A 288,358-nucleotide genomic window follows, 5' to 3' on the forward strand; every position below is an offset into this window, starting at 1 on the left:
AGCATTTTTAAACAAACGTACCTTTAAAATAGTGGCAATGTTAGTGTCAGTAGTAATGACTGATCTCAAATGACTGATCTGACTCACAAATAATATAAGACTGTGTTCTTCTTAGATAATGATGAGGTGTAACAAACATGGTGATAAGGACTATTAGAAAGGGTGGAAAAAAACACAGTAGGACTTTATTTAGGTCATCAGGTTAGCTTCCTGTTTTACCTGGATTTAATGCAGTGTTTGCAAACCAAACCAAGGGCATGTATATTACCAATGCTTACATAAACTTAAGCTGCCCTTACTTTGCCAATCAACATAAAAAATGTAAGGAGCATGGGCCGATATTTCTGCCACTCAAATGGAGTTTGGGGGCAGGAGATAGCTGCGCTAAAGACGTATAGTTATGAAATACCCAAATGAGAAACAAGGAGGACGATTTGTAGGTGCTTGATCCTTCAGACTTGATTCGGGCAGGCTCTTGATGCAGCTCTGGCCCACCTTCAGAAGCCAGGCAGACTTGCTGCAAAGGGAGGTGTTTTTACTGCCCTTCCTTTGGCTGGATAATGCCTGAACATGGCTCGTAGTCTTAGAAATAACCATTTCATTGCGCTTCCAGAGTATTCATATACACTATTGATGTGCTGATAACAGAGGAGGGCAGTGGCTGGGAAGGAGCCCCTCGGTCCCATGGTAAGTGAGTCACCACAGTCTTCTGTCCTGAAGGAAAACTCTTCCTGATGAACTTACGGCTTTTTGGAAGCTCCTTAGCTTCCCTGGGCTCCTGTCCTGAGCCAGGGCTGGGAGGATGACATGTATATCATGTATGGACATCTGCAGGGGCAGTTGAGCTGTTGAGGACTCAGCGGGATAAGCAGGACACAAGCCAGTCCCCAGTTTGAGAGGGAAGGAAACCTCTGTCCTTCCTGACACCCGTAATATGAGGTTAAATACACATCATATGCTTGGTGGGACCTGCCTAAACTAGCGAGCACTGCAAGAAGGGGAAGCATGCAAACTCATGCTCATCAAAGGTATTTAAGTACCTTCTGCTGGTATTTGCAAAGGGATTTTGTTACTTTGACATCTTTTGAGGGTCTAAACCTGCTAATGTGATTTCTCTTCACAGCTTCCAGGCGTGGTTGGCTTTGATCAGCTCAGCTGTATTGTCAGGCCCAACCTGTGCCATCAGGACCTGGAACTGTGGAAAATTTCACTAAAGAAGTTACAAGTATTTTTTTCATGTCTGGAGCTTAGTCAGGCCAGCTAGGACTCATATTTGTATGCATTTGTATGCATTTGTTTGCTCATTCCCTGCAATCTCAGCTCTATTTTATATATGTATTTAAAATCTCTTATCCTTGTGACTTTAACACAAATTTTGAAAATTATTCAGAGTGTAACCAAGCAACATCTGCCCAAGCTAAGAGCTGCTTGAGGAAGTTCCCAGTCCTCTCTCCCCTGCCCCACAGAAATCCATAGAGAAGACAGAGAGAGTATCACCTCATATACATCTAAAATGTTTCCAAGCAAATGACCAGAGCAGATAACATTTCAGTTTGGAGTGAGGAGTGGCACCTCCTAGTAAAGTCCATCCTTCCCTTCCACCGGCTGGTCTATCAGCTTGGAGGGAACGACAGCATGGCAGGCTCACATAGGATCGCTTTGGACTGTGAACCAAGCACCTCCTGTGGAAACTTCTCCCTGCATATCTGCTGCCTTTCCCTGTGGCTGTTGGTCACTGTGCAGGGGAGGGGGTCCATGTAGCTGGCAAAACGTCGTGATGCTTTTCTCCTTATCCTCCTTGACAGCTTACAGTTTTTCAGCTGTGTGTCAAAAGAAGCTCAGGCTGGCTGGGCTGGACAGATTAGTTCTGCATTTCACCTACATATTGCACAGAAATGGCATTTTTCTGCAATCCTCCTCTAGGTTCCTTCTGCTAGGGCTATTTTAGCACACCTCTTAGTATTAAGCAGCTCTGTCTTCTTGAGGCTGCAATGATTTTTTTCCTAGTACAGGTGCGTAAGGAAGCACCATGAAAGTACACATCTGAGTCAAGCTCCCAAGTTAGTCCCTGTTAGCAGTCAGACCAGTTCATGAATTGTATAAAGGGCAAACGGAAATGGCTTAATGAAGCTTACTACCACAGGAACAGTGTTAATGAGCAATAAATAGTTCACTCAAGAACTTATGTATGTAAAAAGGACTAATACACTGCCAATTGTCACTACAGAGATATGACCAGCTGGCACTCATTTCAGCATCAAGAAGATGTCAGGGGGGGTTGTAACTAGGTCCCTTCCAATACAAACCATTCAATGATTGAACCAGAGAGTGACTGGGCACTGGAACAGGCTCTTCAGGTAAGTGGTTGCAGCACCAAGCCTGACAGAGTTCAAGAAGTGTTTGGACAACACTCTCATGCACATGGTGTGATTCTTGGGGCTGTTCTGTCAGGACCAGGAGTTGGACTTGGTGATCCTTGTGGTTCCCTTTCAACTCAGAATATTGTAAGACTGTCCCTTGTCTATGACAAGATTTGGCAGTTTCTCAATTCCTGCTGAAAAACTTGGTGCAATGCTTCAGTGTTTCTAAAGAGCATGAGTATATTAAAAAGCCTCCATATGCATGTGCAGGTAAAATATTAATTAGTTCTGTTTTAAATTATACTGGATTTATCCAGCAGTCTTGCACTAGAAAAGCAAAGGAAATACAAGCAATTACAGGCAAACTGAATTGTTCTGTCTACCTTCTTCTTAGAAGTTCATTTTTTCTGCTTCAAGATGATTTGACATTTTTGGGTTAGACTTTAGGAACCCAGTGCAGGAGCCTGGCTTTGTACTGCCGCTCCAAACTAGAAATAATTTAATTATGCATCAGCCCATCCCTTCCCCAAAATTAAACCCTCTCAGATACTGAACTCCCTTCAGCACAGGTTTTAAATAGAAAGGGTAAGTAGGGTAAAGCTGGTTGTGGGAGTTAGTTTATCTTCCATATTTTCCATAAGATGAATCCTCTGACCTGGCCAGACTCTCAGGTCCCTGTCTGTGTTTTCTCCTGCTGGGACATGCCAACCTTCTTGTGCTCTGTGGATGATCAGGAGCGGGAAACGGAGACACTTCTGCACTGCAGAGCTCTCCTCCATAACTGTGGGTCTATCTGCTGTTCTGTTGAGATTTGGTGAATGCAACAGATGTTGTTTTAATATAAGGGTTCAAGATTTATCTCAGATTTTATATTAAATTAAAAGGCCTAGCTTCACTGAAGCATGGTTGTGTGAAAACATTACAAGACTGTTCAACTTATGCAAAAGCATATAACAGATATTTCTACTAAGTGTTTTTACAAACTTGGTGACAAGATTATTGCTATTATTTTACTGCAGACTGGTTCCTTGATACTTGGAATATGTTAATCTTGTTTCAGTTTTGTCTTGGTGTTCTAAAATCTGTATGTTGAAAGCAAAACTGGAAATTTGAGCTTCACTTCTGTGTTGTTTTCAAACAGTTTGCATCCAGAGAATTTACCCCAGCAATTTGACTTCTGCATCAGAGCAAGCAGTGTAACATTTTTGAAAGTGGAGAGCTTTACTTGTCACAAACATGAGAGCACCTTTTGCTTGAGTATGTTGAAGAACAACTGATATGAAAACTAGAAGTGAAGAGTTAATTTCAAAAAATTTGGCAACTCTAAGTAAAATGAAAAGCATTTTTCAACTTTAATAGTGTGATGGTAATATTCCACAGGAGGCCTGTATTCCTCCCAGAATTTGTGTGACATATACTGATATTCCGTAAAGCTGTCCATCACTTAGAAAGTAGCTGCTTTCCATTATTTAATACATATGTTCTTCTGTAATTTGCATTCTCCTCAAGAGAAACACCCAGTTCTTGCAGAGGCACTAGAGCTCAGCCGTGGGTGACTACAGCCCATGCTGGCTTTTGAGGATGACTGGCAAAGAGGACTTCAGGATCCAGTGGCTTTGTTGGAAAGCTGCCACCAGCACTCAGAGGCTTTGAAAAATGCAACTGCTGCCTATGGCACTGGATCATAACCCGCAAGGTATTAAAAACCATTTCATCATAAACACCATGCCACGGCGTCTAACCCAATGGTTAATTTATGCTGCTTGGGTTTAAGTCTTCATGTGACAAGCGCTAAGTTTACTTATTTCTTATATTTTAAAATATAAACTACATGCTTTTATCTGGACTTCTCAAACTAGATGCTCAGTATAGTGACCACTCCATACCTGGTGATGCTATTAATGCTTTTAAAGGCTCTTAGGTGTCTTTTGCATTTCTTTTGCCCTGATGTCCTCCACTCTGTGCAGGCATAATCTGTTGTTCCTTTTCATCATTTCTGTTTGCTTTCCAGCTTAGTTTTCCAATATGCCACTCCTTACTCAGATGGAAAGGATCAACAGAGCTAAAAGGCTTAACTAAAGTAGTCATTATATTTGGCACAGGGTTTCAAGTGCCTATGCAGTGGACACTGTAACCACTCTGTTTAAATGACCAGCTTTGGAACAGCTCAGTATTATTTTCAGGTGACTACTAAATCCTTACCTATTTTGTAAAAAAGTTAGGGTTGAAACCCTCTTTAGAAGATCACTGCAAGAGGGATATATCTTGACTAAAAAATTTTAGTCATCTGAAAGTTTTGGGACTAGATTAAGCCAATACAGTTCTCAGGAAGGAGAGGGGAGGAACTAGGGCTTGTCAGTGGGGTAATTCAGCAGGCAGTACAAAATGTCCAGATTGCTGCATTCCCTTTGTCTTCAGAGCAGGAGCTAAGGGTCATACTCAGACCTGGAGGTCATGCTGTGCCCTCTGCTTGGGAGAAGATGCTGTGGGGCAGTTTCTATCTCCCCCACATAGCACAAGGCTCACACACCACCTCTAAGTACAGTCTAAGTGGGATTTAAGTGACATTGGCCCTAGGCCCACTGAGGGATTTAATTCCTTTGGATTTATGTATGGATTTTATTTTACAAAAGCTATTTGGCACAAAGCATCAGGCAATGCAGCCTGCTCTGCAAATGTAGGGCTTGTGGGTTTTACGAATGTTCAGCAGAACAGTGAAGTTCTCACTTCATGAACATAAGTCTTAATGCAAATAAAAGGGAAATATTTGGTTGTTGGGCAATTATTTCCTAGCACTGCCCCTAGTGTTTGGCAAGTGTGGTTTTATGCCCGTACAAAACTCATCCTAAGTCCCATGAATACTGGGAGAAGTTTAGTAACTGAACACCTTCCTTTAATTTAGCCGTTGTCTCCTAAGGTCAAGGCATCCCTGACAGGCTTCACAGGACATCTGTAAGCTCATGTCGTATGAGAGTGAGGAGCAGTAGTGTTGTCCCAATAAGAGCTATTGCGTCAGCACAATACTTCTTAACTGATGCTGAGCATGAGACCTCTATTACTCTGCATGAGGGTTACCAGATTTGCTGATAATTCAGCTGAGAAGCACTAAAGTTTTGTTGTATCCAGAAGGATGAAATGGAGGATGGTTTATATAATAAGCATATAATAATAAGACAGAGTATAGCCCTTCAAAGAAAGGGGTAAGACATGACAAACAAAATAACTATTGCTACTGGTTTAAGTTACAAAAGTTTCCGTCTGTTTTCCTCAGGCAACTGCAATTATCACCCTTTTCCTTGGATATTCTTAATATTGGTACCTGTGAATTATTGCATGTTATACAAACTTATCTACTACATTTTCATCACAAACTGCCCTCACCATTAAGCTGTCAGGTTCCCTGGTTGTAATGAATAATGACAAAGCAGTTCCAGCTTTTCTGAAATACATCAAAAAATGAATGGTTGAGGGGTGATATTAAGAAAAACAAACCAAACCACGCAAATGTTCTTGAGGTTGTTTTGAAAGACTTATTGATGTGAAATTCTCAGTACTTTAATTATTATTCAAAGTGTACCTAGAAACCCATTAAGATTTTCCAGTCACTGAAGGATTGAGTCTAAGCATCGCACGGGTACAGAGCTAACAAAAGCTCTGTGGGAAGAGTTTTTGCACAGCAATGGGTGAATATTAGTCATACTTGCATATTCTTCTTTCCACACGTCAAAGGTCTGAGAAGACAAAGAGCTGTGCCTTGGATGGTTTTGAAATCCATCAATCTCCACTAGTCCTGAATGGATCCCTGTGAGTGGGAAGGCTTTTTGCCCACACAAGTATCACAGCACTGCACGGGGCACATGCCTTCAGGTACGTTAGCATATGTTTTCCAAAGAACATTTCCCTGAGGTAAGAAGAAAAGTATGGATCTTGTATCCAGTATTACATAAAGTCTACTTATCTGCAGGAAAACAATTCTCCTCCTCTCTTTCCAAAACAAAAACATAATTTAAAACTACATTATTTCCAAGAATGAGTAGGACAAACAGCACACACTTTTTTTATTGCCACTTAAGTATAGTCTAAATCCAGACTCACCTATTAGCTTATAGATTATTTCCATTTATGAATATCAACAATATTTCTGGACTGCTTTCCGTAACCCCAGTGACTTGTACGGGATTTTTTCCTATGAACCAATTGCATGTACCACAAAATAAAGTAGGCTTTCATATTGTGAGGCTATGAAGTTCATGTACAAGTTATGCTTTTGCCATTTTTTTCCCCAGATTTTATTTTTTCTCCTGGTTTCTTGCTTTTCTCTGATTTTTTGTGGCAACTGATTTTTTTTTTCACTTGGAAACAAATTGAAGTACACAGCAGACCTTTTCCTGTCTAAATTGCACAGCCAGTTTGGATCAGAAATAATAAGGGGCTGTTCACAGCATTACTCTAGTAGGTCTTTCTGATGAGGAGAAAATGTGCCTAGCAATGAATACTTAATGAGATTTGATTGAAGCTTGCCATCGATTCCTTGCCCTAAATGTTGCAGGTTGTGAAAGCTACATTAGCACCAGGGGATACAGCTTTTTAGGCCCACCCTTGCAGGGTAGATGCTCTGGCTGGATCCCCAACACCTGGCAGTGCTTCAGGATGAGTTTGTGGGGCTGACAGTCAGTGCTGGCAAGGGCTAGACCCAGACATAGACTTGGACCTGGACTGGACCCAGACTCAGACCCAGCACAGTGCCGTGGGTGGCCAGTGCTCATGGGATGAGCATATGGATAGACACCCTGTGTCTTGCCCCCCCAGCCCCAGCTGGGATTATAGTTCTAAACAAGTCACTAAATATTTCTGCTGCAGCTTCCCCAGCTCTTTCCTTTTACCAAATGCTTTCAGGGGTATTTGAAACAGTATGGATGGGTCCAACCCAGCAGAGTTGCAGAGATCACTCAAGACCAGCGACCTTGCAAACTCTGAGCATTGGGCTGGCACAGCCAGCCAGCAAAAGCCATCCAAAACACCCCTTAGCACACAGCCAGCTGAATTTCCCTATTTGCTGTCCTGCATTAGGAACATACAATCCTTTTTCTCTGTGTGAAGTCTTAGAGTTTTCTGTCCAAACCCCATCTGTTAGGTTTCAGGAAAACCCAGAGAAACATCCTCCCCACAGATCCCCAGGGTTTTAACATGCATTGGTGGCCAGAAGCCAAGTACATTTCGGGGAGTAGCAGCAAACAGCTGCTTTTCAGTCTCTTCCCAATACAGTTTTAAGACTTGCTCCATGCAGTTATTACTAGCATGATCCAAATTCAGCTTCCAACCTTGGCGTGAGCAGGCCCTTTTAGCCTGTTTTCCTAAAGAAACATTGTACATGTGATGACACTGTTATCATTAACATTTTTTAACCCACTGGCCAGCTTCAATCAAGCCTAGCAGCCAGGTAGCAGTCTTGGAGACCCCAAGTTCATGAACCATATGTGCAGCTGGGCCAAGGGAAATAAAAGTAAAAGCAGGTCACCCTGAGAGGGCCCAGGGAGACTAGATGCCCTGCTCCAGGAAAGCTTTACAACATATTCCATCTGCATGGACACAGGAGTGTCCAGCAGTAAAGCAGATTTCGGTAGATCTAGAATCGGTTTTTTTACGGCATTATCATGAACTTACAATCTCTGTCCAATGTCTCGCACAGTATTGGAACCAGCCCTTGCTGAGAGATGAAAACAGAGAATCACTTTTGTGAATGTCAGAAGCCTCTCAGAGGGTTTCTCTGGCACCAGCTGCAGTTGCTTCCCCTTGGTTGGAGGGACAGCCACATTCAGCCAGGCAGTGAGGAAAATAAGGAAAATATTGCTCCCCATTTGAAAAAGTGCCTTTGTTCAAAGCAGTGTTTTTGCCATGAGCACACGTGCCTGCAGGGAGCTTTCTTCAGGGACTCAGCAGTAAAACGAGGCCACAAGGGCAAGCACAGAAGGACTGCAAAGTCCACCGACTGTTTCTTTGAATGACTGCCTTAACAAGAAGGTACAGTGACAGCCTGTGCTCATAGGGACTTTGGAAACCAGCCAGCAGTAGTTTCCTTACTAGAATTCTTTTTTAAAATTTTAAACTGCACATTTTAAAAAAGAAGAGCAGCATGTCTCCTATAGTAGCAGCAGTTTTGCTTGCAGTCCCTCAGCAGAAGGCAGCTAAGAAGGGCAAGCTGAGTCCAGTGATAAGGAACTTGCAAGGAGCAGGCCATTGCAACTGGCCTCAGCACAGACCACAGAAAGCTGTGCTTCTTCACTGAGGTAGGCTAAAGCAATCCAATTAAAGATGACAGAAGTTATTTCTAGTTACAAAGCCAACAAACACTCTTCTGAGCAATTAGCATTTTTCAGACTCATTAAGAAATAAAAATAAAAAATTTTTATCCCTCTCTTTTTCAGTGCTGCAATGTTTCCCTAAGGCAGAGAACAGCTAAAAAGAGAGGCTTTGAGAGATGTGCAAAGATAGCACCATTGTCAACTAAAGAAACCTCCTTCAATTATTCAGAGCATCTGCCTTTCTCAAATTTCCCATTCTTAGAGCTCCAGCTAAGTGGTGCCGCATACATTTGGCAGTAGTTCTTACTAACTCAGAGGACAGCACAAGTAAGGAACATATGTACTCACAAGATAATTAATTATCTATCCACTTTATTTAAAGTGGATGTTGTGGTAAGAAGTTTCCATATATACGCACAAACTATCAGCCAAATACATATTTTTGAAGAGTAGGGTACTTCATATGGAAAAGGTGAACATAATTCTAAGTAGACAGGAAACAAAAGTGCTTCTATATTTCTACCTCATCAGCAACCAGAAAATTGACCATAAAGCTGTGGCACACCAAAATACTAACAAAGATAAAAGCATTTAAAACCAGTGAACTCTGAGTACAGTCAACCAACAACTAGGAAAATCAGTCTTTCTGACATCTATCAGTAATATTTTGCATCTGAAACTGGAGTTGAACTCATGACAAAACAATATTTAAGAAGGTAGCTGTGAGAGTTGCATGTCTATGCTGCAATGCTATGAGTTAGAAAAATTCAAGCAGACCTTGTTATCTCCATAGCTAAACTAGGATAGTGAAATGACATGAATTCAAGGCAGAAATGCTGACAGACAGTATGTTCATTTTATCATATTCATCCTCTTGCATTGTGTTCTGAACGGCATTCTCATTCCAAGATCCCTTTCACAATATGTCACATGCTTGATGGGAGAGAGGATGCTTCATTTGGCCAGCCAACCCAGCCTATCTTCCCAAGCCATTGCATTGCATCTTCTCAGGGGTGATTAGACACTGCAGTTGACCAAACCAAAGAAATCCCCTCTGTTTCCCCAGTTCATCACAGATGCATTACCCTTCCAGAGTCTCTGCAGAACCACTGGCAGAATTTCTCTCCAAGGTGCCAGCTGAAAGGGATCCTGAATAAATCAGCCAGAAGTGTCTGGATCTCTGTACATGTAGTCTGTCAAGGAAGTCAAGCAAACCACCTCCAGTAAAACCATGGTGGAATGATGGATAATGTACCCCAGCAACTTGCAGTAAGGATATCTATATCTATATATAGATACATATGTGTGTGCCTACATTTTTATCAGTGATGTGCATGGCTTCTACCAGCCAAAGAAGTGGGAAGGTTCAGGACACCTTCTCCACTGTGGTATTTCACAAGTCACTGATCCACTTTTGTTCCTTTCAATCACACCTTTTTGATTCCTGCAGCTGGTCAAAAAAAGAGGGGTGGGTATTATTCTGCAATTTTCCACATTCCCCTTCCAACGCACAAACCATCCCTTCTTAAAACTCTCTTACAAACGTGAAAAAGTTCTTAGCCGTGTTAGGAAGGGACCCTTTCAAACCAAGTCCCCCAGCCGTAGGGTTTTGCTAAGCAGGGGCTCCTCCGACTCAGGGCTGATGGGGACAGATGGCTGTTCCCCCACCCTCCCGTCGTGCCAAGCCCAGGGCCGTGGACCTCGGCCTAGCCGCAGGGTCTCCCTCCATGCTGGCCCATCTGCGTGGTGGGATGGGTGCAAGGCAGCGAGGGAAAGGGCGCGGGGGTGGAAAAGGAGGAAGGTGCGCGGGGCCACGAGACGCGACACTTACTGCAGAATCGCCGCCGCCTGACCCTGCATCGCCAGAGCCGTTTCCGCATCCAGTGCAGGCACGGAGACAGGTCCATGGCTGGAGGGGCCGCCCGTCCCCGGGGCCACCTGGCACGGCCTGCTCCCCGCTGGGCAAGCCTGCGGCAGCCCCGGGCCAAGCCCCGGGCCGCCGGGAGGATGCGGCGGGCGGCCACCGAGGGCCTGCCGTCCCTCTGTCGCCATGCCATGTTTTATGCATGAAGGTGATGGCACGTAATTTCATCCTGATTCTCCGCGCCTGGTGTGTACGTGAGCACCTGCGACGTGGAGGAGCCACGGCATCAGTCCCTGGGGAGAGCGAGCTCAAGGGGGAGGCAAGGAGCGTGCAGCCCTCCTGGGATGAGAGAAGGTGCCCGTCGGAAGAACGGGGCCTTTTCCAGCCTCTGCAGAATGGGCTGAAGTTCACCCGTCTGTAAGTCGATGTTGCGCTGTGTGGATCCCTGAACGAGGAGGGATCCAAGGGTGTTAGAAAGCCCTGCATAAACCCATGTGCACTCTGGCCTGTGTTTGAAACCTCAGCCTCGCTGCTGCCTTCTGAGGAAACAGTGGAGCCAAGAGTGTTTGAGGGCAATACAGCTTTAGTACGTCCATGTCAGTGCTGCACTGGTAGGGGTGGTCAGCATTTCTCAATTACATTCTAATTTCAGTTTTGCTATTACAGTAATCCCTGGAGTGCCATTCGCAATCCTATCACTGGCCTCTTCTCCAATGAGTTGACAATTTGGGCCCCTGCTTTCACACCTGTAAGCTTTGCCTCAGCAAACACATTTGTAGGTTTTACCTCAAATGTTTCCTATATCACAAGAAAGAGGTCACAACACATACCCCCTGCACACCCTTTACCAGCGAAGAGCAAAGCTAAGAGGTCTGGAGCATGTGATCTGTGTTGCAAATCCATGAGCCATGTTGCAAATACATAAGCTGTGTCTTCCCCAGCAGGACTCCTGAAGCTTTTCCTACGGCAGGTCTTGCCACATGCAGCTGAGACCACTGAAGGCTAGACTCAGGACAGCAAGCCCTGCCACATGCACCAGTGTAACTGGAGAGCAGTGGATGGCAGGGTTTCAGGTTTCCTTGCCATTTGAATCTCATAGTAGGGTCATCCAAAGGGCCATCATTGATTTTTTGCTTCTGATGTAGGCAGGTAAATCTTGTGCTGTCATTGTAATGATAGATAAAACCCAGCAGATGTATTCGAGCTTCATTTTAAAGCTCTTTGATTCATCCTGATCTGGACTAAATGTAGGATTTTGAATCCCTACAGGGAATATGAAAAACTCACTGTTATTTGCACCCGATGGCTGTGTTAATGCCCATGCATAGCTCATCCACACAGGGAATTCACACTAGATTCTGTATGACAACCCCAAACAGTCTAGAGATTTAAAACCAAAACGACAAATCACTGTCAAGTCAAGATAAGAAATTCCACAGACATCCATTACATTTTGCCAGGCAACAGTCAGGTCAGATTATTCGTTTGGAGCTCATCAGAGATCAAAGTAAAGGGTGGTGCAGAAATACTTTGAAAAATATGAAGAATTCACTTTGAGTCTTGTATTGCTGGATGCTTGGAGAGTGGTCAGACTGAATTGACCATATACTGTGGTGGACAACACTGCTGGCGTAACAGGGAGCAGCTGACCCAGGTTATTTTCTCCACCAACATGCTTCCAGTATTTCAATGGGCACCATCACCTATTTCTGTTCCTGTCAAGAAGGACTCATATGATGCTTCAGGTCTGCTGAAATCATTGCTGTACCAGGCTGAAAGGGATTCCTGGGTCACCGTGTCCAGTCTCACCTGTTTTGGCAATCCCAGCATGTTTCCAGTCTTTAATAAATTATATCTCGGAATTAGGCTTCCTGTCCTCTTTTACTTGAGGAAGAAGGAAATAGGAGTTAAGAGAGTTTTAACTGGTGAAAAATCACTTTTTGATTAGAATTCAGTACGGTTGTGCTCTCAGTGTCATCAGTTACTTACACTGATGCTGATGCACATAATTTACAGCAATAAATGAGATATAACAGCAGGTATGTGTGGGCTGGAAAGAGAAATTAGACTTGAAGTGAGAAAGGTATGATGGGTTTGGTGTATTTTATGCTTAAATAGTGCTTATAATTGTCTTTTTAGAATTGTACAGACAAATAGAATAATACAAGAGATGGGCTATGTAGCATTCAATTTTGCTTGTTTAAAGAAAATACATTACAATGACAAGTATATTTGTGCTGATGATAGCTTGTTTTCTTCAGTGTTTGATGTTTGCCTTCCTCCTTTTTTATCTTTTTTAAACACAAACACACCTGAGATGAGAATAAGCTGTTTGTAGATGTATTTTTACCTTAGTAAAAGAGTAGGCAGAAGTCATAATTTTTACACTTGATTGGTTCTAATTAAATATTATTTTCTTCATAACATTCTGGGTGATTTGTGTGCAGTCCTCTGGCACCAAAGTGCAAAGGAGACATTCAGAAAAGCTTAATTATATACACCATTTTCAACACCACTACCCATTCAATTTTCCTCCAACTCATTTTCTGTAAATGAACGATGATATGTCAGAGTGACAAGGCAGGACACCAAGTACATGTGTCTTTCTGCATTTTACTTTAAAGTCCTGGTGGAGAGGAAGACATATGCAGTTGCACAGAAGAAAGAGGAACTGCTGAGCCAGTTCACACCCAGTCACGCTGCTCCTGTAACTCCAAACAGCAAGAAAAACCTTGGCAACAGTCAATGAAGGCAGCAGCCGACAAAGGCAGCATCCTTCAGTCATCACAGCGTTTCTAAGGTTAAATATAATTGCTCAATCCAATGCTCACCATTGACCTCCCAGTGCAATGTGGTTTTCTAGCAGCTGCTGCTATTTCTCTGGCAAGACAGAGACCTCCTGCAGATTATGATAGCCTCGAATTGGTGCTTCAAGCCCTGACTTGTGGGTCTACTAATTGCTTCCTTAACATAAACAAACCAGATAACGAACCTCCTTCTTCAGCAGAAGGGATCTGTTGTGGGGCTGTGTTCCCCCATCACTCTAAAAGACTATGAGATGCTTTGATTGCAATATAAGCAAAAATTTTTCAAGCTAGCAAACCCCAAACTTGCTAAATGTCAGAGCATTGTACTTTGGCTTGTCAGCTGTCTATTTTGATGTACACTGGCATTCAATCTTAGTTAATGCTTGAAAGCAATCAATGTAGTGGTGGTAGTGGATGTCAAAAGCACACAGTGCGCTCAGGGGTGGACTAAGTAGCATTTCAGGGAGAGCTTCCACTTAAGCCCTTCACTCAGTGTACTTCAGGGAGCAGGGGAAAGGCCACATTGCTGGCTCAGGATGCAACCCCGGCTGCTCAGCTCTCATACTGCAGTGCAGTCCTGTGCTCTTCTTGTGCCACCTACTGACCAGTTCCCTCTGGTTTTCAATTCAGAAAAGGAATTCTTTTTCCAGTTTATTTTTAAATGCAACTCTTTGATGTTGAATTTTGCCCAAGAAATTATTAGCTAATGAATGCAATCAGTTTTCAGGCTTTGATAACAAGCTTTAATTTAGAGCTGAACCAACCTATTCTGCACTAGTTGGCTTGGTACAAGGAGAAGGGATGGAACGGGACGGGATGGGATGGAACGGGACGGGACGGGATGAGATGGGACGGGATGGGACGGGATGGGATGGGATGGGATGGTCTGTGTTATCCAGCATGTCAAGTCCAACAATGCTTTCTCTCCTTAAATACTTAATTCCTTGCTGAAATCACTGAGATTGCACAGATGTTCAAAATCAGAATTTACCTGGAGAGTTCACTCTCTGTCCAGAGGTGCTTTCTACAACATAGCTGAGCTATGACAAGGAATGACTTCTCATTCCAACATCGGGGGGAAGTATTGAAGTGCAGGCTTCAGGTCCTTACCTACCGTGTGTGTTAATAGAGAAGTACTTTTCTTTTGGCTTTCCATCTCTCTGAAATTAGGAATTATTCTGCAAAATTAAGAAAATACTTTCAACTTTTTTATCAAAAGTCAAAGCAATGGCTAAATGGATGTGTGTCCCCCACCTGGGACATTTCTGGAGTGCTTTAAAGTGCAAAACACATACCCTGTGTATGTTTAGCCTAAAGCTACCTGTTTGCATCTATGTTGGGTAGATAAACCCCATATTGACCTAACACTGTGAGATGCTCTGCCAGTGGTGCAACAGTGGCTTCAACAATTGTAGTAGGCTCAATATTAGTATTGCTCTGCAAATGTTTGTGATAGTCATTGTCTTCCTCACTCTGACTGTGGTAGTTAACCCTCTGAAGGGTTCAGGGTAGAAAGAGTTACTCCATCCCTCATGAAGAACTGACTGAAACCTGTGAAGAGTAACACATGGATAGGACAAGGCTGGGAATCGTATATGACTGTGGCATCAATAAATAATTTCTCCAGAATAATATCATCAGTGGACCGTGCAGGCTGTAGTGGGTTGTGGGTGGTTCCAATTCTAGAGCTTCTCACGAGGAAAGGGGTGGTCCAAGCGGCACCCTTTTCTACCTATGATTTTAAATGACTATTTTTCTTCAGGGCCAAAGCAGCCTTGGCCAGGCCAGGGTGTGACACTGGAGAAATTGCTTCCAGCTGCAGTTTCTACCTCCCACTTGTGCTCTCCTCCAGCTGCACATTTCAGTGGGGCCATGACCTCAATGTGTATTTTTAAAAATATGTGGAAAATAAGCTTTCAGTTTTCATCATTGCTAAATGGACTGCCTCTTGCAACTCTTTATTCAGTGGAAAGGTAAAAATGGGAAGATGAGATGGCAGGCTTATTCACACTAACTTAAAGCATGATGGAAATTTCATATACTCTTCAAAAGGGATGACAAAGAGACCATGGGTAAATTTTGTATTTGGGGACACAACATTTTCTTTTTAATTATTTAAAGTTCACTATGTGATCTTAATTAATATTTTTTCCTTGCATTTTACTTGTAGGCCTGTGGGCAATTTCTTCTAAAATTAATTAGATTAATCATTCCAGAAATCTCAACTGAATGATTACGTATATACAAAATATTTTTAGAAACGATGTCAGAGATTGGCAAGCATTTTGATTTTGCTGCCAATGAACTTGGCACACCATTGTACAGAAAGAAGGTTTTTTAGGTAGCTATGAGAGATTTCTTGTTCTGTGCTCATCTGTCCTATGAGACACAAAGCATCAAGCATTTAGGATTTAGAAATAACCTGATGCTTCCCACTTGTGTACAAAGATTTGAGTCAGAAACACTGTAGGAAGCTCACCTCTGACAAAAAAAAAAAGCTTTCAAAATAGGTTGCTGGCCCGGAATAACAGCAGGAGACAGTCATAACTCTTGAAATATTTATCTTAGCATTTTCTCATCAATCATTGAAAATACAGCTGCACCACTTATGGGTCAATAAATAAATATTCTACTCAAAGCAAAAATCTGTTGTTTTCTTAATCTTTTCCTAAACTTCCCTTTTTTCCACTTGCAGACAGCTACCCAGTGCAGTGAAGCCAGCTCATTAAGCTGGGCTTTCAGGCTATCCAGACTTTCACAGGTGTGAGAACTAAACCAGCTGCTAAACCCTTTCAGATGGATAAACTCCGGGTGGACAGAATTGCGTTTCTGCAAAAGAGGATGCCTAAAAATAAAAGTGGAGCTCATATGGAAGCTCACAATATGACTGTACTGTAGTCTTCCTCCTTGAAAAGATGCACTTAAGCAGAACACCAAAAAGTATACAGCAAATTTGTTCCTGTTAAGAACTTTTAGAACACTTTACTACAATGATATCGTAGCTATGCTTTTATTAGATAAGTAGGTTTCACTCTAAAAGCCTCTTAATCAAGAATAAGTATGCTTTTTAAGTGATATCCATTCCCAAATTTACTGAGCTGCTTTCTGTCTTTTCCTTTGAAGCCTGCTCCTTTACTTACTTTTTAAAGTATAATTTCTGATAGTTTTCTTAATCGTCTCTTCTATTAATTTCATCTCAAATTTCCTGGTTGTAGCTGTACCCTGTATTCTCCTATTTTTTTCTCTTCTTATTCTTTTAAAATATGTGCTGATTGTTAACACATCACTGCTTTCTCCAGCCCTGACTATATTTTTATTATTCTGTATTTTTCTCTTTAAAGTTACATTTTGGCAGTTGTGACTCCAATACCAAACACAGCACTCCAGAAACTTCACAGGCCAGAAATTTATGTCTTTCTATTGTACAGTTATGCTTTTTAAGCACACTGGTGTATAATCCCATATCACAAAGAAAGCTCACACTATTCCTATGCTTTAAGAATTTTTAATAATATCCCATAGAATAAGGAATGGTTAATTATGTCCTATAATCATAACATATCTGGTTACCTTAAACCAGAGAAAGAGGGAGCACATAGACAAATAATAGGATTTTTAAGGATGAGTTGTTATTTACCTTCCACTACCTCTTAAGATTAATTATCTGTATTAATAATCTGCCAGAAGGTGCAGCGCACCTCTTGGAATGGACATAAACAAAGGGTCCACACCTATTGCAGCTAATATCATATGGAGCCTCAGTACAGTCATTTGCCTTCATGATTTCTGACTTTATACATCTAATGGAGATTCAAATGTCATGACTCAAAGCCAAAGAACTCCAAAGCTGTATTCTAACCTGTCGTGTTCCCAAACTGAGGTTGCACAAGAGACCTGGCAGGAGACAAATGGATTCAAACTACTCTACAGTTTGACAGAAAATTTTCCGTACGCTGTCTCATGACTCAAATGCTTTTACTCACTGACTGCCTTAGAAAACTATGTCTGATGAAGAATTTCTGGGCATTGTTTCTCCCCCACCTTTGCCCCCCTCGAGAACAAGTGACTGTATAAAAATAACCTTTTAGGCTTATTGCAGGGAATCAAAGACTTCAACTCAGCACGCTGCTGTGAAGGCACATCAGTGGTCATCCAGAAAATACAAACAAATCATTAAGTCTGCAAAGTCAACTTTCAAAAATAGTTTGCCTCAACCCCATAGGCACATTCATTTCCTCCTGAAATTCTGACATTTACAGGTTTCAAAAGGTGAAACTTGAAAATTACATTTCAAATATTTGTAACAAAACTGCCAGAAGAGGCATCCCATGTCTCCAGCAGAGTGATAGCATTTACAATATGATGTGAATAAACTGTGAGTTAGGCCTGAGCTTCTCCTCAAAGTGAAGACCCTGATCACAGCTTTATTGAAAGCTTTCTGTTCTGAGGCTTGTTTTGACATGTCACACAGCTTGCTCAGAGAATGATAGAAAAATCAAGGTTGGAAAGGTCTTCTGCAAGTCACCTGCTCTAACTCCATGTTCAAATCAGGGTCAAATGATGTTCCTCAGGGCCCTCTCCAGCTGTGCTTTCAAAGGTTTCCAAGGATTAAGCTAAGAAAGCCGTGCCATGTACCTAAGGCCCTTTCAGTCCTGAAAATTAACGACTCCTGGTTCTTGTCCTAGACCCATTTTCTGAAGTGCTAAGGCTCCTCTCCCTTCAGGTTTGGCCATAACCAAAATTGTACACAAACCCCACATCAGTACATTTTCCCTGAGCTGGTCAACAAGAGGTGTTTCACCCTTTGTCGTCCTCCTTTAGGAGCATCACCACATGTGCGCAGTGGAATAGCCTCGAGTGCCACCTGCTGCTGCCAGCTAGTTTGGCAGAGAATCAATCCATCTGACACCCTCTGGACAGACTGAGAGACATACAGCTTGTGCATGCAAGCCCCACAGCTTTACGCTGACATGGGATTCAGCGTATGTGAAAGCATACGCACAGTGTTGGAAATATCCAGTTCATTGCAGTTGAATAGACTAGTGCTGGGATCAGCCTTTTTCAGGGGCTCCAAAATGTTGAATGGATCCTGAGCACAGCTGGCTCCAGTCAGGAGAATTGACTTGGTTGATGTGATATGTGAGTGGAGAAGGAGCTGTCATCACCTAACAGAGAGAAAATAAAGAGAGTAGTGTACTAGGTAATGCACATAAGACCTACAAACAGAGATATTACTGCTACTGACCTGAAATGTGGTTGGTGTGTCTTGGGACAATGTGTGATGTCCAGAAAGGCTCCTGCACAAGCTAAATGTTTGTGCAAAGCAAATACTTCCAAAGTGGGAAGTTGAGAACATGCATTGCTCTTCTCTTAGGAAGGAGGTTTGGATGAGTCTTTCAGCCCTTAAGTTCATAAAGGTTCACTCGAAAGTGATCTTAAACCCAAAAAGCAACACAGCTGAGAAATCTGTGTCACTCTGACATCTATTGCACAGGTTAAAGTGGCTGACATTGTCACTCTGGTCAAATGGTCATTTGCATCATTATAATGGTCACCTGTGAAAAAGTCAGTTATTTTTTTCTTGGGCATCCTCAAGAGATGGCAGTTGTACTTTGGGAGAAGTTCTGCACTCTGCACAGGCAAAACACACTGACCTTGAGTCAGGTAACACTTTCATTGCCAGCCTGTGGACTAGCCCACTGAACTTCTCAAGATTGGGAAGATGCTTTTTGCATTGTCTTCTTCACTATTCTTTTTTCCCGGGAAAAGCTTTCAGCCAATACCTGAAGAAGTTAGACATACCCTCTCTAGCATCTCTGCTCGAAATTCACCTTTCCCATGCTGATGTATAAATCATTCACATCTGACATCACCTAAACATGATGAATGAGCAGGAATGTCTGGTTTTTCCCCTTTCCAGTCTTATTGTCTTGTCTTCCCAGCTCACATCAGTGGCTTTAACCTGCTTTGCCTAGCTGACACTTCTTGTCCACCACGTAGACACAGAGGACATGAGGTGATGTCTAATTACCTTTGAATACTTTGTTAGTACAAAGACGAGAACACTGAGTTCCTGGGAGTTACAGCAATTTAAACCACAACAATAAATCACCACAGAGGAGGAAATGCTGGGTCGGAGTGAGGAGTGTTTCAAGCTCATTAAACTTCCAGTTTGTTGAGCTAAAAAGACTTTGACTCCTGTTTTTTGCTAACACAACAACTAAGAAACCAGAGATTTAAAGAGAATCTCAAAGTTTATAGGTAACTTTTATGGCAGAAGTGAAAACAACATCCCGAAGAAGCCAGAACTCATCCTGTTCCCAGATAATGATGGCTCTCTCACACATTTCTTCTGCTCCTTTGGTCGAGGTCTGTCCTGGAAGAGTCTGATGAGGGGTTGGGGACCCAGGGCTAATAGTCTCAGCAAAGTCCACTGTGAGATCATACTACTACTACTCACCCAGCTCTGGCAAAAGACTGGGAGTTAAGTCTCCCAGTGAGATGATCCTTGAGCTATCTTCTCCCTGAAGGATAGTCTGGCTGGAGTAGAAAACCCCTATCTGGCCTATCTGGCCTAGACTCCTAGAGGAGTAAAGCCTCCAAAGGTGTTTTCTCTCTCTTAGAGACCGGAAGTTTAATCATTCTTAAGCATATAAAAACATAAGCAAAAGAGCACAAGCCCATATTGATACTGATATTTCTTAGGCTCCTCAAAGAGCTAAATAAATGATGTTTAAAGAAAACTTTGCCTAATAGGGAATAGCTAGATGATTCAAAATGTAATAGGATTATTTTTTCTTTTGCTCTTTCTGGCCACAAGGTGTCAATCCTTACTCATGAGAAGAACTAGTGGCTGGTATATTGTTCTCAGGCAGAGCTGAAGTAAAGTTTACAGCTCCTCCAGGGGCAATCGTAGTTAGGAAAAAAGAGAATGAAAAGACAGTAATGCAAAGGACAAGCATAAAGCTCAACTGCAAAGTCTTCTCCTTTCATCTTGTAAGGAGATCACGTACATGCTTTGTAGTATTAGATACACAGCTCTAGCTCTGCATAGCTAATGGATTAAATCAAAACTCAATTCCATTATTGTTTTTCTGCAATATTTCAGTTTTAATATGTTAAAAAGTGGCACTGTCCTCAACATGTGTCTATTTCATGAAGATGTGAAAAAGATCAGCAAAAAACAAGAAAGCTCTAGAGACACATCCAGAAACATTTAACACTTTGGAATAACAAGTGACAGAAGGAAAAAAAAAGTGACAAAAGAGAAAAGGAAAAGCCAGGCTTTCAAGAAACTCAGCACCATTTACATATCTGATAAATAGCCAGATTTTTCAACAGGGCTTTAGTAATGAAGCACCTTCTTGCCAACTGATGCTGTATAAACAGCATTTTTGTCCTCAGAAATCCTAACAGGGCACTAATAGTCCAGCTGAAATATGACAAAAAACATTTTTCCCTTTTACCATAGCTACTGGACATTGAATTCCTGTTGGGTTTCCTTGGTAAACTTTATTTGCTCCAAGTGGCAGTTCTGCATTCAAGTACTGACACTGAGTACTAGCAGGAGAGAATAGCGCTGATTTGCTGAAGAGGAAAAATATGAATTACATGGTACATGTAATTTAGTGGTATTCTGAACTGTCTCTTTCAGTGCTGCTGTTTTTTTTCCCCTGTGAGTAAAATCCTGTGTGAATATGCATGAATTTATGCTCCATGGTGTCAGATTAGAAGGGAGGGAGGCATTTTGGTCTTTCTTTAGGGATTTCTTCCACAATTGGAAAAAGCTGTAAAGGGGAAAAAACTTCTTTCTGTCCAATCCACAGCAAAATAATCTCTTAGTGCATCCACGCTCTGAATATTGACTAAAGATGCTGTATTTCTACCTGGGTAGGTATCTCCTGATCTGTTAGTCCTTAGTGATTTTTATGCCTTTTAGCACCATTCTGAACACACACAATCCTCAGCTCTGCTGCCTTCATTGCAGTGACTGTAGCAGAGCCACCAGATCCAGCAAGCTGTCACTGATAGCGTCAGCTGATGGCCACATGGTCACACAGGCACAGCTAGAGTCTGGAGCTTGTCAGCATGACCCTCGATTAGTAGCGATGATGCTTAAGATGGAAGAAAGCCAGCTCAGCTGCTGGAGACTTGACTGAGTTGGCAGCTCAAGGAAACACTTTCCCTTTCAAATCAAGCCTATTTCATGGGGAAATCATTGTTGGACAGAAAACATTGCAAGCTCTGTGAAGGGTCTCTAGGGAGAAGCTGCACTTCACAAAGGAATTGCAAAAACTATGTGTATCTTCCAAGGGAATGAGAAGCAAATGATAATTTAATGCCCTTGGAAAAAAAGAAAGGAGGATCCTAAGTTGGATGAAGCAGGGGGTTGTTTCAGGAGATATTACTTTGTGTAAATGCTATAGGAAGCTGAAAAGACTTCACTGAGCAGCTTCCATCCCCTGCCATATCCTTCTACCCCTATCTGGCCAGAGCATCCATGCTTGGAGGGGTGTGCATCTCCTGCTCCCTCACAGCTCAGCAGCTTTGGCACATACTGCACTCCGTGTGCAGGCATGTGTTGCACTAAGTACATTGGCAGGTATTGCACCTCCCCATACTAACTGCTGTTCATTGTGTGCTAGTGTCCAGGCTAGTCCCTCTCTCAGTGCAGCAAGGACTTCTGGCACATTTTCCCTGACACAGAGGCAAGAGTTTTATGGCTGAACATCCTTGTTTTGGAAATACAGCATCACAGGGGCCCAATTCCTTTGCTGAGAAAGGAAATGAGTCGATCGGGTGTGTGCAGCTGGGAAGAGTGAGGAGGAGTGAAATCTTTGTGTTTGTTGCAGTTTTTTCCCTCTTTTTGTTGAATCGTGGCTAAAACAATAAACCAAACAATACAGGACAGCCATGGGACAAAATCTGAAGATCACTTTTAGATGCAAAATGTAGATAAGGTCTGCCAAACACACATAATTGTATGTGTGTTCACCCTGACATACTGACAACATACATTTTGCTGTTTATTAAAGAACATTAATTTTGGATGCTGTCTGATGTAAAACTGGAAATAGACACAGCTATTCCCAGGGTAGCAGCAATAAAATAAAGGAGCTCCTAGTTTCCTGGGAAATGTGCCTACAACACTGCCCTTGGAAAGCAGCAGTTAGCCTGGCTTGTGTCAGACTGTTCCTGCTCAGCAGGGGGAAGAAGTGCCCATACCCCTCCCCAGGAACCCCCCAACACTCCCTGAAGAGGCATGAAGCGATGATGACAATGGTGGCTGTTCTGTTTATAGCTGGAGTAGAAGAAAGCTGAATCTCCTCAACATTTCAAGGTATTGGTGGGGTTTTTTACTGTCATTCACCTCTCCCCCAAAAGTACGGGCTTCTCTTTTCCAAACCCTGTCCTTCAGGAGCTATCACTGCTGCAGACTTCAAGGAGTCCTGCTGGTTTCTCTATCAGGGCTCTGACAGTGCTGAGGTGAATGCTGAATTAGTTCTTCCACTTTTCACCCAAACCCACAGTTTTCCACCTCTGCTTCCTCCCAGCCCTATCTGCAAATATTGCAGTATGTCTATTGTACCGCACTTTGTACTCACACTTTGGGATATTTTTAACCAGGTTGCTTCTCTCTCTCATTCTCCTTATTTTGGTTTTGAGTTATTCCAAGTTTTACCCTTCATATTTAAATGTGCTTCAATTAAAAGAGAGGTAAGAAAACCCAGGACCATATGTCTTCTTGCAGCATGAGGAATGGCACTGGCAGCTTCATGTGTCCTTGAACTAAACTGGTTAGCTGGGCTTGCTCCAGTGCCTGGGGACCTTGGCAGGGTCCCCTGCACAGCCTCTCACTCTCTACCGACTCTTCTATCTGCTGCCAGGCTTACTTAAGGTCCTATTTGTAATCTGCCTGTACACCCATCAGAAACACAACTGTGTTCACTGAACAATTTAATGCCAGTTGTCTGACATAGATTTTCAGCTTCTCTTACACTGAATGTAAATGAGTGTGTGTAACACTGACCGAGGTTTCCTATTACAAAGCTACCTGGGGATAAGGGAACTCACTTGTCTACCCAGATAAGTTCATCTGTACAGAAAACTGAATAAAGTCATGCCATGTATACAGAAATAGTGCAGGTACATACCTTTTCCTGTTGAGGCACACAATTATGTATGATGCTATATCAAGTCAGTGTGAACACCTTGTGGAAGATAGAGAGGTGACCTTCAATATTTGCATAAAGTTAGCTAGGTCTTGTCTCTGATAGGATTTTGTGTCGATTTGTCTGGTAATGTATAAAACCAGATCCTTTTTTCTTTCAAAAAGCCTACAGCAATATTTAGCTAAAGAACTATTTTAAAGCTAGTAAAACAATGCCAGGAGCCTCTGTGTGCATACTGAAACAGAGACTTTCTTAAGAGTATGTAAAAAAAGAAAGAAAGAAAGAAAGAAAGAAAGAAAGAAAGAAAGTAATCAACCAAGCAAGGCTGATGGTAGATCACGATCCTCTCTAGGCTGCCTGTGTCACTTCATATCTCACAGCAAACCCCCTCTTCCCTCTCTGCCATCTGAGACAGTGGCCTAAGTATTTGACATCAGAGAGCAATGGAATTTTCCAAAGCACAAAATTTAATGGGTTGTTACAAAACAAAAATCCCCATTTGAAGAATGGGGAGCTGATGCTTTCTATCAGCAGAGAGCTGTTAATGTGTTGAAAAGATGACGCTGATTCCTTGATGGCAGCGCAAATGAATTAGAATGAGGGAAGGAAAATTGTCATCTTGTACTGAGCACCTCATAATTTTGCTGTCAGTTGAAGAGCTAAGATTACTGCCAGCAGTAGATAATACACAGTGAAAGGAACCAAAAGCATCAAGTTGCAAGGAAAATAAAAGATGAGCATGTGTGTAGTGAGGCAGTGAAGGAAGAAAGGGTAATAAAAACCTGTTCTGAACACTAAATTAACCACTTAGGTGCAGACTGAAGACTGCGAAATGGATCCTTTCTGTTGAAATGAAGATTCAAAAAATTAAAGATTAACTCATCCTTGGCACTGTTTTGCTTTACTGCACATAATCATAATAATATGATATATTTGTGCTTTGAGAAAGATGTTACAGAAAATGATAGTCAAGGTTTGTTGACTGGGGAAAATGCTTCCAAAAATCTGTAATGAAATTCATGAGTAGATTTTGATTCCACTTGGGAAGTAACCGTTTCATAATTGTTTTCAGAGATCATTTGAGCACTTGAACTTGATGAGAACTGTGTGCTCCTATGCTAAAAGCAAACTTCAGTCTGATTGTGAAATAAACTGTTCTTGTCGTGCTAGTTTGTTATGTAAATTATCCAGAGGAGCAACAAAAATAATACCATTTGACCCATATCACTGACTGAATAGCGCAGTTTGCAAATCATGAATGTTACAGCCAGCCATACAGTTCCCAGTTTGCAATCTTTATGTCCTGTCTTAAATAATGCAGTCTTGTTTCTGCTCCCCTAGCTGGGAGACATCTGTAATTGAGATCAAAATACTAGCTGGAGATTAGAAACTGCCAATAGTTATTCATAAACTTGTGCTTTGCAGATTGCTGATTATATTCTGAAGAAGTATGTGGGCAGTTCTTTCCAAATAATAGATACATTCAGTTAGTGTATGGTCTTTCCAATGGTGATTTGAAATTAGAGAAACGGCAGAGTGGTCTAAAGCATTCACAGCAAGTTAAAAGATCAGCTGTGATTTTTCTGGAGCAGCTGCTTTTTATGAGTGTGATCTCAATATCATGATATACTGACTTGTTTTTCATGTAGACCTTGTCCCTGGATTACGGAACAGGCCTGCAAAGAGTTGGAGCAACCTGGTGTTGTGGCTTAACCCTGGTGGTCAGCTCAGCCCCACACAGCTGTTTACTCCCTCTCCCAGTGGGATGGGGGAAAGAATAGGAGGGGCAAAATGAGAAAACATCGGGGTTGAGATAAACACAGTTTAATAAGTAAAAAGAAAGGAAACAAACAAACGAACCCCACCAAAAAAAAAAAAAAAAATTCCCTGAAAAAACACCCAAGGAAAACAACCAATGCAGAAAACAGCAATTGCTCTCTATGAGCCAACTAATGCCTGGCCAGTCCCCAAGCAATAGCAGCCCTAGCAAACTCCTACCCAACTTTTATTGCTGATCGTGACATTGTACTGTATGGGATGTCCCTTTCTTCATAGGGTTCAGATCTGCCCCATCTCTGTCCCCTCCAAACCTTCTGCCCACCCCCAGCCCACTCGCTGGTGCGTCAGTGCGAGAAATGAAAGCAGCTGTGATGCTATGTAAGCACTGCTCAGCAACAGTTAACACATATCCATGTTATCATCAACACAATTTTCTTCAAAACCCCAAAACATAGCACTGTACGGGCTGCTACAAAGAAAGTTAATTCTGTCTCAGCCAAAACCAGTACACCCAGACAAGTTACTATGAAAAGTGGTAATAGGGTTAGCAAAAATGTCTTAGGTTGTTTTTGCTGATGGTGTGCCGTGGAACTTCCAGGCAGGCTTTCCTTCTGCAACCTCCTCATATTTTGTGGCTTATCTCAGGAATTTTACAAGTGTTTTTCCTTCTACTGTTCTCAAAGTGTTCCTTTGGTGCTGCTGTCTTGAGGTCATTGCCTCTTCAGCAAAATGTCCACTGATTCCATTGCATTAGAGAAGTTCTCTGAGCTCCCTTTACCATGTAGGGGGAGAGAGACAGAGCATGCTTAGGCTTAGTGTACACTCCAGAAATAAACTGTGCCAGGAACACTATTCAGCCCCTGGAAAACAAGCATTGCATTAAAAAGCTGCCCCTGGGTTTGAGCTTTCCAAATGCCAGCTAGCAACTTTCCATTACTGCATAGTGACTAAGATGATCCATGTACCCTTTTGAAGGCTAAGGGAGCCCATTAGCACAGATACAACATGCTCATCATTCTTATCATCCAGCAACACAGAATCAGAATGATTTGGGTTGGCAGGCACCCTAAAGATCATCTAGTTCAACCCCTCTGCAATGTACAGGGATGCCAACCAGTAGACTAGGTTGCTCAAAGCCCCATCCACCTAGCCTTGAACAATTCCAGGGATGAGGAATCCATAACTTCTTTGGCCAACCTGTTCCAGTGCCTCACTACCTCATCATAAAGAATTTCTTCCAAATATCTAATCTAAACCTACCTTCTGTCAGTTTAAAGCCACCCCTCTTGTCCTACTACATGCCCACTACATGCCCTTATAAAAAGTCCCTTTCTGACCTTCCTGCAAGCCTCCTTTAGGTACTGGCATGCTGCTATAAGGTCTCCCTGGAGCCTTCTCTTCTTCAGGCTGAACAGCCCCAAATCTCTCAGCCTGTCTTCATAGGAGAGGTGCTCCAGCCCTCTGATCATCTTCATGGTCCTCCTCTGGACCATGTGGACTCCAGCAGGTCCCCATGCTCTCTATGTTGGGGGACACAGAGCTGGTCTCAGTACTCATCACTGGGCCATTCAATTTACTAATAGAAATACAGCCTTCCTCTTCTCACATGTGGTGTAGCCACGATCCTCCTGCTTTTTTAAAGCTACTGATGTGAAATTTACCTCTTTTTTGCTCATGAACAGAACACCTAACTGGGATGTGAAATGAGGCCCCTCAGTTGATGCTGGGCTTCCCTGTGGTACCCTGAGGGCCACAGTGAATGGCAAGAACTGTTGCTTGCCCCTTTAGCAAACCAAAACCTCTCACCACATTTGGTTCAGTGGTGGCATTTGTCCTCAGATAAAGCCCTTTTAGGAATAAGAAATAGGGCTTGGAATTAATAGTCTAAAGACACTATTTTTCAGTAAGACTGAAATGGCTGTATGTGGAAGCAAAATTACTCAGAGGAACATATGCACGTACGCATGCATGTACACTGATGAAAGGAGGTTTTGTGTGTTGGTAATAATCCTATTGCACAGGATTTTCTTTCTGATCTGAAGAGTGATGATTTGAACATGAAAAGTAGCACTTTTTAGATAATTTACTCGAAATAATTGGTGACATATATCCATCCAGAAAACCTGATGTGACCCCAGCTTTACTGTGTTAGTCAACCCTTATATTAATATCCTGTTATGGCGAAACCCGGAAATAGCAATCTCATTTTGCCAGTAAATTCCTATTACATTGTAATACCACATCTGATGCTGTTTTATATTATGAACATGCAGCTAGGACATTCATGCTGTTTGCTCACAATACATTCCCTGCTTACAAAATCTTCTATATTTTATTTGTAAAACTTTCATGTTATCCAGGGATGACAGGTGTTCCTTACTTTATTTCACAAAACATCTAGGACAATTCTGTACACTATGGAAATGGCAAGGAGATCCTATAGAGAGACCTCATCCTCGCATGGAGTTCTCCTGAAGCTAGAGATAACTGTGGATTTTGCAAGGTGAGTGCAAGCCTGAGTGCAAAAAAAAGTTAGTCCCCCAGAAGAGCACTGTACCAAGCCTAGCAATACTCCTGTCTGTGAAAAAGACCAATACATTTTTAGTTTTGAACACCATCCTTCTAGAGTTCTGTAAATGGTTTACCAACAGAAGTGTGCACAGGTTCTCAGACTATTCTGTGCAAGCTCCTCCATGGGAAAAATCTTGCGCAGAGGGAGCAGAAGTACCATACGAAATATTCCTGCCACAGCCCACATCAGAGTTCAGGTCTTGCCTGTGAAAGAGGAGACTCTTGAATGTCCTAGCCATATCCCAGACTTTTCCTAAAGGTGGCTGACATTCAAAAGGTTCATAGCTCAATGTAGCTAGAAAGCTTTTTTTGCATTTAAAATGCACATGTATTTGCTGCCATTCTTCTCTTTAGTCACTTATATCTTCAACTTTGTCTGGTCCCAAAGCAGTATAGTCCAAGAAGACTTGTCCAAGAAGTCTTGTCCTCCACACTTCTCGTCCTCTATTCCCTTTCTCTCTGGCTATCACAGTGTGAGCCGAAGAGTTATGTGTCTCACCATTTAGGCTTAGCATGCTCTCTTAAAGGTTCTTGTTGATTTACCACGTGGTCAATGACCTCTCCAGAATGTTCTGATTCCGAGAAAGCTTTTTGAGATTTAAAGAACATATTTTTTGCAGCAGAGGTTGTTAGGTTGAATGAAAGGTATTGTTATTGATGGAAAGGCTGTTAGGAGTTTCTGCGGGGAAAGAAGTAAGAATAATTAGAATAGTAAAGGCTGAGAGAGAAGCTCAAAGTTCTAAAAAGGAGAGAGAATCATGCTCAGTTTGAAATTTAGGTCAGAACTACTTCAGATTTATTTTTATACAGGTTCATTTCATCTGGCTCACTGGTAAAAAGATTTGTGTTCTCCTTCAGTTATCTCAGCCAGTACAAATAATGTCTGTGGAGCATTTTTATGGGGATTGTGGGGACTATTTAATCTCACGGGGCTGACGGAAACCCAATTAAGGAATGTTGATAGGTTAAATTGGAGTCAATGGCAAGAAAAAGAGGCTTGCTGAGGCACCTGACACGATGAAAGTCTCCAGTAGAGGAGAGATGAAATTTCACTTACCCGGAAAATGGTGTAGCTTGACTTAGTGACAGGTGTCCCGAGGAGCTGCAACACTCACATACCTATTTTAAATGTTTTACAATGTTACATTTCCATTCAGTATATTGGTAAGTGGCTTCCATGTGTTGCTATTTGCTTGTAACGAACAGAGAAAAAAAGGACACTAGTACAGATTGTATATTTAGGAATCATGTGCTTTTGCCCCTAGTTCAACATCTGAAGTTATAAAAATTGTGTCTAACTAAATGTGTTGGGATATGCAGAGGATTATGCTTTCATGTGAGAGCTAAGCAGCAGAAGCAGATGAGCTTTTAAGCAACAATGACCCTGGTTTTATACAAACATGCCTGCTAAAAATGAATGAGGGAAGAGGAATAAGGAAATAGATGATAAAACAATCAGAGAATCTGAGATTCATTTAGGTTGAAAAAGACCTCCAAGATCATCAAGGGCAACTGTTAACCCCGTATTGCCAAGTCCACCAGTAAATCAATCCCCTAAGTGCCATAATAACACATCTTTTAAATAACTCCAGGTATGGTGACTCCACCACTTCTCTGAGCAGTCTGTTTCAATGCTTGACAACCCTTTTGGTGAAGAAATTTTTCCTAATATTCAGTCTAAACCTCACCTGGCACAACTTGAGGCTATTTCCTTTCATCCTGTTGCTTGCTACTTGGGAGAAGAGACTCACCCCTACTTTACCACAGCTTCCTTTCACATAGTTCTAGAGAGCAATAGCATTCCCCCTGAACCTCCGTTTCTCTGGCCTAAACAATCCCAGCTCCCTCAGCCACTCCTCATCCTATTTTTCTTGCAACCCCTTCCCCAGCTTTGTTGCTCTTCTGAACCCAGGATTTGAGGTGTGACCTCACCAGTCCTGCTGGCCACACTATTTCTGTTCCCTTCACCACAATTCTCCTGGCCATACAGTTTTTTACCCAGGAAACAGTGCCATCCCATGAGCAGCCAGTTTCTCCAATGCTTTGGGAAATGGTGTCAGAGGCTTTACTAAAGTTCAGGTAGATAACATCCACAGCCTTTCCCTCATCCACTGAGTTGGTCACTTTGTCACAGATGGAGATCAGCTGGATGAAGCAGGACCTGCCTTTCATAAACCCATGATGGCTGCACCTCATCCCCTGGTTGTCCTGCATGTGCCACATGATGGAATTCAGGATGATCTGCTCCATGACCTTCTCTGCCATCAAGGTCAGGATGACTGACCTGTAGTTCCCCAGATCCTCCTTCTGGCCTTTCTTGTCAAAGGGCACCACATTTGCTAACCTCCAGTCAACTGGTACCTCTCTGCTTAGCCAGGAGTACTTGCAAATGATTGAAAATGGCTTGAGCACTTCTGACAGCTCCTTCAGTATCCTTAGGCGGATTCCATAGACCTCATAGACCCGAGTGTGTCTCAATGATGTAGCAGGTTGCTAACCATTTCCCCTTGGATTTTGGGGACTTCATTCTGCTCCCTGTCTCTGTTTTTCAGCTCAGGGGGCTAACGCTCCCTAACATACAGGGCTACCCTATTGCCTCTCCCTCCTTGCCTATCCCTTCTGAAGAGTTTGTAGCCATCCATTGCAGCACTCTAGTTGCACAAGTCATCCCACCATGTTTCTGAGATGAGAATTTGTCACAGTTTTCCTGCTGTACTGTGTACTAGTTCCTCTAGTTTATTGCCTGTGCTGCAGGCATCAATGTAGACGCACTTCAGTTGGGCTATTGGTCTTGCCACCTTTTTGGAGGGAGAAGCCCTAATTCCTACCCTGACCGTTCTCAGCCACTTCCATGGTTTCTAACACATCAATGACCCTTGCAGGGATCTTCATCCTCTGCCTCCACTGAGACAGCAGATAAGGACCTCGCTACTGCACTGTCCCTCAAACACTGGTGTGCTGCCCCCAGGCTTATGTCCAGTAAGCCTGGTTTTATCCCTTTCCCTCTTCAAATAAAGCAGAATAACCAGAATTTTTCTGAATAGATTTTTTCTTATTAAGATTTTCATGAGGCATCAACTGCTTTTTGTAATTCTCTTAACACTACCATCAAAGTACGCCTTATCAAAACATGTATCTTTGCTGTTGTATTTATATTCACCCTATTTAAAATGAAGACAAAATAAATTTTTGAGTGCAGGGTACTGAAATAATTATAAGAGCATACAGAGTAAAGGGTTTGAAAATACTCAGTCACAGATAACAACAGGAGACTACTTATAAGTGTGTCATTTCCTTTGCCAAAATAGCAACTGATTTAGGACACACATTTCTCCCTATCAATTTTGTCTCAACTGGTGAAATCCAAAGAAGGCATCCAATCATTCAGCAATATAAGGCATATTTATCACCATGCAATTAGCTAGCTGCTTGTTTTCTGCTCTTTTCCTAGCTAGTGTTTTGCGTCAAAAGATCCCTAAGTCCTGGAACACCTACAGGTTTCCGAACATATGTGATCAATGTGAGAGGCCTAAATAATATTTAATTTTATCACCACACATAGGCAATGAACATAAAGATACGTATTGGGTAAAAATTGTAACAAAGAAACAAAAACTGGAGAGAGCCCAAAGTTGGAAGTGCTATAAATTACTTTTAGGGTAAGCGGAAATAAAGCTGGCACGGATGGGTAGATTTCATGAACTTCTAAGTTCAGACACAATTGGAAGTGTCTTAATTGTGCTTCATATACTTCCATAGAGTGTCAGATTAGCTCTTGGTCTTTCAAATGCCCATAATAATTGCAGTGATTAAAAACAAACATTTCCTTAAATGACAGCGCTCTTGGAAACACCTGACTGCTCATACTGTGATACATGAGACAGTGTGGCCCTGCTTTGTCTGTCTTCAACCAGGACAGTAAACAGTATCTATGGGGTTGCACAGGCAGAGCTGGAGAAGCGTTCACTCTGTTGAATTTGTTCTTAGAAATGCAGTTGGCAAGGCTGGGTCATTTACAACTAGAGCTGTCTTTTATGAGGTGTTCTGTCTATTATGAGTTGTCCCAAGCTTTTGCTCCAGGCTTCAAGGCAGCTTTGCAAATCAGATTCCTCCCACCACGATGCTGCTCTGCAGCAGGACAACTCCAAAGTGTGACTTGAATGTTAGTCTGACACCTGCTGTTGGCACCTGAAATCTTTCCACTGGCTTCTGCAGGATCATGCAACTGATCATGTCATAATGTTAATGACATCATACTGCTGCTTCTTAGGAAAAAAGATTGAGGTTCTTCAATGCTAAAGCCATAATCCAAGGTCCAGAGAAATTGGCAGGGAGGACATGCAGCAGCTGAGACTATAAATACCCCTACCTTATGATAGTGTATGTGGCTTGGCAATGACTCATATTGACACCTGTCTTATCTGCAGGAGAAGATGGGATTTAGGCTGAGAAGAAGGACAAGGGCAGCAGACAGGCTGGGAAATAGGAATATGTTTGGGTATGACTGTATGTCAATACAGGGTGTGAGGTGCCATGATAATATAGACATGCAAGAGGTGGAGTCAGAAAACCCCCAAAAGTTTTTTTATGCAATTAATGGCTAATCTGATGCATAAAGGCTGCAGTTTTGAAGACATTTTCCCTCCACATTCCTTTTTGTGTCAAATGTCTCGCTGATCAATGTCTTCTGAAGCTCCTAGTTCCTCCCTGCTCTGTTACCGTAGGTTAAATATAAGCTGTGGGTGTTGCAACATTCCCTGCAGCCATCTAACTCATACATGATCCAGCCCACTACTCTCATCAGCATTTCTATCATGCCAGAAACTACAACAACTTGAGCAGCCTTTAGAGAAAAAGTATTTCCAATAAAACCACACAGATCCTATTCCTTTGGCAGGGAAATCAGTTACGCTTTCAATACTTTTAAAATGACTTCATAGATTTCTGCTCTGTCAGAAGACAATGTAGCCTCTTTCCATTCTCCATGTGCCTGATGCATGTGTGATACACGATTTTGAACTGCTACTGCACTACTACAACTCCTAAAAGAAGATTGTAGTGAGGTGAGAGCTCGTCTCTTCTGCCATGCCCACAGTGAGAGAACTAGAGGAAATGGTCTTAAACTGAGACAGGGGAGACTCAGATTAGATATTAAAAAAGATTTCACTGTTAGGGTGGTTAGGTACTGAAATAGGTTGCCCAGGGATGTGGTAGAGTCACCATTCCTGAAGGTGTTTAAGTGGCATCTAGATCTGGCACTGAGTGATATGCTTTAGTGGTTCAGGGGTTTCAGTGGTAGTACTGGGTTGCCAGTTGGACTTGATGATCTTAAAGGTCTCTTCCAAGCTTGATGATTCTATGATCCTACTGAAGCCCATTCCTAGCTAAGGCACCTAGAGTTGTGATCATGTGCACCAGTGCCAGTAATGGGAGTTTAGGAGGCCCTGCAAACATAGCCAGGACTGCTTAGGAGCAGCTCAGGGTATGAACTGCACCTGAGCGTTAGGGGAATGCCACTGAGATCAGGCAGGAAACCAAGCTGCATCTGCTCCTGTTGTCACAGTTCAAATTGGGCACCCCTGTTCTCTTCAGCTGCGCCAATGTGCCTCTGTGTGGCAGAGGGTGAGGAGGGATAAGAGACAATTAAAATTCAGTTACCGAAATTACAAAAATCCCCCTTTCTGCCCCCCTTCACTCATTCAGGTTACAAGACAGTAAAACCATTTCTCAAACTGGTGCAACACGGAAAGTGGTAAACAGCTGCAAGCAGGTATGGATGACTTGCAGTAGGGGACTGAACTTCCTCAAGCATCCTTGCCACTGGGGAAGATGTCTCTGACAACTGCATTTCTGCTGAACTAACTAGTGGAGAGTAAGAGTCAACAGGAAAGGATGAAAATTACACCTCCTTACAAAGCCAGCAAACTGTCCAGGGTGCGGCTTTGCCTGTAAATTGCAGAGAAGAGTCTCTGCTTGGAGGCTCCAGGAATTGACTGTCTGGGATCTCTGGGATGGCGGTCCAGTTCTCTATGTGCTGGGAGGTGGATCCTTGGGATTGGAAACTTTCTTCTTTTCACAGACCACACTGGTATTGTGATAGTGTCACAATATCAGATAGATAGATAGATACATACCTAGCCATTAGTGTAGCTGGAGGAGCAGGAAGCAGCAGCCTGCCTGGGCAATTGTGTTCTACCTTCTGTCTAGGGAACAAGGAATGTGAAACAGTGTGTTTTTCTGATTGAACCTGGCCTTGGGAGCACTAATCCACCTGAGTTTAGTTTGCACCTCCCCTTATCTCGAACCCTGTCCAGTCTCCTAAGTGCCAAAGCAGGAATTATACAGTAGCCTTGGCAGTCCTACTTTATTAGCCTGTAGTGCTGGTAGTTAAAAAACACAAACAAAACCAAAAAGGCCCTGCCTGTTGCTATCATTCACTCTTTTTTTTTAACACAACCTGGCCTTACCATGCTGGTCAGCTCATGGTAGGAAGCTGGGATGAAGGAAGTGCTAGCAGTATTCCAGAAGAGTGCTACAGGCAGGAAGGAGCTCATCATTTTTGCAGCTGATGCCTGCTGAGAGGACTGCAGTTGTCTGGCAGCAGCCAAGGATGCAAGGTCCATGCTTCAAATATTGTGTCCGACAGAAACAAGGCAGTGGTGTAGTGCAGCACCACTGTCATGCTTCATGTATAAGAGGTCATAGAACCAAAAATATACATTTTTTTTTCAGAGCAGGTGAATAGTGATGTAAGAGGAGTTATCCTTCTGGAACTTTTACCTGAAGACAGGGCATTAGACTCAGTATGGAAGTAACTACGTGAAATTACATGGCCTTTCTTACACAAACTTTGTGATCTGACTTTTCTCTCCTGGGTATGAGAAAAGATGTGAACTTCTCAACTTTGTTACTCTTTTTTTTTCCCCTTACAAAAGATGCCCATGTTCCTTACTTATGGCGTAAGTAAGCTTGTGTGTATCCAGTGAGGAAGAAACACAGTTTTCTGCTGAGGTGAGAGGAAAGGTTGACAGAAAGGAAAGGAAGAGGTCAGCAGCTATTCCATGTCCATCAGAAAAGGGTGCAGATATAGTAAGGAAAAGAGCAGTGGATCATCAATGGAAAAGGAATACAGTGCCTTTCATTTATATATATGCATTCATATCCAGGTAAGTTTTGATTGACATCGCTATATATTAAAAGTGCATAGCTTACTAGATTCTTTTACTAATATATTCACTCTTTGTTTATTTTCTTTAAAGAATGTCCTTATTTGCTACATGTAAACAGCAAACTTACAGAAAGGAATTTGCAGCCATCTCGGTAGTAATTGTATCTGTGTTGGTAAAATCATCTCTGATATTATTTAGGGATCTGGTTGGTGCCATGAGGAAACATAATACATTTATTTGACATGTGACACCAGTTTCAAAGTAGTCATGTTTCTTCTGAAGACCATAATATGTCCGTGAGACACAGAGTGCAACAGTATGGTACTGTACCAGCAAAATAACTCTTATTGGATTCACATTGTTGCTCTCACTGAATGCATTTTAGAGTTCTTAATTAGACGTAAATGACTTTGATCTGCCAGATCCGTCACTCACTTGTAGAGTGCTTGAAATACGAGGTTTATGCAGTAATCCACGCCTTTAGGATGGAGGGCGACCAATCACAGTCCTGCTGCAGTGAAAATGATCCTTTCGCTGAAACCAGGCATCGCTACCAGAAGCAAGCCGAAGGATTTCCAAGGCTGCCGAGCCTCCTCCTTTGCTCTCATCCAATAAGCATCTTTCTGTGCTGATATTTATGGGCGCAATTAGGCAGCTCGCGTGCTGTGTTTCTATAATGTGGCTGTTAATGCGTGACAAAAATTCTCAATGGCAAAGTGCAACAAGCAAAATGCTGCAATTCGTGGATTTTAATTTGGTCCTGAGAAAGAGGCATGTTCAGTTCCCCTTCACACCTTAGCACAGGCTCAGCGACACTGAGGCTCCCTGCACAAGGAGTTTGCTAAGCTGTATCTAGCCATGGCGTTATCTCACAACAGGTGCCGAGGCAGCCGCCGTCCCTATGGAGATAAGGTGGGGGAGCGAGGGAGAGACAGACGAGTTCTGGACCAAAGGTTACCCTCTTCCAGGGCTCGAACTGATTCAACCTTTCCGGAAAGAAATTGGGCAACCTCTTTCCCAGGCGGCGAGGACTGACCTTGCGACGACAACCGCCCCCTTGACACCATACACGTGTTTTAATGAACCCAGAGGAGAATTCCCGCGGGGCAAAGCCTGAAAGTGCAGCTGCGGGAAGCAGACAGAGTCTGTTCGAGGGGGGCCGGTGGAGCTGCTGCCTCAGGTGGTACTCGGTGGCGGCAGCGGGGGGCCGGGTCGGTGTACCGGCGGCGCCCACGGTCGCCGGCAGATGGCCCCCGCCGCAGCGCCGAGTGGGGGAATCGGGCGAAGGAGGGGCTGGCGTCGCCGCGCTGAATCTCCCAGCCCGCTGCCCTCCTCCTCCTCCTCCACCTCCTCCTCCTCCCTCGCCGCGATGGCTTCCTAAGGGCGATGCTCCGGGCCGCTGCCGCCACCGCCTCCCGCTCTGTCGCCGGGTGCTCGGTGGACGCGGGCGGCTCCCGGCGGCTCCCGCGCGGTTCGGGGGCCGGGCCGGGGCGAGGGCGCCAGCCCTCCCGGGGCGGGGGCAGCCGCCGCCGCCTCCCGCCGGTGCCGGGCGCGGGGAGCCGGGTGGCGCGCAGGAGAGAAGGAGGGAGCCGGCGCGGGGGCCGCCGTGAGCTTGGAGCGCCGCGCTTGACCGGCCGCCTGTGGGCGATCCATTCCTCCCTGGGAATGCCCCTCCTGGCCGCGCCGGCAGCCAGGGGCGGCATGTAGCGCGGGGGGAACGGGCTCCGCGGGGGGCGGGAGAAGCCCCTTCCCTCCGCCCTCGCTCGCACGCCGCACACACACACACACACACACACACCGCAGCGAGGCGCACGGCCGGCCCTCCTTCCTCCCCCGCCCGCTGAGTGCATGCCCGCCGCGCCCGGCGCAGGGACGGCGCGCCGCTGAAGCAGCCCCGCCACCGGGCACCCCCGGGCAGCGCCGCCGCCATGGCCGAGGAGAGCTCCGACGTCCCCAAAGAGTTGATCGGTAAGGGACGGGGTATGGCGGCGGGAATGGGGGCTGGGGGGTCCCGGGGGAAGGTGCTGCGGGGGCAAGTTTGGAGGCCGCCGTGCGCGCCCGCGGGATGCAGCGCTGCCGGAGAGGGGTTGGGGGAACCCGGGGGTGGGTCTGTGGAGCCGCGGGGAGTGCCGCGGGTGCTGGCCGGGGGAGCCGAGGGAGGGCTGGAGGGACTCCGAGGAGCCGGGGGGGGCAGCGAGGCCGAGCTGTTGCGTGCGGGGAATGGGCGGGCGGGGGCTGCGGGGCTGCAGCGGGAAGCGAGGAGGCGGCCGCGGGCAGGGGCTGCGCCCGCCGAACCGCGTCCGGACACAGCGTGTACCCCCACTCCGGAGGGGTCTGTCGCGGCGGTGCCGGCAGGATGCGGGCGAAGCTGCCCCGTCCCCCCGCGCCTTCTGCACCGCCGCCCGGCCGGGGCACGTCCTCGGAGCGCCTCAGCCTGGCGGCACGGGCTGCGGCTCCGCTCATTATTTTTTATTTATCCCCCGGGATTTGGCGTAGTTTAAGACTCGTTTTCCTGTGTACGTACGAGGGAATGAGAATATTTGTAATTAAAGTTTTATGGCCACATGCACACGAGCCCCCCGTGTGCTGCATGGTACACGCTTAGGAAATCACAGGTAATGCCGAGACTCTGAAAATGCAGTCATCGCTTTTGGGGAGCTTCTGATAAACGGGGTTAATTGATCGTTATCGCAGTACGCGTGTAACCGGTGTCCTTTGGGGGTAACAGGTCTGATGCTCAGGTTCCTCAGCCACCTCGCTCGGGCCAAACTTCCTCTGGTTGTAGTTGCGGTTTTGCCTGTTGAAGAGCTATCTAAGGATCTTGCCAACAGTAGAATAATTTAAACTGTTGCCTTAATGATAGATGGAAACAGAAATTTGTCAGGCAACAGGGTACATATTGAGTTGAATACAGTCCTTCAGACCTTACCTAGTTAATTTATAGTGTTGCATTTCCTTCACTTTTATCAGTCAGCAGCTGGTTTTAGCTTTTATAAAATATTGGTGGAAATCTGGATGGACAGTTGCAGCTGCTACAGATTTTTTTTCTGTAGCGTCAAAATAGCTCTATTTTGCTGTCCTTTTAGTCTGCAAACCTTGTGGTTTACTTTAGTCTATAGCTTCTTACTAAGAAGTAATGAGGTGGGAAGTGTTCTAGGAGTAGCTATGGTAAAAACCATGGACTTACTGTATTTTACAATGGGCAGTCAAGTTTGAGGTGCTAATACATGGCATTTCTTACTGTGGGTCTGCACTGTAGTGCTGTGGGTGAGATGTGGTGCATACTACAGGGAAGAGTAAAGTGGGCATCTTCGCACATTCCCTCCTGTTGGCTTTGGACAATATTAAGAATTACCCACAAGCTCCAATATCCTGCACCTATCCAGCCTTCTTTGTCAAGGGCTCTTCTGGGGTGTGTGGATCTGCTTATGTAGATTGGTTTAATTTCTAGCAGTATTTTGGTGTCTGCATGTTAAAATTTAACCTTTAAACAGACTTCTTTGTAGTAACCATATTTTGAGAACAGGATGAAAGGATGTGCTTTACTGCTAAGTCATTGGAGTGTGGAAATTAAACTGGGGGTAAGTGGGTTTGAGCTGCAGTTTTTGTTCTGTTACTTCCCATTTGACCTTTGTCAGGTCTCATAGGTCACGGTCTTCAAAAAAACCCTCTCTTTATTGTTGCTCACCTGGATCTGCTCCTTCGAGGTGTGGTTGTCTGAAGTCTCCAGCATTAGAAATGGATGAACACTTTAAAATATGAACCTTCCATTTATGTTTCCATCTCTGAGTCTGAAAATGTATTTTGTGAGTCTACTTGCCACCCAGTGTGGAGGGAAGTGTCCTCAGTCACATGGAGGATATCTTAACTCTTTGAAGAAGCGTTTCCAGCCCTTTCGGGCAGATAGAGCCTTGGAAGGAGCTGACATTTTGATTCTTTGTGGAGTCTGGTGTCCCAGGCCCTTTCTCTTCCCATGGTTTATTGGAGTAAGAACACAAGCTGAGGTCTTGCAGTCCCTCCCACTTCTTCTGTGTTGCACAGCAAAGGGAAGCAAGTGGGTCTCTCCACACTGGTGCCTCAGGAGGAAGTCCCTTACTAGATGCAGGCACTTGGAGCTGTTTGTGGGAGAGGAGAAACTGAAAGGCAGAGGCTGCAGGTTGAGGCAAAGTAGCAGAGACAGCAGCAGTACTTTTCCTTCTGCAAGGAGATAATATTTTAAGAAAAAGACTGTGGTCAGCTTGCTTCTGGGTTCCCAAGCAGGGACAGAAAGACTAGAATTAGGCATTACCCATGGGAGAGGAAGCCTTGGGAGAACAGTTCACATTGGGCTGGACTTTTCCCCCGGGCTTTTCTTACCTGGCTGCTCCGGGAGCACGCAGCCTGGCTCCTGACCAAGCGGTTGCTCGGGGAGCCGGTCGCGCTGGCTGGCTGCCATGGGGCTGCCGCGGCTTGGGACAGGCTTCGCACTGGGCAAGCCGCTGCTACCGAGGAGCTTTTGTTTCCTGATAGGAAAATTAAAATTCCTGGGGGAAAACATGCCGATTCTGTAGAAAGAGCTCTTTCTGGTGAAAAGTCTCTCCAACCAGCCACGTTTCTGACTTGCACACCCTTCTACCCTGCAGGCAGAATGCTGTGGCCTGGGCTAAACACCCAGGCTTGATAAATGGTGTGTTGTTTGCACTAACGTCTTCTGACTACCAGATGAAAATTGTGCAGAAAAGCCCTATACAGAGCACTATAATTAAAAGCCTTAGAAGTAGCCCATTATCTTCAATTTTAGCCTTTACACTTAAGCATGCATGAGGGCAAAGTGTATATGTCTGGAGAAGGTGGAGACTTGCTTTTTACAGATGCCAATTGTAGGGCTGGAAATAGGTTAATGTGTTTAAAAGATTTCTTTCTCATTCCGTTTCAGTGGGGGCTGGGGAGTGAAACTTACTGAAGATGCCAAATTGGCTCTTCTAGATGAACTCCTCTGTTTATCTCTCAATTACATCAGTGTCAGTAGTTGTATATTCACTTCTGGCCAGGGTGAAATTGTTCAAGGGAAAAGCTGGTTTGTTTCATACTTGGCAGACACTGTATACATGTGTATGCATGTACCTACTAAAACATTAGGGCAACTCATGTAACTTAGGTGTTGGCACCATGAAGTGACTACATTGTCACTGGGACTTGGACCGAGACCAATGTTGCTTTCCATAGCATCCGCTGCAGAGCTGTCAGGTGTTACTATCTGGAAGTCTGCTTGGCTTGCTTTTTAGCTTAAATGCGCAGAGTGCGGAACGTGCGAACACTTTGCTCTTCCGTTACCTGACCCATTTAGCCTCCCTGACATTAACAACAGGCCAAAATTTGTGCAATGCAAGGAGGCAATTTGCTTTAGCAAGCTTTTCAGGTACAAATAATAGCAAGTGAGGAATCTGTCGTATTTCTCCAGAGTAGAGCTAAGCAGTGCTGGGGCTTGTCTCGGGAATGCCTTTGATATGTAAGTAGTCCTGGAAAGAAATATCAAATTTTGTTTAGAATCCTGGTATATAGAATCGATAATTCTGTCACAGTAGACATAAATTATTGCATAGATGGCATACTTAGAAAAGTTGTACATGTATTAGGTTGCGTTTAGTACTGGTGCGTGTGCATGAGACTCCCGCGAGTGCAAGCAGTTGAACAACACAGCTCTGAGTCCTTCTGAAAATGCAGTAGTGGAATCTGTTTCCTTCTTGTGTTGACACTGAAAGTACTTAATTAAAGTGTTTTGTTTTGTTTCAGAAAGTGTGAGAGATGTTATTGGGAGGAAAATCAAAATTTCTGTCAAGAAGAAAGTAAAGCTGGAAACCAAGGGAGATAAAGTGGATAACAAAATATTGGTAAGTACAGTAGAATGACTGATTATGTGTGTGAAGGAAAAGTCACTACCTTTTCAGCAGGCATGAATTCTCCTCTGGAAGGATTCTTTGAAGTTTGTGTGTGCCATAAGATACCCATATAATTTATTTTCTTATTTGCTTGATAGCCTGCATAGCAAGTTGATGTGCAGTTGTGCATGTGTACACACACGTTTATCACCGAGTTGTTTTTCAGAGTTTAGGGTATTGTGTTGTGGACTGATGATCAAGCAAGCTATTATCAGAACGTGTTCTAAAATAATTTGCTGCCTTTGCTGGTTAGGTTTCCTGTTTGTATCCGTAAGAGTTTTAAGTGAACAAGAAATGCAAAATTATCTTTTGAGAATCTTCTGAAACTGTTATGCAGTGAAGAATAACAGTATGACTATTGGGCTTTTTGAACTCAAATGACTGTTTGTACTTTTTAATATTCTCTGTTAAGAATCTGCATTTTAAAAGAAATGCATAATGTGTAGGATTCTAAATACTCTTTCTTAAAATTGTAGTGGAGGAAAGTGTCAAATTAATCTCACTTAAGTATGCTTTCCTGTTTTCTCAAGAATAGTTTTGCTGGCCTCTCTTGATAGGAAAAAAGCTGTGGTAATAAGCCACTGCATTGGCATACTATCTTGAATATGCAAAAAGACATGGAACTGTATTTCTTCAGTCTTTTGATACCTCTCTATTCGGAAAACTCTTAGAGTAACAAACACAAATAAGTACAGTGCTGCTATAATATTTCACAAGGAATTTGAGACTTGGTGCCTTGTGTCGGTGCTGTTGCATGTTTGAAAGCTTCATTGCCAAAGCTGTTGTTACAGATATTAGGTACATTCCCCATGCAGATATTCTGTCTTTCAAAACCACATCTTCTTAATCACTCCTGAATTATCTTCTTAAAGTACATGTTGCTTATCCCTGGGCAGTAACACTGTAGATAATGGCTCACTTTTCAGTGAGAGCTGCTACTTAAGGAATTTGAAATATTTTCTGCATAATATCTATGCATGTTATATGTAGCTCCTAGGTTTACAGTTTCTGTACTGGAAATAAATTGAATATGTGAATGTTGATTGATTGTCTCTATTTATTTGAAAGCCATGTTTATAGAGAAGGCTGAGAGGTTTCACTGAAGTGGTTACACTTGATTGACTTTTTGACTTACAAAGAATCATTACTATTATCAATAGTGAAATATATTGTGGAAATACTGAAATACTGTTCTGAACCGTCAAGCTTTGAATTATCAGTGAAGTTTCTGAGGGATGTACTACTCAGCGTAAAATGCCTAAATGCAATGGCTCAGGAGTTTTGTCTGTCTTTAACCTCCTAAGATCTCTGGTGGGGGACTTCTACCTTTTAGGACTGAAGAGGTACTGAAAGGGAGCGAACCAATTTAAGGAGTTCATGAGTTAGCGAGCACTCCTTGCGTGCGTGCACCTTGTCTTCAGTGTATGGGATAAGTCTTTCAAGGGGATGAATTGCTGGGTGTTATCTGGTAGAACCATTTGTTCTTCAATGCAGAAATGCAGGGGATTTTTACTGGTGGAAAAAAGAAAAAAGGATTCTTTTTATTGTTTGAGAAATTGATTATTGACTGCTGGGATTGGATTTTGTTCTTTTGCCATAGAAGAAAACTACCCTGTGTGAAGTGGTACAAATCACTAATGGCACTTTTTTTTTTTTTCAATGTTTCTCTGATTGAATATGTGTATCTTTATATGGGATTGTTTTTGTTTTTTCCCCAAAAGTGCTGAATGTTATCTGCTGTGGCAGAGGCCAGTAGAGATTTTGCAAAGTTCTCTGAAATGCAGAATGCTCTGAAAAAATGACACCAGTGACACCTTAAGTTTGGTACCTCAAATTAGTGGAGACTTTTTGGCTTTCATGTATCTACACAGTCTCACTTCTTACTGTGAAGTAGAGGACACGCACCCTTCTCTCCTCACAAGAGTTATGATGAAGATAAATAACCCTGCTTCAGAAGTATGTGAATGTTTAATGCTAAATACCACAGGAAATCTGCCAACAAAATTAGGAATTTTTGTACTTCAAGCTGGGACTTAACAGTATTCAGTAAATAATGCATATGGCCATGTTATGACCAGAGTGGGTAAAACTGAATATTGAATTGTTGTGCCTTGGGTGAGCCTGTCAAATGGAATGCTGAATGAAGTGTTGGCAGCAAAAGCAATTCAGTAATTAAAGACTATATCCTTAAGTGAAAGCACCAGAGGGCTCAAATGTGATTGCATGGGCAGCCTTCATGCCAGAGCTCCTCGACTCCTGAGAGCTTGGTTTTGAAACGTTAATCTGCTGAGCACTGTCTCTTGAGTGCACATGTGGCAATGAATTGTTTTGAGATTTTGGGTTGAATTTTATTAGTACTTGGGTGTTTACAAGCAAATTAGGTGGCATGCCTTGGGTCCATCGCTTAATAAGGAGGAAATACCAGTTGCTCTCATCTAGCTAACCCCAGAGCCGTTGTGAAATGTGCTCATGGTTTTAGAGGAGGTTGATCACAGAGGTTGGCACTGAGCCCTGACACCCAAATCTGTGCCTTAATTAAATGATCTCTCCTCCTTCCTTCCTAGGGAAATCCAGCAAAATCAGTACCACTTTGAGAAAGGGAGATTATTTAAAATTGACTGCACTTGGCAGGTAACTGTAAAAACACTTGATCTCTGGCCCTGTTGTTCACAGTGTATGCAAGATACAGAGTACTAGAATATGGACGTAACCCTCTACTGTTTAACTCATTCTGCTATAGGAAATTGGTCAGATAATTAAGATGGAAATTAGAATCTGAGACTAAAGAAAAAACAGTGCAAAACCCCTGGTGTTACTTGGAATAGGGTCCTAATATTAAACTGGTGAAGTTGGTGGATAAAATCTCTGCTTGCCTTAAGATGGTCTAGAATCTCAGCTTTGGGTGTCAGAGTTTGGAACTTATGTCTAGGAATTTTATTCTAAAACAGATTTTTTCAGTCTGCACAATGAGTTTGCTGCCTCAGTAATCTCAATCTGCAGTCATTTAGTTTTTCTATTAGTCATAATGATGCAAACCAGTAAACATCATGAGCTGCTCAACTGCCTCTGGTCTGCTGGCACCAAATCTCAGGTGTTCAGGCAGCAGAGTGGTATCCAACCCTGAAAAGGCAATAACCAGCTTGAATGGGCAGAAAATCAGTCCTCAAGTGATTAGGGCCAAACCCTAGTCCCATTCAGGTCATCTGTGTACTCTGGCAGAGCAAAGCTGCCATTAGGGAGGGTGAGGAAACACCCAGGCATAGAGGAGACCTTCAAAGGTGACGAGCTGTCCCACAGGGCGAGAGGAACAGACATTGTGGGGCTCCCCGGTAGGTTGCAGTACCACTGTGGGCGAGGGAGACACACAGCAGGACTAGGGATGGTAACTGGGGCAGCTGAGCTCCACTGGTCACCAGCAGCGCTGCAGTGCCAAGGCAGAGCTGAGGTCAAGCCGGGCAGTTGGGTTGGTGGGGCAGGCTCGACTGGGAAAATGACCGAGTGCAGGCGTAGCTGTAGTTGAGTAGCTGTGGTTGCTCAGGCTGGAGTTGAGTGCTAGATTTCCAAAGCAATGTGGGGAGTCCTGGTCAAGACTTCTTCCTACTTTTGTGGTCACATACATGCACCGTATTCTGGCAGAGCTGTCGAGCTGACTGCCGTAGCTGGCTCCATGTGGCCTTGAGCCGGAGGCAGAGTGCTGCCACAGGAGAGGACCCAACTGTGTTTGGCTCCAGTCATCCTTGGCTTCAATGATTCTTGCTACAGTAGTCTTATTGGGTTAATATAGATAAAGACATCACTATTTTCTAATCAGTGGAGGATTGCTTTGGTTTTCTGTGATTGTTTTGTTTAAACCTGGTTTCTTATGAGGACAAGGTTAAGGCATCATGCTGAGTGCCTGCGGTGTTCCTCCTCACACTGGCAAAGTCTGACCTTCTTTCCAGTTTCAGCTTAAGCTGATGGGTATATAGAGATCTCAGTGGTGATGATAATAGAGTCGGTTGGTTGGGGTGTGGGGGAAGGCAGTCAGGAAAAGAATTTGATAAGCTTTACACACCTTCTCTCTCCTCTGAGGCCTCCGCTTTTTACCACCCTAAGGGATCAGGCAGAATGCCCTGTGTGCATCTGTGAGATATTTCAGTGGTCGTTTTTTTGTTTGGTTGGGTTTTTTTAGTTTTTTGTTTTGTTTTTTTTTAAATCCAGAGGCCTCAGTGATTATCAGAAGATTATCACCTACAGACAAACGCTGATAGGGAACTGGGCTTCTTAGTTTTATGTTTGTGGCTCTGCTTTTCTCTCCTCAAAATAGCCAAGATATATAATTTGATGATTATTTCCCATTGCCATTTCTTTCTCTCAGATTTGTTGTAATTAATAGCAACTATTGAGAAGTTGAAATGTGAGATATAGGCAGTATGTTAAATAAATCTGACTAACTCCTTATGAAATACTGGTGTTTTCAGGAGTAGTTCATGACAGGCCAGAATTCAGGATTCATCTTACTTTTAGTTTTTTTACTATTAAGAAAAGAGAAAGCTCCTTGTCTAGTTGCCTTTGAGATTAGTTTTCCTTTCCAAAATAATGTTAATTTTGACATAAAAGATAAAGAAATATAGCTCTCTCTATGTCTGCTCTGGGTTTTTTGCTTTGTTCTTTAGTTTATTTTGGTGGTTGGTGTTGTGGTTTTTGTTTTGGTTTTTTTCCTAACCTAAGGCTATAGAATAGTGTGATGTGATGCAGTGACCAAAAGCACTTTATTAGGAAGTCCCATTGAGTAGTCTCTGTTACGCTTCTGCCCTCAGTCCTTTACATTCTCTTTGTTAAAATATCACAGTGCTACTGCTGAAATCAGAACAGTTGCTTTGGCAGGTGGTTCTCCTTAAAATGTACTGTATGCCCAACATAAATTCACTGGGAGCAATTCATATGTCCTTGTCACTTTCTCTGGGACATATGCTTTCATTGGCTTTTAAAACAAAAAAATTGAATTGACTCCTGTCAAATAAGTTTATATTTGTTCTGTGCACATGGTCTGAGACTTCATGTTCTGCTTTTAAAGACCCCTTAAAAAGACTGAAATTTTATTTTAAAAAATCTGTGTTTACTTTTAAAAGGAGGAAATATGGCCATTTTGTGTGCTGTCCATGTGTCTTCTGAATATTGCTCAAACAACCTGGTTGACTCTACTGAAGCAACTGAGAAAAGCTTTTATGAGCTCCTGTGCCTCTTCAGCTGTAAAGGTGGCACTCTCCAGGTGGAGGCAGTAATATTTTGCACTGCCATAACTATTTTGGGATTAAAAGCTTTGGTGCTTGTTTTTCCTTGCTCATCTTTTGTCTTGATCGATCTACGATATTCTGTTCAAATAGAGATGAATTTCACATCCTGCCTTAAAAAATGTGCACTTCTATTAAACAGCTAAGAGCATGAAGCTCCCAGGGTTGTCCAAGGTTAGTTTTACATAAATATGTGCAATCTCACACATTATATCATGACAGCTGGTGTGTGATAATGATGTTAAATATGGACGTTCTTTTAAAATACTGGTATTTCCTCTTCCCTGCCCAGAACATCGACTGTTGTGACATATATCTTAAGCGTGTCTTAATGAAGATGAAAGGAGGTAGGTGTTGGTACATCCCTCATATCAGGAAATATAAATGAGGTGAGGTAGAGTAATCAAAAAATACTTACATGTGAAAACGTATTTTAATACATTTATGAGGTGTCTCTTAGAAAACAATTGAACTCTGGCCAATAAGATTGCTACAGAGAACTGGAAAAAAAAAGAGTATTGCTGGAAATAGAATTTATTAATTCAGTCATGCAGTTGTATATATTTCCAAAATAGGAAGTGTTTAAAAAAATACTTATGTGCAAGTTGCACTGAAATTTACATTTCTGTTATACATTGATCCATTAGGTTACTTTTAAATGGTGGGAAGACTTACAAACCTAGCATTCTGGAGTACTGTGTCTGCCTCTGGGGCCCCCAATATAAGAAGGACATGGACTTGCTGGATTGAGTGCAGAGGAGGGTCACGAAGATGATCAGAGGGCTGGAGCACCTCTCCTGTGAAGATGGGCTGAGAGGGTTGGGGTTATTAAGCCTGGAGAAGGGAAGGCTCCAGGGAGAGCTCATTGCAAACTTCCAGTACTTCAAGAGTATAAGAAAAAATGGGGTCAAATTTTTTAGCAGGTCCTATTGTGGTAGGACAAGGGAGAATGGTTTTAAACTAAAAGAGAGTTGATTTAGGCTAGATGCAAGGAAGACATTTTTTACGATGAGGGTGGTGAGACACTGGAACAAGTTGCCCGGGGAGATTGTGAATGCCCCATCCCTGGAAGTGTTCAAGGGGAGGTTGGATGGGGCTTTGAGCAACCTCATCTGGTGGAAGGTGTCCCTGCCCATGGCAGGGTGTTGGAACTTGATGGTCTTTAAGGTCCCCTCCAACCCAAGCCATTCTATGGTTTAATGATTTTGGTACTGTGATAGTGCATGCAAGTGTTGAAAACCAAGACGATTTCTTGCACACTGAGAGTGTAGTGTATTTTTTGCGTGCTTGGTTGCTTTCCCTTTCTTTAGTTTTGGGCAACTGGTATAGGCAGGGAAAGGTAAGAAAAGGGAACTCCTCTTCCAGTGCCCTGAAAGTAGCTGCTGTTGTCCTGGCTCACGTACTTTCCATTTGCACACCCACCTGCAGGTGTGTATATTCTTATCTGTGTTCTGGAAGGAGGAAATGTAAACATTATCTCACTCTTAGCAGGTTCTGATTTTCTGTTCACAGTTAGCAGGGTAAAAAAAAGTGGTGGGAGGTAGGAATCCACTATGGCTCTGAATTGATCATGTAATCTTTCCTTCTGTCAATTTTTCATAACCTAATTAAAAAACATTTCCTTCTTAAACTGCCTCACTCTTTCCACTTCTTTTGCTGAATATATAATATCATCGAAGGGGTTTGCTAATATACTTTTGCTTTGAGAAGGCCTGACTCCCCACCACCATTATTTGTGAAATGGAGCCTTCGTAAGCAAGGATTTGCATTGAAGTCTGTGCATAAAAGAGGCAGAAGACTGATTATTACATGTAATTTCCCTAAAGCTGGAAATAAAAAATAGAAAATGAGCATTAGGGTCAACCTCTTGTCTCAGTCGCTTTTTGCAGCTGATGGCTTTTTCCCCCCAACAATGAGAAGACATGGAAGGGAACAGAACATGTGTCATTTGGTAGACCAATATAAATGCAAAAACCTGTGCCATATTTGTATGGAGTTTCTTTTCTTTTTTTTTTTTTTTCTTAGAGATTGTTTTATCTGCCTGACTCTAGGAAAAGAATTCTCACGCAGGGAATGTACTTTACTTCAGTGTAAGTAGTGTGGAGGAGGACACAGTAAGCTTGAAAAAGGCTGCAAGGGCTGCTAATTGAAAAGTTAGTGCAGTGTACTGTGAAAAATGCTTCTTGTTGCTCGGAGCCCCTCTCTTCAACCACTGTTGTAGTGGAAAATTGGTGAATGTCACTGACTTGTCTGGTTATTAAAATATTTACTTTAGCTCACCTATAACTCTACTTCATTTTTTTTCTCATGATGGTGGTAATTTAATTCTGTGTAAGGTAATTACGGGCCCAGGATGTAAAATTATTCTTTAAATATAGCTGCTGCTAACTCTGATCTGTACTGTTACCTGAGTCCCCAGGCTGATTTCTGCCCTTGTTCCTGTCTCATCTCTCCCTGTTTCTGAAAACACCCACTCTGTCAACTCATGAATGATATATTTTTCTTAGTGATAGCTTCCCTAATTGGATTATTTAAGATGACAAACTGTTAGGATGCAAAATGTAATTATAAGACGCAGAGTCTGAAAACCGAAAACTCCTGAAACAAACCTAACCTAATTAATTGGCCTGCTGGGTGAGGAAGAGATACTCTACTCTTATTCAACTCCCTGAGCCAGGGTAAGATGCAAATAGCTGTGGGATGGGATTTTTAATGTTAGCAAAACAAAATAAGTTTCAGCTCATTACTACAAAGTTTAGAGAAGGAGTCACATTGCTGGTGTTGAGAGTGGGAGAGGTGGTTTCCTGCCCCATAGGGACCAGGGCAGTGGCTTCAAGGAGGGAGAGGTGGATAGGTGGGGTTTTAGCAAAGGGGAAGGCTTTCTCCCTCAACCAAACGGTATTTGCTCATTGCTGTATTATTGTCACTCTTTGGGAACTTTTCAAATGAACCCTGACAGCACTCACTCCTCTGAGCAGATAAAAGTTAAAAGGGTTTGTGTGTCCTGTGAGGCTATTGCAAAGGTGCTCGCAGGATAGAAACTGTGAGCAAGTGAGGAGCAGCTCTTTTTTTTGGACAGGTTATCTTTCTGGATCTTCTTTGCAAAGTGACCTTTATAAATAAAAATGCAAGAATTGTGGTCTGGGCTCATGGGTGCAGATGTTGTGCAGCTTATTCTCCTGACTGACAAGCAGCGTTTGTATCCCTGCATACAGTAGAAGGCCTGCATGACAGCAGGGTGGGCTCAGAAAGTGTGTATGTGGAGTTGAAGAACAGAAGAGGAGATGCTGAGTCTATTTTCCTCTTAGGATTTTTGTCCCGCATTGCGTTTTCAAGTGGTGCTTGTTTCTGTGCTTTTCAGATGATAAAACTAGATTTTAATTTTTTCCCCTTTCCACGGTTGAAGCAGCAGTTAGCAGCCTGCTGCCTGTGAGGTGGACAGTGGTGTGTTTGGGATGTCTGGAAGCACTCTTAATAGCCAGGGCTTAGGAGGCTGAGGTCATTTGGAACAAGCCAGTTCCATTTTGTGCTTCAAAGAAGCTTGCCAGAAGCTTATGGAGTAGGCACTTCAGGTACACATCTGAACATGTCCTCAGTTCTCTGATTGAACAACAATTCTCCCCTTGTACCTCAGACTTTGTCAAACCATTGCTTTTGTGAAGCTCCGTGAACTTTTGAGGATTTGATTCAGGCTCTAGACACCTACTTATTCTTAGAGCTCGGGAGCAAAACAAGAGGATGAGATAGCTGCTGCAGAGCAGTTTCTACTCAGATTTGATTAGAGGAAGTAAATGGCCTGATCTGAATTTGGAGAAAGGCCACTGCTGTGTTTGTTCAGGGTCAACCTTTGAATGAAAAGGCTTCTTCCTCTCTGCCTTCAAGGCCATTAGCAAGACCGAAACTATTCACACAGAACTATTGATAAAGGGAAGTCCTTTCAGAGGCTCATCTCTTAATAAACACTGGAGCCTCATGCTTAAGAATGATCCCTTTTATAGCCATGCACTTGAGCTTCTGCTCCACTGTCGAGCTCAAGGAACCTTAGGTGGGGAGCAGTGAAGGTAGGTATTTTGATTTTTAGTGGGTCTGTCTTTCACTGTCAGTCTTCTTTTTGGTTTCTACAATGTTGCTAGTAAATATTTGAAGATGTATTAGCTTTGTTAGGTACTGATGCTTTGGTGAGTAGTTATTTCTGCCACCTTGGTAAGTTTACTCATATCCCAAATCTAAAATATGCATTTTTTATTATTATTATTTTTAAAAGTGTAACATGAAAAATTAATTTTAAATACAAGTGATTTTCTTGACTGTGTCACTCCTCACATCTGCGCTTTGCAAGTGTCAGAAAAGCACAGGCTTTTGCTTTTCTGTTCTCTCATCTCAAGAAGGTGCTGAAATCCATGCGTATTTTGTGAAGCATATTGGTGTATTCTGTGTACAATTGTTGCATGCACTATGGGTATCTTTATGTTCCCTTTCTTAACCTTGCTATTTTCCTTTTTACTGCCCTCCCATATTCTCTGCCTCAGAAAGTGCCTGGAATCTTTCCTGTGTGGAGATTGCTGTCAGGACTGGGGTTTGCTTTTTAGTCTATCTCGCTTTACACTAGTGTCCTCATTTTTCCAAAAGCATATTCCTTCGCTTTTGTTTCCTTTCCTTACAGAGATAATACGAATATCTCAAAATTTCAGTGTCCCAGCAAATATGGGGATGATGGACAGAACATAATGCTGCTATGCTGGAAAACATTGAATGCTGCCATAGACTTATTCTGTATACAGTTTTATCTGATCCTGCTAGCCAAGTTCTTTGCTTCCTTGTACTCTAATTTTATCAAAATCTATGCTAGATTGTGTTATTTGTGTCATGGAGGCAGTTTGGTTCATGCTGGACATTATGGTGCTGTTACTGTAATCTGGCTTAAAGTTCTTTCCACCTTTCCCAAAGCAGCTTTCTTTGGTTAAAAAACAACAAAACCAAAAAAAGAAAACACCCAAAACCGCTAACAAAACCCAAAGCAACAGTTAGCATCTCAACAAAGTGCTGTGCAAATGATACTTGTCCTGAGTGGAAGCAAGACAGTATGGTGGACACAACTCACTTGCATTGCTCTCTCCACCTCTGTAAGGACATGAGCAACTGGGCTGAGAAAAAGGGAGGAGGTGAAAAGAAAACAAGTAAAGAACTATAGTTTAACATGGCAATTTAAATGCAGTTAGCTGATGTGAATAGTGACAGAGCAGTCTAAAAGACTGTAAAATAGCTTTCAGAGCGTTTCATCTGTGAATACAATGCTGTGTTACCCAAGTTTTGTAGTCTTATCTTTGCTTTGGGAAGACATCTTCTATGAGATTTGACTCTGCTGATGGAATTTAACTGTGTTTTATGTAATCGGTACTGTTTCCTTCACACATGATTTCAAAGCCATTTTTTTACCATGTACTTGCTTAGCTACACCATGTAGGCAAACTGCAGGATAAGCTGAAAACTGACTCTCTTGGGATTCTACGTAGGCATGTCAACTAAAGTTTGGAAAAGCTGCTTATCTGGAGAAGAGTGTGTGTTCAGCCTTAGCCAAATGCCAAGAAAAGCCTTCAGGAGTGACCTCATACAGAAGGGGTGTAAGCTTTTTTTCAATTTTAAACTGTTGCTTTTTTTTTGCCTACACTAAATACTACTAAAAATGGTAATACGTGCAGGTCCCGACTCTAACAAGTGGCATATTCAAATTAGAAAAATTTTAGGTGGTTGCAGGTTTAATGGTGACACTGAAAACACGTTTCCTTTCTGTCCTCACATTGTTAAACTGTGATCCTTTTCAGCTGACAAGGATTTCTGAAACTGAGTAAATGGTTATTGTAAGCCCTAGAAATACATTTCTCTGTGTTAAATATTTTGAAAACATTTAGCAAAAAATGCAAAACCTGAAGATGTTATTTTGATGTGATATTTCCACTGTAATTCTGTCCTTTAAAAGTATTTCTTATAACACTGTTAGATGGATCTGCTATTGTTTGTATGTGCATGAAATTGTGTGAAATTCAATTTTGCAGGTTTTTATATAGTATTAATTTATCTCAATGTAGCCTTGATGCAGTTTTAGTAGGTCTTTGTTCAGACTGAGTGGTTAAGTCCGCCCCAAATACGTTATTCTTCTATATTTTCCATCTTTTTCTGTTTTATTTCTCTATTTTTATCTTCCATTGTTTATTTTAGAATATTTCTTATGTTGTTTTTCTTTTTGGAGTGTCTGTTTACTGTCACTATAAAGAAAATATTGCAGACAATTGTTTGATATCAAGACTGTCCTTAAGGACTTATGCGTAATTGAAGGAAACATTGGCAAGTCAGCTTCTTGGCCTCCCCTTTCACCTCTTAAACTGCTCCTGTCTCCCACTGCTCTCTGGGATGTGGTTCGTATGATGATGATGGTGCCTCTCTCTTCAGCATGGAGCAGCATTAACCTTGTGTGGAAGGGGTCAGTGAATTGTGCTTGACACAGAGCGCTAGGAACCTCCTTTCCTCTGCCTTCCCAGGTGCTGCTTGCTCAGGAGCCACATGTGCCTGGTGCTTGTGCTCTCTGCTTCAGGGTAAAGGCAGTGTAGTTCCTGGGAGGAGGAATGCTGTCATGCTTGTACTTTGAGATGTGCTGCAAAGAAAGCTTTTCTATGAAGTAGCCTGTGTGTTGCAGGTACACAACGTGGCCATTCCTTGTTTAACTGCATTCATGCAGGGAAGCTGGAAGAGGCTGAAAGGGAGCAGGAAGAGGCTGGACTGCACTGCAGGAGGAGGTGTCTCTACTTGCACAATTCCTTCTCTAATGCTGGACCTCTCTCTTCCCAAATGCAGGAATCTGCATGGCACTGCTCGGCTTCAGAATATGGTGGGAGGAAGGGAGTCACTAGTTGTACTGCTTTCAGAGCACTGAAGAGTGAGAATAAGGGAGTCGAATTGCAAGACTGCTTGCTCTCACCAACCCTTTCACCATACGTGTTCTGTGAGGGGCCATCCTCAGGAATGTTTTCCCAAGTCATCTTCACCTGTTAATTTTTTAGCCGTATTGATAGTACTTCTGACATACCTCAGCTTGTGTAAAAGGAGATATATAGTGTGACAGAGCTGGCAAAAAGAAGAGGAATAACTTCCTCCACCTCTCTGTGTCACTGTTTTTGAAGTGGTAATAGCAGCTTTTTCATGAAACATAAAGAGGAAGTGCTGGCAGAGACATGAGATTCTCAGTCAGAAGCCTGGCAGAAATTAAGCAAGCTACCTTAGTTGTTCTTGTGTTTTTGTATTGTCTTCAAGCGTATTTTCCATGGACCACACAAAGGAACAGATTATAAATACTACACCAACCTCACTGGGCATTAGTTATTGGTAAAGTAGTTTGAGAACCTTTGGTAAAAGGTGTTATTTTAATATATTTATTATGCCATTGTAGTTGCCTTTGAAAGAAATATTGCTGTAGTATCACACTGCATAGGTTTTATTTTTATAGGAATAACCTCGTGGGGAATGTAGCAAATGGACAGTGGATTGCAGAAGTGTTTTAAAATACATGGGAGACTTGCTACAGTTCACGGACATTGCTCCCCTCTCCCCCAAAGCTGTTTCAAGCTGTATATTATCCTTGAGGTTCAATTTTGAATTAATATTTGATATAATAAAGTAGGCTGAAAAAATCCTTAAGCATGTTGGATCCAAATGCACGTTTGTGAAGCTGAGTTGTCTGTTACATAGTGGTTTTTGCAACTTAGTATCTTGAAGGACACTGAGTAAGTCCTGTAATCGACTTTACATTCATGGATATCGCATGACCCTCCCTTGGGGAGCAGAGAAGTTTTTATAATTGACCTTTGTATGATCTGATGGCCTTGTCTAAGAGAACAAACAAAAATACGTGATTAAGTGGAATTTGTCTCGCCACATCATTTAAACTTTGGTAGTGAAAATCCATTAGACACCAATCTGTTACATTTTTAGGCTTTCTGAATAACCCATATGTTCAGTTATGTTAAACTGTATCTACTTAAGATGCGACCAAAACATGATTTTGTTTTGTTTTTGCTGTAATCTCTTGTGGTGTAAGTATAGAGCACTTCCAGGTGACTTTTGGACCCCACACTTGCAGGGTGAAGAGTTTGGATTGGATTGCCCTGTTCAGCGTTTCTTGCACAGCCTGAGGATTAGTGGATTTGTTGGTGCGTGATGGAGCCAGGCCAGTTGGACTAGGCATTAGGTTAATGCTTAGGGCATTGTGAATGCATTGACATGAGGAAATTTAGTAACTGGGTTACGGTAGCCTCTGGCAGTAATGTTTAGCTGCTACTGTAAGAAAAATACTCCTTTTCTAATTTTGTTTTAATTCCCCTGTAATGGAAAATCTGTCCTGAGCTGATTTTAGCATTAAATGGAGGTAAAAATTCATAGTGGTTTGCAGTTATCACTATACCACTGAGTGGTATGGTTGCTTTCAAGCATCTGTAATGGAGTTATTGATGTTTTCCATTCCTGTAGGTAGGGTTCATGCGTAAAATGAATGTTGAGCTTTTATGTGTATTTAATAATCACCCCTCCCAGGAATGTATACCAGTGCATATAATGTTGCACAACAAGCCTGTGACTTAAAGAGCGACTTTGTTATACATTGCCTAATATATTACACACAGATTCTATAAATTTCAAAGATTGTTATGTTATGCTCTTATTTTAAGGTTAGTAGAGTAACTGAAACAAGAGGCAATAAAATCAAATCTTTTGAGCCCAGCATGCTGCCTCTTGCATCAAGATGGTTTTTGGTTGCTAAATGTGTTTCTCCCCAGACAGTGAGTGCATCTGCAGATTCTGCAATGCCCATTTGTTTCAGCCTGAGCATAGTCCTCTGTTGACACTCGCTGTGAAATACCATAGCCTGGTTCACCTTCTGTGCTGCTGAGTTCCTGTAGCTTTATCTGCTTCATTTATTCATTATTAAATGCATACTTTCTGCTTGACAAGTGCTATAAAATCCCTTTCACTGTGGCTGAACCTAAGAACCTCCAGTGAGAGTCTAGAAGTTTGGGGTTTTTTTGATGTGAATACGATGCATTTTTACTTTCTGCTGAAGTGCTTTTCAGACCAGACTGCTTAACAGGTTAGTAGATATTCCCCATCCTGTTCTTAAAGCCATGTAGTCAGGTAAAAATAAATGCTAGATTTTTCCAGATTCCTACTGAAAACAGAAACAAAAAATCTCATGTATTTGAAAATGTTTCTAGAGATCTACTAGCATATTATATCTACATTAAAATCAAAGTGCATACTATCTAGTTTGTGTGTTATTATATGTATTTCTGTATTAATGTAGCAGGTATGCAGTCCCCATTAAGAACCCACACAGAGCATAAAGCTGAAAGGTATGCGTTTCTAATGTGAGCCACAGCAGTTCTAGGTTTCTGAAGTTTTATTTTTAAATTAACTCAATGTAGACATGCAGTGTCGAAAACTTTTGGTTTATTTTAAGTTTTATGATTATTTGAGAACACAAATCAAATCAGAGCTTTGGGTTTCATTCCTAAGCTCTACCTTGTGTAAGCACTGGCTTGTCTTTCAGTTCTTATTAAGCATGTTCCAACCAGTTTTTATTACATTATATTTTATTTATCCTTTCTTAGATGAGCATTCTGGTATTTGGGAGCTATAAACATACTAATCCAGGATACCAAGTTTTCTTCCAAAGGGAGAACAATGGAGTTAACCACTAGATCCTAGTTTATTAAGAAGGTATCTTTCCAAATACAGGCCTTTTGCTTCTAATTCTTCTTAGAAAATGTAGCTGTGGTAGATTTTTAGCTCAGTCATCACCTGTGTTTATTTATTTCTTTGCTTTGACAATAACCAATTTGGGACTGTAAGATTCTTTTTCTGTATGATTCATCTCTTAGGTCAAGAGAGGTAGCCTCAGGATTTCTCATGCAGTTGGATGTAACACCAGCAGTGACATGGGACAGCAGTTTTGCTGTCCAAGATAGCTAGCAGTGGAAGAGCTGACTCTTCCCCTAGAAAGAATAAAGAAGCAAATGAGGGACTGTCTGAAGAATATTTCAAAGAAAGGCCAGGGAGAGTGAGATCAAGGCCAGAGGAATTACTCAGACTGTTGAGTGAGCCTTTCTGTACTTGACAGTCTGCAGCTGTAAACCTTGTCCTCCTCCACACAGCAGAAGGCCTGTAAGGAAAGGCATAATTTTTTTTCTCAGAGTACAGGACAACTACTGTTTCTCTAGTTGGGTGAACAGAAGCTGAGAAGAAAGTGATGGAGCTCAAGTGGCTTTGGAGAACTCAATGAATCTACATGCAGAATGCTTTTTATGAGCATTATTAGTAAAGATGTCCAAGCAATTGAGCCTTCCCATGCCTCACTCAAGGGTTTTGTCTGGTCTCAGCTGCTGTCATCTTAGCTGTTCCATAGCTTCACTCTTACCTGGCCAAGGGGCAGTTGTACATCGGTCCCAAACCCTACAGCTGGTGAAATAGCTGTTGGGTAGGCTGTGAACACAACAGGTGGTGTGGAAGCCTCCTCAAAATGCTGTACACCAAGCTGGACACCAGAAACCAGTTTCTCCTGACTGGTAGGCTCTTGGTCCTCCATTCAGTGATGAAATGGCAGGACAATTCCTTCTGGGTCATAGCATCTCCTCAGAGGCGAGATACTGGACTCCAGGATAAGTATGCCACTGATGACCCTGGCCTGTAGTCAGTGCTGCTTTGGTTTAGCACCAGATGTATCGCTCTCTCTTTCTACTAAGGTGTGCTGCTTAGTGCGGTAGATGTGATTATCAGGGGAAAGCTTTTCTTTTCAGTAACACTGGATCTGCTGAAATGCTTAGTTTCCAAGGCACAGGATCAAACTTTCCTTTTTGTTTTAGAGCCACAAAATGCGTGGAAGTTATGCACTAATTGGAACCAAGTGTGTCATCTGTAATGAATAAATAATTGGATAAATTTGTATCCTTACCTCCTCCATCTGGTCATGTGTTTACAAAAATGCCATGGTGTTTCTAGGTGGATTTAACAGCATTCCTTGGAAATCTCAGACAGAGCTCATTCAGAGGCTTGAGTCTGGCTTATTTGGTATTTGTTTGAATGTTTTTTTTCTACACCCAAACTTGCAGATGCTGGAAACATTTCTAGTGTGAATATTATGTTTGTCTCCTTTGGAGGCTTATAGGGGCAAAGCCGCACTATCATTTCATGAGTGGTTTTTCAGTAAACTTTGTTTCTCAAACATTTGTGGAAGGAACAAGTGCTTGTGTGAGAACACTAGCCTACAGCTGCTGGTGCTTGCTGAGAACAGTGTGTGGTTGCTGGCTTAGCCTTGCTCTCTAAAAACAGTGCTTTACTGAGGTTTCCACTGCTTTTCTTCGTTCTACCTTTTGTCATTTTTTTAGAATAATTGTGAAAAAATCTAAACTTGAAAATAAAAACTTTATTTTGCCCTACTTTTGATATCTGCAAGATAACATGGCATCAGCGTACACAAGGATGGCATTAACTCTGAAAGACGCTACATTTTAGCTGTTGTGTTTGTTGGTGGAGAGTTAGAAAGTTGGGACCTGGCAGCTTTTAATGGCAGAAAGCCAGAAAGAAAATCTTTTGCCTCAGGTCATATTGACAGCCATGTCTGCTGTCACGCTCAGTTCTTTAGATTTACCGGTAATAGAAATCTGAACATAAGTTTGAAGCAGTATATTGATAACTGAGTGAATGTTAAGTATGATTATTTAATAGCATTAAATACTGAGGTGCAGATGTATAAAAACCTCTAGGCAGCGGCATCCAGTAATCAAGTGGGGCTATCAACTTATTGTAGCCATCACATTAATCATCTTCCACCCATTCATGCTGAATGTGTAGTGTAGGTCTTCCCCCACATCCTCAAACCAAGACAAATCAAATCAATGTTGTTTATTTTTCCCCACCAGATTCAAAAGGTGATTATTTGCATGGAGTGAGGAGGATGATTTAATGGCAGGAGGATAAGATCTTGAATCCTGGAGTCATAAATGATATTGGCAGCTTTTAGCAGCTGTCTGTTTTCATAAAAAGGCAGACCCTTTTGGAAAGGCTCCACTCCGCAGCTGGGAAAACATGTATCATGCAAAAATGCAATTTGAGTTAGGCTTGATAACCAAGTCTTTTTTAAAAATAGTAGTTCTCTTCCAGTACCTTCTCTGTCCTCTGATTGTCTAAATGATTGTGGTGTAGTTTTGGTGCTTTCCAGTTCGTGCTTTCACGGTGAATTCCATGTGATAAGCTCTCCTGGACAAGTGTTTTCTTTGCAGAGCAACTTAGTGTCCTTGAACTGCATCATAGGCTGTGATATCCTGTGAGCTTTGGGGCGTGCATAGCCACTGACTTGGACAAATAAAAATCTACAGTTAAAAATTTCTCTCTTAGACTAATGTAGGCTATTCTTTTGTTTTCAAAATACTGATATTTTTAAGACATATGTATAATTTGCTTGAACATTATAGCAAACTAAGTATATTCTAATGTATTTTCAAAGGGAAAACAAACTAGAACGTAATTGTCTCAGAGTCTATGACTCTAGAAAATTATCACCTGTAACTGAGGTGTAAAACTCTTCTCTGAAGTGAAACTCCATGCAGGCAGACTTATTGTAAGTAGAGAAAAAAACATATTGTAAAGCAAAACAAGTATTTTAACAGATTGTAATAAATACATGAGAAAATATTTACAGTATTGCAGGTCTGCTAATTTTTCAAATGACCTTGAAAATATGCAAGTGCAGCTGTTCTTGTTAATGTGAAATGATGCTGCTTAGGAAAAATGTGAGTTTGGTGGTGGCTGGGTCAGATCCTTACTACTAAAAATCTTGAAGATATTGACTGGTGACGCTAGCATCTGGTTTGACAGAGTTGTGTATAGATTTGAAGATATTAGGAAGGTGTGTTAGGATTTGTGAACCATCCCCAAGATATTTATCTAGTTTTGACTGATCAGACTAGAAAAGGGACATCTTTGCTAAGAAACTAGCTTGAAAACAGTGCTGCAGCTTTCAAATATGAGCTATTGCTCTTTGATAGTTAAATAGTGGATATGAGCTACTTAAATTGCTGGAGAAACTGTAGGTTTTCAAAATTTTAGGCCCAGTTGGATTTTGAGATTGATTCCTGGAACACAAGAGGTCTAGGATAGAGTCTACCAACCTTATCTGTGTTTCAGCAGAAAGAAAAGACACTATTTACATGGCCAGGATGGCCTTTGCTGTGGGTGAGAATGTTGAATGACCATGTGGAATGAGAACCATGAAAGACCATGTTGAATGGTCTTCAGATGTTTAATTTCTTTATACTTCTCAATTGCCTGTATGTGTAATGAATAAACTGACTGACCTTGATTTTTCATGATCTTGTAAGAAAAGACTTTCTGGTTAGGACTCGTCAAATGCAAGACAGGATTAAATTCTGACTCAGTCTGGAAACTCTTCCCTTATACAGAGAGGTATGTAGTATAATCTTTTCTCTAGAAGTTAACTAGTTTCCATTTAGAAAGTCACTTGTGTCTTAAATGTATTTAGAAAGTTGTTTGCTACTAACTTTGAGAAGTCGTATACTGTCAGAGTTTTTTTGCTAAGCTATGTGAGTGATTAAACTAAATTCCCTGGGCTCTGTGTCAGTTTTATCTTTTCAGTGAAGGAGACGTTTCACTTGATTTGTCTTCCTCTGTAGAGAAGTCCACTGATCCCTTAAAAACTTGATAAAACAGTTGTTATGTTTCTTTCTCTGAAGAACTATTCCCTTTCTGCTTTTAATTTTCTGAGTGCTCTGTTGCTTCAAGCAAGGTATTGCACTCAGGTTTATCTTTCCTTTGATAAAGCATTCTATGGAAATGTGGATGGTTGTATGATTGAAAAGGAGCAACCTGATGTCTTTGACAAGCTTGGCTTTTGCGGCTTTTTTCTTACCTCTATTTAAAAAATCTCCACCATGGTTATTTCTTTGTGATGTCCCTGCCCTTAACAGAGAAAGCAGAAACAACCGATGGATGTTTTGAGCGAATAAACCCATAGCAATAACTTTGAACCCTCTCTCTACCCTGGAATTTCCTTTCTTATTTACTATGCTAGCCATAGGTGAGACACCAAGCTCTTTGTGGTGGGTTTTCATGTTTCACTGGAGAAGAGGAGGGGAAAAGGCTTTCCAGCTAGAGAGCAACTGCCCGGTCTGTGGTCTGCTATGTTTTCCTGAGTGAGCTGCCGTGATGAGCAGAGTGACAGCCAGTGAGTAAGCTGAGCAGACTCGGGCTGCTGCAGGGCAGTTATACCTGTTAGTGTAAACAGAAGCCAGGTATCAAATCAAAGCGTGGCGGAATAGCTTGTGAGCTGTAGCTAGCGGGCTTCACGGTGCCGAGAAGGAAAAAGCAGATGGAAACGCTCAAATGCATTTCCTTCCTCCCCTTCCCTGTCTCTTGGATCTTTTATTTCAGTCAGTAATGGAAATCTGTGCTCTGAGTTTTGAATGAATGGCTTACACTGCACTAGTGTTAAGTACTTAATGAGCCTCATTTCTCAAAGATCTTGCAGTCTGCCTCAGTTAACCCAGCTGCTTTTTTTAGGAGTACTTGTTTTGGCAGAGGCTTTTCTACGTATGTGAAGAATGCACAAATAAACCGTTGTGCAATTTGCAATTAAAAATGAGGTTGTAGGGAATGGAAGGATTTTCAAGTAGGAGATCAGAGGGTACAGAGCCAAGGAAAACAATTGCTCAGCATCACTTCGTAGCCCTCTGTCTCAACAAGATCTGTTTGTCTGCCTTGCCTGCTGAAGAGAATAGAAATGCAAGCCTATGCTGGGGGAGTCCTGCGGTGCTTGTGAGGGTCAGGCTCGGCAAAGGGATGTGGAAGTAATCTGAAAGGGCCAGGAACTGATTTGGGGTTGTTTTTTTTTTTTTTCTTTTACCTCTTCAAGGAATAATTGCGGCGTGGCAAAATTCTGCAGAACGTGTGCAGTGATAGTGGTTAGGATTACTGTGGTTAAAATGAGTGACACTAACAACTCCAGAAGTGTGTACTTTCAAGCAGTGTTTGAAAGGATGCAAATACATAAATCTAGAGCTCATCCACAGCTGTGGAGTTGTTTCAATTCATAGACATGAGTGGTTAGCCATAAGAGTAGCTGTGCTGAGGTTTATCTTTATGCTAAACTCAGATTTCTGCATTGATTAGGTTAGATTTAAGCAGGAGTAGTTTGGTCTGATGTAAATTTTATTTGGGATGGAAAGGAAGAAGGGATGTTGCCTGGGTAATTGCATCACATCAGCAGTTTCAGTGACAGCTTGGTATTGGCTAAAATTCCAATTAAAGATGGACCTGTGTTTTTCTTCTTCCTTCTGCATAAGGGTCTTGAACAGCTGTCTTCTGGGTGTGATGCTTTAAAAAAATCCTTTACCTTCTAGAAGCATCTGGTATATTAAAGGAGGCATAGCTACGGCATTGTTAACCCTCCTTAACAATGTCAGCTGAGGGTTACACAAACAATTGCCTGAATTGCCGGAGTTCAAATATCTGAAATATTTGTTACAGGTGGTGTTTGCATGCCTGCTCTCACTTTGTGACAAATCCTGGGTAACCTGCCTGCTCTTGTATGGCGGTCAGTTTTGCCACATGTGCTGTCATGCTGCTGAGATGCAGTGCTGAAAAAAGAGCAAGCTCTATATTCAGGTTCTTGTGACAGTGTTTTAACCTTACATCTCCATCTTAATTAAGAGACCACTGCTCAGTTCTTTGCTAGTCATCTGGGCAAGACAGAACCTGCTGCACATTAACCTGGCTAAAAGCAGAGGGTTTGTTATTTAAGCTAGTTAAGTCATTAGAGAACAACTCTGGAACAGGTGGGGTGAATCCCCCTCTGTGGCTAGAGAGGGACCAAAGGGGGCACCTAAACTTCAGCTTAGGCGAAATGCCTGTCTTTTAGATGGCTCATGTTAAACAAAGTGATTTTTTCACCTTGCTTCTTTGCGCTTTGCTTTCATGTTTGTGAAATGGGAGAGTGGCTTGGTGCTGCCTCGCATAATAACCATCCTTTTGCCTGCAACTGTGTGTCCCACTGGCATGTTCTTACTGTGATGGTTTTCCACAAGTGTGGTACTTGCTCATGTTGTTGATCTTTCCATCTGTCCTGCTGTGGCATGCTGTAATTGTGGCTTCTGGTCATTTTCTGAAACCTATAATAGTTTATGGGGGTGACTGCTGTGGGCTGTGGCAATGCCTTTAGCAGACGTTTTGTGGCATCTACTAGACACCTTTTCTACCTGCTTGTGATCTTTGAAGTGTCCAGTGCTGCTTTTCCGCTCTCAGGAAAAGAAGCTGTTGGGAGCTATGATCAGAGATGTTGTAGAGCAACCGTGAACAACCGTGGATTTGATCAAGAGCGGTTTACTTGAGTTGCAGATCTCGAGTTGCAAGGCTCTCCTTGACTGTCTTGATGGAGACCTTGGGTATCCTGCCCCAGTATATATGGGAAATGGAATGAGTGCTTTGGGAGTCCCCTTCCTATGGCCAGGCTGGGTGCCTCTTCTGTGGTCCAGGCATGGCTAAAGTCCCATCATGTGCTGGAGAAGGGAGATGTACCTTTCTGTTTGAGACAGATGCCTCCCATCAGGTGTCTCCCAATGCCTTTGCTCTAACAATGGTATCAGAAGTTTTCCCTGTGTTTCTGAGAACAATTCTTCCAAAGAGCCACTGATCAGAATTACTTTAAATTAAACAAAATCATTTAGAAGAACTGAGGCAAATGTTCTTAAATCAAAGATGAACTGAATAAAGTGTTGTCTAATCCATCACCAAAGTCCAGCTGAACGAGATAGTAACAGTCTTCAAGGGAAGGTCTCATAGGAGCCATGAATTCAGCTCAGGGAATAACATAAGCTTGTCTTCCTCTCCTCATGCAGGAATTTCTTGTTACAGTGCTGGTAACAGGCGTCTCAAAATGCAACCTCTGAACTGGTGGCTTGCACTGCTCTGATTTAATATTATCTTGGCAGTTTTTGATAGTCTAACTGTGAGTCTACTTTATTATATTAGCCATGGGATCCTATTTCGTATTCACAGAATGTTTGCTTAAACACAATATCCTGGGAAGGGTAATAATCCATGGTAAATGTATGATATAGCCACTGAGTGCCTTATTGCACAGAGCTCCTAGCCTGTGTCCCTTCCCCCAAGAACTGTTAATTATTTTTCTAGTCTCTTCATGCGATTACTCTCTGTGAACATGTGGATTTATTTCTACCTTCCCTCTCTCCTTTCTTGCTGTTGTTTGTTGCACTGTGATATCTGGTCTTAAATGTTGAAAGCCTTTTTTTTTGGGGGGGGCAATGTCTGTATTCAGATAGGACAGTGGACTCTTACTTCTAAAAGGGTTTGCAGGTGCTCATTGAGTGGAGGTAACAACAAAATGTGAACTGTTTGTAGTGATGTATTTAGCTTGGGATATAAAAAAAGAGACAAATTTAATGGCTAGCTATTAAAAAAGCCAAACCTACTCATGAAAAAAATCAAAATGTCTGGAATCCAGAGCATTTTTTCTTATATGAACATTTCTGGGTTATGTTTCATCAACACCAAAAAATGGGCCTTGAGCTTTGCTGTTGTCCAAGGTGGTCAGTCCATGTGGCTGTAACAACCACAGTGTCAGAGTCTTCGAGTGGGCAGGGCAACTGTGGTTGGTTGTCAGATGATCAGTGTATCCGGATGACTTGGATGACTGGTTGCCTCTGCTAAGCCAAGGGAGCCGGGCTGTTATGAATGCAGATATTGTCAGGATGTTTAGGGTGATCAGAGTGATGGGAAAGAAGTGGAGAGAATGTGTTGTCTGGCATTCTGCATACAGGGTGTGAGAGGCACCTGAACAAATACACTTCTTTCTGTGGTTGAACATGATGTGCAAGGATGCCACATACTTGGGCCATTTATGTAGCTATTCATTGTCTCGAGTGCTTCAAATAGGTGTCTGTTCCTGTAGAAGAACTAATAAGCAGCTTTGCAAAAGATTTCTTGTATATATGCCCTGGTCACAGAAAAAAATTAACATTGTACTAATAGGCTGCTAAGGTTTTTTGTCTTTTCCTTTACACCCAAGAGGCAGATGTTGTTTTCTTTCTCTGCAATTTTACTTATGCCTCAAATGCAACATCTCAGCAAACCATGTTCCAGTACTTCATCACACTTTCCAGAGGATTTGGGCTAGAATCAGCAGGTATTGAAAAACTCCAGAATCTTCCAAAACCCCCTGAGCCTTCTAAACCCTTGCAGAAAAAAGAGCATGCAGCAGTTTGCATGAAGGATTCTTGACTGCTTTTGCCTGGCCTCTGCCCTATCAGGACTGCTGTCCAATGGAGAAGCTGCTGCTTGTTTACCTTCCTTTCTTTTGGAGAATGACTTTCCAAGAGTAGGTTTGTAATGGCCTGTATACTCTTTCTCTTGAAGCTTCCTAGGGTGATTTGGTCTTTAGATGCCATTCTAACTCTCAGAAAAAAGCATTTGTTGTCTCTCAGTATTTCTTATGTCTTGCATTGTTTTGAACAGGTGCAGGCTGCAAGCTGTGCTTGATGCAGTTTAGTAGAAATGGTATCAGTTCCAAACTGAAATAATGGCAAGCTTTTTTCATCCTCCAAGTGTAAACACACCTGAGATAATTAACTCCGTAGGAATGAGCCCTGAGGTATGTCCCTTCAATGTGACTTCAAGCATACCTGCCTCTTTGTGGTTGTGTCAGGTGTGATGGCTTCTAAACCCGGTGTTTGAGGTCCTGTTACATGGTAACATAGTCCTAACAGGAAGGTGTCGAATAAGTGTCCCGGCACAGCAGGGCAAGAGACAGTGGCTCTTATTTTAACTGCTTTGGTTCTGTGGATGATGTGGAAGGTAAAAATGAAACCAGGAACCTTGCTCCTTCTGTCCTTGAGTCCTCCTGTGTGGCTCCTGTCTTCTGCCCCTGCTCTGCAGTGACACTCTCCAAAGGGGATGCACTGGAGCTGCAGAGCACTGCTGCAGTCCAGGGCAGGGTCCCTGGGGAAAGAGCTACCATCTGAGTTACAGCATTTAAGCAGAACTGGGGGGGGAGCTTGACTAACCCTACCTTGTGCTGTCACACACCAGGACTGCAGGTTAATATGGGGCCAACCTGGCAGGCGTGTGGGAAACAGAAGTATTGCCCACCACAACACTGGGATGACAACAGGGGATCTGCTAAAAATTCCATCAGAAACATTAAGTGTCCAGAAGCTCTGTTACAGCTAGGCCTAACATGGCCTGAGCAAGTTGGGATTTATTGGCACAGCAGTGGAATTAAGAACAAGGATTGAGGCTATTACACAATACTAAGTTAAAAAACCCACAAACAAATAAGAGAGCATGTATGCTGTTAGTAGGCCTCATGTCTGCTCTAGTGTCTGGCACTGTGTAGTCCCACTAAAATTATTGCCACCTCCTGTTGTTTTCTCTGATGAAAATTTCATCTTTCAAAGTTTTGTACAAAGCTGCTGTTTTAAAACCTGACTTAAAACATAGTAAATGTCTCCCATCTTGTTTTAAATCTGTAATATCTCAAGGAAGAAAATTGTCGGGAAGAGAGTGCATCTGTGTTCTCAAAAAGACATAGTTAAGAATGAATAATAAACAAATACTTTAATGTCCCATATTCCATTAATTTGTCAGTATTCACCCCACGGGAAGATGGAGTGTTTCTTGTTTGTCACTTTACCTCTCTGAGTGCTGGTTAAATCCTGATTTTTCTAATTTATTGATGTATTATTTTCAAAATGTACTGTATACCCTAGTGGAGCAAACAGAGAGGATCACTTCTTCTGTTAAGTGTTTCCTGTAGAAAACAAAGAGCTACTAACTAAGCAATGATATTAACTAGGTGTGGCAATATGTGTAGATAGGACTTTGATAACAATTCCATGTGTTTCTTGCTGCTTTAATTTTTTTAAAATGTAAGTGTAGGATTTTCAGACTGTTAAAATAAAGGTCATTTTGGACCTAACTTGTCTAGACCTCTTGAAAATCCAGCTTATTTCATGGCTGCATTTATAGACATGCCTTTGAAAACCTACTTGATAACTGGTATCTGCTGGAAAATTAGAGAAGAAATTCTATTTATTTTTATTCTTTGTGAAGATTAACAAAGTGAAAGATTCTAGGGGGAATCAACATTTTCTGAATTATTTTTACTATGGAGTCTTGTATGGAAGTGGCATGAAAGGTTATTTGTAATGATGAATATGTAGCCAACACAGTGGAATCAAATCTTGCAATTACTTTTTATTACCAGTTATTTGTTTATTGTTTCTTTGATTCTGAGATATTTTAGAGAGTTCGTACATATTTCTGACTGTGATAATTAAAATCCGGGTAAGAAAACGAAAGTGTGATAGAAGGCTAGAGCAGGAGGGGTAAATGAAACCACTCAGATTTGTTTTGGTGAGGCTCCCTCTGGTACCAGTGTATAATTACAAGGGATTCTCCAGACAGTGATTGAGAGAATCCAGGTTAAACTCTTCTGAATCTCTTTGTGGAGATTGCTATATCTCTCTGTTGATTATGATTTACCTCCGAATTCAGTTACTTAGTTACCTGTCTGCACCTAAGCAATATGAGTATACTCTTCTGCCGCGATCCTGAGGAACATTATTTGGAAGGGAGGGAGTTGCAAGGGAGTAAAAAAAGGGAGCACTACAAAAGTTCAGAATTGCAGTATACAGGAAGTGAGAGGAACAGGTATGTAAAAAAAAAAATCATATAGTGTCAAGTGAAGGGACTTTAAACTTTCCTTGGAATGTGTTGCCTTGACAGTTCATTAGTTTTATTGCTCCAGTTTTGGCAGGAACCCAGACATGGCAGTATTATGTCTGCATGGATAATGAAGATTCCATTTATAATGGTTAGAATAAAAACCTATCAGTGTGATTTAAATGGGCCGTATTGGTAAGGGTGGTTCTCCATCTCTGAAATTGTTCTGTGGATCTACGTTAACCTGCCCGTCAATTCCTTCTAGAAATTTTCTTTCGCATATCACTTCATGTTGCTTCCAGGAGGTATCCTTCTAAACTTGTGCTACGGTAGAGGCCCTCTGTAGAAAATGATGCGAGGAGCCATATATGTTTGGTTTTGGCACTTGTTGCACTGTCAGTTGATGAAATGGTCACTTTTGAGTATATTGCTGGATGACCACATCAGGCACAAATGCCACTGTGGGGTGGGGGAAGGATATTCACTAACCAGCAGTGGCAGAAGTGTGGGGATTGTGGAATTGAAGAGAACTGGACTAGTCCAATGACCCCTTTTCATGTTTATCATATCAAGAATTGAAGTAGTAGCTCCCAAAGATTGTAGAGTATTGGACATTAATATTGTTTATTCCCTCTCCTCCTTTTTTTTTGTTTGTTTTTTTTTTAAAAATTATTATTTTTTAATGATTAAAAAAAAGTAAACCGTATGGACTGGATCACTGAACATATAATGAAAAAAAAAAGGTCCTTGTTTAGTAGCCATATGTTTTCTAGGTAATAAGATGAAGCTGTTAAAGCATCCGAAGAGGCGCTTTTTTTTTCCCCCCCTTGGAACTTTTGCTTACATTTAATTATGTATTTTTATCCTTACAGCTAAGCATGTCTTACATCTTTGGCCACAAACTGTATTACATGAAAGATTGGTTATTATTTCATGGCTGATGAAATCAGCAGAGGCAGATTCTCTCTGACTGTAGAAAACTGGTGATGCTCCCTGCCCTGTGTAGGCGAGGAGGCTGACCTAATGATGACCCATCAAGCAGTATCATAATAAGGTGTTGTGTATCCAAAAATCTGAAGTTTGCAGCTGGACGGTGTGACTCATGGAATGTGCTGCAGGGTTTCTCTCCTTTCCCAGGCTTTGCCCAGGAAAGAATCACACTGACTTGCCACAGTGGATGTAGTGGAGAAACATGTGGCTGGGATGCTTGTTTTTCTTCAGAAGTGGTAGCTGTTGTATACATCTGATAAAGGCTCTCTGGAACTGAAGGGTCTGCAGCTTCTTGAGGGTGGTGCTTCTAGGTACTTTCCTTCCCACATTTAATTAGTAATAGGTAGATCTTGAAAGAGTGCATGCTTCTAGAGTATAAAACTTGATAAAGATGGGGAAAACAAAATAAAAGGGAACAACAACTACAAAAAGTGCTTTTAGAAGATGGAACAGGTTCTCTGTAATGTTTAGGAAATAGCAGTGGGTTACTGCCTTGTAGGCATGGTTGAAAATACAAAGGATGATTGCAGTTATCCAAAAGGACTGTGTGTTGGCACACACTCAGGAATCCTCTCTTTGGGTTCCAGGGAGGGTCACCAGGGTAATAGGAAGGGAATGAGGTGTGTCATATATAGGAACAGGTAAAACAGTGTTTTACAGGAGAGCACATTGTGTGATCTATGCCCACAGCTGTTTTATCTGCACAGGGAGAAGCAGCATTGTGTTTGTTTAAATATTTTTTTTTTACTGTTGAGATGTACATTTATCGTTCTTGGAGAAAGGTTGGATGACACTCTGAAAGGAATGTGATGCATCTGCCTCTGTTACCTAAGGCTTTGCCTTTTTCTAATTCATATGAATATCTGTTTAACCGGCCAGCTTCCTGGTAGACCTTAAGTTCTGCATCTCTTGCTTTTAATAGCATGCTTCGCAGTTTACAGCAGTGAAATAAAAAAGATTTTAAGGCTTCGTTTACCACAGGTTTGTGAAAATTGTCATACTGCAGAGGCAGTTTTGTATCCTCATGATTATAAGACTAAGCTATACTATTCAGGAATTGTATGGGTTTTCGCATTATTTGAAGGCCAACACTGATGCTGAATATCGGAGGCTTTCATGTGACAACCATCCCACAAAATGGGAGTGTTTCATGTGACATTTCTTTTGCATTTTGTAGAGTTACTGTCTTGTATTTGGGATGTGTATGTGGTGTTTTTGCACTATATTGGTTCTACTGGATATAAGTGTTTGTTCAAAAGTTTGTGTGGGCATCAGATACTCTATGGTTATATGCAAACATATAACAGTAAGATTAAATAATCCCCCAGGTCATATCTGCTCCTATTTTGTCCCACCTCTCCTGGCAGCAGGGTGCAGAAACAGTGCCCATGTTGTGGCAGTGGGTGTACGACAAGGAAGTGACGTGTGCCGGTGATTAACACCAGGCGGCAAGAACAGGACGTTCAGATCACGAAGGAACATGAACTTTTCTATTTTTTTTTAATCTACTATTGTTTAAAACTGACCTATTGCTTTCTTAGCTGGTGTCATTTTTCTAGAGGAATGTGAATTCTGTGATTATAACTTCAAAGCAAAGAAACAAGCGATAATTTCATAATGACTAGGAATCAAAATGTATTTGTTAAGATGAGGAATTTTGCCTCAACCAGGGGGCAAAACGTGTCAGTAAGGTGGACAGTGATAATGTATTCACTGTCGGGTAACTGAACTGAAAGCAAGCCTCTGTTTATGCTTTGTTTTCATATTGCTGGCTTGGCTCCTGATTTTTCTACCTTTCACTTGCTAGCATGTTAAGCCAAGTGAATATACTCTTTGTTTGGCAGTTAACTCTCTCTTTTCCATCACTTTGGAATATAGATGTTTGTAGTGCTCTTAGGAAAAGCCTGTTTCGAGGAAGGATTTCTTCATTCTTAATTAGCTTTGCAGTGAAAATCACTTACTACTTATTTGCAACTCCTGTTCATCAGTAGATACTATTTTTCTATTAGAAAAAAATGCATATTTGTGCAGCTTCTCACTTTGTATCTTTGCAGATGCTTCACTATTAAATGTTTCTGTTGAAATGTGTGTAAAACTCAGCTAATGAAAAGAAAGTTGCGCTTGTTTTATAGTGATCTCTGGCTTCACATTTAAAATGGCACTCACTTAGCAGTTCATTTTTACTTCATTTTGTCAGCAATAGGACAATTTTTATTTAACATTAATACAGCAGGACTAAAAGTGATACCATTGCTCTAGTTCCAAGATGCTTTAGTCACTGGACAATAAATTTGTAAAGTGAAAGTCATGTGTTTATGAATTTTGCAGTTTCAGCTCTAAGTTGTGATTTAATGGCATTATCTAAGGCAGTGTGACCTACCCCTTCTTAGCTTTGCATGATAGGTGATTTCCCTGCCCCATTTTGCAGAGGAACCTCTCCCATGCAGTGAGTGAGGTGGCTGCTGCTACTTGGTTATCAAATCAGTCACAGTATTGTTGGCAGGTAAACAAAGACACAAAGGTTGAATGACTTGCTCAGGAACGTGCTGGCAGGGCAGAATTCAGGCATCAGGGCCTGGTCAACAGTAGAAGATAGTACTGGAAAACATCAGTTGTACCTTGGGACTGCATAAACCATTGTGAGATGAGGAAGTGTGAGAGTCTGTGCCAGAGGTGGGACTTGTGGCACAGATCTTAGTGACTTGTCTGCAGTTACAAAAGAGGACATCTGAGGCAGTTCCATATTTTGAACTGACATCTTAATCCCTGGTATCTGGAATTCTTTATCTGGTTCCATAAAATAGTATTTTACCTGATTTTTTTTTTTTTTTTGGTAAGGTATTTTCCCTCTGTTTTCTGCTGGCAGAATATTATTTCCTGGCAAGTATTGCAGGCATACAAACCAGTATCATAACTGCTTGATAGTGCTGGCTGTTGTTGCAGGAATAGAGGAGTCCTGGTAGCTAATGGAGGAAAAAAAATGTATGTAATAGCAACCAGGGTCTGAGATGGGCTGACTGAGGGCTCTCTTTGTTCCTTGGATCTGAGGAGTGGCAATCCATTCTCAGGTGTTGACAGCCAGCATTACTGCTTTCACTTTGCAAGCTGGGTGTTAATGAAGAGTGTCCCCCCTTCTACACTGCTGTGCCCATGCTGAGAAAGGCAGCTCAGCCAGCCTCTCCTGCTGGGGTTTGGGTTGCTGCTCCCCAACTGCCCCAAGTGACCACACCATGCCTGGGCTGGGCTGCAGCCACCTTCCTGTGGGCCTCCTGCCTCCTCCTGGCCATGTGTTCTCCAGCACTCTGGGCTCAGCCAAAACTCACCTTGTAACCTTGCATGAACTCTTTAGAGAAAGGCTTCCCAAGGAGGACAGCACTTTCTCATTATTAACATAATCGACTCGTATTTATTCGGCTGAGAGGCTGGATTGTAATAAATGCTTAGAATACTCCAGTAGAAATGCCGTCGACTCGCAATAGGAAGAGCTGATTGCTTATGGGCAATAACTGTCTGTGGCATAAATTATTTACAATGTGCTTAAATTGTCAGAGCTCTTGAGAGAATGAGAGATTAGTTCTTGGGAGATTAGCCTTGCAGGCAGACAGGTAAAAGATGAATGCAGCAAACATGATTTGTTTGAACAAAATGAGTGTGGGTGCCCACTCCTAATACACATGGAGCTTCTGCTGTCCCATTCTGGCTGTTCATGGCCATCCTGACTTCACAGGTTGCTTGGTAGTTTTTGCTGGAGCAGCAGTGCTCATCATCCTTGGTGGTGAGCTGCTGTGAAAAATGCAGTGTTTTCAGAGGAGACTGCATGTCCATGAAAAAGCTCAGTTTTATATATTCAGGTCCCAAAATGTGTGCACACATGATAGCCTGGACTAATAATAAATTGAGTTTAGTGGAATTATGTGTGCGTGTGGTGTTAATGTGTATGTGCTATATGTAAAATAGAGCCTGCAATTAAATGTTTCCTAGGATTTGGTCTGTAAGTGGTTAACCAGTTTGTAAAACACTCAGTAAATGTACAAAGCATTGTGGTTTTGCAGAACACAGATGTGTCTATACTGTGCCGCAGAGTCATGATGAGGTCACTCTTTGAAAATCAAGGTGCTTAGCATCCTGCCTGTGTGCTTTTTAACTAATTGGGATAGAGAGCTCAGAAAACTGTTCGTAGGTCTATGAGATGGTTTGAGAAGCTACAGCTCTGGAGAGTTTTAAATCAGCACAGAACAGAAATGACCCTTGTAAACGTGCTTTAAAAGGTTGCGAGATATTTGGGGAAAGTACAGTGACTTCCTTCCCCTCTCCCTCCCCACCCCTTCTCCCCCGTTCAGCAAGGTATAGGTATACAGCAATGCTGTACAGTAATGTTTTCAAGTTGGTTTTTAGATGCTGGTATACTGTACTTAAGTGTCTGGAAGGCATAACTAAACAGTTACATCATATTTTCTGAAATGACTAGTACTGTACTGGTAACCACAACATCCCATTAACTGTTTATCTAACCTAGAGTTATTTCTTCCAGATGAAAGCATTACATGCATAAATATTTTCCTTAATTGTGCAAGCCATAGAGGCATCTATAAAGAAAACAAATGCTATGAATGCATAGCCAAAAGTTGAAAGTGTATGCAAGTTACTTTAAGGTTAAGGCTGTCCAGGAATAAGGCTTATGTGAGAATTCTGCAAAGCACCTCCTTCTTGAAGTGCTTCAGCTTTCATAGCGTGCTGCTGCTTCTCTCTCAAGGGTCTAGAAGTCTGTCACCTTTCCCCTCCTTTTTGAGAACATAACACCTTCTGGATTAGACAGATACATTGTTTGGATGCCTGTCTGAAGGTCTGAAGGTTTGATCCAGAGCACAGAAGACTCAGTAGGAGTAGGAGCGCAGAAGACTCAGTAGGAGCAGTGTCAAGGGATCCAGGGCTTTGGTGGATTATGTGGCTGGTAGTATTGCTCACTGAAACTTTAATCTCTTGTTTTGAAGCTGGAATAAAGCAATGGAATAAAACGCTTACACTAATGACATACTTATAATTCTCTTTTTTTTTTTTTTTTGGCATTGACAGGGTGTTGTGAAAAATTATATGCAGCACTACAGTTTGGGTGTTTTTGAGCAAAAGAAAACATACACCAAGGTTAAACAGAGCTTGCTATTGAAATGAGGCAGTAGTAATATTACAGCTTCGTGGAAGAATTGGTGCTGTGATGAGTTACAGCACAAATGTTTTTTATTCCTTAGATTAATCTTTACTCTGTGTGACAAAACAGAACATGCTTCTTAAAATAATGGAGCTGCTTTTGCAGCAGTGATGCCTCAGACAAGGCAAAAGGAGGTGAAGTATTGCTGCAGAAGACGAGGATGTGAGAGGGAGCAATTCAAAAGTCAGGGAGAGTGATTATAGGACATAATAGCAGCATATACTTAAAACAAGCTAAAACATAGGTTGGGAAAGTCTTCCCAGTTCCATTCATACAGTAACAGTCCAATGCCTCAATCTTGCTTCCTCTCTGTTCACTGAGAGTCTGAAGATTGGCTGGAAGAAATGAGCACAACCTATGAGTCTAGCTCCAGAAGCTTAGGCTAAGAAGGGCAAAAGAGAGAAAAATTGAGTCCCATGCTCCAACTAACATGGAAAAATTGGCCCAGGAGTTTCTGCCAAGCTTACTGTTTGTGCTTCAGTCTTGTGTATATGGTGGCACTGATTTGTCAGGCTCAGGTGAAAGCTGCTCAGCTGCAGAAGTGTGTTGGGACTGACTGAGGAGCAGCGGCAGGCACTTGTTATCCCTCTGGATCAGAGAAGACTGGGCAGCAAGGACTGCCTCACAGACAGCACACGCAGGCCTGGGGACTCGCTGCTGCTTTGTCCTTTGCCCCTTCCATGCTGCCTGGGAGTTGGAGATTTCCTTTGAACCGGTTTAAATGCATTCTCCTTTCTGTTTAGCTGAGCTCTCATGCCTCATCCGAACAAATACCCTTATGCAGCTCAGTGGGGAAAGTCTGGGCTCTGAGGTGGCCATCAAGCATTTTGCTGGCTTCAGCAAAGTCTTTGAATCCCTCTCTGAACAAGCCTAAGATAAGCATTCGTATAATAAAGTGAACTGAAATTCACTTGAGTAACTCCTCCACTCGTGTTGTCTGAAAGTGTAAAATAAACCTTGTAAAGATGCGTAGTGTAATAAACCCCAAACCCTTCCTGCCTGTTCCTGTAATATTCACCGGTACAAGCTGAAGGCCATGAATAGCAGAGAAATGAACTTTCGGTTGTTTGCTGTGAATGTTCCTCATGATGAGGTTTACTACTTACAGTACTGCCATTCATCATCTACTTTTCTTTAACAGTTCATTCACAAATCTGGCATCACAAAGTTGTTAGTTTTGAGAACCAACCTCTTCCAGTTTGTACGTAATGAATCCAGTGACACTCAGCATTCCTTAGAATTATTTCTGAATTATATGGGAAAAACAGCTACGTAACTCATAATTTTAAAAATATTTTAAATAATCTGCTTGGAGTTATGTGCTCTACTGTCTTTTCATAGTTATGGCTACATTATTAACCATTATGATACGTTAAATATCACATGAATATTTTTTTCATAATAGAAACCCTTTTTCGAAGTTTCAGTGAACTGATGCCTTACAGAGGACACAGTGAGGTTAGCAAATGTTGGAGTGGTAGTGCAGCATAAAAAATTTAAAGTTTTAATTGCAGTAAAGAGTTAGTTTCTATAAACTACAATTAAAGCATTTCTTGGAATTCAAATTGGGATTCACATTAATTTGACAAAATTCAAATAAAATAGTAAGAAAAAAAAAGAATGTGATCAAATGCTTTGTCAGACAAAAAAAGGAGCATATTCTGAGTTCATCAACTACTTGGTGACTTCAAACATTGTTCTATAAAACATTGATTGATATATTAGGGGGTCAACAAGTAATGCTGTGCTAAATATTGGTGCTGTTTTGTTTCTAGGTTCCTGGTTGGGGAGGTTGTTTGTTTTGGGTTTGGTTTTCTTGTTCTTTCTGCAAATACATGCCATTTGCTAAGAAAACAAAGTGATTTTGTTGCTTAAGTTTTCAGAGTCTATCCAAGGCTTTTCCTGACAGAGAATTCTTCTTGGAAGCGTCAGGCTTGTGCAGTGGTTGAAGTCCATCTGTGTTAGATAATTCCTATTCCTTGGCTCTGAAAGAGCATTCATGCCGAATCTGTAGTTACTCTGGAGTACTTTCTTCATTTTGTGGTTAATTATGCTGATATTTTTTTCTTCTGCCCTTTGGGATAAAAGTATAAACCTTTCTATTAATTTCTAATCTGAGTGAAGTTCCTCATAAATGTAATTTGATCACTTTGACTTCACTGTGAGAAAAGAATATTTTGCAAATAGACAAGTTACTTTCCTAGTACAGCAGAGAACAAGGCTCCTCTTAAACCTGGTGAGTTGATTACATTGTCATCCAGCCTTCCTTGTCAAACAGTCTCGATCATGATTGGCAGGACCAGGGCAGTGATCATCCTCCTGTACTCCACCCTGGTGAAGCCATTCTATGAATACTCTAGTGAGGGGCCCAAAACTGAACACAAGAAGGACATTGAGGTGCTTGGAGTGTGCCCAGAGAAGAGCAGCGAAGCTGGTGTAGGGTCTGGAGCACAAATCTGATGAGGACCAGCTGAAGGAGCTGGAGTTGTTTAGTCTGGAGAAGATGAGAGTTAGGGGGACCTTATCCCTCTCTACAACTACCTGAAAGGAGGTTGTGGCAAGATGGAGGTCAGTCTCTTCTCCCAGGAAACAAGCATTAGGACAAGAGGAAATGGCCCCAAGTTGTGCCAGGGAAGGTTTGGATTGGATATTAGGAAAAAATTCTTCACTGAAAATGTGGTCAGGAATTGGAACAGGCTGCCCAGGGAAGTGGTGGAATCACTATCCCTGGAGGTATTTAAGAGAGCTGTAGATATGACACTTCAGGACATGGTTTAGTGGTGGACTTGGCAGTGCTGGTTTAATGGTTGAACTCTATGATCTTAAAGGTCTTTTCCAATATAAATGATTCCCTGACTATAATGCTTAGTGATTAACATATATTAATTTAAATTAAATTAATTACCATCCATAATTAAAAAAAAACAGAAAGAATTCACAATGATTCTGGATGTTCCCCCTTATTCTCTCTTCCTTTAAAATGTAGCTTTTATAGTGTAGCTATGCTGAACATGTTTATTCTGCAATAGAAGTTTCCATGTGAAGTTCTTAGAGCCACAAAGCTTATAGTTGCCAATCCACTGCAGATCCCAGGCTTGTGCTGCCCTCTAGCATCCTTGCCTTCTGCCTAAAGCTGATGTGTCAGCAGGGGAATGCCTGATTTTTAAATTAATTGGTGTTCTGCTACTGGGCTCATGGACTTAGTTGAATTCATGAATTAATAATTTTGTGATTTCTGTGGAGGAAGGAAGGTTATATGCTGGCTGTCCAAAAGGGTTTTTTTTAGTTTTTATGTCGTGCAAGTTTAAGTTACTGAATGGATGCCAATAAAAGCACTGTTGTTGGTAAGTATTGTATAATTGTGATTATTTTCTGAATTAATTTGTTCCTTACAGCTCTTTTCCCTTTCTATAGTAGTATTTGGTTTAGATAGAGAGGTTTTTGGTGGCTATTTTAGTGGAGATCTGATTTACATGTTTTAATTCAGTTGGAAAAACTTAAACATCAAAAAAACGTAAATTTTTCTTTCTTTTTTTTTTTTCCTTTCTATCCTGCTTCCTGTTATTGTTTTTTATACTCTTCACAGTAGCACCCAGTGTCTGCTATTTGAAAGCTTCAAGCACAGAGTGAAACCAGTAGGGCTTAGGACATTTTCAGCCTGGCAGGCTTTGAGGTGTCAGAGAGAGATGGAGGGATGGCAGAGGAAGGCCTGGCTGTTGGGACAGCAGACTTTTAGTCGCTGTGGCTCCTGGGTGTTGCACTGGGGAGGTTGGACACGGGCATTCTTCTACTACAGGACCCCATTATCATGTTGTTTTCGGAAGGGAAAAATGGGTGCAGATGTAGAATAACAAATACTAAAATCCTAATCCTACTGCACATGCCTATACAGAATACATAGTACAGAGCTAAGGAAAATAGGGAGCTGCTGTGAAGAGCTCTGATGTACAGTTGTTGCAGTTTATTTTGGAAAGTGTATTTTTCTTGTATTTTCCTGTACAGCCATCTGAGACTCTTAAGGTAAGTTTTTCTTAATTGTTACATGTGCCATATTGTTTAAATCATTAATTTGCACAACCAAGTAGCAAGAATGCTGCAAGATACGTAACAAATAGAATTTCAGTAAAGTCGATCTCGTTGTAAATTTCTTCCGTACTTCCAGTTCCTAGCAAATTGCCCACTGTAGTTATAAGAGCAAATAACTTGCCTTTGAACCCCTCATAGTCAAATCTAAGTGCATCTAAGAACATCTAGATGTTCTAAGTGCATCTAGATGGCAGCTGCTTTTGCTGAGGATGGTCAAACCTCCAGAAAGGCTTCATGTCAGATCCCAGAGAATAAATTTGATTGTGCTTTATTTTTTCAAGTTTGGGTAGTGTATCTTATTTCCTGCCACTCATCTGACCTGGAGTAAACTGCCTGACTTCATATGGACATATTTTGTGGAGAGACTATAGTCTTCTAGATTGGACCTTGATTACAGAGGTCTTACAGCAAGGAGTTAAACCAGGAGGAAGCCCTTGGGGATGCAGTAGAAGAGCAGATAATCAAGTAGGATGCTTCTTCTAAAAGCAGGTGGTGAATAGCAAGAAGTGCATAATAATTTCCCTGGCTGGACAGGACTGGGGTGGAAATCACCCTGCTTGTCTACCTGTATTAGTTTTTTACAGAGAGTGGCAAGCTGTTAGAGCTCATGAAGTAACCATGCTGGTAGGTTAAAAATAATCAGGAAATATGTTACTAAATGCATTGGGAGTTTATTGAAATGGGAGTTTATTTAAATAGAAATAATTGGCAATTCTTAAACTTGTTTTGCGTCTCTTCAAGTGCCTTTTTGAGTCAGGAATGGGCTTTTTCAGGCTCAGCATTGAAAATATACATCTAAAGCATTGTTCTTCTGCCAACGGTTGTGGCCTTTTCTTGAGAATGGTGACATTGGATCAAAGTACTTTTTTTCACTGTCTGATGGTATGTTTTCCCACATGACTTAGGTTAACTTTTATTTGCTGGGGTTTTTAAAGCAAGTGGTGGTGTTGAGGAAGCTTGAAAACCAGGTGAACTGGCTGAATAGAAAATTGGACTGGACCTTTAAGGTATTTCTTTGGTTTTCATGCCTGGTGTCTGTTATTGCCACCAATGGTTAATGGCCTTTAGTTGACCTCTTCCATTTCTTTGAAGGTTGTTTTTGTCTGTTTTCTATACTGATATAAGAGGAAGTTCCTGAACAAGTTTACATGATTTACATTGTGCTACATATCCCTTCTAGTTTCTTTTCCTTAAATCTCTGACTAAAACTATGTGACCACATGGAGTGCAAAAGACTTGAAGACTTTGTAAAGCAGTGGCAAGTTAAATGTATGCTAATATTTCTTCAATAGGTGCAGGTATCTCTTTTAGGTCTACACATGGGAAGCCTGGGTATCTAGTGAAGTACATAACTTTTATGTTAGTTGTTTATATAATATAGTATAAAAATTTTATAAGCTGTTTGGGCACTATTTCAGCAAAATAGGTTAGCACATGCTGAAATTCAGCTATACTTCAGCATAGAGTTATGTGTTCAAGGGATTTCTCAGTCAAGAGCTAAAGATTTTGGGGGCGCTTGTTTTTTGTTAGTTTTTTGTTGGTTGTTTGATTGATTGGTTTGGTTTTGGTTTTTTTTTCTTTAATTGAAAAGAATCTGTTTGAACAAAGACTTAGTTGTGCCGTATGAATTGTTTCAGGTTTATTCCTGATGTCTATGTAAGTTTGTATGCGGTAATTTTTTTTTCCTATGCAGTTATTACTGGAACATTATCAGTCTTAAATCTTAGTTAATAATTGATGTTGTCATTGAACAAACTTTTTCCAGGGTAAGAAAGAAGGTTGGAAAGAAAGGTTGTTCTCTGAAGTGATAGAAACGTTTGGACTTGTCTATTTAGTTACTTCTGCATGCACAGTAAAAACATGTTGGGTAATCTCACAGTGTGGTTCCTCCATGGATTGCTTGACACTAGGAAACATCAAATGTTACCTAAATTCTGCTTAAGTGTTTCCCTCTATTCTGGGTTATTGATGGTGATAAAGCACAGTATATAATAAGAGGTTTCCTTTTTGACTGTATTTCAGGGGATTTTGATGGTTTTCAGAGCTGTGAATTTGCACAAAGCTGCTTTGTCTCAGCAAAACTATTTCTGAGGCACAATATAAACCCAGAGAAAAGTGGGTATCATGGGGTTTCCTCAGGTAACTTCTAAAGAGACAAACTCTAGAGGACTTTGCCTGTTAGCTTTATACTCTGGCAGGGGTCACACAGCTCTGTGTGACTTTTGACATGCGTGGAAAATAAACTCTCAGGAAAGAAAGAACCATCCAAGCCTGGGCTATACTGATGAATATTTTCCAGTCAAATGGTTTCTTTTGAACATTTGTCAGGAGTGGCTTCCCAGAGCTACTGAAGCTGTTGACAAACTTAGAGCATCTGTGGTGTTCGTCCTTACACTGTTTGCTGGATGGATGCAACAATAGGTCTGATAGATCTGTGTTGCAGCCTAAATGCCTGTGTGTCATGTAGCTGCTTCAATAGCATGAAGTTTTTGTTTGTTGCATGTGTGTAGCCATTGGCTTTGCACTATTTTTTTCAGACTTGTTAGTATCTCATTGTGTAAACAAGCTGTATGAAGAAGGAAAGTTGTGCTCTGCTGTCAGAAACCTTGGTGGAAGCTACTGTCCTACGGAAATGTGTGCAACAGGAATGACAGCCTGCCAGGGAAGTGCTGCAGGGCAGGAAAGGCAACACTGGATCCTAATGGCTTTACCCTGGTGGCTCCTAATGGCTTTATCCTGGCCTTAACTTGTGCTGTGGGGCACTGGATCTTGCATCTTTTAGTAAAGGAGCTGTTCATGATGTACACACCCATATTCACCCATTTCTTGGTTGGCCAAGGATGAAGGCTGTTAACAGCTGTTTTATTAACCTCTGCACTTTCAAAACCAGTTTACTTAAACTCTCAGTGACTTGGCGAGGATCTCTTGCACAGATGTGTCTCCTGCATTTGCCTTTTCCAGTGGCCAAGCCTTCAGAAGTGTTAAGTGAATCTTAACAAGAAGAGTCATAGGCCTTTCTCTTTACAAGTATGTAAGGTTCCGGCTATGATTTCAGTACCATCCTGTTTCTTAGCTGGGGAATTCTTTTCTGTACTGCTGGCTTTTCAGCAAATGGTAGACCTGCAGGATCTATGAAATAATTCTCAACAAAGATTAATGTGTGTAATTACATTTTGAGTATTTCATATTGAATTATCATGAAAGCACTCTTTCACCACAATATGAGAGAATCTGGTCTTACAACCCATTTGCTTGAAATTTCTCGTTGAAACAATTAGAGTAATAAAATATGAAGTAAATGACCGTTAGAATAAGAACAAGAACCAGTATCTGAATGAAGATCTGTATCAAAATTTTGGCTTTGGGAAAAATTCTTTTAAAGACCTCAGGAAAAAAACACCTTTTTTTGTAAGAAATTTAAATGGTAAATCCTTGCAGGAAGCAGCACTGTCACACCCCAAACATATCTCAGAGTGTTCTAATAACAAGTAAAGAGCTTTTAGGTTTTATTTCTGTCTTACCAATGCTGAAGTTTATAGGAGTATAGAGAAAAGTCATCAGAGGGTAAAATGAGTAATACCTATCATGAGTAATAATTTTCATTTTGCTTCATCAAATAAGACACTAATTACATTTTAAAAGCATTGTAATTCTCTTATTCTCATGGTAGGTTTTGTTTCTTGTAACACCAATTATGTACTTGAGTTTATTACAGTAGAGCAAGAACTACTACAGTAATGCTAATCATATCTTAATTCTTTTTAGACCTGGTAGTACTCGTGTGACAGAATCCCTGCATTTTTTCAGTCTACTTCCTGAAGATTTAATTCATATAACAGTTTATACTGTGTTTACCCAGTGAAGTATGACAATGTGGAATATAGAGTTCCAAAATAAAATTATATCCCCCCAATCAATTTCTAGTTATTCTGTGCCTGTTTACTGATTCACTATTACAGAATTCAGTAGGAAATAAATGGTTTCAAACAACCATCTTGCAAAATTTCAATGAATGGAGAAGGGGCTCACTAAAGGTTGTGTAAAATTAATCACAACCGGAGCCTGTGGATTAAAAAAGTTTTAGGTTCAAGACATTCTGATAATGTGAGATGGAAAAAAATAAGGTACAAACCGGAAAAATGAAAAAGGAATTTTTTTGTATTAAAAAACATGAGTAGAAAATACGCTTAACTTTATTTCTAGTTCTCACTGCAGGAAAACTTGGCTGACATATCCAGAGAAAATTAGTGACTGAATCTTCCTAAATAGAAGAAATTTTTGTCTACTGTCTTGTCTTTCCAGAAAGTAAGCAATATTCTTAAAAGTCATTGCTTCAGTGGGGAAAAGTGAAGATTCAGAAAGACATACAGTTTGAAAATACAATAAAAGATGGAAATTTTGAAAATGGGAGAAGGGTGGATTGGCAGTTTTGAGTTTTATTGAATCCTTTGATTGGGAGTTACTTCAGTGTTTGAAGTTAGCAATACTGTCTACAGGACGAGCAGGCTGGTTTTAAAGGGATTATCTTATGTGACAAGTACCAGTATTGAAGACTGATTCTGTGCTGGATTTATCCATTTGTTGACCTGTTAATTCTGAAAACTCTTAAAACAAAAACACTAATGAACTAATAGGGTTTTCATTCTTATTTAAACTGACAAAGACTTTGTGAAGTGGCTTTCTCAATGAGTAGCTGCACATGTGTTTAAAAGAGACCAGCACCAACAGTGGTCTAAGAAATTAGGTACTTTTAATGCTAACAATTTAAAAAAACCCCAAGCCTAAATTGCATAACACCATTAAATTGTTTAATTGTAGGCCTGGCCACCCACAAATTTTAAATTCCTCAAGTTAAAAAATTTATGACAATAGTGTTAATGTACAACAAACTCAACAGATCTTCCCAAATGAGTGATAGATGGTAAAGTCAATGCTATAGGGTTTTCTTTGAGAAAGAGCTGAATTAGCCAAAAAATACTTCCTCTCTCTTCCGCAAGATGGGACTGCACAGATTCTGCCCTCTTAGTTCTTCAAACTGGGCTATTTTAATTTCAGCATGCATGCTGATGTTCAGCTGGTTACAAGTGTCTAATTATTGTGATTATATGCATGCAGACTTCATCACTTTTTTTTTTTTTCAAATGGGAGCTGGCAGTGCAAGAGAAGCTTGGCATTTTATCTACTGTATAATTTGCTTGTTTTTATGCTTAGTGTAACAGCTTGCTGAATGAGTGCCGGAGTGAGACATAGATAAACAACAAGGGGAGGGTGGGTGCCCAGGCTGGCGGGTTTGAAGTGGTCATTGCACGTATCTGAAAAGACCTATCAAGCAGGCAAGGGAAGGTCAAAATAGTGAGGGCAAATTCGGAAGTAACTTCTGCTGCTTGCTCATGTACACCTGTTGACACCTGTGTCTTTGGTTTTTCCCTCATGGAGGTAATTTCTCTGCGGGTGAATGACATCTGTTGATGAAGATGGCCCTGCAGTGGCCGGATGTGTGCTCAGTTGGTGTTTTCTCGTGGGTAGTGGCCCCTCACCTGGCAGTGGCTCCTTGGGATGCACAGGGGTGTGTAGGGAGGACATCCATTACCTGAGCTCATGTGCACCATCATTTTTGGGATGGAAGCAGCCAGGGATGGTGGCATTACTCTAAGAGCAGACCTGGCTGCTACCCTGCCACCCAGGCCACTGCTGAGATGTGGTTATCAACATCTGTCTGAAAATCTAAGATGGCTTCGGTCAAAAGGATGTATATAAACAAAGTCATGTCTATCCCACTGGGACAGAGTGGGATGCAGAAGGAACCCTAGGGTCAACTGCTGTCAGGACATGGTGGTGTCTCCTTGCTCATCCTGTGGTTGCACTGGAGGAGGGTGCTTCCCGGGTGCCTGGCTTGGCCCAACTGAGTGAAGAGCAGAGCCTCAGCAGCCCTTGCTGCTGCTCTTCTTCCACACCCTGCAGGTGCCCAGCAGCCCCCACACCTCTACAGCCTTGAATGCCTGTCACAGAGCATATGCTTGGCTTGAGTTTTGTGTTCACTTCCTTGGGTAGCTGCATGTGGTTTACAGTTCACATGGAGAAATTTATTGGAGGCCACTGCCATATCCATTTTAACAGCTTCCTTCTGTCACAGATACCAGATGACAGGTAATCACTAAATGCTAAAGTCTCATGGTTTTAGTTTCTAGCCCCCTAGAGAGCTTGTGACCAGTCCACATTCATAGATGGGGCTGTGCAATTCTAATCAGACCAGGTGTTATTCCTAGCCAGTGCTTCAAATAGGGGTGAAGGCTCTCCATGACCATACTTGCTGCTGCTGCACTTGCTCCACGTAGGAGAGCCTCTCTGCTGCTTGAATTCCTCATCCACCATCCCTCTGCTTTGCATACACCAAATCTGCGGGGTGATGCAGTGAAATCTGGGTTATCTCAAGACTCGGCTAAGTTGTTTCTAGCCTGAATCGTGGCAGGTAAGTGTTCTGTGTGGATCACCTTATTCCTTGAGAAGCTGACTTAGCTGGCATGGGGTCTGTGGCAGGCCAGGAGGCAACTTGCACGACCTGTGCTAAAGTGCTTTTATACCCTGCTTGGGTGGCTGAGCATTGCTTGAGTGATTTTTTACACTCTAAAGACCATGCTCTAAAACAACCTGCCAAGGGCTGTTACAATCAAGTGACAGTACAGCACGTTACAAAACCAGCACATTTCACCTGCTTTTTGGGCATGTCTCAAAATTGACCAAGTAGAGGGAGCTGTGCTAGAAACCTTCTTTCTCTCACCAAAGAAAATCTGTGCACCAAGATCTCCTGAATTCTGTTTTTCCTCTTAACCTTTTTCTGGGTTTTGAGTTGAAAAGTTTGTGGTTGTTCTTGAAGCTGTGGCTTGGTTTTATTTGTGTTCTTTGTAACTTTTAGAGTGAACTTTGGTGATGTTATCCTAAGTTTTTCTTTGCAAGACTGAAGTCTGTGCTCAGGTGGTTTTGGAGAATAAAATGGGCTCTGATATTGGTACCAGGGTTTTATGAAAGCACTAGATATTGTGAGACTTGGCAGTAAAAGGGTGAAAGGTAGGTTCATTTCACAATTCTGCCTGAAGTGAGGTCATGGAAATTCTGAGTTAGCTCTAAAAGGTCACCAGGTTGCAGTCAGAATCATTGGCTTGTGATGATAATGCAGATTATTCATACTTTGTGTTTTCGAAATTTCTAACATTGCAACAGGAAATTAATGTTTTCTTATCTGAAATTAAAAAAAAAAACACCAATTGAACCCAAACAGTATTTTGGGAAGAATTCCCAAACAATTCTGAAATACTGCTCTGTGTGTGGGTGTGAGTAGGTGAGTGGGTGTGGGTATGTTGAAATGTTGCATTTCAATAATGATGTTAAATTTTTAAAAGTAATTAATAGTTCAAGTTATGAAATAGAACTAAGGCAGGTGTGTACTCTTATGAATAAAGGGATAGAGAGCAAAACAATTGACATGGAAATGTCAATGTCATTTTAGTTTAAAATACCTACATGTCTCTACATGTTTCCATGAAATGGTGAGGTCATGACAAAGTATTTTGGTGGTGTGTGTTTGTGATTTTTTTTTCCAATTTGTGCAATTTTTTTTTTCCCAGTAAAGTATTAATTTGAAGTATTTTTAACAATCATTCTCTTTCTCTCTTCTGCCCCCTCCCCCTTTTCGTTTTTTTTTTTTTTTTTTTTTCATCTGCCATATGGTACATGTCTTCTTGCAAGATCACTGGGGATAGATGATATCTAAATATATTTTTTCTCAGTTTTAGCACAATGTGGCTCTGATCCTAATTGGGATTTGAATGCTCTTCAGGATAAACATCTTAAGGAATATGATGCCATTTGTGAAATGGCCTCTTTATGAATATGGGAGATGCTTTGAGCCTTCAGCAGAATCAGCATTTCTCCAAACTGTCCCAGTATTTCAGCTGAATAACGTATCAGCCAAAACCATGGGATATTAAGTAATATGGTTATAAAGCAAGTGTTTCTGCTTTTTAATTAGATTCCAGATACATAGTATATTCTCATGTTCTGAGCTGGGTATCCCTTGAATAAGGATTTCAAGGCAAATATGTTTGGACTGCATTTAAAAATCTGAAGTAGAATTAAGGGAAAGAAATTTCAAAGAAATACAATAAGCACATCCAAATTGCCTTTTAAACTTTCTCCTACACCAATGAAAGCAGTTCCTCCCATTGTCTGTGATTTCTCACATATGTTAATGCTGGGACATTGAAGTAGCCTGGTCTGTGGGAAGTGACTGGCTTAATGGAGACTGCCCTTGCGGTTTGCGCTATGTTTTCTTTTGATCCTGAGTAGGACCTGTGTTTGCAACTCGTCCCTGAAAGCAGGTGAGCAAGAGCCATAAACTGAGGCAGCTGTTGGAATTGCTGGGTGGAATCAGAAGAGCACATGTACGCTGCCCAAGTATTTCCTGGGCAGATGAGAGTAAGCAGGATGTTTGACTGAGCTGTGTTTTGTCCTGGACTGAAAAGCTCGAGAGTTTTCAATGCAATCTGTTCTTTTGTTATTTTTAATGACAATGGGGTCCTAGAAATCCAAAAGCATTTATCCACAGTATTCAATGTGTTGGCTATGGATTCTTAGGCAAGCCTAAACCACACTATCTTGGATACTAAAAGCTGTATAGTACAGAAAGGAGGGGGTAATTGTGAATAGTAGCTTTATAGTACTGTAGCTGGGCTGCTTCCTCAGCTAGTTCATGTTTTTCTATGTGCTGCACTTCATGCCATCTAGGCATAACTATGTATTGCTTACGGCACTGTCCTGTTCAAAACCTGTAAAATAGACAAAGTAAGGAAAGATTACGAGGATACTCTGAAGTATGAGGACTTGCTTGGATATACTGGCAAGGTTCTAACCAAACTGAGGTTTCATACGTCTCCATCAAACTCTGATCTGTTGGACAATACAGCCCTTTTGTAGCTTGTTCACTAATCATTCAGTAGATGAAGGACATGGGAGTAAATAAAGTAATGCCAAAAACTGTAAGCCTCTAGACAGTGGTCTGTATAGTAGTTCAGGGAACGGTAAGCAAGTTTTCTTTGTCCTCTTGGTTTTTGGGGTATGCTGCAAATCACAGACTATGGAAAGGACAGCTTTCTCTGTGACATTCCAAATGCAGCCAGAAATGGTTTAAACTCTAGATTACAGTTATTGCAGCCGACTGGAGGGAAGCGCAGTATGTACCTAGCCTTATGGCTAAATTTATAGAATTTCCGTGAATGCAGAAGCATTTATATCTGGCTATTGTGTGCTGTTTCAGACTGCATGGTAATCTTTCTTTAACAGAACTAATAAGAGATGGACTGATAAGAAATGGGAATCTGCTTGCACTTACTAGATGAGCATGCTTTTCCGCTTCTTTACCATCTTGTGTTTTTACTTCCTCTGTTAGTGAATGTGAACTATTGTTAGTGAATGTGAACTAGTTTGGATTTGTAGGTATTAATTTCGTTATATTACACTTTCCTGGCAGCAGTTTTTTCTGCAGCAGGGAAATCTAGAAGTATAGTGGGGTTTTGTTTTAAATATTAGTAATTAATAAAAGAATTAAAAATTATTAATTTTAAAGTGCACATTATTTCAGTGTAGGGTTCTAGGCTTAGTGTTTATATAAAGTAAACAATAACTTCCAGTTTGGGAATGTTATTGTTCCTGTTACTGCAATTTACTGGAATAAATAAGATCAGATTTACTGACTCATTTTAAGGATATTGACTTTTTTTTTTCTAAGTTGAGCAACTGTTGTGGGTTTTTTTTTTTGTTGTTGATTATATTCTATTACTGCTCACATCATACTTGGCAGCTAATTCTGTCCTCCTTATATATCATGCTGTTCTGGATCCGTGCTTGTGGGTGGGTATTTTTTGCTATCCATTTTTTCAAGACTCATATTAAATCTTTTTCCCATTGTTACATCTACCTTTCTCCATCTTCACAATGAAATGTGTTAGTGGGAAGGCTCTTGTGTAACTGCATTGGGATATAGCATTTTGCTTTTTATATGTATCTGACATAAATTCTGTAGATTCAGTCTGTGAGAGCTGAACACTGCTGGACCTACCTGTATAGAGCTTGGGACTAGGTTACACCTACAAACCTTCAGAGTCCCAAGTGTCTAGTAGGACTGCACAAGAATTTGATAACCTCAATTCCATTGGACTTCTACCAAAGACAGCCAGATAGTAATAGGATAGACCAGTCTGTGGGGAGCAAGAAATCTGGGCATGTAAGTAGAATTTAGATGTCTAGGGGTTTATCTAACAGGAAAACCAGACCTTATAGTGTTATTATTAAAATTCACTTTCACTAATTCTTATTAGAACTCCCTTTTCCTCAGCGAGACCTGTGATTGTTGCATTTTCTGTATTAACTAGACTAGTGCTACATGCTCTGTATTCAGCCACTTTTGAGGAGAAGGTGTGCTGGATATTGCTGTCCTGAACCTGGACCCAGAATTTGTTCCTACAGAGATTCTCAGTGCCTTCGAGACTTGCTCAGAGCAAGGAGGCATAATATACTTTAAACCAAACAAAGCAACTCTCCTTCCCCTCCCCCAAAATGGAACATTTCTTGTATTGTCACATTGTAGGTGTATTTAACTGAAAACTTAGTGCAGCTGCAGTATTAAAGGCTTCTGACATGTTTTACTGTATGACTACCTATTTGAATAAGCTCTTGTGGAAGAAGAAAGAGGCACCTGTATCAAAATCTCTTAAAATATTGATCAACCCTTGCAAGGAAGGACTGGTTCATTGAGTCCAGTTCCTGCTGTTACAGACATACCACATCATAATATAGTGCTCATATCTTAAGCAACCTCTGTCTTTGAGGTTCTTGCCTCTACCACACCCATCTGATGTCTTCCTTTCCTGGTGGTGAGGAATGTTCAAATTTCTGACAGATGTTGTCACAAGTTGAACCATACATGGTTCTAGTGCCAGCTAAAATAATTGCAAATTTAAGTATTCTTGTCTTTTTCAAGATTTACTGAATCAGTAAGAGGGACACTTAGAGTCCTCTCAGAATGCAAATACACTGAGCTCTTTCTGGCACCCTGTCACACAAGTAGTTGCCTCTCCCATCGACCATTTAGGTTGAGGCCTTTATGCTGAGGATTTTTGTCTTGGTGTCCTAGGTGAAATGTGGACTTGTGTAGCAGTCTGGTCTTTGTATAACCTGCATTTTGTCTCTCATAACAAGTTTCCTACCTTAAAGTTCTTCACTCCCACCTCCAGTGTCCTCAGCAACACTCAGCTGCATTAAAGCTAACATTTCCTTCATCTAAAGCTAATGCTTGCTTCATCTAGAAAATGAGCTACTACACTGATAAATAATGTCATGTTGGTCTGATATAATTTTTTTCTTTGGTGCTGGCAAACTAATGTTGTGTTTTATTCTGTTTTCCTTTAGCCTCTTTCTTTAATTATGCCTCCCATTGCAATATGTTCCAACACCGTATGTTTCTACTGAGGTGATTTTTATGATTTTTACGAAGCCTGGATGACTTCGTTTGTTTCTCCCTTTCTCTGCCTTGTCATTTTTTAAAATCTAGTTACTGTGGTTATTGAATATTTTCAGACCATATACTACCCTATACTTAATAATTTTATTAAAACCCTTGCACCTAGCACTGCAATTTCATTTGTCAGTTCTTTAAGAACACACAGATGACGATTACTGAGGTTTTTCTAGTTTTGAGTGGATTAAGCTCTTTGAGTTTTGCTGCTGTTTTTATGCTCTTTGCCTTGCAGGCAGCTTGAATTTCCCAGGCTGTAAAATAAGAAAGTTAATTCCATTTCAAGACTATTGAAAGTCAGCTCTAGGGCACGTTGATGTTGGATGCTCTGCACAAGTGTTGTGGGATGCCTAAGTGAAATTTTCATTTCATTGTTTAAAATGTAAGCATAGCAATGCCATGGAAAAGATAAAACTGTGTCTTCATTTCTTTTTTCACCCTAATGGAGTATTTCTCCTGCTCTTCCTCTATCTAGCTCTGTGTACTCCTTCATGCCAAGTAGGAGTGGCAATAATTCCTCTTTGCGTTGCTTAACCCATCATTCAGTGATGTACCATCTGACAGGCAACCCTGCCCAGGAGGTGGGTTGTGCTTGTGCTGCTGCTGTGCTGAACCCTGTCAATTAAAGAAAAAAAAAAGAAACGAAACAATTTTTCCACTATCTCTCAGGATTTTGCAAGGAAAAAAAAAGCAAAACCACACATCTGGGTAATGAAATATGATAAACCCTAAAAGATACTCTCTGAATGTGTGTAGTAAGGCTAGGAATAGGTTAGGTGTGAATGATGGAGAGAGCTGGACTAACTCACTTTGATACATTTAAGTGGTTTGTGCAGTTTCCACTCATGGCATGTTAAAGTCCATTCAGATGCATGAACAGCATTTCCCCAACTAGTGAGGTGAGTGAAACCATCTCGTCTCTGGTATTCCCAGAGAACTACATAGTGGGTAAGGACAGATAAGATAAGAAGAATAAGCCACCACAGAAAAAAGTGCATTTGAGGAAGAGTTGTGACTTTGTGTGGTGACAAGTTCTCTTAAAATAAAAACATCAGCAGATGGCCACATAATCTGTTGTTGAGACGGTAAAGATGGAGGCTGAGGGGACTTCTGGAAGAACTTGACACATCCTGACAGAGGAGCAGTACAGCATTTCTCATTTCCTCAGGTCCTTCCTTGCCTTCCATCTGCCCTCCCCAAACCTTAGAGAGAAAATACAAACCCCATTAAATTCAGACTGCTGTTAACAGAGGGAGGCTGGAGGGATTTGAGCAAGTACCAATTTTTAAAGTTCCGGATGCATCAACTCCATAGCAATGGTGTTTTCCTATGCCTTTTTCCTCCTGAGTTTTTCTGGGGATTAGGACTGAATCTTAAAAACTTGAAAATCTAAAAAAAATTTTAAAATCTTAAACTTTTTAAAATCTAAAATTATTTTGAAATTTTAAAACAGTTTTAGAATCAGCAGAAGTGAGGAGGCAAGGGCTGTCCTTCTGAACAGGAGAATTTATGAAGTGGGGATGATGCTATTGCTTAAACAATTGCCTTGCACCTAGATGCTTCTGTTTGAATTGCTGTTGGAGAGGCTTATGTGACTCTAATGTTTTTTGTCATTGCTAAGCCAACTTCTTTTAACCTTTCAGAGAGCAGAAAAGGAAAGCCTCGCTCACATTTTGAGAAGTATTTGAAACCTACTGTTGCCTCAAGCTTTAGCTTCCTGTGCTGTGTGGTAGAGTGTCTGATAATGCAAGATGAAAGCTTTCTATTTTTGTCTTGTGAATGTAGCTCATGTTTCATGGGCCAGATTGGTTGATTTTTTCCGTGTTCCTTTTCAGTGCTGCCTTTATCGTGGGGAAGGAGGGAATAGCAACTTCACTGAGATGCTAAATTTAGAGTAGTTAGAAAAAGTGAAGATGTGTATCTGGAGTCTTTCCAGCTTTTCAAACTCAAGGCACCTAAAGAGTCTGATTCCTGACCAAGCGTGTCAAGTTGAAAAGACAGTGCCTGGGTACCAGAAACCCTTTTGCTCTTCACCCCAGTGAATATCATGTGGCAAATCTGTGCACCTTGTGACACACATAGATAATTTTTCTCTCTTTGTCATTTGAAGTATATACTGCAGACACACCTGTCGGTAGTGTGTTCTGATCTAGACAAGCTTTAAAAAAGCATTTAAAAACTTATTATTGATTCTGGGTGTTTTACGTACTAAAGAACTTGATGTAATAATTTTTGTTTACATAAAGGTATTCTCAAAGATGAGGGACAGTGGATTTGTGTGGTTTTTTTTGTAGCTACACATAGTACAGAGATGATGTTAAATAGGAGGGGGAAGTGCAAGAGGACATGGAGAAGAAGCCATGACGTTCTGTGCCTTGTGTATCACATATTTTCTGCCTTAGATTTATTGGGGAAACTTGCTTATCTGAACTGAAATTATCCAGGTGTTTTTACTGTAGAAAAGCAAAATATGATCTGTATTTTCTTTCTCTAAGACCTATAGCCTATCTGTAGAATTAATATTTTTTCCTCACAGTTGTGTGTATTGTTCTCTCAACTCACTTTGCTCTCAGATGTTGATATTTCCACTTTCGGTTTTAGGATTATGGATACCTTCATTAAAAACATGTCTGCACACATATTACAGCATGAAATACCATGTCTGTTCACAGGATGTTCGCTCTGTAGGAATTTTTCTGTGGAGACAGAAGCCTGCATACTTGTGTGTGCGGTGTGAAGTCCTTCAGAGCAGATACTACCCGTGCTCTGGAGGAGGCCGTAGTTCAGCTTGCAGTTCTGTCTACAAACCCCAACCAACAAGTTCTATGGCTCTGCCTTCCGTCTCTTTCTCCCTCAACTGTTCATTTTCCAACCTGCTAGTGTAACTCCTCTGCAAGTGTGATCTGTGGAAGAGAATAACTGCAAAGCAGTTTTGGCAGAATGCATGTTAAGTGAATGCTACTGGATTGCACCTCCTGAGCACACCTTGACAGCATTCCATGCTGAGGATGGCTAAGATCCCCTGCAAAGCAGTGCTGTTTTCATTACAAAATAATGAGTTGTTAACATTTTATAGTAGGTGCTGCTTTTTGTGATGGTACACTCAAACTACAACTTCAGAGTCAGAGTGGATAAGGTGTTCAGTACGATGCTGACCTGTTCATTATGAACTGGCTAGCACCATTAGCATATTTACAGTAGGTCCTACTTTTTCTGACCGCATTATCTGAACTACCGTCTTGTGGAGTGTCAGGTGTCAAGTTTTCTTTTTTTTTTTTTAAAAAAAAAACCATGTTGGCAGCAGCTTCCAGGTAGATCTGCTGCGTTGCAGGTGAGTGTAAGAAGAGTTCAGCCTCTGTATGCTTTCACAGAGCATCAGCAGCTCCTTGTCAGGCTCTATGGGCATAGTACAGAAAGAAGTGCTCAGCTGCTTGGGCAGCCTTTCCTGCTGAGCGGGGTGGTACTCTGTGGAAAAAGATGTGTCTCACATGAAAGCCTCTTTTTTTGGCTTCTTAAATGTACGTTATTTTCTAGAAAGCAAGAGCTGTTCTAGGGCATGCGCAGCTGTCAGAGGTTTCATTGCTTTGAGTGAGAAGATCCATGTTTTTTTGTTTTGGTTTGGGGTTTTTGGTTTGATTTTTGTTTGTTTTGGTTTTGGTGGATTTTTGTTTTTTTGTTTTTTACTTTTCTATGACAAACTCTCAGGCTGGGAAGATGAGAATAGAGTACAAATGACGAACAGGGAGGCTTTGTACGGGAGTTAACTTCGTGTTTGTTCTGCAAAATCAGCTCAGTGCTTGTTTTTACCTGGTTATAAAAATACGAAGCATCTTACATTTTGCCATTTCACACTTACAAAACAGCATAAAGGGCATCTTACAGTGCATCTTTTTGATTCACCATACTTCAAAGCACTATTTTTATATTTATATGTCCAGAAGACCTAAAAGTACATTTTAATCCCTATTAAAATGACAGAAAGGAGCGTATTTTGGATACCTGCATTTGGAGTATACTTGAAGTGAGTTGCTGCTTTGTTCTCCATGTTCTCTGAGACAGAACAGGCTGTTATGTGGGACCTTTGTACACTGACTCCCTGCCTCTCCCCTGCAGTTTAGGAAGCTCACTTACTGTGGTCTGATACATGCTTGAACTTGCATCTTGGTAAACAAGACTGGTTATGTTTAAGTCATTGATGGGAGTCAGAGAGGGAGTATCAAGTGTGTGGCTTGTGTGGAGGATACAAATAAGGAGACCTTGTGCCCTGCTATGGAGGGACAGCATTTGCAAGTAACTGTGTGCACAAACATGCATGCATGTGTGCATGTTCCCAAGTAATTGTCCCCATGAAAGGAATTGCAGAAAGCTGACTAGGTGTCTGGCTAAACAGTTACTGAATCTGGTTAAGCTATTGCAGGTGGATCATTCACAAAAATAATCGGTTGTTTTTACAGAGTCAGTTTCTGCCCTGTTTATTTAGTGTGAGATAGGGAGTTTTGCAGTACCTTGCAGGCTGGTTTTATTCAGTTTCGTACCTGCAGCTGTTGTTTTTCCACATGTGCAGATTTTTTCAACATTGATGGAAGTAAATATTTTTCCTCTTAAATATGTCCACCATTAAAAAAAAAGTAATTCCTCAATGAGCCAGGTTCCTGGTGGCTACGGGATTGCTGGATGATGGCCAGTGGAGCTCGCTGACTGAAGAATTGGAAAGCATGAACACCTAAGTCTAGAAATGGGAAATGCTGCTACTTGGCTACATGCAGGTAGAACTGCTTTGTGAGCAAAGTCTGAGCACCATAAAACAGCTGGTGACAAGACTCTGAAAGATGGTTTTGGCTTACAAGCCACAGCCACTTTCCATGAGTTACAGAGCAAACTTCAATTTGTGTTTGCATTGGCGGCTCTTTTTTAATGTTGCTCGATATGATTTGTGCTCTTCCCTTTTTCCTGTCTTCCTTCCATGTTACAGTATGTGGTGCAGTTATTTCCCTGCAGCCCTACTGTTTCCTGTCAGTTTTCTTCTTGTCCTGCTTGCTGCTTAGCCCCATAGGGAAGGGGCTCAGGTGTTCCACCTGTACCCTGTATTGGTAACTGAAGCTGCCTCTTCAGAGCAGAGCAAGGAAGGGAAATGCTGGTATCAGTAATGGTATCTGTAAACTCAGAAGCCAACAAGGTCCCGTGCTGCATCAGTGTGATGTTTCCACTGTTAAAAGGGGATTCCTAGAGTGGACTTCCTAGAGAGCCCTTTTGGACTTCTCCCTTAGAAGGAAGAAAGGCTGTGTAAAATCGCAGGCTAGTTCTTATCAATCCATACCTGTTTGTTCGTGGTTCCACCTTTATGACAAGTTAGATTTGTGGAGAGAGAAAAAATGACTGTAGGAATCAATGCGGAATTACTTTTAAGTGGAAACACCCACAATCATTAATGAGTTTTCAGTGTGATATGTCTTTTTTAAAGAAAGTATGCCCCTTTGGTTTATTTTTTCCTAAGAGGCAATAATAATGAACAAGTGGTACCTCTAATGTTGGATAAAAAGTCTAATCAAAGGCAAAACCCGTGCCCAGCAGTAAATGACTGCTTTGTTATTTTATTTTTCAGTTTTGTTTGTTTGGGATTTTTTAGTGACACCCCTGATCCTGTTTGGCATTGCAAATCTCAGTTGCTGTTTAAAAGTTTTCCCACAGAACTGAGAGAGAAATCATGACAGTTCAGCAAAAATTAATGCATGAAAAGCTTGAAATGTGTATTTAATGTAAGAACATCGGAAGCACACCCAGATGGAGAGATGGTACTGCCTGGAATGCTAGTCTTTGTAGGAAGGAAATTTTATTGCTGCCCTGTTGAGAAGCGAGTTTCCTGAATGTTCTCAAGGTTTTGAAATAAGTTTTGCATTCTGTAATGTACAGTGGCAGAAAGCAAAGAGATGAAACACTCTGAAGAAAACATTTTATAATTCATAGAGGCACATTATTTAATATCTTTGCCTTGCAAATTTAATTGTTTCTGAAGAAAATTGGGAAGTTAATACTTACATGACCCAAGGCAAACAACTTTGAAACAAGCCCATTCCTGAAGTTTTCAGTTTTAGCAGATGCCTCAAATCAGACAAAACTTCAAATACCCATGACTCATGGCCACCAGCTAGAAGTGTTTTGTTGTTCCTAAGGGTACAAAGCAATTTCTTTTATGTTTTGGGCAGTGAGTCATGGCTGAATAGCAGTAGTGCTTCTAAGCAGTAAGCAGTAGTGCTTCTAAAGGTAAATTGGATACAGTGATTTGGTGGACAACAAATGGAGTTCATGCACCCTTAGTTATCTTTGAGGATGGGCTCTGGTTTGATATGGATTTACCCATGAAAGATGACCAAATGGTTCATTAGGTTTATTCTGCTGGTGTGTTTCACCTCCTCTGGAGTCACTGGTGACAAAGAACTGTGAGTTTCCACAGTTTGATATACTGGTTGCAGACAGATAAGACTGTTGATGTTATGATCCCATTAAAGATAAGCCATGGGATTGTGCAATGAGCTGATGAGGCCTGGCCTGATTCAGCATGCTCTTCTATTGTGCACACACCTATCAGGATTTGCAAAATGCACAGACCACTGTTGCTTCCCCCTGACTCCTCAGCCAGGTCGACAGTGTGCTGTCGGATGGTTGTGTGGGCTGTCCAGCCTCTCCATCAGCCTAGTTCAGCATCTCTGCCACTGAGTTGTGTCAGTGTGGTTTCTGACGTTTTGTTGCATTTAAGATAAAATGAAAGTGCGTTGCCATCACTGCAAGCTCACCTGATAACAGCTCAGTCTCGTGAAATTACAGAAGTTTTGCAAAACCCCTGACAGTTAAGAAGGGGGTGTCAGCACTTACTCTAGCACAGTAGCTGTGGACTTGGAAGAGAAGTCCAGTTCTCACCTGCTCCTCCAAGTGAAACACCTCTGCCTGTGTGTAATTGGCAGCCATTGATTCAGGCTGCCCACCTGCAGGTCTGAAGTTGTTTCTTCCTGTCTTGGAGGGAATTTTATGCTCTGGGATAAGTATTCTGGCTGCATAGGTGTGACTGCCTTTCTGTGCTACCCTCAAGATCAGAGGTGAGTAGGGCATTTCAGCTCTACACAACCCAGTGCCACACATTGGGTTTCTCTGGTTGTGGTAACATCTAGATGCAAAGGTGTGGGGATTCACACAACTGATTTCAAGTCAGGGGTGGAAGAGCATAGCTGATAGCTGGTATGTCTTTGTAACTACTCTTTTGGGCACTTCTTTGCTCAGGCAGCAGGCATCAGACAAAGCCAAAGCATGGAAGTTACCTGGCCTCTGGAGTGCAAGTATTTCACGGTTAGTGGGGCAGCTGGGCAAATGACTTAAGTTGCCTGGTGTCTCCTTCCTCAGAGGCATGGACTTGATACTGTGAAGGGTGTGGACTGCAGCTGACTTCCCCAGTGACTCTGCTTGTCTGCTGACAGTGTTGTAGATGGAAGATAAATTGCTCATCATTGCAGTCTGACAGCTGCCTAGAGAGCAGAGTAGAATTAATTCCTGAAGTTCTTTCTTAACCATTTCATTTATCTGGGTGGATTCAGTTCATTACTGAATTTCTATCTCCTTTACAGGAATTAATAGTAATATAATTATCTCCCTTGTTTGTTTCATGTACTCTCAGCATCCTAGATAACACAGCAAGTATGTTCTTGTATATGTCTCTCAGGAAAAAAAATCTAGATTGCTAAAATAAACTGGAAATGCAGTCTTACTCTGTTTGGTAGATGCTGTTGCCTTGGGCTATGGCTTATCATTAACCAACCATGAAAACTGTGCATTTTTCCATCTTTGCTTTTCATCAGGTATATTACCCTTCATATTATGTATCTACAGTTTTTCAGGGCAGTAGTGAGTCGGGTATTTGTGTTTGTGTATTTCTGGTGTATTTACAAGAACAGGGCTGTTCTCTGATGGTTGCAGACTCTGCAGTTGGGTCTTTTAATGTATGTGTGGACAGCTGCACTGTAAGTAAGAAAATACCCTATTCATTCGGCAGGGAGATTTGCTTACCTTGTATTGTGCCATTCAGTTACCTATTGAGGTGTTGCCCTGTGAATGTGCTGTAGTAACAACAGGCTGTTGGGAAAGCAGGTAGCAAAACAATAGCCTGAAATAAAATACTTTCTGGAGGCCTCTCAAGGGTGGTTAATAGGCAATTCCTCAGCTTTTAGCTGTTAAAAGTCTTCTTGGAGCTCCAGCCAAGTTACAAAAAATGTTTTGTCTGGCGGTAGTATGGATCAGTGAGCCAAAGGGTTATGAACAGTTAAAAAAACCCTTTCTGACAGAGTTTGGGCCCTTATTTTGGAAAAGCTGTTGAGAGAGTATGAAGGAGGAAGGGCTTCTCGCAGGTCTCCATCATAGGAGTTTGATAGTTAGGTAAGTGGGGTTTGCGGTATGTATTTGTTGTTTCAAACCTGTATTTTGCTGTTTTGTTTTTCTACTGATAAGATTCGTTATTGGTTGGAGAAGGCTGCTTAACTATTTTATTTAGGATGACGACAGCCTTTCAGGAGGGAGAGTGTGGAGTCCTGGGAGAGGGGCCAGGGAACTGCGGGCACCACAGGCTGTGACCAGGTCTGAGCAGGAGCAGGCAAGGACCCACCGCTAAGCTTGGGAGCTCAGAAGGGTGCACCAGCAAGGGCTGGAGTGCAATCCAAATGTGCAGACTCCAAACAATGATGCTGTGGCCACCTTTGCTATTTTTTTTGAAATTGCATGTGGTGCTCTGTGAGTGTATAAAAAAGAGACCCTGGAGAACATTATGCATTAAAATGTCTAGTTTTAGGTTGTTATTTGTTAGAGTATTTTTCTGAAGATAAGACACAGTTGTTTTTTTAGGATATTTTTTGTTTATTTGGTACCTTGAATGGAAAAATTCTTTTATAAAATGGAACTTCATTACTGTGTACAGTTCTGGGACAGATACTGTATGTTGTCATGTTGCTCTCATTGGAAAGCAAACATAAATATAGTTACACCACTGTTAAATGCTGTGACTAACCTAGTATTACATACTGTTTAAGATTTTGTGCAGCCAAGCATGTTATCTTTCACTGAAAGAAAATTTGTTACAATTTTATTTTAGTAATCAGAAACGGTTTACTAAGTGTACATGACAAATGGATTGCTTCTTGCAGTATTGTGAAGAATATTGTAAGAAATTCTTGACAATGCTTTCTACTCCTTTAGTGCCAAAGAAGTCCTGTGGAAAAAAATCTGTGTATCCTTTTTGTGTATTTTCTTCCTCCATTGTATACCTGTATGTGTGTGTATGGGGAGGGAGACGGATGGAGACAACACCCAATCTGAAAAACATGCTTGTTTTGTTTTCCTCTGTTTTGTTGCTGATGACTTCAGAAGTAAGAGGACTGCTTTCATGTTTTTATGTTTTTATTTCACCAGCTGAATAGCTATCTCTACTTCTGATTGAATTAGATAGGGGCCTTTTCCTCTCTTACTCCAAGTAGACACAATGTCTTCTTCCATGGTGCTGTGAAGTTTATCATGTAGGTGACCTCTGATTTTTAATTTGCAAGCAAAACAAACTTTGTGTGAGCATATTCAAGCAACATGAACCTTTTAGAAAACTGTCTTAAGTACAAATGTACTTATCTTGGCTGATGCAATAGCTAGATGGAAGCAGAAAGAAACCACTTGTTTGGAAACCACTTGTGTATTTGTGGATAACAGGAATGCCAGAATTACAGCCAACTTGACCAAAATGACATACTTAATATATGTTAGGGCATATGAATGAAGCATGCTACCAAGTTAATTTGCCCAAAATGGGAGCTGATTTTACAATGAACTCATTTCTTTGCTTCAGCCTTTTTAATTCTGTGAATTAGCATTAATACACGTGGGAGGACGTTTTCTTTGGATCCTGCATTACATTATTCTGAATTGTGTAAAAGCCCTGTGAGAGGAGTTGAATGTCTGTCTCCTCATCTACCCTGTTAATGGGCTTTGCACTATGTATTTTTGCACCTATTTGAAGCAGTGATACTAGTTTTCCAGTTACTGTTCGAGCTCTTTGACTGTGCCGACAGGTAGTTATGCAACATGTCTGAGTTGCTTCCCTTTTCCCAAGAGTAAGCAAGGACTAACAGGATAGGTATTGGCTTCTTTGTGCAAATTAACTCTTAAACTGAAATTTGGAGCTGTGGATACTTTGAACAGGTCCTTGACTAATGAAGATGAGAGGCTACTATCTCTTAAAGAGTGGATGGGTACCAGCAGTGTCAAGAGAACTGGATTTTGTTCTGATCCTTTTGAAAAGTTGAGTACAAATTCATATGGCATTTTTGGTTTTCATCCATTGTAGGAAGAGGTGACTTTTATTTATTTAAGGTTAATCAGCTGAAATGGCACTGATTGTTCTAGTGTAGGGGTTAAAGAAATACGTAAACCCTCATGTGTGTGTTTGTTATGGTGCTACTTGGGTGCCCCAGTGATCTGCCCTACCAGCCTCCAGTGTCTCTCTCTTTCTCCTTTAGGCACCTCCACCATGCTGGTGCTGCTGCACTTAGAACAGGGAGCATCTTTGCCAGATTTATCAGCAGAGGCACCTCCAAATGAGGCATCTGTGTCTGGTAGAATGCTTTAGTGTGAACTGCCAGGTGGTAATTACCTGAGGGAAGGGCTTCCAGGGCAGGGTCTATGTATCTAGATCACAGGATGACTCAAAGTCATAAAGCTGTGGTGCATCACTGGCTTGTTTAGATACTTAATTACATTGCTCTAGCTCTCTGCTCTTTCCTACAATAATAATACCCATCTTATGTCTGGTCTTTTCTAAAGAAAAGTTAGGATAGGCTTCTCTTCTGTCTTTGGGGTTTGTCCTGTTGACAAAAAGCAAAAGGGGTGGTAGTTAAAATCATGGAACTTGCCCACCTCTGAGGGAAGGCCCTCCTTCCAGTACAAAATGGCTAGCAAACTCTGGCTGAGCCAGCTGTGCCAGTTTTAAGAAGTTTCCATCCCTGTTTGCCACCTGCCCCTTTGGCAGAAATTCCGGCTCCCCCAGCCGGGTTGGTGACGTAGACAAAGCAATACGTCTACATGGGGCGCTGGAGGACTGACTCGGTGTGTGTGCATGTGGTAGCCCCCAGCCTGGCTGAGCAACCTGAGCATCTGTGTGGCATTGCAAGTGCCCTGCAGTGTGATGGAACTCGGGAGAGAGTGGGCTCAGCCTCTCGGGGTTAGCTCCGCGGTTGTGCTGGATTAGGTGTAGTACGCGGCTGCATCCCAAGACTGCGTTTTGGCACGTGCATAGAGGCTTTTCACCTCTAATTGATTTCCCTCATTTTCTTGCCTGCTTTGTGTAAGTGTGACCTAGAACATGAAGTGCCAAGGCTGATGTAGTGTTCTTTGCTCTGCAAGCAGTCTTATGTATTATTCCAGGGTATTAATTTAGTTCCCTTTTTTTAATTAGGAGATTTTTTTCCTCTTGGGTTGAATGATTAAGATTACTTGCTGCTTATCAATGGTTTAGTGGATGTAGTTGGATTTTGGAAGAGAGCAGTTTATATGCATAAAAGAGGAAGAAGGAGATTCTGCTTCTAGTGCTGGTGGATCATCTTCAAATATTTGTGTGACTGTAGTTAGAAAAAAAAGGCACCGTGTATTTGTGTTACTGTCGTAAAACTCGGTGTCTTTTTCTTTAGTGTCCCAAACCATGTATAGCTCTTGTCTTCCTGCCCTCCCCCCACCCCAGTTTATGCTTTAATTAATACCTAGAGTGAGACAGAGATAACTGTTCAACTCTAGACTCCTTTGGGGGTGTGTGTTATATAGATTTGTTGACTGTATTTTGATAACAAAATTGACTTCTGCAACTATACCAGGAATGTACCAGTTCTATGGACTGGGGAGATAGCTTTAGCTGTAATTTTTAGTTAGTTGATTTGTTTTTTTTTTAAGGGACATTAGCTTTTAAGTCTTATCCTTTCCTTCATAGTTTTCAGGGAGCCTCATTTGTTTTTAGTGCCAAAAAGTTTTTCCCTTCTCTAGTATTAGCAAATTAAACACAAATCAGTATGGGTTTGTTGCTTCTTTAAAATTGTTGGTTAACTTACATTGTAGGCTCTCTGTATTAATTTATTTATTAGAATGAACCAGAAAAATGCTTGAATTACTGCTCCATTAGAAAAGCACTGTTAATTTAGGCATATAAATCACAGGAGTATATGCACTGCAGGGGATGTTATTTCAAACTAATAATCTGGAATAGAACAGCACCACCTTGTTTAAAGGAAGTATGATTCTGCAGCCATCTATGCATTTGCTACTGAAAAGGGATATGTTTATAATATCAACAGAGTGAATTTAGAGAATCAAGTCACGTGCCATGGTAAAAGTGACCTGGAAAGAAATATTTTCATGGTTTTATGTTGTCACTGTTTTTCATTCATTACACATACACACATCCCTGACTGAGATGGTTTTTGTTTTATTTGTTGGTTTCAGAAGCCTCCTGGCTTTTCCTAAGAATTATTTAGTGTCCCAGATCTGCCAATTATGAGCTTCTCAAGCTATGGGCACAGAAGCAGAGGGACAAACCTTCAGGCAGAAACATGGTGCAAATAGCACTGAAGCAGCTGTAGACAAAAGGGCAGGCTGTGCATTTGCTAGCATAAGAATTGAGTGCACTGGAGTTGCAACAAAGGCATATGAAAGGTGACAAATTTAGCCCATGGTAAACTTGCCTATGGGAGAGAGCTCAGTCCCTGCTAAGTGTCAGGTGTTCACTGTTTTTAATTCAGGACAGCTCTACTTGGCACAGATTAACCCTTTTGTGAACCTCTTTCCTCGTTCTCTGTAACCCACATGCATTTGAGTTTCTCTGGTCATGTTGTCTGATTACACTTGAGGGACAAAGAAGCAAAACTTGGTAAAATATTAAAGGTACGTAAGGTACATTTCTCCTGTATTTCCAGGCCTGTGCTGATGCAGGTGAAACCATGGATGCTGGACATCTGGATATCATGGCACTCTAGGTTTACATGAACTCAGTAGCCAGAATCCAATATGGCTTGCATGAGTTGCATGTCAGAATGCACAGTGTGTCTCAAGCACGTTGACTTAGCACGAGCAGAACAGCTATCAGTAGAACAGGCAGTAGAGCAGCCCAGGCTTTCCAGATGCATTCAGTGTGCTATGTATGAGTGTAATCTTTCTTGTTTCTACATGGAACAAATCTTCCAGAACCACAGTTGAAGAAGATGGTCAGCCTCAGCCTAATTTTTCTTCTTTCAAGTTCTTCAGTATCTGCAAGTTGCCAACAAGTAGCAACTTCAGACAGTATACATAAAAACCACTGTCCTTACCAATGAAGACTTGTGTGGGATATTGAAGTCTTTGGACTGGTTACACAGCCTTCTGGAAGCAGAAACATGGCAAACACTAGGAATTGAGAGAAGAGGAAGAAAACCCCATGTGTTAGTCCTCAAAGTTGGATTACCTTGGCATTTGTCACGTTCTGTAGTGTTTTTACTTTGCGTTAAAGCCTCTTTCTGGTTTGATTGCTGGGAAGTATCCGTTTCATATTCCCCTCCCTGGGAAGGACACCTGATTATGAGAGCTGAGGCTTGTCCCTCTCTGGTTGTGTATTACATCACATCTCTATTCAGTGACCTCACTTTTTCAATGCTTGTTTGTGTATTGCAGCTGTTGCTGCACTGGCTCTATGTAGGGCTCCTTGAAGCCTGTGATCTATAGGCTTTGACCCCTTTGGAGGGAGCATTATTGAGTACCAGTGTTTCAGACAGCTGTGTTTCATTCATCATGTGTTTACAGTGACATGATCATTACAACCAGGGTCAGATCACATACTGTGAACCTTGAGGAGCAGAAGAAGGTTATGTTTTTCTAACTAATTTACCAGGCTTCAGAAACTTCATAGAATTAATAGCTTTGTACCACGAGTGGGTCAGTGATATACTTTGAATGCTGTTATGTATTTTCATGTGGCTGCAGGAGAAGTGAAACTGCCCCCTCACCCTTATCCACTTTTGCAAAATTATTATTTTAAAGCAAAATTCTTCTGACTTTTTATTAGCAACCACCACGGGTGCTTAGCTTCTGAAACTGCTCTGAGGCATTAGACTGAGGAGCTGAGGTTACAGGCCCCATGCTGATGTTGTTGGATGAAGCACTGTGGTCTTTGTCATGCAAAGAGTGGGCATAAAGATATATTAAGTTAAAAGCCCGGTGTTTGGCATCTGTACTCGAAAGGGTTATATATACTTGCTTCCAGCACCTGCGTTTTTAAATTAGGGCCTTAATTACATGTCTGTGTATGATAACAATTTCTGGGAGTGGCCTCATTAAAAATGTACTTTATGATCATGATGATGTGATCATTTGAGGCAAAAGCCAGGTTTTATTTTTTCTTTTAAATGGATTGGGCAGTGAGCACTGTTGCTTTTTTAGCTTGGGAAAAGTAGTGTCTCCTGGAGCTTCTTTATTCACCCTGGAGTAGATGTCAATAGAGTGTCCCGTTGTTTCCATCTCTCTTGACCACTGCTTAAAGAGAAATCTATACCTGAAGATAGAAGATCTCTTAATTTCTCATCTATTTATGACCAAGGGGGAAGTAGCCCTTTCAGAATTGGTGGGAGCTCTGCAATACAACTGAATTTGAAAAGTCATTCTGTCACAGACACATTGACATGGATGTTTTCTTCTCCTTGTCTTAATTTCTTGCTGCACTTGTGTGAGAAATACTAGGATTTAAGAAAGGGAAAGAGAAGATATCTATACTCAGTCTGCAAGAAAATAAAACATGATAATGTAGACAAATTGAGTGATCAGAAGACCCTGACACAGAAGAAACGGAATATAAGACTGGGGGTTTGTTTCGGTGTTGCAGTTGCGGAAGGAGGTTTTGAGGTTTGATTGCTGTGTTTTGCTCACATCATTAATGTTCTCATCTGAATAATGAAGTTAATTGTCTAATAATACAAGTGTTTGTGTGTGGGCAGAACGCAAATCTTCAATGATGTTCTGATGTCTTCTGATGCTCTGTTGGGTAAAATTTTGTGCAAACCTGCTAACAAGAAAGGTAGCATTTATTTATGGTGTGTTTGGGAACTTAGCCATGTAATTTAAAAACTTTACAGTGATTTCTTTAAAACTTCTAATTTTAGTTGTACAAAACTTTGTGTTGATATAAGCATCAAAGCTCAACAAAAGGAAAAGAAAACATATTTAGAACTTTAAGCAATGCAAGATCTTGAGAAGAGATGATAAAGAAGTGGGTAGAAAAGTCGTGATTATACACAGGAATCAGGCATTTAGGCAGCAGAATTGAATGACGTTTTCCTTTCTGACTTCTGTGAGAAGGCCAGCAAAATTGACTGAATCCAGGTGAATTTATTGAAGTGGTTGATGGATGATGTATAACTACAGCAAATCAATGTTACTGTGAACTTAGGCTAAGGATGATAGTCACACTAGAAGCAAATTTAGCTAAACTGGGTGTATACATTAATGTCATACTTAATAATTGGGTAAGCTTAAAGTTACACTTGCAAGCCTTGTTCTTACAAACTAGACTGAGATGGACTGTCCTTTAACGGACTAATACTTCACTTTCACTCTGTAAACTAAGTATTAAAGTCTTCTCTGAAGTGAATAGATGGCAAGAAAAGGCAACAGTAGCAACTGCATGGAGCTCGCCCAGGAAACTGAACATTGGTAGTAGTTTTTTCTAAGGAAAAACACTTGCACATTGTTGTGGAATATGATTACCAACGTTTGGTTTTGTTTTTGCAGTTAAAAAAAATCAACCAACCAATCAAAAAAAGAACCCTTCACCGGCATAAAGAATCAAAGAAACCACAACTTTTTACAAAAAGAGGAAATAACAACAATACTTCTTTGAGATGGTTGACAGTGGTTCAGCATGATTATAGCGTGGGTTTTGTCTCACTTATGCTGGCTTTAAAGCCGTGATGATATCATGTTGGGATTAAAGTCTGTCTGTAGTAGAATAACGACCTTTGGGGCCTTTTTTTTTATTTAGGTACTGCCTAGCTTAAGAACATAATAAAGACACAAATTGTATGGATAAACACCCTGTGTCAGAGTCGAAAAGGAAGAGCATGGGAAAGATATAGCATGAAAAAATTTTGTCTATGATATGTTGAATTTCAGCTGAAGGCTTCCCAGTGCATCTCAAATGGTAGGTGAGCAAGTTGTTTTTCAGCCATGTGATTGAATAGGTAGAGATAATAGGCCAGGGGATCCCATGCTTGAAAGGCATTCTGTCTTCTTAAAGTTGTGTCTGTTTTAATTTTTCTGTTTGTTTTGATCACCAGCTGAGCAGTTTTGATAGCAAGAGCATAGTGGTGCTTGGAAAGAGTCTAGAAAAATGCTTAGAAAGGGCATGCTTATAAACTGCATCTGTGCTGCAGTCAGGATACCCACTGACTTATCTTATTCAAGGAAGCTTTGAAGTCCCTTAACACCAGGGTGTGACTGACAATCACGTGGAGTTGGGTCTTGGCTGGAATGGGGAAGCTGTTAGGCAGTTAGCTCTTCTAGAGCAATATGTTGCTGTGCCTCTGATGGTGTTGGTAGCTGGGCCATAATGCTGCTAAGCTGACCTTGGTTTGCAGTCATGTATTTGCCTGCAGAAGAGGCTGCCTTTGGTTGTGCTGGTGGTTCAGTGCTGGTGGCACATGGGTCTTAGGCTGTGGGGGAGTGGTCTCACCACAGTAAAAACTGCTGCTGAGCCAGGTGAGTGCCCACCTTTCCTTCTTATTTGTAGACCTATAGCAGCTTTTTCTCTGTCAGAAATTCCTTTAAAAACAAAATGTTAATGTTTCAATTACAGTTTTTGAAGCTGTGTTCTGTCCTATACCAGGATAGTTTTTAGGGTGTGTACAAGAGTGATCACTTGAGATTGAAGCCTCGCTTGCAGGAATTGGGTCATTAAGCTCCTGAGGTTGGGGATTTTGCCACTAGCTCCCAGGGGGCTGCTCAGCCCAGCCAACACTGCTGCTCCTCATGGTGCTCCATGAGCTCCTCATGCCTTGTATAACCCAGCAAAGAGCTCTGGGGAGCGGATTGACTTGGTCATCAGAAGAGTTTAAGTAGTCCCAGAACAGGCCAGGGAAAGGGTTGTCTGAGAGGAACCAAAGGCTTGGCTGCCTGGAGAATGGGGGCAAAGAGCAAAGGCTGTTCTCAGGTTTACTTTCCTTTTTGGCAGACTGTACTATACCTCCATAGTGAAAATTAAGATAGTCCACAAATTGAAGAGCTCGCAAATCATTATTCTGGATAAAATGATAAAACCTAGAAGGATCTAGTTCACTTGACACTTCTGTAGCTTGCTCTGACAAGCTGACTCAGTTGTGAATTCACAGTAGTGAAGTAACCTTTTAAAAGCTCTATTCCTCTCTGTAGGATTCTTGTGTTCTGAAATGAGCAATGGTTAAGCAGCATTAAGTGTATGGATCAGTGCTTACAAATCCAAAATTCACAAACGAATTGTTCTGAGAAACAGTTTGATTTAGAAGACCTTTGCATCAGAATCTTGTGAAGGCTTTTTGGGGAAGCAAGCTGATTTTTTTGCAGATTTTCAGAGACATAGGTAGCTTACAAAACACTGAAATTTTCTGTATATCTAGAAGCTATCTACTGAGTGTTGAGTACAAGTGTAACAGTTATACTTAACTCCTAAGTTTGAAGAGCAGAATTATTTGTTGGGTTTGCATTCAGTGGCTTGTAATTTCCTTTTTTTTTTGAGCCTGGTTTCTGACATTTGTTTTTGGAAGTTTGTTTTCCATTTGGCTGTTCAAAATTGGTGTTCTCAGATAAATGGGGATATTTTGTTACTACATGCATTTTGTCAAGTTAATATACTGTATAAGAAGCTGTAGAAGTAACACATAGGCAGTATTAGCGTGATACATTTAAGAATCCTCACAAACCCAGAAGTTATAAAAATGGCTTTTATATTGGATAGGAGCATATTCATTTTTAATAATGAACAACATTAGATAATTGACATCATATGACTTAAAAATCAGCACAAAGAATAATAGCCCTCCATCAATGGTTATGTAGTGAGTTTTGCCCTGCATATGCAGCTTGAATTTCTTAGGCAGACAAGACAGTGTGCATTTTAGGAGTAGGCTGAAACTGCCAAGTATTTTTTTTGCAGCATGTTGGAGGCAAAATTGCTTGTCTGGAATGTGGCAATTCTTGAATTTCTGTCTAGGGTAAAGCCAGATTCAATCAGCTGTGTCACTGCCCAAAGCTGGCCTGGCCTCTGGGTTTCCTGCCTGCTAGATATGGAGTGGGAGCAGGGGGCAGGGGGTGGGGGTGGGAATTCCTGTTGAGATTTGTTGTCCAGTACAGAATTTCCTAAGAAGGAATCTATCCAACTTCATGCACCTGCATGACAAGGGAGTAGGGACATTGTTCACACCTCAGTTGTTTAATTGCCCTGACTGTAAGAGTTAAGTGTGTGACAGAGAAGCTTTCATGTGTTTTCCCCAGGAGATGATAGTTACTCATCAGCTAAACTGTTGGATGGATGGTCGGCACTGGGTAAGCCAGCCATTTTCAGCTCCCACCACTTGATAGTGGTGGATAGATGGATACTATGGGAAAGCTCCATACTGCAAGGGACCTCTCTTTCACTTCCCATTGCATGTGAGGATAGCAGTGGGCATTCCAGCCCTGCTTTCTTGTGCAGAGACAGGAGAGTTACTTGCTCTCTTCTTGCCATTTCTGAAAGATGTTTTAAACTCTGAAAGAAAAGATTTCTTTAGCAGAGGAGAAATGTGAAACACTAGAAATAAAGTAGCTGTAAAAGAGATCGTCTTATAAAATGTAGAACAGTATAACAAAATATCTGAGTTTGGGGACTGGGAATATAGTGGTGACTGTTAAGGATTTTAAATGGCCAAGTAGCTGGTTCCAGCGCTCAAGCACCATTCCTCTCTTGAAAGACTGATGGTTTTAAGATATCAAAATATATGAAGATGAAGACTTACAGTGTAGCTCAAGTAATTAGAGACGGAGAAGTTGTCACAGTTGTGTTAGATACAGCGGGTACTTTGTGTTTTACAGATGATAGAGATGGAAAAAAGGTTCTGTGGGGAAACAAGAGGAAGAAAAGGAAATCAGAGTGCACCTGAGGACAGCAATGAGGCTCCTACAGTAGTGTGGAGGAGCAGAGCTTGAGTGAACCCCTCTGGACCTAATGAGGAAGAGCGTTTTGTCTTGAACCTGTTTCTTTGGGAAAGAACTGCCTAGGCTTAAAGGTTTTTATAACTCTCCACCCATTGGTTTGGGTTTTGGTTTCGACTTGTATGTACCATGGAGAGTACACAAAAGACTTAATTCTAGAGATTTATTAAGCTGAAATCTTTCTCTGGCCCTTAGCTCTTGGGATGGTCCAAGGTCAATGTTTTTGAAACGGTGGTTTATGGCAGTGGCTATTGAGGAAAACTTTTTAATGTGTTATTTATTTCATTTTAATATTAAGTGGAAGTAAGTGCACTGCGCTTTGCTAATTAAATGTTTAATCTTTAACCATTTAATTGTTGGTAGCTAAAAGCAAATACAATAGTTATAAGAGTTTCTTATAAAGTGCTTGCATTGTGGATCAAATGGCATTTCCTCTGTACCTGAAGCTTTTGTTTTGCTTCCTGGTTTTTAAAGTTCTTCATTGTGGTTGCTGTGACACACTTAGCAATCCCGTCAACAAGGATCACTGCAAAATGTTTAATCTGGCATTTCTAAGTGATGAAATTAAAGAAGATAAGAATAAAAGCACTGGAATAGCAAAATCTATTTCCAGTTACTTCTGCATAGAAACAGCATCATATGCAGCAGACCAAAATGCTTCCAGTTGTAACTGCTGTCCATAAACACAGAAAGAAGCCCTGTGTAGGAAGAGGGAAGGTGTATGGATGTTCCTTATTATTAACACCATGGATAGGTAATGGGAGGGCTTTTTTAAATGATGCCTGTATGCTCTTTTTTCTGATGGAGGGAAGAAGCACAAGAGCGTAAAAAAATTTTCTCGGAAAATGCTGGAGCCCAGGGCCTTTTGAAGTTGACGGAATGTTCTCAACCGGTAATTTAGCCAAGTATGGGGGGGCTAGAACATTGTAAAAGCCTGGTACATGGGGAAGGTATCCTGCTGAGACACTTTGTAACCTGAATTGTGACAGTGAATCTGTGTAATGGCTGTATACAGATAAGAATGAAAGTGGAGAAAAAAATTTGAAATAAAGGTGTATTCACACTAATGTGCTAGTGACCTATTTATGTGTAATGTAGGTGCAGAGCAGGAAAACCACCTTTGGGGTGATACGCCTCATGGATGAGTTACAAGTGAAGGTATGTGGTTGAACGTGCACCCCTCCCGCTCCCGTCCTCTACCCTGACTGGGGTCAGCCCAGGCTGGGTCCAGTGCTGTGGAGAGGACTTTGTATTGTTGAAGTGCTGCTGCTTTCTGTTTCCTATTTTCATGACTGAGAGCAGGCTTAAGTATTGCGGTAGGTAGGTCTTCTGGTATTTAGTGCTTTACTTTTAGTTTTTTTTTGTTGTTGGGAATTGCGTGGTTGTGAGCAGAATGACAAGGAAGTTTTGCAGTCCACAGGGGATTGCGATGGCTTTAGTGCACTGTATTGGATGTCTCTCACAATGTCATGAAACTCTGTTCTGTGACTGACTGTTTGGAAGTACAAGGGAGCCTTGTGCACATACGCAATAGATGTCTGCCCTTCCACAAGCAGCTCTGGTTAATGGAAATGATAAGATACAAAACTTTTGCGTCTAAAGCCTCTAAAGCAAGGGAGTCCCAGTCTGCACCACCGGTGATCAGATCGCAATCTACTTCAAGTGACAGGGGTTGGCAGTTGGGGTGTCCACAGCTCCTGTTGCTGTCATTGGTAATATCTGACCAAAGGTGAATTTCTGTCTCAGTTTCTTCCAAAATCCCACCTTTACTGGAGTACCTGGGTTGTTTGCTCGTTGCAGACAGGGTTATAGCAAGTGTACATGTTTCTTTGTGCTTCAGGTGTTAAAGAAACACAATTTGATTCATGTGTCTTTTGTAAACAGTTTGCAGGGCTAGAACGCTGCTTGTAGGTGGTAGTGGAAGTGTTGTGAGTGCTGTCAGAGGAGCTAATGAACAAATTTGGTTTAGTCTGGAAATTCTGTCTTAATTTGCTGATAAACCTCCAAGCTATGTTGTTTCTTCTCATACTCCAGAATTAGGACCCTTTTACTCAAAGCTTCTCTTTCAAGCTTTGTCACTTCATTTTACCTTTTTGTTTTAGGCAAATCTCTGCGTGTCTGTGACTTGATTTTCATCAATTCTAAAATGAGGATAGTTTTCTCTTAACTGTCTTCTAGGCAGGGCTCGTTCATTGTTGCCTGTGAAGTAGAAACTGCTCTGCAGATTTGAACCGCTCTCCAATGCTAAATAAGCATTTCTGCTAAAAGGGTCCTGTAACTTAGACTGAAAGGGAAATTTGTGTGAAGCACTCCGTTGTGCCATCTTGTGGTGTCCCGTGTCTTGTTTGGTACATTAATATAAAGGTGCTTCTCTTCTCTTTAAACACAGCAGATTTATTGCCAGCTGTTTTGATATCTGAGCACACATTTTTTGTAAAAAACCTCAACATTTCAACTAAAACCTATTCCCTATACCATCCTTTGCTATCCAGAAAATATGGAAATTGGTGACCCATAACAAATCAGGCTTGAGTTTTTAATGCAGTGTGATGGAAAGAAGGACCAGGGAAAAGCTGTGCTCTGCACAGCATGCCAGTGGCAGGCAGGCTTGCTCTCTGTCCATGGCTCCACTAAGGGGACCTTGCTGGGGCACCAGGAAGCAGTGGTTGACTTCAGGAATGATAATAGAGAAACATGCAACAGAGCAGACCTTCATGGGGATGGCTGATGTAGTTACTTGAGCTGTAGAGCTTGTGCAGGAGAGAATTGTACTGATGCAAATAACAGCTCCCCTTACTGCTGCTGCTGGTCTGCTCTGGGATGTGTTTTGGTCTTTGGCTGGCCACACAGGCACCAGCCACTTAGGCAAGCCTGGGAATGTGTTCAACTTGGCTCAGGGAGGGAGAATTTTTTTTTAATGTGTGAATTGAAATACACTAACCCTTTCAAAAGGGATCTTCTCCAGCTCCAGAGACTGTTTAAGTATTGGTGGATAAATAAGTAGACATTTGGAACAGGAGTGAATAAGGTTTGTCAATGGGTTGATCATAGATTACACTTTAAAAGTAACTGAAACCAAATGGTTAGAGACAAATTCAACCTCAGACAACTGAGAGGGCTGTGTGGGTAAAGGTGGTGATGCTGCGAGCCCTCAGATTGGGGTTGAATTGGGCTGCTTTGCTGGCGTCAGCACTCTGCAGAGAAACCCACCATGTGCCAAGTGATGCCACCGTTTCAAATGATGCAGCATACGTGTTTTCGTTGTGCCTGAGCTAATCAGCCCTCCAAAAAGCCCTTCAGGATGTCAGCTAGCCTCTTTGTGTAGGGAGGCTCAGTGCTTTTAGCAGGAACTGCCTTGCTCAAAACCAGCTGTAATATCTCTAACATGTTGCTGAAAGGGGCCTTTTATCTAATCGAACTCCAGTTGCTTCAGGATGAAGCATTTACAACATCAAGAATGCAACCTGGGAAATGAATGGTCGATCCTATAGGGACGAGAGAGACTGGATGCTCTAACATGTATTGATTCATCCGTATTTGAACAAAACAAAAACTGTATTAGTGCTGCTGCTTTACCTCGCATTATTGTGTGTACATTAGATATTGAATCAGCAGTAGCAATGGAAAGCTTATGATAGAAATCATAAAGCAACTAATAAGGGTGGAAACTTAAAAATGATGATGTTTTGGATAATAATGGTAATGAGTAATGATAAAAATAGGAATGGTATAACTAAAAGGTATAAACCGAAAAGCAACTGTCTTCTGGTTTCAAGGCATTCTCAAAATGATGGCTATCTAAATCAGAAAATTTGTTCCAAATGTCTCCTTCCTCAAGTAAATTATAATGGAAGAGACTGAATCAATTTTTAGGCTGACAAAATGGCAAATGCTGGGGGCAAAAGAAACTACAGTGGAAGGAAAGGTACAGAGAGTGTATTTTAAGAAGTAAAATTGAAGCAGTTGATGAAAAAAAGGACAGAGTTGGTTGTTGGGGGGGAGGGCTTTAAAGTGTCAATCAGTTTTCAGCAAGAGGAAAACATTTGTTTAATCCACAATTTTTTTGAGATTTTAGGAGAGGGGAGTTTCAAAACATCTGTGGTAGTGAGTGGAGTGAGCGTGGTGCAACTTCCCACGGCCCATGGAGTGCTGAGGTGGTTCCATTTTGTTTCATGTTTCATCACGAAGCCGTGTATACTCACTGTGTTTTCCAGAGCTCTTTATTCCTGGGCATTTTAAGAAGGGTAGTAGTGTTTTTTAAAAGATTTTAATTTGCTTATGAATTTGAAACTGCTTTGAATATAGATAAGGTGGCTTGAGTTGCTGTGGTCTGTCTGTCAAAATAGATGCAATTAGCACAGAGCTGTGTTACTCTAATGATCTTCCCAAGAGTGACTGCCAGGTAGGATGGCTGGATTAACCCAGTGGAGCCCTGTTAATTTAACTTACAGTGCTAAAATGGATAGTAAGGCTAGGATTTGACAATAAATCACAAATGCTTCTGTATGTTTATGTTTTAGTGATATACTCACTGAGGATCTGTGTTCAAAGTAGTTTTATTTACTGAAACAGATTATTTATTCTGGTAAATTGAAGATGACCTTGTAGGTCATGAGTCTCTGGAGAAATAATTTGCAGGGTCGGTTTTTGGTAAATGTTTCAAAATTTTGACTGGTTTCAGGTACACTCTGAGCAGTGTAGGGAGCGTTACGGAATTTGGAATGATAAAAGCATTAAGAAATCATCAACTCGGGTGTATGTGTGTGAGCTGGAGTCATTTAAAATTCAAATCATAATCCTATTTTATGCTTAAAAAAGACAGAGTAGGAAGACAGACAGAAGCTGCTGTTAACTAAATATAATTCTCTTTTATCATCTCTTCCATGGAACAACAGCCAGGTTGTGTACCCTGTATAAAATTTGCCTGGATGTGCTTGCTGCCGTCATATCAGTACTTGAAAGCCTTTTGGCTTACATGTGTGTTAAAGCATGAATCAACTCCTAAGTGTCTTTCTTTACCCTACATGTGTTTATCTTTTGATGGCATCTTTTAACATTATTAATGATTGAATACTACTTGTGACCAAACAAAATGGTTATGGAGGAGCGGGGCTGTGACGCATTATGTGGAACAAGTCAGATCATTTTCTTATCAGATGATAAAGTGAATTATACACTGTGCCCAGCTGACCTTCCTGATAGGTTGTGAGCCAAGGGAGTGCTTTGTTCAGGGTTGTCCCTAGAATTAGGGGGTCTGCTCCTCTGAGTCTCTGATTTTCAAAGTGCCTTGGATCATGAAGCTTCACCTGTACTCAAGGTTCTCCCAGTGCAAAAAGAATGTAACAGTGGCAGAACCTTCTCAGTAGAGATGCTTGAGGATTGCTAGAGAGTAATAGTGGCTGCTTCTGCTTTTAGTTTCTTTGTATGAAGAAGTTAAAAACTGCAAGAAATCTAGATGCTTCTGAAAGCCCTAGATAATTGTGCAATTGAGCACACACTTGTTATTCATGTCAGATGAATGCACAGAGACCTGGGTCTTCCTTCACAAAAATAACTTGCTTCTTAAAAGGGGACTTGAGCTGACAAGTGTGAAAACACCTCTGCTGCCTCTGCCTTTGGTGACAGCATGGTATGTCATAAGCAAAAGCATAGAGTGATACGTTGTTTTAGGTAGTCTGTAATACGTGTTCTGTTGCCCTTGCAAGTACTAACAACCATGCAGAATCCTATTGACAATGACATGGGTGAGCCGATATCTTAATGGCCATTATTTGTTTATGCATTGCAGCCTTATTGAGGAGAAGGAGGTCACTGAAAACCGTTCATATTTCACAGCTTATTCAGCAAGTCTCAAGTTGAATCAGGGTCCAGGCTACTTTGTTTCTAAACGTGAACAAAAATGGTTATGTTAAAATGCAGATGTTGCATAATATTTTGAAAAAATAGAAAAAAAATCAGAAAGCAATAAACTAAACCTGATCCTCTCAAGGGTCATGGTGCATACTCATGGATTTTAGGAGCTAAAATTGTGAAAAAAAGCAAAATCTCCTCTTAACCAATCCTGCCATTGTAAAAAAAAACATAATTAATAAATAAATAATAATTTAAAAAATCTAGGCCTGCTGTTGTCAAGATGGGGTATTAACTTTGCAGTAATAATTGACCTTGTCTTCAATTGCTTTTATGTGAAAATCAAACTCTTACTTGTTTGTGACAGTCTCAACTGTGAAAACTGTAGAAACCTTGGTGTTATGGGATTAGAGGGGTCAGGCTTTTTTTTGTACCATTTTATTGCTCAAGGTTAGCTCTTTACCTGCTGAGTGGGGAGTATCATCTTACAGCAGTCCTCTCCTTTGTATATAAATGCATCTTAAGGTAAGTGGGTATTTCAGCTTTGTTGGTTTTAGAAAGATCACTTTGGGATCATTAATACATCTACCACAAGAATATATACTGACATGTGCTCTGTTGGAAATGCTTTTCCAACATAATTCTGTTAGAGCCTTCTGGTTACCTGGTTTGCATTTAACTTTGTTATCTGGACTGCTCATGTGTACTGTAATCATGTTAAATCGAGCCTGTCAATGCTCATAAAGTAGCTTGAGCCCATATATGCAAGCAAATGTTTTATAACAAGACTGTGTCATGACTTTCCTGCAGCCAGCTGTCCCACTGTGGTGGCATACACACGAGCACTGATCTCTCTAATGTTGTAGACCACTACCTAGAAGGTAAATATGGAAAGCAGTTCATCAAAAGCTGTCCTTTTCCCTGACTGTCTCACTTGTGCACCTGAGATGTGGTGACCAGAAGCAGGAGAAGCTGTTTGCAACTGCTCTGCCGGCTGCCCTGGAGCGATGTTTTTGGTGATACCAGTGCAGGGAGGGTACCTGATCACCTACCCCTCTTCAGAGCTGAGCAGCTTGTTTGTGGGTGGGTTTGTGAGTGAGTTTGTGAACAAGAGGGGCACTCTTACTGATAGTGAAGCTATTTTGTGAGCACATAGGGGTGTGATCTTCCCCAGAGGGTCCCAGGAGAGTGGTGTGCACCAGCTGTGAGTGACTATCCTGAGGAGGTGGGTGAGGGAGGGGAAAGATAAGGTTTTATTAGTGTGAGAGAGAGCCAGTGTCGGGTTCAACTTTGGTTGTGCAGTGAAAAAAACCCTCAGGTAGGCCCTTCCCCTTTCTTCTCTTTGTGCAGGATTGTAGAAGACGTATTTGGGATAGGTGCTGCTAGAAGGAAAGCAGAAGAGATTCTTTCTCCCCCACATGTGAGCAAGATGAGGCAGGTCTGTCTGACAGGGCCTGGATGTGCCCGGCAGCATAAAGGGGCTTCAGTGTAGGGCTTAGCCTTACAGTAGGCATTGGTTGTTTTACAATGGTTTGGCTCTACATCAGTGGTAACCAGAGCACCAGGTCTAATCACACCAACCCTGAAACAATCTGCTAATATCCGACATTGGTACAGAACTTGTGTTTTTAAGTTTTACCAAGGTGTGATTCAGCTGAGATACTAAAGCTGAAATCCAACCTTTGAAGTGTTTGAACAGTGTTCCGAGCTAGCTGCTGGCTTGCCCTCTCAAGCTAGTTCTCCCTCTCTGAGCAAGGAACACGTTTTTTTGTCAACTTGATCACCTGATGTTGGATACTTACTGAGCAGAGCTGAGTTCAGGAGGTAAAAAGCTGTGTAAAAAGCTCTGCACATGCTGTGGGATTTTGATGCAGCATTCAAATCGAGTTTGTTTCTTTTTTTCTTTTTTTTTTTCCTGGAAAAAGATGTAGCCAATAGTACATAATTCTGTAGGCAGGTGAATCAACAAAGAGTACTGTAGTTTTGCCATATGAGTCATCCCTTTTGCAAAGTGTAAAATCTGTGAGTGGGATGTGCTCTTGGAGATTGGAGGAATATCATATAGAATTGTTATATTTTGATTGGCAGTAGCTTCCAAAATACAAGTTTTGCTGTGTTTTCTTACCAGAGTTACTGGTCTCACTAGTCTAACTGCGTTTTTGCTGGGTAAAAAATGAGGGTGGTATCAATAAGAAATCTTTGTATTCTTGCTCTAGAAATGTACCAAATGTGTCCAAAAGAAAATGTTTGCTTACGGTTTCTTACATTACCAGTAACATCATGTTGTGTAATTTTTTACATTTAAAGACATCCTGTGTTCCTGGTAGGACTTCTTATCCTTGCTTCTTTTTAAAATATCACTAAGATTGCTGTTACATGTTCTTGAGAGATTGATTAAACAAATTTCTTCAGTTCAATGGTGTGCTAACTAGCTTGTAGCTGATCAGATTGCTGAAGTCTCTTCATTGTCTACTGGATCTGATTGCAGTTTTGCTTCCTTCAGTGTATGACAGCAAAGGGAGTCTATACTCAGGCTGCTAGAGGCTTTTTGCCTCTGGTTTCAGGATTTTCCTGGAAAAGAATCTTTAATAATATTAAATATTTCTTACAAATTCTGTTCTTTTTGTTTTTTGTTTTTTTTTCAATAGGTGTTGGCATCATGTCGGGCATTTCTTTTAACATCTCGGATTCCCACCAAGGTAAAATCACTGTGCTTCTGTAACTGTTCTGAGATTTTAGATACAAATGTAAGCTACATAAACTAAGTAGCAAAAATCTAGCATATTTTAGTTATACTGGTACATCTGTTTAAAAAAAAAAAACATAATTGAGGGATGATAAGTTGCATGGTCTTGAGTTAGAGTGATGCTTCCATTAGTGTATGCCTTAAATGAATTTGTCAATACATACATATATATATGTGTATATATATATATATACCATTTCAGAGGAATTTTAACTTCTAGAAATGCAGATGGCTGAAGAGTTATGTTGTAAACTCCAGCTTGAAGAACTGTGAAATGAGCCTGATTATCTTTATAGAGGGACAGTTTATGTGCAAACAAGCTGATTGCATTCCCTCTAGTGTTTGTAGTGTCAAATAGGATTATATTTGATTTGGAGGTAGAAACTGTGTTGAGTTTTATTAAATTCTGTTGTTTTCTAATGATTTCCGTTCATTTTGAAAAGCATCTTGGCAACCTGCCTTGCCAATGCTGGTGAATTATTTTTGCTATGCCTGTGACAATTTGTAGTGATTGTTGTAGCAGAGAAAGATAATTTCCATATAAATAAAAGTGACTGATGTGGAAGAACATCTCTTGTCCAGCTTGGAATCAGTGAATGAGGACTTGGCACATGTCCTATTTTGTTGTATTTTACACATAAGTGTGTGAGTATATATATACTTTATAGAAAAACCAGAATCAATAAATTGAATGATTGATACCAGATTTTCAGTTATGGCCACTGGTAAATGTGACCATCCCTACCTGTAATTTGAAGATGCTGACTGACAGGTAGGATGACTGTAGCTTGAATTTCTGCTGAAACTTATTTTCCTCAGTTGATCACTCTGTCCCTGCAGCACAGATGTCTCTGGTTGGTTGTCTGTTGGCTTTTGGATCACTGCAGTTTTCAGCCAGGGCTTTTTAAGGCAAGGTTTGGTGACTGCTTGCATGGAAACATAGATGCAGTTAATGAACAGCTTAGACATCAGTGCAGTGGCATCATGATAGACAAGTGGTGATCATGATCTTGTTCAACTATAGTAAAGCCGTTGTAATTCATCAAAAAGCTCTTGAAGGCTGGGGCTTGGAATACTAAGTGATAACTCTAGGTCTGGTTTAGCATTTCAGACAATTCTGAGAACTCCTTTTATTAAATAGATTTACATTGTTGAAAAACTTGTTTTAGTTTTCATGAAAATCTAGAATATGTATTCTGTGCTAATAGAAGTGTGACTCCAGGGACAGAAGGAAGATGATGAGACACTGTGCTTATGATTTATATTTCATTAAACTTTGTACATCTGAACAGCTGTTAGGATGGTTGAAAATGCATTTCTACCAGGGTTAGTGAAACTTATTGAATTTACTAATGTCTGTAGTATTTTCAAAAGCTGCTCAGAAGCTTTCTGAGCCCGATAGCTTCCATGTAACTGTTAGGCAGTAACTCCTAGAAAGACAGCTGAGAACACTGAGCAAAGACACATTATTTCTTTCACAAAGTTGAGGGGGGAACTTCTCACAAAATTACGCACACCAAGTGTTGACCAGTTCTGATTGACTGTTATTGCTACATTCAATTCCAAACTTCACTTTTCCTTAAACAATGATGTTGAGATGTATCTACTAAACAAGGATCAAGATTAAAAGTTGATTAACTACAATATCAACTAACATCATTACCCTTAGAACAAAGATATTACAATAACTGCCTCTTAACTTCACACTCGGGCCCAGTCAGTTCATTCCCACTAATCTAGATGGACTGATAGGGAAGGAAGGGCAGTATTCTTCCTAGAGTCCATATAAAACATAATTGCAACATTAGTAAATGTTGGGTGTGTTATCAAGTACACAAATAAGTGTATGAAATATTTGTGGGAATATAATTCAGATTTGTGAATGTATTCCTAGAGCAACTTTCATTAAGTTTTGGCTGAAAAAATTGAACACTGTGAAATTAGCTGTCTAGGTAACTGAAGGGTTCCTAAACGAGAGGCACGCATAACCTTTTAGGAGGATTTTTAAACCATATAATTTTCAGTAATAAATGAGATTATGCTTTTTAAAACCTTGTAAAAATTATTTCTTAGTTTGAGGTAGAAGATGCTTAGAATGTGTTCTACATTTTTGCTGCAAAGCAAAGACTGTAAAATCATGTTTTTGAGTTAGAAAAATGAACCAAAGATGAACTGTAGAGATATTGCCATGTTTCCTGGTATTTGTTAATTCTAGTCAAGAGGATTTTTGTAAACTGAATTTTTGAGTCTGGGTCTGTGTAAACTTTTCTCAGGAATAGAAATGTATTTTTGATTGTGTGTACATATGTATATGTTTGCACATACAAAATACATTATCAAAAGAAGAAATTTCAATCTGATAGGTAAATAATTTTCAAAGTATGAAGGATTTCAATCACAGAAACTTTCCCCTTAAAATTTCATTGTGATTTAGGTAAACAAATATTGGATAATCTCATGTTTGATTAATTTGACTAGCACTGGAGAAAAAAAGCTTTTCACTTCTCTATGTGTAGTCTAGCTTACTCCAATAGCCAACAAGAGCTGCTACAGATTTTTTGGTGGTGTTTTGTTTGTTTTTTATTTGGTTTTGTTTGTGTGGTTTTTTGGATTTTTTTTCATGTGGGGGGAGTTTGCTTTTGTTTTCTTTTTGTTTTGTTTTTGTTTTGTTCTTGTTTGATTTTCTTTTTATTTCTGGCTTGAGCAAACTGCACAGGACCATGTCATCACAAAAGATTGCCAGTCTTAGCTTAGAAATAAAGCACTGAACAGAAGTGAATGCCTTTACCCTTGGGAAAAAGCAAGGTGTTGGTGTGGGCTCTGGGAAGATGCTTGTGCTGGTTCTTCCTCTCCTGCCTCACTTCCCTGTGCTTGCCTGCATTGTAACCAGGTGCAGTGACACCCCTGAAACTGCCTGTGTGCTGTGGATGCTGCCCCTGCAGCAGAATGTGTGAAATGAAGCACATGAAGTCTCAAAAACTTCAGAGTAAGGTTCGGTCACTGAACTAGGTTTTTGGTAGAAGGTGAACTTTGCACAGAAACGGGAGGGGTGCTTATATCTTCTGATGCTGCCAAATCATGAAGGCGACTGCAGGGATCAGAAAATAGACAACAAACAACAAAGAGACAGTAGTAACAAAAGTTTTCTGGAAAGCTTTTTGCTGGTTGTTGTGGTTGGAAACTATATCCTCTGTTCCTGACTTCCTGATGTGCTGTTGCAGCCTTTACAGGGAGGGAGTCTTGAGAGCTGCATCTGGGTTCTGAGCACCTCAGTAGTCATTCAGGGTTGACTTTTTAAAAGATTGTCACAAATACAGAAAAAGAATAATATAGTGTTTGCCAGTTAGCCAGGGAGCACCCTGACTGTGAACCTAGGATAAGGCAAAGTACAGGAAACTATGCAATTTAGACAGACTGCTCAGTTACAATGAATGACTGCTCAGTTACAATGGTTTTAATGATAACTAAAAGGAAATGACCAGACTAATGTCTTGCCCTGTAGTTATGACTCAGTCCAAGAGGTTTGTTTCTTTCTGTATATATCAGCTATCAAGATGTTTGTCTACACAGTTGTGAATTCAGATCTTAGCACACTCCCTGTAGCCCTAGTGTTGTCCTTGGAAAAGAATTCCCCATCTTCTTTTAAGCTTCCGTTTGGATTCAGTATGTTCTTCCCTGCCTGTTCTGACTGTTGTCCAAATACCCCACTCAGACAAAGCTAATGCATTGCTTCATCTCGTACTTAAGATACTCTAAAGCAGTCTCGGGCATTTATGTGTTTATATCTGTATCAATCTATTTATATACAGTATTTTTATTCTCATATATATATGTATAATTGTGTGTGTCCCTTCAGCTTCTGTGCAGTAAAATTTTTCACATCTATGATCAGTGTAACTAATGAAAGAATAATTGTGAAGCTGTAAGGATTGTAATTAATGATTATTCAGTCACAGGAGTACACATCAGTAGGGTATTGTATTAATGATGCTTTTTATAGTAACATTTTACCATAAAATTTATGATTTGCTTACATGCTTATAGCTTGTAGTAAAATGCCCAGTATGGTATTCCTATAACCTCTAATAATGATTTGAACCTGTAACAAGCAAATCTAAGTATTCTTTTAGTGAAAAATGTGATCAGATAAGATATTAAAAAATATTTAGTGTCAATTACAGAAACTGATGTCAAATATCAGTAGCCTTGCTCAAAGTTTTCTTAACCTCATTGAGAAACGTAAGTGCTCTTTAAAATAAGATGATGTTTGCACTAATGTAGTGTTTTCTTTTTTAACTACAGTTAGAACTAACTTTCAGCTACTTGGAAATCCAGGGAGTAACTTCCAGTAAACCAGGTCAGGTGAGTGTATTCTATATAAAAGATACTTGTTTACTCATTGCCAAATACGTTCCAGTCAAGGAGGTAATACTCTAACATGCAGGTGTCCCCGTCCACTGAGCGCACTGTGCATTTGCATTCTTGTATTCATGCTACTCTAAAGTCTTAACAATAATGATAAGAATTTAAAGAGTCAGTTTTAGGAATGTGTTGTGCAGGTGGGATGGTGATAAGAAATTGGTTTTTTCCTAATTCAGTATGGTACAAGTTTTCATTTGTATTACAAGTGGATATTTTTCTCAGAAGTGATAAAGCAATGGTGGCTGGTATGCAGTAATCACCACACAGACTGCAATGGCTTCTCCATGGCTACCGCTTATATTGCAGGCAGAAATGCTTTTCTTTCAACTTATTCTTGGTGCCGTTACTCTATACAACACAAAATATATTTGACAGCAAGTTATGTGCCCAAAAAAGTGAATGTCAAAAAGAAGATGCTAAAAAGAAGAATGCCTTTAAAGTAGTTTTAATTCATAATATGAACATATTGTCAAGATTTGACAGTTCAATTGTATCAAAGTCTTCATGTGTTTCATGTGTGTTGGCTTTTAAAGGGCTTTTTAAAAATAGGAGCGCCTGAGACACTATTTGGACTCTGAAAAGCTCTCATTGTATTAATATGTCATCTTTTTAACCTGACTTTTGAAACTGTCCTTAAAGGAGGGGGAAAAAAAAGGTCCAGGTGTTTTAATAGGGAGACATTTACTAAATTCTTTGGTTTTGTGGCTTTTTTTATTCCAGGTACTAAAATGTCAGGGTTGCTATTGCTAGTTATTCTTCGAGGCATAGACAGTCACTGTTGTAGCAGAGTTTATAAGAGATTATCAGCAACCTCACTGAACATACATATTTTCCTAAAATATTTTTTAAGATATTTCATATTTACATTCATTTGTGTTTTAAATGAGTAAGGTTTATAGCTGAAGGCAGGTGGAGTCCTAGATTATTGTTTGCAGGGCAAACGCCATTGTTGCAGTTTTCCTGCAAACAGCATGTTACAGCCATGATGCCAGAAGGATGTGGTTTTGTGCTAGGCGTCTTGCAGAAAGCCATGATAAGATAAGTGAACAAATGGGCAGAGTAATATAAGAAAATGTTATGTTAATATTGATGAATAACAGTAGTAAGTTGCCCACTCATTCATCATCAGGGAGTGATGGCAACAAGTTCAGAAAGGAGTTGAATTGGTTGTAAAAGGAGTGAAGATTCTCAGTGTGCTTTGGGCAAATACAGCCTCTTCTGGGATTATCCTGGTGGTGACCCTAGACATGAACTGGGAACAAAAAGAGCCCTGGGAACCGGTTTCAATAAAAACCAGTTCTCTGTAGCATACTACACAGTGTCTCCTCTCCTACTGTCTGTCTGTACTTATTTATTCCTAATGTTGCTTTCTTACTGTGCGTGCATAGCTCCTCATCTAAAAGAGCTTATGACTTGGGCTCTGTTAACTATTCACATTGGAGAAAACAGAAACATTACACTGCTTCCTGCGATGCAGCCAAAAGCAGCAGCAGACCTGATGTGTCAGTCATACCGTAATCTGATTTGATTCTGAACAGTCAGTATCTAACAGAGACAGGTCGCAAACGGCTTTATTTTCCCCCCTTGCTGAAGCACTTGTCCCCCAGACATGCTGTGATGTTGTCTGAGTTACTGCTTCATCTGAACTGAAACAATGTATCCACACAGCATTTTCTTGGAGGGCATACAACAAAGCATTAGAGCTTTTCCAGAGGATCACAGCCATTAAAGACTTTTACTTTTTGCTAGAGGAAACAGGCACCCTGCTCATTCAATAGTTTCCTGTCAGGCTGTGCTTGCTTCTCCTGGTGTTCTGGGACGTGTTTCAAGTGAGGACAATGCTGTGAAAAGTTCTTGGTTTTAGAAGTGTCAGCTGAGGTCAAGATCCTTTGAAAATTGTATTCCCGTGGGAAGCAGGGCACTCTTAGAAAAAGCAAAGTTTGAGTATGGGGGTCTTGTACATTCAAGAACAACTTTTAGAAACTTTACCTGAAGCATTGCTGTGTCACGTCTTAAAGAATAACAGATTCCTACCAGCAGGCAAAGCATTCAGCTGGCATTCAAAATGCTCCCCTTTTTAAATGGATGTGAATTATATGGCACCCAGTTCTTGCCCTCTTGCACTCCTGTTTATAGTTGATTATGGAAACTGAGAAATGCAGCATCTCCATGAAGATGGCGTCTTCAGAGGATGTGAATGAGGTGCTGGCACACATTGGGACCTGCCTCAGGAAGATATTCCCTGGACTCTCACCAGTGTAAGTATTTTTTAGGGCACCTCTACTGGGAACAGATTGTGCGGAAATGGTGACAAGCCACCTCTTCTCGTCCACTGGTCTCTCCACCCTGACCTCAGAAATGCACTGAGGATAGGAGAAACAGCTTGAGACAAGCAGTAAGCTTTTGTCCAGGTATATGGCAGAACCAGCAGACAGTGCAGAGCACAGGTACGTAGACCATGTGTGGTCTTCTAGAGTCATAAGTGCCTTTGGTTTGAAGGGGGCTGCAAGCATTTGAAGTCTTCCGTTTTCATTTTACCTTGTTGCCTCTCTAGCCTCAGGTTCTGTCTTTTTGTTGTAACTTGCTCCCTTTTGGTTCATTTTATTCCCCTCCCCCCAGAAGTAAAATCAGAGTTGGGAGAAGGGTAAATTCCATTTACTTTCAGTGTTTGTGAAACAACACACATGATTGTGAACCCAGTTAGCCTAGTTCTTCAAAACAGAGCCCTGGGCAGTCTTGCTCATGCCTTTTGTTTTCTCTCTTACCTGTGCCTGGATTTTATTGCCTTGCAGCAATTCTCAGTACTTTTTCTTTATTTTCTTTTCTTTCTTCTCTGTATTATTGCCTCATCTTCTTCATTCTCACCAGATCATGCAGCTCTGCTTTATTCTCTTCAGCTCCTGGTTTTCAGCATTAGTAGAAAAAATGGGCTGTGGAAAAGACCTCTTCCAGACATGTTGATTTTTATAAGTGAACTTTAGTAACAGACTTTAAATGTGAATGGTCAGGCTAAACTGACATGTTTTATTCTGGGTGCATGTCTTTATTATTCACCTTTCCTGTAGGTGGTGTAGGAAATCAAGTTCATAGATTCTGGATGGCAGGTGTTTTTTTGTTTTGTTTTGGGGGTTTTCGTTGGTTTGGGTTTTGTGGTTTTGTTGGGGGGTTTGTTTCTTATTTTTTGGTGTATTTGTTTTTGTTCATTTTTGGGTTTTGCCAGTTTTCCTCTCTGGCAGTGTTATTAACTGCCTTAGTAGAGATTGAGCTCTTCCTTCAAAGAGCGTGCGTGCAACTGATCAGGTTTGCTATAAAACCTCAGTAGTGCTGTGAGACATGCAGACAGAAAGAGGGAAGAGGGCTGGGAGGTTACATGTGTTTGTCAGAGTGTTTATGAAGGCCTTGAGCTTTATACATGTTTTCTGTGTGCTTTCTTGAGAACTTTGCTGAAGCATTTGGGGGGAAGTGCTTTCTCCTGTTAATATCACTTATTAATTCTCTTCTGCTCCACCCCCACTCCCTCAGACCCTGTCCTCCTTTATGGAATTCTGCAGTTTATGAGGCAGTTTTGTCATTCAGAAGAACAGATAATTTTATTTCTTGAAAGGCAGGAAGGGATTGTGTTTCTCTTTTGTCTAGGCAGGAAGAATACTACCAAATTACGAAGATTGGAGCTGGTTATCAACAGTGTAGCCTAGAGGCCAGATGTAGTGGCTCAGCTGTTTGCATCATGGTGCTTTTTCTGCATCAAAGCAGTGTATATGCAGCAGTGGTTTCTTCATCTTCATGGGCTCTACCCATGTTTGTTGCAAGCGCTTTGGTGGCTAAAAAGGCCAATACGAGATAGACACGTCCAATTGGAAAAGGCACAGCAGAAAGACTCCTTAGGTGGTATATTCTACAAGACACAATTCTTTCTGTGTTGCCTTTTCTCCTCAAGGGTGATCCTGTGTGCTTTCTCAAAAGCATCAGCAGCATTATAGATGGTGTGTCTCCAGGCCTCCCGATTGGAGGCCAGAGTAGACCAGTTATGTTGATCAATATGGCCAAGGCTGAGATGTTGTTTCAGGGAGTCCTGGTATCTTCTCTTTGGGGCTCCTCTTTTGCGGCAACCGATGGCAAGTTCACCATAAAGCAGGATCTTAGGGAGGCGGTGGGGTAATGATTAATACCATGTTTCTCCCCTGTTTTGGCCATCCTGGAGTTAGATGAGGGCTACAGGTCTCCCTTAGTGTGAGTGATCCTGTCGTACAAAAGGGCTTAGTTGCTCCAGTAGTCACAGGGTTAATCAAAAGAGAGAGAGAGAGAGAGAGAGAAAGAGAGAAGAGACAAATAAATGTCAGTCCTGCTGGGCTGCATAATGGTGTGTGTGACTTTTAGGTAGGAAAGTGAGTTGTATTAAAAATGGTAATTCTTCCTGTACACTCATTTAAAAATATCCTTAAAATAAAAAAGATTTATGTGCTTGAAAAAACTTTCAAAGCCACGAATGATGTTTTTCCCCCTCTTTCGCATCTAGGAGGATTATGAAAAAAGTAACTCTGGAGCCTTCAGAAAGACTGGCTAATCTCCAGGCCCTGTGGGACAGTCAGACAGTGACAGAACTCGGACCCTGTGGTGAGAATGAATTTAAATGCTCAAATATAAAAAGACTGGAATTGCAGTGTCAGGAAGTTTAATTCTATTTCTGGCAGAAGCTTGTAAAGGTGTAATTAGTTTTAAGGTGTAATTAGTATGAAGCAGACTTCTGATTGGTAGGTGAAGGCACTATATTAAGCTTTCTTGCAACTTACCAGGCAAAGATAGGGTAGTCTCAGTTTCTTTCATAAGCACAATGGACACTCTTCTGAGAAAAAAAGAGAGTGAGTTTTGAAAAATTGGATCTTTAAGTATTAAAGTATCCTTTTTGGTGTATGCTTGTTTGCTTGTTTTACTATTGTGTTAAATACTCTCTTGGGTTGTTGTAGGAGGCTTTTCGCAGATGTATGCTTGTGTTTGTGATTGGCTTGGATTTCCTTACAGAGAAGAAGTACAGTGGGTAAGTACATGTCTTGTTCTGAAGCCCTTTTCAGCTAACTGTACAAATGATGAAAGAACAGGTAAATTATAGTGCTTGAAAAAAACCCATTTCTGTAAAGACGTATTTGATGATGTATTTTTAACAGGATGTTGATACAATTTACCTGACACAAGATACCAGAGAGTTGAATTTGCAAGACTTCAGCCACCTTGACCACAGGTAAACCACATACAGTAATTGTGATAATATTGATAAAGTGGGATGGTCCCATAGCTGTTACTGGAATGTGTAGACCTGTGAAATGACCATTAGCATTTTTAGTTTTGAAAGCTGCTGTTTTTTGCATAAGAGCCCCATGGAAACCACATTTCATTCAGGTGGCTGAGAAGATAAATATATTTTCTTATTGGAAGCACTCCAAAAAGTTAGCAGATAGATACTTTTCCTGTGATGGCGGATGTAAGATCTCAAATTCAGCAGATAAAACATGCAGCTACATCTGGTGGGCAAAGCAAAAAAGGAAATTATACAGTCTTTACTTATGCAGAATCTTTTTCTCATGGTGTACACGGTAAAGGAAATTAGTTTTTGTCAGCAAGTCAGTAGAGGGTTTAAGTCATTCAACTGAATTCCAGCCAGTAGTCTCTTCACTTATAATAGATGGTATCAAAAATGTGTACTTCCAGAAAGAAACTAATTGAGGGTAATTTTACGAGGAGATGCTGAAACTAGCTGAGTGTTGTATTTAGTTTACTGAATTTAGCTGGCTGAAAAAATTGGATTCTAAGAAAATTGAATCTGAAGATATTACAAGTAGGAGAAAACGGGAGGGATTCTTAACTAAAATCCATCATTATTCCAGGAAAATGACAAATTTAAGAAACTGTAAATAAGATAAAGCATTTGTTTCTTTGGGAAAGACCCATGAAAGAATTAAGAAGCTGTCAGAGGTACGATGTTAGAATATGATAACATGCAGGCTGAACTTGTTGGTAGGTAAGTAAGAGTATTTTGCGACAGCATTCTTTGCAGCTTTAAGCTATCTAGTATGTAAATTTGCAAAATATCCCATTCAAATACTTACTCAGCTTCTGTGATGGGTTTTCATAGTCTGCACTGCATCCCATGGCAAAGTTACTGAGCAGTACCTGTGTTGACTAACAGCAGTAACTCGAACAAGGCTACAAGGCTGCAACTAGTGCGTGACGGATGTAGCCAAAGACTCTTTCTTTGGTTAAGCCTTGCTGAAAAAAGATAAGGGGAGGAATACTATTCAGCAGAAGGAAATGTGGGACAAGAATTTAAGAATGCTTTAAACATAATTATTGCAAGTTGGAAGTGCTGAGGAGACTGTGGGCATTCTCGAGAAAGGGACTTACAGATACTGAGCTTCAATTGAAATTAAATATTTTAACAATTTATGTGGAGTGAAAAGTATTACTTGCTAGGAGAAGCAGATTGAAGTGTTGAATATTTAAAGTATCTCAGCTGGTTCAAATGAGTTTGGCTTTTGGAAAGCGAAATAATGGGTTTGTTGCTTTACAAAAGCTTTTCATTGAAGTATACCTTACTAAATTGATGTCACTGAAGAAATATATTTGTGTTGTTAAGAAATGTCTTTATTAAATATCTCATGATTGTCTGTGTCCAAAGATTCAAAACTATTCTCAAACGATTTACATACTGTGGAATCCATCTTGTGATGAGAATTTCTACATATTGTGGACTAAACCGAGGAATGTTTTGAGTTGAAATTTCAAGAAAACTTACATTTTTAGAAAACCAAAACCTTATGTTATTCACTAAGAATACAAATTAGGAATTGAAATCCCAGTCAAATCAAGAATGTGTGTAAGCATTTTACAATATATTTAGGACAGTGAGAATGCTACAAATTTACACTATGCTATTATGCTTTGGATTTTGAGAGACTGTTGTATGTCTTGTTCATCTAATTTTTGGGATTGCCAAACCTATATACTTATGTTGTGGAGTAGCTGTGAGCTAAGTTAGGAAGGGTACATCAGGAGCTATGCATTGCAAAAATAAACATTTTGTGTTTTTCCAAGTAAAACATTTCTGTTAAAGGTCAGCATAAAGTGGCATGAATTATAGATGAATTGAAGTTCCCAGAGCATCATAACATGGCTTGCTGCATGGGAACATGACTTCCGAGGTTTTATCTGAAGTTATGTTATGCTGTGAACCATATAATTGTTTAACAACAAAAAAAGACTCCAAGTGAAAAGGGCATGTTTAATTCTGTTGCATGATTTTCGTCCATGTAGCATATATTTTAGCTTATTTGGATATTCAAAAAATTATAAGAAAAATGTGATTGTTTAGATTCTTTTTTATTTTGTGCTGTTTCAATTTCTTGCCGTCTTAAATACACTGGGTTCCTGAGGTGTTGAAAAAATGTCAAGGCATTAGATAGGATTGAATGTCATTGAAGCTTGGGGAGATTTTCTGCATACCAGAAGAACAGAATCTGTTTTCATTTTAAGATGGCACAGATTTATCATTTATAAATATTACATTATTCTGGATGGTAATTTAATAAACTAATGAATATAAGCGACTCAATGTAACTCAGTGAGGGAAAGTTAGGAGAAGATCCTGCTTTTGGAACTGGTCGTTAGCATTCTTTCATACCATATTGCAGAAGAATTCAGGTCATTGTTAATACCACATCTAGAGTTTAATAGAATAAAGTGAATAAAGCAGGATATAGTTTGGAAGAGAACAACTTCAATATTTCTTGAAAATGTCATAACTTTCCCACTGACTCTAAACACCTGTTGTCCTTCACCCATTTCCCTCCCAAGCCAGAGGAGCAAAGGTGAGAAAGGTACAGCCTCAGGCAAGTTCTGTCTGCAGGCACTCTCCTGCCCAGAAGTTACTGAGCTCTTGACAGCCCTCCAAGGGAGCTTAGCAGCTCCATGGTAGTGTAAACACTTGCAGACAGTGATCCCCGATCATCATTCCTCTGTTCTTTTGAAGGAAGTGGGCTACTGCTGACAGCTGAAGTACAACTGCTGGTGGTGCCTTCTGCCTCTTTTATGGGTGATGGTGCACAGCACAAACAGTTCTGCTCCTCCAGTGTGATGGTAGTACCATCAGCCTGTCTAATCTTTGCCCTGTAGCATTCACCACCCAGATGTGGCTTGCTGGTTACCGCTGGGTGGATAAGCCAAAATTTCACCTGAAATGTTACTCTTACATTCATTCCACTTCAAAGGGAAAGGCACTGGCAAGAGAGACATCAAAGCTGCTAATTGATTACCACCTTACTGATCTCACCAGGGGCCCACAGAGGAGGAGCAAACCTCTGTGTGTGGATATTCCATACTCCCATAGCAAAGTTCCTCCCTGTCCAGCCTAAGGGGGAAATACCTCTGGGTTGTGATTTTTTTCTCGCCTTACATTTCACTAGTTAGTGAAACTAACATTGCTTTACATGGAGATCAAGTGTGTATGTGTGTAGGAGCAAAAACAACATGGTGGATAGAAATAAATCTATACACTTTACGAAGCTGCCAAGTCTCTCCTGTGCCAGTGGAAACAAATTCACCACAAGACCTGATGTGTGCTGTAAACAAGATGGAAAGATGGCGTAGTCCTTGAAGGGCACCACACGCTATTTCCTCTGCAGGAGTGTGAAAACAGTCTATTTGCATGAGCTTCTCGGCTGGTGGGCTACAGACACTTGCTACAAAATGTTGCACCTTCGCACTGTTACCTTAGTGATGGGCTTGTGCTTCCAAATCTAGCAACTGCAGTTCCCAATATAGCCTACTGGATGCTGCTTGTCCGTGTGATGTTGCCTTGTCTCTTGGCTTTCCCATGTGTTTAACAACCACCCTGAACGTGTCTGAATGTTTGTAGAGGAAAACTGAAAAGGAGGAAGAATAAAAAGAAGCTGGGAGAAGGGGTCTGTGTGATTAGACCTGTGCCTACCTGCTTATGTTCTGAATGAAGAGCCGAGGGGGAGTTGGTTCGATAAGTTTGGCTGGTTCGATAAGTTTATGTATATTACAGCTCCTTATTTAATTACATAAACAAGGGCTTTCTAAGTAGCTGTTAAGCTTCTGTGTAGGTGTATATATGTATTTAATATGTTGCATCAAAAGGATTGATGTGCTGCACTGCTAGATGGTGTGTAGTGCTTGATGAATGACTCTGCTGGGGGTGGTATATGGACATGATATTTGTCAACATCAGCTATTGGAGAAACTGAACAGAGGGAGAGCAGATCACATTAACAGGCTTGGAATGAAGAAAATGGGAATAATTTAGAATTTCATTTGTGAAATCCCTTTTACAATTACGGAGGGTTTGTGCTCAATGTCACATTATCCTTTTGCAGTTCTCCTGCTTCCTGGGGGAATTTAACTATAAGAGATAAGACAAGGAGGTGTTCTCTAGAAACATTCAGTCATAGAATTATATTAAATCATCAGACTGCCAAAAAGCTTTTTAGTGTCATGCTAAATTATAATTAGAGGTGATTAAGAAGCTTAAACACGTCACAGGCTGAAGAAAAAGTTATGTTAAAAGTAGGAATGGCAGTGCAGACAAATTCCTGATTTTAAAATTCGTGATAGAATGGATGTCAGTTGGCCAGTCAAAAATTTCTATTAAAATGAGAGGAAGACACACTGCTGCTTTTTTAGAATGCAGAGCTTTCTACAATGGGGATGGTAGGCAATTAGCATTGCAAAAGTGTGGGCAATGAGATATGGAAGAACTCTTAAGAGATTGTTTCAAATGACAGTCATATGAAATGTGTGTAAAAGTGTTTTTCTTTTTCTAGAGACTTAATACCTATAGTTGCTGCTCTGGAGTATAATCAGTGGTTTACAAAGCTGTCCTCCAAGGATCTGAAATTAGTAAGTAATAAATTTAAACAATATACCTGCTCCTATCAGGCTATGCTGTGTTTTAAAGGATGCTTTTACATTTTTTAAGGTGAAATTTTTTAGGTGAGTACAACTGGGCAGTCTTTTGACAATTTTTTCCCCTTAATCATATCAGGAAAATAGAAACTGTTGGATAGTCAATTCGTGCCATAGAAACACTGCTGAGAGTCAGGTCTTGTCAAAATTTCAACTAATAAAGTCTGAAAACTTCGTTGGGTGATAACAGTAGCCCATAAAACTATTTCATTGGGTGTTACTGACTCCCACAAACAATATTAGATGATCAAATAGGAAACTTTAAAGCAGTCAGAAGTTTTAGTTGCTTTTTGGAGGTGAAAAGAAAATACCAGGATTCTGGTTTTTTTCTTGCATATAAAGCAGGTGTTTTCATTACAACTTGATGATTTTCTCTCCCAGTTGTCTGAAGCTAAGTCTGTGTAGTAATAAGTATGTAGTGATGTGTTGCACTGATATTTTTCCATATCAGTTTTCTTTCTTAAAGGCAAAAGGGGGGCTAATCTAAACAAGTTGGACTACTGAAGAAAGGGCCAAGAAAATCAGTAATTAGGTGACATTCTAAATATATCTAAATACCCTGTTTCTTCGGAACTTGAAAGTTTATAGTCACAGGTGGAGTTAGTGGTTTGCTTGAGAAATTGCCTTCATTGCTTGCATCCAGAACCTTTTCTCTAAAAATGGAGGTCAAGCCTCATCTTGAAACTGGTGGTATTTTTAGTACTGTTGCAGTTTGCTGTTAAAATCAGCGTTGTTAAAAAATACAATGCAATTAATCAGTTTCTGCTTCAATGAAATGAGATAGTTTGTTTAGTTAGAAGACTGAGTGGTGTAGTTTGCTTAGAACAAAAACTGGCCCTATACTGGCCCTATTATCTATCTCAGATATATCTAGGTGAATGACTGTTGGTTGTTTGTTTTTTTTTTTTCCCAGCAACTCTTCTGTGGAAAACAAGTAAACTTTATCAATCTTGAAAATGCATCAGTTACTTAAAAAAAAAAACAAAATCTTTTATCTTCCACACATTCAGTTTTCAGTTAAAAATGAGGAAAGTGTAAATTGTTGGACTGTAAATCCGTGCCATAAGAACACTGCCGAGGGTCAGTGTGAGGTCAGACATATCCGGAGGCCACTGAATGCATTGTGCTTCATGAGTCCCATCTGACATTGTGTTTGATAGACAGTGTCCATAGTGTTTTTATAGCACATGCATGAAACTTTCCACTTGCAGTCACACTGTTGTAGAAACACTGTGATAATATTCTGAATTAGTAAAATATGGAAGGTAAAGATAGACTTAGGAAGATGGCTGAGCTGACAGTCTTCATAAAAAATTGTCCCCTTTACTGTGTAAAGGATTCATAAGATTTTATGTGTGTGGTAGAGTAAGTTTGTTTTGTTTAGGGTTTTTTTGGGGAGATTCAATTAGTTTAAAAGTAAAAATAAAAAAAACCCAAACAAGAATACACAACTAGAAAATGTGAGACTGTCATTAGAAACAAAGATGTCCCAGGTATGAATGTCACACTGTTGTTTTTAAAGGCAGATAACAGAATAGTTTCAGCACTTCATGACCATGACTGAAATTCAGCTTTGAATATCACATGAACACTTGTTAGTGTGTGCTGAGGGGGAAGTCAAATCCAGAAGCAAAATAAAAGTTTATAATTAAAGGTGATGAGGTACAGAGCTCAGTGCATGGCTTTTGAATCATTAAGGTTTCATCTCTCTATTTGAAAGGGCAGAGCAAACAAACTCTTTTGTTGTCATATTTCGTTCATGGTACTTGCAAATATCCATGCACATTCTAGAATCCAACAACAGTAAGATCATGAGATGAGATTTGCTTCTGCAAAGGTTCGAATAATTAATGCTGAAATATACTGGCCCTTAAACACTAGTCCCTGGCAGCCTTTGGAGGATCTGTAGCTGGGGTACCTTTGGTCCTGAGGTTTTTGTTTTGCCTTTTTTTTTTTTTTTGTCTGCCTTATATAATCTTTCTTTGTGTTTAGTTGTCATTCCTGGTCAGGCTTTATTCTCCTTTGCACTGGTTGCCACTTTCTTCTGAAGGATTTACATGCCTATGAACAAGATTTCTTTAAAAATTAAATCAGCGTTTCTTCTGAATCACAGGATTTAGGTTTTTTTACCGTCATCATAAAAATTCTGCCCCTTATGGTTAGGTGGCCTGATTCATTAATTACTTGCTTTTAGTCTGCTTCTTGCTTCTCTTGAGTCTTTTCCAGAAGTCCTCTGTTGCCACCTGACTCTCTTGGTCGTTTCTGATATTTTTACTTACTATTTATGTATGACAAGAAGATGGTTGTGGCCTGGATCCTGTAATGATGTACACCTTAACTCAATAACTGTCTGTTCCGTGTTTGTGTTCTTTAACACTGTTCTGTCTTTTCTGTGGCAGTCCACTGATGTCTGTGAGCAGATACTGCGAGTGGTGAGTAGGTCCAATCGATTGGAAGAACTGGTATTAGAGAATGCCGGGCTTAGAACGTAAGTAATTCCTTTGAAATGTTGCTTTAGTTACTGCTTACTCCCAGTAAAAGGGATGTGTGATGTGCGTTAGCCAGAATAAGCATGTTGCCTACCAGAACTTACCACTGTTGGATTAACTGATTTCAATTTTAACAGGACTTGACAGATAATAAATGTGTGACTTTGCTTTTCATGTCTCCATCTACATGCAGAGTGTTTGGCATTGTGCCTTGGTGTGTATCTGTTCCGATCAACATTGTCTGTGTTTGTCAAGGATGCATTTGTCGGTTTTGCCATTTGTCATATCTGCTTGCTGGAAGGAGATCCTGTTGTTACTGGGCATCTTCCTTCACATAGCTTACAGACCAAACACTTTTAATGAGCTGTGACAGAATGCCAAACCAGGGTTAAGAAAGAGCTACCAAGAATAATGCTGTAAGAAGTAACCCGAGCAGCTTCAAGAGCATATTTCTTCCTGCAGCAGAGTCAGTTTAAGATGATTCCATTCTTTTCTAACTCCAGCCACTCATTTCTGTGATTTGGTTTGGGCCACAGCCTCATAAACACTTGTCATCCTCTCAAGTGATGAGACAGCAAACTATTGTACAGTAGCAGTAATAAGGACTCGGGACTAGGGAAGTGTGAACTTCCTGTTGGGGAAAGCAGGATGTCAAGTGAAAGCCCCTGTTTGATAAGATTTGTGCCAGTTAAGATGCTCTTGGAAATTTTATCCCCATTGCTATTTCTTTAACCAGATATAGAGGGTGCAGTTTAGTTTACATTGGAAGGTTTCAATGAATATAGCAAACACTAATGTTTTGGTGAGTGTTTTAACTGAAATAAGTGATGTCCAGATTTCAGGGAGAGGAGAATCATTCAGGATGACCTGAACAAATGAGCTTAAAAAGAGAGTTATGACTGTGAGGTATTTTAGAGAAATGGAACAATATGTGATAACCATAATCCCCTGTACTCAGCACTAGTGAGGCCACACCTGGAGTACTGTGTCCAGTTCTGGGCCCCTCAGTTCAGGAAGGATATTGAGATGCTGGAGCAGGTCCAGAGAAGAGCCACAAGGCTGGTGAGGGGACTTGAGCACAAGTCCTGTGAGGAGAGGCTGAGGGAGCTGGGGTTGTTCAGCCTGGAGAAGAGGAGGCTCAGGGGAGACCTCATCACCCTCTACAACTCCCTGAAAGGAGGTTGTAGCCAGGTGGGGGTCGATCTCTACTCCCAGACAACTATCAGTAAGACAAGAGGACATGGTCTTAAGCTCTGCCCAGGGAGGTTTAGGTTTGATATTAGGAAGAAATTCTTTACAGAAGGGGTAATCAGGCATTGGAATGGGCTGCCCAGGGAAGTGGTGTATTCTCCGTCCCTGGAGGTTTTTAAGATAAGACTGGATGTGGCACTTAGTGCCATGGTCTAGTAACAATAGTGGTAGTGGATCAAGGGTTGGACTTGATGATCTCAGAGGTCCTTTCCAACCCAGCTGATTCTATGATTCTATGAACCAGAATATTCATTTCCATGAAACTGCAAGACAGACTTTTCAGTCTGCAAAGGCCTGTTTGCAGGAGCTGGCGTAAGCAATCTATTCCTTGCATTTACATACTCTCTGAATGCTGGCAGGCAGAATGTCCCTACCTCCTTTCACACTGTCCTCTGCAGCCCTGTTCCAAAAAGGGTGGCCAGCTACGACATGGGTAACAACAGAGATACCTGTTACTGGTACCCAAAGGGCCTTTGACAGTGATGTTGAGTCTTATCTTCCCCTTCTTGATAGGCCCTGAATGTCCTTAGACCTAAGGATTATTATTTCCTCCCACACATGTCCTCTTTTTTCTGTTGCAGGAATGTTGTCTAGACAGATCTCAAGGAATTGTTTTGTTTGTCTGAGATTTCCAGATTGGTGGTGTTCTTACCCTTGATGAAATATCCTTCCTCTGCCATATGTATAGTTAAATTGAATCTTTTTAGGGCTTTACCTTCAACCCTGAATGTGCTCGTTTCAAGCAAGCATGGCTGTGCAATGCGTACAAAGCAAGTTTGATGCTTTAGAGAAAGTTTCAGAGTTACATTGCATGCTCTGTTCATGAAGTGTGCAACCAAAAGAAATAATGAATTTTATGACTTGAAATGAGGAGTGGACAAAGGAGGGGAAGGGATGTTCCCCAGTAGGCAGAGCCCCAGTGCCTCCATTTATGGTAGAGGTTGCAACAGGGAGTGGGGAAGTTGTATTCGTTTTTTCCAAAATGAGCCTTGGAGCCCTATTAGCCTAACGGTGATAAACCAGTGCTTTCTGGTGGCAGTTGGTTTACTGTGCCTTTCCTAAGTAGTTCACACACACACTCCAGTTGTCCAAAAAGTTCTGATAATCCTGTCTGTATTAGTGGCAAAAGCTGGAGCAGAGTTTGTAAACAAGACTGAAGGTAGGGACAGAGTTCTGTAATGACAAGAATCTGTTAGGGATAAAGGAAGAGGAGAAAACTCCTCAAGAAGAAAGGAGCATTTGTTGTTTTTTTTAACTCAAAATCTCATTTTTCTTGGCTGAACATAAGGAGTTTGATTCAGTTGCCTAAGCACAGGCATCTATAGCGCCATTCGAAATGCTGGAGGATTTCCACAGAGTGTTGGCAAGTGTAACTGAGGACCTACAGGAGACATGCAGTTTTCTGCAGCAGCAGGTGATAGTAAAGCAGAAGACCCTGAGGCCTGTCAGGTGGCAGAGTTTCAGGCCCAGAATGTCTTTTTGTATTCACATACTCCTTGCATTTTAGGAAAAGAATATGCTTTTCCCAAAGGCAGCCCATCATTATGCATCTGCAGCGCTGGAGCAGTTCTAGCTCCAGATGTCTTGTTTAAGGACCTGGTGTTTCAAAGGGAAACTAAACTTGCCTGGAACATTTCTGTACTCCAGTACACTTGGCAACCACAGATAACTAAAAACTGTTGAGGCTATTGCTGTTCAGTCTCCACTGTTTTCTGGATACCAGAAGAGGATGCTACCTCCACTGTGGTTCTCAGCACAGAGATTCATCTACTAGTCTGATGGTAGGCAGGAGGAAAGAGGGCAGTGTTATTTAGCACTCTGGTAGCTCTCCACTACTGGGCTACAGAAAGGAAGATGATGTACTTCAAGGCAGAGAGAGAGAGGGAAGCTCAAGGCATATTTTTGGTTTCTACTTTGGTGTCTAACTTAGGTGAAGTAAAAATACTGAAATCACAGTCTCAGTTTATCACAAGCACACAATAGATCTAGTCCCTTATTACATGATAGCTTCCCGGTAGGTATGAGAACAGGTTTGAGGACTTGTCTTAGAGCTGATAAGACAACACCCTTCTGATTTAATGCAAGGAATGTGTCTCCACCAGAGTCTGAGAGTGCGGTCATGCAGGAAAACCCGAACTAGCTTTGAAGTTACTGCTGTGGGTGGTGGTAGTCCAGCTGCAGCAAAATGCTTTCAAACAGGGCAGTGTTCCCTTGCCTCTCAAGTGAATTTGGAATAGAGGTCACGCTGCTACAGCTACCCTACCATGGTCGGTTAAGATTACTTTAAAGCTGTCTATGCTACCAGGCCTGGCTGTTGTGGGCACTATAGAACTGATATACTGTCATCTCTCTCAGGATCCGTTCCTGGGACTGTGGTCAGCCAGTTATGTACTTTGATGCTTCTCACTGTAAAAAGAAGTAAGCGAAGACCAGTTCATCAGTGTGCTGGTGTTCTTTTGTTCTTTGAGAGAGCTATTCCTGCTGTTTTATAAGGCTAGAAATACTCCTGGTTTTTTGACCCTCTGGATATGCTGCAAAGCCCATCAGTTTGAGTGCCTCTACACTGTTGGTAGAGAGCTGCTTCAAGTGAGGGGGTTGGCTTGTGAGTGAAGGAGGTAACGGTATGCAAGTTAGTGTATACGTGCCACTCGTGTGGCACGGAGGAGATGGAAGATATGCTCAAGTTATTCTGTGTAACTCCTATTTTTATACCTTCAGATGTCTGTCAGAAACATTTTGGGCTTTGCTTGAGTGCTCTTCTGTCTCTTAGGTCACAAAATAAATAATGAAGTAACCTTCTGTGAAAGATAGCAAATTAGCCAAATAAGCATTGTTTAAAACTGTGAGGAATCAGTTAGTGCTCTGCAGTAGCATAGGCCACTTGTGGCTAGTAATCCCTTGAAACTTTTAAACCTTTGAATGTGCTGTTGATAGAGGAGATAACAGGATTCCTTCTCCCTCTCTTTTCTTTTCTTGCAGAGATTTTGCACAGAAACTAGCCAGTGCCCTAGCCCATAATCCCAACTCAGGACTCCACACGATCAACCTTGCTAGCAATCCACTTGAAGATAGAGGTACTGTAACATTATGTTTTTCTCTTTCTACAAATGTAATAGGAGGATTATTGCTGCTCTATTCAGCTTTACCTGAATAATGGGGTATTGTTCTGTGCGTAATGCCACTGTAAATATCTGTTTTTCACAAATGACCGGGAATCACTATTGTTTTTGATTTATACGTATCCATTAGCGTGTTGATAAATATTTAAATGTCTTAAACCAACTCTGGATTTCATTAGATTTCATTACATTTTCATATAGATTTCTTTTAAAGGAAGGCAGAACACAATGATTGTTTAGGAATAGAGAGTGAAAAAAGAAAAGTGGTGTGCATTTTTAAAGGCAGTGTAATCAGTTGAAAGATGAAGCACAAGGCAACTTCGTTGCTTGGATTATATTTTCCTGATGGTTTTGTGTTTTTACTTCAGCCATAATTTCGTGTTTATTTTCAATATGGAAACTATTCCTTTTCTTCATCTGGGTGCTAACCTGTCCTGTTGCAAGCTTTTGGTGATGTTCAATAATACTGGTATAACTGGCATTCTTATGTAGCAAAGTGCTGTTAACTCCACAAGATGGAAAATCAAGCTCAACAGCTCAACTTTTCTCAGACCAGGCACCACTAGGCATGATTTCAGTACATATCAAGTCATTCCCCTCCTTTGTCTATTCTCTTTTCACCCAAGAGGCATTTATTTTTAAAATAAGGTTACATTCTTTCAGTCTGGAGCTGACCCTTCAGCACTGCCCATGTGAGATTTCCATTTGCTTCACTTGATGCATTCCAAGCACACAGTGTTCTGGGATCAGACTATCTTGTGCTCTTGTAAGGCTAGAAGAAAAATAAGAATTCTACACAGTGAACCTTTTCTTGTTTTAGTTGTTTTGTTTTGGGGAAGTTTTCCATTCTCTTTGCTTTCATGATTCAAAATGGAAAAGCAGTTCATTTTGAGTACAACCTGATGGACTTGGAATGTTGTTAACACAGAATTTTGAAGGTGTCTCTCCTTTCTTGCTGGTTCATTGAGGAAAAAAAATAGATTTTTTTTCCCTTTCCTCTTCTGTATCTCTTTTCTTTCTGACATCTTGTAAGACAACAAGTATGACAATAGTTTTGTTTTTAACCTATTCTGAGTAGTTTTTTTATTTGAAATTATTCACATGAATTACTTTAACTCTTCTGATTACCTCTTGCCTGCTGATTACTGCTTGTCCTTGTTAAGAATCCATATCACATGAAAGCCAGTGCTTTGCTGAAGAATGTTATTATTACAATGTGCCATAGGCCTTACTGCATTCTACAAAAATTTCTGTAGTAAGCTGAAAAAAAGACTGATACATTGTTGATTCTGCTTATGAAGAAGTGTATCTAGATTGTGTTATTTCAAAGGTTTTTTTCAAAGGAACTCATTTTTATCTTGAAAGCAAAACAATTGACCGAACACTGAGTAGACACTCTACAATGCAGGTGATTTTTTTTCCTTTTTTTGAAACATATCTACGGGTGTACTTTCTTTGCAACAAACCTGTAGATTCAAACCATTCAGTATCCACATAGAAGATACAAATGAAATGCAGAAGCTCTAACTTGGAGAAATTAGCAGGGTTCTTTCATTATCTCAGCATCTCCTGTCAAATATACAATTAAGATTTGACCTTTTTCTTAGAGAATTAAAGCACTTAAAGAGGAGTTAATGATAACTGCAATGGGCAAATATTGCAACTTTTCAATTTATAAAAAAATGTAAATGTGCTGTGATCTGATATTCACTGAATATAAGGTAGATTTGACTTTTATTAAACTAGAGTAGCAGCAAGGCTTTCACAAATAAAAGCTGGCATAGTGGAGATTCATATAAACGTACGAATTTCGGAAAATGCCTTTTGAAAAATCACCTGCAGGAACTGCAAGTTCAACCAGATTATTTTCCTGTTATAAGGGAAATAACACAAAGTTGTATGTTTTCTGGAGAAGAACATATTGTACCTTCTTTGAACAGAAGCATACCCTAAGCTATTACAAATTGTTGAGTACCAATAAGTAAAGGCATTCCATTATATTAATGCAACTGTCTGTATTCCAAAATCATGGGAAGCGTGTTTATTTTAACTAAGGCATAGGATCTGGCTTCAATTCAAATCCAAAGCAGTGTTTATATGCAGTGATTTTTACTGAGACCAATCTCTTAATTTGTGCTTGGCTTTCCTCTGTGGTACTGTCAATATTTTTGAGAGTAATACCACTAAAATTTATTATCGATCTTGTCTTTAAAAGTCTAGCCATGCTAAAGTGAAGGGAGTTTTACTTTTGGCTCTACTATAATCTGCATTTAATCTCATATTTTGTTAAAAATAATGCGAAACAAACATTCTCAAGCCTAGAAGTACTCAAATTTGAAACTATGTGCCTGGATGCAGTTAACTGTACTTCTGCTGTTAGAACTCTCATCTCTATTACAACATTAGCATAAATGGGTGGCTAAAGTCCATTCAAGGGCCTGAGTGACCAGAAGCACTTTTTCTTTTCTGCACCTGATTCCTGTATCTTGTCACTGGGCAGATCCTTAACTCCCAGTGCTAGTAAGATTTTAAAATTGTTCAGATTGGTTAGAATGATAACTAATCTGCAGATCGTTAGCTAAATACGAAGATGGAGAGGTAAAATTATTTGCTACATGTCTTACTCAAAATGCCAAACAGCAAAAATTAGATTTGTGATATCCTTGTACTTATTTTTTTCTTCTTTTGCCAGCGTAACTCTAACTTGATTTCGAAAGTATATATTGTGACTAAACCAGCCTAACAAATGTGGACAGTCAGCTACAGAATATAAATTCTGAGGTCAACGTAAGATAAATTGAGCCTCCTGCTTGAGTAGATAAAAACTTATTTTTTTATAAGAGAACTATGAAAGAAAATCCTATTAATATGATTTGATTCATTCCTGCTGAAAGCTGAAGACATTAGGCTACCATTGTGCTTTACAGCAAATGATGCCAAGGTATCATGGGTCTAATATTTTGGCAATATAAATGAAAAACTGTATGTTGTCTTGAGCTACATGGGTGTTGCACCTACCATCAGCATACAGAACACGCTTTTACAGAAAGCATTTAAAAAACCCAACAAACCTACTGCAGTATCTGCATGATATCTGTATCTTTCATTCTGAATGGTAAGTAAAACATAATAAAAACAGAGTAAACATATATATATATGCATATATATATGTGACCTGCTAGCAGACTGTTTCATGTCTGGGTATGTAGAGAAGGGTATCAGCTTTTTAATTTACTGTGTTTTGAATCAAGTAAAAGGCTTTACCCCCTTTCTTTTTCTCCTTTTCTCAAGTGAGTTGCTGTAGAGGACTATTTCACACCTCAGGTTAAGCCTTGAGTTTCTGTGTTAATGTTTTCTTCTAATAAATATTGCATAGATTGGCTAAACTATTATTTAGAATGTACCCTCTGAATCAAATTTCAATCCTTTGCTTAAATGGGGGAATAAATTTATGGAGTGGGGAACTTGGATACACTGAGTAAAGGCTTTAATGAAAAGTACTTTTGTTTTAGGTTTTTCTTTTGTTGGATTAGTGCTGAGGTAGTCCAGTCTAAGTCAGCATCTTAATAGGTTTTTACTGTTTAGGATTGCAAGCAGTTGTAGCATTACCAGCCAGGATACAGGCTTGGAAACCTGTAGGCTACTGTAAGGGAGATAAGTCGCCATTACAACTTGGTGGAAGTTTCAGGCTTCTAGAGTTTACCTCAGAAAAAGAGAGCAGTGTTAGCTTATGTGGGTGTCTTTCTTGCCTTGGTAACCCCTCCTTTTAAAAGAAAATAAAAATAATTTGAAGTTCCACGTGAAGTACCACTGTTGGGTTTTATTTTGTGGTTGAATTTTTAGATTTATGTGTTTTTTTTCTGAACCATAAAGCTTCCAGATTTTCCAAGTGCTCACTATTTGATGTCTGTAAAGCTTCCCTTTGACTCCTTCTCAAAAGCATGCATGTATTATATATAGTTTTTAAACTAACTAAGGAGGTTTACTGATCATTAAAAGCAAAATTCTCTATGTGTTCAGTGGTTAGCAAAGAAGGGATCTTGATTACATCAGTCATTTCAAAGGTTTATGGTCATAAAAACACAGGGCCCTCCTGCACAGTAAGTGCAGTTCCTTGCTGTTGTTTTCACCAGTGCAGTTTGCCCCTGCCATGATTTGCTTGGAAAACATGAGATCACACAGTTAACCTGAAAATATCCCTTTTGTCTTTGCTCCCCCAACAGGTGTGTCATCTTTGAGCATCCAGTTCGCCAAACTTCCAAAGGGACTGAAGCATTTAAATTTATCTAAAACCTCCTTGTCACCTAAAGGTATGTTTTATAAGTATGCCTCTTTTTCTGTTCTAAAACTTGCAGACTTACATACTTTTTCCTACCAGATTATAAACTAATTAATTCTGTAAATTATTTACATGTATTTTCTCAACAACACAGCTGCTTTTTTTGCAGTCTGGGGTTGCTGAACTGTGGGCTGGGTTCCATATCCCCTTCAGCACTTTGATAAACTCTTAGTGACTTCTGTAAGTGTTGGGCTTGAACCTGTACTGTAAAGGAAGACTGAAATTAGAATTGGCATAAACTACATGTTTCATATATGCTTCAAAAAAATGGCTGAAACAAAAATGGGTAGGGAAATTTCCAAATGTTTTGCACACAGTTATTTTATGTGACTAAGCATTGTGACAGTAGCTGTTAAGTGGCTTTCTCTGACTAAAGACTTACTTGTTTTATAATTTACAAATTTCTGATTTGATATTGCAGTTGAAATATATGTATATTTTAAAAGAATTAACAGTACTAGAACACAAGTCAGAAGTTTTCAGGATTTTCTGCATTTCTGTTTTACAAGTAGTAGAAGCAGTGACCTCTCAAACAGACTTCACAAACCCAGGGTCTCCTATATAGACAACGAATGTTAAAAATAGAAAAAACATACTGACATAATTGTTGCTTTTTTGTAGATGTTGATGACCTGGAAAAGATGAGTGAGTTACGGTCTCTAATTAATGAAGGACATTAGTTGACAGCAGATAAAAAACATGCCCTTTTATCCTCTTAATTATTGTTCTGTGAAGTGCAGATTCTGTGTTCTCAGCTTCAAGGATTGACCTGGAGGAATATGGGTGGGGTAAAGGACTTTTGTTGTTTTAATATGAGTGCCTATAACTCTTGTTATGCTTAGGTAAATAGTAAACCCTAAGCTGAATTTAGTCAATCATGATTTTCACTAAAAAGACTTCATTAAACTCTGTTGTTGTTTTCCACTGTTAACTCAATTTTTGGTGACAAGCAGTTGATTAAGAATCTTGACTAACCATACATATACTCTTGAAATGAGATATTTGTGAATTTGACAGAAATTCGTGCAGTTCAATATGTTTCTTCATCCTGTGCTTTTCTTCACGTGATCCGATGTCTTGTGATGGTTGAGTCAAGGGAGCACTCTAGCTATACTTCTATCTTTGTAAAGAATAAATACCAGCTTGATGAAGTTTATCCACACATCCCTGTCAGTGAAGGTGAATTCTGAGGTTATGGAAAGAATTCGGAAGATTTTTAACAGGTTTTTTAAAGATGATCTTTAAGCAAAAGCTGAAAATATTTTCCGGTATAATACTGATGGCACATCAATGACCTCCAGAGAGTAACATTTCACCATGAATGTTGTCCTATGGCAGCTCCTCAGTATTCCTCAAAAAAGTCTATGTGATATCTTAAAATGGGAGTTCTTACAACCCTTGGGACCTGAAGCAACTCAGGTTGTCTGCAAAGCTGTCTTAGTCAGATTTTCTTCAATTTAAGAAGACAGTACTGATTTTGTTCTAACTTGTGAGGCTATTTTTAAACTTGTAATACTTTCGGTCGGGAAAGTCTAACAGAAACCTTGGATTCAATAGACTTCAAAGTGCATGGATTTTTTTTCCCTCCCAGCCTTTCTTTTTGTTTTCATTTTTTTTATTTTGAGCTTTTCAGAAATTCTGTGCAATCCCTCGCTGGTTTTGACCTTATTTTAAAAGTGCTTTCTATTTGAGATAAGTTTCTGAGATTGACAAGTGAAGTTCAGGTGGCAACTTCCCAGCTGATCTTTCTTCAAATATTGTATTTCAAAGTTCCTGAGAGCTATTAACACTCTGAGCCTCCTGAGAGTGGTAAAAGAGCATAAAAGATTGTCTGCAAATGAAAGTGAGATTACTGTTAGAGTATAGCATGAGGTAGGGTGAAGTTCAAACATAAATTTATTGATTTGAAGATTCTAGTTAAATGGAAAATTCTAGTATTACTCATTCAAAAATAGGGCTTACTTTTCTGAGCCCGAGCCAGGGGCTAATTAAAAAATCCCTCATTCTCACTGTTTGCCTTCACTGATGCGGCTGATTTTGAGCAGTTGGCCTTTTTAAAGCACGAAACAAACAGCGACATTAAGAATTGTTTGATAGCTCTTCTCCTCCAAACTCAGACACTGCTGCTGAATTCCCATGTTCTTGATAGTACGTGCTGAATTGCTGATAGCTTAACCCTGGCTGTAGCCTCGGCTGACAGCTAAGTACTGTCCCGCAAACAGGACAGAATTGCGTTTGCTTATAAATGTTGATGAGAAAACTCACTGAAGTGAATCCAGAGCTCTAAGCTCTAGTGGTTAAAGAGAGCTTTTAGTTCTTTTGAAGTTTCAAAAAGTATCAGTTTGCAATTTACCTTTAGCAATAGGGTGTAGATTCGACAACACAATGTGAACATAAAAGAAAAATGACATTGAGCAGAAAAGATTATAGATTTGACAAAGGTGTTCCTGTGCTTTGATTCCTTTCAGTATCAAAAGCCTCCTGAAACCAGGAGCCATACTACTAACATGGGAGACTTTCTTAATATTTGAAAGCTTAGAAAACTAAGGTGCTGACAGAGGTATTTTGGTCTCTAGTAGCTTCCTAGCTGCTTCCTTCACATCCTCACTGATAATCATGTTTCATAATAGTTTTTAATTGAAGACTGGAAATGTTCCATCCATTGAATGCCAGTCCACTTTCACTAACCAGTAGCTTTGAGAAATGGCTGAATAATGTGTAGTAGATCACCTGCCTGCTTTATAGCTTTGGCTGGGCACTTGCAAAAAAACTACTGCATCAGCTAAAGGGCACAGTGATGCTTAGCATGTAAGAAACACATGCATGTAGTGCTTGAAAGGCAGCAATAGCTATCTAAATAAATTGAGAACTTGATAAGCTGCAGAGCCCTCAGATGAATGTTAGGTGAAAGTTAGATTTGAAGAAGTCAGAAATAGCCATGTCCTAATTTGTATTAGGAAAAGCTGAAAAACTTCCGTGGAAGGAAACTCTGACTGGTTTATTCCCAATGTCAGCTTTTTAATTTTAATGTGAAAAATGTGTCTGTCTGATCAGGAACTGAGACTCTTTATGCATCTCTTGATATTTTAATTAACTATTTTTATGAAATTGCAGGCAAATACATTAATTGAAATATTTTTCATTTCTAGGTCTCATCAGTTGCTTTTGAAGTTCTGGCAATTATAGTTGTTAATGTACTTGGTCTTCCACAGATACTTTCATCTACTTCCACAGATACTTTTATCTAAATATTATTGTTTTCAGGAAGACACTGGCTCAACATTATGGAGTAAACTGTGTTTTTAAGTTCTGTTTCAAAATGGGATTGCATCTTTCCTGGATCTGGGACATAAAACACACTGTGGCTCCATCAGGGCAGCTGGGAGAGTGTAGTTCAGTCGTAACTGGGTATGCTGTGGCAGGGAAGAGTCTCATATCTGCCTGGTGATCTGTATTCCTCTGTTGTAGTACAGTGATGATAATAGGAAGTCATTAAACATTTGTGTATGTCTGTGTTCACTGAAATTGTGCACTTGCAGGGTCCGGGCCAGTTTTGTGTAGAGTTGACTAAGTTGAATACTGACCTTTTTTTTGTCAGGGGTGAATAGCCTTTCCCAGTCACTGAGTGCCAACTCGCTGATCGCGAACACGCTCGTCTATCTCGACCTCTCAGGGAACGTGCTCCGCGGTGATGATCTCTCAGTAAGCACTTTCTTCTCATTTGGGAGCTAATGAATGGATGTTTCAATTAATTGTTAAGAGAAAGGCAAATGCTTTTTGTTTAGATCCTTTTTTGCCTTTATTTCTGTACAGTTTTAGTAGAAAGAGAAAATAACACTTTTATCTCTACTCTTCAGTACATAGTTGAAGAATTGCCCCCCACAACTAAAAAAATCCACATAAATTTAGTTTACGTTTTTAGTCTTTGGTTTCTACTGATAAATGTGAAAACTGCAAAAGTACCACTTGTTTCAGTGGACTTATCATGCTCTCTGAGTTCTGTTTGAAAGTGACCAAAACACAATTAAAGCCCCTTATTTTTAGTGATAAATGCACTACAAATTTTTCATTGAAAGATTAGAAACAAATTATTTCTTTTGACTTGGAAATATTTAATTTCTGGTTTTCAATATTCTTGTTTGTATAAATAAATCTGTGCACCTGCTTGACACATGCTGTTGAAACTCATGATTCTTTAAAGAATGTAATTATTTTTAGAATTCTTTGTTAATTTTATCAATTGCCACAGAGGTGCAGCTCTATTTTCTCTGTAACAAAATCCACTTATTTCCCAGTTTATATGTATTCACATTTTGACTGTTACATCTGTATTTCTGTCTCACATCAAAAGTTGTGTGCATGTAACTGTCAGGCTTTGAATTCTAAGTATTGAACATCTAGAAGATGCAAAACTACAGTCACCCAATCTCATAATTTATAATGCAATCAGACATGACTTTGTGACTTTTTCACATGTCTTACTTGTTTCAGATTCATCAGCATATTCAAAGAACTAGTCTTTTCAGACTTGAGGTGAAAGTTTCAGTGGGACAACAGGGTTTTAAAGGTAGCAAACAAATAGTTAAATGTAAGTAAAGACACAGTGAATTACTCTTTGAGAGAATAACATAGCAAATAATGTAAAAACAAAAAGTAAAATAAAATGTACAACTTCGGTAGCTAGTGCTTAAAGAAATCTAAGGTCTACCTACAATAAAGAGACATAAATGCAAAAAGCAGGGCTTTTCTTAGCCTGTCAGAGAGATAGAGAGATGGTTCAAAGCTAAAGATTATTAATGCTGAGGTGTCTTTATCTGTGGAACAGTTTTCCAACAGGAGTAAGGAAGTCCTGTTATTTAGCAATTAAAATAAACCCTAACAAAGCACAGAAATTTTTGAAGTGGAGACCTTTCTTACATGGTAGGTATAGGGGCTCAATGACCTAATTTTTAGAAAGATGGATCTATTTTAGAAATGGTAAGCGTGCACTGTTTGGCTGGATTTCATGTGGAGTTGAGCTTTCCACATTTCTGTGAATTAGGTCATACTTTTATCTTTCTCTGAGACTAAAAAGAGCCCAAAATGAAACAGTGTGTAGTAAGAAGTGCTAACATTTACATGACATATCCTATACAGTACTAGGCCATCAATGTAAAAAATCTTGTTACCTGTTCTGTATTCTCCCTTAAACATATAGTGCGCAGCTGATATTAAGAAATAACCATGGATTTCAGGTGCAAATTAGTTGCTTCCCTAATGCTTAAAGGGTCTGGCTTTAACTTACAAACCAATTAGCCTTTCTGAAATGTAACAGCCAATCTGAGTGACATTGCAAGGTATTTCTAACTAAATTAATTATCATTTGCTGTGAAAGTTAATTGCAATAACTCAAGACTTATGCATTAAGAGAAATCTTGGGTAAATGTAGTCTGAGCACCACTTTATCCCTATTATTTTTAAAAATCATAGCCTTCAAAAATAAAACATTGATTAGGTGAAAAGAAGTTTCAGACACAACTCTTGTAGTGCAATTTTATAGTAAAAGCCTAAAATGTAATGAGAGGTAGTGATCCAGTAATTGTTTTCATAATATGAAAATTAACATGGGTAATTTTTTTTCTCCATTAATTATAGAGCCTGTACAATTTTTTGGCCCAGCCAAATGCCCTCGTTCACCTGGATTTATCCAACACGGAGTGCGCGCTAGATATGGTAAAGACTTTTTTAGTGGAGTGTCAAATACCAAGGAAACATTCCCCACCTTCTATCCCTAGGTACTTTTCTGGGTTAATATAAAGTTAAATCAATCTTACTTATTTTGAACCAGGTGTGTGGAGCCCTCCTTCGTGGATGTCTTCAGCATCTAGCTGTCCTTAGCCTCTCTAGGACTCTGTTTTCTCACAGGTACAATTTAAATGTCATTACTCTCAACTCCTGCAATATTTTGTTCTATAATTCCTTCCTCTCATGTAGCAGCTTTCTTTTTAAGAAGAAACCTAAGATTTTTCTATAAAGTCGTAGAAGTCTTAGTGCTCTGTGAAATAGGTATTGATTACTCTAAGCAAAATATATTCCTTCCCTTTCTGTTTTTCGCTAAAGATCTATAAAATAAGCTACCTTGTCTAATATGTGGTTTTGTGATTCTGATGCAGCAGAAACTCTCTATATATCTTGTCTCTAAGAGGCATAGCATCAGACTTTGAAGTCTCACTAACTTGCCTGCTCTTTAAATATGATTTTGAAGTTTGTATTTTTTAAGATTTAATGATGGTTACAAATGCCTTTTTTCCTTTTTTGTCCTCTACTGCGAGGAAGTCCCTTTGAAAGCCTGAGACTGAATGTTTACTTTTTAGAATATATGCATTGTAGGAAATATTAGCTTCCATTTTCTTCCAATTGGTGGTGCCTTGAGTCCATCAGAGATGATAACTTCATTGATGCTAAGGTACTTGAACATTATTTCTAGTGGTGAAAAAGCAATTTCAGGGGTTTTGTCATGTCATGTTGGATCTTCTGCTTGTGAGATATAAGTATGTTCACTATTAACCAGACCTAAATGATCATTCTTTGTAGTTCACCAAACAGAATTAGATAGTAATGTCTTCTGTGCAGCAGCGCAGTGCTGAGGAATGTTTGTTGAATCAACATTTTGATGACATTATAATTCTAAGCTAATTGAGAGCCACTGATTACAGAACTGCTGAAGGTAGAGCAAATTAAACATGTAAAAGATCGTTACATTTCTGTTGGCTTTCATTCACTCTATTTGAATGAGGAGTGTCTCGATGCTACTTCTTAATGAATTTGTTTACTTACAGAAAAGGAAAAGAAGTCCCTCCTTCCTTCAAACAGTTTTTCAGCAGCTCACTTGCTTTGATGCAGATTAATCTTTCAGGAACTAAACTCCCTCCTGAGCCTCTAAAGTAAGAATTTAATTTCATTTTCTCCTGTGCCTAAAACCTAGTTTGCATTGTTGTTATGTGAATGCTTCATGAAAAACGAAGGGGAAAGAATTCTGCTTTCTTTTTTTTTTTTTCCCCATTGTACTTTACTGATATTAAAAGACTGAGTTTTGTAATGGTCACACATTCAAAAAATGTTTCCATCTCACAGTTGAGACTATTAATCATATTTTGTTCTGTGGGAATGTCACAGTTGTTTAGCTTCTGTCAACGTTTTTTGTGATATATTTCTTGCTTTGTGGCTTGCGAACAAAACTGCTTCACAGTGAAGTGGGATTATATACTTGTGTGAGTGCCATTCCTTTGAGACTGCATTATGGCAGTGGCCATTATGAAACTGAACCTGTTGCAATATTTGGAAGGAGAAACCCATTACATGGAGCTATGTTCTCCTTTTGGGGGAAGAGAGGCAGCAATTTCTAGGAAAGCTAAATAGAATACATATCTCTGTTCTATGTCACCCATCCTGTGGCTAACACACTCTGCAAGCTGAGGGAAATAGTGAAGCACTGTGTCACCCTTCCTGTGACTTGTGTGGTTTTGAACTGTGTTGAAATTTTCAGACATAAAATTTAAAAGTGTGTTTTAAAGTGGAGATAGATGTAAATAGATAGGTCTAATCTAGATAGGGCATTCTGTGATTCTGGCAGAATCATTGTGTTTATTGGGCTAAATTAAAGAAAGGACTCTTTCCAGAGTGTCATCTTCCTAGCTAATATGCATTAAAACATACATAACCTTTTTCGTAATGCAGTTCAGTATTGAAGAGGTCAGTACAATATCACAGAATCACAAAATGAGTAAGGTTGGGAGGGACCACAGTTGGTCAGTTGGTCCAACCTCCCTGCTCAAGCAAGGTCCCCTAAAGCACATGGCCCAGGATTGAGTCAAGGCGGTCCTTGAATATCTCCAGTGAGGGAGACTTGACACCTCTCTGGGCAATCTGTTCCAGTGCGTGGTCACCCACACAGTGAGGAAGTTCTTCCTCATATTCATGTGGAACTTCCTGTGCAACAGTTTTTGCCCATTGCCTCTTCTCCCATTGTTTGGCACCACTGAGAAGAGCCTGATGCTTAAGTCGGATGCACTGGATTGAAATCCACATTCAACTGCAGGAGCCATTTTAGCTTTGTTCTATGTGATGCTCTTAGTTGCTGTCTTGCTTGCTCAGACTTTGCTAGGATTAGTAAGGTGCAGTACAGATGTGTTTTCAAACAGAAGGTGATTTTTGAGAAACACGTTGGTTGATTCTGATTAATTTAGAGCTATTGATTCTGTGATGGAGGGCAGCAGGGAACTATGTTTCATGAAGCAAGAAAAACAGAGGATGTATGTGACTACTACAGAAGACAGTATTGGTGCCACAGGAAAAAGAGAATACTGTGAGATATTGAATATATCCACAGAAATTAGGAAAGGTGAGAAGCACATAAAATTAAGGTTCATATTTAGCTCTTCTCCTTGGCATGCTGAGTATCTCCTGAGGTATGAGGACTTTTGGCTGGTGAGTGCTCGACAATTGTCTGTGCTCATGGAAGATGTTATTGTATTAATTTATCCCAAAAACTTGGGACCCCTTGATCTGCCAGCTGTTCAGCAAAGTACATAGTTAGTATACTTAATGTTCCATTGCAGCTCATTATTTTTTTCACCATTTTTAACAGAGTGAGGCAGTTTGTACTCTTTTCCTTGTTGAAGTGTATGTTGGCATTTTTGTTCATTTACAGACATTGCCAAAAATTGTATTTTGATCTGTCAGTGCTATAACAGGACAAGTTTCTGATATGCTTCTCATGCAAATGCTAATTACAAGGCCAATTTTTGTGTTCTACATCTAACACAGTTGACAAGACTTCTCCATGTATTGCCACGTGTGTGATTTAAACAGAGTAGCCAAGTATATGATATGTCTGGCTTTGGTCCCTTTGAGTGCTGGTGATTTTTCATGACAAAGAATTAAGAAATCATGGGATTTTCTTAGTATGAGTTTATAGGAAAGAAGTTAGGACAAAAGTAACTTTTTTTTCTTCTTTCTGTGAAGAGAGTACACTTGAAGCAGCACTATGTCTCTTTTTTTTTTATGTTTTTTCATTTCCTCAAAATGTTTGGGAAGCTCTTTGCAAAGTTGTCATTGAGACTGAGTTTGAATGAAAAAACATGTTTGTGTATGAAGACAAGATCTTCTAAAAATTTGTAAGAACTATTGCAGAACTTTCACATTTTTTTCAAAGTCTCTATATTAATAGCTTAAGAAGTAAATAAGCACAAGATATTTGCCTTTGTTAGTAACAAAGGTCTGATTATACCTGCAGGGCAGATATAAATAAGTTTAAATGAAAAACCTGCTCAAGGCACACACATTTTAAATACATCTTTGACATACTACTTGCATAGCAAATGTGTAGGCACGTGGTTCAGCAGAATGGATTGTTTTTTATCTCCATGCATCAGTCACTTGGATTCTGTTGGCTTGCTTTTGGCTGAAATGAAGTTTGGGAAGGAGGTCCTTCTGTTTCTCTGTTGAATTATTAATTCAAAGCCACATCTATTCTAAAGATACTAGAAGGTATACACAGATTTTGTTTGCTGCTTCTCTATGACACATACAGTTGTGCTTTCCGATTTGACAGTATTAATACAAATATGACATTAACACTAACTTTTATAAGTGGAAACAAACTTGTGAAAGACTTTAAAGATGGATTTATGATAATCATAATCAGTCATTGCTACACATGTCTGTCATCCTGCCTAAAGACAAAGGATACCATTGTCTAGGAATATAATTTTGGAATCTGTAAATACTTTTTGGGTTGCGGAAGTGGAGAACTGTGGTACTTGAACGTGATCCAGCCTTTGAGTGTTACAGGCACTGTGCCTGGCCGAAATGGCTGGCTGCATGGCATCTTGCATATATTAAAAACCCCATTTTTTCCTGAATTTTTGTTAAAATCAGAGAGGTAGTGTGGTTGTACAACAGAACACTCCTTTTGTAATCATTTGATGCTCTTTGAAAGCAAATGTTAAGGAAAATTAGTCTCTGATGAATGTTATTAAATTATGATGGTGCATTAGCTTTATAGTTTATTAGCCTTTCATCCCTGCAGTTTCTGAAGCTACTGGAGTATTCTAAAGTGTGGCAGGTTTGAGCTGCCATTGTCATTTAAAAAATAACTGCTCAGCTGGCATTCTTTTGTTTTGAAATGGTTCTTTACATTATAGACGTGTTAACTTGTGATCACTTAGATGATGATGATGTAAAGCTGCCTTTTTTTTTTTTTTTAAGTTTCTAAAATTGATCTTTTTCAGAGCACTTTTATTAGGCCTGGCTTGCAATCACAATCTGAAGGAGGTGTCTTTAGACCTCAGTAGCTGTGAGGTAAGAAATATTTATCAGGGTATATTCAAAATATGCGATGACATGGTATTAGAGTTCCTGTGCAATCCACTGGGTGAGATGTTCTTCCTCTGTAGTCAAAAATTGTAGGAAAGGTGGAACTCAGAGAAGCAGTTATGGTAAAAGTCAGCTGCTGTGTGTTACAGCATCCTAAATAATAAGCACAGAGGTTCAAAGCACCTGCAGCACCTGATTGGCAAAATCCTCCTTGCAGTGCAGCTGTTCTACATACTGAGCCAGTGTGTTTGCTGCTTGGCATCCTCTGCTCTCTGGTGCTGTGATTAGCAGCAGGATTTTTGAAGGTGCCTAGATTTGAATGGGTTGAAGGAAGATGCATGCCTTGAAGGCAGGTCTGCAGTTTGATTGTCTTCCTTTAAAACTGAAAACATGCTCTGTCTTTGGCAGGTTTGCTTTTTAGCCTTGGGAGAAATTCCACTTTCCTAATCGATTAATCAATTCAGGCCAATAAGGAACTTCGGTAAAAGTTATTAACATAAGAGGCACTATAAAAATGATTTTAAATACCTCAAGAATAAATAAAAATTATTGTGACAACTTAATTTGCCTTAGCTTGTTTCCTCTTGCTTCTCTGTGCTTTGCTGTGCACTTAGTTTGTCAAGATTGTCCATACTCTTGCAGGGTGATACCTGAGTGGTCACAGCTTATGGCAAAAGATCTGACATGGCCCTGGGGAGCTAGTTGAGGCAAAGTCACATAAAGAACTATGTGGTGGACTCTCGCCAAAACTGACATGAAACAGTTTAGGCTCGGGCCTTCTCCAACTTTTCCCTTTTTAAGCTGCAAAGAAAGCCTCTCACTTTTTAGAGACATCTTTCCAAGTCCACTTGAGTATTAACTGCTCTGAAAGTGCCTTAAAAATGCAATGGTTTCCCTTTAAGTAGAAAACATGCAGTTTGATGAACATTTTGAGATCCAGTAATCCTTGCCTTAGGTTCATGGTCAATTGCTTTTGAAATGTTTACAGATTTCCTTATGAAGAAGAAAACCCAAATTGTAAAGGCATTTAATACTTTGTTTTGATATTTTGTAGTTTCTGAAAAATGTTATTACTTCGAAGAGCACTACATGTAAATTCCAAATAGAAAAGCTTTCAAGTCAGGTACATGTGCTTCTGACTTCTGAGTAGAGATCAGATGGATGATAATCTATCTTTCAGAGGAAGGAAGGAAAAGAGAGGAGTAATTAAAGTAACAAAAATGAAGTCCTATGATCATAACCTTAAATGAATAAATCAATAAAACACAAATATAAGTAATGAGAGTCTAAATTAACATGTAAATCAAAAAGGGTTGACAGGAGAGAAAACCTTATTCTTTCATGAAGTAACACCCAGGATGGGATATGGAGGAGTCCTTCGAGGGATGATTAGCTTTATTGGACACCAAAGCACATGTGGTCATGGCTGCCTCTCATGACAGAAAGGAAGGAATCCTGCCCAACTCAATGTTGCATTCCTGTAGCTGGTCCCTCTAAACTGACAGCACTTCCTTGGATTCTTCCCTTAACATTTTTTTTTCACATCGCTGAGCTTTATCCATTCTCATGTGCTTTGGAAAGAAGTTATGCTTCCACCAGCAGGGAAGGTTATGTGCCAGCAGCTGGGAGTGCTCTCAGTGGGCCCAGCACCTCAGGGTCCTGCTCCACCTCTCCCTGACCCTCTGGGATCTGGGCAGGGTAATCTGCACCCAAGAAACAGAGCTGTGGGAATCTTGGAGCCAGTGACCGCTACTCCCAGTTCCTGCAAGCACACACTGTTAGAGATCTAGAAAACTGATGCTTCAGCTTCGCCCTCATCTTTCCTACGTCAGGAAAGCTGTACTTAACTATGGAAGGATGAATCTACGTTCCTTCCCTTTCTCACCATTTTTCATTTGCTCCCATAATAATTTTCTGGTATATTAACTCCAAGCTTAATCATTTTATATTGCTTGTTTGTTTGTTTTTTATTATTTTTACTATGAAAATTACATTTTTATTTCTACCTGCTCAGCACTGATGTATTTCACTCTTTTCCCTTCTGCTTCCCTTAGCTTGGTCACTGTGTAAGTACCCTCCATGCTTTACCTTAATTGTTAAATCAGTAAGCAGCTTTGTTTGCCCTCCCATATTGGTACCTCATAGCTTTGAACACACTTGGCATTTTTAATTGTAGAAGGGTTATTCTTCGTTTTCTGAATAAGAGCTTCTATTTGTAGTCTCAGAAGTATATCGTATAGGAGATGTTGCAGAGGGGGTTTTTTGTCAGTATCACAGTCCACATTGCTGAACAACACTTTGATTATCTGCTTTTACATATATATATATATATGTATCATATTTTAATACAGTTGCAATAAATTATGATCCTAAAAATCAAGTTGTTGTCGTCACTCTCAGATTAAATAGATATCACCATTTGTGCTCATGCAAAGTTTATATATTTAAAATTTTGAATATAAAGTTATCTGGTGCAAGACTGAAAGCTGCTCCTGAAAAATTGTCCATGTCAGCCCTCAAAGTGTATATATAGCATAAGCATATGGATTCTATTGTGAGTATAATTTTAGTGTGTAGAACTTTACCCTGCCAACAACCAATCCGGTTCTGTATATGATCTGCCACTTCCATAGATTCTGCAATGATAGATGTAACACTCTCTGTAAAATGGTTGTCTTGTGGTGGCCCACACTGAGAGAGCAGCACAAAGCAAAACGGAATGATTTTGGCTTCCATGCAGCAAATGCTACAAATGCTCTTACAAAAATAAAGTTGGGTTATAATTTGCACCACTTCTGGCCCAAAAACAGCTTGTAATATGACTAGTTATTGAGAGGATAGGGTGAGGGGTAGGTAGGCTTTGATTTACGGAGACGAGGAAAAGTGCCTTATGTTCTGTACCTCTTACACTCCAGGTGGGACTTATGATTTAAATGTTATCTCTGACCACCGTTCTTCAGTTGCTGAGGTCAAGTTATTGAGCTGCTTGTTAACCAGTCACATATCTCAAACTTCCTAAAAAGTGCCAAATCAAGTCTTTTTTGAAAAATACTTCTAGAAGGCATTTGTGGTTCTTTGATTAATTATAGCATGGATAAAAGTTGACTGTCCGCAGAAATATCAGCAGGTTGATTCAGGATATTTACCCAAGTAAGTCATCAAGTTAAATATTACACATTTTTTATGCACATGTTTGAAAAAGCTTTCCATTTTTTCAAAGCAAAGAAAGTAAAAATGGAAAATGCAAAAATAGAATTTTTGTAGATATTTTTCCCTCTTTAGCTTAAGTCTTCTTTGGGGGGATATTTATGAAGTGAAATGCACTTTATATAGTGTGCATAGCTGCAAGAAATAAGAAAATGCTTTTTCTTCTTTGGAAAAAAAAGTTTTGTTAATTCAGTAGCATTAGTAAATAAGTGTGTAAGTTTTCATAACTTTAATGCTTAATGTTGATGTTTTCCCCTAGACCATTTCATTGTTTTTTCATTAAATCCTGACATTTCTTTTAAATTCGTGTAATATTTCAGAGTAATATTATCATAATTGATACTTTGCAGCCAAGCATTTTTGTTATTGGTGCCATTTTTTTTTCTTTTATGACTATTTTTAAATTAAGAATAACTAAATTACTGTTTTCTCTTGTTTATGGTCTTTTTTTGGCCATTTTACAATTGGACAACCTGAATTTTCAGTGACAAGGAAACATAATTTCATTGTTTTTTTGGTTTTGGTGTTGGTTTGTTGTTTTGGTTTTTTTCCCCCACTCTACTTATCTTTGATCTGGACACCCTTGCTTTGTGCGAAGGGCTGAAAGAAGATGCTCGCTATAAACCTTCACTGTAGTGAAATTCAAGGGTGACAGTGTTGCATGCTTATGGGCTGTTTATTTTTTTTTTTTAATTTAATTGCTGGACATTGGAAATGTCCTGGCCCTTTCATGTAGAGAATGCACAATAAAATCCCGCAGTCACTGCCTAGCACAAGTGCTAAAGGATTTGCTATGTTTAACCATTTAAATATTTTCCCTATTTAACTGCTGAGTAGTAGTTTTAAGAGAAAGGAAAGGGAAACCCTTTTCTCGTTTGTGTGCAGATACTGAGAGTAGGGATGAGAACAGTAGGAATGTGTGCATAGGCTGTCATTTTGATGTCTATAACTTCTTCTGTTGCTGTTGTTTTTGCCGCTGTTAGTGCCTTCTGTATTCACAAAGCTCCTACCACTGTCTTCTGTGTGATCTTAAACCATAAATAGTTTGCAAAAATGGATGATGTTTTGTCTCTAGTTAAGATCTGGAGGTGCACAAGTCTTGGAAGGATGCATAGCAGAAATACACAATATCACCAGCCTAGATATTTCAGACAATGGTAAGTACAGAGAACAGGAGTGGAGGCTCATGCAAGCTGAAAAATGCTTTTTATTTCAACTCAGAGTGTAATCAAGGATGCTTACTCTTGCTTTATGATTATTGGCCATATTAATTATGGAAATGTCTCAGAACAAGAACTCTTATTGCTATGAAGTGTGTAAGAAATATTAATTTATTAACTCAAAAGTTTATGTTGTTTGAGATTAATGTAACACAGCAGAGTAAAATAATGGCACCAAGCTCATATTAGATCCAGAGGAAATTGGGCTTAAATACAAGAGAATGAGAAGCAAAATGAGAAATGGAAATGTAGTGAAAGACCAAAGGAGAACATCAGGTACAGAATGAAGCTGTGGTTGTAACACAAGTTAGAGGGGGAAATTTGAAGCAAACAGTCAAACAGCTTCAGGTTAGAGAAGGCCTGTTTGAATATTTCTGCTTTGGAGTCTCCGTGCTTCCTAGCACGGATATTCCTGGGAATATCAGCTGGCTTCTCATCTTGCAGATTAAAAGTGTAGGTGTATGAACTGGAAGAATTCACTTATTGTGTTTGTCCCTCTAACAACCAAATACAGAAGTATTTCAGAAGCAGTCTTCCAATACAATTGAATGATGAAGAAAGGTGAGATGGATTAACAAGTGGAAAGCTTTGAGAGCTACTGACTCAGCCCAGATATGCAAACAGATTTATTATTATACATAAGGATAGATATTTGAAATCTAAATTGCCCTGTGAATCTGAATCCTAGGTCGTTGTTATCTAGCTAGTGGACTCTTTGAATACATTATTTGTTTGGTGATAATAAAGCAAGTTTCTTTTTTTCACTCAGGAGTAGAATAAAATTTGGCTTATTTTTCAGGTCATTTTATTGATAGCATATTATGTTAGCCTTTTTGCAGGCTTTCAGACCTTGTTGGTACACAGCTCTACTAAGATTAAACAGTGGTTAGGAGAGTTTCAAAATTCTCAAAGGAACTTCAAACTCTACCTGACAGTGCGAGGAACTATTCTTGGGTGGTTGGACAATGGATAAGGAACTGATTTCTCTTCTGTGTTTCTGAGAGATGCCTTCAACAGCTGATTAGGACGGAGATTTAAAGGTCTCCCTTTAGAGAAAGTATTTATTCTCACAGAAAGCAGAGACAGTAATGAGAAAAAGATTTAAAAAGAGAAGAACAAAAATTTTTCTAGACCTTTTGGAAATTAGTACACTGATATAGTTACTTGAATGAATATAGCATTAATAATTGGACCTTGTTTGAGTCTTTTCTGAAAATGTGTTTTAATTCTTAATCTAATCTGATTCTTTACAGGCCTAGAATCTGACCTCTCAACCCTTGTAGTCTGGCTTAGTAAAAACCGATCGATAAGACACTTGGCATTAGGCAAAAACTTTAACAACATGAAATCCAAGTAAGGATTTTCTTTCTTTTAAATAATAAGACAATGGATGAGGAGAAGCTGCTGATTTCATCACCTTCCTAACTTTTCTTCCCTCAGAAATCTCACTCCAGTACTTGATAATTTAGTTCAGATGATTCAAGACGAGGATTCAGTGAGTATCTTTCTGCCTACTATCATCATGTGTTTTTGTACCCTCACAGCCTGTTTCTGATAATTGTCTTATCCGTGTTGATTTACTGCATAAGGTTTGATCACAATCCTGCACAAACATATCCGACATTTGGGGTTTGGGTTTTTTCAAATAGTAATTTGGATTACATGTAGCATGTAGGTGAGCATTTCTGAAGATAGTCTTAGAATCTGTGCTTGATGAAAAGTACTCATTCTAAATAGCTGGATGTATATAACCTGCTTTAGGTCTAAATTATACAGTCCTGCTGGTACGAATTTTCAAAACTTTTGTGTTCTGATAAGAGATTACAATGGTAGTTTTCGCTGGCTGGTGATACTCCTTCACTAACAAAATTTTTTTTTTTTTTTTTTTAATTAATGGACTATTTCCTGATAGGTGTCCTTGGGTATTAACTTCTTTTCTTTCTTTACAAAATGCAAGATCACTTTAGTGGAACTCCTTTCTCCTTCAAAAGATGCAAATAAAACTGTTCAGTGTGCTGTTCTTTACTTCTCTTAGTACATTAATCATGGGAGCAATTTCATAAAACCCTTTCAGAGTGCCTTGCTGGGATGATTACCCACTTTTGTAATTTCTACACTCTTTCCTGATCCTGAAAGACTTTTGTTGTTGGATTTGTATTCTTGCTGTTCCTGGCATCCTCGTTTTGGTTAGAAGGGAATCTTAAGATGCTCTGTTACTCTCATGCTTGTTAATCTTTATTCATCTATTCTTAGTCCTTTCATACTCCTTAATTTCCTGTGCAAGTAACAAGCAATCTCTGCTTTCCTCATTCTCCAGAGACAGCCGACTGTAGACTTCACTTTTCTGAACACCTGCTATTCCTGTTGTCTTTATTGTCTCACCTCCAAGTTCATGGTCTCCACATTAACTGCATTCTTATTTTCTCCTCCCATCTGTGTCTGTACCCTGGCAATTTTCACCAGGGTTTCTGATATCTCTCTCCATGCAAGGTCATTAGACCCATATTCTGTGTTCCCCTTTACTTAGTGCTTAGTTGTATTTGAAGTGGTTTATTCAACTGGTCCTCTATATTCACTGAATCCTCTTAACTGGGATTAGTGGTACTGGTTCTTCTTGATTCTTTGCCTTTCTCCACATTTTATTATTTAAAATGTGGGAGGTCGGTGTGATATGGAGAAGTGCTGCATACAGATACCAGAGCTGATTCTAACTGAGTTAACACCTGTAATGAAAGCACCTTAATGGAAGTCCTTGTTTCCACAAGTTAGTTGTAGGATTGTGCTAAGTAATGTATTGGTAGAACTCTGTATTACTTCTTGTACCAAACTAGCCTTTTCATTTTGTGCTGTGTAACTACCTCCTTCTACTCTTATTTCTAAAGGGAATGCTACAGGACTGTCTTTCCCTTCTCTCCTTTCCTTTTGATACTGTACTGAGGAGTATCATTTAATCAGATAGCACCTGCTTCTTACCTTTGGACATTCATCTCTGTCCTAACCCGTTTCTCATGCTTATCCTTTCACAGCTGTCCTGAAGACTAAATCACAAGCAAATGTAATGTAGTATGATTTTTCTCTATTTCCTTCATCCCTTTGCTCTATTGCAGATGAACATTTCTTCCTACTCAGACCATATCCTAAAATACCTCTTCAACATAATCTGTGTCCTTTTACTGTCCAAATCTTCTTATTAAATATGCTATTGTTTTGGGGTTTTTCCGCCTATTTTATGACTGTCCTTTTCATACTACCTGGCCTCAAGAATAAAAATGTGCACCTTTCACCTTATTGTCCTCTGTTAAGTGTTACAACCTTCTGTTTATCTTTCTTGGATTCTGTTTCTGAAGCTTCCAGGTCATAGAAAAAGCAGCTGCTAAATTTTGCATGTATCATTCTTGCAGCTCTCCCTCCTTTGCACCATTAGCTTCCACTTTTTGCATTTCTTTTCTTTTCAGCCTGTGGGTGATGTCAGTTGTTGTTCCACTTTCTACCTTTTCCACTATTCAGTGGCCAGATGTGCTCCTGTAATTCTTATCCACTGTGTTTTTCATGACGCAACCTACACAACGTGTTCTGTAGTCTCATCCTGTTTTCAAACAGTGTTACAATGAAATAATCTGACAAAAAGTTATTTTATTTAGGTACTTCAACCATCTCCCTTTCATGTCATGCAGTAACATTTGGGATATAGCATATGCTCCTGTTGGGGTTACCATGTCTCTTCTTTCCTCATGTTTTTTTCTCTTGTTAATCCTCTTCAATGAAGGAATCTTGTTTCTTTTTGTCTCATCAAATGCTAAAATCAGTCTGAAGCATCTCCTAGCAGCTAAAGAATTCAGGACAGATGCTATAGCACTATGGGAAAAAGGTGTTGCAGAAAGCTTCCTGGAATTGTCCTTGCTGTACCCTGATGGTCCTCGTTCTACCATTACTATGAGTTTACTGCCACAGGACATTAAAAAGTTAAGATGAAACTGGGGAGACCAGGATGTGTTGTTGCCCAGAGCACACTGCTTGATCAGTGTTGCCTGCAGGCTGGCACAGTTTAGGGACTGCACATTATCTGCATGGAAAGCTGAAGTAAGAGGCTTTAATCTGAAATAGTCATCTGCCAAATGTATCTTCATGTATTTATACACACTTTAAATAGCTCTGTTGCTGTGTTAATGTGAGTCATGAGTAAAATCATTTCAACAATCAGTAGCTTGGTTCTATGACTAAAACTAGAGCGATGTGCAAATATAATTCTACGCAATTCAAAAGCAGTAGTAGTAACCTACACAGCAAAATTTCTCAGGTGTTTTATATAAACAAGAATGTAATATTTAGATTAATTTTTGGGGTTCTTTTCATGTCTTCTTTCCTTAAGTAGATGCTGTACTGCAGACTATAATATTGTATTCTTACTGTGCTATTTCTTTTCTTGTTGCAAAATCTGATGTTACACTGCAAGTATGTGGTATCATTACTCAAAGTGATAACCACTCCTACATAGGTGCAGTGAATTACTAGAGTGCTGAATATCTTAAGTTGTTAGCTCAATGTTTTTTTGCAGAATTGGCTTTTTGAGGGATTTTACAGTATTTTTGTACTTAAGAAAAACAAACTAAGTTTGATTTAATTCTTAAATGTATTCCAACAGGAGTATGGCAGAATCAATGAATAAAATCATAGAATTTCTAATTCTGTTTTCTTTACTTTGAGAATTCCTCTTCCTTAAAAAGATTGTGTTAAGGGACTTCTCTGTATTGGCAAAGTATTTATTTTCTGCAGCAGAGACACTGAAGTGCTCCTCAGACTTCTGTTTTCTCAATATCTAGCTAAACTATTAAGTTGTTACAAGAAATGTGTTTGTAGGCTATCTAGAGTATTGCCCATATTTGTGGGGAATTTTGTTATTTGTTTATTTCATTTGTTGTTGTTTGAGTGGGTTTTTTACTGTAATGGTCAGATAATTTAATGAATATTTAGGTGGTGTGAAGGTGTCAGTCCTTGCAGAACACAGTACAGAAGCATTTTCAGTTATATACTGTTTTGTCAGTGTTGAACGTGAGAGGTGAGAAATCCTTTCCTGGGAGGATATTTGAGGTTTAGAAAAATTGGTATGCAGGAGAGATCACCTGCAGCTAACTTACTTGAATCCCCATATCTAAAGTGACACATGAGAAACAGAAGAAACTTCACATTCACAAGCTTATTGCTGATTTCTGTCAGTCCTGCGTCGTGCTGCTTTTTTGTGAATCTGTTGCAAAAGGTCTTCTTAAACTTGTGCCAAGAGCTCTTAAATGCCATTCTAAATGTGGTATTAATATTCTTTAGGGTACATATTGTAATAAAATTAGAAAACATAGATTAAGGGCATTAGCATAGTAATTTAATAACTCCCATTTAAAATAAAGCCAGCATGTGGCTTGTGTTATTGTTAGACTTTTTAATTATAAACCTGCTGTGCCTCCAAATTTTTATACTTTTCCTCATTTATAAGTGCATTTCTTATTGTTGCAAGCTTTTTAGTTATCACTGTAATCCAGTGGTGTCTGGAGGCTAGAATCCCATTGTATAGCAGGTACCATGCAAGCACCATGGACCCTGGAAGGTGTGCACAATTTGATTGGTTTATATTCATTAATCTAAGCTTAAGCATCTAATGTAGGTGCCATGGCTCATTGTTACGAGGTGTCGATTTTCCTATGCTGGCAATTTGGAGATTTTAGGCTCCTAAAGTTCATCCTCCAGTACATGCTTAAGTGGGTGTATAATGACAATACACTCCTCTGCGTGGACTCACACTTGAGCAAGGGAATTATTTTGTGGAGTTCTCATACGTCACCAAAGACAAATTACAATTTTGGGAGCTGTAATATCTCTGCAAGACATGGGAATAGACAAGACTGTAGTTCTTGAGCTCCTGCTGTTGACTGTTGAGATACTGAGAATGGAGGGAATACGGGCATTTTTAGAAGAGGTTTTCTTAATGCTTAGAGTGTGACTTGCTGGAGCCAAATAAAGTAGTTTGAGCTTAATATGCTACATAAAAAAAGTAAACTTACTGAAAGATATTGCAGTTGTAGATGTCAGAATACTACTGTGAATAATATCTATTGACTTATTCATTTTAATAAATACTCATTACTGTTTTGGGTTTCAAACCTGCTACAATTTTCTGTCTCTTTCCTCCAAAAGTCCATGCCCTTTGTTAAAGGAACAGAATCACTCCTAAAATTGAAGTAACAATAATAAAACCCTTTAAAGAAAATGTTTGTTTTAACAATGCCTCAGACGGTAATTTTCCTTTGGGTAAATCTCAGCCTGAGGGAGAGGAGGGGAGTTGTAGAAATTTTTATTTCTCACTGAAAATTCTAATGCTGATTAAGCAAAACCCGCTGGAGACTAGAATTGTCTTGTGAAGCTGGTGGTTGTTGTCTTGCCTCTTTTGAGTGTCCCACTGTATTCTGTACTTAATAGGACTTGGAAAGTTGGAGGTGCTGCCACTTAAAAATACTTTTTTCACAGGGTGTTGCAGTTTAATCTGTGAGTGTGTATGTGTTTGACACCTGTGCTTTAAGTTGTTGACTCCCAATTTATCATGTATTGCAGGGTCTGCAGCAAACACAGAAGTAACTTTGATGCTTACTGCTGTCTCCAAAAGTTTGGGGAACTTGTAACTTCTTTTGGTTGATGTTTGAGGAATGAGTGCATTATCAGCTGTTGTTATCAGTGCCTTTTCTATGCTCCACAGCCTCTACAGTCATTGTCCCTCGCAGATTCCAAGCTGAAGACTGAGGTCACCATCATTATTAATGCCTTGGGCAGCAATACTTCTCTTACAAAAGTGGATATTAGTGGAAATGCCATGGGAGATATGGGAGCAAAGATGTTGGCAAAAGCCCTACAGATAAACACCAAGCTCAGGTAAGGAAAGCGTATTTGCAGTAAACAGTAGAACGTCTTAATAATACTGAGGTTGTTGGCTTATTCTCAAGCTGTTTCTCTTCAGAACCCTTCTAGATACAGCCACTTTATAGTGTCTGGAAGGATTCTCATCCTTTTTTTCTTAAAAAAAACCAAACCCAGCAACAAAAAGAACAGGAGAAGCAAATTGTCCCTACAGAAACATTTCCGTAACTGAAACTGGAGAAAATAACATTTTCTAAATTTAAACAGAAAAACCTCTTGTTGGAACCAAAAGGGTTCTAAATTTCTTAGAATCACAGAAAAAAACCCACAAACAACTACATTGTTAGGGATCTCTGGATGTCATTTAATCCAATGTCCTTCTCAAAGCCAGGCCAACTTTAAAGCTATATGAGATTGCTCAGGGCCTTGTCCAGGCAGGTTTTGAAGATCTGCAAGTACAGATTCCGTGGTGTCTCTGGGAACCCTGATCCAGTGTTTAGCCACTCTTCTCTTCTTCTCCTCTCTCTTTTTTACTGGAGACCTTTCCAGCAGAGAAAATTCTGATACTTGGGTAGGAAACTGAAGTAAGTTATTCTTTGTCTTCTGGAGTATCAGTTTTAGAACTGAGAGCATGTGGAATTCAGAATGGGTAGCAGCATGGACCATCCATCCTTCTTCTCTCCCCTGCCTACCATGTTGATGGACCTTGGCATCTCTTCTCTGCAACTCCATCCGCCCGACAACTTCACTGTTTTTTAGCACGTCTGGCACTGATGGCTTGAGAGTTTCACTTTTTTTTCTATCCTGTATGTGATTTGCAAACAGTAAAACCCTTAATCAGCATGAATCTGGATGAGGACCTCTAAATATGTCACCCTCATCAGGAAACTAATCCTCACTCCTCCTCTTGTCAGACTGTACAGATGAACTGTCCTCAGTGTACTGTCTGTGTAAAGAGACCACTCTGTGCTTGGTCTCTGAGTATTTGATCCCTGGAGGGTAAGAAATTCCCCAAAACAGTCTTGGCTGTTTGTTCAGAGGCAGGGATCCTGGTCTTTGTGCCACTATGCCCAAACTGAATATTAAAAATGTCAAGAAAACACTGGAGGGATGGCTTAGCTTTATTGAATGTATTAACCTGAAATGACCACAGTATCTGAAGAAATAAAGCTTTGATGGATTTCAGGATGGCATACTGAAATGTTTCACAGTACGCTGAATGTCACAGTTGACATAATGTCACTACAGTCTGTGGTGTGATTGCAAACTGAATAATGCAATGGTAACTTTTTGGCTCTGCCAAAAATGTTATAAAATGACATCCAGGTAGAAAAATAAACACATTTTTCAATAGCAGAAATATCCAAGATTTGACCCTAAGCATATGACCTTTGTAGGGTGAGTGTAAAATCTATCTTCCTCTCTTCCTTACCTCCATCATTCCATCTAAAAAACAGAGGGATTACTATGCAACAACAGAAGGATGTCAATACTTGTGAAACCCTCCCATCTCTCTTTTTTTTCTCTTTTAAGCACCACAAATCTTTGTTCGTTTTTATGACTTTTTTTTTTTTTTCAAAACAACTACAACTGATACTCTTGCAGAAGCAAGATTTATCCGCTTGTCTGTCTCTTCTGACTACTAATGAGATCTTTGAACATGTGTTTGCAAATTGGCAGGCAGTCTGCTTGAGTGGTCTGAGTTGGGGGAGGAGGGGCAGTGATCACTCATATCATTATTGAGTATTCAAAAGAGCTACAATTTATGCACCTAACCTAATGGTTTATATTGACAGCTACTTATGTTGCATGTGGAATCATGGGAACTGTATGATGAGCCTAGTGCAGGGTTGAATATGTAATAGCCTGCAAATTTTGACAACCAATCAACATGATTTTTTAAAATACATATAGCCTGTGTAGAGATTGTTCACTTACTGCAGTTGTCTTGGTTTTTGGTGGCAGCTTGCAAAGCAGACATTTGAACTTTGTTTTTGATGCTGTTACTTGAAAAAGCTGGAATTCATCTCCAAATCTTTCTATTAGCTGTATTTTAGAAAAGTTAGGTTTTTATGTTAATGATGGAAAATATAGTAAAGTCCCTTTTAAAGTAAGAGAAAGTGAATTTCATAGTATGTTTGTCCATAACTTATGTCATTTCAAGGTTTTAGAATATAACTAAAGACAGGTTTTTAAAATGTTGCCTTCTGCTATACAATTTCGAACATTCACCACTGCATTATTTCAATATGCAAAGTTTCAATATAGATTTATTTTCGTTTAACTTTTATTTTTCTTTCCTTTCCCCACCACTTCTCAGAACTGTAATATGGGACAAGAATAACATCACTGCACAGGGCTTCCAGGACATAGCTGTGGCACTGGAAAAGTAAGTTCTCAAGCAGTTGAATGACTCGGGAAGAGGCCAAAGATTTACATCCTGAATGATCTGAGCAGCTGCAGTTCTCACCACAGCCAGTACGATCTTGAAGATGCTGAGTGCTCTCAATTTTAAGTGTCAGGGTGTTTAATCTAAAGGAAAATTCATGATTTCACATCCTTCAAAAGGATGGGAAAAAGCTCTGTGGCTCTTTCATCCATACTTTGCTATCAGCATTAAGGCCCCCGAGTTCTGCTGTTAGCGTTAGAATTCTGAATTTGGTAATATTTTCCCTTTTCTTCATTCTCTTGTGTTGATAGCATGCAGAAGTTCTATTCTAGTCAGTGAATGAAGCTGTATATAATAATAGAAAATTACTGAAGTGTGCCTTTGTGGTCTGACTTTTTTTTCTTCCCCCTAGGAAGTTTAAACTAATAGTGATGATCTCAGGAATGCATTGTTCTTGCTCTGGTCTGGGTCATTTTGCTTCCATGAGTTTACTCACAGATGCAGCCATTACCAGTGATGGATGCTAAATTGCTTTCATCTTTCTCCATCTCATTTCTTTATATGTTATTACTTTTCTTAAGAGAGAAAAAATATGGATTTAAATTAAACAGCAGTTAAAGTTGTTTCACGTCATTAAATCCATCAGATAGGAACAAAGGCTCTCTTTAGAAGGTGAAGGCAACCTACAATTACTACTTTTTAGAAAAGATATTTTGTAAAACTGTATAAATACTTAAGGGACCATCTTAAACCTTGGAGGGGTCATGAGGCTAGAGCTTACGAAGTTACTAGTTTTATGAAACTCTTGTAGTTTATATCCTTGGTTTCAAAATTAATTCAGTTGCACTGATGTGGGAAATTAGATAAGTGATATATAATTAAGCAAATCATCTTGCAGTGATTCCATTGATAGTAGTGAATGATAATTTGCAAAGGTTATTTGTCAACTTGCAGGCATTTCTCTTTTAGAGAGCAATAACATGGGAAAGTCTGGTAGAAAAGGGAATACACTTATTTTCTGCTTAGCATCAACTTTTCTGTTCTGAAGTGTTTGGATGAGTAACTAGCAAAGAGGAGGAAATACTAAGGCAAAAGCAAATGATCTTAAAAAAAAATGCTGTAGATAATTGTGTTACAGTGAACTCTGTTGAGGTGGCATCTCATTTACTTAACTTCGAAGCTGAGGTTATTTTATGTTGCCTTAAACATTTTTTAATTGTCAGAAGCATTGATAACATCACAAACTAAGCCACAGGCAACAAAGGTTTAAACTTGAGAGAGGGACTGTCAGTACTGGCTGAAAACAATTAGGCTGTAAACAATCCATCTTGAAGACATTTTGAGAACACCCCTTCACCCTGTGTTTCCTAAAAAAACCTGAAACCATCAATATTCTGTAGGAAAGAATTGTTGCTCAAACTGGAATGAAATATACTGAAGTTGCTTGGGCATATGTGTTGTACGTGTTATTTTGAACTTAAGAAAAATAGTCATATACTAAACCACAAAAAAAAAAAAAAGAAGAAAGCTAGACTGTAGTAGTATGGGAAGAAGGCTTAGGAGAATTGGGAGAGATTGTAACAGACTTCAAAACAGGCCAGAGTAATCAGAATATTGTTTCTGTCCCCTTCTCCCAAATTTTCTTTGTCTGTTTATAATTGTGTGAAAATGTTATTCCTGCAAGGGAATTCTGGAAGCATGGCTGTTGGCAGAGTTTGCCCCAGGGGTCCCAGACAGCTGATGGGAGATGCTGAAAGGTTCTTCTGCAGAGTCCAGTACAGGTCTCAGTTCAGGGGAGCATTTGAGAACAATGCATCCTATTCAGCCTGGCCATTAAAATCAGAGACTTGTGTTTCTGTAATTTTAATGTACAGATAAGCATGTGCTTTGCAGCCTAGAGCCTGCTTTGTCGTAGGACTGTACAGTATTGTCCCATGTTCATTCCTAAAAGATTTTTTTTTCTATATGGACTGACTGAAGAAATAGCTTAAATTTCAATAACTGATGAAAAATGCTGGGGTTTATTAGAGGCCTACAAATTCTTCCCATAGCAGTGACGTGAAAATCACACACTCTGACCTGCAAATCAGATTATCTTATTCCCGTTTTTTTTTTTTTTTTTTTAATAGGCAGTAAAATCACCACCACAGCAGGGAGTGTATGTCATGAATAGAGCAGAAGTTAGTACAAGGGAAATAACATGTGATGAAATGTAGGACCATTGTCACACATGTTGTACACAGAGGGAGAGGTTTTTAGGACATCCTTTCCAGTCTTTTCAGCACCGCTCTAAAATTTATCATCCTTTAAATATGGGTATTTTACTGAGTGTATTGGTGTGTTATGAAATTACAGGATTATTGAATTAGAAGCAAAATGTACTCTATTACAAGAGACAAGTGGAGTGTTAATATAAAGAAGAATGGAGGAATATTTTAGACTTCAAAGGAAACAGAGAAAAATGAAGTGTGAAGATAAATACTTCTCTGATGATCAAAGTTGAAAAGCAAGCTTTAAATTCCTGATTTTTTTTCCCCTAAGAGCTGGTTAATTCTTAGATGAAAATCAAATAGCATTTTGAAAAATTACTGTCTGTTTGAAAGGAAACCAAGTACAGAGGATTTCCTTTCTTCCTTAGGGTAGTGGTCTTCTAAAGTTTTGCCTCTTTGATTGTGTCTCCATGACATCTCCTTACCTTTCTCTTTCCTCCCTTCTCCCCTTCTGCTATGTGTGTCCATGTGTGTGAGGGAGGGTGCACTAAGCCTTTGACTAAATTGAATTTAGCATATAATTACTAGCATGAGAGCTGGCAATTACAGATTTCAATGAATGGGATGCTTTAAATGTCAAACAGCTGTAGAGATCCTTAGAAATCTACCTTTTTTTCCTTTTTAACTAAATAAATACCCCACCTGCCAGGTAGTACTCAGGCAATCAGTGAGTTATGTAATTATTATCTGTCTTGGAGCTCGGTGTCTTTGACATTTAAAAGTTTTCCACATGGTGATGGACAGCCAGTTATTCACTGGTTAGTATTACATGAGGGCACATAACAGAGTCTGTATAGTTTGCAATGTTCTTTTGAAGGGCAAGACAACTCGAGAGATGAATTAATCTTCTGACTGTGATGCAGTGGAAAATTGGACACTGAAATCACAGGGCCCTTGCTGAGTCATTATGAGTAACTCTCTGCCACTGACAGCTGTACATGTTTGCATTGGGGAAGAAACATAGAAGTCTTCCATTATCACTTAAGATAAAATGTTGGGTGGTATCGACAAGGAATCAGCAAGTTTGGCAGTTAAGAAGACCACTGTCCTTCAGGAAGTAGTGTTCCATGTGGCCAAGCAACTGGTGGGAGAGGAAGTGAAAGAAGCTTGGAGTGTCATAGTATTTAAGGTGTCTGCTGGTGGAGTTACTGCATTTAGTGAGGAATGGTGGTGACTCAGTTGAAATTGCCAGCTCTAAAATGCTCAAAAATAGAGGGTTCCAAACATATTTATGTAGCTCTGATGGAATAGGAACAGACAATTTTACGGGGACATTTGCAGACAGCTGAAGGAGGAGAAAGATATTTGCAGGAAATTAAGGATTTATGGAAAATAGAAGGAATGATTTTTTTTCCAGGTTTTACGAACTTCCTGCTTTTTTTTTTTTTCTCTTCGTTTGTTCAAATCTGAAGGTGTATGGACATACCACTGCATGTAGCATCTTAGGTGTAACTGCTACAGTAAATGCAAGGCAACTTATGTTCTCAGAGTTTAAATGCAGTTTTGACTCAAGACGCCTTATCTTTATTCTCATATTGCAGCAGATGGACAAACCTACAGAAATATTTTGCAAACAAAAAAGTCAAATGCAGAGAGCAATTGTCTGCATAAAACAATGTGGAGATGCTATGCTTATTTTGTCAGCTTTTATTAAAAATTCAGCAAGCGCCTTCAAATTGTTGTAAACACAAGAAGTTATTAAATAGTAAATTTTCAAAGCTCAGTCTCTTAGTTGCTATCTGTCTCTTACTGAATATTTCCATTTAGTCTTAGATCTGATAAAGTTGCCAGCAGGCACTGATGCTCTCTGTTCTGTTTAGATATAGGAGAAAAATAATCTAACCTTGTGTACAGAGGTACAGAAGGCAGCTAGGCCTTTATTCAGCAGCCACTGGGCATTGACCACGTAACTGCATTTTTTGCTTTTCAAAATCTGCCCCTCTGTCTAGTAGCAAGGAAGAATTAACAGCAAAAAGGAGCATGCCTGCCTCCAGTTTGTCCACTTACAAATGTGAAAAATACGTTCTTAGTACCTTCCACAAGCAAGCTAGATGCACCTTATTTCTCCCTTCTAAGTTATTCTTCATAATGAGGTACAGTAATTAGATTAACTTTCACTATTAAATTTTATTTTCTTTAGGAATTATACATTGAGATTCATGCCTATACCGATGAACGATGCCTCCCAAGCACTCAAAACAAACCCTGAGAAAACAGAAGAGGCGCTGCAAAAGGTATTGCATATACCACCAATGCACAGGCATAAAATCACCGAAAATAAAGTAGTAATTTTAAGTGACTGAGCCTTCATGCTTGGCTGAGTAAGAATTCTAGGCTAGATTCATGGATTGTTTGATTTGCATAGACATATATGTGGTAATCAAGTGCTGCAAGAGCTTTTTGTTCCACAGAATGGTTGGAGTGAAGACTGATGTAATGCAAGGGTGTAGTGTCAAAAAGTCCTAACTAAAAGAGTGCAAGCTACACCTCGTAGTGCTGTGTGCCTAACTACAAAAGGGAGAGTTAGAAACTGCAGGTTTGCTACATATGTACTTGTGCGTGTTTCCATATGTTTAGAATTATTGGTACACATTTTTTATATTGGCATAAAAAGTGCAGTCGGTTCTGTACAAGACAAAGGATGCTCTTTAATTTGAGGGAGAATGAAAACATTTACTGCCTGTGTTAATTTATATTCTACGTATAAAACTCACTGTTGCCCTAAATAAGCAACTGCACCAGCATGTTCTTTAGGATTAAAAAGGTGTTGACAGTATCTGTAGCTGTTCCACTTGCATGAGTTATAAAGCTCCCAGCTGACTTTTAATACAGTAAATCTAGCAAGCTCCAAATGAGCCTCCTGCTCAATCAGAAAGCATACAATTTACATCTCTTTAATGAGTAGTTTACCTTCAGCCAGGGTAAGGTCATAAAAACCTTAAATAGTTCTTACAGATAACTGTGATTTAAAAAGCAAATGATCCTTATTTTCAGTAAAGGGATTCTCACAGGGAGAGGGACTGGTAGTTAGCGCCTTTTTCTTTGATGCATGAAAATGATCTAAATTCTGCTTTTAAAAGTCTGAATCATAGGGGATGGACATACTTCTTACATCTCATTTAATAAAATTGTCTAGGTTCATATCTAGAGCGATAGGTGCATTTCTGAAAAAAATATTGTGAAGCTTCTGGCCATGGGGATTTAAATTCTCTGTGTTAATTAGGTGTTACATACAAAGAGCATTTTCTTTTATTCATCTTAAAGTTGCTAAAGCTGTTAGGCCCTGAGTTTGTTTTAACATGTGTGGTTCAGGCTTTCTTTACACAACACAAGGACGTTCTCTCCCAAAAAAAGTAACAGTCTCAGGAGTGGTACTGTGAACACAGCTAATTCCATGCGTATAGGAACGAAAGCCTGTCTGCATGGACTGAGCTGCCATGCCTGATGTGGGGACAACTGAACCAACTGACTGACATCTCAGTGAGCTTCAGCACTCCACAGCTGGAGTACAGTCAGAGTGCTCCTGGCATTGGTCCAACACCAGATGGACATAGCAGCTAACCTCCCAAGCTCCAGTATCTCTGCAGCACACTTTACCCACCTAACGTGGGCAAACTGGATAAACCCTGTGTTACTGTGGGGCTTTGGTCAGAATGTTCCAGTTCTTGCTGCTGCTGCTGGTTCAGAGATGACCATCATATTAATGTCTGCATCACAATCTGCTGGCCACTCTACCCATCCTTTCTCTTCTCTTCCTTTCAGACCTTTGATGAACCTTAAACAGTTTACTCATAGGGTTTTTTGACTTGACTAAGTTTGATAGAGTCAGCTTAGTGGGTTACTCTATGTGCCATTAAGCTGTTGATGGTAGGTGTTTACCTTTGAAGAGCACTTCTGTACTGCTTAGCCTTAAGGAACTTTTGAACTGAGGCACTTTTAAATAGTTTATTTTCTCTCCAGACATACTGATGTTTAAATGTATCTTTTCAGTGGGCTGAGTGCATCTAAAAGAAATGAATTGACTATCTTAAGTCATCGTGGTCTCTACAACATCTAATAGATAAGAGTCCCTTCAAATACTTGTCAAACCAGAATCTAATCCTTTGTCAGACTAATTTACTAAATTGTTCAAAATAGATGACTCTTGCAGAAAACAGTGGCAAAAGCACAGTATTTAACCATATTTAACTTGTCTGTAAGTGAACAAATATTTGCCAATGTGATTATGAAGCACTGAGACACACAGAATAAGGTTTGCAGGTGATAAATAATTAAGCAGTTTTTCTTGTCAGTACCCAATTCTGATACAGCAGCAAAACTGAAAGCAAATTACAATGTGAAGAATCACATCCGTTTCCTAATCTGGCTTTTTTTTCTGATTTTTTTTTTAGATAGAAAACTACTTGCTTCGTAATCATGAGACCAGGAAGTACCTACAGGAGCAAGCATATCGGCTGCAGCAAGGCATTGTCACCAGTACCACTCAGCAGGTGAGAACTTGTTCCTTACTGGACTTCTCAGTACCTAAAATCTGCCTGGGGAGAGAGTTCTCCCTCATTCTGTCCAAGTACCTTAATTAGTACCCACGAGGCACATCTTACTTTATCAGTGATAGTCTATTTGGAAGGAAAGAAAGCATTTGTGAGAGGGAGGTCTTATGTATAGCAGTACTGTGTAGAGAAAGACCTGAGCTGTTGTTAAATGAACTACTGTTGAGACTAGGAATAGTTTGGTTCACTGGTGCTCAGGAGTCTGACTTTTCAACAGGCTCTCATCAGTGTGAAAAGCATGATTTGGCTTTGCCAGTTTTGGTGTCTGAACCAGTTGCAGTCTCTCTGCTTAGCACTGAGCAACCATGTAAACATGCCCTTAGCTACCCCCCAGAGCAAACAGCCTTAGAGAGTAAGTCATCATCTGCCTTATTCCTTCAAAACTGTGGGTGCCAACTGGAAGTTCTACTTAGAGGGAAAGGGAGCAAAGGAAAGTAAAAGTCTTCTGTGTTCTTTACAGTCTGGGCAGCTGGAAAGTCTTCCTGCCTAACAGAGCCCAAAGTATTGCTCAAAGCCGGGAAGCTTTTGTGTTTTGTCAACCACTACCAGGTTTCCTAGATGTCACGTGTCCTTCTGTTTTTTTGTCCTTGAGAGGTCTACGAGAGTTTTCTGTGGTAGCCTATCATTCTCTCTGTGCTAGTGTGTTTCTTGCCAGAACTCCTCAGGGCTGTTTTCACCTCTACTACACCAGTAAAGAAGCAAGGTGATGTAAGAAGAATAAAACTTGTCACAGCCTTTGTTTTAAATTTCCTTATCTGTTTGTTTGCACTAGCTGTGTTCCCATGCAAATAGCAGACTCCAGCAAATGGGAGAGGAATATCTGTTTTGCTCTTCAGCTGAGTTGATGGAATTTCTCTCTGTTTTCTGCATTTTTTGTGGTGAATCCTAATTTCAAGTGGCCTTTTTATACCTGTGTTACTAAAATTTAATAGGACAGAGTTTTATTACTGGAACCTAAAATTGTACTCTAACCTCTCAACAGAGAAAACAGTACATGGAGAGGTGCAGGCACTGAAAACTGCAAGAGAGCAGTACCACTTGTTTTATTCTAGTAATTTATCTGTTGCGATGCCACTTTTCCCCCCCAAGTTAATAATCTCCATATGAATTAAATTTAGATCTTTTTATAGCTTGTTGGTTTTAATTGTGCTTTCCTCCAACACCACGCACACATCAGTTTTCAGGAAATATAATTTATTGCTATTTTGAAAGTAAAATTACAGATTTCTACATTACATTGTATACAGTAAGGATGGATTTTAAAAACAGTTTTAAAAGAGAGCTGGAAAAGACCATCTAGGATTGTAGAATTGCATTATTATTCCCAGAGTGTATTTTTTTTTTCAGTCCAGATGTCCCAGTGAGACTTTTCACTGTCTAATAATTAATTAACTTTTTTGTACTTGTACAAAAAAGGCCCACCCAAAACCCTTTGAAGAGAAGGAGTCATGTGGAGCAGTAAAGGAGCATGCTGTGAAATTATTTCAGTTCTTGTTGCTAATGATATAAGATGCTAGAACTGTAGACTTTGTATGATGATGACACATGCACTCAGATGTTACTTCAAAATGTCAAATAGCCGGTTCTAATGAATGCTGTGTGGGCTGATAAAGACTTTTAACTATTATATCTCCCTGCCTCATATATCTTAATCAAAGCTGACTGTATGTCATTCTTATTGGTTTGTCTTGTAAGGATACAGATATACCGCCTGCCCTGTGTTTTCAGCATGTTGAATGAATTGTGTTGCAGATACAGATTAAGTTCAATTTATCAATTTATGATCGAAACTTCTGCTTTAGTAGTTTTAATTCCCTTGCAACTAGGAATATTTCTATTTTGAAAGAATACTCCAGAAGCTTGTGCGATTACATTTTGCTTAGATGGGAAAAATCTCTGATAGTGTTTGTTGAATGGCAGAACTTTCTTTTACTATCTGAATTTCTTAACAGTTCAGTGATTTCTGGACCTAAGTATTAAATATATCAACAACATTTTCAGCATTTAAGTTGCTCAAAAAATACAGAGCAACTTGAGCTGGATAACTTGATTATTTGCAGTTATCCTGGAGGTAACCGTTGAGGAAATATTCCAAATTGTTTAATTTTTTCAAATGGTAAAGTTTTATTTATTTTTGCAGTATTTAGATGTGTCTTTATGAGATGTAGTGCTTTTCTGCACTAGTATTGTACTATGTCCAAGCTCTGATCATGCATTTCCAGATTGTCACTACAAGTCTTATCATGCTACTGTTGATTTTCTACCTGGATTGGATTAGGTTTGTGTTTGACCAACATTCTGATGTTTTATTTTTTGTATGTCTTTTGTTCAAATAGATGATTGACAGGATATGTGTAAAAGTGCAAGATCATCTCAACTCTTTAAGAAACTGTGGCGTGGATGCTGTACAGGAGGATGTCAAATCTGCAGAGCGGCTTATGCGGGATGCTAAGAACTCCAAAACAGTAAGCCTTTCCCAGCATACTGCTAATGCTGAGAGCAGTTCTGTGTATGTTTGCAGCTTTTCTCTTTTGGGTGAGTTAAAATAACAATGTGTCGCAAAAGGGTGTTTTTTTCAGATGATCAGCTATAGATAGTATTTAATGTGATAATTCTAATTTATAAAGACTTTGATTTAACCAAAGAGGTTTTCTCCTATTTGTCCTGATTTGAAAGCAGGTAGTGATGAGCCTGCTTTCTGAAGATACTCTTCCTGTCTTACAGCTCTTACCAAATCTTTATCACCTTGGTGGAGCTTCTTGGGCAGGAGCAAATGGTTCACTCTCCAATCCAATCCAAGAGACACTTGAATCCATGGCTGGAGAAGTCACAAGGGTAGTGGATGAGCAACTTAAGGTCTGTGGATATTACCATCTGTTACATGCAGTAATAACTAAATCTGAGGTTTTCTGTTGCTAAATGCAAATGTACCACACTTTTTTTCTTTTTTTAACTTCTCAGTAGATTTGTGTGTAAGCTATTTTTTCATGATTAGTTTCTTATAACTTTGGGCTGCATTATCTGGGTTTTTACTCAGTTGGAATTAAAAGAAAAGTTGCTTTGGTGTTTTCAGTGGGCAGGAGCACGTACTGTTTATTATCATCTTATTTCATCTTCTAGAAGGCGAAGACTACTCAATTGCTCCTTCAACCCTTTATAAAGGCATCTCTCAAGCACCCCAAGAAGCCTCATGCCCTGGAGAAAAGTGCTCAGTAGTTAAAGTGTCCCACTGGAGTGAAAACTGCTTTTCTGTAGGCTTCATTGCAGATTTTTTTCCCCAGTGACCACTTGAACCTGATGCAGATTTTCCACTTTACTGTTTGATTTGGGTAACTTGTATGTGTTGAGAGTGCCCAAAGAATTAGTACAGGCAGCTTTGCAGGAAGTCTTTTCACAAGTTGCTTGTCAAACCTCAGTTCTTGAAATAGATGTCATTGATCTGTAATTGTTCTCACCTGTGTTCAGCCAGCTCCTGCTCAGAAACTTGAACCTTCAGTTACGTTAGCTTTTACTGTATAACAAGCAAAGAAGAATCATCCATACAGCATGTGCAAAGCTGTCAGTCCAGAAAGAAGACAAAATGGGGAGATTTTAACAACAGTTGGGATCTGTATGGAAGCTGGTGAATTTAAGAATATGACTCTGGGGCAGCTCAGATCAACCTGAGTTTATGACTAAGCTGCCTTGCCTGTGTTCTGTTGTATTTAAACTTTTCAACCTTCATTTTCAGATTCTTTGATCTTTCAGTTGAAACAACATGGAAATGCTTTAGTCAGTGGGAATATAATGAAGAACAATAATAATACCATATTACTAATTACTTTTTTGAAATTAAAAAGTTAATGAGGAGGAAAATGGTGCTTGATTTTTAGTATGTGTCTCCCTTTCCCCATTATATGAAATAAGTGAAGATTTCTGCAGCCATGAAAGTGATTTATCCATAAGATTCTTCCCAGTGGAACTCCTGGGCTATTATTGGAATGGGAATAGTTAGGTCAGCCCTTCATGCTGGGCTCATGTACTTTAATAAGTTCATCTTGGATACTCTTATAGAAATGTAGAAAAATAAACCTCGTCAGCATTTGGAATGTTATTTATAGTTGCTGGCTAAGATTGAGTTCATGGGTCTTCCATTTATACTTTTACACATTTACAATGAAAGGCACTTCAGCTCACTCATTCTGACTTCTATGTTTACTTTTAATTTGTGTTGGCATTCAAGTTTAAGTGGCTTACAAGAAACTATAAAGTCGTATTGCTCCTTGTATATTCTAACTCTCATTTTTAATAATTTTATGCTTCAGGCTGAAAGGTTTCCCTTTAAGTTCTGTGGTGGTGTACTTTGCATGCAGGAGAAAATGTTGAACATGGATTAGGGGTTTTTTTTTTCCCCAATTGTTTACATCAATTCAAAACATAATAAGCAGTTTATTTTTTGTAAAGATAGACAAGGGAGGTCATATAAGGACAGTTGTTTTTGTAATTGTTGGCAGAAAAACATCCTGTGTAATGTGAATTGAGTTTTTGATTTTTAGCTTCCATGGCAACCACAGCCTGATTCTAAAAAAAAGTTTGGAAGTTGTGTAAAGCCGATGAACATTCTTCAGGCAAATATGAGATTTTTTTATTTTTGTTTTTAACTGAAAGAAGGGAAGAGACGGAAGTAAGAAGTTAGTGTAAGGAAAAGCGTATCTTGGAATGAGTTGAGTTGACCAAAGGAGAAATTATAGCATTGTATGCATTTTTCATCTCCTGCTGGTGTCACTGTGGACACATAGAACCCAGAGATGCTTTATTCAGTCAGCAAAGGCCCAAGGACAAATAAGCAAGAGAAGTGGAGCCTAGGCAAAAGATGCTTGTTTTGTATGGTCAAGAGTGCTTAAAATATTCTCCCTAAATTCTGTTCTAGTGCAAAGCGTATTTTAGCTTCATCACCTGTTTAATTTTTGTTTTGATATCATCATGCTCCAGTCCTTTTGTTCTCACCGTATCTTTCTCCCGAATATTAAGATTCTTTAACTGTGTGCAGTACTTTTTTCTTTTCTTTCTGCACCCCTGGTGACTGGCACGTATAGTCTTGTGACTGAAATGTGTGCCCCTTCACAGTCAATATTGATCAATGTGTTTCCATCAGTGAAAGGTTTTGGGATAGAATTAAAAGAGGAGGAAAGGTTTCTGTAGATACAATAACAGCCATGTGAAATTAACTGCTGAAATCCACCACTGAAGAAATTATGTTCAGTTGTGCAATTAAAATGGGATCCAAACTCTATTTGACTTAAATTGCATTCTCTGAGGTTTTTTGATTAAAAATTAATTCTGAGATTTTCAGGAAAAGTCTTCAGTTTTTCCTTCTACTTCCCACTGACACCTTCACACAACATTTCTTCACGTGATCCATTTTGAAAGACTGCAGCTGTAATTCAGCATAACAAGTCTTTGTCACTTTTATGATTGGGATACATTGGTAACTCTTGAGGGGCTGTGAAATTTTTTCAAGATAGAATACACATTTGCACCCAGAGAATAAACGCCATGATAAAAAATGGATGTATCAGAAACTCTCATTAGTAGTGTACCTGGCTCAGTTGTCTCTACCATTTAAGTTCTTTATCCTCCCTGTGAATATGTCTGCAGGGGCTTGAAAGGCTCTTCCTTAGTCATGCTGTCCCAGAATCTCTGGGGGATTGAAGGAGGGGAGTATGGGAGGGTTAAAGTGCAGAGAGCTTGGGAACCCAGAAACAAGCTCCATAGTGACAGTTGTCCCTTATAACTGTAAATCAAATGCTGTAAAGAGCAGACTTCCCTGTACACTGTGGCTGCTTCATGTTGCTTTGTTGTCCTCATGAATCTAGGCTTAAAGAGCAGTCTATTTTTTTCAGTCTGTAAGAGTTATAGACTGAAAGATGCTGCTTCGAATAATTGAAATTATTATGCAGTAATGGTGTTTTTGTTTCTTGCTCAATATTTATATGTGAAAATTGCCAATTATGTAGGGCATAATTATGTAGTAGGGCTATGGAAAGAGAAGAAAGCTCTCCTACAGTGGAGTTGAACCTGAGGTCACTCACCTCTGTGTGAAAAGGAAAAAGGAAGTCTGGTAGAGTTTTCAAGGGGTGCAATTCATTATTTTTGTACAATATTTACAAGTGCCTGGGTTAAACCTAGGCTTACCTATTATACCATTCCAATGAAACTGCTATTGTCTTTCCTTTTTTTTTTGGTAAGTACTTTTTTCTGTTTGGTTATCGACTTCTAGTCTTACTGGAGACATGTTGGCCCATATCGAGAAACTGGTCCCTGTCCTGTTCCTTTTGTCTTTCCACCTTCCTTTGGATTTTAAAAAACTGCTTGAAAACTTCATGTGGTATGGCATATGGTGAAAAATCTGATGTCTGCTAGTAGTTGCTGCTTGTCCCACTTGTTTGGAGGATTCAAAATTGGGATAAAATGAGTCTTGCACTTCCACTGAAGCATGAACCAAGGACAATGCATTTGTATATGCCACTGTGGAAGCACTGTAGGCTGAGGAGACCTCACAGTCACTGGAGTGCAGCAGCATGACAGCTGCTTCACTGGGCAGCAGGACCAGCTGCTGGAGAAAAACACCTCCTTACTGGTCTTTCTAAGTAGTGCTTCATACTGGGAATGGATGTAGAGAGTTTGTTCTCAAATCTTGTGCTGATGAGCTTGGGCCTTTTGCAGTCTCTGAAACAAGTTATTTGGTGGGAAATTAATTGGTGGTCGAACAGCCTTCTGAAGATACCTAAAATAGATTTCCTGCATTGCTGGGACTGGAGATGAAGTAAGGTGGATATAGGAGAGATTTTGAACAAACAACAGTTTCTAGTCTTATCAGAAAATACTGCTTTGTGTTTATAAATGAATGTGTTTTACTGTACACAGGGTACATATCATCATGTAGTAAAACCATATGAATTTAAAATTGTTTTTCTAGATGACCAGCTTATTATTTTATACCTTCTGTGTAGGACCACAGGTGTCGTAACCTTTTTGGATATGAAAATGGAAAACAATTAGAGGAAAAATATTTCAGTGACAAAGGACACTAGTACTGGTTCTATGACTCATCCTGATCCCTGCATCTGTACATTAAAGCTTTCCTGCACTTTTCATGTCACAAGTTTATAGATGGATGATTATGTGAGGCACTGTGAGCCCTCACTCATGCCTGTAGTGAGGGCTCTTGAGCCTTCTAGTCATAGCTGGGGTTTCAAAAAGAAACCAGCAGGTGATAAAAGAGGATTTAAACCAGAGTTACTTTTCTCACAGGCACAGGTAGGAGATAAATCTCATGCGACTAAAGGGCTTCCTGACGTAACTACGTAGCGTTGAGGATTTCTATGAAACATTTTTCTAAGAGAGAGTTTAAGAGGGAAGATACTGTCAGTACAGGAGACCTTATGCTAAGAAAAATAAAGTTGAGGGAGTTGGGGGGTTTGTAACATGGTCTTATTTCTGGAGTGTGTATGGTTTTCTTCTGGTTTGGGGTTTTGATCAGTCATTTAAAAAGAAAGAGACATAGAACTCCAGGAGCGAGTCCAGCAGAGGGCTACAAAGATGGTTAGAGGACTGGAGCACCTCACTTATGAGGAAAGGTTGAGGGAACTGGGCCAAAGAGAAGATGGAGAGGGGATCTTATAAATATATAGAACTATTGGAAGGGAGGGTGTCAAGAGGATGGAGACAGACTGTTCTCGGTGGTGCCGAGCAATAGGGCAAAAGGCAATGGGCAGAAACATGTACAGAAGGTTCCACCTGAACATGAGGAAGAATTTCTTTACTGTGTGGGTGACCATGCACTGGAACAGATTGCCCAGGGAAGTTGTGGACTCTCCCTCACTGGAGATGTTCAGAAGCTGCCTGGACACAACCTTGAGTAATGTGCTCTAGGGAAATCTGCTGGAGCAGGCAGGTTGGGCTAGATGACCTCCAACCTTTCACCCAGTCTGTGATTCTGTGCGAATAAAAATTGTTGCCTGCACCTAAAGTTCCCTGTGGATTTAAGTGTATGTAAATGAGATACTTATATTAAAGGTTTGCATGCCCACTGCAAATCACACTTGTAACTACTTCTTAATATTTGGCTAGTATATTCCAGCCATGTACAGCATACTGAGTTGTCGATAGTCTCCTTTTTTCATATGCTGGTGCTTCTTACAAATTGGCAGGTCTGGAGTATTGATGGAAATTGGTTATTCAGGACACAGTTTAGAGGGAAGGCAGCTGCAGCAGAGCATCCACTGCAGTGGTAGGCACGCAAGAGAAGCTAATTTATTGTTCTGACAGTTAAACAGAGAGAAGTTTCATATTTGAAAAGGCAATCAAGTATAGTTGTGGGATGTTTTCTAAATAAGTATGTTAATTTTAAAAGCTGTATTTTGTAAAATATCTTTTACTGCAGCTGAGTTGCAATGGATTGGAAAGTAGGAAGGAGAATTGTCAAAACTACAAGTCTCAAAGTGTTGTAGTGCTATTCACCAGAATAATGCTGTCATCTTCCAGCTAAAGTAAATCCCAATATGTAATGCTATTTTTTGCTTACTGTGCTGCAGACGCTCCTTGAGTCTATGGTGGATGCAGCGGAAAACCTTTGCCCAAATGTAATGAAGAAAGCTCACATCCGTGAAGACCTGATTGAGGCTAGCACTGAGAAGATTTCCATTCCACGCACTTTTGTGAAAAATGTCCTCTTAGAGCAATCTGGAATTGATATCCTCAATAAAATTAGGTACTTTAAAAGACTAATCTGACAAAATTAGTCATAGAATTTGGATTTGGGGTGTATGTGTGTGTATTTGTGTTTGTGTAATAGAAGAATTTTGGAATGCTTTTGTGGCTCACAAGAAACTCTGTTATGCCATTCAAAGAGCAGGAAATCGCCCTACGGGTCTGGTGAACTTAATTCAGGAGATTCATATATTTGGAATCTCTAGGGATGTGAGATTATTTATTTAGTAGAAGATTTGGTTTCTGGTGCACAAATAACGTTTTCATGACTGATACATTTTTTAAAACCTTTTTATGTTTTTGGGTAATACTGAATTAATGTAATAGAAGGAAATTGCACTTTTTGCTTTGACTGATAGCGTGCTTTGTCTGTTGCTGCATTTGGTCTTGTCCTGTAGCCATAGCAATCACTTTAAAACTTTATATGGGAGTTTTGCACAGCAGACAGACGTACTTAAGAAATGGAAACTTGAATATTCAAACCACAAACCTGGAGCAGAAACTGTTACCCTAAATAACTCTTAGTTTGTCCTTTAAAAAAGAGGCTTTTACCTGACCTTTTACTGCTTTTTTTTCATATCAAATGTATACCAGAGAATATATTTATGCAGTATAATGTGGTTGACCTGTACTTAAACTTTCTCAGTTCCTTTCTGCTTGATGGAAAAGCATGTCATTTTGTATTGCGATGCTAATATCTTTGCAGAAGAAGAAAACAGTAAGACTTGGAAATTATTTTTGCAGAGTACAGCAAAATAGGCAGGAAAAGGTGCTAAAACCTTTAGCTATGCCTTCAGAGTGTTTAAATTGGTTCAGGGAGTCAGTTTTCTTCACTTTAGTCCTATCAAACAAATCTTGACCCCAAGACAATAATACTGGCTTTTCCACTTGTAGGAGCTGGAACTGTCAGTGGGGTGAGGGGGCCACACTGTCACCCTTCCTGCCTTATATTATTTTAAATTAATATCAGTAGCTTAGAGAGATCCCTTCACTCTCATTCTCTTCCCACTGTGGCTTGGCCACCATTCTACCTCCCTATTGCCTTTCCAAGGAGTTCCTTACATTTTTGTCCAGGCTTTCTGCAGCAGTAGTGAAAGACCCACACAGAAATAGCTTTGTTAATCCAAAGCAGCTCAGTCCACACATAAAAAAATAAAATCATGTCACTTGCTGGAAAGTGTGAGGTGAAACATTTGGCCTTGAAAGCAGAGGCAGGAGAGATGGAGCTTCTGGCTGCAGCTCAGGCATATGTGCTTGTGAGCTCCAAATCAGCTGCCCTTCACAGCCTGAGTCTTTGGTACTGTCGCCAAAGATGGGACCCCAAGGGAGCAATTCAGGGTACACATTTCCTTGACAGGGAGTTACCAGTGAAACTTAAGTTTATTGTGCAGGGTGTGTTGGTGTTCTTCGTATATGTGTGTAGGTGGAATGGCTGACATGAAGTTCTTGGGACAGAACCAGCATTGTACACTTGTCCTTCAACTGTCAGGCAAACACAAAAAAAGAATTAAGGAAATGAATGGGTTGTAGTTGTTCAGTGTAGTAGTGTTAAACAGGCAGTACTGTCCTATCCCATTTGTCTGAGATTCATGTTTCTCTGACTTCAGTGGCAGAGTGTTCCTTACTGAGTTTCACTTCTGATTTTTATTCAGCTCTTTTACCCAGATGTTTTCATTTCATCTCATGGAAAACTGTTAGAAGCAGGTTAAATATGGTACAGAGGCTCCTGTGTTTATTGTGTGATTCATGAGTTTATTTCTGAAACCTGCAGTCATGTATCCTGACACCCTCTAATGTTTTACTTCAAATAAAGTGACAGCACTATGGATAATCATCATACTGTTGAACGTGTAATAAAGACAAAATTCTCCTGCGTGAATTAAAACGTTCTCTCATTTTTAATCCTGACACAGTGAAGTAAAGCTGACAGTGGCTTCTTTCCTGTCTGACCGAGTTGTAGATGAAATTCTGGATGCGCTTTCCCATTGCCATCACAAACTGGTGAGTATTTCCCTGGTTGATATCTAATATGCCAGACCTTAACAGTGCCATTTACATTCATAACTTGTTCAGTTTCTCCTTTCACAGCTCTATTTTGAAATTGGTCTTATTTTCGTTGACATCCTGACATCATTTGAAATATGATGTTGGGATTCTTGCCTCTTTGCTTTAAGAAAGATGCAACCTTGGAAGAGACTGTATTGTATATTTGTCCTATCATTTTTTGAGCTGTTGTCAGACCTAGAAGTAAAAACATCATCAGGATGCAGCACTGAGTCCTTACTTAAGAACAATGACGGTATTTGCCGTGGTGAGATGATAAGGGTTGGTTGCTCATGAAATGAGAGGTAAGATTTCATTCTTTAGAATTCCTTAGAGACTGCTGAGACCTTGTTCCCTGAACATATATCTTGAGGCTATCTCAGAAATTTAAGTATCCAGTTTGAAGGGAAAGGTAGGAACATAGGGAAGGAAACAAAGTTTGCTACTCGAAGGTGCTGAGCTGTCAGGAGGCACAGATACTTATTATTATAAAGGTACTTGTTTCATCAAGAGTAGAAGAAATAAACAACCCTGTATCTACGGAAAAACATTTTTGCTTCTGATACAATGGGGGTCTGTAAGGACAATCCAGTAGTTTGTCATTCTCCTGATTAAAGTTTCTCTTCATTTCTAATTGAAATTTCTCTGGCTTCAACTTGCAGTCATGAATTTTTTCAGATGCTTTTCTCCACAAGATAAGGGAACCATATATATTTCTCTTTATTTCCTCTTTATGAAAGTCCTCACACACAGAAAACAAATCATTCTTTCTGCTCCCCCTCCTTTCTGTTTTTGTAAATAAAAGACTGTGTTATTTGAGCATGCATCTTTGTAATACAGAGCAGCATTGTGTAAAGGTACAACCTCTGGTCTCGGGAGCTATGCAGCAGCAGCAGCCTTCTGTGGGAGTGACCACATTAATGAGCTCCAGTTTGTCCTGGAGGAGGCTCAGTTGGCATGAGCAGTGGGCTGTCTCTGTCCAGTGGTATTGCACAACTTGGACATACCCTGATTCTTGCAGAGTATGTCATTTTCTCCAGCCTCCAGTGACAATCCTCTGCACTTTCTCCAACTGTTTTAAAAGCCTCTTTTAAAATTATGGTCTCCAGAACCAGACTGACTATTCCAATGTTTTAACCAACACTGTACACAGGAGTGAAATGTTTTTTCTCCTGATATTCCTCACTCCTTGTATTTACATAGCCAAGAAGATAAGAATTCCATCCTTTCATCAGAGTTTCAGTGGCAACTCACTTTCAGGGCAGGGTTTGCTAGACTCCATCTCACTAATGGCTTCTGGATGCTTGACACTTGTTGCATTTCAGGATTGTGTCCATAGATAGTTGCTAGTTGCTCTTGGTTACTAAGGAATGATTGTCTGTACATTTGATTTGAATTGATTTACTTTATTATCCATTTTGGCCTGCATTAGTAACATGTCTCTTTCTCCCATGTTTCTATTAGCTGCAGGTTCCTTCAGGTAGCATAACACTGGTGAAAACATTGAAGAGTACAGATCTCAAAAATGCTGGTAGAGGAACTCCTGTCTAATTTAACACTGTTAATCTTCAATTGACAGCTGCAATCAGAGAGCTGGCAGCTAGTTCTTAAAACAGAAAAGATTAAATGCACTGAAACAGTTCTGAGCCAGCTCCTTAACTTGGAGTGTCACCTACTACTAATTCAGCCACCTACAAATGTCTGTGTGTGTTGCACTGACATAGTCGTGTTTGAAGCAACTTTGAAAAATAAACCTTGTTTGAGAAGACCTCAGTTTGCCTAATGTGATGATGATTAGCATTAATTATTATTGTAGCTATTTTAGTGTGCTTGAAGATAAATCCATAGGAGCTCTCCAGTTGTTTTTCCTAAGTAGACAGTAGTCTCAGTGAGCTGTAATTGACTCAGGTCATCTGTTTTTGATGGTTAACAAAACCGCAATCCACTGGTTGTTGGGAGTTGTGCTGATGTTAAACAGTGGACTACAGCTCTCCCTAGCTGCCTTTTTGAAGGCTTCTGCTGATTTGGGCTAGCTGGTCTTGAAATACTTGGCTTTTGACAGGTGTTACTTAATGTTCTCTTTAGTTATCAAAAGAACTAGAAAATATTTCATCATTTTCATGACTGCATGAACCCGCTTGCTTCCAAGTACAATTCAGGGTGGTTCACATAACATTCTCTGTGGTCTTAGTAACAGTTTTTGCTATGCAGGTCTAAAAATGGATTCTATTGTTGTTAGAGCTTTTCCCTATCTGTTTCTTCAGTGATACAGAGCTGAGGTATTTAACAAAGCTGTCCTGCTTTTCCTATAGCAGGTGATAACATTTGGCCATTGAATAATTAGAAAAATTATATTAACTGAAATTGTACATGCCTTTGTGTTTGTTAATTAAAAAAAAAATGGTTTAGGAGAAAGCTTCCCTTCCACACTTTTATTTTCTTTATAAAACAAACCCAGTGTGAAGATTAGCACACACAACAGAGCTTGGCTTTTGTACTTGGTCTTCTAGGTTCCTGTGATCACTGAAGTTCTGGTTGGGTTCTGTTTGTCTTTTTAAAGTTTGACTGGTGTGTTCTTGTCTCTTATCTTTGTCTCCAGGCTGACCATTTGACCAGACGTGGCAAACCACTTCCACAGCAAGAGTCACTGGAGATTGAGTTAGCTGAAGAAAAACCAACTAAACGCTCTATCATCACAGTTGAGGAGTTAACAGAGATAGAACGTTTGGAGGATCTGGACACTTGTATGGTAAGACACATTCCTCAGCCCATTTGGTTAAGTATGCAAGTAACTGGAGGAAAAATTCTTTTCAAAATATCATTGAGCAAATTCATGGTATCAGAAAACTGGTTAGGAATTGGCTTCTAGAAGAAATAAATGTTTGCTTGGAATGTTTTGTGTCAATTGCAGATCACTGTTCAGCAAAGGAAAAGCTTTTCCCATTTCTTCACTTCTCCTTTCCTTGTACCTTTTCAAGGGCCTTTCCCTTGCATACACTGCTACAGTCACACTAATACAGTAAACATCTCTTCCACTGGCCACAGTTTCACAGGGATTCAGTTGCAGTAATAAAATGGACCATGCTATCCTTTGACAAAATGCTGCTTTTTGCCTTTGTCTTCCTTCTTCTTGACATGGATTCCTCTCACCTGGGACAAAAAATGTTTCTACCTGGAAGTTATGTTATTGACATTGAACAGAAGTTGATTTTTTTTTTAAATTAGCTTTTGAATGTATGGAAGGGGTCTTAAAACTTTGAACTTGGGCTGCAAGTGATCCTAAAGGGTAAGCTTTTCAAAAGTAATTGAGTTAGGAGCGTGAGATCCAGTAAAAATGCTGAACATAAATTGCCTTATAAAGTCCCATGTGTGGGACTATAATAAAGATGGCTCCATGCCATAGCACGATCCTTTAAAAGATGTGAATCCACAGGATTGCAAATAAATGAGTTGCTAACTGCTTTCAATCTCAAATCCTCCTCCTCCCAGCTCAGTCTATTGAGGAACTCTACTGTGGACAGGAACTTCAGGGAGTGCTTCTCTATTACAAATTAGTCAGTCTAATAGGTGGTCGTGTCTGCAAGGGATGAGCTTTCTTCTCTACCCCCCTACCTGGCTCCTTGGCCATGTGCTTTCAGAAGAAGTTAAAATGGCAGAAAAACTGATTGCATTGTTTTGTAGAAGGTTTGTTGATTCAACTCCCTGAACAGATGTACTGCAGAGTCAAACAAGTACAGCACACAAGAAGGAGCAGCAGAGTTGCTTCTTTCTGCAGCAGCTATCTGTTGGTTTCACTTAACTATAAAACAAAAGCACACCTTCCTTGGAAATATCAGCTTAAAATAGGTTCTCTCTCTTCCAATCTCCTTTTTCACCAAGAGTTGATTTGATACAATATTTGTCTGAGCATCACAAATCCCTGTCAGACTTGTGGTGTTGATTGCATCATCTGGCTCATCACTGCTACTATCAAGTTCCAGAAGCTTTCTGTGGCCAACATTCAGTAATCATTTTGAGCCTTAACTCCTACGGGAGAGAGTCATCCCAGTAACATATGTGGCATCTGAGTCCTGTACCTGTAAATTAGTTTTTGCATGCTGGCTTCATATATAGAAAAATAAGGTAAGGACTCATTTTGACACTCCACTCTCCACCTTTAAATTTATTCTTACAGCCTGTTAAGGATAATAATACTGGAAATCTAAAAAATAGCTCCTGTCTTTATCTCATATTACCATGGTTATACAAAAGCATCGTATCAACTCTGCTGTTATCTTTCATTTTGGTCATATTAAAATAATGGAAATGTGATGATGCTTATGCTCTTTAGAAGATGCATTAGATGCTAACTGTACTTATATTCGGAAGTGTTTGTATCTGTCTTCATTGTCTTCATTCACCCTCCTCTTGCATAGAGATTCAAATACTTTTGTAACACAGATTCTCATCAGTATCTAATTTCTGAAGAGAATGAAGCATCAAATAAACATGAGACAGTAATCTCAGTCAGTGCTAAAAAAATCCATTTATTAAAAACTGTAATCCATCTTTGAGAGCTGCTTTTTGGATCTTGGCTGCAAATCGTGTTGGTTGCTGTTGTAAAAATATATAGATAAATAGATGGAATCATGAAATAGTTTGGGCTGGAAGGGACATTAAAGATCATCTGGTTTTGTGAGCAGGAACACCTTCTACTAGACCAGGTTGCTCACAGCCTCATATAACCTGGCCTTGGATAGGGGCCAGGAATGGGGCATCCACAACATTTCTGGGCAACCTGTTCCAGTGCCTCACCACCCTCACAATAAAGAATTTCTTTCTAATATCTGATCAAACCCCACCCTCTTTCAGTTGAAGCCATTTCCCCTTGTCCTATTACTACATGCCATTTTAAAATGTCTCTCGATGGCTTTCCTGTAGGCCACCTTTAGGTGCTGGAAGGCTCCTGTAGGGTCTCCCAGGAGCCTTCTCTTCTCCAATCTGAACAACTCCAACTCTCTCAGCCTGTCTTCATAGGAGTCGTGCTCCAGCCATGTGATTATCTTTGTAGTCCTCTTTTGGACGCGCTCCAGCAGGTCTGTTTCCTTCTTATGTTGGGGGTTCTATTGCTGAACACAGCTCTCCAGGTGGGGCCTCACCAGAGCAGAGCAGAGGGGGAGAATCAACTCCTTCAACCTGCTGGCCATGTTGCTTTTGATGCAGCCCAGGACATGGTTGACCTTCTGGGCTGTGAGTGCACATTGCCACGTCATGTTGAGCTCCTCATCCACCAGCATCCTGAAGTCCTTCTTCTCAGGACTGCTCTTAGTCCATTCTCTGCCCAACCTGTGTTTGCCCTTGGGATTGCCCCAACCCACGTGCAGGGCCTTGCACTTGGCCTTGTCGAAGTTCACACAATGAGATAGCCCCAAAATGCTGAGCAATACAGGGATTTTTACTGAGCTGGTGCTCTCACTGAGTTTTTTGCAACCTAAAGCATGTTAAGAATGTATCTTCTGTGCGGAGTTAGTACCTTCAAAGACAGCACTTTCCAAATGATATATTTTGACTGTGGAAAAATTCTATGGATTTCAGATATTCTCTTGATAAAAATAATGTGATTTGTGGCAGCATTTAAGTGTTGCACAGGTATTTGCGTGGAAATGAGGAACCTTCTGAAAGGAGCATCAGTGAATGCTTTGTGAGCTGGTCAGTGCAAGAAACAGATATGTTGCTGAGAAATTCTGCTAGAAAAAGAAGCATATGGTTTTAGGAACTATAGTTATGGACCTAACTCACTTAGATTAATTTTAAACGAGAAATAGCTATTTAGATCTTACTTCCAAAATGGCATTAGTCCAGAATGCTGCCTTGTTTGATCGTTGGAAATCCCTAGCCCTTACGAAGTGTGATGATAAAGCAGATCTTGGCCTTTTGAGTAGATGGTGCACCTGGCTGTGTGTTCTGCAAACCTCAAACCTGAAACCTTGAATTGCAGCTCAGTATTATGCTTGTTTGGGAGTTTAATCTCCTATTGCCGAAAAAATTTGGAACATGGGATGAGTCTGATCGTGTTGCTGGGATACCAGGAAAAACTTACCTAATCTAAGCCCTGTCTATCAGCTTGCTCCAGCTAACTGTCAAGATGTCTTGGGTAGAAGGAATTTTGGTTGTATAGGAGAGATACTGAGCTTGGACCACCCTTTGAGGGGGGCTGGATTTTGTTCCATTTGCAAAATGGCATTCATTTTGCAAACCCCATTATCTTCAGCAAGGCTGGTCACTTTGTTCTTGTTTTCTTCAGCAAGCCTATTTAGCATCAGTATTCTGACTGAGGTAATGTATACAGCATTATGTTGTTATTCACCAGCTCCCCTTAAAAAAAAAAACAAAACTGGATCTGGGTTCAGTTTTGACTCTATGATTACGGGTAGATTATATAGCACTGAAGCTAGGTGAATGACTATGAGTGAGGCAGATATATAGGTAATAAAATACTTATGAGCAATTTGCTTTTGTATGGGGTTTGAAAGTGGAACAGAGAAAAGTTTGGAACACTTGGGCTGGCAGCATAAAGATCTGAAACCTCCAGTTCTGGTGACAGAATGAACAAACAGGCACTGATGTGTTTTAGAGCCTGCCCACATACTCGCAAGCAGGGTACAGAGTGGCTGTGGCTGGGAGGATTTCCCTGACATAGTAGAAAGTTGCTATCCATCCACTTCAAAGTTAGGTGTAAACAGCACAGACAAGACAGAATGAAATATCACAAATGGGCCCATGAAATCCACCACCGAAAAATAGACTTTTAAATGTTATTACTAGTATTTTCTGTTGCGGGAATCAGGACTTTCTGAATACCAAACTGTGCAGTTAACATTTATTAGCTTCAGCTTAGGGTTTGTTTCTCATCCAACCTTTAACAGCGGCCTGAGAGCCCATAATATGAAAGACTTGTCAGTCATACCAGAGTTTGCTAGTCTGTTAAATGAGTTGTGAAGAACGCTGGGAGTGATTGAGTTGGTCCAGCGTAGGATGTGACTGCCGGAACATTATGCATCTGAGAGTTTCTGATCTCTCTGAGCTGCAGTACAGTCAATTGATGCTTCCCTAATCTACAGCTGTCTTAGTTGTCTACATTTAATTAGAGCTGCATTGATGGTAATAAGTCTTTAGATAGAAGTTGTGTGTAAGTAAGATGGAAAGAAAAATCTTCATGCAGAAAATTACTTACTGTTCTCAGGTTAAAGGAAAAACCATGGCCTGCTTTTCAGAGCTTAGACTCAATCATGAATTAACTTCGTAAAATACTATGGTTTGTCTAAATTTTCCTGTGTGTATATAACAAGTATGACACATTTTAAACTCATACATGCATTGTAAAACTTACTTTAATAAAGTACCCTTTTTTACTGAGATTGATCATCATGTGTCTCATTATGTGTTATTGTGTTGGTAGATACTAACTGATTTTTATTTGCATAATGCTTCAAGCTGTACTTTATTCTTTTATAACCATTAGTTCTTTGCAGAAGTAAGAGATATTATATAATGTTCAATTCCCCATCAAAAGGTAATGGAGCATCTTTGTTAGATTGTGTTTAACAGTTATGTTGTCAACCTTTTTGGCTTTTTTAACTGTTTGAATATTGTTTTTGCTTCCAGAATACTAAAGGGAGATCACTAGAGTTGAGCCACTATTTAAAGACATTTTGAGAGAAATAGCTTTTTTTGCTAAAAAAACATGTACCCATCTTCTAAATATCCGTTTCAGCAATATAATTTTATTACTGTGGGTAGTAACAAGCATACAGACAGGATGAGTATTGGATTTAGGGCAAAGAAGAGGTTATTTTCATTATGAAGAGGTATGGTAGGAAATTGTTTGAAACATGTAAAAAAATTGTAGCTTGTAATACAGAAGTTTGCTTATAACTCTTCTTTAAAGCATTTCAGTGTAAGATTGAAATGCTTGGATAGTAAACTGTGCTTGAAAAAAAGCTTGTGGCTTATAGAAAGGACTGCCTGCAATGAATATTGAATCTTAGCCGGTTTTCATCTATTTCTAATTTCAACCACAGAAATTGTTCTGTGACTTTACTGGAGAAAAGTTTTTAAAAAAATAATTAACATATTAAAGTTTTAGTCTTTATTGATCAATAGGTTTCATCTGTACAGTAGAGAAGAAAATTTGCAGAAGTAACAGAACATTGGTGGGTTGGTGGTGTATGTTTTTTCCTGGGAGTGTACTAGCTAGCCATTGTCAAAGATATAGCAGATGAGTCCAGTATCCACGTGAAGACTTAGCACCCTGTGTGTTCTGAAGGACAAGGAGTGTATGGACCTCAGTGTTTTCGGAGAAAAGGGAGAAATGGCACTCACCACACCAGAATTAAATTTATTTTTTATAAAAAGGAAAAAGAAAACTCCTAAAGCACCACCTGAAGGCTTTTCTCTCCCCTGCCCCCATAGCAAATTAGAATTAAAATAACAGAAACCTATTCTGTTGCTTTCACTGGCAGAAGGAGAAGATCATGGCACAGACTCAGGCACAGGTGCAGTGATACTGTAGGAAGAAAAATTAAAGTAGAGGTTCTCTGGTGTGCCCTGACATACTACCACATCTGATTCTTGTTGCTCATTTTTTACCTGTAGCGGAATTGTCTCAGGCATAGAGAGTCAGTTTTTTGGATGAAAGACTGAACACCTACTGCAATAAAACCCTGTTTCCTGTTGGACTCCGTATGTTCTCCTGTGCTATAAATAAAACTCTAGCGCTGTGACTGACTTAATCCAGCAAAAATCATTATTTTTGCTGAAAAGAGCATTTCCACTTTCCCCTGCACACAGCTAACACTTTTCTGCCCACACCCTCATGCTTGTACTGGTGTTCACACAGCCTCACTACAAACTGGCTGTGGGAATTGATTCAGTTGACAATTAAGCTTTTTACAGAGGATTTCTTTCCCAGGTTAGTTTACAGACTGACTAGTCCTCTGGCTGAGTCCACAAAACCCTGAGCGGCAGGAACAAGCAGACAGGGATGAGGGCAAAGGCAGCAGCCTGGATGAATGCTGGATTAAATTGATTGTGACACTTGAGTTTCTCTCTTGTATGCATTAGCAGAAATGGGCCTTTGATGTGTAGTAAATACAGCACTCTGTGGGAAGCTAGAAATTGGCATTATGGTATGTGAGAGCATTCTTGGCTTCTGAAAAGGCTCCATCACAGGCATGCAAGCAAATCGACTGCAGTGGGAGTCCAGTAATATTTGACTCACCCCAAACTAGGACAGTTTATAAAAATATCACCCAGAAGGAGCACAGCACAGTACCAGTGTCCTCCCTAAGCCTTTTCCTACACGTGGAGAAAACAAAATTTTCTCCCTAGTTGAGAAAATAAAATAAAAAGGGAGCCAGTGTGGTCCTTTTACAGAACCTGTGAATGTCTTGTTTATTTGCAAATTGTGTGTTAGCCTCACCGTTAGTATTATGAACACATTAACTTCAGTTGTGAATATTTGCTATCTGTCTTTTCCTGGGTTCCTTTATATATAGTTTTGCAGCTTCCTCACTGCCTGTTGAGGTCTTTATCCATGTTTATTCAATGTCTATTACATGTATAGACTACAGAATACAGGCTTATGAGGGGTTACATGTTCACAGCTTAAATGCTCTAAAAGAAACCTTGCTTTCAATGTCTCTTCTTGGTCTCTGAGTGAAAGGAGATGATGGATAATTGATATATATTTGGTTTTTCTTAAACCAACTGAGATTTCTCAGTCAGAATTCAAAGCTGTTTTTCATAGTTTTGGGTAGATTATTGGCACAATCTGAAGTAAATGAAGAACATCATAAACTGTCTCTAATAACAGTACTCCATGCTTGTTTAAGAAAAAAAAAGTAGTGTAAAATTGGAGGCTGTTTTCTGCTTGGGTTAAAACGAGAATTGTGGAATGCAGCTGCTGGGTACTCTGTTTGTGTGGTGACACTTCTGTATCAAGCACTTGTCTTCCCATAATACTGATGCTTTGTTTTGCTCTAGTGGACACAGATTTGTGTTGAGGATGGAGGGGAGGGTACCTAGTTGTGATTTAAGCCTGGCAGGCAGCTAAACACAAAGCTCACTCCCCCTCAGTGGGATGCATGAGAGAATCAGAAAAAAGATAAAACTCATCATTTTATATAAAGACAGTTTAATAGAACAAAAAAGGAAGGAAAAATAGTAGTAATGTTAAAAGAATATACTAAACAAGTGATGCACGATGCAGTTGTTCACCACCTCCTGGCTGATGCCCAGCCAGTCCCCAAGCAGCAGGTCACCACCCCGTGGCCAACTCCCCCCGACTTTATAAGCTGAGCATGATACCATATGGTAGGGATTGTCCCTTTGGTCAGCTGGGGTTAGCTGTCCTGGCTGTGGCCCTTCACAACTTCTTGTGCACACCCAGTTTCCTTGCTGGCAGGGCCATATAAGAAGCTGAAAAGTCCTTGACGTAGTGTAAGCACTGCTCAGCAACAATTAAAAACATCAGCATGTTATTGACATGGTTTTAGTGCTGAATCCAAAGTACTAGGAGCCAGTCGATGTTCAGCACAAACAGATACAGAATAATTTTCCCACAGCCTCTGTTTGTAAGAACCTTGTTATTTCCCGTGGCAGTTTAGCAAGAGCTCCTTTGGAGTAGTTCTTGCCAAAGTCTGTACTCTGGGATCTTTTGCAGAGGCACAACAGCAAACAGCATGAGAATAACCTCTGATAATGCTGTTACTGTAGCATACACCTGTCTGCAGCCTTGATGTGTTAGTATCAGTTAGTATCTGGCAACTGTTGTCTCAAATGGTTGAGGTGTTTTCTGTATAGGTTGCATGGTCCTTTCTACTGCTTTTTGATTCTTCCAGCAACTCAACTGAATAACTTGGCATGAGATACTTATATGTGCTGTATGGGAGAGTCTTGTTTACTCGGAAATCTGGAAAACCTACTGAAAATAGCACATGCATGAGTCTGTCTCACTAAGACTGCTTCATGGTTCCCACTTCATGCAGAAGAACATAAGGCTTGCAAATTTTTGCTCTGCGAAATTGATACCTCATATTGCAGGGATAAAGAACAGTTGCTCACAGGAAGAGGTGAAAGAAAGTCTTTGTTAGGGCAGGAAGTTATAGAGTACTGTTAGATTTTGCTATATTTTGTCAAGGAAAAGGAAGTTAGGATAAGATGGGTTACCAGAATGGGAACTTCAAAATAGATAAATAAATAAAATCAAATATACATAGTGCCAAAAGACTAGAAGACAGCTTCCAAGTTATCAAATTTCATCCCTCCTATCATTGACAACTGCATCACACAGCCCTATTCATGAATCTGTCAGGCTTACTCTTAAAACATCTTTCTGTTAGACTAGAGGAGAATTTAGAGGTAAACAGATACTTTCTTCTGGTGTTCTTTAGGTCAACTAAAGCCAAAGTGGTGGATGTATCTCTGCAGTGAGATCTTATCTCATGTTAGTAAAGACTGAATTACTGAGAATTTTTGAGGTCAGTAGTGACAGGATTAGAATACTGATCTGAAAGCAAAAGCGCTTAAACTGGTGAAAAAATGTTCAAGTAAACAGATATTAAAGAAAACTAAAAGGAAAGAGCAAGCGAAAAAGACAAAGTGATTGAAAACTCAGGTTAGATTCATTCAAAGTTGATCAGAACCTCTTTTTATTTTGTACAGTTTAGTGGTGCATCATTTCCAATGCCATACTTATTGGTATTTAGATATTCCTGGGGTAGCTCGTGTCTGCTACTCGCTGAGAAACTGCAGAATCCAGTGCCTTGTTGCCAGGCAGCACATAATTCTATGCTTGTGGGTGAGCAGTCCTGCTTTGCAGGGTAGGCTTCTTCCTCCTTTTTCACGGTGTTTCTGTCATTCCCAGGCTCATGTGCTGTCTCATGACTGTCTGACCAAGCAGCATTATTTGAATCATGTGTTACATTTAGGTACTGTCACTCCATAGATCAGCTTCTGAGTTTTGCCATCCTCTCTTGGGTAAATATGGTTGACTTGCTCTATCAGTTTGTTTCAGAAAAGAAACTCAAATACTCTACTCAAGTATTTCTGTTTCTCAGACAGGGTCTTAGAATATTTGCTAGTTTCCTGTCAAGATATTTCCTGTTTTCAATAGGGAAATATCTTGCCATAGTAATTCCTGACTGGACTTAAAGTTCAGAAAGTTGAGGGGGTTTTTTTAGTATATCTCAGAGTGTCTGTGGAATATAAAGATTTACTGTGCATGCTGGAAAGATGTCTGAAGCAAATTTCAGTGAGAAGAGAACAACAGCTCAAGTATGCCTGGGTTTTCAGGAGTAAAGCTTCCCATCATAATTCTGAGCACAGTCTACTAGTCCACTTCTCTATCCAGGGTGAACTGTATCTGATTCACTGTGATAAGTCTCTTTGTAACATTTCTCCTATCAAATGTCAGTGCAAGCAATGCATCATCTGCCCCCAAAGGGTCTAACAGTGGGGGCAAAATGACTGGTGTTTTCTGCCTGGATGACTACTTTTCCTTTTGGTAGCTGTTCACTTCAGGCTGTTGGAAGGAAGGAGAGATGTAGAAGCTGTGTTGGTTCTCAGTCCTGGGAAGCTGAAAGGCAGGCAGGTACAGCAGTTCTTGTTCCCAAAATCATAGAATGGTTTGGATTGGAAGAGACCTGTAAAAATCATCTAGTTCCAAGTTCCCCTGCCATGAGCAGGGACATCCTTCACTAGATCAGGTTGCTCTGAGCCCTGTTCCACCTGACTTGAACTTCCATTCAGGAGTATGTTGCCTCAGAGTTGCTTTTATGATATGCTTGCCCAGGGCACCTGATACATGTGATAGCTGTTTTTAAAGAATTGCCTAAGGATATCATAAACAGTTGTCCACCCCCTCCATATTTGCAGAGTTTAAGAGCTTTTTATTTGTACTGTATGGAAGATTAGATCACGAACAAAGTAATTTTTGCATCATTGTTTGCCAGCTGAGGGTAATGAACAATGACAAGCAAGCAGGTTGTGGTGACTTGAGGTAGTTTGTGCCATCAGACCTGCTGCAACTCTCTGTTCTACACTCAGTTTTTAACTAAAAGAACTATAAAAATTAAAGTGGTTGGAACTATCCCTTTTGATTATCTTGAAGCCCAGCTGATGTAGAAGATGCTAGTATCTTCATGAGCAAGTAGAAAAGAGAACTGATGATATGGAGAATTGCTTTTTCTCTTGCAGGTGGTAGTTTCAGGCAGAATTCCTTGCAGGGTACTAATTCAGAACATGAAATTAAACATTCAGCTTAATAGTTTTAGGAACCACTCAGTTTAGTTTATGCATCTGATTTTTTACTTTTCATAATAAAAGCTTTGACTGTTTGTATGCAGTTATGTTTATTAGTGGGAATTTTACATGACTTGAAAGATGCAAGGGCAGAATTATTAATTAAAAGAATATATGAAAATGCTTGATGAAATATCACAGAGTACACGAGCCATATCTCAGCAAGTAGAAAAGCAAAAGTTTCTTGGCTAGTAAAATAAAACAAGCTCACGGGCAAATCTATTGAGCTTACCTTACTGCAGTGCTACTCCTTTTCTTTCAGAAAATGTTTCTGTACAAAGTAATTCTAAAGGTCAGGCTGATTTAGATGAGATGAATTGAATTAATTCAGAACTATAGCACTGAATTAATTCAAAACCATTTCTCTTAAAATTCAACTCTTGGGGAAGTAAATAAACAAACATTTCCTGAAATTCATATGTGGATTATTTGTATATCTTATTTATTTACACTATATATATTTATAGATAGTATTTCCATATAGAGGACAGAACTCTGAAAGATAAAGTTAAGGACTAGATCCTCTGTTGATGTAAAAATGCAAAGCTGCTACATTCAGGACAGTTGTATCAAAAAACAGCAGCCTATTGCAGCTTGGCTTTGGTGTCAAAAAAACATGTTAGGGTCTTTGCTCTCCTGTCTACTGTAAAATACTCCATTAGCTGTCACGCATTTAACTTTCCAAGGGCAATGGCACTCGAGGGGGAGATTCTAAGGACACTAATTCAGGTTACCATCACTGCTAGTGGGAAGTATGTAGCTGAATTTCTGAAGCCATGCTTCAGGGTTTTACCCTGGAAATCACGTCATAAAATCTTCTGTAATTGAAGTAAGCAATACCAACTTTCTAGTTTCCAGGGTTTTCTATACAGATGGTGAGGCACCTGCATGTGCAGAGATTCATATGCAAAAAACAGAGTTGGTCAGTTTACTGCTCTGCTTTATAAAGTATACCTGAAGATTTTTATTTTTTTCAATGCGACAACAGATGTGTGACAGCTGTGTCAAAAGGAGTTAGGAGACTAGAAGCAGCATGGGAAATGTTGATTGACTGAAGGAGTGTCATGGCAGCTTTGCAGGTCCATTCCTTACCGCAAAAGAAAACAGCAGGATTTGCGATAAAATTCCCTGTTTTCTTATACCTCTTTCTTAAAAAGGCATACCCCACAAAATACATATAGTTGAAATGGTATAGCACTGATTAAAAATGTTCTGTAAGAATCCTTTAAAGTATTTTTTCTGACATCTCAATTCCCAATGGCCCATTGTCATGATTCCCCAATGCAACTTCTGTGTTTGTTTGGGTTTAGTTTTCTTGGGATTTTTGGTTGTGGATTGGTGTTTCATCTCAGCAATGGCCCATGTACACTTGGAGGCAGACCACCTTATTTTCAATTATGCTGAGAGCAAACATAAGCGTTGAGTGGCCTCATGGTCTGTAGCACTTCAGGGGTCCAAAGACTGGCATTGGCTTCCCTGCAGAGCAGCCAGATTCCTTGGTGACTTCAGGCAAGTCCCTTAGTCTTAGCTTTGCTTAATGATGCTTCCTTGTCTAAAGTGTTACCTGCTGTGTGCCTCCTTCTCCTTCCTTACTCCCCACCCACAAGCTCTTTAGCACCTTTTAACTTTTAAGTGACTCAGTAGTGGCACTAACTTTGGTGAGATCACTGAAGTCTGGAAGGTAGGAGTTTCCACAAGCCCTTGTTGTATCAGGACCATAGACTGTAAACTCCCTCAAAACCTGGGATTTATATGTGTGTTACTTTGCACTTTGGCCCTAATCACATTTCCAGCTGCTTGTAGAATATAAATAACTTTCCCGCTTATGCATTAAATACACAGAAACCAGTGGAGTATTGCCACGAATGCTATCTTAAAGAGAAACCATGTTGCAGATTTATTTTTTAAGTGGGCTGGAGAACTTTTTTTAAGATTGTTTCAGTTTTCAGATATTTGTCAATTGGATTCTACAGTCTCCCCAGCAATCTCTGAGCAGCCATAGTGAACAGTAGTATAGAAGATGGGCAAGGGAAAAGAGAACATAGGTTCTGACAGAGAAATTGAGTAAGAGTGTATGTGTACGTGGGTAGCATACAAAAATGAGAGTAATGAGGAGGTTTGCCTGAATCGCTGTTAGCTGAGAGCTCTTGTATAAAGCCAAAGTTTCTGAAAGTAAAAGAAAATAAAGACAAAAAACCTCAACCAAACAAAAAAAACCCAACAAAACAAAACCTCAACAAACAAACAACTAACATTGGGGACAGTAGAAAAGTAAAGGAGAGGAGCTGTGTGCAAGAACACGCACCACTTTCTTGTCCAGAAGTTTAATACAGACTGTGACTATTGACTTCTGCCGCAAACACTCTGCACTGTTGTTATAGCAGCAGTTCCCATTCAACCTGGAGACAAACCCACACATCTAATAATTGTTTTTCTTAGTCTAAATCAGAGAGGACCATGGTCATGAGCCATAGAAGAGGTGGGACATGGCATTGCATCATTTCATATGATGGCTGTGCTGCTTTCTTATCATTTCTGAAGGGAAGAGCAAAAGTTGTGCATTAGTAATGGAACAGCATTCCTCTAATATGCCAAAAGTGCTTGAAAGTCTGTGCCTCTAAACCTCCTTATGGGAAAGAGAAATGCTGTTGCTTTGGAATAGATTTCTTTAAACCTCGGGAGAACAAACTTGCATCCTTTTTCATTCCTTCAAGAGAAGCTTTATTTTATTTTCCTTGCTTGCCTGCTTTCACAACAAACTGCCAATTTTTAATTCACAATCTTCCTTCAAACTGGGAAATAACAGAATTACATTTTTTTTTATCTCGCTACTGGTGCCAGCAAAATGAAAAAAACTCAGCACATTGGGACAGCAGGTGTCAGGTTGGCACCATTGGTGAGTGCCATATATTGGAAACAAATGTCAGAAAACCTGAATTTGTCCCAATATAGATCAAACAAGAGAGATCGCATCCTTCTCTGGTTGTCCTCTGGAAATACAAAATGTGTAGCACCTCCAAATAAAAGGGATTTTTACCTCATTCCTGCATGTCACCTCTCCTGCTAAGATTTCCGAGTGTTTTGGCTTTAGTTTTCTTTATTTTGGTGGTTTCTGGTTTTGCCTCCTTTCCTGAGAACTGCTATTGCTTTGTCTTCCCCATTCATATTCTTTTTTCTTTCTTTTTTGCTGCATGGAGACTCTCTGCTGTACAAGTGTAAGTATTTTTTTAGCTCTGCTGTTTCTGGCCTACTTGTTTATGTTTTTGTGCTCCATTTGCCTCTGTACTGCCTTGTGAGTCTCCTGGGAGACTGTAGTGCCATCCATCTGCACCTACAAATGAAATAGGCAGTGGTTCAGGGATGAGGCTGGATTTACAGAAAGGTTCAGCTAACAAAGCATCTGAATTTAAAGGATCCCTTGGCTTTAATACCAAACCAAAGCAGAGTACTGATGTCGGAGGTGTAAGCATAAATGTTACTGCCCAGAAGGAAAATCTGTTGATTTGGTTTTATATTCAAGCATCATCCAGTTTAATGAAGGAATAGTCCTTAACACATTCTTGAAGCTGGGAAACCGTGCACTGTTTTGCAGGAAGGAGGGTTGAAGGGAGACTGGTTGGGGAGCTCAATTTGAAGAGGGAGCAGCAAGTTGCTCATTAGTTTGTTTGAAATCTTTTGAAAGGGAAGTGACAGCAGGGTCACAGAGCTTCCCTGTATCTAATAGGATTGAATTTAAATTACTTTGGAGTAGGAGGAGAAAAAAGTGGAAATAAGCATGTCCCTCAGCACTGAGAATAATTCCAATTATCTGTATAAACAAGGAAAATAGAGTATCTCAGACCCTGTTGCTAAAAGTACATTGCTTTCTAGCATTCAAAACAGAGTGATTTTAGTTGATCTTTTTAATTCCCAAGGTACTAGTGTTCCTCCACAGTTGGTAATATAATTTCAGAAAACTCCAGAGAGCTCAGATAGTTTTGAGGGGAAGGCAATCAGAAGGTAGGAATCTGGGAAAGTGATCATGGGAAGAGATCTTGGGAGTTTAAAGTTAGCATGGACACTGACAGTGTCTAAGTAAGCCCTTATTTGAGAGCGTAGTAGAAATTTTGCTGGCTCCCATCTACTGCAGAGGGGTACATTCATGAAATCATCTCCAGAGACCTCTGTGGCATAGGTGCACCCAGACTTCCAAGAGGTCCTCTCAAAATCCAGAGATGCAACTAATATTTTCATCTGTTCTGCCAAGCAGCCTACAGTGTGCTCATGGAAAAGTAGTCAAAACAAGGAAGTGGTTCAGGAGGCGGTCTGCTAGAGTGGCAAGTTTCTGGAAGTTGTGGAAGAAGTGAAAGAGGGGAGGTTGATACTAATAGTTATTCCTCTGTAAAAGCCATGAGTGACACATAAGGCAGGAGAGCCATGTTATGCTTGTGGGGCCAGAGGTGGTGGAAAGGCAGAAGGTCTGACAAAGCTGAACTGCTTCCATGAGCTATGGAAATCGGGGCTGGGGGGTTCAGATATCTCCTCTAGGAATGACATGTGCACTGCTGCTGTAGCATACTGTGCGGTGGCTGAGATGTTAAGCAGAGATTAATCCTAATATTTTGTAAAAAGAGCGCACTGGCCTATTTAAATTAATGCTTTGACCCATTTCGCTCTGTGTGTGATCTAGAAGTTCACTTGGCAAGAAGCCTTTCATCTGTGCATTTCCTAAACAGGCTAGAAAACAGAAGGGTTTCAAATAAAATTGTATGTAGAGCTGTTATTCATGCTGTTAAAGCAAATGGGAAGCATCTCTATCCCTCTGCCTTTATCCCCAGCAACCAAGCTGCTGATGGATGATGCCAAGCTGACAGTAAGTTACAGCAGTGATCCAGAGACTGGCTTATGGTTATCAGCACGAGCTCTTCAGGGTCATCCGGGGGCATTTTCTTGTCTGGGAAGGAAGATGAAATCACTGTTCCTGGCTGTTGGAGATGTATTGAGAGCATTTCAGTCCTTGCACACGAACCTCAAAACTTGCTGTGTGCTGTTTTGCATTGGTGCCCTGGGCTGATGCAGCTCTCAGGTTGTCTGTGTTCATCCAGGAGCCACTCTGAACACTGGCCATGGCTGTGCAGTTACTGAGTGATGAGAGGTCTCTCATCATCTTCGTTTTCTGTCCTGCTTTCTGACCTTCTTTAGGACAAGTTGCTGTATTATTCTACTAGATGTAACTTCCAGTCACATCACCAAAAAAAATTGGGAAACAGACCAAAATGCATGCAAATATACCTTAACAAGGGAAATGGGCTATGTCTGGAAATAAAACCAGGACTACTGATAGTGACTCCTAATTGCTGTCCCCCAAATGCTGAGCTGTTTCAACTCTTCCTTACAAGAGGTGTGGATGCCTTTGGTTGTTTCAGGTTTCATGATGGATCGGGAGCTGTTGAGATGTGCAGTCAGAGGCTGCCCAGCTGCCTACCTGTAGCACAGTCCACTGCAGTTTTGGCTGAAAAAGTTCAGTACCTCTCCAGCCACTTGCTGTTGAATACATTGCATTTAATTTATTGGTAACTCTGAAAGTAGTGTCTGAACTTTCAGCAACATTTCACCTGCTCATTAATGTGAGAGTAAGTCCACTCAGGTGGCCAACTACTTCCTGGCTGATCTTGAAACTATTGTGTCATTTATGAATGGTTGTCAAATGTGGAAGTGGAAACCTGCAACAGCTGAAGGTATCTTTTTTTCCTCAATGACATACATGGCAATAAAACCAGAGCTCTGTTGCCCAGGTAGTGCTATCACTGCCTGCTCTGTAGTCTTCAAGTCCTTTTCTCATCTTGAGAAGATGGGTAATAGCTGTTCTGTCACAAAATCTGCCATAACCCTGAGCGTGTGAGTAGTGACATAATAATCCTCGTAGCTACTTAGGAAGTGTGAATTCAGTACGTGCAAGTCTATGCACTGAACTTTCCATACATAAAAACTAGTGAGTGTTTACCTTAAATAGTTCTTGATTTGTCTGAAATGTCAATGCCAACTCTGTTTTTTCCAGCTTATATAAAATTGGTGCTGCTAAATTTTATTAACAATTTTGTTAATGAGTTGCAAGCTATAACAGCTTCCTGACTGATAGTCCAGAATTTGAAGCCACTAAGCTTCAAGACTAGCAAGTAAATGGAAGTATATGGATATCACTAAAGCCAGCATGTACAACTCTACCACAAAAGGGGACCATCTCTGCAGAAGCTGAGTCATTTTAAATTCACTCTTAAGAAAATCTGCAGGTCAACCTTTAAACAAAAAGTCTTACAATGCTGAGCTATTTTAAGAGGTTCAGAATTGGTGATACATGCATTTCCTGTAGCAAAACTACCTCTCTTGCCATTCCAACTTTCAGAAGAGTTCAATCAAGGAAAGAAGGGCAGCTTTCTTCCAAAATCAATAAACTTGGCTCTTAAGTTTGGGTATTTGTGCTCTTAAGGCAACATACTCTTTTTTTCTGCGAACGTGACAATGAGAAGTGTAATAGCACGTAATTCAGTAACTATGTTGAGTGTATGCTGAAGTAACTTTCCACCTATTCCCAACATATCTAAAATCCAGGGAAGTCATGCGTCTGCTGCAGATAACTGCCCACACTGACATGGTATTTTTGTTTTTTGAAGAAGGGCCGTGTGCTCCAAAGCTCATTTCCCTAGGAAAGTTTGGTGAGCTCTATGGTGGTGTCCAGAGGCATAGTTTCGCAGTAGCATGTCACTAACAAACGAACTGAGGACATTTCTTGTGTCAGAAATAAAAGCTAGTACAAGGGGGAGGCTATTCCTGGTACAGTCATTAACAGTGCAGTACTGGACAAAGTAATTAAATATTTTGTCCCTTGTGATCTCAAATAAGAGGTGAGGTTTTAATAGTTCCATTGTGGGGGTCAAAGACTTAATGCTTGGACAGTTTCCATAATCATCCTGTGTACAGCCTACAGTTTTAATGAGAACACTAAACTACCTCTCTGATTCTGTTCAACATAAGTTGAACAAAACATCAGTTTAGAAAAAGTTCTGAGGAAAAAAACCTATTCCCTTCTCATGTTAAACACAATCAGATCTTGAAATGACTCATAGCCCTGAAGAACTGATTTGTTGTCATTTCTTCTGTCCCCTAAAGTAATTTTTGTTTTGTTTTATGTTGATAGATGACTCCTAAATCAAAAAGAAAAAGCATCCACAGTAGAATGCTCCGGCCGGTGTCCAGAGCTTTTGGTAAGTGAGAATTTCATAAAACTATTTTACTTCTGTACTTGCCTGAGGAAGTTCTAGGTAGTTCTTGATTGAAAAGTACAGGTAATTCTCCTTCCATCTGGACTGCATTTGAGGCCCACACTGGCTGCTTTGTTTTGTGACTCTGCTAGTGTGTTTGATAGTAAATAGTTGCTCACAGTGCTCTATCTGCTCACAGACATGTTGTGGCTGAGTTCTCTAAATGTGCTTATAAATGTTTGCCACAAAAGAGAGAAATGGCATTGTCTTTTGTTTCAAATATGTTAAATCTAATGAGAAAGTTTTGATTTCTCTTAGAAATGGAATTTGATCTAGATAAAGCACTGGAAGAAGTACCTATCCATATAGAAGACCCACCATTTCCTTCCAGCAGGCCAGACAAACGAACTTCTGGATTCATTTCAGAGCTGCCATCTGAAGAAGGGAGGAAACTGGAACACTTTACAAAATTAAGGCCCAAAAGGAATAAAAAGCAGCAGCCCAGCCAAGCAGCAGTGAGTCTACGTTAAAATATTCCTGGCAATGTCATGCGTCGATTGCTTTTTGCCATGAGTCAGGTCTTGCAATGTAACAAGGAAAATTGTTAAAGTTTTAAAAGCCATAAGCAATTACTTGATTTTTCTTCTGGTATTCATGCCTTTCAGTGTGCTATCCCTATTACAAGCTTTTTGTCTTGTTTGACATGGCCTAAATCCAGGATAAGTTTTATCCTTTTTTGTTTTGCTTCTGTTTTTTTCACGGAAGCAGTTTCTGGAGGTACTTGGAGCTTTCACAGGAAATGCACAAAATATCATGAGACTTTTCAATTATATTGCAAGGGTTTGTTAAGTCTTAATCCTTTTTTCTGCCTGCATTAAGAGGTGGTAACTTGGCATGAATTCTTATTTCTGTCAGCTCTCGGAGGAGCTATTCTGTGACACCCAGCTTCCCACAGCTCCTTAACTGCAGATGGTGTTTGGGCCAGCAAATCTGCATAGTCACAGATCTGCTTTTCATGCTGAAACCTGCCTTAGAAAAACAAAACAGAAGAGCACTGTCTGTTTACGAAAGGCATTGGTGTGAACTCCATATATGCGTGTGGAGATCCCGCAGTTCCGTTTCCTTGGCGTACCACATCAGTAAAGATTTATTTCTGTGATGGTGTGTCCTCGGGGTATGTAAAGAGAGATCTGGAGGAGCTACAGAGTTATCTCACAGCAACAGAGCACAGCTGATATGATAAGTAGCCCTTATAGAGGGGCAGCCATTGCTTCTCTGAGTTAGGCTGCCTAGTAATGAATGCCTGTGGCCTCTTCTGCTTCTTCTTGAGGATTGTCAACAGAGAGTATTCTTAAAAATTTCCCTTATACTGGGAAAGATATCGGGCATTAGAGTGCTTTTTTGCATCACTTGGAAATGGAGAAACCTTCAAGCAAAGAGGATATTCAAGCCAACTTTCCATTCCCCTTGTGCTTTGCAGGGAAGGTTAGAGGTAGCAGGAGGATGAATTTGTCTCCACATAATGAAAACACATCTGTGTTTGCATCTTCCAATTCCAGTGCTGCAGAATGCACATGTTTTCCCAGTGGCTTCCAAAGTTACTCAGCTCATCCTGTGCCATCAGCACTGGGATGTGGAATGAGTGGGGACATGGGAGGGGCAAGTGCTTTGCTACAAGGCATGGAACTAGGACATACAATACCTTGTTCAATAGAAACAAAAAGGTTACTCCTTGTAGAGAAGAAGTGTTACTTCCCATGATAGTGGGATGTTGTGGGAATGCTCATCTGTATTGAATTAATTAGGAAATTGGGAATTTATTTAGTTGCAGAAAGGAGCTTCTTTTTACTTAAACTCATTTGTCCCTGCCTTGTTTTTATGAACCGTTTAGTTCCTTACTAGTTGTGACCTTGTAACAAGTTCAAACAAATTTTTAAAGGCTTAAGATGTTTGTTTTGATGCTTCTGAAGATGAAAGCATTTGAAATGTGAGAGGCAAAATCTTGACCTTTTCTGCCACTTAAAGCAGACCTGTTGGGTTGATTGCAGTTCCCATTATTTGTATTTAGTAATTTAAGAGATCTCAGATGATCATACTTACACTTCTCCGGTTTTGCTGGAAAACAGATTTGTTCTTTGTAAGCTGAAAATTGTAAGAAAAGAAAGAAGACAATGGGGAAAAAAGGAAGAAATGCAAACTTTTAACTTGGGTTGGGTGGGCAGGCAGAAGAAAGATTTATAGTTTTGTCAAAGTTTTTACTGAAATGAGTGTTCAGAGGGGAAAAAAGAGAGGCAAAAAAACCCCTCAGCACTACCCACCCCAAAGTAGCTTTAACTATGAAGCAAAATGACAAAACAGTTGTTTATAATTTAGATTTTTTTGAGATCTTAACCTCAGGAGTTCTTCCCATATGTGTGAGGATTTAATACAGCATAAGAGATGAATCTGTAATTTATGGAAGAGATTGTGATTCAACTTTTTTATTTCTGCTTCAAAGCCCTGGAAGGCTTTTAAACTTAAGTTAAAAAAGAGATTAAAAATGAAAAATTAAAACTTAACACCTTTTTTTTACATTAGGACAGTAAAACACAAGATAAACCAGAGTTCAGTCTTACAGTTAACGCTGATCACTAAAAAGCATTACAATAAACAGCTGTAAGAAAATTCTGTGCCTTGAGGACCTTATTTGGCCCTCAACATTTGTGTACATCTTTAGTTAATTTGTAGGAACTTGCTGCTGTTTCAGATGCAAACTGTTTTCTTTTTTTGAGGTAGATCATCTCATTTGCTGTAGATCATTGGATTATGGAATTACTTCCTCTTCGGGAGATGCTCTTGCTTTTGATACTTTATTGTTTGTTCCTACTATCTGGAGGACTCCAGTATCAATATTAAGTGGTTTCTCATTTCTGTTAAAATGCGTCAGCCACTTTTAGTTTGCGTGTTTTGGTTGAGATGCCAACGATATCACCAGTGATAACAGGCTTTTGACTGAGGTGGTCACTGGTGTGACCAACCCAGATGTTAGTATGTACAGTGCTGCCTAGTCTCAGATGCTCCAGCTAAACAAGTTCTCTACAGAAAATACCAAAGGTAGCCGAGCTGGAAATCTGATAAATCACTGTGCTTCTTAGAATAGAATAGGTTTTATAGAAAATCTGTTGCCAGTTTGACTGTCAACAAAGCAGTCATTACCAGGTGGACTCTTTTCACATCACTTTTAGATTGCTACAGCAGGTATCAATAAAATATTAACTAATATCTTTGGTAACAAATAATAAATACTAGACTTCTAACAAGGTTCAGCCATGGAAAGTATAAAGTTTCATGGTTGTGTCAAAGCATTAGTTCGTATGAAGTCTGTTGTCCTGACTTAATGAGACTGTGTTTGATGTTAAAAGCCACTTTTAAGAGTATTTTTCTTTTTAGAGGCATGGAAAAGAGCATATACTACATTAAAAGGGAAGCTGGGGTTACTCTGAGTTATGGTGGCAACTAGGAGATTCGTTAACTTGAATTGTTTCAAATTACAAACTCTGCTATTTGTGGCGAACTGATTCCTGGTACTTAGTACTACCAAGAATACAACTGGTTTGGGTCTTGTGGAGTCCTCTGTAGTCACCTAAAAGGTTTCTGTATGGCATTTAAATTTGAAGGAAGTCTCTTTACTGATAATAGAGCTTTTCCCATCAAAGCCACATACAGGAGGTAGACCTCATGAGAAATCCTTGCAGGAGACAATTTGTTTCATCTTCAGGAGGCTGCAGAGTCACTAGCTAATCTTTGCAGGGCCTTTGTGGCTGTCAGATGTTTCTAAGCCAGCCCAGTTTATATGCCTCAGGTCACCCATATTCAAAATGTGGGCATTGAAGCCAAAAACAGGGAGCCGGTTTGCCATTTTCAGACATGGAGCAAAAATCTGTGCTTGGTTCCTAAAGTGATACACATGATTCTGTATTTCGAGTCTCTGCTTTTGGAGATGCTGGATTGAAAGAATTATAAAAGACTCTGTTCCTAAATCTCTGAATCCAAAATCCAGAACATATGTTTTTCTCCAAACAGAGAAACAACTGGTTGTTGAAAATACTTTCACTTCACGTCACCACTTGATCAGGATTTATTTTTTCTTGTCTAACTGAACCAGTGCTCTATTCTCACAAGCCCAAGGCATTTGATTCCAGGCCTCATGCCTTGCAGAATCAGTGGTGGTTTGGGTTACTTTGCATTTGATGTAATGCATCAACTGGCCTGATTAACAGAGGAATTCCGGTGGTGATTCTGTTGTCTGCACTGAGGTTTGGTTGGCACACACAATTTTTTTTATGTCTTAACTCTTAATTATTGTCACTGGAACAAAGATGCTTAGATTATTATATACCTGAAAGAGTTTTTTTCTTCTGTCAGGTGCCTGCTGGAGTACCTCCAGAAGGGGATCAGAATGGCCTCATGGGGAGAGTGGATGAAGGCGTGGATGAATTTTTCACTAAGAAAGTGACAAAAATGGATTCAAAGTAAGTTAAAAAAAAAATTTCTAGAATGTTTTTGTTTGTTTTTTTTTTTTTAAAAGTCCATCTTAATGCTGAGCAAGTAACCCTTTTAAGCTGTGCTTGACTTCTGTTCCCAACATCCAGGGTTGGTGGTGTCAAAGTCAGAAAATACTTTAGTAGCCAAGACGTGAATTCAGTTACCCCCCCTTAAAAATGGCTACTTTGAAATAAATTGCTTTATTATACCATGTGGGGCAATTAATGACTAATGTGTATTTTTATAATTCAGCTGACTTCATTTTACCCTTCAGCAAAGCTCATTAAACCTGAAGCAGAGCTTTGTATTGGTTGAGGATCTGTTCAGTGCTAGTTGTACACACGAGTGTCTCTGTCTAGTAAGGACTGCTGTTGGATACAGTGTTGTCATCTACTGAAGACAGTAGATTTATGCTGGTTTAGAAATATGTTAAAGATGTATTTGGCCAATTAGCAGTATTCCAGGTTTAGGCAAAACATTAATCTGAAAGATATGTCTCTTTCAGCTTTTCATAAGGGTTATGCAGCTTATACAGTTGCTTTTTATCTAGTTGTATATTTGCAGAACCATGCATTTAGATGTTCTTGAATTCATGCGTGTTCATACACATGCACACACACACATACAAAAATACTTACATAACTAAATGAGAATGCAAGGGTGACTTCCAGGCAACTTGGAATGACCCTTTCTGTGCTGTATGTGACATACATTGAGGAAAATAGTAGGTGTTAACTGGTAGATAGCTGTGTCAGGAAAAGCAAATGTTTTAAAGTCACTATGAGTTATAAGTATCTATAGTGACACATGAAGCCATGTGTGGTATACTATGGGTAGGGGTGAAACTATGGTAGCTTTGAAAAATGGACTAGCCAGGTTAAGTTCAGGGTGCTTACAGACTACTGCATTCTTCTGTGCTTCCCTTGGGTGCCTGCCAGCTGCTCATTTAAGATGTCTCTTGCACCATCCCTGTTTGCCTGTCCCTGGCCATGGCCTTTGCTGAGGATCTTTGCTCTATTTGTGACACCAGTGGCTCTCTCTCCAGTTTGGGTGCTCTTATGCAGATGTGCTATGTACCCAGCTTACCCCTCAGGTGTGAATACTCTGCTTAGAAAATGCCTGTAGAAAATCCTAGTGGTAGGTAGATTGATTTGGGGGTTTTTTTGTTAGTTTGGTTTTTTTGGGGTTTTTTTTTTGTGGTGTTTTTTTGGGTTTTTTTTTGTTTGGGTTGGGTTTTTTTTTAGAATGAGCATCTGCACTATCAAAGTGGCTTCTCAGTTCCTAATTGAGAGAAGGCAGCTATACCAAGTAGTTCCTATTTCAAGTAGGGCCCTTAAGGAACAAGGTCCCCCAAAAGCTGTCTTAACCATGTGCCTAGATCAGTTGTTCTTTCACTTATAGGCAGACACAAACTAGAGATAGTGTACTCTAGAAACAGAGGAGAGTGAAATTGTATGTTGTGGTGGGTTGCCCACCAAAGCTGCCTTATCACTCCCCTCCTCAGCTGGACAGAGAAGAGGAAATTATAAGAAAAGGCTCATGGGTTGAAATAAGGGCAGGGAGAGATGTCTCGCCAGTTACCATCATGGGCAAAAGAGACTTGTCTTGGGGAAAAATAATTAAATCAGAGTATGATAATTAGAAATAAACTAAATCTTAAAAATACCTTCCCTCACCCACCCCTTCCTTCTTCCCAGGCTTGACTTCACTCCTGATTTTCTCTTCTTTCTCCCTCCAAGTGGCACAGGGAATGAGGGCTGCAATCAGTTCAATCACACTCTGTCTCTGCTGCTCCTTCCTCCTCAGCGGGAGGACTCCTCACACTCTTCCCCTTCTTCAACGTGGGGTCTTCTCTCTGTGAGTTCACAGGTCCTGCTATGAGCCTTCCCCAATGTGGCCTTCCCCTGAGGTCACTTCCTCCTTTGGGCATCCACCTGCTCCATCATGGGGTCCTCTCTGGGCTGCAGGTGGATCTCTGTTCCACCGTGGTCTTCCATGAGCTGCAGAGGCACAGCTGTCTCACCATGGTCTGCACCACAGGCTGCAGGGGAATCTCTGCTCCAATGCCTGGAGCACCTCCTCCCTCTTCTTCTTCACTGACCATGGTGTCTGCAGGGCTGTTTCCCTCACGTGTTTTCACTCCTGTCTCCAACTGTAGTTGCACAGGGGTTTTTTTCCCCCCTTCTTAACTATGTTGTCCCAAAGGCATTGCCACCATCACTGATGGGCTCAGTTTGGCCAGCAGCAGGTCAGTCTTGGCGATGGTTGGCATTGCCTCCGTCAGGCATAGGGGAAGTTTGTGACAGTTTCTCACAGAAGCCACTCCTGTAGCCCCCCTGCTACTAAAACCTGGCCATGCAGACCAAATACGTACGTGCATAGACAGCTTTGCTAGAGCTGTCTGGTGTTGGAAATAGCTGGATGCCCAGTGCAGCTGAAACAGTTGCCTGTCTCCATTACACCGTGCACAAGGCCAGCACAGGAATCCTCAGGATGGTATGATCAGTGCTAATTGTCCAGTTTTTAATTTAGATATATCAGATGATTTGGCATAGGGCTACATTTGGATCATACAAAAGATTGGCTTTGCCTGGAAGAAGTCATTTGGTACTATTTAAAAGAGAGGGAGGAGGGGAGAGGAGAAAAATTTAAAATGTCTGTCTTTTTTTAGGAGACCGTCAACTAAAACTTCAGACAGCAGTGAGCCCAGTGAAGCAGGTGATGAGAAGAAGAAAAGGGACTCGAGAAAGAGTGGCTTCCTTAACTTAATCAAATCAAGAGGCTCCAAATCTGAACGTCCCCCGACTGTGACAGTGGCAGAGGAGCCCTCCTCGCCCAAGGTTGCTACAAGAAGTCCAGCTTTAGACACAAGTAAGAAGGAGGTAAAGCCTGCAGAGCAGAACGGTGGTACAGAGCGATCTGAGGAATTAAAGACACCAGACTCACTGGAGGAGGTGCAGCCAGATGATGTGGCAAAAGCTGAGAAGGGTGACAGCAAAGGAAGCCCCCAGGGCGGCCGGAGGTATGGTGTGCAAGTGATGGGCAGTGGACTTCTCGCAGAAATGAAAGCCAAGCAGGAGAAGAGAGCAGCCTCTGCTCAGAAGGTGAAGGCAATTTGATTTCTCTTGAGTTGTTAAAAAAATGAGCAAAAGCTAGGTGTCTTCAGGAGAGGTGGGTTGGGTCTCTAAGGTTTGGTGGCTGGGGCTTGACACATCAGTCCTGCTTTCCAGCAGGGATTAGGGTGTTCCTGCAAGAGAATTGCTCTCTGCTGTGGTGGTTGAACACGAATAACCTGGACAACGAGTAGGCTGCACATGTGGAGCAGGAGTTGCACCCTTAAGCCTACTCTTTCTCTCCTCTTGTGGAGGAGGTGGCACTAGCCCTTACACTTGATATCATCACAAACACAGAAGAGGACATGTAATTGTTTGCATGTATTACAGAATAATTTTGGGATGACTAGTAAGCACAACTCAGATATCTCTACTCTATATCATGTTTGTTCACAGTGCATACTGAAACTGTGCTTTAGAAAAGGTAAAGCTAGGACAGACTTCTTGCTGTGCCCCTGGCACATCAGTACCTCAGGTATTTGGCAGTTAAGTACAGCTATCTACTCTTTCAGAAGGTGATGTAGACAGGAGACATCTGTTGTATTTTATACTATACATTCCATGCAGAGAAGTAAATCTGACTTCCAGTCACTGTTTACAACTATTCAGCATATACTTTTCTTGTTGCATTTTTTTATTTTTATGTCCTTTTGTACCACACCCAATTACTTTTGTGGCTTTGATTTCTGTATTTCAAATACTAAGATTGAAAGAAAAAAAGCATACATGAAAAAACATCCAGATTGCCTTTGCTCTCTGTAATTTTCTCTTCTGTGAAGTGCTGATGCTGGGCAAGAGCTCTGCTTCACTTTGCAGATGTGTAGAGTGGAATATCCTTGTGTTCCTCCAAAGCTTTTTGTACCAGCCTATTTTGCCTGATGCCCATTTCCCTTTGGTCTTCTCCATTATTATCCTCTGCTTCCTGCCAGCTGCAGTTGGCATGTTTCACAGTTACCAAAGAATCAGCCTTTTTTCACTTTTCTCTTCCTCTTCTATGTTCAGGGCACTCAGATGTTCTCCATTGCCCACCATTGTCCCCTGTAATTTGGAAGGTGTTGTCTTACAACAAAGCTCATCTGCAAGCTTTGTTGGGTTTTCCTTCCTTTAACATTTGCAGAATTGTCTTGCTGTGACCAAGCAAGGCACCCAAAGTCCATTTTTACCTTTCTTCATAGTCTTATAGTGCTTTCCATGATGTGTGAACCATTCCTGTAGACACCAGAGCCTTGTCATAAACAGATTCAAATTAATGCAGTAGTCTATGGATCATTAAAGGGATCCTCAGCATGAAAATGATTTTACTAAAGAAATTACCAATTCCCACTTTTCTCATTGGTTTTAAGTAATGCCCGTGAATAGTCTCATTGATTTCTAAGGCACCAAGTTTTCAAGTAGAATGCCATATGATTTTAAATATGAGTATTATGCCCTGCCTGTAACTTATAAAATACCAAGCTACTCCAGCCTATATGAATTTTTACAACTGCATAATTGTGTATGCTTCATGCTCTTTGGGTTCTTAACGCTTGTTGTCTACAGTGAGTCAAATCTGGAGGGTCATGACTGAGGTAGAATATTAGTATGTATATTTTTTTTAAGTGGGGAGAGTAAAAGTCCTCTTTGACTGATGAGCTTTTGTAGCATTAATTGAAAATTTTAATTTCATCCATCAAAATGAAAGGTTGTTGCCTTTTCCCAGTTTGGTTTTTTTACCACCTTTCACTTTTTTACTGGCTGGAGAGGTTACTCCTCTTATTTCAGGTTTAATTTTCAAGAAAATAATATTATTGATTTCATTTTTTTTGTAAAAATTTGTATTTATAGAATGCAAAAATATGGGGTTTTTATATATTTTTGTTTTATTTAAAGAGTGACGAAAACTGCATTGAAATAGAAATCTTTACACAGCAGACCACTAAATTATCTATTCTTAATGTTGCTTGGAGGACACAAAATTGAACTGCTGTTCTGAAGAATTTTTCACATACTTCATCCTAGGTCACAATATCAAATACTTTAGGTTTGCACTTTTATTCATGATATTCATGAAGGTGAAAGTCATACAGTAATCGCACGCTTGAGCTGTGGAAGACATCATCCCACTGGTGTTACATTGTTAGGGATGGGTATGATATCAAGTTACATCTTCAAATTTATCAGAATTCCAGTATGCTAGAAAATTGTATTTTCCTTTAAGGTACAGATGGCTACTTATATTCTGAGCTATTTTACATGAAAACAAAGCCAGAAGGAATTTACTATTTCATTCATACTGTACCGCAGTCTTGTTGCAGATACCAAGTGATGAGCAGGTGCACAGTAGATGGAAAGATGGTAAATGAGTTTTTGTTTTCTTTTGCTTAGAATACAACATGCGAATTGGCACTAATGGTAGAGTCAAGTGTTTGCAGATTAGTGTTGCCTCTAGGCGCACATAAAAAGATCTTTTAGCTCCATCTAGTGTTACAAACTGGATTCTTAAGTACCTGGAGCAAGGCCTGTGAGCAAAGCATCATCCGTAACCTGTTTATTCACTCTCAGTGGCACCCAGCTCTGTGGTGTTGCCCAACCTTGCATGAATTCCTATTAAAAGTAGAGTCTGCTCATTATTTATCTACATGATAAATTCACCTGCATTGATTTGACTTCTAAGAGTAAATTTTTGCAGGAAGTGTTTAGTGTTGTCCCAGGACCATAAGCAGTTTGTAATGTGTGTACAGTAGGTAGCCAAACGTGCTCACATCCTAATTGCATTTTTGAGTACTACGCTAATAGATGCCAGCACTGGCTTTTGTACTTGTCCCTGTGCATGGTCATATTTCCTCAGTAGTCCCATAACTAGGGAGGAAGGAAGGAGTTACAGTGAAATTAGTTTCATACTGTCACACAACTCTCCTAAGTCATTTACTGTAGATAAGTATTTTCATAAGAAAACTACTTTTTCTGTGAGAGGTCATGAGGATTTACATTCCGTGAAGAGATTGTTGTAAAAAAAGGGGGTTTTCCAAGGTACAGAAGAAAAATCCAGTAAGTGGAGAGTGGTATTCCCTTTAAAAATACTTAGCCAAGACAGTCCTACAAAGAAACATGTAACTTTGGGAGGTGTAGAAGTGGGAGTTTAGCCAAAATATCAATGACAGTCAAGAAATAGAAATAAAAACTGGGTTTCCACCCAGTGGTGCAAAGCTTTAATGATTCTGTTAGCTTTAGAGGTGATTTTGTTTTGTCCATATGGGCACCACAGCTTAATATTCTGCCCCTACAAGTCACAGCATTTCTCGAGTGCATCTGTCCAGAACACTTTGTTTGGCTTACACGTGGTTTTTAACATACAGATGATTTTATACTTAAAACCTGTAGAAATGTAATCCCTTAGAGTGGATAGTTACATCTGTATCAGGGTAGTTTTATAGTACGGGAAGTTTATACGGGGGATGATTCTAATAGCATCCCCCTTATGCAGTGTGCCATTTTAAGTGCTCACCTGTACTTAGAGAAGAGCTTGGGAGATAGCATCGCCCTGCCAGGTCTTATATAGGAATGGTAGACACTCAGCATCTCCATCCTCTTCTTTGTTGTATCAAAGAGAGGCTTTGTTTAAGGAGCTATGAGATTACATGAGCAAAATGAAGGTGTCAGTAAATCTTTAAGGCCAACTACACTGTTTTCTGCATCACTCCCCAAAATCTTCTTCACTTGAAATGGCTGTATTGTATTAGCACTACAGGGGAAAGATATATGGCCAGCATGGATATTTAGGGATCATTTCTTTATGCTTGTATTTAAAATACTATTTTCACTCTAAATCCATCATTTTTTCTGTAATAAATATGTATTCCTGCTACTTGTAACTATTCTCTTCCTTCCTACATTTCCTGTTGTCCCATTTTTACCCATGTGCTATACCTAGCAATCTTTAGGATCATAACCTCCAAAGGGCATTGGTCATGGTTGATGTGCACTGTGTGGCACATGGTGGAGATTTCTGAATGCTGTGGTATAGTCAAATCCCAGTACAAGTCATGCAGAGTTGGTGTTGGAGTAGCAGTAGCAGTTACCTGAACTGCTACTGGGTATGGGTATATAACTGCTACTATGTATGGGTATATAACCAAATGCAGTGGTCATCAGACCAAATCATTTGCCACACCAGCTGTCTTGCCACACTGACTGTCTTGAAATACAAATCAAGATCAATATTGAAGCTGCCTGCAGAAGTCTATCCATACTTTTTTAGTTTCAAAATAATCTCACTTTTATCCCTAGTCTTATCTTGCTAAGTCTTTCTGTCTTAGTATATCCTGCACTTACTTCTGTGCACTTTTTGTATCCTCCCATTTATTCTTCTGCCTAAGGTTTGGTAGCAGGTAAGCCAGTAAAAGGAGGCTGGTTCTTTTGAAAACACTGCATATGTAAGCTTCTCCTCGTGAATACACAGGTTTCAAGCTCACTTAGGCTAGAGCTATGATATGGCAAAAGTTTTTGCGCCTTTTTTTTTGAGGCCAAGATGTTAGGAAACCTAACCAAGAGAATGGAAGACTTAGGCAAAATATCGGCACATAAATGAGGAGTCCTCTTCCTTTAGAGGTGCTGAGCACCCAGCAGTGCTTGTGATGGCTAGCTTTAAACACTTTTCAGTAAGTAAGGTCTGTTTGGTTTTAGAGGTATCCTGTAAACACATCAGTACTGGTATTTCTGTAGCTGCAGTTTTATCTAAAATGAGAAGCTATTCTTCTATGTAGAACGGCATAAGATCCATTCAGCAGTCATATTCAAAATCTAGATCTTTAGAAAAAGACATTTTATTTCAAACCTAATTGAGAAGTTTTTAGATACAGAGCTATCTTTGGAGGAGAGGCTGCTTCCATCTAGCTCCTTCAGTTTCAATTCCTATACATTAGGAGATCTGTCTCATAGGAGGCAGGGTGTCATTGCAGCTTTGATAGGCATGTGGCAGTGTTAGTTACAAAGCAGCATGATTTTCTTCCCACTTAGCTCTCCAAGACTTGAAACAGAAACAAAGAGAGAGAATCCACCATTTCTTACTATAACTGTTTTCTCTACCTCATGGCTTCCAAATTAGAGGGTTTTTTTACCTAGCAGAACGACTGAGTTGTATTAATTGCAGATATATTACTAATATGAGAGCTTTTCTCACTCTTTCAGAAACTCGGGAATGACACGACTCCCAGAGAGTCTTTTGACACAACAGTGAGCTCAGAACGACTGGATGGAAGTGGTGCAGGTACAGTATAGGTTCCTTGGTATAAATTCTTTCTAGAAACTGCAAAATGCATAACTTCAAAAATCTCAATTCCCTCTTCAGATTGTATGTCTATAATTGCTAAGTAAAGTAGGAGTTTACACTAAGTGAAAATGATTAGAAACAAGCTTGCTTTTTGTGCTATGTTGGACAGCACTTCTCATGAAGTCAGCTTTAGGGCTGAATTTATGGCTCACTTTTTACTCTTGTTGCACAGGAGAGGGACTACTTGGTGCAGGTACCTGAGGCACCTACAAAGGGATGCTGACTTTTAATGGGAGCATTAAAAAATGAGCTGAAGCTCAACTCAAGAGCCAACAGGAATGTCTATGCACGAAGAAGTGCAAGTGATGAATATATCTGAGGACCTAAATATGACCAGTTTGCAAGGTTTATAGTAGTCTGCACATGCCAACTTGAGTAGTCTTGACTTTCAGCTGTTTCAGCTGGCTGATAGTCAACAGCAGCTGACTCTTCCCAGGATTTACCGGGTTTGATTGAAGCCAGGACTGTCTGCAAAGCTGTGGAGCCCCCTGGACACTGCTCACATGCACAAAATTATGTGTACAAAGTGGTGGCCAGCCTTGTAGTGCTTGCAGCACCAAGTCTCTCTGTACCTGGTCTTTCTGTGCCATTGTCAAGCTGTAGTCCTGGTCCCTGACACGGCAGTCAGTGCCTGTACTGCAGCCATCTCAGGACAAGATGACATTCCAGTCTCCATATATACTTTTGAGACTGGCTAGTGAAGTATTCAAAGGGGATTCAGCTCTGCTGGTTGGTGGGTACCACATGAAAGGAGTGGGCTGAACTAGGAAATCCAGGTCTGATTTCTCAGTAGTGGTGGTAGGTACCCTGCAAGCATGGCAGAGAAAGTTGCTAAAACATACAGAAGCAAGGCTGGAAAAACAGGCTGAAATCAAAATCTAGTGTGGCCATCTTGCTTGAGTACTTCAGATATCAATTATGAAGTTTTATACCTTTCTAAAGCAGTTTTTAAAGCATAGTCAGAGCATGCCAAAATCTGGAAATCAATGCTTTTAAAGCCTGCTTATCTTTTGAGGAGGACCTCGTGGACTGTATGTGTCTCTGGATATCAGTAAACTGAAGTCAGAGGAGCAAGAATAGTCTGCACTTGGAGCATTAGAGTAGCTGAGGGTGTCCAACCCCAACTTTTCTCAGGTCTTTGTATATGACGCGTTTCACCCCCACCTCACTGCACTATGCTTGCCCTTCCTTTTAGCCTCCAGCTGTCAGTTGTTTCTTTACCACTCTTGCTTGAGAGCTCCCCAAGGCTCCTTTTCATTGTTGCAACTACAGTTTATTTTCATTTTGGGCTAATTTATTTTAAATTACTGTGTTCTAATAATGTTAGGAGGCCTGAGGTCAGGAAGACAAGAAAGAGGGTTAATGGAAAATTGCTGGATGTTGTTACAGGAAAACTAGAGATAGTGATGCAGAAGGAGAATAAGTTTTGGGGGTTTTATTCCTTGCTTTGTGTCTGGATGTTGCCTGATTTTTTTTTTTTTTGTATGCACACACGCACAGGTGGAGAAGGTGTCCTGCTGTTTCGCTTGCAGCAAGAAAGTACTGAAAGCGTGCAGACACAAACTCTCCCTGTCACGCACTCACACAAATGTATATGCACCACACAACTGTCTGCTTTGCCAGAGTTTAACTCCAGCTGGGCTGAAAAACAGCTACATAAGCTGGAAAAACATATTGGAGGTTGGCTTGCAACAAACTGTATCAACACTCCCCTCCCTCCCACTGTCATTAAAATGTCTGTGCTCGGCACTTTTGTATTCAGTAGGATTTCTGAATGGGAATAGCAGGTAGGTCAAGTCAGCATCTGTGAGCACATACTGGGTTTTACAAATAGGGCTACCAGTCTGCATTTCAGTTAGTTTGTAATTTTCTTCTGAGAATAAAGACATGACAATTGTCGCAAGTCCCAAGCTAAGATACGAGTTCCAAGATTATCATTGAAACTGCTAGATATAAACCTTCAACCTTCTGAAAGCTACTGAGTAGGAAAGTAGGGCAGGCTTTTTGCTTGTTAGCATCCTGGAATCCAGCAGGCTTTCTACCAACTGATTTATTGCTTGGAAGTCACTGTAACTTTATCTGTAAATACCGTGGTCTTTGTTTGGGATAAATAATATGTTCGTAAACTTACTAATGTGTGGAAACTGTAATCCATGTGCAGTGTTATTAGTTAAATCAAAATATCATATAAAGAATACTTTGATCTGGGCTAAGTTTCAAAATCTCCTCTAGAGCCTGCTAAAAGCAACAAGTAAAAGTATGTAACCTGCTGGTCACACGCTTGGGATTTATTTTCTGGGACAGGATTTCTTTGTTGATCTTGGAAACCCAACCTTTTGTCTGTAGAGGCACAAAACAGTCAAGAGCTGCCTTTTCCACTGATCCATCACTGTTTTCTCAGCAGCTGGCTGTGCCATCTGCTTCCAGAAATATGAAGGAGGAATAAGGTCCAGCTAGCCATCGTGTCAAATATATTAAAAAGGGGGACATGCAATTGCCCCCTTGGGCTTAACATGTGTAAGAATTAGCAGGTTTGGATGCTTTTATTGCAGTGATTTTAAATACAACATTGAGGTCTTCTTACACACTCACATAGCTGTGCAGCAGTGATATGTGAGCTAATGGTGGTATTTTCTACAAAAGCATATCTGTGCATCTAGCCTTCTGTGTTGCAGCAGACTTCATTTTATGTGTCTCTTTATTTCAGTGCCTAAACAGCAGCAGACCCTTCCAGAGAGTCGGTTTGCATCGAATAAAGGTGACTCCCTTTCAACATCATCAGAAAAAAATTCAAAAGCTGAACCAAAGGCAGAAGCTGGCGCAAAGGCAAGAAGTTCTTCCAACACACCTACCAGCCCAAAACCCCCACTGCAGTCAACAAAGCCCAGCCTGGCAGGACGACCCACAGTGCCACAGAAACCGCGCTCTGCCTCTCGTACTGGTGAGGAGCTCTTCTGAGCAGTCCTTGTCCCCAGCTCTGGGTACTTCTGAGTCGTGTTTGTGTGGCCTATGGAGGATACAGCTATTGTTACATGCTGAACAGAAGTTAAATGTAGAGGGACAGGTTATTCAGTGCCTTGCTCTTGACTTGCGTCCTTCTTTTCCATCTCCTTTTGTCCTAATTTGAATAAACTTATTAAAATGGTTTAACCTATGATCCTCAACAGTAAAGTGTGAGAAGTAGTAGTAGTGGCAGTGGCAGAGCTGTTTTGAGTTAGCCTGCTTTCACAGAAGAGGTGAGCATAGAAAGCTACTTCAGCATCAAAGTCCTGTTGTGGTAGCACTGACAGTAGCACTGTATTTTCTCTAAACACCTGGCTATAAATACCGAAATCCTTGAGGCTTTGTGGCAGGCTGCTTTTAGCCTTCAAGCAAATCCCATTATTCTTAATAACCTGCACAAACCAAGTGTCTCTTACCATCTTTTTCCTTCTTTAGCCTTTGTTTCTTTCCTTATTGCTTTTGACTGGAAATAACTGTCACTGTGCTTTTATGACCCTGCAAGACTGCCGACTGAATAGCTACTAACTTCTGTTCTATCTTAACCTCCTGCCCAGGTATTATCTTAAGGTTTCCAGTAGTGGGAAATACTTCAGCAGATCTCCCACACATCTGTGGGAGACTAATTGTCTAAATGGCCAATGTCACAAACCCCTCTTCCCAAAGTAGAGCCACTGCAGGTGAGGGAAATTAAAAGCCAGTTAGTGACTTCCCCAGTAGCCATGGCAAATACAGCTTATTAATTGCTGTTGAGTGAGAAATGTGAGCTTGGCCATCTGTAAGAGCTTGCAACCCTCTTGGCTTTTCCCATACTCACTGTTGACCTTAGAATGATGTAATTTCTGGTAAAGACGAGGGGACAAAGGGATGTTACAGCCTCCTCCCTGCCCTTGATGTGTAACCTGAGCATTACTTAGTCTCTATACTCCAGTGGACAGTATGTTGTTCAAATACGAATTCACCATCAGGTTTTAGATGGCTTTATTTTTATTTTATTGACCATTTTAAAAATGGTCATTAAAGTGAGAGATATTGGGTAAGATACAAAGATGAATACAACAGGAAATCACGTCTTATTTGGTGATGCCTAATCTGTAAAATAGGCAGTGTTCTATCAAAGTTTTAGGTATCAGAAAGACCTGAGCTATGTTTCTGCCAGCTCCTATTTCCTGCAGAGAGAGCATACTGTGGGTTTAACAGAAGGGAGTAATTAGTACTTACTCATAATAGGCCAGCTCTTTGAGAAGAGTAAAAGCAATGTCATCTCTGTTACAGTCCAACTTCTATTCTAGTACTTATACTATAGTAAACCACTGTCTAAGCTTGCCTAGGCAACATGATGAAAAAACCAAGCATCATTCATTCCGTGCTCTTGCTCTTGCTGTTGTTTCCAGCAGTGTGGACAAACAAATGGCAGCAAATTTTTGCTAAGTAATCTGGGAGCAAAGGAACACAGCTCAGATGTCCACAAATTGTCAAAAACTGGAAGTGGTTCCTCAGTAAAGCGCATAACTACTTTAGTTCAGAAATACATAGCTGTGTTTGCCAATCACTGTGTTCCTCTGTATGTTGGTACTGAGCTTCCCAAAGCAAGTGGCCTCATAGGCATATCAAATGATTGGAGAAAGGTCCAAGAATTGGTGTATCTGTTCACATCAAGTTGCATTTGGAAGGTCATCACTTTCCTGTGCTGAAAGTGAAAAGATTGACTCCTTTGTGGTGGATTCTCAAAAACAAGATAAATTCCTATTAATTTCTAGTATACAACTGAATTAACTCTTCATACAAATATGCAATATAGGTGATATTCTGAGTTCCTTTTTTCCTTTTATCAATGCTAATGTATCTTCCTAGTTCCTCTGTTGAGTATATATGCCACTGTTTACTTCTTGGGAAGCAAACATACAAGCAGGTTAAATAATCCACTATAGCTGTACTTCCCTGCTGTCCAAGCGAAGGCTGTCTAGTGGAAAACTGAAAAGGTCTTCTTGTAAGGACTGTAAAGATGGTAGTCAACTTACCATACATAATGCATATGCAGTCTTTTAGAGAAACAAGAGATCCAGATGGTTTAAACTATGGATTTGAATTTAAGTTTTAGATTTCCTCACAGTCCAGAAGATGAAGTACTTTTTCTATTTAGCAAATCTTTACAGATTCCCTTGTATTATGTCTTGGGAAGTTATTCCTGGAAGTATAGAGCTCTGTAGGCTATTTTTGTAATTTGTTTCCCTGATTCACTTTTATACCTTGTAACTGTGAAACAGGACATCTAAGTTGATCGGTTCATTCTGTTTCTGAACAATGAAAATATAAGTAGAACAAATATTTCCAAAAATCCATGCAAGTTTTTTTTCAGCTCTTCTTTACAAATTGCGTACTTATGTCTTGCAGGAAATTCAGTTGGTCCCATCAAATTTCTATTTATGCCACAATAGCTGTACACCTGAAAATGCTGAAATTGAGATCTTGCTTTGACTACTAAAATCCTTTCACTTGGACTGAGGGCCATTGTGCATTCTCTTGACATAATGTAAATTCCTGAATCCTTCATTTTCTGGCACAGATCTTGTCTGTGTATTGTGTTGAGGTTTGGCCCATCATAAACAGCACCGTTTCTGTGAGTTTCAGTGCAAATGTAACTTCTCACCCTTTTGTTTGTGTTACTCCACAGAGGAAGCTCCAGAGTCTCCCTCCGGCCCCAGTTCCCCAAAAGTTGCCCTGCTTCCACCTGTGCTGAAGAAAGTTCCTTCTGATAAAGAAAAGGATTGTCAGAGCACCCCTTCAGTCAGATCATTTTCTCAAGAAGGTAGGAGTGTTGGTATAACTTGTTCCAGTGTGCCCATCTTCGAGTGAAATTTGATGTGTCATTGTTCCCTGATTTGTTTTCACTTGAAAGGGAAGAGGGTTATTCATCCGAAGGTAAAAAGAGCAAGGAAAGTGTATCTGGTCACCTATTCTGCATCTCTTTACCCATCTTCCTTTGATCAAATCAAATGAAAGATTAATCCCTTGGTATTAATAATGTAACTGAACAATTAAGGGACTCTTGTGTATATTTTGGTTAGTTTGGTCTGAACTAAGATGCACACAATAATGTGAAATGTAGCTCTGTGGTCCAGCACATTTCCAGGGGAGCAGCCATGACTTTGGTCCTTGCAGCCAGCCTGTTGCTCTGTTTGTATTCCTCCTTTCTGTGGGGTCACTGCATGTGACTGAGTTCACCTTCTCCTCGGGCAGTGAGTCTCTGTGTGCCAGGGCAAGGCTCAGTACCTTTTATGCACAACAGTAGGCTGCTGCCTTCTCTATGCTGATTTTCATGTGTGCACTGGATTTCTACTTCTGCTGATGCATTTTCTTGCCCACTGTTGTCTCTTAGAAGAACTAAGTCTTCCTCTGATAGCATAGCATAACATCGACTATGTGGAGAAGTAGTCACAGAAATGTTGCTCAGCGTGGTGTTAGCTGGTGTTTAAAATCTGGGGGTGAGACCTCTTTCCTTCCTGGGTCTCTCCTCAAAGAAGACATCCGAGGTGATTCCCATCACTTAAACTGTGAAACAAAGGGGTGCTCTTTCACAGTCTGACAACAGATTTTCATAATGTAGGATGGGGACAACTGAGTCGAGGCAGCTACATAATGCTCAGTTGTAAAGACTGAGAAGTTGTGCTGCCCACAGAGCCCACCGCTACCTTCTAGATGAGGGCAAAGTCATCCCCAAAGCAGCATGGTCCATAGATAAGGTTTGAGAAGCTTCTCCCTAAGGCTACCATTTTCTTTATGAAACAACTTATCTCAGAGTCTGGGTGTTGTGCTGCTTGGAAAATTGTTGCAGTGGTGGCTAACATTTGGTGACTGCATGTCAGCACATGTGGAGTATTTGTTTTGATTCTCACTTCAGCCACTTGTATGATGCCATTGGGCTGCTCTTGTGTCATAAAAGTACAGCAGAACTACCACAATCTCACTGAATTGTATGCAGCTAGCAGGACACAACACACCCAAGGACCTCTCCTGTCCCTGGAGAGGGCTGAGTATTCAGATGATCTATGCTGCCAAAAGCAACAGGAGTCAGACACTGCTTTCTTACTCCTTGCTCCCTTAGACGTCTCCAGACAGTTTGGCCTAACACAGGGTTTTCTAGTTGGCTCTACATCACACTGTACACGTTTTATCGATCGTAGTTTAGACTGGCTAAAGTTGGGTTTCCAGGTCCTTAAGGAGCTGCTATGCTTTGCATAAAGTTGTTTGGGAAAGAGTAAATTCCATTTCTTTTATTTTTTTATTCCTTTTCATGTTTTCTTTTTTCTTCATTACTGTTCTACTTCCTCACTCAGTTGTTCCTCTGTCCTTGCTCTCTGCCGCTCTTCAGGCTAGCATGTTCAATCTATTTCTGCAACTGGTAAATCACTGCAAATCTGTCTAAGTTAGTAAACAAAATTATATTTCCTGTGAAACAAAGCTAAAAATTAGATTATACTTGATTATAAAATTGCTTTATGTTAATGAGTTTAACTGTACTTTGTGGGACAATCTCCAAATACACCTCTTTGCAGCTGTAAGATCGGGCTCCAGTTACTAACGTACCCAAATATCTGGACTACGTTTAATCAATCACCTGGCATACTGATTACTACTCTTTGAACAATTGATTAAATGGGTTGGATAAGTGAAATTATTTGTATTACTTTCTATACTTGGGCCTACAGAGCAGCTTAGGAGTATAAATGAATCATTTTCCTTGCTAGAACAAACAGGAGATTGTCAAAAAAGAGATGCAGCTCTTGACTGTGCCAAGCCATCTGGCAGCGTGAAAACCACTCCGGGGCAGTATTCTACCAGTGCAGAAGAGGAAGCTAATGTGCTTGGGCAGAGGAAGGCGCAGCCAACTTCTGGTTAGAAGTTTTCATTTTTCATCAAGATGATGCTTGAAAACTGGTACTAACAATTAAGAAACGGCAATAGCAAAGAAGCAACAAAAGAGTGTGGGTTTGTCATTGGGTTATGAGAAAGGTAAAAATCTCGTGGGATGCTAATCATCTTTTTATCCCCATGGGAATTGCATGGCATGAAAAAATTCCCAGATAAGAAATGTGTGTGCATTTTTCCTTCGTGGCAACACCAGTGACCAGTACCATCTAGCGCCCGCAGCCCCCTGCAGAAGAGCACTCGTTACAGTCTGTGGTTGCTCAGTGCAGCAGCACTGGCACGCTGCAGGTGGGCTGTCTGCTGCTTTGTGTGCTTGCACACCTTTCCTTTCTAAGATGCATGCACTTTAGTGTTTCAAAATACATTTCAGCTTGAATATTGTTAGTGCCAGTTTCAGTGCATCACTCACTAAACCGCTTGAGAACTGGGTAAATTCAGATTGTTTATTATCACTTTGATTTTTCAGTTACATAAGCAAACAGGAAAAAAAACACCAAAAGAGCCCAAGCCCACCACTGTGGTGCACTGAGGAGCAGCTTTGACTTAGTGAGCTCATTCAGGAAGCTATAAAAATGTTTGATTGCTCTATATGTTTTTAAAATATAAAAACTCCTGTTCTCAAATGGTACATGTTTGCATTTACATCTTCACTGGTTTGTTTAAACAATTATTCACACTTTTTTTCTGAAATATTTTAATTGAGTATTTGAATATCTTATGCAACTCCATTTACCCACAGTTTTTCTACTTATAACACGTCATGTATCCCTTTTGTAACATCCTCACCCCAAAATTTATGAACTGATTTCCTTATCATATTGTAGAATCGAACTTAGTCCACCCAAACTTAGAATCTCCCCTCCCTATCATAATCAAGTTATTATATTTTAGTTCATTCTAAGATATCTCTCTGATAAAATAAATTTTGAAAGCTGAGATGCTGCTACAGACCAATGGAGGTCACCTGTGTATGGTTTCATCAGGGCAAGGGTAAGCTCTTGTGGCAGAAGCCTGCTTGCACTACATGGACTTTAATGTCTGGGGGTTTTTCAGCTATTTTGGGGTCAAACTACCTGCCTAGATTTATCAGGCCATAAACAGAAATGGCTGCTGCAGGATGTGTTTTGAGTTTTGTTTGAAGAGTCCATGGGGGCCAAACAAAGGCCGGGTAATTAGTAGGAGGTACAGGTGTCAAGAATCACTCAAAAATTTTCCAGGTATCTATTTCTTTGAAAAGCAGTGGTGTTTTTGGAAAGTGGAAATGCCTGAATATTTTTTACTGGAATCAAGTATCTTAATCCTCTCCAGTTCTATGAAATAGTTTTAAAATCCTTTCTCAAAATCCTTTCCTGTTTCCCAACTTGCAAAGCCAGGATAAGAATGCAGTGAGCGTGTAGCTGCTGGCTCTCATTTCCTCACATATTTTGTTTCGGCTCGCGCAAATGAGGAGACAGGTATTTTGGACTCTGGAGAACTATTTGACTGCCTCAGCAGCTCAGCAACGTCTCCCCTGGGATCCCTCTCTGCATTTCCTACATTCCTGCCTGTCCCTTACACATCCTGGCACAATTTTAAAACAGCCACGGAGAGGCATCTGTGACAGCCTGCTGCTTGCCTGCCTCTGCTGTGGCTGGAGCTGCGTGCCGGTGGCAGGACAGGCTGTCCCTTCCGGTGGTGAGGCTATAGGTGAGTGCTACATGGGGAAGGAGAGATGATGCTTCATGCCCACCGTGGCTGCTGGTGCCTTGTCAAGAGAAGGGTTTGCAAGCGTGGTCAGGCACAAGGATCAGTGTGAATCAAAGCCGGACATCCTTACCTGAAATGGTGGAGCAAAGAAGGTCTCGTAATCATAACATTTAATTTTGTGGGGCTAAAGTGAGGTGGCTTGCAACAAAGTCACATATAGGTATCTTTAAAATGTCATTTTAAGTGGAAGTGTGAGATTTCTAAAGCTATCAATCCTTGGGTAATGTCGCCCCTGTTAATGTGTATAACCTGCTTGTTACCATAGCAGTTGTGGATCACTGGTTAGATGAGGAATCTTAACAAGGTTTTACAACCTTCTTTCCAATTTATTTCAGAATAGCTTTGGAGAAAACCCTGGCTTTACGGAGATTTTTAGAATGCTGAGCAAACAAAATCAATGCTGTTTGCATTTAGATTGTGGGAAAGAGGGTATGCCCTCCTGCTTTCCCTGTTACAGGGCACAGAAAGGCACAGAGCCCATGATCTCATCTGGAAGAGATGATGGTTGGGCTTAGAACCATGGGCCCTGATATTCCCCCATATCAGGGAATAAGGAGGACGTCAGGACGTGGCAGTGAAGTGGGGCAGGGAGAAGCAGTTTGGATAACTTGGATGCCACAGTGAATGTCTGTCCTGATCAAAGCTTCTGAGTCAAAAGGGAGAATATAGTTGTGTCCTGCTAGGGAGACAGGGCTGCCTGGGATGTGTGCTGCTGGTCTGAGGGGTGTTCAGCAGGGATATCCATATGAGCAGTCAGGAGTGTACTATCTCAGATCCATCCCAGCTGGAAAAAAAGAATCCTGTTCTGTTTTGGAAGTGGTGTGAAGAGAAAAAAATCTCCAGGTCATTTCTGACTGTAATGTTTACCGATGTCAGAGTGAAGTACTATGTGTCATATTTCAAGTTTGCCTGCTTGCCAACCAACAGCAGAATAGAGCTTGCTCAAACTCTCTCTCTTCTCTCTCACCTTTTCTGATTTGAAGAATTAATGGACCTATGCTACTGCCACTAGTGCAAGTTAAATGAGTAGGATCAGGAGCAGGTCTTGTGTGCACAAGTGACTTTTTTTTCCTTTCTCTCTCCTCTACAATCATGTAAGACCTGTTTCTGTTTTATACAGCTGCGAAAAGAAGCCCCGGGCAGCAGTCTCACGAGTTCCAGGAACTGAAGCAGAGATCCTTAAGTAAAGACGGTCATCAGGGAAGCAAGTCCAGTGACTCCGGCGAAGAAGCAGATAAAGATTTTATTTTCGTTTAGCAATCAGTACAAGTGCTTCGTAGCGCAAGAGCTTTTTATAACAATCGGGGTTCAGCAATCAACAGTCCCTCTAGCCAGCTGCTCCTTCACCACAGGTGCATTTCCATGCAGAAAACCTGATCTTCCAATAATTATTTACAGTACACTTGGCATTGATTCGGTCCTTAATTTCTGTTCTGTACAATGCAGACATTCCTTTCTACGCCTTTGCCTAAAGCCAGCCATTCTTTCATGTGTTCTACTTGAATTTCTCTGAAGCAGCTACAAAGAGTGCCCTGCATTAGGGCATTTAGAAAGCAAAGCAAATTAACTGGAGACTATCTTACACTAAAACACTGTACAGCAGGTAATGTGTTGTACTGCTGAATGTAAATGTGTCAGATCTGCACGTGACTTACCTATAAATATATTCTTGCGGTATGCAATTGCACATTGTAATTATATTAAAAGAGCACACTAATAAAATAATTTGTATAGATTATATATATTAAATGCCTGGGTATGGTTTTTACATTCTCCCATAGGGAGCTTCTTTCTTCCTGTTCTCCTACTGTACATAAAGCTCCAACACTTACATTTGTGTACTGTCAGAAAGCACAACAGAGAAGGATTTGGATGACGTATAATCATGGTATGCTTCCACATTCGTATATTAATGTATATATTGATTGGAATGAGGGCAATTGAAATTTTATTAATATTGGTGTTTTCTAGAGGCCTTCCTCGGTTTTGTCTGCATATTAGCTTCCTTTCAATGTGTAATTCTATGAGAAACATAGCTCGACACCTGTAAAAACATTTCAGCTTTTGAGGGAGGGGATGCAAATTTCACAGCTACCCACTTACATTACAAGTTGAAGGGATTTTATTCATATGTATATTTGTAACAATAAAAAAAATGATTTTACAACTGAAATACTAGTCTTTGTTTTTACAAGTGTTTGTGGTCTGATGGTCTCTGCTCTTTGAATCTGGCATTGAGTCAGGTAGACAAAGTGTGCGGTTAAGACAAAACCCATGTCATTTTTCTGCCTCTAGTAAAGCCTCTAGTTCCAACTGAAAGGGACACATACACATCATCTTCATAAAACTGAAGGAAGATCTCTTTGCGAATCTCTTCCCTTGGGATCTTCAGCAAAGTAGCCTTCACGTGAGCCAGAAACACATGCTATCTGAATTCCCAGTTTTAATCCAGTAGGACAAAATAAAATTGATTTGGTAACTCTCCCAAGAGCAATTTCCCTTGCCCTTCTGTGGCTTCTTGACTGGACGGAAATGCTCAGATACTTGCTTGTTAGGTGACCTTCTGTCTGATCCCTGTGTACATGCCTGCTATTGCCACTTCTCCTATTGCAGTATATTTCCATTGGTTATGAAAAGCCATTCCAGTCTGTATTCCAACCCATCAGTGTGTTGTGGGCAGGCTGAGTGGTGGAGGAAGAACTTTATGGGAGTGCAAGTGAGAGCTCTTGAAGACCTGGGATTTGGTTTTTTGTGTGTGTGGCTTTGGGTGTGGGGAGGAATGATGGTTTTCATTTCTTTACTATCTTTCTGACTGACACACCCAGCACTATCAGCCTGACTGCAAAGAATTCGCATTGCAGAACACCCCCTTTCTTGTACCTCTTCTACATTTAGGAAATAGTGACTTTTATTTTCACTATCTTGAGCTCATAGAGGCCATGGATAAGTGCCAGTGTGTTTCAGGGAAAGAACAATCACTGTGCCCTGGTGCCAAGCCAAGCTGGTTGGGAGGTCTGGGGGGATCACAGCTCTATGGGGCAGGAGCCTTTCCATGAGCTGCAGGCCCTCCAGCAGGTTTGCAGCTGAGGGAATCCTCGTTTCTCTTTTTGCCTCCCCGGTGCCTGAGCTGCGTTGTGGTCAGTCCCCTGTGCTCCCTGCCTGTCCTGACCCATGTACTGCCCTGAGAGTATAAGGGGCAGAGCCTGGAAGCCACATTCAGCTGCTTTGGTGGGATGCCAATGGCAGAGACCCCTGGAGCTCCTGGGAGACTGAACAGAGATCAGCTATGGTACCACTGAAGGAGAGGGCTAGTACTTGTTCTCCCAGGGTGTCCATAGCATCTTTGAATACCACTGATGCCCTGCATTCCTCCCTGTGACACACTGGGTGCTGCCTGAGCACTTCCAGCTGTGCCAGCAGTGGTGGGAGCAGAGTTTGGCATGGGAGGAGAGGTGACTTGCACCCAGGCGTGCTGCTGGCCTTCCTTTTGCAGCTGAGGGCTTCTCCACAGTGCTGTGCTGTGCAGTCTGGTTGCACAGAAAGGGCTCACAGCGTCCAGGTAGGGTTATGTCTGACATGATGGTTTGGTCTCTGGGCTGGTGTCAGGCAAGACAGCAGCTCCTTGGTGCATTCACCATGTTTAGGCGTGACACCAAAGGGGTGGCAATGTCTGAGGTGACAGCAAGGTCCTCTGCTTCCTCCTGTGCACATAAGTACTCATACTGTATGACCAAATGAGAGGGAAGGACCAGCAGCCCTAGTCACCCAGTTAGAAATGCTGCCCTGGAAGAGTTGCTAGCACCAGCATTTCCATTCAGAGCTTCACCTACCTGATCCACCCTTGGGAAAAAGGGGCAAGAAGCTCTCTTGGAGGGAGCTGCCCTGCTCTTTTCTGCTCATAAATTTGGTTTTCAGGCTTTTCCATTGAGGAATTTCACCTGTGATGTACGTAGCAGGAGCACCTTCCCCTCTGAGATGTGCTGGAGAAGGGCTGTGGCTTCCTGCCAGTCTCCAGCGTGAACTCAAATAGCTCTGTACCACATCTGCAGGACCTACTTCCCACTCCCTGCCAAAGGAGGTTAAAATCTGACTGATAGATTCTGAGCTTTATAAAGTATTCCCTGATGTGCAGTTACAAGAGCAAATAGCTGCTTCCTGAGATGGGAACTGCAATTATCTTAAATCTTTGCCCTCTGCCAGACCCAGCCAGCCAGGCTGAGATGACATGGGAATTAATGTGGCCCATTAGTCACAAATCTGCACGACCCACCACACTTAACTGAGAGCTGCCATCAGCACGAGCTCTCACTGCCACTGCTTATTAATCAGTTAATGTGGAGATGATTTCTTTCTCCTGTTACACAAAAAAAAAGGTACTGAGAATCATTTTTAGGAAAGTGCAAGAAAGTTCTGTTCCTGTTTGAGATGCATGAGAGAGTCATGCTGATTTGCCCACACCCACGGATGCTAATGCTGGTTGGGCTGTGCCCAACCTCTGTGTAATCTCCCACCTCTGGAGATTATCCTCCAGTTGTGCTGAAGGTTGGAGGAAATTTCAGTTAGTGGCACTGTCTTTTGCTTCTCCTGAAGCCGTGGCCCAGAGGATTTCATAACACAGTGCAGGTGAGTAACAGATTTTCATTTAATACTAGGCTCCTGCTGATCAGACCTAGAAAGCAGAGTGGTCTTTCCCCATCCCAAGAAATAGTCTGTAAAGGGGGAGGATGAACATTCCTACACAATCACATGGTGATGACCTTCACGTTCTTTCTAATGTAGGAGCTGACAAAACCCAGCTGTCTGAATCATTCCCCCGCAGTGCCATCAGCCCTCACCTCCTCCCTGTGAGACCTTCCCAGAGCTCCAGGGAGGCGGCCAGTGAGGTGGTGACCAGGGTCTTGCTGCCCAGCCAAAACCCTTTTAACTCCTTGGAATGCCTCAATGGCATTGCCAGAGGGTCTCTCAAAGGTTATAAACTGCCCACTGGATAATTAAAATGCCTTCACTTTGTCACATAAACATTAACTTGTGTCCTGACTAAGAGAGAAAAGTGCTGCCTAGGGCTGACTTCCACCTCCCCATCCTGGATATAAGAGATCATAAGAAGAGCTGCCAGGCACCATTACAGCTTTACTACTCATCTCTGTGCCCATCCTCTTGCAGTCCCTCAAGCCTCTTCCCAACACAAGCATTGTGCCAGCACCACAGCAAGTGCCTCTAGAGCCACCTGAGCCTCCTTCCACTAGTGTCCAACATTTCCAATGCCTTCATGATCACAGGCAGGGCAGGACCTCACAGCAGCTGGGGTATCTTCCCCAGGGCCAGAGAGGTGTACATTCATTTTTGGTTAAGAGTAACCAGCTTTATCAAATACACAGGACTCCCTGGCCCTCAGGCCATGATGGCACCTTGTTTCAGCAGGCACTGCTGGTGACTGGCAACTTAAAATGCTGCTCCGATCATTTCACTTGGAAATCTTCCCTTTCTGACACAGAGGTTTCTCGAACTCTGAAGGGCAGTTTTCCAGACCTGAGGATTTGCTGGCAGCGTCAAGGCTTCAGTGGATTTGGCCATGGAACTCCCACCATCTCACGTGCCCCATTCTGATCCCTTGAGACAAAAATGTGTGGAAAACTGTCTGGAACACCTTGGCTGAAGGCATTGGTGCTGCAAGCTTGTCCTCATGGGGCTACCCCTTGTTCTGGCATGTGGCCATTCTGGAACAAGGGCAGAAGGGCTGTGGGTTGACAGAAGCTTTACTTCATTATAGACAGTGGTTTAGTTTAGTATTTATTTATTTCTTTATTTGGCGTTAGAGAATTGCTGAAAGGCTAAATGCTGCTGAGAGGGGGAGCTGAGTGATGCCAGCTTCAGCAGGGGCACCTGCACTGAAATCCAGTGGTAGCTGGCAAAGGACATGAAGCTATGTGTTATGTGCCATTAGGAGCTGTACAGTTGTGTGTTCAGAGACCTGGGAACAGGCATCTGAACAGGTTGAAGAAATGTGAAAGTGAGGCCTCAGGGTGATCTGCAGGGCAGGGAAACAAATCAAATAGAGTAAGAGCTGATGTCAAGTCCCTAGAAAACAGGTGGGGGGGGGCTGCATCCAAGTGCCCATTGGGGATGGGGGACACCCCAGAGGTTCCGGGGTCACATGCAGTGAGGAGAAATCCCAGCTGGTGAAAAACGACTGATAAAGAGCAGTGGCAGAGCTCCTGAAAAAAAACTCTTTTCCTCTGAGTTCAGGACAGAGCTGTCAGTTCTCCATCAGCACGCAGCCAGGGACAAGTTGGTCCTTGGGATGAGGCACTTGTCCGGGCAAGAACCAGGACCAGGCTGCCAGCTCACCCCCTCCCTGGGCCATCTCATCTGTGGTTGCTCCTGCTGCATCCAGGAGACCCCGCAGGGGCTGGGGCTGCCACTGTCCTGGGGTTGCACATTCCCTCTATACCAAGTACTGAAGAGAAATCGCTGTAAGAGCACCGATGCTCCTCAGCACCAAGAAGCTGAACACTGAGACCCTGTATATTCAAATAGAGAGAAAACAAACTGTGAGTCTCTGCACATCAGATGAAGGAGAAAATGCATTTTTTTTGAGGTGTCATTGCAGGGACTGTGTTATTGAAGGACTTAATTTCTTGTGCTATATCCCATAGCAAACTGAAGAGACTCCTGCAGATTTGAGAAGAGTCTTTTCCCAATTAGAAAGCCACTCTGCCTTTGACACCCCTATATCAGCTGATCTAGGGATTTATTAGATGCAGGTTCCAAGTGTTTGGAAAGCTTGCATGGAAAAGCAGATATGCTGCCGTGGTCCCTCCCAGCTCTGTGTTGAGGTCCTTGCTCCTATGCCACTGTGCTGATGCTGCTTCGGCAATTCGTGATAAGTTCTGCCAGCTGACCCCAGCCCAAGTCTTTCAGAGCCTGTTTTATCTGCTTTTCCAGTAAGCTGAATTGAGGAGGAAAAAAGCTGCGTGGGAGAAGGAGTATTTAATTAGATTGATACCAGACAAGGGTAGGCAGAAGAGGGGCTGCTAGCTTGGGAAATCCAATTTGGTTTCACTGAATGGAGGAGTAAAGTTAACTCTGTAATCTCTATTTAGCATCATTCCAGGAATGACTCCTTCCCTTCCCATTTGCTTAGGTGGGTAAGACCCAGCAGAGGGTAGAGGAGAGTGCTGTGGAGGTTGTTCATTCGGACAACATTAAATTCTAGCTGAAGACTGGAATAATGGAAGTCATTTACTGTAAACTGAGACTGCAGTCCCTGTCTGGATAGCAAACAGCAGCATGTGGCTGGTGGAAATGTCAGCTTTCCTTTGGGAAATCTCTTCTTAGATCCCTTCTGATGGCCTGAGTCCTGACGACTCCTTTTCAGCAGCATCTTGGTGGGAAGGAGTTGGCTGCTCCCCTGTAGCACTCAAGGAATCCCACTGCTGGTCCAAAATGGAGAAGAGAACAGAGAACTGAAGCCGCACAGTTTGGGGGGCTGCATATGGGAAGGCTGGAAAAACCTGGCCGTGGTAGGAATCTGTGAATGGGAACATCTGTGGGATGGTAGTCTGTGTCACACCACATCCATCAGTACCTGACACAAACTGTTGTTGCACCTCTTTGCACCCTGCACCCACACACTCTGCACCAGCTAAGCCAGAAATGATGGAGCCAGCATCTAACCCAGCACAGGAATGCTGGATTTGCTGGGCAGAAGGAGGGAGTGGAGGGAAGGATGGGGCAAGATGGGGCATCCATGTTGGAAGGTAGGAGTTGAAATCTGCTGCTAATAAGCAGCTTGTACCCATGTGAGGGTGGGTTTGGAAAGATGAGTCTGTTTCTTTTCTGCAGCAGACAGCTTTGTCTCTGACTTGATTTCCAAGCAGTAGTAGGGAGCTTCACTGACTATTATTTCTGCTTTGATTCCCTTTCAGTTTGCCTTTCCTCTGCTTCTCCAGCATTTTTCTTTGCTGGGATGCTCACAGACCCCTTGCCAGGCAGCAGCGCATCATCCGCAGCCTCGGCAGCCCCAGCTGCACAGAGCTGCTAAGATGGCACACTCGCCTCCCAGTTGCCCTGATGCAAATCAGGCTCTGGGGAAAACGGGACACACTGAGGATCCAGTCTGGAGTTTTCTGCAGAATCTATGCAGGACCCAAACTACCTGTGAAACACTTTCTCAATGCGGGACAAAATGCTGGTGATGCCAGCGGTGGCTTCCTCAGTGTCTCTGGTCAGTGCAAAGCTGAGGGAAGCAGAAGCCATTTGCTGAGGAAAATTATTTCCATTTATAAAATCCATATCTCTATGTATTTGGAATTTTCTTCTGAAAAGGTGAGAAACAAAGTTGTGCCACAAATCTGGATACTGGATTTGGGTTTTTTGTTCCCATTCTGTTCATGGAAACCCAAATGTTTCATTTCACATCAATACTTTGAGTCTGGCCCAAAGAACAAGGCATTTGTCAGCTGCCCTTTTTTCTGTTTCCAAATCAGCAATCTGCACTTTTATCAATGTCTTCCCATTTACAGTTGCTTAATTAAGCCTTTCTACAAAGCTAGCCCAGCCTGGGGTTTGGCCACATGCTCCTTATTTTGCTCTTTACTTGGGAAAAATTGCTATTTATTAATTTATTATCAGTATCAACTAAATAATACTTCATTGCTGGTGTCCCTCAACTGGACTGCTCCCCGACCCACAGCAGGGCCAGGAAGTGCTTCCAGCCTCAAGGCACCTACTGAAGCACATTCATTTAAGAGCCAAATGCATCTGCAGTAAGGGTGAAATCACAGAGTCACAGAATCTGCTGAGTTGGAAGGGACCCACAGGGATCAACAAGTCCTCCACAGGACTTTCCCCAAGAGTCCCACCATGTACCTGAGAGTATTTTCCACTTGCCTTTTTTTTTTTTCATCTTCAGCTTTTTAAAACATGGTTGAGGTCTTCGACCTTGAGTGTTACTGCACAGCGCAAAGCTGAAGACAAAGTCCTTAATCAAAAGTGTTTGCTACTTTTTAAAAATGTTACCTACTTTTAATTCTTATTTATTCCTTTAAGGAAACAAGCCAAGGCAGAGTGGTTGCTGAGTTTGGTATATGAGCTGCACACACAGCAGCTGCCTTCAGTTTGTTGCTTTAGTGCTAATGCCAATGAAGCCACAGTTCAACATGCTCCTCAAATTTGCAATTTGTCTGCTGAAAGTCCTGCTAGACAAGTAGGAGTTACTCTGAGCTGGTTTTTGTTTATTTTGGTGGTTTTTTTTCATTCATGCCTTACTGAGTCACCTAAAGCAATTGGAGAACTGAACCCCATTTTAGCCATGAATCAAGATGGCCACATCCTCACTGCAGGCTGGAATTTCTCTCAGCTCCCCTGGTTCCAGTTACTTTGAGCTAAATTTCTGCAGTTCCACCTCTAAGAACCTTAAATCCATCTTGTGTGATACATCAGGCAGGGCAGAGCACCTAAGCTGTGTGTCTGTCGGGTGGCCCCTATATTTATAGGGTATTTCAGTAGAGGGTTTTATGGGGGGAGCAAACGCATAGCTGGTGCAAACAGAAGAGGAGGCCATCATCTCTGATAATTTTTCCCTCTTTGCAGGCGTGTTCTGCTGCAGTGTGAAATCAAAACCACTCTCTGCCAGCACTGAGTGTGCAGAGGAGAACAAGGATGTTCAGATGGATGGATACGTATCATCCACATCCTCATGCACAGGTAACAATCAGTTCTTGTGAGATCCCATTAAGCTTTAAGGTCCTTTTTTATCTCCAACTTGGACCTGCTTTCACTGATGTTGTGTGAGATGTTGAATAAACACTAGCAGTTTAAATAAGGTGTCACTTCTTCCCTGCTCTTCCTCCTGTGAGGGCATGGGGGAGAACCAGCTCACACAAGTGGTTCTCTATGCCCTGAGTTTGCATTTGTTCCCATAAAATCTCACTGTCTCCATCCCTGTCAAATGGCTGCTTTCCCTTGCAAAATATTTCAAAACATGCTTAATATTTCCTCTTTAGTTTTGTTCAAAATATTTTTTTTTAGTAAGAAACTAGTAGTTGTGATCATACTACAGAGGACCCTTCCTGGTACCAGCCATGGCAATGCTTTCCAAAGCCAGGTTACAAATCTTGCTAGAAACTGATGCACAGCCCTTTCCTTAAAACCTGGATCAGGATGCTCCCTGTCTGGGGCAGATGAGTTCTGGGTCCTGGGAAGAGAAACAGGACCAAAAAGTGACGTTCATGTCATGGAGCAGTACCACGTACACTCCTCTCACATAGGAGCTCAGGCAGCTCCCATGGGGCACGTGAGGCCACCACTGGCCAGGAAGCCGTGGTGGGAAGCACTGGGGAGAAGAGGCTGCAGGAGAGGTTCCATGGGTGAGCCCTAATGCTGGGGCCAGGAATGCCTTTTGGCATTGAGGCAAGGATATGTCTCAGAGAAATGTGGAGTGTCTCTGGTCATGCCAGCAAGGGACCTGAGCAGGTGTCCCATAAACTTAGGCTTCCCTGTGTGTCCATACCTAACAAGCACTTGTTTCTCTTCTGTGCCAGGGTCCCCCGTTTGACCACGCTCAGGGAATGCTTTTGGCCTTGCCGTTGTATTAACTATCCTGACGATAGTTTTTCTGAGGTCCAAAGGTGATGCCAGGTTGCTATTCAGGGAATCCCCCTACTGAGCTGCTCCTATGCTGCTGTTTAAACACATCAGCTTCACACTGTCTCCTTTTCCTTCATACACTGAAAAAGCTGGACATGGCTGTGTGATCTCTGTTGTGATCTCTCTGAAAGAATGTGATTTGCAGACCTGATATTTCCTGAGTACAACACAACTTTTAGTTCTTCGGGAGGGTTTTTTTTTCCCTCAGAACAAATAGGAGCCTGCTCAGGGCAAACATTAAATATGTTTTAAAAGCCTTTTCTGCTCTGCTACAGAGAGCCTCTCTAAAGCAATCAGCATGTGCATGAAGTTGAAATATGTATATATTGAATCAAGAGCAACCTGGAAAAACTCTAAGGGCTCTCAAAAGATAATGGTACTAGGAGCACACACAAAGACACACAGTCCAGCCCCAGGTACCTGAAATCAATGCAGGTGACTACACAGGTGACATTCAAATCACATCCAACTCCAAGCAGGGCCATCATAAATATGATGCTCTATCATCACTGACACCTTGAACCCCACAGTTTCTTCTTTTGATTAGTATTATAGGAGGAAGAGAGCATAGATTTCTGTCCATCTTCACTCTGTGGCTCCCCATTCCTCCGAGAGAAACCCTTCTGATGGCTGGGAGGGATGAGAAGGCAAGAGATCTCTGCCTGCTGCTGCTCTGCTTTCATAAACAGAGGAGAGTTTCCGTTTTAGAAAACTTCTTTTTTCCCCCTTCTAAACTCCACTTCTTCTCTGAAGTCGCACACTTCCCTCAAGCACTTCTGACTTCCTTCGGGGACGTTTGAAATTTTAAAGGTCGTCTGCGAGCGGCACACCCCTGCGGGGTCGGGTGTCTCCAGCCCACCTGGAAGGCTTGAGGTCCGTCCTGTCAGCACCTGTGCCCGGCCACACCCTGGGCGTGCCGGCGGGATCCGGGCAGCGGGGTCGGTGTGACGAGCCCCGCGGGGCCGTGCCGGACGCGTGGGGAGGGAGACTTTCCCCCCGCGACCCCCGCCCGCGGGGCCGCCTCCGGGGCGGGGCCGCCGCCCTCAAAGCCGGGGCGGCCGGCGGGGCGCGGGCAGAGCCGGCGGTGCGGGGCGCGGAGGGTGCGCGGGGCGGGCAGCACCATGGAGAGCGGCGCCGAGGGGCGCCTGGACGCCGCCGCCTTCCTCGGGGCCTGGCGGCGCTTCGACGCCGACGGCAAGTGGGGACGACGGGGAGCGGGACACGCGTGGCTGGAGCCCCAGACGGGGTGTCTGGTGGGCGGGCGGGTGCCTGTCCGGGTGGGTGCCGCGTAGGGGTTTGGCCGTGCGGGTGGGAGCGGGGGCCGCGTGGGTGGGTGCCCGTCTGGGTGCGCGTGCGGGTGGGTGCAGTGTGGGGTGCCCGGGCGGTTGCACGCGTGGCTGGGAGCCTGCACCAGTGGCTTTCTGACAGCGTGCCCAAGCCTCACCCCCACGAGGTCCTGCGGGTGTTTCTGAGCCCACCTGGTCCTCCTTACCGTGGCCAAATATCACATCCGTAAACCACCCTTTTCACCCCAAAGTTTTTGCCTTTTCATCACCTCCCCATTCCATCTGCTGTTCCCTGTTCTGGGGCCAGTTTGTGGAATTTTTTTTTCAAGAATGTTTTCTGTGAGGAAAACTCCTGGGGTGCCCAGCAGTGCTGTGCCCAGTCCCCACATAGATGTGACCAGATCAAATCGAATAGGACCCTCCTGAGTGGGCAGGCAGGGCCCCCAGCTGAGATCCTGGCCATGCAGCCTGGAGCTCCCTGCATGCAGCGCATGACACAGTTCCTGGAACTTGGGCAGTACCGCCTGACCATTAATATATTTTACTTTTATTTAGACAATGGTTACATAGAAGGGAAGGAACTTGACAATTTTTTTCATCACCTCCTGGAGAAATTGGGACCAGAAGTAAGTACCATGCTGTGTTAGTTGTGCATCAAGTCCAAGCGAAAAGGTTGTGCTGAGAGATGGTTTGTGTTTGTTGTTCCCTGATAGCTAACTTCCTTAGCAATCCAAAGGTAAAGAGCTTTTCTCTTGGTAACAAGGTGGCATTTAAGCAGGTACAATAAGTGCAGTCACCTGAGAAGTTTGATCCGTTGTTTTCAGCCCATCAGCTGCTGCCAGGGTGAGATTGCAGCTGGTACCAGTTGAAGGTGCTGGTTGGAGAGAAAGTCATTTACTGCCTCTGAATAGAAACAAACAAAAAAGTACCAGCACACAGCCTGGAAGGGTGAGCGGGAGGGCAATGGTGATGATTTATTTACTCAAGCCTGTGCTGATTAGTTTTGTTAATGCAATAGGTTTCTTTCCCAGGTCAATTTTTAACAAATATACTGTCATTAATTTTAAATAGTGTTTAGGAACAAGACTGTATTGCTGCAAATGGCTAGAAGCCAAACAAGAGTCAATTCAGTTGCTCCGAAGATCCAAACTTGGCTCTCAAGTGTTTCTGAGTTTCTGCCCTGGTTTCCTTTCCTATTTTTGACAGCATCTCCCCTCTCTCACTCTCTGCACCTCACTACTAACAGAAATTGCATGACAATTTAGAGGGGCTGGTTTCCTTAGCTCCAGGTCATACATTGCCTATGAGTGTCACCATCAGTGAAGGAGAAATCCTTCCACTCAGGCCACTACTCAGAAGCATGTGAAGAATATATTCATATTTTTGCTACACAACATATGCCCAGATAGGAAGAGAAAAGGAGGAAACATCTTCCAAATGGAAGGAGAGGACGTGCCAAAAATGAGATGAAACAGGGATTAAACAATTCCTTTAAGCAAAAAGTAATTAACAAAAGGGAAAAGGTAGCTGATAAAAGGCATAAATTAACGAATATCAAGTGTAAAATCAGAATTGTACTTACAAGCCAATTAGTACTCTTGGATCTTTAGGGCTACAGTAAAAAAGCAGAAGTTGTGAATAATTTTTTCAAGCATGGTTTTGTTTAATTTGCAAGTAAATTTGGATTGAAATATTGGCAGTTTCTGCAGAAACATCTTTCAGAGAGTGGAAGGTTAGATGAATAGATAGGCACCTAAAAAGACTTCAAAGCAAATCAAAAAAGCCTTCAACATTAAGCACAAAGAAACATTAGGGACACAGAAAAACTGATTGAAGAGAAATTGAAAAGCTCATGATTGTTTACCCAGGAACAAAAGAAGAAACTGGGAGCTGCTAGTCTCGGGGCATTGAAACACCAATGCAAAGCACTCTCAAACAAAACCCAGTGACAGCAAACGTGAGATGTTGAAGGAGAGGCTTAAAATGAGGCTGCAGAGCTCAATGCTGGAGTGTGTTGCTGAAGCAGGGGACCTCCAAGTGGGGCTCTCTGGAGTGATCTGTAGATGGTGATAAAACTGAGGTTTAGCTGGGAATCTCATGCTGCAGGCAGCTTCCTAATGATGAGAGGTCAAGAAGAAACTCCAAGCCCCACTCGAGCCCATAGCATCCCTTGCGCATCCCTTATATGAGATTTTGGGACAGCGTCGTACAACACCAGCTGGGTTGCAAACTTGGTGTATTACAGCAGGTTTTGTGGTCTTGCTGATATCAGTGTGAACTCTATCACATTGTGTTAGGTTGCACACAGAACTTGCAAAATGAAGGTGTTCTAGACATGAACTTTCTGCTTCAAGAAATCAATAATAGTTTTATTCGTTGTTAAAAGTCCCTGCTCAGATGACTCCAGCCTAACTCACAATCCTCATCCAGCTTACATCTCCTTTGTTTCTGCTGTCTAGGTTTTGCCATTAAAAGAAATAGCTTAACACAAATTGAATGGAGAAAGCACCAACTCCCTCTCCTCCTATTAAACAGAAGAAACGGGCTAATTCTAGAAGATGGTGCTCAAGCAGGCTCTCAAGTGCTTTTGGTTTTCTTCCCTTGTTTTCCTGCTTATTTTTGGCAACATTTCCACTCTGGTAGTATTAGGGACAAAACTACCCAGCAGGCAGTTGCCAGTGCAGCCTGCCTTGGTGGCAGAAAACCCAAGGGGAGCTTTGTCCTGGGAGGCTGAGAACAGTCCTCTACCCTCTCCCCTTGGTATGAGGATCACCTGTTGCACCAGATTAAACAAAGGTCTCTACTACCTTTGTACAATGAGTTTGTCTAACAACACTGAGGCATTTTTTGTCTTGTTGATGTGATTTATGTTGTACAGGCTTGTGGTTATAGCAGCAGGAGTAAAGGGTCCCCTCTGCACTGTTTTTGCCACCCTACAGAAAGAAAGTGTCCTTTGAGATAGAAGCAGTGAGCTGGGACTGAGCATCTCTCTGCTTTAGTGTTTGTTTTGACCTTTACTCATCTGGGCTTTAAATGTCTCTGTTTCCTTGCACAGTAAAAGGGGGAGACAGCAATACGCTGACATAACTTACAGATGTGTCACAAGGATTAATTAGTGACTGTGTCTGAAGTGCCACACAAGTGATAAATAATGTTATCAGCACTGGAAGTTGTCTCTGCTTGAATAGCAAGTGGCTTCATAATTATATTTTTTCAGCCTGCACTCTCTAAGCTGTTATTTTTCTTAATGACCACTGTAGTCTTTCAGCTCTGTTTTTCTTCACAACTGCTCTGCAGCATCCCCAGCTGACACTAAATGCCAGGGAATGGGAGCAGCTGGGAAAACAATGCAAAAAGGAGCCTGTTGGGAAGCTGAGAGGCACAGTTCTTTTTGACAGCTCTGAGTGAGGAAAGAAATTTGAAATAGCCTCCAGTGAGGGAGGCTAATTCTTTGCCTTTTGTTGAACCATCAAGAGTTATGAGGGCAGAAGAGAAAACTCTGCAACAAAGGTAGACCTGTAGTACACCAATCCAAATCCCAGATGCTGCTTTCTGTCTCTTCTCCTCCAGCAATGGGTGATTGCTGGAGGCTTTTGGACAGTGCACTTAACAACCTGCTTTAACTTTTGGTAAGCCCCGAAATGGTCAGACAGTTGGAATAGATGGTCATTGTAGATACCTTCCAACCCAAATATTCCAACCCATCCATTCCCAAGAAAATACCTTCAATTTCCAGGTGTGTGTTACATATCCATAAGTCTTCTGTGATTTATGACACTGAAGTTTATATAAATTTTTCATCAGCTGGAAGGGCTTCTGTGATTTGGTTTGTTTGGGGAATACAAAGCAGAATCAAGGACAGTTCAGCCCCACCCCAGCATGTTTGTGAACTGCTGACATTTTCCATCTGCTGCTGTTATTACTCCTACATCTTCTCTCTAACCATTTGAGCCTCCAGCTTCCAACCTGTTGCTGCATGGCTTCTGTGAGCTGCCTGTGTTCTGCTCATTCATAAACCTCTTTCTTCTACATTATGGCCACCTCTTTCCATGCATCTTCTAAAAGTTTTTATACTGATGTGAAAGCTCAGTGGAAAGGACAGTTTCTTTCAGCATGGAAGAAGTGATTTTATTGGAACAGAGCCTCAGCATTTCTCTCTCATGTTAGTTTACATCTTTCTTTCCATATCAAGATCACTTAGTAACTTCCTTGCTTGCTCTTTTGTATATTTTTAATGAATCTCTGTGTATATTCTCATAATAATTAGATAAGAAGAGTTTTGTAGATGAATGGTTATAAATTTTGGGGTTGGATTACTGAAAGTTTCCATAAAAACAATGATGTCTGGGCAGATATGAAGGGGAATGCACATTGCTATTGGATTTTCTCAGAAAGGTATTTCACTTTGCTCAAATTATACTCAGATTAGACAGAAGATTTTCAGATGAAAGACAGTTACCCTCGAATAACTGTAGATGCGTAAGAGACCACGTGTAAAAATTTTTGAAGCATAAATTTGATCGGACAAGACAGGTATTAGCCTGTTTATAATCCTCTGCCCCAAACCCACATGGACAGTTGTGACTGGAAGGGACTGAAGTTAAGCTTTAGGACCTCACCCTGAACAGCCATGAAGGATTTGTCTTTGCATTTTACTTCCAAAGAAGAGGAGCAACCTCCAGGTACTCTTGCACATCATCCTTGCCTGCACACTGCATTGCCTATCTAAATAATGTGTTTAATTTAGTAAGGTCAGGAATGCAGCAACTAGTCAAACAAAGTTTAAAGACCAAAATATCAGCCAGCCTCAAAGCCATCCAAAGCAGACTTCTTCTGTGTTTTACCATCCCAAGAGACCTAAAGTCTTTGATGACCAGCAAGTCAACAGCAAGAAGACCCCTAGCAGAAACCATCCACCTTTCATCCACATCTAGAATAATTCAGAGTTCTAACCTCTAGGCAATACTCTGGGCAATTTAGATACTTGGAAGGAGTGCTTTACTGTGAGGGTGGAGAGGCACTGAAACAGGTTGCCCAGAGAAGCTGTGGGTGTACCATCCCTGAAAGTGTTCAGGGCCTGGTCAGATGGGGCTTTGAGAAACCTAGACAAGTGGAAGGTGTCTCTGCCCATGGCAGGGGGATTGGAACTAAATGATCTTTGAGGTCCCTTTCAACTCATACCATTCTATCATTCTAAATAATGCCAAATGCAGTTGTTTCTTTAAGTTGTGGGTTCTGTCAGCCCTAATTAGCCTGAACAATTCCTATTCCTGTTCCTTCACATTAAGGCAGGGAAGTGCCTCGAAGTGTCTCTAAATGCAAACTAAACATGCCTATGCTGAAAAAGAGACATGATGCGTTTTCATTGGCCAAATGCATGTCAGAAAACTTTCAGCCTAGTGGAAAAGACAGAACAAAGAACCTGTTCAAAGCCTAACCACAAAATTGTGATGGCACAAGGAAGGCTGTAGTAGCCTTTGTTAGATGCTGGTATCTCCTATGTGAAAAATTCTTTCCCACATTTGTGCTGATGAGAGCTGAAAAAGGAACCAAAACACAGTGCAGGATAACAGGATAAGTGCTTATCTACTGTAGTGTGCAGGATTACAGTAAATCCTAACCAAAATAGAGGGCCCAATTCTAAGGTGATAGCACTGCAGTTAATTAAGCGTGATTGACCCAAATGAGAAGTTAGCTCAGGAGCTGCAGGGTAATATCCCACACTCATGCAGTCTGTGCCAAGTACAGCTGCATGGGTGAAATGAAGTAATTCTTGTGATTTATTTTTTTCAATGCTATGGGATTTAAAGAAGAAATGTTTGGTTAAAAAAAAAAAAAGATTTTCTCCTAAGGTCAAAGTTTATGTTACTGATGTTTTATCTGGTCTTTGCTGGCCTCCTGTCTGTACTGTGTGGCTTTTGGCATGGTAATAGTTGTTGAGGTTTTTTTCCAACTATCCTTCTTGGCAGACACAATTTATTTTCATAGATCTTGTAGGAACTTGATATCTCTGGGACCATTGGTTTCTATCAAATTTGGCTGAAACATTAGAAGAAACACGTGCTCAAGCCAGCATTTTCAGATTATTCCTTTTTTTCCCCCCCAAGAAACAGGCTATAATAGTCACTTAAATATAGTTTCTTCTTGTTTTTCATATGCTAATCAATATAGTGGCTTGCTTCAAAAAATCACATCAAGAAAGAAAAATAAATTTATTTATGACCAGACTATCGTGATCAGAAAGAGTTAAATTTCATCAAATAGGAAAGACTCGACAGTGCTCCATACATTCACTTTTTACCCCCCCTTAAGAAATGACTCATAGCTGTGTTTTCATCAAGGCAATGAATTTCTTAAGGACCAAAACTTTAATTAGACAGCATGAGGCAAAGAGGCAACAATATTAGAGGAATGGGTTAACAAAGAAGACAGATTACAGCCATGTTTCCAAGCAATCATAACCAGCCATGACAAAGAAATTTAAAAAAATATGTGATCATGCCCTTTCCATGATTACAAACACTATTAAAAATCAGATTACTTTTGTGATGCTAAATACTTCTAAAGGGTTTTTACAAAAGGGAAGACAAAGACTGAACAAGGAAAGGAAGGAGAAGAAAATTAATTTGATATGGCAACTTGAAACACAGAAGCTGTTCTCTGTAAAACTCTGCGGAAGAGCATCCAGAGTAAGAAATTTACTCCTTAACCCTGAGAAGTGTGTAATCAAAGTCACAGCAATATTTTTAAATGTGTGCTTTTGTGAGGATAAAAATGATATGGCCTTCTCCTCATTGTAAGAAGTAAGGATTTCTTTCCTGACTGGACACTGAGAACATGTACCAGCCCTTGGAAACCACACAGCATCCAGAAGCTCAGGGAGGTGCATGCACCAGGAAAAACAAGGATTTACAAGAAAGGCTTCCCAGTACGGACAGTGACTGGAAAGGATGCAACAGCATTCACTTAAACCCCCACAAAATGGGAAAGCTTTGCAAACATTTCAAACTGGGTGAGGATCTGCTGCTTGAGACTGGTAACATAACCAAGACAGCACTACCTCTGATGAAGAAAGCTGTGCTCAGCTATGGACATTTGCTTGCTGCAAAGCCATTTCCCTCTGTCCCAGCTCATAGAGACAGGGGGCACGAATTTGTATCCTGCTATTTGCTATGTCATAGTTTAACCTCATTTGGCAGCTCAGCACTACACAGCCACTCATTTCCTAATGGAATGGGAGAGAGAATCAGAAGAGTAAAAGTGAGAAAACTTGTGGGTAGAGATAGACATTTTAATAAAACCCACAGGCACAAGCAAAGCAAAACAAGGAATCCATTCACCACTTTCCATGGGCAGGCATATGTTCAGCCAGCTCCAGTAAAGCAAGATTCCATCAGGCATTATGGTGACTTGGGAAGGCAAACACCATCACTCCAAACTCCTCCTTCCCCCAGATCTATATGCTGAACACAATGCCATATGGCATGGTATATCTCTTGGGTCAGTTGGGGTCAGGTGTCCCAGCCTTGTCTCCTCCCAGTTTCTTGTGCATCCCCAGCCTCCTCACTGGTATGGTGGGTGTGGAGCAGAAAAGGCCTTAGCCCCGTAAACACTGCTCAGCAATAACTATCTGGTACTTAAAATAAAATAATATATAATAATATAGTATATGCTATAAGTAAAATATAGAATAAGTATAATTTAATTATAAAATAATAAATATAAATAATATGTAGTAAAATGGAATATATATTTTAATATAGACTGAAATATAATATATAGCAAAGTAACATCCCTATGTTATCAAGACTATTTCCAGCACAAATCCAAAACATACTAGCTTCTATGAAGAAAATTAACTATATCCAGCCAAAAACAGAGTAAAAAGGTGGTATATTTGGGTTTTTTTTTATTACCATAGTTCATAGCACTTGAATAAATGGAGAATGAGCCTGAGGCATTTGAAAGCATAGTGTGTTTGGTTTCTAAACTTTCCTGCTTGTTGCAGTCCATAGTTGAACACTGAGATAATAATTAAAGGGAAGGAAGGTAAGACAAACCTCCCAGGGAAGGTGGTGGCCATAGCACCCAGTGCAGTGGAATCACCCCTGCAAGTGCCTGCCTGGAGGTCTCCCCATCTTGCTCTCCTGCTCCTGATTTTTCTTCCTCTATCAAAGGACTTGCCCTGATAGGGGAGGCAGGGAAATGTTTGTAGGACCCCAAAGGCAGAGAATAAGAAATCGAGCCTCCTGACCAGTGGCCTCCTTTTACATTTGGCCTCCCCTCAGCAACCTCATTGCAGGGTGGCTGAGGCAGTGAAGGGCCCCCTGTACCCCAAGTCTGGCTGGTGTCCCTGTGCAGCCCCTCACTGCCCTGCCATCCCAGTTCAGCCTCGGCCTCCATGCAGGTTGAGACGTGCCCACTCCCACAGACAGCTATTTGCTGCATCCTTGCTCAGGGATTTGCCCTGCAGCAGCTGCATCCACTGTAATCTCTTATCTGTGAATAGTTATCTTGTCCCGGATCAGGGACACCTGACTGTTGTCTGTACAAACTACCACTACTATTGAAAAAAATCTGTTTAATGCATTTATGAGTGTAGTCAGTTGCTATATCTACAATGCTTTAAAAAAATTTAATATTCCCCATAACATCTCTCTTTATTTTTCCACTGGCTTTACTTGCTATTTGTCTCTGTCCATATCCTTTCTTCTGAGCAGAGCTTGGAGACCCAGCTGGGGTGCTTACTCCTGAAGCCTTCTTAGGGCTCACAGAACATTGCACCTGTAAAAATAATATCAGGGACAACATGTTTGGCTAGTAGAATTCTGCCTTGGCTCTATAAATCCTGAAGTATTGAATAGACAGTGCCTTGGCCCAAAAACTTTTCTCTTGTTTCTGGAGCACACTCTTGTCTAAGCATGAAGATCCTGCTGAACCTCTCACAAGTATCCCAAATGTCTCCTCCTTGCTGTAGCAATGCCTCAGCACTGATTTGAAGCCAAAACAATACCTGAAGTAAATCTGAACAAGCCAGAGAATTCGACTTACTCCCTAAGACTTCAGTGAGGGACCGGCAAGTCCAGCCATCTGCCCCACAGTCCCAGCTCTGCCCTGCAGCATGCCCAGGCTGTTCCACTACAGGCTGCAGACATCCAAAATCAGATTACAGAGTCGGCAAGTAGATCAGAAGTCTGCAATTCATGTCCTTGCTTGGGCAAGGGGAACAAATCATGTAGACTGGGGGATTTTTCCAGCCTTTTAAATGTTTTTTGGAATAGAAAAGCAATCAGAACAAGCTACAGGTCTGCACCACCAGTAGGTCGGTCTTGGAGACCAAGTCTCCCAGTCTTGGTTTCTGTAAGTGCTATGTCTTACTTGATCTATTTTTTTTATTATTATTTATTTTTAATCTTCTGAGATTGGGATTTTTGGTTACCATAAAGGTCACCTTTGAAACCCAATTGTCATAACCCAAGATGTATCATTCTTGGTGTAAAACTTTGTGATATACAAATAATTTTGCCTTGAGCATGTATCTTGGGAAAGCCCGATTGTGCGGTATCTTTTATTCTTTGTGAGTAAAGGTTGGGGTTTGGTAGATCTATTACCACTTCTGTTCCATGAGTAGAATATTTATGAACAGAGAGTGATTGTCCAAATTGAAAAATCTACTGTAGTGTAACCCCATGGACTAAAAGCTCACAGAGCTGTGTAAATATTGTAAGTATTCTAGGCATTTACTTGATATATCCCATAGTTTAAATCAGTTTATAAAAAAAAAGGAGGCTGTCCTATTTTTTTGCAGAAAACAGTGTTCCTGCCACAGAAAGCTCAATGAGGTGGTGGTGAAGAGCTGACACGAAGTTGAGCAATAAGCTTTCTTAACAAATGACTAATCTGAACTCCACAGCACACTTTTCAAATATCAGCTATGATTATTGTTTCAGAAATAAGTTATCCTACTGGGCACGGAGGAGGATAATTTCAGAGTACTTTGCAAGCCTATTGAAGTTAGCAACTGATAGGCTTGCCTAACTCCTGGGAGGTGTCTCAAAGAGTGCAGGTGCTGTCAGAAGGCAATTTAAATAGCATGAGGGCAAGTTATAATACCAAGGAGAAAGAATACCATGTGTGTGTGTGTTCAGTAATTTGCTGTGCCCACCATACCCAAACTGGGGGGCCAGCAGTGAGCACCACCGGGGCTTTATAGCCACCACCACGGGAAAGGAGGAACCTGCAGCCATGCCCTAGGACACACTCAAGGGCAACAGCAGGCCCCAGGAGTGGGACTGTCACCTTGGGCACATCCCTGTGGGATCACTCCTGGGTGTTTCGTCCCCAAACTAGGAGATGCCAGCCCTTGGTGTTGTACCCCAAGGATGCGACCAAGGGCTGCACTGCATGGAGCTACGCACAGAATAAATTTGAGAAAGTGACTCATGGTCTTGTGTCACAGCAATAAGAAAGGGAGTGTACAACCTGATGGAGCTTCAATAGCAGCTGGAAAGGATGAGAAACTGGGTTAGAAGACCCAGGAAGGCACAGCTGTAGTCCTAAATCCAGCTGGATGCAGAGATGATAAAATCTTTGAGGGACTTTTTTCAGGGGTTGGGAAGAAGTTAATTTATTGTCTTGTAAAAATTGCTACAAAAGTATGCTAAGAGCCAGTCTCGGTTATCCTCCTCACTTCTTTCCCTCCCTTCCCAGTCAGGGCTACCTCCCACAGGATGGGAGAGAAACCAGGACCCACTCAGTGTGGGTGCAGAGGTAAACATAGGACTTTATTAATTGCTTGGGTGAGATTAATTAGGAGAGCTTCCCAGCCCAGTCACAAAGCTCGTATGACCAGAAGCTTTTTTTATAGTGGGGAAATTGTACTTTGTGTAGTCCAGTCAGACAGGGGATTCTCATTGCTGCTGCTAAAGAAACCGTGCCTGATGAACCTAAGCATTGTATTTCACCTGACACAGTGATGTCTGTCAAAACCTGACAAGTCCTGAAAACTCCCCACTATGTATAAATCGATTATGGGGTTGAGCTGATGCAAAGGGAATGTCAATTACTTGAAATTCTATGCTACTAACCCATGAACACTGACAGAGCTTGCTGTCAGGTCTTAAACCATTTGACAGGTAATAATAAGCAACAATCTAGCTCCATTGACACCTTTCAAGGCTGGTGATCTAATGAACTAAAGAGATGTCATTCAAAGATAAGGATATCTTCCTGAAAAGCACGACTTGAAAACAAGCAGGATGAAAACTGCTGTAAAACACGCTTGAGCAAAACCAAACCTCAGTGTCATAATGGGAACAGTTGGCTAAAGAAGCAGGTGTCACTGAAATATTTTGGGGTCTCCAAACACTGATCTTCCAGCTGAATGCTTAGTTGCTACAAAGCTATGTATAGGACTTATTTCCAAAAAGCCATCCACAATGGTGTGTTTGTGGGCATTTAAAAGCATTACCCCCCAACTGTAAGGATAAAATGATCCTGGAGGCTATCTGTGAGTGGGGAGAGATTTCCTCCAGGAGATTCTTCTAGTGCCCTCAGCAATTTTCATGTGCATGTTGTTTTCTCTGTGGCAGAACACCATCACAGAAGAAAAAGTTCAGAGGATGAAGGAGCAATTCATGTCTGCCTACAATGTCACCACAGATGGACGCTTGAAAATCCAGGAGGTATCTCTGCCCAACCCCAGCTCAGGATTTCTTTTATAGAAGGATGGAGAGTTAGAACAGACATTTTATAGGGTCTGTAGCAATAGGACGAGAGGTAACAGTTTTAAATTGAAAGAGGGTAGATTAAGACTAGATATAAGGAAAACTTTTTTTTATGAGGGTGATGAAACACTGCAACAGGTTGACCAGAAAGGTGTGGATGCCCCATCCCTGGAAACATCAAAGGTCAGGTTGGACAGGTCTCTGAACAACCTGATCTGGTTGAAGATGTCCCTGCCCACAGAGAGAGAATTGGATTAGATGACCTCTAAAAGTCCATTCCAACCCATACCATTCTATGATTAGGACCTATAGCAGACTTGGGAGATTGGGAAGATAGAGCCTGTGTGGGGAGGAGGTGAGTCATGGAGTACTATATTAGCCAGATGTCTTGGTCTGGAGTTTATTTCCAAGGGAGAAACATGTCCAACTTACATTTCCCATACTATGTCAGCAGCCACCCCAGTTTTTTCTTTTCATTACTTTCTTGGTGTGGGTTTGTTTTGTTGTGGGGTTTTTTTTAATGCTTTTTTTCCAGCTTGCCAATATGATCTTGCCGGATGATGAGAACTTTCTACTGCTTTTCCGACGGGAAACTCCCTTGGACAACAGTGTGGAGTTCATGCGGGTCTGTATCTCCACATTGCCTCTTCCCTTGCACACTAACAGCTTCTTCAATACCAACCCTTCTGCCCACTGCGGAACACAGTATGGGAAATAGATGGATATTTTGGAAGCAAAATACATTCTGATCTGTTCAGGTAGAGAAGATTGCACATTATTTATACCAGCAAAACAGAGATGTCATAGCTAGGACTGGACCAAGGGTACTCATTACACTTCGCGAATGCTCTCAGCCAGCTATCAGTCATGCCACCAGAGACAAAACCTCCCCACTGATAAATCCACCCCTGTTGGGAGCTATGGCAAAGCCACAGCTTTGCCTCATCTGTGGCACAGCAGAGACCGAGAAGGCAGACCAGGCACATTTTAATCATCATTTTATCCTGAAACAGTAACCTGTCAGGGCATGGAGTGGAAACCTCCATAAGCTGGGTCAAGTGAGGAGCACAAACCCATATAACCTTGCCCAATCTCCCTCCAATCTCTGTCTCTAAGTATCCCAGCACAGAATTTCAATTTTTCCAAGACTGCTTGCAGTTACTTTTATTTCACATGCGAACTGGAAGCTTCTGTGGATCAATGGCCAGTTGTGTATGGCCTTGACTTTTACTCAGGGCAATAAAAGAAGCTGTGTGTACAAATTAGGTAAGAAATGCAGAGCAGTTTCTTAGTCTTTTCCTCCTTTTATAGACAGTGTGTCTGCATTAAACATGTGATAGCAGCATGTCACATGTTTAATGCACCCAAGTGTGAGTAAAAGCTATTGTGTGAAAAGTTTATTGTATTTCATGTATGATTAATTATGTGTTGGATAACGCAACAGCTTGCTCATTATGGAAGTTCTGATTTGAATTTTTACAATCTATCACTTGAGCAGATGATTAACTGCAATATTTACGTGATTGTATCAATTTATCCCTGTTCAGATCTGGCGCAGTTATGATGCTGACAGCAGTGGATTTATTTCAGCTGGTGAGCTCAAAGTAAGTTATTCTAACAAATCTCTGTAGGCTTGATCTACAGCTCACTGATGTCAATGGGAGCCTTTCTGTCAGTTTTACCAATTCGCTGCCTTTTTGTGTGGTTGACAAATGATTGTTAATAACGAGATTGTTAATAGTGAGTTGAAGGACTCACGCCTTTTGGCATGGTCTCAGGGACCCTGCAGGAGGGAGGATGCTCTGCTGTTGCCCTTGATGTCTTGCCTTGTCCCATGTCCCCACTTGTCTTGGTGACACTGAGGCACCCAATGAGCCCCACAAACGTTGCCTTGCCTTGGCCTCTCCCAGCTAAACAGAGCCAAACCATTGTATTTTATTAGTGGGATTTCTTCACAATCTCTTCCTGAGCCTGCAGATTTTCTGAACACTGATTTCTCATTAAAGCTCAGGCTGTTGAGACGAGAGACTGTTCAGATACAGTAACTCAAACACTTTGAGTCATCTGGGCACAAAAGTCCATCCCTGGGCTGCAGACCACGTGCTGAAGTCTCAGTGCATGGCTTCAGCCTGTGCCCCAGTAAATATATAAGAGGATGTTTAAGTGTTTTACTGAAAAGAAAATATTTTGATTTGACATCAGTTAGCAAATATTGAAGGATTGATGTTATTTTTTGCTTATTTTATGAGTTAATTAATGATTCATTCCAGTATGCATTCTCTGGGGACATTTTTTTATTTTCTAATTTATTTGAAAAAATATGTTTCATCTAAAAAAAATTTGAACTTTGTGAAACTGAAGTCACTACTACTAAGCAGCAATGTGAAATTAAATTCATATAACGCTGCTGGATTTGAATTGAATTTGTTACTGTTATTTCTTGAATTTACTCTAAAGAGTAAAATTTGTCTCTTTCTTACTAAAGGATTTCCTGCGAGATCTCTTTTTGCAGCATAACAAGACGGTTGCTGAAGTAAAGCTGGAAGAATATACTGATACCATGGTAAGAAAAGATAGTATTAATATTGTTTAGATTAGAGTACTGACTGAAAATCTTCAGGGTCAATGTCTACAGGGCCATAAAAACCCTCTTAAAAGGTGTACCAGAGAATCCTTTGGGAAGTTAACACATGCTACAGCTAACAGTTCTTTACACTAGACATCAGCTGTGAAAGCATTTCAAACACTTTTGGTTTAAGTCGAACTATTCGTATGAGAAAACAGCTCGACTCTATGCCAAAGCAAACTGAGCTCTAAACTCCTTTAAAAATAAGTGAGGCACATCTTCTTCAGGACATGTTCAGCCACAGCTAGATTTCTAGCTCATTCACTCCCTCCTTCCCTTCCTCCTTCCTAGCCAATCCTTTTGCTTCCAAGACGAGCAGATATCTGGCTTTTCTGCTCCGCGAAGCCCAGCAAGACTTGCTGGCTCCCTGCTGCTTCCCTGAAAGACTGGGAGGTTGAAAGTTTCAATTCTTCCCCTGCCTTATCACAATACAGCTTTTATACTGCAATCAACAGTGTATTATTTGGTGTGAGTTTAGCATCAGTCACCTGGATTTCAGAGCAACTTATTATATCTAAACATCTAAAAGCAAGAAAAAAAGGGAAAACAAATCTCATTTCTGATGTCATTCTCAAGGGTATTATTTGAATTCCACTAGCAGACATCTATCACTGCAATTTTTTAAATTACTTTCAGATGGGACTGCCTTGTTTCTTGGCAAAAAAATCTGTGTTTGTACCTAAAAACTGGCTTGGTATGCAAGCAAAGAAGGAGCTGCCCACATATTTTGCAATACCATGTTATGTATGCATGATGCGTCTCTGTCTAGAAATGTGACCCTTTAGAGCAATGTGAAAAACTGTGCCATTACAGAAGAGCATAGATTTTTTTCTTTCATATTTATAAGACAGTGAAAGGAGAGGAATGCTAGCTACAGAAATTATTTTCCAACTGGCAGAGCCTAAAAACAATAAAATCCCAGTAGTTACAGGTAGAACAAAAATCTTCCTGGTAGCATCTGCAGGTAGCAAATAGCTTTCATGCTGCTCCATTGAGGTTTCCATTCCTGGTGGTTAATCTCTGATCAAGTGCTGGGAAATAGGTGATCTGAAGCTTGTAGACAGTGGGTGGTTTATTTCCTCCAACTCGTTGCCCTTTCCCTTAATTTCCCAAGAAAGATCTGTGATTCTACTGCCCTAACGCACCTGGGTATCAATGCAGCCCAGGGCTAAGAGCCAGGAGGTCTGGTTTCTATTTCCATGTTTTTTTATAGATTGGCTTTGTATCTTTGGAGAGGCAGTTTAGTTTCTACATCAAAAGATAAGATTTGATATGGGAAAAGGGATGCTTTGTATATCTGGGGAAATCTATGATCTGAAATGCAAATCTGACTCCTGAGGACAAAGGTTTGCAAAGCTGCAATGCCAAAAGAATCAGGGATGTTGATGGTTATTAGAAAATTAAGATATGGCAGATGATTATTTTTATCTTGCAATTCTTTTCTCTAAACTGAAGGTCAAGGATGTTTATAAACACACCCGATCACAAAAGCTAAGGCAGGGTGTGAAATTACCACATGTAATCGCCTTGTGATATTCTATAGTAAAATAGAGGATATAAATTCTGTACCTCATAACAAAGTATCCACATGGGCAGTATCTCTACCTTATCAGATACATTACGTGAAGTGATTGCGTGAGAATGTATCTGAAGCAGAAAGGCAAAATTCCAATGAGGGAAGAAAGATTCAGCCTTGCATTTGTGGACTGTGTAAAGAGGGAGAAATAACTCAAGGAGCAAAGGTACAATGTCAAGGCCCAGGGCAAGACAGCTCTTTGCTTTCTCTCTCTGCTTTCCACGTGGAGTGAGGAGTCCCACTGGGACTCTGCCACCATTACCACTGTTTAGGAAAAAGGGAACAGTGGCCCTTCCATTTTATTCCTGAAGCTTTCAGTCTTTCTGTTGTATCTTTAGCAACCAGCAGCACCAATTCCTTTACTGCACAGTGGACAGACATATTTCCCTCCACTATGGCTTTGCTCCCAGCCTTTTATCTGCTTTGAGCACGAAGTCCTTGGGACAAGGACCTGATTCTGCTGAACCCAACTACAGGGTCTCTCAGGGTGGCCCATCTATCCAACTCAGGGCTTTCAAGTGCCGCTGTAATAATATTCTGTAAAATAAGCCGTGTCCCTAGGAGCTGTAAATTCATCTGTCTCCACAGGAATTTACAGATCTCTGCCCCTTTTTCTGTACATACGCAGCTGGCTGCACGCATCTTAAGCAGCTACTGATATACTGAGTGAACCCTAGAGCCTTCTGGAGATAGCAATAAAGAGGAAAATGCAAATATCATTTTAAAGAAAGTAGCCCAGGCGTGAGAAAAAAAAAAAAAGGCTACATATTTTGGTTCTGTGCTGGATATTTGCAGCTTATAAGCAGTACAAGCAGATATCCTATTAACCAGGACATGCTAAATTCTTGCCCCTTGTGCTGCTATGAATAATCATATACCACATTAAGAAAAAAAAAAAGTCTGAGAAGAAAGTATTTCTTTTGGAAGAGATTGGTCATCTCTGGAAAGGAGCATCACTTTATCAGATTGTTTAGCAGCTGTTTCTTAAGGAGCAGTAAAGCCACTGGGGAAAGTCACAAAGGAAGAATATTTGAGTTCCAAAGACTCTTCACAGGGGAATTAAAGTGGCAACTTTGTGCTGAGGAAGCCCCTTTGTAGGCATAGTTCTTTTTTTTTTTCATGCTTACACAGATATGTGTTTGTATTAATAGTCATCAAGTGTGTATGAATAATCATTTGCATGCACGTACTTGCATGAGAAGATACATAATCATGTGCAGTTCTGAGTCCCTGAAAACAATCTGTAGGTTTATTGCTACAGACGATGAAGAAATGAGGCTGCACATACCATGATTCAATCTTCAGGATTCTCTGCAGAGCCCTCTCCTCATTCCCCCTCCATTAGGGTTCCTTTGGCAAACAGCACCTGGTGCTGTCATCCAGCCAACCAGAATCCCCAGGACCCTTTGCAAACCCGGTGTTTGATTCACACACTCCTTCTCAGCTCCAAGGCTGAAACACTCCTCTCTGATTCCAACCAACTGAATGCAGGTGCCTCTGGCCTAACTCGTTCCCAGAATTGCCTTCCCATGGGCACAGACTGAGAGCTGTTGGCAGAGAACAAGTGCTTGGAGGTTGAATCGAAGCCTTGTATTGCTCTGAGTCTCATGAGAAGAGGCCCCAGGGCGTCCTGCGATGTGTGCTCCAGGAGACACAGTGAGCAGCTGAAAATGGAGGTTTTTAAGAGCATGGTGGGAATTTTCTGCCTTCCTGAATTAACACAAGCCAGAGAAATGAAAACTTGTCCCCTTTGTGCTTCACAATGAGAAAAAGACTGTGGAGGATGATGGTGGAACAACCTTTTCCAATCCCTCCCCACCTCCCCTCAACCCCCCAAGTCAAGCTATTAGTAGGCTTCTGTGTCCTAGTGAAGTTTCAGCCCATGAATACTCATCTCACACATGTATTTGACAACATTTTGTTGTGAGTTACAGCTTTTGTACCTGTGCATGCATCACAACAGTGTACTTCATAGAATACTGTAAATGATGGAATAGAAACTAGATTTAAGGTATAGTTTCTGATGAAATTAAGTATTCATCATTTTTTTCTTCTGTAAAAGCAAAATTTTTGCTCAGTTTTTGCATCTTGGCATATGTCACTACCTTGTTCATAGAAACCCTGACAGTTCACAGCTTCCCAGATAGCAGCATGTTACTCCTAGTTTTGTAACCTCAATGCCTACAAATTGTATGAAGGACAAGCTCATTACTGAGGCAAACTTCAGCAAATTAAGTTACATATTCTCCTGAAGCAGTCACATATGCAACACTGACATTCACTTTTTGCATTGCCTTATGTTGATAATGTCAGACTGAGCATAAAAAAAGTCCTTTAATTTGAGCATTATTAATTTTAGTAAAATGAATAACTCTCACCCAGCCAACACACTATCTTTGCCCCCCACAAGCTAAAATTCTAGAGAGGCAATAGTATAAGTGCAGTGACTAATAACCCAACAATTGGGTTATTATGACCATAATAACCATGACCATATTGGTCATGAACTACAATATTTGAAAGTTTGTAGATGGAGATGGCTGAGTATGAAATCTTAGCCCCAGAGAAGTCAATATAGATATCTTTTACAGCTTTAATGATACCAGGGTTTTGCTGGACTTATTTGCAAAGGTTATCCTGGGGACTGAGCTATGTAAGCTGAGCACACAAACCTGCAGCTGACCAGCTGCTCCTCATCTCAGTGCAGAGGGGAAGAGGGTCTATGTCCATGAGTATGCATTGTGGACTACCTTTACTGTATTTTGGGGGGATTTCTGGTGCTTTTGTGGCTGCTGCCTCCCCCCTCTGCGAGGATAATGCTAGAGGCTCAATGTGGTCCGATCTTTGGCTGTGAAAGCCTGTCTGTCCATGCTCAGTGCCAATGCCAGTGTACTTATACATGGAAATAAAAGTCAGAGCACAGAAAATTCAGGTAATTTAGACCCTTAAGACCTTACTAGTCAAGCTAGCACATCTTTGTTAACAAAGTCTTTTATGACCACCGAAGAAATGGTGTAATAATAGAGAGACAAATATTTATTGTATTGAAAAAAAAGCCTAAACAGAGCAAACTTCCCAAAGCTCTAGAAATAAAATATGAATGGAGTGTAGCCTACAGGAGTGATTGCCTAAGGAACAGTCTTCACATATCTCTTCTCCTGTTAGTGTTCCTTTCTGGCCCCCCTCCCAGGCAATTCTGTAAGGATGCCATGACCCCCAAGAGACTGGATCTCCAGGGATGCTCTGGCACCTCAAACATGACATCTAAGCCAAGCCACCACTATGGGAGCCCCACCATCAGCAGAGAGCTTCTTCCTGGGTTTGGGTGCGTGTGATTCTTCTTGTTGCATTGCTGCCTGTAATAGAGAACCCACACATCTGATGAACACAATGGAGGCAAATCTGCCTCCCGTGTCCATTCTTGACTTAACGTAGGTGGTGCTGCCGCTTCCAATTTTGCAATGGAAGCAGAATATCCTATTTAAACTCAAACTTCATTTCTGAAGATCAAAACCAACAGAACTCAGGAGCCTGCAGGCTTTTGAAAACTCCAAAAGATAACACTTTGCTCTTCCAGGAATCAAAACACTCTTAGAAATTCTGCACTAAATGACTTGTCTATGTGACACAGGCAATCTGGTTGGGCAGAGCACTGAGCTTTTGTCCTGAGGATAACTTGCTGGCCATGGGGTCCTCCTGTCTGTCTGTAAAAGCCTTTGTGACACCATCCTTCCTCAAAGAAAGAAACCATAGGCAGTCCTGGATCTTGGCCACATGCCTGTCTTGATACACTCTCAATAACTCTGTACTCACAGACCAACTTGAGTTACAGCTGTTGGGCATAGGTGCCCATGATATATGTATTTGTGAGAGTAGGAAGTAAAGCAAAAGCTGACTCTTTTCAGTGTCCCACTTTACTACACACAAAGAATCAGAGAAGATATAAAGACAGGTTTTAGTGAGTCCACTGCTCACAGAACTATTTATTTTGGTTGTTTACTTCTTTCCTTATCTCTGTCATGGAAAATAATTCAGATTTATAATCTTATATTGCTCTTCAAAGCATATCATATTGTGGTGGCCTTCTTTACAACACTGGACTGGAAAAGCAGAGGTATTTCCTTTGCTGAATTAAAAGCCAATGGCAGTTCTGATTTTGCACTTAAAAAGAAATGGAGATGTAAAAACACTTATTTTGCAAACCCAGCTTTTACATATTCTCTGTCTGCCCTAGAGTACGTGGACTACATTCAAACAAACAGAACTTAAGATGCCCCTGGTGCACTGCCATTAAAATGTCAGTGAATTAATTTGTGCAAACACTTTAAAACACGGGGTAGCTTGACAGTAAAATAAATGCATCATTTTATAAAACATACTGCTAGATGCAACAAAGCTTTTACTAAAATTGAGTGCTATTTAAACATGCCAGACCTTGTCCTTAACCACATTTCATATTTTCATATCAGCCTGGCAGCGTAAATATACTTTTCAGGAGGGTAAACTGAAAATCCATCAAGTTTAACATATCAAGATGGTGTGTTTAAAAGTTTAAATTAGAAACAATCTCATAACCATTTCAATTATCTGCTTCTCCCATGATGTACACTTCGTCACGTGGGGTACCCTCTGACATTCTTTGTGTGCTCATTCACACACTTAGCAGATCAGAATAAACACTCACATGCTTGAAACTTGAAAGTTTAATTAAAAAACATTTCCTCAGGCTTTTCCCCAAGCAGTGCAAAGCGAGACTGCCATGTAGTGGGTACGCATGAGCTCCAGTTGTCCAGATAACAGGATTAGGTCTATCTTATTAGCTGTGGTACCTGAACTAATTCCCAACATGTTTTCTATCTGTCATGTGGAAGTCAGTGGCCAAGAATTAACTCGGCCTAGCTCTTCCAGCCAGACTTTTATTTTCCCTCTGTTGACTGGTTTGGACAATCAAAATATTGCATATGTTTGCAAATTTTATTCAGGATACTTGTTGCAGAAAAAGGCCAAACAATTAGAAAACACAAAGATACTCTCTTGCAGAGCTGAGTGAAGGAGGTCAGAGAGGAGTGAAGGAGGTCAGGGAAGGGAGCTGGTTAGCTGTAAGTAGACATGGTCAGCCACTGAAAGTTTAATGTCAAGCTCAAAGATACCACGCAAGAGAAGCAAATTGGGGATGATTCCTTTCATTAAGCATTCCTCTAGGGAAAGTATCCTCTCTGCAGTTAACTGTGCTTTAATGAGGTCTGTGCTACTGCAGGAATATTGTAAAGGGTTCAGAAATGGATAGGGTTGAAAACCACTAGCTCACAAAATTACACTGAAGTGGAAAGACTTTCACATCTAAACCACCACCTCTAATCTAGCCTGTTTCATTAAGAATGCACAAAGCTTTTCAGCCTGTCAGCTATTTGTGACTTCTGAACCCATGAAAATATGCTGCACTCACAATGTAGAGCAGATGCAGGGCAGGCAGGACACCCAAAGTCCCAAGACAAGGACAGCTACACTAGGGTGCTTATTTATTTATTCTGTGGAAAAGGAGATGAGGCTGGAGATGTTTCACGTAAAAGGAGACTTGAGACTTGTCCTAGATAGGCCTATATGAAATGAGAAATGTGCCCCAAGTCTGGCTCTTGTTAGGGACGCACCAGATCTGTCCTGGTCCCATAAGCTGACACCATGGTCAGCATTTATAGGTGTTTATCAGTGAGTTTGCATGGAAATCAGAACATTGTGGTCACAGAGCTGAACTTCTCACAAAAGGTCTGTGTTTTTGCTTTCCTGAGATATCTCAGAGGGAAAAACACATCTGAATTTGAAGTCTAGACTGAAACACTGGATTTTAGTCTCAAAAGAGTAATTCTGAGATGCACAGAGTATGAGAGAAAATAAAACACACTTTCAGGAGCTCAGAAACATGTAGGAGAATCCAGGTGAAGCTGAAAAAGTGTTAAAGACAGTAAGTTTTAGTGTTTTAGTAAGGACTCTGTATCTTTGTGTGAAGAAAAGGCCAGTGCCTTCAGCCAGAGCTGCCCTGACCTGGCAGCAGAGTCCCTGAGAGCTGTGTCCTGTGTTTCCCACCAAATGCTGTCCTCTCCCACCATGCCAGCTGCACTGCTTTATGATGAATTCCTACAGACCATGTGGGTAACTAATGCTCCTTGGTGGCCTAAACTAAGGGATTTAGAGTGACATTTTCAAAAGCATTTAAGTTACTGTAGAGCCTTGGTACTACAGTATTCCCACCATCCACATGCTGATACTTTCTCTAGCTGTCTAAGGAGGGGTTATCTTCATAAGTTTTCTTTAGAGAGTATTTTTCAGAGTAATGGTGTAAGCTGGATGTTGCAAAGCTACCTTTGTTGGAGAGTTTGCAAAAGTGAACTAGCAGGAGTATCTCCCTCTCTCTGCACACAACACAAAAAACCGGGTTAGGTACTGATGTTCCATTTGGACAGAGGCTTTTAAATTCTTATCTGGGACTATCTATTTCTAAAAAGAACATTAATCATTTTCTATGGCCTGCAGAATAACTCCTTTATTAGCCAAGGACTGAAGGCTCAGGTTTATCTCTCTGATGGCAGTGGGAGTCTGTCATTGCAAGGACACTTCTCCCCTTGGTGGCAACAGCAAAGGCAGCTTCTGCTCCCATCCCTTCCTCCAGCCTCGCCCCATTGCAGCTCCAGCAAAGACCAGGAAAATGTGCCATCTTGCAGTGGGAGAACCAATGGGGCAGGAAGCAGGATGCAAGAATTTAGATCAGCTAGAAAGGGGCGACTTGGATTGAGCAAGCGGAGAGCAGTCCTCAGGATGTCTTGGCAGCTTTATTTGCTTTCCAGCTCTAGAGCAAAGAAGATTCAGAAGTCCTTCTTCTGTTATTTAGTGGCTCTGCACAGAGTGCATGCTTGGCAGAGGCCAATTAAACGGGAAAATGGCTTTCCTTGTGCCACTGAACACCCACGTAGCTCTCAGGATGCCGTTTTTCCAAATATCTCCATATGGGTCTTCGACCATTCATAGGACTTTTATACTGTCTTTCAGCGGGAGGAAAAGTGAGCCTATACCAACTTCCTCTTGAAAAACCCCATCCAAACCTCAGTAGTGTAAAACGCTCAGAATAATTAATGGGAGACAATCTGTTGCAGAATCTCAATCTAAATGCACTACAATAAAGGGTCTCAGCATAGCTGCCTGCCCTTGAGCAAGGGGCAAGGAGAAGGCACTGACAAAATAGTTAAGGTCTCCCTGAGAAATGGTAACTTTCCAGAACACACTGTGTTCATATACAAGGCTTCATATTAGGCTTCACTGTTAGGAAGTGCTCAGGACATGCTGCTGGCTCCTGCTTATTCAGTGTCACAGAGGATAATCCTGTCCCTCTAATCTTTGTGAAATGGGGACTGCTAGAGGCCTTCTCCAGCAGATGTGCAATTACACACAGGTCTGTAGTGAACTGGTTACTCTGCACAACCACTAAACAGTCAGATGAGATCTATCAGTATCTATATCTATCAATATAATGCATATTCCTTAACTATCTGACAAAGAAAGGTGACCTGTCACAGTAAAATATTCAGCTTCGTTCCCACTGCCACTACAATGTGAAATACATTTTTTCTAGAACTTTGAGCCATGAGTTATTCAGGTTTGCAACTCATTTAACACCCCCTCCCCCTTTCCTTGTAACAGACTTGATTTTGTGCCTTGAAGAGAAATGCAGAACCAAATATAACAAATAAATAAATATTTTTTGGTCATGACTCATCAAAATGATGGTATTAAGGAAAAAGTAATCTTAAGGAAAGGATAAGTTTTCAATTCACACAGATTAACCTCTTGATGTTGGCAGCCTGAACCTTCTTCCCAGTCTTAGAGCTTTCCAACAGCAGGTTGAGCCAAGCAAATCACACTACTTTAGTCTTGTAAAATCCTGACCTGAGTGTCAATCAGAAGGTAGCATTTGCTCTTCAGCCACTCAGTAGCCACAGCAACAGTGAAAGATAAGGATGGAGTCAGGCTGGAAGCATTCAGAAGTTTTCCCCTTTTTTCAGCACTTTTTTCAGGGGCCTTGGCAAGGGCAGTATTTAGTTTCTTAAGGCGTTTGCTGCAGACCTGCCTTTATCCCCATGTAAGGTGGGAAGGGAGCGGTATGGGTCTTTGATTGCTTTGGGTTGTTGCTGTCAGAAAGCTGGAGGATTTTGCTATGCTCTCGTGCCACCCTTGCACTCGGTGGCAGCATAGGATGCCATGCTGCCTGGGATTTGGGCAAGCACCCCAAGCAAGCAGAGGTGAGGGCACATGGCAGAGCAAAACGTATATTGTCTTTTTTGTGTGCAATATTTGTGTTCTCCTCATGGCTTATCTATTTTATCTCTGTCTTGATTTATAGATGAAAATCTTCGACAAAAATAAAGATGGGCGGCTGGACCTGAATGACCTGGCAAGGTAGGATTTAATAATGTTGATGGGGTTTTTCAGCTCCCAATGACAGATCCAGGCAAGGTGATGATCTCCCTCTGGGGATGAGAATTTGAATTTTGCCTCCTTTCAAATTACATCAGCTCTGATCCTACCTCTCCAAAACATTATCCCTATTGCAATAGTCTGAGGATGTAGAGCTAGTGACAGGAGCAATGCTAGCAATGTACAACACCAACATTCATGACCCATGCTGCCTCTGTGATGCTTCCCAGGAGGTGACAAAGCAACCAGTGACATTGTTACTCAAAAAAATTGATGGCAGTCCTTTCAGCAGGGTAGTAGACGTGCATTTATTTTATATCACCACATTTTTTACCTACTTTTTTGAATAATAAAAGTGCCACCACAAAGGAGTTTGGCAGTGGCAGTAAGAAAGAATTTGAAGAGCCAAGGTGAAGATGCTTGTGAAGGAAGCTGGGGACTCAGTCATGGACTTCTGTCTCTTTTCTGTTCTTGATACCTCACAGAATCCCAGAATCTGTGATTCCAACCAGGTGGGAAAAGACCCCGGAGATCATTGATTCCAACCCATGACCCAACACCATCCTGTCAACTAGACCACGGCACTAAGTGCCACATCCAGTCTCTTCTTAAATACCTCCAGGGACAGTGACTCCATCACCCTGGGCAGCCCATTCCCATGTCTGATCACTCTCTGTAAAGAATTTCTTTCTAATGTTTAACCTAAACCTCCCCTGTCACAGCTTAAGACTGTGCCCTCTTGTCCTACTGCTGGTTGCCTGGGAAAAGAGATCCAACCCCCACCTCGCTCCAACCTCCTTTCAGGTAGCTGTAGAGAGCGATAAGGTCTCCCGAGGCTTTTAGATGATTTTCATTGCCTACGGACAGAGAGTATGCCTTTCTCTGTAAATGTATGTGCATTGATTAGATAGGACTTTAAACATGCAGATACAATCTTAAAACACCATTTTAGGGGTGAGGGGACAGAAGTGCTGGTTTGCCACTGTTACTTTCTGCTTCGGATCATGACAAATGTGAGCATGAATAACTGCAGTGTATACAGCAGTTCCCTTTGACTGTGATATATATGAAAAGAATCAGAAGCAGAATGGAGAATAAAGGGAGTTACTGTTGCAATTTTCTCTTAAATACAGTTCCCTACCAGGAACCAGGCCATCTGAGGCTCCCTTGCAGTCTGAGCACATTCCTCACACTCCGAATCCCTCCATGTGTGGACACAGCTCAGTGTCCCTGTGTCATGGGCTCTAAAAACCTCCGGATTAGCAGAGGAGTTGGAGAGAGAATATGATTTATCAGTGCTTGATGAGCTTTAGGAGACAAAAGGAGAGGAATTCAGCCAGTCTTGGTGCACAGGCCAGTAATACTTTGCCCTTTACTTTTACAACCACCAATTCTGCCTCCAATAGAGAACAATAAATGACTCTTTCCTTTAATGCAGCACAGCAATCCAGTTACGAGGAATGGTTGTCTGGCAGCTCTTGAGTCAGAGTCTGACAACCTCCATTGTACTGGACCACCAGAATTGCTCTGTGAGGAGCAATGGTGCTACGAAGCACATTTGTGGTGAGCCAAAGGGCACCTGCCGTGCCCCATCATACAGGGAGGAGGGCTCGTGTTCCCACATCAGCCCTCTGCAGCAATTTTGTCTTTTATAGGCCTTTAATCTAACATCCCTTTGCTTTCTGAGCAAGGAGAGTTCAGAAGAGTTTGTATGCAGATGATAAAGTGGAAAGATTATGATTTAAATCTCTCCATTCAGGATTCTGGCACTCCAGGAAAATTTCCTTCTACAATTTAAAATGGATGTAAGTAGCACTGTTTTTTGATACCTTGATCCTGTTTCTCTCAGCTAAGATAATCTGGGCTCAAACGATTTTTTTTTCTTAAATTTTTCATTTGCTTGTCCTCTCTACATGCAGGCTTGCAGCACAGAAGAAAGGAGAAGAGATTTTGAGAAGATCTTTGCACACTATGACGTTGTGAGTCCCATGAGGCCATTCAATCCCTTGCAATTTGCAAATGACACAGATTTAGCATATGCTGCTCAGATTTCTTCTTTCTGCTGGGTATTGTTGGGGTCACTCAGGAGCAGCAGCTGTGCCTGAGCCCATGGTCCATGAGCCCAGATACCAGACTGGGAGGGGTAAAGTAGGGACAGATGGGTGTGATGCTCAGAGAACTTGTGGCAAGGACCAGTTTTGACTTCCTGCGTTGCCATGGCCATTGCTGCTGCGTTAGCAGTATCCCTGAAGGAGATGCAGAGAAGGTGGTGGCTTTAGCGCTCACAGTCTTTGACAGTTGGGACCTGCATCACCACCACCCCAAAAAACAAAACTCCTTCCAATATTGAAATAATGATTATTTAGGGAGTCTGACCCATGACAGACATTACCATTTAACTGCCTGTTAGACATCAACAATTCAGTGCCACTTCTGGCAGTCACACAATTCCCTCAGGGTGGTGACCAGCAAGCCTCACAAAATGGTGGGAGATGTTGCTTCCATGTGAGGGGAAGAGATTGTTTGGGAAAAAAAGGAAGGGATCCTAGATATTAGGAAGAAATTCTTTACTGTGAGTGTAGTGAGGCACTGGAACAGGTTGCCCAGAGAAACTGTGGATTTCCCGTGCCTGTAAGTATTCAAGGCCAGGTTGGATGGAGGTCTGAGCAACCCAGCCTGGTATAGTGGAAGGTACTAATGCTCATGGGGGGGGTGGTTGGAACCAGATGATCTTAAAGGTCCCTTCCAATCCAAACCTTTCTATGGTTCTGTGAGCTTTATGACGCTTTATAAAGCTTGGTGACGGGTTGGATGTACTGGCTGGTAAATATTGTAGTGGTTTTGACTTACTGGGGAGTTTTGATGTTTATTCCATCTTTCAGAGTAAAACAGGAGCACTTGAAGGCCCAGAAGTGGATGGGTTTGTCAAAGACATGATGGAACTGGTCAAGGTATCTTCATGGCTCTGTTTGAATAATACCCTGTATTTCTGAAAGACCAGGGCTTGTTTTGGAAACGTTATGTACATAGAGAGACTAGTAAGAACATAGAGTCAAATTTCACTCTGATCATCAGCAGCAGGGAATGTCACCGTCTCAGCACAAACTGTTGGCATAGATCAATCATCAGAATTTCTTTCTTCTGTTTTCCCTGAGGATGTGGTTCTCACCAGAATGACCTCATGGTTCACTAGGCTATCTCAGGGGTACATTTGAAAATTATTTAGGGTCTATCTCTAATTGACAATACTGTACCCAGTGTGTCACTTCAACTTCTGATGGACAGCAGAGTCTGTCTGCATTGGATTATATTGAGTTTCCAGATGCAGACCAAGATAGAGATTTTGACACAAATAGAGTCTAGTTTTGGCTTCCTCTGAGCCTGAGCTGTTGCATTTCCACACAATGTGACCTGGCACAGGGATATCAGCGCTCCCATGTCTGTTCAGCAGAGATCAGAGAATGGCAACTGAGTGGTGATGGCTGCAGGTGTATGTTATGGCCATGTAGTGTGCAGGGAAAGGTATAGGAATGGGTAGGAGGTTGGATTTGTTCTGGATTTGTGTGTGTAAAGGAGGGAAGTTTGTACTTTCCCTAAGGGCCTTCTTCAGCGTTGTCCTTAGATGCCACAAGCTGTGCATGTGAATTTGAGCCCCTCCCAAGGAAGCAGGAAGCAGAGCAAGCAGTACAGCATTAGCATAGAGAGACAGTGTAGCCTGTAAAATGTGTCTTCAGCAGCAGTTTGATCCACAAAAGGTATTTTTACACTGCTGAGTAGCCTGTAAAATAGGAGTCTGCTGACAGAAATGCTACATCATTCCTTGCACAGCAGGATTGAGACAGGAAACCAGATGAAAGCAGAGGACTGGTAGTGCAGCGATCTGCATTACACACCTTTTTGCAGACTTTTCTTTGATATAGATCAGATACTGATGGCCTTCACTAAGCACAAACGTCAAGGTGCCATTTCTGTATAGTTATTCACAGTCCCACACCCCCTGTGCTTCTGCAGGGTGCCCTTTCCCTATCCTCTGTTTGCCTCCCCACTGCATACGAGCTTATGTGGGGCCTTTTGGTCAGTCCTCCTTGGATGGATTTCCCAGTTGCTGTATGGCCTGCTGCTTTACAAAGCTGGGAGAATCCAGAACCATTTTCTCTCTCAGCACTGTTTTTCTCTTTTGCCTGCAGCCCAGCATTAGCGGGGTGGACCTGGACAAGTTCCGCCAGATCCTGCTCAACCACTGTGACGTGAACAAGGATGGGAAAATTCAGAAATCTGAACTAGCTTTGTGTCTTGGGCTGAAAATTAACCCATAGCTGAGAAAGTGCTCGTGGTTGTGTTTCCCTTGTAAGATTTGCCTGCTGCTCCTTGTAGAAGTGTGTCTGTGCTGCTGTGTGAGCGGTGGGGAGCCATGGCATCGTGCTGCTGGGCTGGAGAGTGGGATTTGCATGGAGGCCTCCTCATCCACCAATTCCTTTGTGGTGTTCACTCAGTGCTGCCACTTGTGGGTCCCCTTAGCAATGTCTCTGCCCACCAGCAGACCAGCTGCTCAGAAAAGAGGTTGCTCTTCTTCTTCTGCCCTCATGAAATGCTGCCCTCCCCGTTCCCTAGCATCTCCTCCAAAATGTCCCATCAGTGCTCTCAGAGTGCAGCTAATTGATGTTTCTGTTGGTCACCCTATACATGTGAAATTATTACTTGGGTGAGCCTTGTGCTTTGTGCATTTAAAATATTGGATGGATGACAGTGTATTTGTGCAGAAATAAAATGGCAATTACAGAAGTTCAGTAAGACCGAAGTTTATGTGTTATGTACAGAAAGCCATCTGCTGCAGGCTGGCAGACTACATAGTAGCCTTTTGCGTAAAATGCATCAAATGGCAAGATGTTTTGGGATGCTTCTAAACTGTGGTGTTTAAATCCAGCAAGCAATGAAACATGGTAGATCCTTCCCATGGGGAAGCCACACACACTAGGAAATAATGTCACCTTCAGGATGAAGCCACTGAGTAACATCACCTGTGGAGGACACTTTTCTTCTTACCCAAACTGAAATAACATACAAGGTTTCTATAAACTGGAAAACTGGAAAGACAGAAGCCTAACAAGAGCTAAGGTCCTACACATGCTTGGGGTTTTTTAAATCCATAAAAGTTAGCAGATACTTGTAACCTTTATTAAACTTAAAGCTTCCCATCAGTCCTGGGCCAGGAGTGTAATCCTGGAGCCTGATGGCAACAGTATAATTTGAGCCACATATTTCCCTCTTCTGAAGCCTTTGGGTGAATATTCAGAAAATGCCACACCTACACTGTCATTCTTAATTTCCTAAGAGAAAGCTGATGAGAAAGGGTTGTTGGCAAAACAGCCTCTCATTTCACCATTTCTGTTTTCTACAGATGACAGTCACAGACTTGACACAAGGGTCTTTCCAGTTATGTCTTCTACACAAGGCAGCACCATGAAACACTCACTGCCTTTATACTCAGTCTTATAAAAATTAATCAGAATTTACCTTCAGTCAACACAAATAGAGATGCAAACACTGATTACATATACCCTTTCAGAACATAGCTTAAAGCATCTGCTCATTTTCTATTTTCATTGATGATAAGCTCACAGACTGAACAAGAGCTAAGTGAGTGTTTAGCCCCAGCACGCAACTAGGGCTCTAAACTCTGAAACTGCTCTTTATCACCCTGGCAGCAACACAAATCACAAACATAATAACAGAGCTTTACAATGGTTCAAAAAAAGATAAACAAGGAATAAAGCCTTAGCAGCAGCTCCCTAAGCCAGCAGGGATGCAGTTTTACTGCTCACGTCCCTCTAAGGGATGAGCTGTGGTCAGGAGTGCAGGACCATGGATAAGAAGCCAGCAGATAAATCCCATGCACTGCTGTTTACCACATATGCTTTATCATCATCTTTGAACAACTTGTAACAAACTTAGCAGGGTACAACACCAATCATTGTTTTATTGTATCTCAAACAGAACATACTGATCAGCATAAATAGTTATGCCTTTAAGTATATTCTTTTGTTTCTCTTTCTTCTGTCTTTGTATAATTCTCATTGTTATTATTATTTTCTTAAACTACAGTTATTATTACTTTGGACATGGGAGCAATTTCTCTACCATCTCCTACAATATATTTCCACACATAGATGTAGGATCTTTTTACTATTTCTATTTCTCAGTGATGGCAGGTCTATTCTGTTTCACCTCTGTTTAATCTTACTCATATCAGGAGAACTTTTTCTTATTTATTAAAGTACAAGTTCATGCATATCCTGTCCTGCCTCAGCAAATATACAGCAACTTTTAGTCTAAAGGGAAAATTATTTTTAGAGACTGTATACAACCAGAGCTCTCATTTCAAGACTTGCACAACACTTCCTCTTTATTGAAACCTTATGCTTTTTACATCCTCTACAGCCAACAGACACTGAGCAATAATGAATTTGATATGTCGGTGTCACAATGTATGATTCTTTTGTACATATCTGGGATTTATTTTTTTTTAATACTGATTTTTGCCAAAGCCTTCACACAACTAGTTTTATTAACTTTACATAAGTGAGTGCATGGCCTCCAGTAAATGAGTTTAGAAGAGCATTTTACAAAACACTAGCAAAAAGTAATTGGGGATCATGGATTCAAATATTATATAGAGAACTCAGAGATTTGGTTGTTTATGATCTTTTTTTTTTTTTAGTTAGTTTTCCATTCCCATGAGAGTTGTTTTTCTCTGTGCAGAGCAGAAAGCAAAGAGCAGGAAAACAGGCGTACACACTGTCTTGTTTGCAGGAACCAAAAGTGAAAGCCAGTGGGACAACAGCCTCAGTGAGCTGGAGATCCCCTCTAAACAAAACAAAATGTCAGACGCAGTGGGATTTGAGCCTATGTTGCAAAGGTCAGCAAGGTAATTACCAGAGAGACATGGGCTTATAACCCTATAGACTCTTAAAGTCAACATTAAGGCAGGAGACAGGCATTTTGAGACTTCTTGCAGAGAAAATGTGTTCCTTACTTGCAGAGCTTCTGTTTTGTTTTAATTATTATTTTCACTTCAATAATAAATTATCTATAAGACCCTTCAGTCTCAGACTCTGGTGATTTCAACTTTTAAGCTGCTGTAGATATATAGCTAGGCAATAAATCTTTGATAAAATATAACTGCTATCCATTTTGTAAATTTGAAGGGTACTTTTAGGTACTGAAACATGAGATAATATTTCACATTTGAATGGTTACACAAAAATATCTGTTCTATGTTAAATATGTGAAAACAACAATTTCTGCAGATAACACTTTATTTAGGAGGCTGCATCTTGGTAACTAGAATTTGAAAGCAGAAAGTGAATGAAAATGTTTACAAAGATAATTTTCCCTTGGTATTTTAATGTTTTTCTTTAGAAAATTGAGATTAAAGGATTCACAGCTTTCTATTTCTTCATAGTATGCAAATCTACTGAAATCAATTTTTAACTGACAAGTCATGTTTCATAAGTGTATTTCTAATGCACATGTAGCAACCACAGGCGCAGTGGTCAATATGTGCAGTGCTCCCAAATGTGCCTTTTTATGGTTGGCTTTCTTCCTTTGCTTGTTTAACTGGCAAACTGCTGGATTTGGAAATCAATGTGTGAATTTCCTCAGAGAAAAGGTGTTTCTTTGCTTTCCTTTTCACTGTGTGTTGTATGAGAGCATGCCCTGCACTTCTATCGTGCTCCCTGCTTGTCTTGGCTCTTCTCATTTTTGGTACTTGATACAATTTTTTTCTGGTTGACTTGCCGTGACAACCTCGTTCAGGAGAAGCAGACTCTGACATCTTCAGAATGTGTAGAACTGATAACCATCCCTTGTTTTAACTTCATTGGCTTTGCTGGAAATGGTGGTATAGAGACAATCTTTTCTCCCATCATTTTGAAACTAACACACTTTGCTTATCCCAAGCCATCACTGAGGGCTCTGCCACTGGAGGCCCCCATTTTCCTGAGTCAGCCTTACAATTCCAAATTGCTTACATGCCAGTTGTCCCTTTTCTGTGCAATTTTTTCCCCAAGACAATGAATCCACATATACATGCTCACCTCATTCCCCAGTCTGAACACATTTCAGCAATCTCACATCACTTACACACAGACTGGAATCAGATGAGATGATTAGAAATGGCAACATTTAAGTTTCATCAGTGCTTTACTTTCAGATTTTTAGTAAAATAATTATCTGTCTTTTTTCTCACAATATTGCTTTAAATAACACGGGTGAAGCTGCCTGCACATCTTACAAAAAATGCTTTTTATTCCAACTGGAAGCTAAGAATTGAGCATCAGTTCCAAAGGAAGCATTCAGAGTATAGGAAACCAGCACAGTATTTTGATTAATCTTTTTTTTATTTGTATGGTAAGAGAATAGTGTCAATATTAATGAAAACAATTGTGACTAATGCGGCCAACAAGACTAACAGAGAATCATCTGCCACATTATAATAGGAGCCCATCACTAGAAACACCTTAATTACAGCTATTATCTCTTGAAATGGCTGGGTAACTCTTATATTTATCTGATTTGAAATAGAAAGTTGCCATTATGTAGCGAGATGTTAAAGGGGGCTTTGCTGTGTAATTATATGGGGTAAAGTAACTATAAAAGACATTTTTGTATGAAGGCTACACTGATTGCTAAGGAAAAGCTCTCATTTTCTGGCACTTGTATTTTCAGTAATTCCAGGGAGAATTGAGCCTCATTTTAAGTAACATTTTCACATGGGAGAAGGGGGATAGAAGAGTGCCAGTTACGACCACCATGAGAGAAAATAAGGGAATCATTTGCCTCATGCCAAGAGACATCTTGACAGGGAGCTCCAACCGGGTCCCAGAGGTAAAACTGTTTCCCTGCCCTCTCCTGCTTAGCTGGCAATCACTGATTTTCACAAGCTCGTGCCATGACAAAGCACCCTGCTGCCTGCCTGCCATGTGCTTAGCCTTTACAATGGCTTCAGGCATTACTCTTTCACTTGGGTTTGTTCCATCAAAGTTGCTGTAGTCCATAAAAAAACACCCTACAGTTGTGCTGGGCACCTTGGACAGGTGATGAGAGAACCAGAGAGGATGTCTCTGCTCAGAAAAAATGTTTGGTACAATGACATGTACAGCACAGACAAATGTTCATGCTGCATCTTTGACATCATCTGGCCTCTCTTTAGATGAGCTGTTTCAGGAAAAAATTAATTTTAGTGGATTTGATGGCGGCACCACAGCCTACAAGAGCTAGTATTACTAGGCAACATGGCTGGAGAATGGGCATCTGCCCCAGTCTGAAAGGTGTGGTTTTGGGTCCCTGCTCTCCCTAGCATCGTGGCTGTGAATCTGAAATGATTTCAACCTGCTCAGTCTCACCAGGGAGAGTTTTCTGTTGTGGATCATGAGAGCACATAACCGCACATTGAAAATTAGTCATTTTGGTTTTGAAGTGTACCTTCAAGGGATATATTAACAATAATACCCATCACATTCTCAAATAAAGGGAGCTGAAGGTTCAGGTGCCCATGTGCAGTATGAGGAACTGGATGTGCTGCACTTTATGGCGAACCTGGTCATCCCTTTGAGGTCCTCCTGCACCAGACCCTGGATTCAAAACCCAGGGAAGGATTTTGAGGAGAAATACAGGGAATTTAAGCCCTAAAATAATTTTCTATCTGGCTGCAGCCCTCATACCTGTACAGTAACTTTTGTACCAACTCTCCGTGGTTCTGTTTTGTAAAGTATTCAACAAGAGAATGATAAGAGAGAAATGTGCCACTACTGATGTGGTCTGAAGAAATCACCGTCCTTGCATTTCTCTGTGAAGTGGGAGATGGCTTTAATGACAGAAGCTGCATGAGGCAGCCACAAGGCTGAATCCTCTGCCCACAGGCTGCTGCAAGCCAGCAAAGTCCCCCTGGTTCCAAAGGAACAAGATAGCTCAGTATGGCAGGACAAGTAGCTGTGGCTCCCTTTCCAGATATATTTTAAAGTTTTTAAAGCCAGAGGTTCATAAAATAAGTAATGTCAGTGAGAGAAAGTGGCAGCATGAAGACTTGCTTGGATTGACACCCGAGCCAAACACCTCTAGCTCTGGGGGAGGCTGTTATTAGGACTGTGTCTGCTTTCCATGAATAAAGGGCTGTAACACAGTTGTCAAGGGGCTTCTTCCAGCTGGTAGAGCTAAGAACATGTTCTCATTTTTTGATTCTGTGTCAAGTCTCATGTAAGATATCACTCCCAATGTCTCATAGAGAGGAAGATGGAGAAGAGATGCACTCAGCAATCCCATTTGGGTGGCTTTTTGAACAAATTGCTGTCATCTGGCACTTTGGCTAACATGTTTCTAACATTGACAGTGTGACCAAACAGTTTTTATTTATCATTGTTAATACTTAGGAAAGGGGTTCATTTCTCAGCACATACAACCTAGGAGCCAGCAGACTGCCAGGGTTTTCTGTGCCAGGGTCAAGGATGTGTCTGGAGAAATCTTGATTTTAGATGAGAATGCAGGAAAGAGCTGGATGGCAGAGCCTAGACAAACATAGAACCTGTGGGTTTTAGATGAACCCTGCCTCAGCTGAGAGCTGGATCAAGGTTGTAGTGGACCAGGGGAAGAGCAGTGTCTTTGCAGACATGCTAATCAGATCACTGGGAAACCCATGAAGGAATAGGAAATTCAGGCCAATCCATTTGTTTTCCAGTTCTTCCTGCAAGCAGAGAGCACATATGCGATGGCTCAGATGACATGCAGGCCTTGCCAAGGCGCCACAATAGCTTATTTGCCTAAGACCTAATTAATGAGATCATCAAAGGCAACTGTTTCTGCCTTCCTGAGGAGTAAATGTGCACAGAAGCATGGGCATGAGTCTGGGATATTTTTGGTCATTAAGCTGAGAGTGATCTTCTTGGGTTTGGGCTATGTAGGAGATCCCAAGCAAATCAATGGGTACTTCTGTTTTTATCATAAGGCATAAAATGCTAATAAACACGGACTATTACAAGGACCTTAAGTGATTGATACAATGGTAGAATGGCATTTAGAAACTAATTTTAGAATTTCTTTAACCATCTCCATCTAATAATTTTTCAGCAAGGATTTCTTTTTACATCTTGTCATGGTTTGAGATAGTCCCAAAATCCAATTCCCTAGTCTAAGCCCCCCCCCACATCTCAACCTAATGTGAGATGGGTTTTTCCAGACAAAACACACCAGACTCAAAGTGGGGGAAAGGGAATATATTACAATGACTGTACAAATAAATACCATATCACATTATACACATGATCACAAACTATCTCTACCATGACATATGTATTTACAATGGATCAGATCTCTTCTCCCCTCCAAATAAAAGTCCAGGAGGGAAAGAAGGACAGATCCCTTCCAGTCTCTGAACAGCAGCATCTTCTAAGGCAGCAGGTTTCTTCTCATCTCATGCATGCAGCAGCTGATAGCTGGCTTTCTGCCAGCTCTCACGAGGGAGGTATCCAAGCCTCTCTCTCGGCCCCATCGCCTCACAACCGAGGGGTCTTCCGTGGGCTTCGTAACCCCAGACAAGGTCGTTTCACCACGTCATATCACGAAGACACAGGGGGGTCTTCGTGACGGTCTGGTATCTCTTGCAGGGCCTCTGTGCCCTGTCTCTCAGGCTGCCACCGTGGCAGCAGTGCAAGGGGGGGGAGCCAAGGTCAACTCCCCCCGCATTCCATCTGGCCGTCCCGGTCCAGCTCCGGGACGCTCTGAGCTTCTCAGCTCCTCTCTCTCTCCGGTGCTGCATGTCCAAAACTGCTCTCCAAAATAGGAGTCCATGTCCCTCTTCTCCAAGAGGGGTCTCAAGGGAGTTTTGGGGGAGTGTGGTACAGTCTTACCCCAAACTCTGTCTCTCTGCTGCTGGCTCTCTTTTTTCTCGGCTCTCCTTCCAGGAGTCCTTTCTCTGGTGCTGCATGTTGCTTCTGCTACTCCTCCAGTTCAGGTCCTTATCTCTGCCTCTCTGCCACCATTTCTCTGGTCAGCGTCAGCTGCTGCTCTGTGCCCATGGAGAAAACATCTCCCAGCATAACTACAGGCACCTAGCCCAGCTTTATGCTGTTCCAGGTCCCTGCAGCCCCCCAGCCAGAGGCCCCAAGGGGCTCAGAGCCCCTACCTCGTGGCTCTACAACATGGCCACCTCTCCTACCACAACCAAAAACTACAACTCTTCTTTTCCGGTCTGGTTGTGGTATGTTTACATTTCTGCAGGAGCGCCCATTGGGCAGAACTTCAAAACTTCCAGGGGTTTCCACCCCTTGGGGTCTACCACTTCTCTTAGCCTCTGGGGAAAACAAGGTTCAAACCACTACACATCTAAAGAACGGAAAATTCAGGCACAGGTTATGTGTGATAACTGCTGCTCATGGAACCACTTCAGACCAACAGCTGCATTGCAGAATATATAAGTAGGTTCAGGAAACAGCTGGGGAAAAGAACATCTGGCCTTTTCTAGAGATACTGGGTCTGTGCAAGCTGTTTCCCAAGGTATGGGAAAGGTAAGCTCCATATGAAATGCTGCAGATAGTCCCTGCCAGGCACAGCAGCCATCAAGCAGGGACTGTTCCCAGGTGTCACATAATAAATATCTCAGGATCATCTATGGCCGACGGCATCGGCAAGCTGGCCGATTGATCGACACCCGCATTCATCCATTCAAGTGGCACAGTTGGACATTTCCCAGGTCAAATTCTGTCCTTCTGTCAACACATGTAAGTGCATTAATGCTAACTGAGAAATTCAACCTCAAATCTGTGAGGGACACAACAAATGCAATGGCCTGGACTATAAAATTCCTTCCTGAGCTGTTTAAAGCCATCCAGCAGCACAGGTGCTACACCTGGAAGCTTGTGCAAGGTGAGACAAACAGGGATCCCCACAGAGTGGAGAAGCACTGAGGAGAGATGAGCTCCCTTCCTGTTAACCAGATGGGCACAGCTTTTCCTCAGCAGCAATGAATGGTTTGACAAAAACACAGGTCCCTAAAATGACATCGTGAGTAGGTAGAAATGGATGTGAAAAGACTGAAGAATGAGTCAGTGACAAAGATGTTTTGCACCTTACTACAAGAATAACAAAAAGAAATGGCTTGTGTTAGCATCCTCTCTGTGTGTTATCTTCTGCTGGATAGTAACATACTAGTACATTAAAATATAGTACATGGTTGTACAATACATTGTGTTCTTTGGGAGATTGTCTGTTTTTCCTTTTTTAAAGACTGTCTCAGTAAAGATCCGTTTCCTACCACACTGTTAATTCCTTTTGAGTTTCAGTGGGGAAGAAGCCACATAGTACCTCCCAGCTCCAAACTTCGGCAGGCTCCTCCATCTCTGATTTGAAACATCCCTACAGCTAACTCAGTGTCCATGGAAAAATAATAGGAAACTCAGCTGATTTTAACTTGAGATAGGCCTCTCAATCACCCAGACATAAAAGACTTCTCACAAATAATTGGTGGTGAATAATTGATGCAATTAAAACATCCACTTTTCCTACCCATGGGAGCAGATCATTCATTCTTATTGCTTCAGCACTTTCTCAGGGGTCTTTGATCAGCTTTGTAAAGCACACTGTACATTTCCATTTTCTGCTTCAGATAAGTTTTATCACTTGGCAAAGGGCTTAAGGAATTAATTTAGCCCATGAGTCTGTCAGGCTTATACTTCAGTCTAGGAAGAAATGGAAATCTTTTAAATGTCAAAGCCTTCCCTTTAAGAGCCATGTAAGTCTGCCATAGGCACCTTCCTTTGAAAAATGAGTGCACTATAAAATGCAGCACTTGGATGCAGAGATAACAAAGCCCATCATGGATGTAAATGATTCATATATTTGTTCATGTGTAGTTTAATGGTCCTATTTGAGACCTTTAGGCCCAGTCACTAAATCATCAGGCATGTGTAAGTGCGTTTTTGTGAAGTCTTATTACAGCAAAAGGAGCTCTTTGAAAGAGAGGGAAAATAGTGGTTGGTTAGTTTAAATTTGCTGCACATTTCATTTGAGAGTTGTGTTAAGGGTACTCGGAGCATCCAGGTCTCAATTCTGCTAACACTCTCTGTTAAACTGCAATACTACATCCGTATAAAGTCATCACAATGCAGAGAATATCAGCTTTGAAAAACCTAATCTGGCTTCAAAAAATTATCTTAGTCTGGTTTATATGAGTCCTCAGTGCAATTTTCCAGTAGAGACTATTTCACAGTCTTACAATTAACTTACCACAAACCAGTGTGAAAAGCAGACTTCAGCCAGTCATAAGTGTACAAGAAATGAAAGAACTGAGACCAGTGGTCAATGATCTTTTAAATTTCAGCCAGTATTCCTGGAAGTATTTTCACATCTTCATTTTTACAGAAAATTGTGCATGGACCAACATTAAGAAAATTATAGCTCTGTGTAGGCTCTGCTGCATTTATGCTGGAGCTGTTTTGTCAGCAGAGAATCTATAGGCCTTGTAGCTGTACATTAAGCAAGCAACCAGTGTCCATTCTGCATAGCTCATCCTCACCCTGCTCCTTTCCAAAGGGAGCAATTAGATGGGTAGCATTACAGTGTGGTGGGATTTTGTAATTAGTGTAAAGGACCACCAGGAAAAACAGACGGAGTTCACAGGTTAAATCAGTTCTGTGGATATCTGCAACAGATGTGAGCTAATTAATATTAACATTAAATGAAATTAACTTCAAATTAACTACATTATATTTGAGAATCTACTTGAATTAAATGACTCCCAATTTCCTTCCTTTTATTTTTTCTCTTAGTAATATTGCCATTTAAAGGTTACACTATTTTTTTAAGCCTTTTTGTGAGGTTTGTTGTTTTCCTGGTGCTTTTAAAATCCCACAGTCCAGATATATAGCAGTCTGTACTTGCATGGTTGAGCTCCACTGCCTGCCCACAGACATGGCTCCTCGTGCAAACAAGCATATGAAACTACAAATTAGAAAATTAGATACGAGTGCCTCATGGCATTCAAGGAAATGGCCATTTCATGCACAAATTAGAGGTTTTGCCAAAGTGAACACACAGAGCAATACAGAGGGAGATGGACTAAAAATGCCACCTGTAGAATATACACCCACAGCACCCAGACTGGTGGGCACAGACTCTGGGACATTTTCTCTTGGCTAGAATATATTGCTGTACCTGTGTTGGGCTGAACAGGCATCCTTTTATGATCTGCAATTGCAGTTAAATGCAGTATATTTAAATCACCACATATCACAGTTAAACTTCTGGCCTGTGGGGCTCATAGAGCTTTTCCTAACTTTCCAAGGATTTTTTTTCTGGGTTTCTCTTCTAATAAAGCAAAGCAGAGTTATCATGCTGCATTGTGTCAGCTAGAGCTACATCCATTGGAGTGCAGCTCTTTCCAAGAAGGATATAGTGGATATCACCTTTTAAGTATCAGCTTGAGCTTGTCTTAGTCTTTATTTCACCAGCACTATGCACTTGTTTGCTAATAGGAGCTTAGGAAGGTTTCTATCCAGGGGTGATGTCTGTATGATTTTGACTACAGTACAATTTGACACTTGCAACTCCAATCCATGGCACAGGGCCGAATGTCTCTCAGATAGACCCGGAGTTAGCACAAAGGTGGAATCTCACAGGGCCCAGCCTATGCCAAGTCAAGCTCTTCCTTCATGTCATTCTAACATGCCAGTCTCCTAGTGGTGAGAGAATCCTTCTACACCATCTTCAGACAAATTTCCAAGGACACAAAATGTCCCTTCTCAACCCTCTCCTTTTTATTCCGTGCTTCTCGCCTTTAGGAATAGGCACTTTGTTTCCTATTTGTAAATGACAATGAATGATAATAAAACTGTTTTTATGGCAGCTATACTGAGCAGACACAGGAAGGGCCTGTTTTATTCATAATTGGAAATGAAGGAGCAGTGAAAGCCAGGAGACAAGCTCAGACAATTACAGCAGGTGAAGAATTGGCTTTTAATCAGGTTTTCATTGCTCTTGTCCCACCTTACACGAACACTGGGAGCCAGTGTTAAACCAACAGAAAGCTTGGGAAGAATTAGAAAGGTTTATTGTTTTCACTTGCTCTCCACAAAGCTCTTCTCCAGAGCACTCCCAAAAGCCCCTTGCCTCACAGGGAAGGGAGGTGCATGGGCATTTGCAGGGGTTGCAGGTAGTGGGGAAGCAACCGGGCATGGCAGCAGATTTAATGCTGCATCCCCAGCACGGAGTCTGCCAAACAGCTGCTGTTTGGCACAACACAAGTTAAAAACTGTTTCATCTGTCTGGCCAGAGATCCTAGTTCAGTGGCACAGACTTTGAGCTCTTTTATGGACTGGGGCTGGAGTGTTCACTTAATGCTACAAATGTCATGTTAATACCTTCCAGTTGCTCATAATTGATTGAACTTGGAGTAAATATTTTACAGAAGACACTTGAGCATCACTGTAGGTGATCTCCGAATTTGTAGTCTAGGAGCACTTGTGGAAAATTTGGGACAGAGGTTCTTAAGGGCTAATGGTTAGCAGTAATGAGAGATGTGCCTTACTCCTACCCTGGCATCAAAATAAATGATGAATTTTTCATGGTTTCATATCTATCCTATTTACTCTGTTTTGCTAATAAAGATTTAATACTTCTGCTTACGTTTGTATGAGGACAGAGCCACAACCTTCAGGTTTGCCAGACTTGCCTGGCTCAGGAACACTTTCCAGCGGGTACAGTTTTGGCTGAGAGCACTTGCCTCAGACTTGAAGCCCCCTGTACTAAGGAGACATTAGTGCCAGTAATACCTCTTGTGTGCAACGGGGCTTCACAGGCAGGAATCCAAAATTCAGTTGTAACTTGAATTAGACAACCTCAGATTTCTGGAGGCAACATGTATCAGTCACACATTGCTACATATAGTGGTTGTGTATATGTAAATATACTAACACACATGCACAGATTAAATTCCAGAATTTTTGTGTACGTCTAAGCATGTGCTTATTTATTTTATTTGGAGGTTACATGTACTCTTCAATCAAACAAAAACCAACAGGGATGTCTTATTGGGAGAACCATGCATAGAATGCCAGAGACAGAGTAAAATTACCCTCTAAGAAGTTCAAGTCTTCTGGAGGTTTGCTTTACACTGTAATTTAGCATTTCTGGTGTAAGCAACTCAGTCAGACCAGCATTTAATTTTGATGGTTTTTGGAACCGTGGAGCCACTGTGAAGCTGGGAATAGCTGGCTGCCACTGAGTCTGGTCCAGCCTGCTCCAGCAGCCAATTTTCACTGTTGGCAGGGGATGAAGGCTCTGACATAGCTTCTCCCCAGCTGCAGGACTAGCTAGCATGCTTCAGCCAGCCATGTGACCAGGGAGCTCCACCGTGCTGCTGGGTAGAGTCCCTGAGTAAACAGAGTGCCTGGCACTAACAGCACCTTTTGGACTAACCAATTGTAAAAGTTATCCTACATAATTATTAGTGCACAGCTGGTAATTATTAGTAACAAGTAATTATTAAATTATGCTTGAAAACCTTGTTGTGCCAGCTTCGGAATAAATACACCTGAGGAAAGACATCTCTGCCCTAAGTTCTTGAAGCCTTGTTCAGTGACTATTCCCAGGGTGTGGCCAGAAAAAAAATAAATCACAAAATGTGTTTGGAACTTTCAGTTCAGGTGAAATTCTGTATTAAGCACTTGCAAATCCCATGTGCCCCTCAGTCACTGGATATCATGATTCACAAAAGTGAGCTGGTGTAAGAGAAGTTTGCAAAAAACCTTGAAAAAAAATTTTGAGAGGGCATTCCACTTTATGACATAGAATCATTACATCATTTATGTTGGAATAGACCTTTAAGATCATCGAGACTGACTATTATCCCAGCACTGCCAAGTCCACCACTAAACCCTAAGTGCCACATCTACACATCTTTTAAATACCTCCAGGGATGGTGACCCAACCACTTCCCTGGGCACATTGTTGCAATGTCTGACCATCCTTTCAGTGAAGAAATTTGTCCTGATATCTAATCTAAACATCCCTTGGCACAATTTGAGGCCTTTTTCTCCTGTCCTATTGCTTGTAACCTGTGAGAAGAGACCAACCCTCACCTGGCTGCAACCTCCTTTCAGGTAATTGCAGAGAGCTATAAAGTCCCTCTGACTCTCCTTTTCCCCAGGATAAACAACCACAGTTCCCTCATCTGCTCCTCATAAGACCTGTGCTCCAGACCCTTCATCAGCTCTGTTGCCCTTCTCTGGATATGCTCCAGCACCTCAATATCTTTCTTGTCCTGAGGGGCCCAAAACTGAACACAGGATTTGAGGTGCAGCCTCACCAGTGCTGAGTACAGTTGGATGATCACTGCTCTCATCCTGCTGGCCACACTATTTCTGACACAATCCAGGATGTCATTGGCCTTCTTGGCTACTTGGACACACTGTTGGCTCAAGTTCAGCCACCATTGGCCAGCATTCCGAGGTTCTTTTCCACCAGGCAGCTTTCCAGCCACTCTGTCCCCAGCCTGTAGCACGGTGCCTGTGGTTGTTGTGACCCAAGTGCATGACTCTCACACCCTTCATCTTGTTGACCCTCACACAATTGGCCTCAGCCCATCGAGCCAGCCTGTCTAGATCCCTCTGTAGAGCCTTCTTGCCCTCCAGCAGATGAACACTCCCATACAACTTGGTGTCATCTGCAAAATGACTAAGGGTGAACTTGATCTCCTTGTCAGGTCATCAATAAAGGTATTAAACAGGACTGGCCCCAATACTGAGCCCTGGGGGACACCCCTTGGTGTCCTTGGCCACAAACCGGATTTAACTCCAGAAGTACTCAATGCCTTCTTTGCCTCAGTCTTTAGCAGTAAGACCAGTTGTCCCAGGGGTACAGAGTGCCCCTGAGCTGGAAGACAGGGATAGAGAGCAGAATGAAGCACCTATAATCTGAGCAGAAATGGTCTACACCACTAAGACACACGTAAGTCCTGCACTTGGCTTACAACAACCCCATGCAATGCTACAGTCTTGGGGAAGAGTGGCTGGAAAGCTGCCTAGAGAGGGATAAGCACATCCAACATTTTGAAAGAATGTATGCAAAGCATTAAATAGCTGCAAAATATAGCAAGACTAAGTGATGACATATAGATGAAAAGCATCCTTTCACTGCATTTAGCCTGATTGGAATTGTTTCTGTGCAGTTGCAGGGTGGATTAAGGACAGGATTTGGATAACATGGTATCATGGTCCCAGGGGACTACTTGTTCAAAGTTATCTTCATATAATCACTACAGTGTACAGTGTAAAACAAGAAAAGGATTTTAATCTGTTTCTGTCTAGACAGGTTTTCTCATCAGAGAAATTACCACTAAAATTTTTAAGTAAAAATGGTATCCCACCACCACTGGGATAGACAGCATCTTCTTCTCAGACTATCATTAAAGACTACTGACAGGCTAAGAGAGGCTAAACCATTTTGCATGATGGCTTAGAGTGGCATATGTAAGGGCTCAGAAAGTCAGTCTGAGGGCAGTAATCCCAGTTAGGATTCATTTGGGGGCTGGAGTGGCCTGTATTCAGGTCACTGTATTGCTGTCCCTTTGCAGAGTGGGTGGCCCTTTCCTTTCCTTTCGGGGTCAGGATCTCCTTCTCTTCTGAGTCCTGCATTTCAAGTGATGATCATAAAAAGGCAAATCCTCTTGAGGTGTGCATTTGTTGGGCAGTTGTGATAACCCATATGAATAGAAGCAAACCAGACACATGGGTCACCAGTAGAAATCCTGGAAAGACATTGCTGTAAGGTCATTTTGCAGGCCTGCTTGACCAGAAAATCCACTTACCCTCTGCTCTGAAGAAACATTCATGTCTGGCTTGTTCCCTTAAAGTTTTCCCTTAGCTTATGAAATCTACTATGCTATTTTGCCTGGGATCATTTGTTCATTAAACATCATTATTTTTAAAGTAATGGCATTTAAAAGGTATTGCCATAGGGATACCAAATTAGATCAGGGTTGCTGCCGTGCCAGGAACTGTACGTGTGCAGAAATAGATGTGTAGCTGGGAGGACTTCAGACTTTTTTTCTTAACCTCTTCCTACCAGACCTTCAGACGCTTGTTTAAGACCGATGAGGACTGTGGTAGGTACTGACAGCATCTGGCTGACCACAGGGAGGGGAAAACTGTATGCAGCTGTGAGGAGGTAGAAACTCCCTTCAGCCACGTACAGCTCATCACTTTAACCATTCAATCTCAGTTGCTTTAAACATTCAACCTCAGCCTGACCAGAGCTACTGCCAGGAAGGTCAAGTAAACATGTTTCAAGAGCATAAACAAAGCAGTGCAGAGAACCCTGTCTGCTGGGGTGAGAAGATGGACCCAGAGCGATGTGCTTAAGCTGTGACAGCTCTATGTGACAGTGTCAGCCACAGCACCTGAAGTTGTCACCTCTGTCCCACTACCCACAGAGCACTCTTCTCCTCCAAGCAAATGCCTTTTTATACTCTTATGCCATTCTCGTTCATGCTAGCAAATGCGTTTTTGCCCTGAGGTCCTTCTTCACAGTGTTATGGAAGACTATTGTTCCTGAATTGGTAAGAGGAATTGCCAAGGACATAGATAGACATAATGTCTACAGCATCCACAGACTGGATGCTGTGCTATTGTCTGTTACTGGTGATAGGGAGGCAAGTTGACTGGCTTCCTTCACTTTGCACTGTAATGATCTCGCTCTGATATAAAGACGTACGTAGTGCAGCATACAAAAATGAAAATATGAAATCTCTCCCACTTTTTCTGGACCCTCTCTGTGCTAAGTGGTTTCCAAAGGCCACAGATTCACCACTGACTTTGAATATCCTTTGACTGCTATTAATCCTTATAGGGTAATGGTGGGGGAAACTCCTCGGTGATCACATGGAGCTCTGAAATTAAACCCCTGCAGAGGGATGCCTAGAGAAACAGCCACGACACTCCACCTACGACAGAGACTATATAGCGGAAGGAGAGAGCTGGACAGACAAAATGGTTCTACTTCAAAATGGTCCCCAAAGGATGCCCTGGGTCAAAGCACTCTGTGGCAGGTGAGTGGCTCTGTAGCACCAGAGTTTAGCTGACAAAGTTTGTTTCATCTCTTAAAAAAAAAATGTATTGAGCAGAAAGCTCAGAGGAGGAACATGTGTCAGATGTTAACAGCAATTACTATTTTCCCAGATAACTGCAGTCACTGGTCACAAGCCAGATTTTGAGACAGTGTGAGTTTGTCTTACTTGGTAATATTTGTACCTTATCTTAAATCCCAGGTTGTGGTAATGCTGTAAAATAATTTATTCCCCATTTCCATTCTGTTACTTTTAATTAATTTGGGGATTCATTAATGTACCTTTTCTATGTTCTTAGAGGAGCTGAGGTGCTCTTACTGCTGAGTTGTTATCCGTTGAGACGCCGGGATTGTATTAGGTTTCAGTTACTCACATTTCTCAGTTAGTCTACATTCTAAAACTGCCCTGCCATCAGTAACATACTTAGATGCATAAGGTAGGGGTGAAAACATGGGGAAATTCAGGTTCCTTCAAAGTCCTTGGCCCTTCCCTTCTGTGAGATGGGCTGTATCCAGGCCTTCCACAAGAAGTGCCTCACCCTGATGTCCCATTTCTGACAACTGAAGCTAAGGTGGTCCAAGCTGTCCAGGCTATCTGTAGCTATCTAAAGCTGGTATCCTGGTAAGAAAACCTGTAATAGAAGGTTTCCATACTTGTCCATAGCTTCGCTCCTAGAATATGTGTTTGCACATGGCCTTCTGTAGGGCAGGGCTCCAACTCCCTGGGCTTTGTTCTAAGCTATTCACTTGGCTATATATACAGAGAGAAGGCTAACGAAGCCAGCACTGCTTTCCCACCTACAAACTCCAGCTATTCTGGGCAGTATCATGAACTTAATGTGCTAGTTCAGTTATCTCAGTCCTCTCCAGGAAGGACAACGAGAAAGATATTTAGAGGAGACAACTTGCATTCAGAGCTATTTAGGTTCTTCTCTGCCAGATAGCCAGCAAGAACAGCAGACAAATGGCAAAACTCACTAAGCAAGCCCGGAAACCTCACTGAAGCAAATGAGTCAGATGTGTGTGAGGTTCTTGCCAGGGCTATTTGCCCTGGCACCTGAGCAGAAGCAAAGGCACCCTTGCTGGTAAGCATAGGCTTGCTGTGTAACCTAGTTACTCTCCTGAGGCTCAGTGTGGCTTCCAGACAGCTCCTGTCTCTGGTCCACATGAGCTCTCTCTGGTAGCATTACCACACCTTGTATGTAAATGACTGCAATACACCCTTGGAAATAATTATTTGCTTACTTTTAAAGAGGCATACCAATAAATAAGCAGATTAGAATGTTGGTGTTAACTTAATGCCAATGTGAATGTTTAACTCACTCACTTAAGTGTGAGTAACTGGTGTCAGCTGGGTGAAGAAACTTCCAGTATCCCTTTTAAAGACATATATTTTAAACCATGTAGGAGCAGGAAAAGCAGTAACAATCTAGGCTTGCTTGACTCACTACTCACAGTCATTGCCAGGATAGCTGCTGGGAAAGGCAGCCTGGTCTCAAGGTCCTCCTGGGATGGAGGGCAGCCTGGAGTATGCCACTTCCCAAGGAGCCCCTCATGAGGTTGCAAACACCACATAGGGTTATCAGTTGCATACTGCTGGTCTAGAAGTCACTAAACCTCTTAATTTAGTGTCTTGACTGTAACCTAGTGATAAGGTTCTGGCTGTGACAAATGCGTAGGAGATGCATAATTAGGCTTCCAGTGACAGTTTTCCTTAGTATATAAGACTTAGTATATGAACCCAGTCTTTTCCAACCAATATGCTAGCCTAGAGGTATCCTTTAATCATGCTTTGGATGCTGTAGTCTAACTGCTAACAACGTTGTATTTGTGCTATTGGTTTCTCATGTTGTGTACACTGAAAAGGAGGCATTTCAAACTGCAAGGCACACCTAATGTAAATAAGAAAATGCAGCTGTAACCAGGAAACAGCTGATCAATATCCAGTGCCACGGGAGCTTACGGAGAGCAGAATAAACCTAGAGTATAATAAAGGGTTGTCAGGAGCCATGCACAGTGTATTCTGCACCTGAGGGACAGAAACAAATATCCATAAAAGAAAAGAATGTTTATAGATAAGAGCTTTTTCTACAAAAGCAAGCCTTGTACTCACCTAAAAGGGATGAAATTCAAAATGGACTAACTGGACGGCATGGACCTCTCAAGGAGTTTGGAGATTAACCATCAGAACAGGTCCAGATGCAGCTGCTGGAGATTAATGGCTGTTGACCTCAAAGCAGCAGCATCAGGTGTCCTCAGCTATATCTCATGAAAAATTTTGGGCAGTGATAGCAGACATCTTTGCTTGAGGCTTTGAGAGCTTGCTGGAGTTATTCTCTTCTGCTCTTGATTTTCTGTCATCAGAAGAGCAGCAATTCCCTTAGGTTAAAGCAAAAGTGACCCTGTTCTGCTGTCTTGTGAAAAGGCTCTGCTGTCTTTATAACGTTTTCAAAGACTGGGGAAGGCACTGAACAGTGTCATGCTGTCTGTCTTCCTGGGAAATACTGTCTACTATTTCCTTAGCAAATTTCCTTAGTGTTTGTGTGTTTATTGCAGGGCTGAGAAAAAGAATTTTCTGGCAGACCTTTTCGCTTTCCCTTCCGTTTACTTGATAAGCAAAGTCTTCTTCACTTACTCATCTCTCCCAGAAAACTAACTGGGACCATCTCAATGAGTAAATAGTAGGTATTTGAAAGAACGGAGATTTAAATCGTATATTATATGCTTCTGTTGTCTTTTGTACTTCCTCTACACTGTGTAATAAGGTATTGTATGGAAACATTAGGCCACTGATCTAGAGTAGGAAAGTTCCTTGAAAAATTTACTTTCCAAATGCTTGTGGCACCAAAGTCTGTGCTAATCTTCAAACTCCAAACAGTGGAAGAACCCCTATCAGAAGTAAATCCATGTGAGTTTTTTGGGGTTTTGTTTGTTGGGTTTGGTTTGGGGTTTTTTTTTGCATATATGTTTTTCTGTGGTCCTTCTTTTAGGTTGTTTATAGTGAAAAAGCCTTTTGATCAATCAGTGCTGGTGTGAATTCTTTCTACTCTTGTATACTGTAGCCCTTGCAGAGACTGGAAGAGAAACAGGCAGTGGAAGAGGGGAGAGAATATAGAGTGCAAAATAAAGAGATTAGATTACAATAGAAGGACTAATAGGACTGATACACAGGGGCTTCTGCATTTGAGAGACAAGGAAATTATTCTAAAAGGGAAGAATTAATTTCACTTTTTGGATGGAGAATGTCTTAATTTTATCAATATTCTCTTGTTTGTGCAGTCATCTTCACATCAATTAACCTGTCAAAATGTTTGCTGTGCAGGATGAGTAGAAATGTGGTCAATCCTGAGTCGAGAAAAATCTTTATCACTTTCACAGTTAATTCTGTGCTGAAAATGGCTTGTGTCTCACTGCACAAAAACTTTATCTTGTAATGAACCATTGCTCAATTTTGCCTGCCTTCCCCGAAAGACTAACACAGGTAATTCCTTTCTAGGTGGAACAACCTTTGCTTGCTTAAGGTCTGAGTCCTGAAAACATGTAAGATTGTGCTCTAATTTCCATTCCCATTGATGTCAGGAGAGCTGTTCATTCAGGGAAAATGAAGTGTTTATGTGCATTGTAGAAATACTAAGTTTTGCCCTTCCTCTTGCCATCAGTCCTGGCTCTCCCAAGTGCCTGCAAAGCCATGAGACTGTCCAAGCATAGAGGACACATGATAAAAGCTCTAAACAATTAAGGGGATGTCC

General features: G+C 40.8%; 2 protein-coding genes across 7 annotated transcripts; both read left to right on the forward strand.

The window, feature by feature from the left end:
* The first annotated feature begins 36,720 nt into the window (after positions 1-36,720).
* CARMIL1 (capping protein regulator and myosin 1 linker 1) lies at positions 36,721-229,347 on the forward strand. Of its 6 annotated transcripts, XM_027745318.2 has the most exons (40): positions 36,721-36,992; positions 40,797-40,894; positions 116,600-116,650; positions 121,000-121,059; positions 123,256-123,377; positions 125,636-125,733; positions 126,084-126,154; positions 126,282-126,355; positions 130,953-131,028; positions 133,494-133,582; positions 137,814-137,908; positions 142,177-142,263; positions 145,891-145,994; positions 147,927-148,004; positions 148,120-148,196; positions 149,111-149,215; positions 152,564-152,633; positions 154,703-154,714; positions 156,931-157,012; positions 158,329-158,428; positions 158,516-158,570; positions 163,815-163,987; positions 166,293-166,361; positions 170,772-170,865; positions 173,023-173,121; positions 175,518-175,646; positions 175,906-176,037; positions 181,758-181,933; positions 183,846-183,933; positions 186,575-186,724; positions 200,514-200,531; positions 204,491-204,557; positions 204,873-205,069; positions 208,959-209,065; positions 211,750-212,182; positions 217,358-217,436; positions 220,207-220,440; positions 223,174-223,308; positions 225,248-225,394; positions 228,295-229,347. In XM_027745318.2, exons 1-40 carry the CDS (start codon positions 36,953-36,955, stop codon positions 228,429-228,431), a joined length of 4,308 nt encoding a protein of 1,435 aa, XP_027601119.2. In that variant the 5' UTR covers positions 36,721-36,952; the 3' UTR covers positions 228,432-229,347. The 6 variants fall into 6 exon arrangements, with proteins under 6 accessions (XP_027601119.2, XP_027601120.2, XP_027601122.2 ...); XM_027745319.2 differs by lacking the exon at positions 154,703-154,714; XM_027745320.2 differs by lacking the exon at positions 200,514-200,531 and having other exon boundaries at positions 36,722-36,992.
* Positions 229,348-238,923: 9,576 nt separating this feature from the next.
* On the forward strand, positions 238,924-268,288 carry SCGN (secretagogin, EF-hand calcium binding protein). The gene is made up of 11 exons (XM_027745328.2): positions 238,924-239,018; positions 239,666-239,736; positions 250,702-250,794; positions 251,372-251,461; positions 252,384-252,440; positions 253,322-253,399; positions 263,428-263,483; positions 265,261-265,306; positions 265,421-265,480; positions 266,384-266,452; positions 267,689-268,288. Exons 1-11 carry the CDS (start codon positions 238,946-238,948, stop codon positions 267,815-267,817), a joined length of 822 nt encoding a protein of 273 aa, XP_027601129.2. The 5' UTR covers positions 238,924-238,945; the 3' UTR covers positions 267,818-268,288.
* Positions 268,289-288,358: the final 20,070 nt, after the last annotated feature.

The sequence above is a fragment of the Pipra filicauda genome, unplaced genomic scaffold (assembly GCF_003945595.2).
Source record: "Pipra filicauda isolate LSUMZ 115617 unplaced genomic scaffold, ASM394559v2 scaffold224_size1409572_pilon, whole genome shotgun sequence".
Classification (NCBI taxonomy): Eukaryota; Metazoa; Chordata; class Aves; order Passeriformes; family Pipridae; genus Pipra; species Pipra filicauda.

Coding starts and splice junctions, on each gene's coding strand:
- CARMIL1 (XM_027745318.2), top strand. CDS start 36,953: ATGGCCGAGGAGAGCTCCGACGTCCCCAAAGAGTTGATCG. Junction 158,571..163,814: donor TGATTCAAGACGAGGATTCA/GTGAGTATCTTT, acceptor TATGCTCCACAG/CCTCTACAGTCATTGTCCCT. Junction 181,934..183,845: donor GATATCCTCAATAAAATTAG/GTACTTTAAAAG, acceptor ATCCTGACACAG/TGAAGTAAAGCTGACAGTGG.
- SCGN (XM_027745328.2), top strand. CDS start 238,946: ATGGAGAGCGGCGCCGAGGGGCGCCTGGACGCCGCCGCCTTCCTCGGG. Junction 263,484..265,260: donor GACCTGAATGACCTGGCAAG/GTAGGATTTAAT, acceptor CTCTCCATTCAG/GATTCTGGCACTCCAGGAAA. Junction 265,481..266,383: donor TCTTTGCACACTATGACGTT/GTGAGTCCCATG, acceptor TCCATCTTTCAG/AGTAAAACAGGAGCACTTGA.